The sequence below is a fragment of the Accipiter gentilis genome, chromosome 30 (genome assembly GCF_929443795.1).
Source record: "Accipiter gentilis chromosome 30, bAccGen1.1, whole genome shotgun sequence".
Taxonomy (NCBI): domain Eukaryota; kingdom Metazoa; phylum Chordata; class Aves; order Accipitriformes; family Accipitridae; genus Astur; species Astur gentilis.
In genome coordinates, this window is record NC_064909.1 from 286,682 (window position 1) to 575,039 (window position 288,358).

At 46.0% G+C, this 288,358-nt stretch overlaps 1 protein-coding gene across 4 annotated transcripts; it reads right to left on the reverse strand.

The window, feature by feature from the left end:
• Positions 1 to 5,622: 5,622 nt before the first annotated feature.
• MDGA1 (MAM domain containing glycosylphosphatidylinositol anchor 1) lies at positions 5,623 to 161,862 on the reverse strand. 4 transcript variants are annotated; one of them, XM_049833811.1, is made up of 17 exons: positions 161,307 to 161,862; positions 113,497 to 113,636; positions 110,528 to 110,702; positions 105,970 to 106,166; positions 102,990 to 103,122; positions 97,476 to 97,745; positions 96,751 to 97,080; positions 93,116 to 93,409; positions 63,367 to 63,636; positions 59,847 to 59,998; positions 35,725 to 35,902; positions 34,630 to 34,653; positions 27,014 to 27,166; positions 25,642 to 25,776; positions 9,084 to 9,214; positions 7,992 to 8,100; positions 5,623 to 6,669 (listed from the first exon to the last, which is right to left on the reverse strand). In XM_049833811.1, exons 1-17 carry the CDS (start codon positions 161,431 to 161,433, stop codon positions 6,578 to 6,580), a joined length of 2,910 nt encoding a protein of 969 aa, XP_049689768.1. In that variant the 5' UTR covers positions 161,434 to 161,862; the 3' UTR covers positions 5,623 to 6,577. The 4 variants fall into 4 exon arrangements, with proteins under 4 accessions (XP_049689768.1, XP_049689770.1, XP_049689769.1 ...); XM_049833813.1 differs by lacking the exon at positions 96,751 to 97,080; XM_049833812.1 differs by lacking the exon at positions 34,630 to 34,653.
• Positions 161,863 to 288,358: the final 126,496 nt, after the last annotated feature.

Here is a 288,358-nt window from a genome sequence, read left to right on the forward strand (position 1 = left end):
CTCAAGAACAAGGCCCAGTGAGACAAGATATACCAAATGCCCCCACCTTGGAGGGTGCTCAGGTTTAAAGTGTGGACAGTGGGAGAAGGGAAAGGTGGGGATTGGACAGAGATGCTGCTGCCTCAAAAAAGGGGCTTTCAAGTCCTGTCTCCTCCCTGCTGCATTGCTGGCAGCTGCAACATGCCCACACCTCAGTTTTCAGCTCTGATCCCTTTACAAGCTGCTAAAATAAACACCTTACCAGTGCTAGACCTACACAGTGTAAGCAACACCTGGACACAGCTTCACCTCAGTGCTGTATTATATATCACAGTCACCAAAAGAAAACCAGTTGGTGTCTGCCTGCAGAGGCTGCAATGCAGACAGGGAAGTGGGACTGCACTTGCTCTTAGCTGGTTTGGGCTCAGCCTGTGCCCTGAGCAGCTGTAACGCTGAGAGCAAAGGAGTCACCTTCTACCCAACCCAGGGTCTAGAAGTCAGGTACACACCTCACTCAGCCAAAATGGAGCGGGATGGCACTGCTCTTCCATGGGCGTCCCAGAGACTACAGCTCCCTGCAAGCTGCATCCACTCACCCTCTGGAAAAGCAGGTTGGGTGTACATGGCCCTGGGCTGTCCTGCAGTATTCCTTGGGATGTTTAAGGCCTCCAGGGCACAAGTGGCTGTCTCTGGTTTGATGTGACCATACTGGGCTGTAAGGAGCCATCAGAAGACCCCAGAGTCCCCCTGTGGTGGGCTCGGTGGTGGCAGACAGTAAGTCAAACCGGCATGTGTCTTACTCCCAAGGGGAGTACTGGAAAACACATACATAGCACATCTATCATTTGGGATGCCAAGTACACCAGGGCTATTCAGCTCCCTGCTGGAAACCACCAGTCATTACCATGGAGTGTAAAGTGGGCCCTGTTAAAATGCAATTTCCAGAGCTCTCCAGCACTTGTTTTTCTGCAAATGCCTTTTGTCAGCATTAAATGCCTTCCCAGGCTGAGCGAGATGAGCAGTTATCAGTGGGGCCAAAGCAAATACAAATGGCAGCAACACCTGGCTTCTGCAGCCTGCACAGGGTCCTGCTGCTGTATGCTTGTTGCCTCTGCAAACAGGGGTGCTCCCGCATTGAGGGCAGCCTGGAAAAGACAAGATGTCAGGGCAGTTTAATGGAGAAAGAGCAAGGGACCAAAACTGGTCCCTGACAAAGACAGGAGTGTGAGAAGGGCTCTCTTCTGCACGGGGGATACTCACAATGCAATTTCTTGTGCTCACTAAAAAGCAGCATCCTGCTCCCTGGGTAAAAAAGCTGGGCATCACTTGGCACTATGGTACTGTGTCCTACTGCACCCAGCTTAAAGCACAGAGCCCACGGTGATGTGTCCCTCCATGCTGTTGCTAGGCCATCTAAAAGCATCCAGGAGGCAAAGGGGTACTGCAGCATTTCAAGGGAAAGATGAATATCTGCATGGCTCCAACATATGGAGAGTACTAAAGCAGCAATACCCTGAAGCAGCAACTCCCTCAGCTCTTTGCTTTAAGGCAGCTTTTGTCTCTTTGAGTGGGGTGAGGTGACACCATTTACCCCATCTTGGAGGGAAAATGCCCTGGCTCCTTTGTCTGTCACTGCTTGGGGCCAGGTGGGGTCCTTCAGGGCAGCATGAAGGACTCCCTGGCTATTCCCACAGGTAAAAACTCCCTGCCAGTACCTCGCTGAGAGCTAGTGGGGAGCAGGGCTTGCTCCTGCCAGTGCCTTGCACAGGGACCATTTCACACTGGAGACAAGGCTCAGGGCAGTGATGGTGCGTTGGAGGGATGCTTCTCCCACTAGCGCCGCTTGCAGCTCCCAGTGACTGTCCCTCCCAGGCTGAGAAGCACAGGGCACCAACCCAAAAGCAGGGTGCTTTTCCTGGCAGAGAGTGATAGGGACAGGCTGAGGAGGAGGACTCCAGACCCTGCTTTCCCTTTGGTACTAAAGCATTTTTGTGTTGTTCTGGAATAGTGCACCCACAGGATTTTGTATAGAAAGAAATTAAATTTCCGTACTTTGAATAGCAATAGGGAATAAAATACAATTTGTATCACGTTTACTACACTCATTCATACATCCATAAATTATTTTTCCAAGAAATTTACCAGACTGAACATCTGACACCCCACCTACTTTGTCCCTGATTGCCACCCTATTTCCTTCCAGAAGAAAGCTACTTTTCAGAAGAAGGGCTCCATATCGCTGGTGCTGCAGCTGCTCTTCAGGGAGCACGCTGTGCAGCTCTGCTGGGGCAGCTCTGCATGCGTGCCAATCACAACACTTCACTTTAGGAGTTTCCAAACCGTTTGTGCACTACACAACCTTTTTCATATAGATGAAATGTTTTTTCACTCCCATACAGCTGGGAAGAGTTGTGCTCAGGCATTCCAAATTACTTAACTCCCCATCAAACGAAGTATATTAGCTCCATTGCTTTCCAGTCAGTGGCTGATCTACGTGGAAGAAAAATAGTCTATTGCTATTTCCAGCCAGGAGTTGCTTTTCAGAGCAAGCGGTAGGAATTGATGTTCATATTGTTAAAAGCCATGGATTAAAGTCCTGTTGATGACCTGTTATTGGGACTTGCACTGAACTGTGGAAAATTATAATAAAAAAGTATATTTTTCAGAATACAATGAACAACTACAAAAAGAGGTTTCAAATGAAAGTTTCTTTGTAAGCCCCACTTGTAACTACACAGTAGCATTCACTACTTCTAATATCTACAACTTATACCCAGGAGCCTGCACACTCACATATGTTCTGTTTTATACCCTGAAAAAAAAAAAGAAATTGAGTATATATCGGCTAACACCCACACAGCATTCTTCCTAATGTATTTCTACAACTACCAAGCAGAGGTCTCCTTGTAAATAAAAGCAGTCTCTTAAATTTATATTGCACTTTTCTTCTGCAGGGACTTTCATACTATGTACAGGAATAATCTCCACCATGACTGAAATGCAGCCACTTCTGGAGTGGAATAAAGCAGCTACTCGATAGGCACAGAGCAACATAAAACATCAGGAAAAGAAACATTATGTTAGGACTGCAACAGATACTTAAGAAGACAGTCTGTAATTAAGTTTAAGGACTGTAATTTAGCCAGAACACTGGTGAAAAGTGTGAGGGGATCTTTAATTGCAAGGGGTAAGGAGCATGGCTTTATATTTCACCTGGGATGCACTACCACTGCAAGGAGAATTGCCCTCTCAGGCATGGGGTAGTAAACCACAAATACCACTGCCTTTCCCCCACCCTATAACTGCACAGCTTCTCATCCTTGCTGCTGAAGCGCCTCTTTCCTCTACTACACTCTCTCAGTGCATCTGCCAGGGAAATGAGGTCCCTCCTTTCGTCCTTGTTACTTCTGACAAGCTGAGGCACTTGGGTTAATGACTTTCTCCCAAACTCACCACCAGCTGCTTTCTAGCCAGAGAGGAGCAGAGGTCTAAGCGTGAAGGGGCTCCCTGAGACTTTTGCTGAAGCTGATGGTCAACATGCCTGACAGCAGAAGAAGTCTTCGTGTCTGGCTCGGGTGATCTGCTTGCTCTGCCCTGGACCCACTGCCACCAATGGGCTTCTTGCCCCCTGCGCCGTGTGTTGGCTTGGTGAGGCACTTACATCCTTCCTCACAGGAACTGGCAGCAGGGCATGGACACCCTCCCTGCAGATGTCCCTTTCTAAAATTGTGGTGCCCCTTTGCTGACACTTGCCTCACAGGTAACTCTTTGTCTGTGATCCTGAACTTTCAGGCTGCACCTCCCCAGCCACACAGTACCTCTGCTGCCCACTAAACATCAGCAAAACGTTTGTGCAACCCTGGATAAACAGCCAGTAGAAGCAAGGCCACGAGGGTCTCTGCCTCAGAGCCTAGAGGGTGAGATGGTTTTCCTGGTCACTCTCTTACCAACGGGGAAACGCTCCTGTCTTCACCTTGTGCCCAGCAGAAGACCCCTGGAACCAGCAACATATCACAAATATTTCGCTGCTGACAGATCAGGAGCCATCATGAAGCACCCAAGGGCCCCTGGAAAGCATCATCTCTCTCCTAGGAGTGAGAGTTGGACTCTTAAGGAGTGGGGTGATGACTTCTGGCCTCCAAAAAGCATGGAGGAAAAGAAGAGCATAGGACTGAAAGAACTCAGCTAAAAGATGATGGTGGCACTCGCTGCCCATGAAAATGGCAACAGACAGCAAGAACCAGAATCACTGTCAGCATGCCACAACACTGCCTGGCCCTGGGAGACAGCCACAGGTCTCCCAGTCAAATATGCAGTGTGATCAAGGTCTAGGTCTGGAGGGAGGAGTGGAGATGGAAAAGACATGGTCCATATTCTTGGAAGTGGAGAAAAGCAACAGAAGCAGACCCATATCATCCCCTCTCACTGTCTTATGAGGCCTCCTGTGAAGGAGGTCCCCTTGTCCCTCAGAGCTGATGTCCCTTCTTCCTCTGATAGTGGCCAGAGAGCATGAGTGCAGATGAATGCCCTTCCAGGAGCTAGAGGGTGATGGGTTTCAAGACTTCAAACTGGATCTCTTGGGAGATAAATAGGAGCTTTCCCCCTCCACCAGTGGATGAAATTAGGCACCAGCTGTTGCTGGAAGCTAAGCAATAAAGGAGGCAGCTAATACATTCGGGTGATTTTAGACACACAGAGTTGTCTCAGAGAAGCTGATCTATTCATCAGAAATGGGTAAGGAGCCATGGGTACTGGAGCTCTGGTGAAAGCACTAGCTCATTGTACATCTGTGGTGCCCCAGCTAATGAAGTTTGGATGGGGTGTCCCTTAGAGGGAAGAGTCCCATTTAACTGCCAGAGCGTAGGCTACTGAACCCTAGTTCACAGTCCTGTGAACCTAACTCTGCCCTGTGCAGGAAGATAAGTCATGCCCAGAGCTGCTTGCAGTTGCAACAAGGCTATCACAGCTCCCACTTAGCTGGTGCAGGGCAGACCCTTCTCCTGGGGGTTCATCTGGAGCAGCATGTACCTCCATCCTGAGAAGGTCAGGCCAGACCTGCTGCAGTTCTGACACCAGCTTTACCCTCTGTGATGCCAGCAGGAAAAAGGTGAATTTCCGCCATCCCTGTTCCTTGGTGGCAAACAGGGCCGCAGTTCAGCATGAGTCCCTCTTTTGGGTCAAGTTTTCCTGCCTGTTCCACCTTTCAGCAACTCTGCCCTCTACTTTGGCAGTGGAAGCTGAGTGCCTGCAAAACTACACGTGCTGACAAAATTCAGCCACCTCTCCCTTGAGCAGCGATGCAGCTAACGCACTGTGTTTGCTAAAAGGCCTCAGAAGGTGAGAGGGCAGTATCAGAGGTGCCTGAATTGCTGGCCCAGGGGCTGGGTCATGGGCATGGGACCTGCTGTCTGGCTGAAGAAGGTTTAAATACCTGACTCTTCCCACAATCCAAAAACTTGAGGTGGGGGAAGTTAAGCAATGGAATAAAAGACCAAAATAAATAGGTAAAAAAAGAGGAAGAGAAGCAATCCTGGGCTTAGGGCTGAGGCAACTGTCATCCCAGCTTTCACAGGGGGGAGCCAATGTGCAACTGTTTCCCCCCTTACCATCCCACCCCACCCCACCCCATCCCTCAGCCCCACAGAGACACCTTTCTGTTTCCAGCTCTGGCCTGCTCTCATAGTTTCTCCACCCAGCAAGAGTGCTGAGAGAGAGAAAGAGGTGCTCAGAGGCCAATGCTGCAGCCAGATCCAGCCAGAACTTCTCCACCACTCAGCGTGGTCCATGTGATGGGTCCATTCCTGCTCCATCTTCTTCAGGCTGGTGGATAAGAAGCACAGAGTGGTGGGGAGAGGCCAAAGCAAACCACACAGGGGGCAGTTAAATACATGAGAGCCTGGAAGATGTGGATGGATGGAGACGCTGAAGCACATGCGGCACGAGGCAAGGTGCTCCAGCCACTGGCACGCGGGGCAGCTGCTGCCCCACGTTTGAGGATGACATTACTGCAGGGAGCTGCAGCTGGAGCGGGGCTGCCCCAGCCAGCGGGAAAGCATGGGGAGACAAAGGGAGTACTGCGGTATATCATTCATTAAGCTGTGGGCTCTGCAGTAAAGAAGGTAACTGTTCTGGTAGAAATTTGTGCTTTAATATATTTTTGTTTGTTTGTTTAAAACAAGTTCCCACTTCCCTGAGGAAGCCCTGTCCGACATTCCCAAGGAAACATGGGGGTGTTTTTTTCCTCCTTCATTTGCTCTTCACATTTCTTCATTCCTATTTTTTTGTCTTTCATTCCTTCTTTTCTGTATATTTCTGTTTCTTTCCTTCCTTCCTCTCTGTCTCTCTCACTCTCTCCCTCGTACACGTGCTTTTAAAAAGTTTTTGTCTTTATTTTTAAATTTTGTTCTAGACATTATGACTTTCTCAAGGAGTGCTCCAGTTCTGAACCAGATCCCTTTGCGTGGTCATGCCTGTCAGTCTTTGGTAACATATGGACACTTTGGTGTGCCAGTGAGGAGGGGAGGAAGAGGAGCAGAGGTGGCTGAGTAGGGAAGGAGCAGGAATGTCTCGGTCCGAAGACAGGAGGGCTCACTTGCCATCATCTGAGCAGCACGTAAAGGAAGAAAGTCAATGGACCACAAAGACGAGGGCTATGCAGGGCTGGGACACCGCTTCCTGGAAGAGCAACCGCTGCCAGCCGAGAAGAGAGAAAAAGAATTAGTGATGGGGCAGATCCAGACCTCATTGAACAAGTCAGTGTCTTAGCCTTTCCTCCCACCCCAAATCACAAAGCACCTCCCAGATTTATTGGAAGATCTTTCTAGCTTTCTTTGGACATTCTCAAGGCTTCCCCAAATTGTTTCTTCTCTAACTCAGGAGAAAAGGTTGAATCTTAGTTACTTTTACAATCCAACCTTCCTTTCTTCCCCAGAAGATTCAACTTGAGTCAAACAAGAGGTTCTGCTTGTGTTTTGGTTACAGCTTGGCCATCCTAGCCTGAAACAGACCTTTAACTGCACCTGAAATTTTGAATTTTTTAGGGTGTTCTGACTTTTTTTCTGTTTTGTTTCCCCCTTCACCTTTGGAGTTAAAAAAATTGCTGAAAGTGACTCTTCCTCAACAAGGTTTCTTTCCTTCAAAAATGAAGAATACAAATTGAACCTTGCTCGCAAGTGCCTGTCTGGTTCTAGTTTGCATACTCTCAACATCTGCTCTCCTGCCCACCTGAGGTATGTTATTGAGGGCACAGGCAGGACTAAAGCATGAGGCACACCAGTGGTTCCCACCCAAGGACTAATGCCTACTTACTGCTTATGCAACTTGCTATGGCTTCAACCTATGGTACACCTCAGTGAGCGTGAGGTTGTCTCCATTTCTGCAAATGCTGGCACCAGGGTGATGTGGATGGGCTGGAAAGGGGCTGGTGGGGTTTAGCTCAATGTCAGGATCAGGAGGGAGGTGATATGCAGCTCGGGTAGCTTGCTTCCATCCTGAATGTGTAATACCCTGTCTGCCTGTGCCTCTCTCCTCAGAGGTCAATGGGAAGAAGCCCAGCCCTCCCTGACTCCATGCCCCAAAAGGCAGATTTTTTTTTCCTGGAGAAGGACGGACTCAATGCTGCAGAGGCCATTAGAGCCTGAAGAAGGTCTTTCCCTTTCCAAAGCTCCCATACCTAGGGTTTCCAGGAAATGAGATATTGCAGAAGCCTTTAGCTGCTTGGGGATGACACCCCCAACTCAACATACTGGTGCAGACTTCAACACACTGGTGTCTGGCAGCACAGTCCCTACAGGATCTGGTTGTTCCTCTAAGCTCTTGCTAACTCTTGACTGTAAAGAACAAGTTCAAGAGTATGACAGCCTCTCTGTTGACTTCTGCTGATGGGGCCAACCATCTTCTTGAGTCCCACCAACATGTCAATGTGCTCTGAAATTAGCTGCATGTCCCTAGCACAAGCATTCGTGTATGCGCTCCCACCAACATGTTTTCCTCTGAAGCATGCGTACTCTCACCCTTATTCGGTCCAATTGGCTTCCTTGGACAGTCCCCCTTTTTCAGAGTGACATCATCAATGGCAATGTCCCCCTCGTAGCTCGTGCCCCGGACACCTTCAAAGATGATCTGCAAACAGAGCATGGGACAGAGCCCAGCGTGAGGCTGCAGTTGTGGAGGACCCTTCCCGCACTGTGGGGCTCTGCAGAGGTGAGCAGGGCACACACCAGATCTTATCAGGCCCCCAGGTGAATGATTCCTCCTGTTTCTCCAGTACTTATAGGATCTGGAGAGTCAGACCCCACTGCTTACGGGACCAACCCTGTGTGCTGAGCATCTGTAGAGTAATAAATGAGTATATAGAGCTCTACCTTATTAAGTGTGCTGCACTAACAAGCCAACCAATACTGAACAGTGCTTGCAAGAGTAACTAAATTCTCATTTATTATTGTAAAGCACCCAAAAGCATGCTGAGCATTTTGCTACAGTGCCACAACTTACCAGCCTGCACAGACCCAGCTCTCACAAACAACCCTACAACAGCAAAGTAGCATGTTGGGCAAAAACATCAGCAATAAAACATCCAGTAACAAAGCAGCCCACTTCCTGGGTACACATAAACAACTCAATGAGCAGATACAGAGTGCCCTGTTCATATTCACAAGCTGTCCTACAGTCCTAAACCAGAGGGACAGTGGGGGTAGGCTCTTGCAGCACACGCTAGAAGAAACTTCTAGCACTCAAAGTCAGTTTACACCAGCAGGCCAGCACCCCCCAACTGCTCAACACCAAGAGACCTGTCACACAGACCTGGTACCAGAAGGAGCTCTTTGACAAGCAGTTTCCAGACCAGCAATACTCAGAAAATTCATAGTGCCAAACTGATGCTTGCACATAACGTTGGATGGATTCAGAGAGAAATGGATTTGATTTCTGTGCATCGACCAAGCTCTTGCCTTGCCCCAGTGACCCTGGGGGGTAGAGAGTTCCCAGTGCCCTCCCTGTGCCTGACCAGCCCCTGTGCCATGGAGGCAGATGTCTGCTGGGAAGTCTCCTACAGCCCATGGCACATGGACAGGACAGGTGGCTCCTTGGCTGTGGACCTGACTTACCTGGAAGGGTCCGGGTGGGTTGATGGGCACATGTGCTTGCTGCCACATGTTCCCCCGGTTCCCACTGAGCGACCAGACCTGGGTGTCGATGGCTCGCTTGTTCCGCACGCGAACTAGCAAGTTCAAGGAGCCTGTAAGAGAGAAAGCCGGTGCTGGCATGCAGGGGCAGGCAGGCAACCCTGCCTGCTGGCCTGGCCCCCAGCATAGCTCTGGGGCTCAGCCTCAAGCCATATCTGTATGCCTCAGCCAGCCCAGCGACAAGCCTGCAGAGCCCCAGCAGTAACCTCTGAAGGGATTCAGCTTTCTCCAGGATTGATGGGCAAATGTCACTGGCAATGTTTCATCCGTCTGGGCTATCCAGGGGAGGACACAGATGCAGATGAAGACAAAGAGGACAGTAAGAGGAAGAAGCAGTCTGTAGCATGGCTGGGGTGGCACAAGAAGGGTGTGACAGAAATGCTAGCTGCAAGGGACTTCCAGAGGCATCCCATCCAACCTCCAGCTTGAAGGTGTCTCCAGCTCTACATTAGGCCAGCATGGTTTTGCCTGGCCAAGTTTTGAAATCCCCTGACAAAATTAACTTTTCCTAATGTCCAATATGAATCTCCAGTGCTACCAGTTGTGGCTGCTGTTCCCTATTACATTGTCTAATACTAATTGATGTGATTTTGGCTCCATTATCTTTGAAATTGCCCTTCAAACTGTTGGGGGCCAAGGGCTGATAACAGCCTCCTCTTTGCCAGACTGAGCAAGTCCAGTTCCCTCAATCTCTCTTCCCCATGACTTCTGCTCCTGGCCCTTGACCATTCTGATGTCTTTCTGTTGGACCCACACCAGTTTCTCTATATCCCACTTGAACTGGAGAGCCCATGACACATGTTTGCCTCTCCCTGTTCACCACTAACACCTGACATATGCTATGCAGCTTACAGCCCTCTCCCTACCCTGGCCCTGGCCATCAGCTGCAGAAAGATAAACCTGTGTCCTCAGATGCCACTTGTCCTGAAAGCAGCCTTGGAGTGAGCAGCCATTCGTTGCTAGCACTGGGTGGCATTGCCTGTGCCACACTGCCTGTTTCAGCCCAGCCCCATGTTTTCAGAGGGAAGCAAAGACCCTGTGAATCAAGACCAACTTCAAGTTCTTTCAAACAAAGCAATTCCCAAAAGCTTTCACCTGCCATTAAACCAAAACCATAGCAAAGAAATCTTAAAGCATTTACAGTTCTCACTTTGAAAACAGTGTCATAGCCCCCTACCCTCCATCCGCAGATGAAACCATCCCAGTGTGTCTTCCTGCAGCACCTTTTCAGTAATCTCCCCAGATTACTTTTTTTCCTTTTTTGTTCCAGTGAAAAAGCATTTTTAAACATTCACTCAGGGCTGACCTGAAACATTCTTCCTTTTTTTTTTCCAATTCAGCTGGTGAACCAAAAAATAATCACAACTCTAGTCATGCTGTTGCTCATCAGTGTTTCTAGTCTCCATACACAGACATATTACACCTGAGAGCAGAGAGGCAGTAATAACCCTTATTTATATGTCCATAGTCTGTTGGCGCTTGGGATGCTACATTCCTGTCTGAGCATGCCCTTCTGAGAGGCAGCAGCGAGAAGTCAGGGGAAGAGACAGGAAAAGAGACTTTCCTATATAATCTCCGTTCTACGTGATCCCCTGAAATGCTTCATTCTTGGCGCATCAACCTTGGTGGCACTGTGTGAAGGACAAGGGCCTGGAAGTACCCCTGTCAAGCTCCTGGCTGTCAGAAAGCGAGAGATACATCACAGGGAGTTCAGAGATGCATAATAAAGATGATGAAATGTTTAGATTCTGAGTGGCTGACTTACAAGAAAAGGTTAAAAGAATGAAATACGTGTATAATTTAGTGAAGCGAAGAAAGAGGGGCATGTTATTGCCTGGAAATATTCAGTGTTAGCACAAAGCCTAGGTGAGAAAACTAGATGAAGGACAGGGAGGGTGTATCCAATTCCCTTCCCCGGTGGTATCCAGTTTGGGATGCACACCACAACCCAAGATAAGGAGTGAAATAACTTGTTTCTCTCTCTGTTGAGACCACCTGGCACTGCACAAATCAGGCAGCAAATGAACTTTGATGCCCTAGGAAAAAAGCAAAGGAGAGAGAGAAAGAGACAGAGAGAAACATCTGGAATGCAAATTAGTGCCCCCAAAGCACTGGCTGTGAATGCCTGGCCTAAACCCAAACCAAGCCTGAGCATATCCTGGCTGACAATTCCATGTCCTTGCATCATCAGGAAAAAGTTTCAACCTTTTGGCCCACAAATTCCCTAAAAGAACAATACTGAATACAAGCAGGCATTCTTCAAATGGTTTGCAATTGGAAAGGAAGTTCCTTTATTTGCCACAACATGTGGTGTTTCACCACCCTTGTCTACACATGGAAAACTGAAGGTCAAAACAGACGAACAGCATGCCCACGACCATCTTACAAATCAGTCAGAGTTGTGAAGGGGAGTCAGATCTCATAGCCCTACCTGCAATCGCTGCTACAACACCTCCCTTTCCCAGTAATGCTGTCACTGGAAATGTGCTTTTGGGAGGCATGGCGGAGACTCCGGGACTTCAAACTAAACAGGGATAAAGCCTCTATCCCATCTGAACTGGGTCCACAGTGTTGTAGATGTTAGAGATTGGGCAGGTCTTCTACTTTATTCCCTTTTACCATGTGTCAGTCTGCCGCAGGCTGCCAGTCAAGTTTAAGGACATGTAGCCTGTGATGGAGGTACTTGGAAATGAACCTTCAGATCTGAGCTCCAGGCAGAGCCATAAAACATTGCAGTCCTGAACTACAGAAAGCTTCTTTATCTCCATTTTTCAGTCTGGCCCCCAAAGTCAACTGTGTAGTGGTACAAGTGCTGTGGGACTTTGTGTTTTCCAAGGGAAAGCTTTGGGTTCAGCCCTCTGCCCTGAAATCAGATGTTGTTCCAGGATCCCACTTACAGTCATGAAAATCCATAGATTAAGCCCCAGGCTAAAAAGGGAGGTGGAGCCTATGTAGATATTGACATCCACAGCTCCTGACCTCTGGCAAATTCACACCTGCCAACACCCACCTCTATGCAATCCAGCAATACCTATCTCATGCCTTATTAACAATCTTCATTCCCTGTGTAGCTTTCAGCATGTCACACAAGTTCAGACCAAACCAGCCACCTGATGCTTGTAAGGTGCCCCTCCTAAAGCACAAACTATATTTCCAAATTCCACTTTGCCAGAGGTGGCCAATGCACGGTCCGTGCATGTGTGGGGTGTGAGGACCCCATTCAGAGCTGTGAACTGACTTGCCATGTGGTCCTTAACAAACTGCTTTTACCTACTTTCATCTGCTGACATGATATGATGATGATAATCAAGAAGGATAATAACATTCACTCACTTAGAGGGGAACTCGGAAACATAGCAAACGTTTTATGAGAGCTGAGCAAGAAGACACTAGAGAACAGAAGTACCTGAGCTCTTCTGCCTTTCCAGTGGTCACAAACTGAAGAACCAACATCGGACCTGCTCTCCAACCCCCATGCCTCCATATCAGTGGAGATGTGAAAGGCCCATCTGGGATGTTCTCCAGCACCAGCTGTTGCAGCCACTCCTTTTGCCTGGCTTTATACTATAATCATGCCTAGTTTTCTGTATCAGAGTCCAAATCCAGCTGGCCAGTTTTGTTACCTATTTCTGTTGTCATCACCCCTTCCCCATCTCCCTCATCTGATGTGTCTGGCGTTTCCTAAGGGCACCTGGTGGTGAGGCACACACAAAGACAGGACATCTATCTGCTGCTAAATCTCTTCAGCTGACCAGAGACAGGCAAACACAAGGGAAGTCCCAGAACATCAGCAATCCTGTTGTTACCTCTCCCCATGAAAGGTAATCTTTGCATTTGTCTTGTAATTTGTATTATTCCTTCTTCCCAATCAAAAGGGAGAATAAAGGCCGGTGACAAGTAATGAGGAATCAATTATAGGGAGAGTGAGCTGTACCTTCTGCTGGCTGCCTTTAAGACCAGAGCTGGCATTTCAAAAGAGTGGCACTCACACAAAAGAGCACCAGCTGGGCTGCCAGATAGGGTAGCCCAAGGGATGCCTTTAAATGTTACCTTCTTACAATAAGAAAAGGTCTTCTCTCAGTTTCCACAGGATGGGGACTTTACTGTTGCGTTGAATAGCAATGTAGATCCAGAAGAGCTGGCACAGGCAGCACTGGGAGGGAGCAGGGTCAGTAAGGGCAGGGCCACAGGCACAGTCCATGCAGGATGGCAGAGAAGGTAGAGGTTTCCTCAAGAGCTCTCTGTGGGGCAGCTGGGGGGCCTTAATGTGGGGTGATGGGGTGGGGAAAGGCTGAGGCACAGCTTAGTTTATGTGACTCAGATGGAAGGCAGGCAGCCAGAGCAGCTAGGAAGTAAAGGGAGGAAGACGCTGCACACTGAGAGATGGGGTGCTGTGCCAAGTGCAGCAGAGCTCCGTGGGATGGGTAGGGAAGGCTGTTGGGATCCACAGCCAGGAGTTGGGCTGGCAGCAGGCTCACGTGTAGCCTGGTCTCACTGCGAATCCCTGCTGCGCTCCTGCAGGATTCCTGCTCCAGCACAGGGCAATCGCAGGAGATCAGCTATCCATGAGAAGTCCTGGCTGCAGCTCCAGTTTAGGTTTGGCACCCAACTGGGAATCCTATGGCATTTCAACTCAGGCAAGACAGACTGAGCTCAGAAGAAACTGATTCATGGCAAGAGATGTCCAGTGGATACATGGTGTGGAGAGGACTCAGACCTTGTATAACCTGGCAGATCACCTGGAGACCCAATATGAGGGCTAAAACCAGGCCAGGGAGAAAAGAGCTCTTACCTTTCTAACAGGGGCTCTGAGCACTTTCTTAAGTGTGGTTTAGTTTTAACACCACTGATCACAAACTAAAAGCCCAAAGCTTAGTACAGGCAAATCCCAGGAGCAAATGACAGTCCCCAGAAAGAATCTATTACTGTTCATAATCCCCGCAACAAACATAGGTCTCTCCCCCTCTTGCATTTAAATGGATGTTAATGAATAGCAGTCAGTGTCAGGCTGGTGTTCTCAGTCACAGTGCTGTGGAGGAAAGTTACTGCTCTGAAAGTGAGGAAGCAGAGGGTGGAAAAATAGTCATAGCACAGACAGAGATGGAGAAATAATATCAGCTTGTACTGACTCATAGTTTCTAGGAATGTAAGTTGTCTTTGTGCCATGATAGGATGTATTCACTCTTTCACAGTCTCTAATAATGCTTCATACATTAACATCTGCAGAGTAAGACAATTAAAGCCTCTCTGCTTTCCACTCCTGATTACAGAGAACTTTATCTCTACATGTCTAACTGATCTCAACTTGGTGTGCAGGGTTCCCTGCATCCAGTCACTAGGTCACTACAGAGACCCCTTCCTGCAGCCACCACTTCAGTAACTTCAGAGTGGGAGGATTCAGAGAGCTCATCAATAGTGAGAAAACGGAGTCTTGGTCAGAGTTTGGAAAGCACCACTATCCCACCTATACTCATAAGGCATCCCTATCAGCTTTAGAGAGGCACTGAGAATGTTCAGTGCTGTGCCACAGGCTGGCTAATTGCTATGGGACACTCTCTAGCTGCTTCATTATGGTGGGGAGGCTTTAGTGAAAGGGATCAAGGGAATCAAAGCCTCCAGTTCCCTGCTGTAGCTGGGACTTTCTGGGGATATAAACAGCAATATGGTACATTTTGATTGGCCATGTTTCCCCTACAGCAAACCTGTGAAAATTACTTATATCTGGCTAATTTTCTTTGGATTTTAGTCTGGATTTAAAAAATCAAAGAAGCAAACACATTTCCACCCCTGAACTCCTAAACCACCATCAGATGAGGATGGGCTTGAAGCAATATCCCCTGACATGGCAAAGCCAATTGCACAGATTGATCTATGAACCATCGCTATCTGACCTGTCTGGCATGCATATGAATTTTGGGATGGAGGGAATGGACCAGCAGAGAAGCAACAACACTGCACTGTAAAGAGGCAAAGTGGACACGTGGCTGGACCCCAGGGGAAAACATGCTGCGCAGGGGGACCTGGGGCATGCAGGCAGTGGGGTAAATGCAACAGTCTGGTCATGCCTGCCTCGTGATGAGGAATACAAGTGCTAACGTGAGGAAGGCAGGCAAACTACAGCTACAGCTCCTTCTCTCCAGCACATCCCCACCTGTCTGTGTACACAGAGAGCAGATGGTGATATGATAGGACCAGACCTGCAATGGAGCTATGCTCGAGCTCCTTTGCTCATTTGATCCACAGTCTAATTAAAGTGTTAGCATGGAAAGACGAATGATGCAAGACTTCCATCTTTGATGCTATGTGTATGGAACAAAATCCTGCCACCCTTTTTCATGGAAAATTCCCTCAGAGGTTGTTTGTGACCAGTAACAGGCTTTCTATGTGCAGACAACAGGATGTGGTTTAAGTAATTCAAAAAAGGAAGAAAAAAATCTCCATGCTCCATAACGTTAAATTTATGCTAACTCAGAAGTACAAAGGCCCATCCAATATGCAGTCAGAACAGGGTAGAGGGAGGGTACAGAGTCTGGCATTTAAAAGGCAAGAATCGGGAGTCCTCGGGCTTTTCGCCAACTTCACATCTAACTCATTATACTGTCTTGCTTAAGCACATCCCTTTCCCGTACTTAAACATTTTGCAGGGACAATGTGGACAGACTATGTCCTTCCCTACAGGACAGATGGGGTGTCTGACTCTCAGCCCCAAGCCCAGCTGTGTTTTCACAGCCCCTGAAAGCTGCCATGAGCAGCAGCTCTGCTCCCATGTGCCAGCTCACCACGCTGCTGTGCTGCACAGTGCCTGCCCACGGCTGGCGCAGAAGTCACCACAGCAATTCACAGCAGATCTGACCATGGGATCAGGCTAGCAGCAGGTTCCCACCTGCTGAGCCATGGTCCCACTTGCCTTCAGTCCAGACACTCAGCCTAGTAGTGACCAGGTCCTCAGTTTCCCCACACCTCCCGGAGACCTCCTGCCTAGGCAAGCAGGCAGGATGGTGCCTACCACTCTCTCAGCTGGATGCATGCTTGTTTACAGCCCAGCAAAGTGCAACAATACAATCTATGTAAATGCAGAGCAGGCAGAAACAGACCCTTCTCATACAGCAGTGTCACATTCCTTGATGAGCTTGAATAGATAAACTAGAGAGACCAAATCCTTGATTTTGTCTGTTTAACAGAAAAAAACCCCTCTTGTCAGTGGAATTCTGTTGGGAAGGAAGATATAAAGGTATAAATGTACAAAGAGTCTGGTCAGAGAAAGCTGGCTGCAGTAGCAGAAGGAAACATGATTTCAGCAAAACAAGGGGAAAGGGTGATTCAGGGGTAAGTTCAGAGCTGGTCACTTGTCAGGGCCACGGCTGTGTACAAGCCCAGCACTGCCTCTGGCTCGGCCCTGGGCAGGGCAGAGGGAGCCTCAGGTGCTCAGCACTGAAATGGACGCCGCCACTGCATTTGTATCTCTGTGCAGCTCCTGGCAAGCAGGATGGGACGTGCTGGTGGGGATGCACCTGCAAAGCCCTGACTCCCCCAGTGCAAGGCAGGCAGGTTCTGTGGGCAGCAAAACAGCCCAGCCCTGCTGCCTTTATTGTGGCCCTAATCATTCCGAACACAGCACCATCTTTCTATTAATTTAATAAGCAATTGTGGGACTATTTCTGCACCATTTCTGGTAGGCATGCGGGACAGGGGGACAGAAGGCATATGAATTAGCCTTTAGGGGGCATGTGATGGGGAAGCGGGGCTGGCCCTAGCTTCAGCTGCCAGCAACACCACCTGCACAGGGGCTTGGTATGTCCAGACAGGGCTCCAAAGGAGGCCCAGAGGGTGATTTGGTAGGGTCAGACTCCTGTTTGTCCTGAGTAGGAAGACAGCCAGTGTTGGTCTTTGTCAGACACACCAACCTCTCTCTTCTCACCTGGCAGCCTATATCACTCAACGCTCTCCTAAAGTTGACCACTGTAGATTACAGGATCTAAATTAATCTCAATCCCCAGAATGGACTGTCTTGATTATAGTCCTAAGGCCCTACAGAGGGTAAATTACAGATCATGACTTCTCATTACAAAGACCACGTCCAAGGCAGGGCTTGAAACCTAGTCTGGTGGAGCAGCTGTGAAGAAGAGCCTCTGTAGGCAGCAGTGCTGGCCAGCCCACAGACAAGATCATTACACTTGCTCTGTGCCTCAAGCAAGCGACCTGCAGCAGCCCATCTTTCTTCCCCTCTGGTGTTTTCTGGAATCAAGCAGTCTGAGGCAGCCAGGCAGCTCCTTCCCTCTTACTGTTGCTGTACCTGGTGGTCTCCAGAAGTGCTGGGTACTACCTTAGGGAGGAGAGGCCAGCCTGGGGGAAAATGGGAGTACAAGGAACCTAGCAAGAAATTGCCATGCATAGGCAACTATTCCCACCAATTTTGCAGACTCAAGAAGCAGAGTGAAACATAGTTGCGGTGAGGTCTGCTTGCTCCTTGTTCACCCTCTGTTTCGTGACATGCCCAGATGCCTCCAGGCAAATGCTCTCTCTTCTCCCAGCTTTGATAACAGACCCTTTCATCTTTGCCACCAGAGACAGCTGGGTCCTTTGAGCAATTCATGTGCCCAGCTCTCAGACTGAGAGCATGCACTGTACTCAGCTCTCTCAGATGAGCTGAAACCGAAGTCTGCTTCATAGACACTGCCAGGATTAAAAGAGCACAACAGCCAGACAGCGGGAGTCTGCCTGCCTCCCTTCCGTGGGAAGGCTTTGCAAAGATCTCAGCCAGACAGGAGGGAGCCTCCCAGAGCCCCCAAAATACAAGTGGTGTGTGTGGAAGGGTTCCTGACAAAAACCCTGCAGAAGCAGTTGTACTTATGCTGAGGAAGACTGCCCATCTCTTCTCTATCCCCATTAACAACCTATTTCCCCATCACGACCCAGTCTGTGGTTTCTCAGTCCTGGGAGCCAAGCGCAGGGCAGCTGCATGGCTGCAGGGCTTGGAGCAGATGGGCTGTTTTCGTATGATGCTGAAGCCAGCAAGACAGCAGGAATGAGCAGCTGAGATCACATATTCTTCCTGTTGAACTGAAGATACCACTCATAATCTGTTCTCTGGCCTCCTCCTCTGCCTGACCCAAGGAGACATGAGAGGTGAATGTTTCAGGCCTGGGAAGTGGTTTGCTGCAGGAAAGCTGTTAGACTGTGTTCCCAGCTTTGAGGCAGGATGCATTATAGCAAAACACTCCTTTGCCATTTCACGCCTGGCTGTGCTTTCACCAGAAAGTTTCCAGGGGACTGGCTGAGACAGTGAGACTCCCAGCCTGGACCTGCAAACTTCTTCAGTTCAAGTGCTGGGGTGTCTGTCATCCCTGCAGGGCTCTCTTTGGAAGAGGCAGTCACTCCTGGAAGTAATGGTGATGACCGATACTTGTTGAGCATTTTTTGATCTTCTGGGAAGCATTTCCATACATGGTACCAAATCATGTCTTGTTGAAGTTCAAGAACAGATTGGGATGGTTGCACAAGTAGTGCAAGATAGTTATGAACTCTGCCCGCAAACTCCCCCCAGCCTTTATCCTGTCAGAGCACCCAGGGGGGTCTCCAGATGTGCACCTGGAATAACCAAGTTCAGTCTCCACTTGTACAACTATAGCACTGGTGAAGTAGTTAATGGTCCATGGAGAGAACAGAAGAGTGACCTGGGAGTGCTAAAGAAGTAGCTGGATATGCACTGTGAGCTCCTGTTTCCTCTTAAGTGTCTGTTAAGTTTTGTATTTAACAATTTCAGGGTCTGAATAATTGATGCAACACCTGATGTCTCAGGAGACAATCAGGTTGCAGTATATCCTTACAGCTACTCAACTTTGCGCAAGGTGGCTGCTGCTGCTGCTGTAAGCCAAGTCTGAATGGAAAGATGCTTTGCTGAGAGCCTGGAGCAAGGGAGGGGGGAATCATAGAAGCTTCCCACCAGAGAGTAACAGTGACTCAAATCAGGTGAGCAGGAGCAAAAATGATCTGTGAGAATTCAGGGCATCTGCAAATGAATTGGTGTCAGCAACCTGTGCCTCTGACAACCTTCCCAACAAATTCTGCAGCAGGAATGTGCTCAGATGATGACTGATAAGACAGAAGAGGAGGACTTTTGAAAAAGGCAACAGTTCAGTGGCTATCTGCACTGGGAACTTGATTCAGTGATGCACTTTCAGTGAGGGGCAAGGAAAGGTGGGGATCAGTGCACCCAGACTCAAGGTACTAAGCAGAATGCCTGCATCAACATGAAGACATATTATTCATGGAATAAAAATGACACATAGCCAATCCACATCTGAACACCTTTCCCTCCTCTCCACATTTTCTTCAGCTTTACATGCCAGGCTCTTTGGCTTAGGGATGGTTCAGTCCCACACCTGCAAGCTGTGTCAAGCATGCTGTTGGTGGTCTTTGTAAGTAAACATCAAATGAAGGTGTAGACACATAGTATTTACTGGGCTCCAGCAAGAGTAACTGAAGGGAGTCCTCTGCCCTTGGTTATGCAGGAAGTTTGATTAGATGATATATTGGTCCCATTTGGTCTTAATAATCTTTAAATCTATGGCTCTAACCCAAAGTTCACTGAAGCCTTTAGGAAAACAATTTCAGTGGTCTTTGGTTCAGAGCCACTGTATTGAACCTACAGAGCTTGAACCAAAAACATGTGCTTATCTTGCCAGGTATTTATGATCCTTGCTCATGGTATTTGGATAACTTCCCAAAACCCAAAGCAGATACTACCAGAAGAGCACAGTCTATCCAAAGGGTCCATACCATAGCCCTCAGGAAGCTGCTGGACGTCTGCACAAAACATTAGTCAAATACACATCTATTGATGGAGGAATGAGTAAAGCCAAGAACCCATCTGAATAAGTGGAAAGAGTATTAAAAAAATTAAATAATTTTTTTTTCATTACAAACTGTTCACTTAACTCTAACTGCAACTTGTTTTCAAGAGCCTAGAGGGAAGTGAATCCTACTCATTAGGAAAATCAGCCTCCCCTCAATCAATCCAGTGATGTAATCTCTACTGTGTAGAGTTATTGCACTGGAGATAATGGCATGGATTTCATGAAAGATGCATCTGTATGTAAGGCAAACTTTATATATCCAACAGAATGCAGCTACCTCCAGGGTGCCACCTGTATAGCTGTGTGCAATAGCAGGGTGCTGTGTTCATAAACAAGGTTTGGGTAGGGAGGAGGGAGCTACAATGTTGAATCTTACAAAAAGGACACCTTCATAGTTCAAATTGCTTTTACATTGTCATAGCTTGTACCTATCAATCTGTGTGGCCTGTCAGCTCTGACTACTGTCACTTGTCAGAAACAAGATGCAGCCACATGGCATCCATTCTAACACTTGCTCCTATATGTGATCATCCATCGCGACCTCTCAAACACACCTTTGCACTGGTTGCATTATCTGAGTTGAAGAAGTAAAGCAGCAATTCAGTTTGGCAGGCCTTCCAGATCTGTGTTTCCTGCTCAGCAGGAGGGCATCAGTGGTGACACCACCAGTGTAAGTGGCCTGCCTACAACCCAATTACCTCTGTGAAACTGCTTATGGCTTTCTTGAACTTGGATGCTGTGGCAAGTGATCTGATCAGGTCTTACTGTTTCTAGCGATTCAGAACAAAAATCCCTCTTAATCAGTCCCAAGCACTGTTCCTCACAGTATCATAGAATAGAATAGAATAGTTCAGTTGAAAGGACCTACAATCATCATCTAGTCCAACTGCCTGACCACCTCAATCACCTCTCCAGGAAGCCCGTTCCAGTGTCTGACCACCCTCTCAGTAGAGAAATGTTTCCTAATATCTAGTCTGATCCTCCCCTAATGCAGCTTTGAACCATTCCCACATGTCCTGTCACTGGATATCAGGGAGAAGAGATCAGCACCTCCCTCTCCACTTCCCCTCCTCAAGAAGCTGTAGAGCAGTGAGTAGTTTACAATTTCATTGGAAGCTTCCCACCCTGATTATACATAGGCTAGACTTAGCTGGGGTGGTCAGATAAGGTCTGTGTCATCACTAAGCTGGAACAACAGCATCTTTAACTCTTCATGAGTTTCACAGATGCTGGACACATGCCAGAAAATAAGCCTGTTCCCTGATTTCTGGGAGAGGAACTGGCCCATAAGACCATGACACTGCTATTGCAGAAAGGAGGCTCAAAGTACAAAAATTGCAAGCCAAGAGCAGGGTCTTCAGACATTGCATTCAATCATGCCCAGCTCGTGAAGCCCAGGACTTGCCAGTTTCACTACAGGAAGCAGCTGAACAGTCCCATTTTGGGAGGTACCCTAGGGCAAGGTGCAGTCTTTGCCTTCTCCCCTCTCTGAGGCCATATGTCATTGTAAGCCTGTGTGCAGTGACTACTGCTATTAGAAACACAGCAAATATAGTTTTAAAAGGGCCTACCAGTGAGCTCTCAAATCAGAAGGAGGCTAAAAAAATGCTGCTTGGGTACATCCTACATCACTTCTTTTATGTAGGTACCCCTGGGAGCAAGTAAACTTTTTGACCCAAGTGTTTTCCCCATGAGCACAGTCACTGGTTCACAAGCTAGGGAGCTATAGTGTTAGCAATCACTGGGTACCATGGGGACCATAATGGCCACACAAAAAGCTAAAGCGACTGTGGCTGAAATTTCCTCATCCCTCTGAGCAACCTTCCTCCTGTGGTCTGACCATGAAGGCATCTCTTGCTGCAGGGTCTGCAAGAGCATCCAGCAGTGGGCAGGAAGCCATGCAGATCATAACCTGGCTACCACCGAGCTAAAAGATGTGAGAGAGAGGTGGCAGGGGCTGCAGTGGGAGCAGTCCATTGGGGACACTGTCCACTCAAAGCATCCCCCTCCCAGGCAGCCCCTGGGAAGGGAGGAAGAGGAGTCTGATGGCTGAAGCAAGGACTTATCTGCTCCCAGCTGTGATGCTGACTGACCAAACCAACTTGACAAAGAAGCTTTCTGAACCTGGCAACTGGTCACTGCCCAACATGGCTAGCCTCCTCTCCTGAAGCAAGCAAGCAATTCCTCATTTGATATATCTGCACCTGCTGCAAGCAAGACACCCTCACTCTTGAATGCCTGGTGGAAATGGGATTTCTTTCCTTCCCCTCCCCCTGATTTTGTGTTTGGGCTGGTAGGATTGTAGGGCAATGTGAATGCTTGCTCTGGATGGGGCCAGAGGAAGGAAAACCAATGACCAAATAACTCCAGAAGAACAGGAATTGTCTCCAGGGAGCTCCCCTTCACTGTGCTCTCTCATCAGCTGAGAGATATTCAACATCACCCTGCTCTACTAGTTGCTGAATATTTTATACCATGGCTACAAATGCTCCATTTGTATTCTGTTTCTCTCTTGTGTCATATCTATTATAAACGAGTAGTGTCTGGGAACTCTCCCAGGGAAGATTTGCCTGGATGGCTATGGATATTTTACAATCAAATTGTAAGACTAAACCAGCTTTCAAGTTCTGTAGAGGGGGGAAAAAGGTAATAAAAGGGTTATTAAAAAAATAAATAAATGTTGGGATTTTATACGGCTTCTTTTCATAGTGACAGAGCTTCGGTTTGCTCCACGATGGAGCTGGAGCTGCTAGGAGAGGCTTGGGCTGAGATGTCCTCTTGCTGGCACTGTCTGCCAGCAGGAGCAATGTGATAAGCTCTCGCTAAATGCTACAGCTGGCTCAGCAGGGCTGGCATCTGGCTTGGTAGGACTGGGCCGGCACTGGGTGAGCCAGGGGTTGGAGCTGTGCCTGCAGGCATCAGGGATAGCTTGCTATATGGGAAGCAAGACATAGCCCAGGGTTGTAGCCACTCCATCTTTACCTTCATATTGTCGCATATGCGATACAGGTAGGAGGCCAGGGCCTGTCTCTTCATTTGACAGGAGAAGTCCTAGCGAGAAGCCCTGTATCTGAGACAGTTCACTCTCCTTCAACCCAGGGCTAAAGAAGAAGAGCTGAAGAAACATCCTTTGACCTCAGGCAGGCTGCCACTTCCTCAGGGGACTCTGAGAGGACTTCAGCTGCAAAGGGCATCAAGCTTGGCACCACCTGAACAAGCTAAAGCTTCCTGGCAGGTTTTCACAACCTCCACAGAAGGAAGTCCAGCCAGGGAGTAACCAACATGCATTAGAAATGTAGATCGAGCCATTACACTTGCTGGTGAAACAGAGCGTGTCCCAAACGCAGGTTCATTCGTACATGTGCAGGGATGAGGACAGCTATGCCAGAGTGCTGCCAGTGTGGCAGTAAGTAAAAACACCAAGTAGCATAAGAGTTAGTAAGTAGCATAGTGGGAATGATGAAAACTAGACAATTTTAGGATTACTAGGCATTCTGGTTTTTCCTGTAAAGGCCTCAGTTTCACCCTGGTGCCCCGATATGTAGAAGAGAAGCCAAAACAATTACAGAATATCATGACTGGCCCTGAAAGAAACTCCAGAGTAGAGAGCAGATACGAAGTACTGAATTTCAATCTGCAGACAGATATATTGTGGGTTCGATAGACAAAGCCACATATTCCACAGGCAAAGAGAAAAAGAACTTTTTCTCATTACTTTCTCTTTCATTCTCTATCTAGTCAGTCTAATTTTAAAATAATTTATTTGCTCTCAGCTCAGCAGCACCCACTCTGGAAATCATCATATGGCAGTAAAGAGTCTATCCACCTTGCACAAATTTACCAGCCCCTTTGTGCATCAAGGGGAAAATGGGGAGCAGGCAGGGGCAGCAACATTGAGTATGTAGGGAAAAATCAACAGATATAAAAGATGTCTGAAGCCAATAGAAAATAGTACTAAGGTTTTCTTAGGTCTTGGGAGTCACTGTATCTTTTGCTCTGAGCAATTTCTGGGTGGAGCAAATGAATAAAGAGTTAAAACACTAAAAGCCAAAAACCTGTAATGAATTGATTCCCTGGCATGTTCTGTCCACCCAATCTCCAGACAGACCACCACATGAGATCTGTAAAACAGCTCTCTTCCGAAAGCAAGCAAAAGCTGATGGGCTTTTACTTTCCCCTTGAAATTAACTTGGAAATATGACACATTGCTGTATTCATAAAAGAAACAAAGCAAGAAAGGCCTCCTCTCTCCACATCTTCTTTCCTTGCCAGTCTCCCACCAGTCTGGGCCACCCTTCATTGCAATCACAAAGAATGAGATCCCTTTCAAAGCCTCCAGAAGACATGCAGGAATTAGGCAGCAAGGCTGACTGACCACAACAGACAACGGCAGGGAACAAGGGAGTTTGCCAGCCAGCATTAATAGCTGGACTCTGTCAGCTAAGCAAGACCAGAAGGTCCAGGAAAACCTGGTGTGAACCAACGCTGACAGTGCTCTGAGCAACCTGCCGCCCCTGGCATGAAGACAGCACAGAGCAGCCTGTCTGCAGGGGGAATACAGGTGCATGCAAACACCTCTGACCTAGCTGGACTCTGAGTGCAGACAGCAAATATGAGCCCTCAGAGCAAAGACAGAGATGGAGACCTCCTCAATGAACCGTAGCCCAGCTCTTACCACATGGCATCCACAGGGTCAGGGTTTCACCTCACCCCCACTGAGAGAAGATCCCAGACTTTGCAGCTTAACCTCTCTGCTGTGCCATACGCACATGGAGATGTGGTGGCCAGACTCAGGAGCATGTTCCCTCCCAATGACATCAATGGTGCCAAGCAGAGAGCTGTTAATTAACCCCGTTTATTGAAGGGCAGACACATTTCTGCCTGGGCCCTGATTTTTCAGTCAGGCTCCAGTCCAGCAGGTGATTAATAACCCAGCGTGCTGTGGGGAGAGTGCATCTATTATTCAAATTAATGAAATTATAATCAAGAGGTGACAAATTAGCAATTGCTCCTTGACTGGATATGGAAACTCATTAGTGTGCCAGGTGCTTCTGGGGTGCTTGCTGCTTTTGTAGGCTTACAGTTACAGAGAAGGGAGTCAGGCAGAGCAGACAGCCCCTTGGCACAGCCAAGGGAACACGCATCTTGCCCAGCTCAAAATAGCTGCGGCCACCACAGAGCCCTCCAGTCCCACAAAGCCCCTCCACCTCTGTATCCTCTCTGATGGACAGACTGTTCACCTGATGTCCTGCTGCCTGGAGCAAGGTGGCTATGGCCATGAGCGGAGAAAATGTGCGCACATCGGTACAACACTCATTTTTTGTGGAGGGTAGAGAGCCTTATGGTAGAGGAGGAGTGAGCCAGAGGGGAAAGGGTGATGGCTGACTGCAAGATACTGCCCTGGGGATGGGCTGCAACAGCCTCACAACCCTGACACTGCTGTGGTGTGGGTAAGGGACAAATATCTGAAAGCAGCAGCCCACTCTGGCACTTTGAGCACTGGAGTAGGACTCCCACCCTCCTGAATCACTGTGCTGCAGGAACAGCTGGCAGAGCAAGAGGCTGGAGGTCTTCCCTGACAGCCCACACTAGGCTGGGCTTACCCTTCCCTGGAGGGTACTCACCGATGTGCTTCCCGTACATGTGGTAGTAGAAGGAGACACAGTAATACTTGGCAGTAATGTTGTAGAGGGGGCTGATAAGCCGGGCTTTGTCTCCTGTCACCCGGGGCCGGGATGCCTCAATGAACATGTAATAACCTACAGAACAAGACGGAAAGGTGGGGAAAGGCAGCATGCACTGGGTCTCCCTTCCTGCAAGCGATGGGATGCCAGAGGCTGGGAGACCACTCCTCCTCTGAGACACATGGTCTTGCTCTTCCCATCTGCTCTGCACCCACTGTGATCCCAGCCAGAGACACTTGCATGATGTCCACAGTGCCTCTGCAGTATTTAGGGGAGAGCAGGAGAGGCAGACATCAGCAGACTCACTGTGAGCACATGCAGCAGATGAGTCCCTGAACATTCACACACATATGTGTCTGGGTGCAAATTGAGCCTTTCTCCTGCAGCACAAGGAGTCCCAGTGTTGACTGCACTGTGTAAGGAGGAAACCAGAAAGAGGAGGGAGAAACCATTCCAGCCTAATTTCTCTGCCTCAAACAGAGGGAGAGAGGATTCGGTATATCTCACCTAAACAATATTCTTGTCTATAGAGAACAATACCAAAGTAGTTGTTAACAACCCAGGGAGGAACAGATTAGCTATTTAATTTGTTGGCATTGTTTTCAATGCTGGATCAGGCTGGTGTACTGAACACTAATGGGAAAAGCCATTTCCTTAGCTAGCCATTGGATGTTTCCCATTTTTTTTCTGAGTTCAAAGATTTGTGCTTGCATACAAATTTACTTTCCTCATTAGAGAGAGGGGAAAGTAATATCCAGCTAAAATGGGAGCATGTACTCCATGCACAGCTAGTGAGAGCAATACACAACACCAGTTTCCTCCAGCTAGAGGTGAGGCACTCGCTGCCACCCTGCAGGCAGCTCCTGCCCGTTCTCTCATGCTCCTGCTTGGTACTAAGGAGATCTGTTTGCCTCCCTGAGACCTTCTTTGAGCAAACAGCTGGCTAAAGCCAGAAGGGCCATTTCTAGGTGTTAGAGATGTTCTCCTACTTGCTTATCCTTTTCTGACTTCAAAACAAGCACCAAATGGGATAAGGGCATTAGGCAGCAGGCAATTAGCTGGTAACAAGAACTAATGCTCACACTATTCCCTTAAACAAAGTCGTGGGTGTTTTAATTGTGTGTTTAATGCCAATCAGTAACATGCAAATTAACTGCCTGCTCCCTGCACCCTGTGTGGAGGAGAAGCATGTTGTGTGGAAAGCAGATCAGCATTCCACCAGCTCCCAGAGCCGTAGGTAGGACTCCTGACAAATGACGGCGTGTGTCTTGCCTCCACAGCCAAGTCAAAAGAAACCCAGATGTGTGCCTACCCTCCGGTGTACCGCTGATGTCTGTGGGGGGTCCTGTGTTGACGGTTCGCTTGGGGTTCTGTGTCAGGGCGTTCTGCCGGGTCCAGTCAAAGTTGTCCATCTTGTCCTGCATGAAGCCACAGATCTTCTCGTCCTCAAAGCGGCAGGTGTTATCTGCAGGGAAAAAAAGCTGCTGGTCAACTGCCACTTGTCAAACCTCGTCCCTGAAGCTGCCTGGGTGCTTGCAGCAAGTCTCACGGCACTGCTACGTCACCACTGAAGCTCTGTGTCAAGCCAGGAACAGGTGGGCAGCCCCCAACCTCAAGAGGAGGCTGAAAAGGAATATATCCATGATTAGTATGATTATGGAAGGGTTAATCCAGGTTGATGGATGTGATGGTCTGATGAAATGGAAGAAGGCTATTAGGGCTAAAGAGAAAGAAAGATTCTGCTGGGAGGTCTGAGGAGGCAAACGTAGAGGAAGGTAGACAGAGCATTGAAGACAAACAGGCCACAAGGGCATTTAAACCAGAACAACTTGATGGTAGAATAATTTCCCCAGGAGAGAGGAAAAAGCACCAGCATATAACCCCCCGCCTTGGGGCTATAAATTAAACTAAACTATGGCACACATGAAAAAAATCAGCTGTGGAGAAGAGGTCAGCTCAGTGCTACAAATGTGTCATTTAGCTAGAGTACATCCAATTTGTACCAGCTAAAAGGCACATTTGATCTTGCAGCTTATGCTGGTTCCCCTAACAAAATAAGTCATGTAGGTAAAAGATTTTTATGTAGGATCAACCACATGTGCAACAGGGCTTGGTTTTATTACTACCACAAGGCAGTCACATCCTACAGCAATATTGTAAGACAGATGAAAAATCTTGTGCATAGACATAACCCAATATGGACTTTAAGAGATTGGAATGAATTGGACTTGACCAGGTTGAAGATAGTAACCTTTGTGGTAAAATGGTAGTTCCTGAGCCACAAAATCAAAGGCCAAGAACCAGCTTTACACTGCTGACACAGTAGGAGAGGGGCAGAGGAAACAGGCAGAAGAGAAAGAGAAAACAGGTCCAAGACCTGTTGTGAAAATTCCTTTGTGTTCTGAAAGGTCCCTGGGCAGAAATTGGAGCTGGAGAATGGGCTGAGAGTGGGATCTCAGACCTCGCGAGTGGCGCAGACACAATAAGCACAGATCTCTTTACTTTCTGCCTGTATATAAGAGCAAGATGTGCTATGAAACTGAAAGAACACATACAGAAAGGAAAACAAGGCTCTTGCTAAGGGCTTGGGATGTACTAGAAACCTCATCCATGGTATGCTGGTGCAAGACTCAACTTTTGGGGGTTTACCCCCCACACTGTTTCTGTTATCATGCCCAGATGAAGAGAAGCCCAAATGCCTACTTGGGCTCCTGCATTCCTGTATCTTCAGTGGTGATTTCCTCTGGTTCCTGGGCAGGAGGCTCTTTGTCCTAGCATGGGTGACTCTGGCAGGACATGTAGGGCAGAGCAGGGTCAGCAACCTATGGGCTGGGTGCTAAGGATTGTATGGGCAAGGGAAGCATTCTGCGATGCCAGGAACAAAAGCTCCAGACATGGTATGTTGTGATGGTAGGAGCTTCACACACCTTCCACGCACACCAAAATCTGCCATCTTGTACCAGAGAGGAGAGATGACTCATGAAATGAACAGCATCTTGGCTCTGAGATGCTGCACCTCCCAGTTGCTACCCTGCAGCTAAGGCCCTTCCCATCCCCTTCCATTTGGAAAAGAAAACGACCATCATCCAAACAGACATCAAAAGCCTGCACACCCCTGTGGCAGGGAAAGGGGTTCCCCCTTCCTGCCTGTTTCTCTCCAGCACCCCACCAAAACAGTGAGAAAAGAGGAGACAACCTCCTGCTGTGGCCTGCAGAAAGGTCTTTGACACCGCACGTTGGGCACTGCGCTGCAAGCCAAGGGCTTGGTTCGCTGACCGGGGCAGTGGGGTTTACTGTAAACTCAGCAGGAAATGCCGCTCCTCTGAGCTGAGCACAGCCATTGGGAGCTCGGCTGGGCTGGCCACTTAACAGCTGATTATCGCTGGTTTAGTGCTTTCCATTCAATCCGCTCATTTCTAATTAGCATCCTAATCCAAATTAGCCACTGATCTGCAGTGCCAAGCACAGGGGACCACAGGGCAGCTGGAGCCGAAGGAGGAGGGAGGGACAGAGGAGTGGACAACAACGATGCAGATGCCTGCAGGTTTTGAGACAGGACAACTACGTGGGATGGGGGTGGCTTCTTTCATCCCCAGCACAAGGAGGCAGAGGGGCAAAAGGGTGAGAAAGCAGCTTCTAAGGGTCCTTCCCCAGCCCTCGTGGCTGAGAGAAGGGAGTTCATGGCTGTACCAGACACCCACTGGTCCTCAGAGGAGGGGCTGGAGCCCACAAGCTTTCTGAGATTGTTGGATTGGTCTAACACCCCTGGCTTCTCTCCATTGGACTGAAGACAAACATTTGTGTGGCTCCAGCTCACAGCTTGCCAGCTGCAGTTAGAAGACACAAGTTTTTTCTTACAATGGCATTATCCGACACAGCAGGATCCACCACGACTGTCCTTTTGCAACCACAGCAACCGGGATGGTTTGCAATTCTGACCCTGTTGTGCATGTGGACCTTCAGAGGAGAAAGGTGACAACTTTCTTCAGCACGAAACTCCCTTAACAGGGAATATCATGTGGAAAGCAGAGCTGAAAGCTGTAACACAGAGAGGCCAGGCGGGCAACTGATTGAGAGGGAGCAAACCCAGAAAGGATGAGGCACAGAAACCAAAGGAGAGGGAGACTAAGGAGAAAGCCCAAGCTCAGGTGCAGATAAGAGAGAGCTGTGCAAGCCAAGAGGGCTGAGGACAGTATTCCCAGCTTAGCTCTAAGGCCTGGTCGTGCCAGCTGATAGACTACTGTGCCTCATTTGTAAGAAGCCACACACATCCATGGGATGAGACTGGTCAGAGAAGAAGACTCAAAAGCTTGAAGAGAGCTCTTTTAATGCCAAACAGGGACATGACTCCATCCTCTCCTCTCACTCAGATGCAGCTATTTCCGGCAGGCAATGCTTCTAGCAGAGAGCATAAAATAGAGAAGGGTCCTGTGTACCACAGATACCACAACACGATCAAGCTTATGTGCAACACCATTTGCTGTGTGGGAGTTTATAACTACAGCACATTGCCTCTGCTTAGCTTGGGATCTCAAGGCACTTTGCAACAATTAATGAACAAGGATTTTTAACATCTCTATGAGGTAGTAATGCCTCTTGCTATATATCTCCTGCATTACAAGTGGGGAAATAGATGCACAAAACTATAGAGACACACTTTTAAGGTCACAGCAGGCAATGCCAAAGCTGGAAACAGAGCCCAAGTGCTCTGACTCCTGGTTCTTTGCTTTAAAACAAGCCACAGGAAGGCAAAGCTCTGGTGTTCCTCCGAGCTAGAAGTGGAGGTGCCCAGAATAACCAGGAGAAGTTCGGTGTGGTTTGAGACACTGCCAGCACATCATCTCTAGGTGGTTATCAGCAAAGATCACCAGGAGAAACCTGGCAGATTCAGCCAAAAAGAAAACCTTTAAATGACCTGCTGTGTCTCAGAGGCCAAGCAGTGATCTAACTGTTGACCTCGGCTGTGTGAAGCAAACCTTCTTGCAGACTCACACCATCTGCCAGGGATCCTGGCTTAGCACTGCAGCACAAAGGAAGCTTCCTGTTTAAAAATTAAACAGTGAATTTAAATATTGAATACAGAAGTTGTTCTCTGGATTGTTAGAGGTGAGGTGGAGGTGGCAGGGGAGCTGGCTCCTCAAAAGCTGGAGATAGCGCTGTCTTCACCAAACAGATTTTCTTGGCAGGCTTTGCAGTGGTGGCAGCTCAAAGTGCAGAGATGTTTGCTCCTGGTTACAGAAACCTCCCTGCATTCCCAAGGGAGAGACCCTCTGCCGTGGCTATTAGCATTTCTTGTTGCTTTGCCTTCTTGAGAAACATAATGGAGGCTTTCATTTCAAGTCCTTATTGGGAAGCCACTCCTGATCCTGCAATTCTGGCTGCCGGATGAATGCAAAAAATAATAATCCTACTCTAGCTGCAGAATATGGGTGAATAGCAGATGGAGCGCACTTGAATAAAACTGTCTTCATCATTTACCTGTGGTCTGATGACTTAAACTGGCTTGGAGCATAAGGGACCATGCTCCGAGCCTCAGCTCTGTTGCAGACCTGCTGCATGACCCACAGGCTATCACTTTGTCTCTGGATATCAGTTTCCCCATCTAGAAGGTGAAGACAATGAAAACTGTATTGCAACCTCGAAGTATGTTGGGATCTAAGAAAAAAGCATTTAACAGCCTTTTCCATGGTAAATTTCTAAAGCATTTATAACAAGTAATGGAAGAAAGCTTCACAATACCGTAACTGGTTGGTCATACTGCATTGCCATCTGCTTTAATATCTCCATCTGCAACAAGGGGATAATATGGCCCAGACAATCCTATTTGCTATCACAACACAAGGAATTGGTGGCAGTCACCTTTTTTAACCTTTGTGTCACACATATTCCTGAGGAATGGGCACATATTTGAGGAATCCAACCTAAATGCCAGGCTCACATCTCATTCCTTCATGTTCATACTGGGGCAACAAGCTCAGAGTCCTCTGGACTGTGAGGCATTATCAGAGACAGGACACACAAGCACTAGACAGTAAGCAATGAGCCAGGGTAATCTACAACAACCAGCATCTGGTACTGATCACCACCCACTGTACTTGTCCATGATCCCAAAACATTTTAGCACCACACACAGCCAGACTGCAGATACATGAAAAATGGTGTTGCTTCTCTGGAAGGCCAAGACAAAAAAACCCCAGCCATCCCATATGCTTCTTAATGCCCTCATCACCAAGGTTGCAAGGCTACATCTGCTAGGACCAGGGAAACCAAACCATCCACTGCTGATGAGCTGGAATAGCTTGCAGGGCAGCACTGCAGGGTTTGGGTTAGAAAGTGAAGGCTATATACAAGTAAAATTGCAGGCGAGAGATAAAAAGGACAGAGCAGATTTCCCAGAAATGTAATTTAGTCATGACAATAAAATGATCAGTTATTCTAAGAGATTTTTAAGGTAACACCTTAGAATTAAGATAATTCTAGGACAGTTTTTTAAAGATAAATTCTGGTTTTTAGAACCAGATTGACTGATTTTTAAGAGTTACAGTCAGTCTTACTGCTAACCTCTAAATATTTGAAATCCTCAATATCTTTTGTTCACTTCCTCTGCTTTTACTTTGCTTTTGCTTTATAACCCCAGTACCTGACTGTAACCGTGCCACATGCATGCCTGCCCCAATGTCATTAACATCTTATTAGGTTGAGAGAGAAAATGCATGAAGAAATAATTGTATTAAGTGACTCTCAGAGTTTGTAAATTAATCACCATTGTGCATGCCCTTGGAGCAGGCTGCCAGAGGCATTAATCATCTAATCTTTGCCTTTCACTTGAGAGTTCTCAATGTTTGCTCCCAGAATTTGGCTGGGCAGCCTAGCGTGAGGATACCTTTACAGTCCTGTCCCAACCGTTTTCCCTAGGGGTGGTGGTAGCAGGGGAAGTGGGAAAATAAGAGGTAATAGCAGGGATTTCCATGTTACTGGGATGAGGGTCTGGGAACTGAGCCGTGGCCCAGTTGAGGGTCTGGGAACTGAGCTGGCTGTCGCAATGATAAGAACAACAGACCAGGTTCAGGTAGCCGACAGCGGCGAGGTCCGTACAGCTGTGGCTGCCTTGGCTGAGGAGGAGGAGGAGGGGAAAGACGACAGTGACAGAGCTGTGCAGTTGTGCCAAGGGGAAGAGGTGACCATCCACAACACCTGGGTCCCACCCTTGGTTCTGGAGGTCTTCCAGGACCTCCACACTGGTCCCCAGGAGGGGCCCAGCTCGCCTAGAGCTAAGAGCCTTTGGGCTCATATTTCTCTGGCAGCAGGTCTGAAAGGAAGGGTCATCTCTGAAAGCAAGTGTGGTGAGTGCAACTTTAGGCAGTCAATCTCAAGGCATGAACTCATGGGCAAGACCCTGATGACTGGGCCAGAGATCCCAATATCCACCACAGGCTAGGTAACTTGTATCAAGGTGAAACCCTAAATGTTGAGTTTAATGCACAAAAATACAAGTGTGGCTGAGTTATCCTCCACCATAAGCAAATTTCATGCAGTCATTCTGGTCTCTATCAAGCCGCCAAAGCAACCCCAGGCAAACAGTCTGAAGGCTCAGTTTACCAAGACCCCAAGAGATAGACACGATCAGGACCCAAGTCACTCTGGCTTTACCAGTGATTTATGTAGTGTAAAAGCAAGTGGCAAAAGGTCAGATTTTGTCACTTCCACCTGTGAGCTGGGATGCTTGCCTCCTCCAGCGAGTACTGATGGACACACTCTGGAGTGGGTCCCTGGCAATACGCTCAGTATTTCCCAGCAAGTCTTCTATGGAGAATATTTAAAGAGGATAGGAAAGTGGGGAAAAGCAAAGCAAAGGGAATCAGGAATTAGAGCCACAAAATCTCTCTGACTCTACAAGAAGCTCCTTCTGTCATGCAGAGTATGGTTCATCAAACCATCCTCAGAGTGTGAACTTGCAATAATGAACGCCTCATGGCTGCCTTAACAAGATTACCCCATATCCTGATTCCCAGCTGCTGTTGCCTAATCCTCGCTTCTCCTTCCCACTGCTACCCTGCAGTGCAGCAGTAGCATTTGCTCACACATACACAGAGCAATATATAAAAAGACTGAATGCTGCCTCAGCAGCTGCAAACAGGGAGAAAGAAACAGCTACATGGAACCACCTGCTGCCTATGGACTACCAGCAAGTAGTCTGCCCATTTCTGTCCAAGAGCTTTGCCTGGGCTTATACCCAACAATCAAAGCAAAGGGACTTTTGTTTCATCCCCTGAAGATCACTCCACTGCTACTTAGAGCATGCTAGAAATCCTCTTTTATGTTTGATGGGCACCATCATGTTCTTGTTAAAGACCATCGTTCTGAGACATTGCATATTCTGCTCTTGAAATCAATGGGAACTCTGTGTGCTCAATAAAGACGGGCCTGCATCTTGGCAGGAAGGACCAGAAGGTAAATAAGCAAGTAAACAGTGATGACACTGGAGGGGAAGAAGAAAGGGACTGTGCTGAAGGATTTTGGAAGAGAAACCAGATCTGAGCTGGAGACTGCTCCATACCAGCCTGCAGAGATGTCAAGTGGTATCTTTCTTGGTCAGAAGAGGATGGGGGATATCAAACACTGATACTTTGGGGAACATTTAATAACCTGCTTACTGGATGCAGACTGCTAATGCTAGGGGGAGGGTGGGTTCAAGATCACAGCCTATCCAGTCACAGAGATATCAGGTGTGAGTGGGAGGCATATCTCTGGTGTGTACCTCCTGGCAATAATTTGAGGTACAATAAATGGCATTACTTACTGGAAGCATTAGTGTATGCAATTTCATCCTCTTTTGGGGAAAAAGATTTGACAGTCAGCTGTGTATTCCAGCTGTTTGGCTTGCCTGAGTTGCTGGACCACTGCATTACACTCAAAATATATTCTTACCTGTTGGGCTGGGATAGTTGATTGCTGGAAAAGGAAACAGAAAAACAAGTCAGAACAGATAGAACTCCCTCAAATCACAAATCACAATCAGAGTTTGAAAAGAAAACAAACACGTCAAGAAAGGTCACAGATGCACAAATCTCCTAGCAGCATCTCTGTGAAACAGTGCTTGGTGTATGCGTTGGTGATGGAACAAGATGCTGACTCTGTTCCAAGCAGCAACAGACCTTAAGAAAACCCCACCTAAAGGATGATCCCGGGCTTACATGGGGGAACCCTTCTGGCAGCCCAAGCAGTTTCTTTCTGGAGCACCCACTGGGATAGCACCCACTTAGATACCAAAGCTTGGTATCTAAGAGAGACATCAAAACAATTTGGAAGTTTGAGACAACAGGCATGCAGGGGACACCAGACACATTATCACTTCACAGGACAAGAGGATTGTGTGAAATCATGCAAACATAGGAGGAGGGGGATCTGTACTTTCTGCTGAAATACAGGGTCCAAGCTCCTGAGGGCAGTAAAGAAATCATAGGGTTGTGGGAATGGGGAGATTTGTGAGCTGTTGGGATGCTGGGGAGAGAAGGGTGGTCAATGCATATCAATGGGATGATCTGGGATTCAGGGTATTTGACAGAGCTACAGGTTTACTAGTGACTAGTTAGGACAGGAACTGTGCATTCATCTCTGGAAAGAACTGAAGCCCCCTGAAATCCTCTTACTTTTATGGGCATGTGGCTAATACAGTGTCCAGTGGCTGTCCTCTAAAATACACCACTGTACCACAGGAAGCTGCAGCATGGCCTGACAGGGGACTGGGATTTTGGGGTTCTCCTGCACACAGAGTAGAGTGCAAGTCAGAGCTGCTGAGTGAAGGATAAGGGGAGACTGGCCCTCAGAGGTCTCTATCTAGTGGTCTACATTGATGGCAACAGCCCAAATAAGGCCAAATGTGATAGCACTGTGCCATCAAAACTCCATAGAGCAGGAATATCCACCCAAGGGTCACAGAAGACAACATCTACGCATGCTCATGTCCCTAGGCCTGAGGCTCGGACCTGCTCTCGTAGCCAGGACCGAGGAGGAGACACCTACGTTCCATGTACCGGATGATACGGGCAGCCATATCTCCAGCCCCAAAGCTGGTGATGGGCGTCAGGCGAACTTCATAGCTCTGAGGCACTTTCAGGTTGGGCAAGATGTGCTCCAACAACAGGCCTTTCTCCATTTTCTGCACAGGAATGAAGGTTTGGATGGTGTTTCTCTGAGCCAGCTGCATAGAAAAAGAACCCACGGTGTTACAAAAATCCTGAAACTGGAAACCTGAGGGATCCTATCTACCATCTAACACTCTATTCCTCCTCTTCCTATACAGACAAGTACACCTGGTTTATCAATGAGATCTTCATGCAGAATTGGTTTGAAAATTCCCACCACTGGTACAGAACAGTGATCAGGAGCCTGAGCTCTCCCCCTGAAGGAAAGCCTTGGGGTCCTCTTGACTGGGGGGACAACTTGAACTATGGGTCCTGGAGCAACTCTGTGTTGGAACCAATATCTACAAGAGGGGAGTGTGGTTAACCCGATCGGAAGATTTCGCGATGTACGGAAAGGTAGGGCCCCACCCCCTCCAGTTACGTTAACCAATAGCAGTTCAGTGATACACAAGCGCACCGTGGCTATATAAGGAAGCAACACGGGGAATAAACGCTTTTTGCCATCCACCACATTGGTGTCCGTGTGTGACTAGCCCGAACGGCCTGTACGTTTTGCCGTCGTGTCTTCTCCGAACCGGGTCGCCTTGCCTCACAAGAGGCAACATAGTGGCGCCGAAACCCGGGAAGAAAAATAACCGCGCCCCCAGTACACGGGAAGGCGCGGCCGGGACATCGGGAATCTCAACGGACGCGAGAAGACGGCCGGAGCGGCGGGACCGACTTCGGCGGGGAGGACGCTCCCGTACCGCCGGGATGGAAGCTCTCGGCAAGGTAGTTTCGCAACTGCATAAGCAGTGGGGGATTGACTGTAAGGCTAAAGACTTCGAATGCGCGGTTACAAGATTGCTTAAATTAAGCACCACTGAGCGTCCCGTAGACATTCTTCACCTGGAGTGTTGGGACAAATGTACGAAAACGCTTGCAGAGGACGTAATGTGTTCAGGGTCCAGCAAGTGTCTTAAGAGTTGGGGGAGGGTTACGCAAGCATTGCGAAAAGCATTGCAAGAGCAAGAGACCTGGAAAACGGCCCAAAGTTGTTTGAAAGTTACTCCTAAAGTGGGGGTTGGAGCAACTACTCAAACAATGTTTAGTGATTGTCCTGCCGATCCCGACCCACCATCCGAAGACAAAGATTGCCCGCAATCGTTGTCTCGGTCCCCCAGTCCTACCCCCAATTTGGCCGTAAAACAGGTTCAGCGGCAAAATTGTGATAATGTCGATGTGCGTGAGAACGCGTTTAACAACGAGGGTCCCGAGGAGGTTTGCGAAAGACCCCCACCGTATGCGCCACAAAATGGTGCCGGCGAAGAGGGAGGGGGCGGGGCGGTGAGCCGTTTCCCGCCACAAACATGTACAGTCGGGAATCCAGGGAAAAGTGGGAGGAGATCGCGGACAAAAAAAGGGAGGGGAGCCCGGGGCCCAATCGGGGGCACGTCCCAAGGCGTTTCCTTATAAGGAAAGAAACTCCTCGGAAGGGAGGCGGAGAGGGGGTGGGAAGAAGCCCGCCCGCGGAAAGGGGAGAGGGCGGAGCCCAAACAAAAGATACCATAGCCCGGAAGTCTCGGACCACTGGACTTCCGCCTCTGACTCGGAGGACGACGGGGGTGGCCGGTGGCGCGTGCAGGATGCAAAGCGTTATACATCCAGCCCAAGTTCCGACTCGGATAACGAGGAAATGCAAGCAAGCTCTAACAAACTTAAAGGCTTGGCCTCGTCATATACGGTCAAGAAAAGCTTGCAAAAATCTACGCCGCTCACAGATTGGAAAAAAATTCAAAGGGCGTGTGCCAAGTGGGCCCCACCCACAGCGCTAGCTTTCCCGGTCAGGGAAATAAACGGCCAAAAGACTTACTCTCCGGTTAACCCTAAAGACATACAAGCAATCGTTAAAGCAATTGCTGAAAAAGGAATAAACTCCGCGATGGTTTCCACCCTAATTGACAGTGTTTTTGGCAACGATGATATGCTCCCTTTTGACATTAAACAAACGTGCAGAATGATTTTCGATGGCGCAGGGATGATAGTATTTAAGCAAGAATGGGAGGATAATTGCTCAAATACGCTGGCCAAGGTTGCTGGGGATGACCACCCATTGCGAAACTCTAGCCTACAGCGGTTAATGGGCAGAGACCCAACAATGGTCACTCCTCAGGCACAAGCCCAAAAGATGAGAGCCCCAGAAATCGCGGCCACAACTCGTGCAGCTAGGGAAGCCATCCGTACCACTTGCGGGATAGTCGCTAAGCCAGCCGCGTGGTCTACCATAAAACAAAGTGAAAGCGAAAGCTTCATCCAATTTGTAGACTGTCTCCAAGCTGCCATAGACTCTTCCAACTTACCAGCAGAAGCCAAAGGCCCAGTCGTCGCCGACTGCCTACGACAACAATGCAACCAAACTACCAAAGAAATTTTGCGATCAGTGCCACCAGGCTCTAGTGTTGCGGCAATGATCAAGCATGTGGCAAGGGAAGAGCATCTGACCCCAATTCACGCTGCAGTGAGCGCTGCCGTAGCCGGAGTAATGGCCGTCCAAAGTCGCCATGGCCACAGCCAACCAGTACCACCTGATCCCCCACCCCAAGGCAAGCCGAGAGGGCCATGCTGGGCTTGTGGCAAAAAAGGTCATATTGCCAGAGAATGCAGGCTAAAAAAGCAGGGAAAAGGGCAGGGGAGGGGACCTGCGGGCCGCACAAGGCCCCCTCCCAACTGGGATATTCGGCGGCCCAGCTATGTGAACCCCGCATGGGGTGAGCAGCTTCCGAATCCGCTACCTCCTCGAGAAGCCACCAACTTTATGGCCCAGCCAATGCCCCCACAGCAGTCATTCCCCCAGCCGATGACCCAGCCAGACCTAACTACATTCGCAACTTCGAAGGACAATTTGGAGACCAAAACCTTCGAGTGGCCCTGGCAGTACAATGCAATACCCCGCCAATAATATGGGGAATTTGCCGGCAGTACTTTTACAACTCCGACATAAACCCCGGTAACAGCCCTTCAAACCACTTTCGGCTCAGTGATACCGCAATCAGTGTCCCCTTCCTGATCGACACCAGCGCGGATGTAACAGTCATTCCGCAGACGCTCTGGCCCCCAGGCTGGAAGTTAGAAGATGCCCCCACCATAGGCGGAGTAGGAGGAGTTTCCATCGCAAAGAAAAGCGTTGAATCATCAATAACCCTCTACGACAAAAGAAGGCCCGAAACATAAGTCCAAATATATGTTTACGTTCTTTCGAACGTCCCACCTTTGCTCGGACGAGACGCTCTATCCCGGCTGAACGTCAAAGTGACAAATTTACCTTAAGGGCCACTGCAGCATACCCTCCACCTCCAATCAAGCTAACCTGGAAATCGTCAGACCCGGTGTGGGTCAAGCAGTGGCCCATTCCCGAGCCTCAATTGTCAATCCTCCTTCAATTGCTCCAGTGAGAATTAGAAAAAGGGCATATCGAGCCATCTACTTCTCCGTGGAACACACCAGTGTTTGTTATACCGAAACGCAGCGGCGAAGGCTTTCGTCTGCTCCACGATCTGCATGCTGTCAACAAAAAAATCCAGGCCATGGGCCCAGTACAAACACGACTACCCGTTAACTCCTTCGTTCCAACGAACCATGCGCGGTACTCGATATCAAGGACTGCTTCTTCTCCATACCTCTACACGAACAAGACAGAGAACGATTTGCCTTTTCTGTTGTGTTCCCTAATGGTCAGCAACCCAGTTTGCGATTCCACTGGAAGGTTCTTCCCCAAGGAATGGTTAACTCTCCTACCATATGCCAGATTATTGTAGGCCGAGCCCTAGTGCCCGTTCGATCAGCGAACCCAGAAGCTACCATTATCCAATATATGGATGATATTCTCATTGCAGCTCCAACGTCAGACCTCGTAGACAACCTCGTGTCAGCAATCTCCAAGGTTCTAAAGGCCAACGGCTTTGAAATAGCTGAAGCAAAAATAAAAAGAGGTCCTTCAGTTATGTTTTTAGGTGTAAAAATTGCTAGCTCTCATGTAACACCCCCGGCAATTAAAATTCGCCGTAGTATCAAAACGCTTCACGACGCACAGCAGCTAGTAGGATCTTTGCAGTGGCTCCACTGTACGAGCTTCTTAGCGGCAAGCATCCATGGGAACAAAAGACCCTCTCAGACAAGGCCACGCGCTCACTCGATTTCATTGAACGACAGTTGTCTACAGCTGTCCTCTCCAGATGGAATCCAAGCCTACCATTGGACCTTTACGTCCATTTCACCAAAGAGGGAGGAGTGGGAGCACTAGCACAAGGACCCCCTGATACAGCTAAGCCAGTACAATGGATAGCCCTCGGAAAAACCTCACGCGCATTTACCCCGGGAGTGGAGTGTCTCGGAAACCTCATTATGAAGGGCAGAAAACTTGCCCTAAGTCACTTGGGTTTCGAACCTGCAAAAATATACTTACCTTTCCAGAAACAAATCTCAACATCATCAGTGGCAGTCTCAGAGCATCTTGCCTTGGCCCTTTTTGGATTCGTAGGAGAGCTTTGTTATGCTGCAAAACCCCCGTGGACTCAGCTGCTAGCGATAGTAGATATCGACCTTCCACAAAAGGTCAGAGACCGGCCACTACCAGGACAGACCGTCTTCACTGACGCTTCCTCAACCACCTCTACCGCAGCCGTGGTGTAGCGAGCACAAGAACAGTGGCAATGTATCAAAATGACAGATATGTCGCTGTCAGTCCAACTATTAGAAGCCTCTGCTGTAGTTTTGGCGTGTGGGCTGTTTCAATCTGAGCACCTTAACATCGTAACAGACTCCATGTTCGTTGCCAGACTTTGCCAAGCAATGCCCGGACCAGGCATCTCAGCATCCCCTGCCGCAGCCATGATCAAAGAAGCACTTTTCTTGCGTCAAGGTACTGTGTCAGTTATACATGTCAACAGCCACGATCCTGTCAAAGGATTTTATCAAATTGGCAATGACAAAGCCGATGCCGCAGCAAAGGGACTCTGGACTCTGCGAGACGCGCGACAACTGCACGAGTCACTGCACGTCGGAGCCAAAGCACTCGTCAAAAAGTGCGACATCTCAATAGCAGACGCCAGACACATAGTGGCCACCTGCCCCCATTGCCAAAAGGCACCCCTGTGGTCCAGCGGAGTTAACCCCAGAGGTCTTAGGGCCTCAGAGATTTGGCAAACAGACTTTACCCTCTGCCAATTGTTAAAACCCAGAGTCTGGCTCGCTGTAACAGTCGACACATATAGCGGCATGATTGTTGCGACCCAGCATGCGAAAACGAACTCTAAAGCGACAATCCAGCATTGGCTAACTGCTATGGCATGGCTTGGTATTCCAAAACAAATTAAAACAGATGATGGCACAAACTTCATTTCCAAGTCAACTCAAGAGTTTGCCACAAAATGGAACATCACCTTAAAACAAGGCATCCCATACAATAGCACAGGACAAGCCATCGTAGAAAGGGCGAATCAAACTCTAAAATCTAAGCTAGAGACTCTAGCCAGAGCAGAAGGGTTCACCAACAATATCCCTCCGCCGGAACAACCATGCTTGTTAGCCACCGCCATGCTAGCGCTAAATCAATTTCCAAGGGGAGATCAAACACAGACCCCTTCCCAAAAGCACTGGGCCACCGAAGCCTTAAAAGAAGGTCCACCAGTTAGTATCAAAAATGAGCTAGGAAATTGGGAGTCAGGATGGAAGTTAGTCCTGACAGGTTGGGGGTATGCAGCAGTAGAAAAAGACAACATTATTAAGTGGTGTCCTTTAAAGTCGATAAAACCTGCGTTGCGTAACGAAACTAACGAAACTTCTGAGTTTCTTTTAACAGGTCGCAGCTGTGATTCCTCTCGTCAATTTCACATTTCACCACCAGAGCGAACACTGTCGATCCTGCGACAGCATCTATGCCTCTGTGTCTCCCTGTTCCTGAGCTTAACTTATACAGTACAGGCAAGATCGGACATTCACCCCTATCAGCCATGCACCTGGACACTCCGCAACCCTATAGACAGTAGAGTAATAGCACAAGTCGTGTCTAACACCCCTAGTTTTATTGTTAGTCTCAAAGACATATTCAACTTTCAAGGAGAGAATTGCGTTAACTGGCAAACATATTGGTGTCCGGGTTCCAACCCTGGGAAAAGCTACTGTACCTATCCTGGTTATTGGTTCTGCGGATATTGGGGCTGTGAAACTATCGTAACTAGTAATCGGTGGAAACCGCCTAAGAGAGATAACTTCCTGTACGTAAGCTACTGGCCACAAGAATGCAAACAACCCACCTTTGCTGTAGACGGGATGGTTAGTGAAAGGGGAAGTTGTTCCCACTTAAATGTAACGGTTTTGCGACCCCAAGATGTAGGCTGGACGTTGGGCAAAATGTGGTCAGTATTCATTCATAAATGGGGTCAAGACCCAAGCTAGATTTCCACCGCAGCATCATACTGCCGTTGGACCTAACAAAATTATAGCTCAAGAACGTAAAAGCCTAAGTAACACCCCAGCACCTGACCCTATTGGCGCTATACCAGAACCCAATACCGTTTTATCACCCCCTTATAGAGTGCCTCAAACGACTCCTTTTACCTTATTTTACCGCATGCTAGATGCAGCATTTTTATCACTAAACGCAACAAAGCCAGACCTTACTGATTCTTGTTGGCTTTGCTATGACGCCATTCCGCCCTTTTACGAGGGTGTAGCCCTTAGCGCCCAGTTCAGTTACTCCAAAGAAAGTAGCCCCAGTCAATGCTTGTGGAATACTCCTCGAAAAGGAATCACACTAGAACGAGTTTTGGGTGAAGGAGTTTGCGTAGGCAATCAACAGGTAGTGCAGCATAACAGACATATTTGCAATACCTCTGTTGTCCTGGATGGGACCTAATCCTGGGCTGTCCCCTCAGCTTCAGGGGTATGGGCTTGCAACTCCACAGGTGTCACCCCATGCATTTCCATCAAAGACTTTAATGAAGCTAATGACTTTTGTGTTCAGGTTGTTATTATTCCTAGAATCCTGTACCATTCCGATGATGAAGTACTTCGCAGCTTTGAGGAAAATCTCCCACGACAGAAACGGGAGGTAGTAACCGCTATTAGTCTTGCGGTGCTTTTAAGTTTGGGTGCGACAGGTACAGCGACAGGCATCGCAGCGTTAGTATCCCAGGAACAAAGCCTGACGCAACTGCAGATGACTATTGATGAAGACTTACGCGAAATTCAGCAATCCATTTCCTTCCTAGAGTCATCCCTTAACTCCCTATCTGAAGTGGCGTTACAGAATAGGTGTGGACTAGATCTCCTACTTATGCATCAAGGAGGTCTATGCGCTGCCCTTAATGAAGAGTGCTGTTTTTATACCAACCATTCAGGAACAATTAAAAAATCTATGGCAGAGCTCCAAGAAAGGCTGGAGCGATGCTGCAAAGAATATTCTCAGCAAAATTGGTTTAATTCGCTCTTTACCCAATCCCCCTGGATCGTTACCCTTATATCTACTTTGATGGGACCAGTTATTGTTATTGTTCTCACGCTTATAATCGGTCCTTGCCTTTTAAACAAGCTAGCTCAATTAGTTAAAGCCCGCCTAAATCAAATTGATATTATGTACTTAGAACAAAGGCAGCTTGTTTAGTTATAACAATTCGCTTGAAATGCATTATAAGTAACTAACGTATTATAGTCGCAGTTTTGTGTATGTCAGTAATCTGTCTTTGCTTGTTGTTACTAACACAGTTATATAAGTTTATTTGTTCATGGAGGGGGGGGAAATGTGGTTAGACAGGTAACCCGATCAGAAGATTTCGCGATGTACGGAAAGGTAGGGCCCCACCCCCTCCAGTTACGTTAACCAATAGCAGTTCAGTGATGACGCAAGCGCACTGTGGCTATATAAGGAAGCAACACGGGGAATAAACGCTTTTTGCCATCCACCACATTGGTGTCCATGTGTGACTAGCCCGAACGGCCTGTACGTTTTGCCGTCGTGTCTTCTCCGAACCGGGTTGCCTTGCCTCACAAGAGGCAACAGGGGAGGAATGAACCCAACTCACCTCCATTAGTGCACCAGGGTCCTGTGCAGACACAGCATGGCATTCTGTCAAGATACCCTTCAGCTCACAATCACCGCTGCAGAATTCATTCATTTGCTGCCTGGGCCATGTGGCATTTCATTTGGTGCCTTGCTGGGACCTGTCTACTGCCATGCTTCCTCAGCACCCTTCCACAGAATTCACCCTTGAATCCTAGCCCATGCTGCCTCCGTAGACCAGAGCAAGGGGTCTAGGTCAAGTCAATGGTCCTCTGGAGTCACTCGTAGGCTCCCTCTTTCTCTGATGCCCACTGAGGAAGAAGCTGAACCATGCTAGCTGAACCATACTAGCTGAACATTGTTCAGTTTGCTAAGGCAGCAGGGAAGTTTCAAGAAAACAATGGGAAAAATATTGTTGTCAAAATCACTGCCACTAAAAATGATGAATTATGTGTCAGAAAAACTTCCCTGCTACAGTCATGCTTGCTTGGTGGGGGAAGGAGAAGAACAAGGATTGCATTGTGAAGATACAATTTCCTGCCTGTTGCTGTGCAGTGCCTGGATCCTTGTGGCAAGATATGTTATTAGGGATGCTGGTCCTGGTAAAAAGACCTTTGGCAGGGCTTTTGATGGCCCAGTGTTCACTGTCCCAAACACTAAGCCTTCCCTTGCCTCTAATATATTCTCTAGGCTGACAGGTTTCATCGCAAAGGCAATTCTGCTGATAGGCAGGCTCAGTGTTTGTCATTAACTCTGAAGTTACAGGATTACTGGAACAGGGATGCGGGGAGGAAGGTTTACAGCAAATCTGTCAGTGTGGAGAGTGTGGAGCACGAAGATCGAGTAAGGGCATGGCAGGAATGAAGGCCATCAGCAATAAAAGGCAGGGGAGCAATGCAGACATGGCACTTGGTAAAAACAAGCACATGCGATCCCTCCTCTGCCAGCTTCCAGCCCTAATGCACACAACTAAGTTCAAACTCAGAATCAATGGCTGCCACTGGAGAGCTTTCTGTGCCAGAGCCCTGTTCATTTCCAACATGGCCAAGACCCAGCGACCCACCTACTCACCTGAGTTGATCTGCCCACAATTTGGACGGTGCTCCCAAGTAAAGGGGCAGGGCTGGACCAGATCCTGCCATGCTACTGTGCTGGGGCAGGGACTGGCTCCTGGGAATCCATGGCTGCTTGTGGTTCTCACAGTGAACAACATCTTTGTACCTGCCTTACAGATTGTGCCTAAAAAAGACCTTTGTACCTAAACAGGTTAGGGTGCAAGTTGCTTGAGGAACTGCTTTCTACATCCTCCTCCTCCCCAGGGCAAGATGGGTCAGAAGGCCAGGAACTGCTCTGGTGCCTTCCCATGAGGCACCTGGGAACAGTCCCAGTGGGCAGGACCAGGGCAGTGCCTCTGGGAACCAAGCATGAACTTGGCACAGGGATGCTGCCAGGATACATTCATATCAGCAACGCCCCATCTGCACACATGCAAACTGGGTGCTGATCCAACTGGCATGCCTACTGCTCAGCCCTTCCATCTGCCAGCCTTCTGAACCACCACTCTGCCAAGCAAGAGTGGAGGTGGCTCCCAGTGGTGATCTCATTTGGGATTGTTAGCGCCAGGCCCCCAGTTATCTGGGAGGAGAGGAGGGGTCACAAGCCAGAAGCAGGAGGCTGGAGCAGTATGGCTCCTGGCACGGGGCTTTCTGCGGAGTGGAGCCTGACTGCGGGGGCTGGTGGCAGCTCCTCCCCACAGGCTGCCATGAGCCAGGGTGCTGGAAAGGCAGCCAGCAAATAGGAGGAGGTCAGGATCCATTTACCTTGTCTAGATATAACCTTTAGAAGAGAAACAAAATGGAGAGTCAGAGAGAAGCCTGGGGGCGAGATTCAGACAGTGCAAATTCCACTTCAGCTGGGAGTTAGGTGGAATTTGGGTATCTAAAGCCTCTGGGAGCAATGTCAAATCACTTACTCTCCCACATCACCTAATCCAGGACAAACTGAGAAATCAGCTTCCAGTCTGGACTGCAAAGCTCTAGACCCCTAGTTGAGTCTATCTTCGGGGCACATGGGTTTAACCAAATAAATACCTGGCTGCCACCCAGGTTTGGCTGTGAAATAGAAGTTATAAAGGCATATATGCCCCCCATGGGCTGCAACTGCCCTGCTTCCCAGGAGAGACCTGGATCACTAGGTAATGCGAAAGGCACAGCCAGGGTCCAGCATGTAGCTCCTCTTGGAGCATAGGGAAAAGTTCTGCAAGGGTCTTTTCCCTCCACAAAATACTTCTGATCCAACTCTTCTCTCAGCCTATGTCTTGTCTCTATTCAACCTGCAACTTGGACAGACACAGCAAATAGCTGCCAGCAAGGCTGCCCTCCACATGTCCTTACTACAGTCCCTACATTCTGACAGAACTGACCTGGGATGCCTTTGGAAAGACTGGCTCTTCTGGGTGAAAAGCAGTATGGGCCAAACATCTCCCCTGGGCTAGTTGCAGCCGTCAGGAGAAAGGGCCAGATGCACTGCCCAGATCACAGTTTAAAGGGCATGAAATTAGTGCAAGGGAGAAAAAGGGGAGAACTCCAGCCAGCCACTTGCTCTGTGCACACAGAGCAGGTGCCAGCTTGCAGTCCCTAGCACAGGTCCATCTGGCTCTGCCTCCCCCTCCCTAAACATCCTTTGCCTCCCTGATTGTCAGCAGCAGGTCTGTGCAGAGCTGCATACATCAGTCCAGCAGGAACCCATTTTTTAATCCTCCACTTGAATCGCCTGCTGCTGCCCTTCTCCTGCTCCGTGTGTGCTCTTCTACCATGCGACTCTGGTATCTTCTTCCCTCCACCCCCTCCTTCTGATCATGCTGGCCCAGTGCTCCAGCTTAATATTGCTGCGGTGCAGTTAACAAAGCAGAGGCAGGCACAGAGGACAGTGAAATACTGGCCACCTTATTAGAGATGCCGAAGCCTCAGTGGAGGATCTCACGCAAAAAGCTCATTCATCACCAGGCTCGGGATGCTGCCAGTGGGGCCAGAACAAGAGCACAGCACAATGCACAGCCTCATCTCTGCCTTTACCTCCTTCCATTTCCAAAAATCAGAGGAAGGGGATGGGAAGGGAAAAAACCAACCCAACCCACAGTTTCTACCGGCTGGCTGTGAATACCACACAGGCTGCAGACAGGAGAATGTTCTTGCAGAACTGGTTCACTAAAAACACCTTACAAAGGGCAGAATCAACCCCATGTGGGATGTAGGTATTCACATGCATGGTGTGCAACCCGTCCCCTTCCCCTGTCACTTGTAAGCAGTATTAGCAACCAAGGGAGAGCACACTCACATGCTCATATGTACCTAGTCATCAAGCCTCCAGGACCTGCAAACTAGATCTGCCCTTTCTCATTCCTCACTGTCACATTCTATTGGTAGGTATTGTCTGCCCAGTCCTCCATCTTATCATCTGAGCTGGATCGTGACGCTTAGAGAGTGCTTGTCCCACTGTGACCAGCCAAGCCAGCTCATGGTCCAGAAACAGATGCTAAGAGCCTCAGAGAGAAAAGCAAGATGCCACACTACACCTGCCCTCTGCTTCCATCCCAGCTGGGACACTGTCACAGCAAAGGGGTCCAAATTATGACACTACCACATTAACATCTTCTGTTTACATAGGCTATTAAAGGAAAAAAGGATGTTGTTTTCAGACTGAATGATGTTTAAGCTAGGTACATATCAGCTAACAGACATAATCAAGCCAAAGAATATTAATAAACATATCCGTCAGTAGTTAATGTTGCAGTCCTGCTCAACAAACTACACCACAAATTCACGAGAACATGATAACCTACCTGTGCTAGGGCTTGGTATGACCTGCATAGCCACACATGTGGTCTCATGACCAGCTGCAGGTTAAGCAGCTGTGCAAGCTTGTTTGGGGGAGAAATTAGAAAACCCATTTCATCTCCAAGCCCCAGGGAATTGTTGCAAACACCAGCTAGAAAAACATACATTAAAATCATGCAGATTCCCCAACAAGCTGATTGGAGCAAAGGAACTGCTCTGCAGGCGTCCAGCTTCCCAGCATTGCTATTCACTCCTGCCACTCTCTCCTTACTTGTCCTCCTTCTTCAGCAGCTTCTCAGCTCAGAGCACAAGCACCAGCTTTGCTTTCCAGTATCTCCCCTACAAATCCTTTCCACACATGCTCAACTCTCTCTCCCTTTTTTCTGAGCCTCATTCCAATTCCTCCGGCTGCTCCTTCCTGCAGCACAAATGAGATCGGGGTGGCTGCCCGCACTCCCACTCCATTCTCACCAGCTAACCGCAGATGTGGGCAGCTGGGAAAGCTCCCAGCTCCCATCCCCAGCCACACCAGCCTCTCCGAAGGGAGAGGAGATGGCAGACAGGCAGGCTGGTGTGGCACAGCAGCCTTGCACACAGGCTGCCTCCCTCTGTCAGGCTCTTCCTCGCTCCCTGTACAGCTCTGCAGAGGAGCACAACGGACAAATGCTGTCTTTGGCACGCGTGCTGATAGGGTGTTCCCCTCTGCCCCAGCCCTCCTCTCTCATCTGTGAGTGTCAGGACACTCTGGAGAGCAAACGTGCATGGGACCAGGAGCCATGGGGAAGCCTGGTGGTGCAGGAAGCATGGGTATCTCAAGAAGGTCTGAAAGAAGCACGGGGTTGATAACGTGGACAAAATAATCTTCAACTGTCCATGCAGCTGGTGGGCTGCACTCTTCAAGCAACCAGCAATCAAGGCGGTCTTCAAAGCTCAGTGCCCTGGCAGTAGTAGGTTTGAGGGCCATCCATTTCTCTCATGTGCGCAGGAGAACAGTCAGTCTCAGCCAAGAGACCTCTGCTTATTCATTTTATGAATGTACCACATCCCATCTTAAAAGCCATTCCTGTTTGGCCTGCTTGTCCTGCTGGACAGCTGTTCCAGAGCCTTACCACCCTAATGTTCTCATTTCCAGCCTGAATTTATTCACAAGCAGCTTGCGCCCAGTTCATCCTGTGCCAATATTGTCCTTTAGTTTAAATGGCTCTTTTCCCTCCCTGCTACTTGACCCCCTGATGTTTTTATAGACAGCAATCACACCACACCTCAGCCTTTGCTTTGCTAGGCTAAACAAGCTGAGCAGTCTGTGCCTCCTCTTGTAATAGACTCTCACTTTCCCTGATCTACTCTAATCCATTTGCTGGAGTTTGGTATCCCAGCCCTGCATATAGGATGCAGTAGTACTTCACTTTGCCTGGAAGTACCTTAGGCTTCACCTAGGAGTACGTTTGCCCTTTCTTACACCTGCATCTTACCAGCAGCTCCTTGAAGTCAACTCACCCACATTGTTCCTCCACTTCAGCCATTTCCCAGTGATGAGCTCCCAGCCTGTAGCAGATCTCTCTGACAGCACTCTCTGCATGCCTGACCTTGCATTTGTACCACAGCATTTCATCCCACCTGAACCACTCTAATAGTTTTCCATCTTTCAGATCTTCCTTATGATATCCTGATCCTTCACTGAGGTGGCATTGCTTCCCAACCTGGTGTCAGCTGCAGAAAAATTCAGCAGCACAATCCTAATAGGGGATTCTGATCCAACTAGCTGGTATCAGCCATGGGGAAGATGCCTGCGCACTCTGGAAAAGCCATTTGGGTAAGTTTTGGATAGTGGAGAAATTTGGTTTGGGTATGAAGACAGTCACTGTGATGTTTCTTTATAATCTCTCATCAAACTTCCTGTGCCTGTCAGATTGGATTAAAACATTTTCCTGGGTTAGTACTTCATCACCACCTTGGATGGAAATGATGTCAAGCATTAACAGCATCAATTAAAGGGCTAGGGTAAGTTTAAGCTTGGATTTATTTAATTTTCTTTGCTTGATAACCATTACTCATTAGGGGTTTCCAGAGCAAATAATCACACTGCAAACATAAAGTTGGCATTTGCCAGACAAGCACACCAGTGAACTGAAATTCATGTCTGTGTTGTTCATCAGTCAAGCACACAGGTTCAGATCCTGGGGTTAAGCAAGCATGGATGTCCAACGCAAATCCATTATTTGGTCTAAATGAGGAGTCCTGGAAGCTTTTAATCCTAAATTGTCCTTATCAGGAGGCTCCCTTTCTGGGCTGAAACATCCCCAGCTCCAAAGAGAGAAGCAACTGCAACCTTCAGTAGCTACCGAGGACACCTGGAACCATCTAAGGCAGGAGACAGTCTCTCTCTCTCTTCCTCTCGTATACGCAATCAGCTGCCCGTCCTCATTAGGTGCCAAGAGCAGCAGTTTACAGCTTCCCAGAGAAGCCAAATAGGTTCTGTCATGAATTACTGTAAGTGCTTGTTCTACACTCTTCAATAATGTCTTTCATTAGGGGCTGATCAGAAAGCAATATGTATTTTATTAGCATATGTTCCCTGGTCTAAGAAGAGCAGACCTAATCTTCACTTTGTCAGGGAGATAGTCAAAGTAAAAGCCTTAACTGAGGCACAGCATGACTGGCAACTTCATGAGCCATGGGCTTATTGGGGCATCACATGGCTGCACGTCCTGAGGAGGGGGAGCCCAGAAGTTGGAAAAGAAAAGGAAGTAAACTAGCACCTGAATTTGGTGATGGGTGGGAAGAGAGATCCATACACTCCCCCGTCTGTGCAAGGAGCCTATGTTGGTGTCAGTGTGGTTGGTACTGAGCTAGACAGGTTACATGTATGTCTAACTATGCTTGTTATCTCTCTCCTACTGTCTCACAGCCATATCTTCGATCCTGAAAGCACATGCCATCCTTCTGTTCAGACTGGAAGCTCTATACTGCTGCTGCAAGATCTTACCTGTACTTGACAATGCAATCACCAATCTGTCTGCAGCATGGGCATAACCTGAAAAAGGGACAATATCCTTCATGTTGATCCACAGCCCATCCTGCAGACAGCAATGATTCCAGTCTTTTTTGAGCCTCACATCTGAAAATTGGTACTGCTTGGTGCCTTACTGGATCCAACTTTATACCCATCTCTAATCTCAGTGAGTACGGTTTCCTCTTCTACCCATTTCCTTGCCCTGGACACAACTGCCTGCAGCCAGACCCATGTACACGTCTATGCACCATGCTGCCAGAACTTCTGGCTCCAAGAAGAAAAAGCAATCTGGCTCTGCATAGCTCAAGTTTGCCCAGCTGCAGTTAGGTTGAGCTCTGAGCCATTTTGTCTATAATATGGTTGTAACTTACCAAGGGAGATGTGCTCCACCAACAGCAGTTGCCATCTCCCAGGCTTCTTTTCTTGGATTGTCTACAGACCCTGGCCTGGCAGAGCCCTCTGTTAGGGCACTTTTACCCTTCAAAACAACAATTAATAAGGGAAGGGGCTATTGCTTACTGGAGCAGAAACAGCCTTTGTGTGGGACTCTGGACTTCCCAGTCTGGTACATGTAACGAAGGTATACAGGTAAGTATAATTCCAGAGCCTATAGGCCACCTCTAACTCGACTGCACTTGCAGTCCTGTCTCTATTAAGGAAGAGGCAGGCAGAACAGCATATGCAGGGAGAGCCATAAAGCCCTTCACATTGCTCCATGCTGCCTGCACTGGCAGCATGACCGCGTACATTTAATTTCTTTATGAAACACAGCTATCTAGTACCTATTCCTTTCTGCTTGTCATTAGCTATGGGAGAGACTACATCTCTCTTCCAAACCCTTCCTCCTTCACACACTCTCCCCTCTTATCTCCAACATGTTCTAGGAAGTGAAAGCCAGGAAAAAAACACCCCAGAACAGGAACAAAACCAAAAAAAGAAATAGAAACAAAAGAAACAAGAGGTGGAAAATAGGAGGGGGAACAGGGAAGGGGAAGAAGGTGCCTGAAGAAAAGACTCTGAAACAGTAGGAGGAACATTGGCTGACTACTGAAAAAAACAGACGAGCAGAATAAACAGGAGGAAGCTGCATCACAGCTTATCAATAGGGATTCTCAGAGAGACTCAGTAACTAGCATGTACCCCTTGAAGCCACCAAAGGAGTGTGGGTAAGAGATGCACACAAAGGACTCACTTTGATACCTGGAAAGCGTTTTTCATCCTGTGCTCAGCTTTGTAAAACACAAGCCAACAGACTGCTGGATACGAACAAGCACGATGGTGTGAAAACAACATCTCAAGCTTGCAAGGCTGATATGAGGGGTATATTGGTTTGGGGAATGTGATTATCTCTTCTCTCACATTCTCCTTACCCTGAATGAGCACTGAACAGTGGTGTTAGGAGCTAGAGATAGATGAGATTTTTGCTACTAGATGTGCTTTAAGATCATGTGAGCCTTTCCAGCGAGATTATTTGTACTGTTTTTCTCAGGCACTGTAACTATTCCAAACACAACTAAGAGTGGGAAAACTGTTCGCAATTATTCCCTTGTACTAGGCAAGCTAAACAATATCCTGCTTTCTCTCCTGCATAATCAAGTACTTGAATTGCGTTAGGAGCAGTACTTACGAAAAGTGAATGCTAAGACAAAATCTCTGCTGTGAGGCACCTTATGAATGGCAAGCCACTTTGTAAAACTTTCAGCTACCCTGTTTTGAAGAGGTTACCTTATTTACTTTGGATAATCAGAGAAGAGAAACGGTACCAGGAGATTGAGGCATAACTAACCTGCCACCGCTCATATTACCAATTTTCCCAACTAACTGATTACAAGTGATCTGTGGACCAGGGATAACCAGCTCAAGAAAACCATGAATCATACTGAAGAGCAATTTGTGAATCCAAAAAGACAGAGTTAGACTAATTCATTAGTTAGGCATTGTTTGCTAAGTTCTTGTGGGCAAAGGGAAGTCTCAATAGCAGCATTGGAAGATGTTAGGCAGACCTAAGGGGGAAACCTCATCCCATGGCTCCCAGCCATTTTGGCTGAACTCACCTGACCCTTCAGCACTGGTCAGGCCTGTGTCGAGTTTCCCTGGCCAGCCTTGTAGAAATCACTCTGATCCTCTGGCTAACAGGGCTAACAACAACCATGGCTGGGCAGACACCTTTGCCTGCAGTGAGCAATGGCCAGGAGAAAACTCCCTTCTCTTGCACTGGGTGGAGGCTCTGCTGTTGCCAATTTAGCCCGTAAAGAATACATATACTAAAAGTGGAAAAAGCTCCTTGTTTCTCACCCCCACCAAACATCCAGCTTCCTGAAGTCTTCCCTTACAGCGGAGGTAGAGAGGACCTTGTTCTAGCAGCTGGTCTCATTGATATATCATCCCCTGTGACAGATTGCTAGAGACAAAAAGAGACACAGCTCAACGTGCTGCCAGCTGCAGTGACTGACGTTGTGTCCCATTTTCAGGCAGCAGAGAGCACAGCTGAGGCAGGATCCTGCCCTCTTCGCTCCCAAACATTTGTGGCAAAGTTGCTGCTTTACCCCCAGGTCCTGCACAGCAATCTCATTAAGCTTCAAGCACAGCTTGTCCATCAAATGCTATTGATCAGCCAGCTCTCCTTCCACCAGCACGTGGCTGCCACTCAATCACACTGCACGTTCCAAACCTCTCCTCCTTTTGCAGCCTAAAAAAGCAGTGTCACCTCTCCCTTCTCTTGCTTTCCCTAGCTTTGCATCAAAATAGCTGTTGGAACTGTCTGCCAAGCACACCTCCTATTGACACACTGGCTTCTTTCTGCATCCTTTTCCACCTCCCTCAGGCTGAGTTCTGCACAGCATCACATACTCCACTAGCACAACTGAAGGCAATTGACTTGAGAGCACAAATGTAATCTGCCTATTCTCACTGCCTAAACAAAAGTTGAAATAAATAAAAAAAAGAGAGCATCAGTGGGGCAGATGGGAGAGTTAGAGCTGAAAAAAACACCTTTTCCCACTACAGAGGATGGCTCAGCAGGTAGGTGGAATTGCATTGATTTGACGTTGTCCTATATGACAGCAGCCTGTAATCAGACATCAAACTGGCAGCCAAGGGAGGCAAAAAAGAAGACAGGACTAAAGAAGCTTTCCATCAGATATGACTTACAAGCCATCCTACAACAGAATGTCTGCTTTGAGATTCAGTCCTAGGCAAACACTAAGGCCAAGTCACTGCAGTCCCTAGTCCTAACACCAGTGAGACAGGACCAGTGCAGCCTCTATCAAGTGAAGTGATGAACAGTAAAGGGATGTGCCATTTGTCACACCCCACAAGTGTTGTGATCCGTGCGGCATCTTGCGTGCAGCCAGGGCCATCATCTGCTGCATTATGAGAAGTCACACTTCCTTCCTCACTGCAGCCAGCTGGGACTGCGATGCTCTAGCAAGGGAGGAAGAAAGGAAAAGGGACTTGCACATCCTTGTTCCATGTGCCCTGTCTGTGCCCCACACTGGGACATCAGACTAGCCTGTCCAGTTAAGCAGCCCTTCAGCAGGAGGATTTCTCAGTGGATGTGGCACCACAAGCCCTTTCCCTTTTTCCAGGTAACACCAGGCCAATGCCCCACAGGTCACATTTTATCCAGAGCAGGATGGGGCCCTCCCTACTTTACAAGCCACAGCTCCACCCTTTAAGCTTTTCATCTTGTAGTATGAAAAGGACTTAGGAGGACAGCTCTGACTGTTTTTTAGCTAAGCTATCCTAAAACCTCACTGTATCACCTTTTCAGCTTCTGCAGCATTCCTCAGCTGAAAACAGCACCACAGCAATAGTGGGGGAATGCATGTGATGGGGCCACTGGGGGCATGGTGCCCCAGAGAGCCTCGGGATGAAGGCTATGGACCCAGGCCTGTCAGCCTTGGTGATGGCAGCATTGCCCAGACAGTATGTAATCCCCTGGAGCCAGCAGCTTCAATGTTACCCCCTTTGTAAAGTGAGTTCGGCCATCCCTGCCTGCCTTGCATGGAGCTTCCTTCTTTCCTAGCCCTCAGTCCCCAAGGTGCAGCCCTCAGGCAACCCCCGGAGGTGCCAGCTGCTCAGTTTACTAAGAAGTTTTGCCTGAAGCCACGGCTGCAGCTACGGAAGAAAAGAGCTTTTGTTCACCTCCCATAGCACAGGACTGAAGGCAAGCACTGGCTGCAAGGGCCACCACACACTTGAGTACATTGCCTTTCTGCATTCATAGCCTTTCCTAACCTGGGACCCAGTAAACAAAGAGGTTTATAATATCTAGAGGCAGAGAAAGCAATACTGCATGTGTCTGTCTTGGGTTTATACTCTTCTCCAGGCTCTGGCTGCTGGTGAAGGTGAGAAGAGACAAGCTTTTGGCCTGGATGTTCTCACTCCTGATGAGTACAGGACTGGGTAGATTAGCTTGCCGTGGAAGTTTTTTCTACCCTGGCTGCCCAGACTAGCTGTTTATTTTATCACAGGGTTGCTTGCAAGCACTTCAGGACATGGCTTAATGGGCATGGTTGATGGTTGGACTCAATGATCTTAAAGGTCTTTTCCAACCTAAATGACTCTATGATTGGAAGATGCATCCAATGTCACTAGGCTGGTTCCTCATGGGCCAAGGGCCGCACATATGGGTTCACCAAGACATGGTGGTGCATGAATGGGGGAAGCACAGTGGTGCAAGTTAACAGGATTTTCAACTAAACATTTATGTAAAAGACTATGAGATGGTGCACTACTTGGTCATCCTCCCTTTGGAGTAATATCACCCCTGCTTAGTGTGTGAGGAGAGCAAGAGATGCCCCTGCCTGGGTCTGTGTGCCCTTCGAGGGGCATCTGGCTCCATGCACTAATGAAGCCAAAGACAGACAGCAGTTGACAGACGCTACTGAAGTGGGCTCGGAGGAGAGCAGAGGAACAACTCAGAGGCAGAAATGAAGCGATACAGATCTGCAGCCCATGGGCCTCTGCATAAAACTTCTCCTGCTGCATTGCGATGGACATCAGTGCAGTTAACCTTCCGCTCTAATCACAATCATTAAATTCCTGCTAATACCCCTGTCCCATGTCTGTCCAAACAGCTCTGTTATCTGTCACCTCCCCACACGGTGAGCCCGGCTCCCCACTGCCACAGCTCTCATTAATGCTGCTCTGTCTGGCTGATGAGGCAAGTGGCAGCTGGCTCCGGAGCCCAGATGAGTTTTGTAGCCAGCAGGGGATGTTTATCCAACATGGAGGGGATGAAAGTACAAACAAAGAGAGATCATACAATTACTCAGGCATTACACAGGGCCAGTCTCATTAAAGACAGTCTCCCTGACAGGAATTAATCTGAAGTGACAACCTAGTGAGCTAATTTAGCAAATGGGTCTGGCGCTTGGCCTGGTGCAAATTTCAGGGGTCTGTCTGGCAGGTAGAGCTGCGCCTGCTCTGAGGAAAGGAAAGGCAGGAATGTGTTAAGCTGGACCCATTCTGGCCTGAGCCTGTGTATCAGAAGGTACAGAGGAGACGGCAGCCTCAGGTCTCCTTGAGGGGCACAATGAAGATTAAAATTCCCTACTGCAGCAATACCTTCTCCTTCCTCTTTCTCTTGCAGCCTCAGGTCACAGATGGGTTCCAGCTCACTAAGTACACAGTAATTCTGCCACTATCCTCTGTAATCGTAACCACCAGCCCAACTCAGATCTTTCCTCCAGGATGCAACCTGCTTGCAATATTAGATGGCTTTTCATTTCTCTTTAATGTTAGAGTAGAGCTCTGGGAGGGGATAAAATACACAGAGAGAAACAAGCAACTTAAAAGGCTTTTTATTTTTTAAGCAGAGATCTGGTTTGGGGAGGCTGCTTTGGATCCCCAAGCAATGAAAAACATTTTCAGTTGGAGCACAGTGCCTCAGTGCCTTTCTATGCTACAAGAACACATGGAAGAAAAAAAGCTGACCAAACAAACAGCTCAAAAGCCTCATCGCATCTGCCCACAATCAAACCACCTAAGACTGTGAACTCACGAAGTTCACTGGCTAAGGTGAAGTAAGGTGGTCAGCATTTGGATCAGTTGCCTTGGAGCAAGAAAGGAAAAGGTCCCAAGACATCAGGACAGATGTCTGTGAGGCCCCTGCCATTCCTCCATGGGGTTGTTTTCCCCTCTGAATTGCCACTCAACAAAATGCCACTGCCTAAGCCCACCTGAACGATGCACTCTGGGAATTAACAGCCTATTTGCAGAGACATACAACAGAGGCTTTACAAGAAGCTTGCTCCACATTTCTATGGTACGTGCTTTGCCTGGGTCGGTGGCTCCAAGCTGTCAGGCTGTTTATTTGGTTTTAATTGAAAGTTAATTCTTATTCTACTGGAACTGGTACGTCTGCTGCTCCGCTCAGCCTGCTCTGCAGTGTCAGGAACAATCCGTTCCTGTGGAAATGCACCTGCCTGTCTTTCTGGGAGCCCTCATGCATTGCTTACAAAACAAAATTCCCCCAGACTGCTTCCAATCCCCCCCAGGAATGCCCAACCAGCCCTCGGAAGCTGTTGAACAGGAAGAGTTGGAGGAGCCACAGCACCAGCCAATTAATAAGCAGAACTTTTACTCTCACCCAGCCCCATTTTCAGCAGCTGCAGCAAGCAAATTTAATTCAAGGGTTCCCAGGTGCCTTGCAAAGCATCCTGCTACTTGGGGATCTTCACATTACATATCCAAGAGCTCTTCAAGCAAACCAGGGAGATTGAAATGAAAACCAGCAAACCATTTTACAACCAGTGGGCATCCCGGCTGGTTACCCTTTGGATTCCAGTTCAGCAATAGTTAACCCTCCCTGCAGAGAGCCCCTCATCACCTCAAGACGGCAGGCTGCTGCTGCCACATTCGTTCATCCTTAAGATGCTGAAAAGCACCTGCCATGACCACAGAGGCTGGGGAGCTCCCAGGGCTGGAGGAGAAGGTGGGCTGGCTGGCTGGTTACCCAGCCAGCTTTCATCAGCTTGATGTTCACAACGAATCAGTCAAGGCCCGTTTTATCTGAGGAGAATATTCCACTTCAATCCTAGCTCTCTAGGAGGATTTTTGTGCCATCAGAGCCAGTGCCTGGAAGTCAGTGTATCCAGTGAGGAGAGTGCACAGGCAAACAGCAGCTCCTCATTCAGGCAGACAAATCCCCTTTCTTAAGAGCTCTCCAGTCAGCAATACTTTTAAGCTTTTGAGCTTTTCACAGTTATATTCAGTAACGTTACTATGTTCTGAGGTCCAGTGATAGAACAACAGGATACAAAGCTTAGCCCAGGTGCCCCAGCACGGAGAAGAAGGTGCGACAAAGCAGCAAAGCCTGAGTAAGATAGAAGAGGGTGATGGCACAAGGGAAAGAGTGAAAGATCAGGAGGTGTCACAAGGCTGCTTGGAGCCTAAGTGAGACATCACGGGGAAAACACCAGGAAGGCAGGACAGGAACACAGAGGCATCTCTGGGAAATGGCAGGTTGGAAACAAGACGGGATGTGATCCTCTGGGACAAGGAAATGAAAAGGGCTCAGTGAAAACTCAGTATGGCACATGGAGGCAGAGACCTCACCAAGAAATGCAAGTGTCTTCATTGAAGGAGGGCCAGGAGGAGGCAATATCATTAAAGTCTTTTCCAGAGTGTTTCCTGCTTGTGCTTGACAGAAGTGGGAAAAAAATCTCCCCTGCTTCCTCCTCTCTCCCTTATTCAGACCCAGGCCACCACAATGGCACCTGTAGCCATTTCTAAGAGCCTGCCCATACACAAGACCAGGCTACAGCAGGGCCATGGTATAACACTCCTCTACAACACACCACTCAATAGTCACAACTATGTGGTGATGCTGCAAAAGAAACACTAACAGCAGTAACTGATGGGGTATGAACAAAACCGGGGTGGTTAAATTTGCTTGGGCACTCAGCTGTCATAACTTAAAGCAGAAATGTGATTTTCCCTTTTCTTGATCCCTTTCAGTAGGAGCTTGATGAGGAACAGATCCAGGATTACTTCTAGGCACTGTGCAAAAGAAAAAAACCCTCAACATCACTGGAGAAGGATAAAAATCACAAATTAGTTCATTGAGTTGCAGTGCTGATAATAGTGAAACTTGGCTAAGAGGGAAGGGGTACTATGACAAACTGCCTTCATTATTAGAGGCTCCCCTGTGTCCTGTATTATTATTAAGCGCTGACAACATGCTCCACACGGTTTGAGTAACAAACAAAGGCTGTCCCACCCCAGAGAGCTCGCAATCAAACGAGACATAAAACTGGAGCCTACTGTGCAGAACTAGAGGAAAGAGACACTTGGATCTTTTTCATTATTTTGTTTTCTATCTACAGTAATCTAACTTTTCCTTTCAAAATGCATTTGCTTCCAAGCTACCACTGAATGGCAATAACTACCAATTTTAAGTGTCCCTGTTTTTAAAAACTGTTGAATGCAGGCACTTTGCTGAGTGTGGATGAAAATACCTGGCAATCCTGCTAGGTTAACGTGCTCTTTAAAAACATGACTCTTTTTCCCTAACCTTCTCCAACCAGTGATCTCTTCAGATTTCCCTCAGTTCTCCCTCCCCCTCTCCCCAGGTATGATTTCTCTCCAGACTCAGAAACCTTGAAACCTACTTCTCTTCCCCTGCAGAGTTTATATAGTCCAAATAGCTTCATTACTGTGACAGTATGAAAGCCCTTCTGCAACACAAACAGCCATTGACCTCTTCCTGCAGTTCCTGCCTAGAGAGCTCTTCAGCTTATTCCCTTTATTTCATACAAGTGAGGAGGATAGAATTCCACTCGCTTGAGTCTTTGGCCTATAAAATCTACAATACCTACTAATGACTGTGGGGTTTTGTTCACATTAAAACCCCGAGCCATGGACAGTGCCATGGGAGGCAGCAGGGCTTTGAAAGCCCTTGATCATACCCAACACCAGACGTAAAAACCAATACTGAGCTGTGCACTTGGCCTGTCTCTTCCATTCAGTGGGGAAAGTGCAAGACCATCAGGATGTGGCAACTTCATCACCTTCAGCTCTTAATCAGCAAGGAGACATTGCTGTAACTGCCTCCTGAGAGGTTCTCTTCCCTAGGGCATGCACTGAGGCTCCAGAAGAGGAGACCTTACCTGACGGACTTCCAGGCGATACTTCAGGATGGGATCCACAGCATTGGGCTCCTTCTGTGTCCACTGCAAGACGTAAGAGTAATTCTTGGATTGCTTCTGGCTCAAGGTGGGGTTGGGAGTGTCATAGTAAAACTCTGGGCTGTAAGCTTTTGCTGGAGAGGAAAAAAAAAAAAAAAAGAGGGAGGAAAGTAAAAGAGTGGGATCAAGGGGAACATAAATTACAAAGAGAGGTGGTGAGAGTGGAACAGCTCCGTTCACCCAGCTGATTCACTTGCCTTTGACGTGATGGACACCCTTACTATTGTAGCTAGTGTTGCACTGACATACCATCATTTTCTGTGAACCACTACTGCTTTCACAGCCTAAACTACTGGGAGGGTTAGCAGCCCTGCAACACCAGTGGGGCGTGGACACCGGAGAAGGTGGGAACAACTTCAGTTCTCCAGCTGGAACCAGTGCTAATCTTTTCTCTCTTGCTTTGATTAAGGTAACAGCTTTAAACTGGCATTTCTCCTGTTTCATCTGCTGCTTTACAGAGTCTCCTGCTAACAAACCCTGAGAAAGATCATTTGGCCAGTAGGTCATAGGAAAAGTGTTATTTATCACACAGGGACCATGGCATTAAAAAGAAGACCTTGCTCCTTCTGCATCTCCCCTGCCTTGGCATCACAGTGCTCCAGCCTCTTTGTAAAATGACACTCAACATGGCAGCAAAGGGGATGCTGACCTCAGCCTGGGTAAAAACAGCAGGAGCTTTTGCAGGGGCAGATATGTCTTTTCTAAATCAACATCTCCCCTTAAGAACAGAGGGCAGCAGGAGGAAGGGAAACACAGGAGAAATGGTGTACCAGAGAGAAACCAGATACTTCAAAGAAGGGATTTCCAATCATTTCCCCAGCTGCTGCTGTCCTGAACTACTACCAAACAGGATTTGAAGGCTACAGGATTTGAAGGCTACTGCCGTGCAGCCCAGAGGCTGGTGGACTAACACACCAGGCCCAGAAGCAACTCAAAGTCTTACCCACAATTGGTTTTACCCTATTTGAAACTACCTTTGTGTGACCCTATGCACTTCAATTTTTGGCAGGTCCTGTCCTGGGCCAGGCAGGAGTTGGACCTGAACCAAAACTCTCCTTTCTGGCTTCAGGTCAAATCTGGACCTGCACAGACCAGAAAGATGCCTGGCCAGCAAGGGATGCTGGAGAGCAGAACAGGCATAAACACCATCACATCAGGAAGTCTGCTGCACCTTTCCACTTGAATCACACACACCGCCATTCTGTGTGGTTATAGTTAAGCTTTAAAGGATTCAATGTTTATTTTTTATGAACTGATGGATAATATTGATGTTTATTTCCAAGTCTTTTTTTTCTTATTATTTTTATTGACTTGAATTTTTGCACAAGCAAGAAGTTCAGAGCCACCTCAGAGACTAATTGCTGCTTATTCAACTTGTATTGACTGTGGAAGTCAAGCTTCATAATAGATTCCAAAATAAAATCAGAACTGATGATAATCGTCACCTTGCATGATATTAATTCCTCATTAATCGACTCCAAGATGGAAACGGAAGCTAAAAAAACCCCCCTTCTAGTAGCACATCAGGATACTTCTGGAACTTCCTTTCTGGAAACTTCTACCATTGCTAGAAAGTTTTGTCTTTTGTTTACAGCTGATGGGAAGAGCTGAAGGTTATTCACTCCATCTTTCAGGGCTTTTCTGTGCTTGTAGCTAGTGGGAGTCCGGGTGGTGACCAGTATGGGCTGCTCTGATAACTTGCTCAAGGGGAGTGCGTTGGATGTCTTGCTATCCTTCCAAAATTTCTCAGAAAGCTAATCTCTTCTCCATAGAAGAAACTAATCCCATCCTGAGCAGATTTATGTATTCCATTTCCAGTGCATCTGAACACCTCACAGTCACAAATGAGTCACTGCCTCCCTGTCAGATAGGAAGGTTTATGGTCCTACTTTCACAGAGAAGAAACAGAAACAAAAAGAGACTGTGTCATTGCCTCACACAGGAAGGCCATGGCTGATAGGAATTAAAACTCCAGTGGTCCTGAGCCCAAGCGCAGCAGTCTAGCCACTGGATTATTTTCCACGTTACTCTACAGGCTCAGAAGGTCTAATTGATTTGGAACTGTCCAGGACACAGGCAGGGATGTCTAGAGCTGAAAAGCCACCATCAGATATCAATGCCTTGGAAGCAGAGAAGGGCTGCAGGAAAATAAATGCTTGCTGCTTTCCTGATGAGTGCTTTCTAGGGATGAATGTTGCTTTCTGCTGAGGGGATTTTATCCCCTCATGGGATAACATGGCACACCAGGTGGCAATATGTATTTGTTACTACATCCAGCAAGAAATTCAGATCCTGGGAGCATTCCCAAGCTTGCTAGTGACAGTTTGCTGTGGTGGATCATAGTGAGATACGGTTTGCCATCACTTACTTAGTAATATGAGAGTTGCAAGCATATGAAGAAAGGATAGAGAGGACCAAAGCTCTCAAGCAAGATCCACTGCCAGAAAAATTCCAGGAAATCTCAAGGGGCGAGAGCAAGGTCCTGAAACAGGGCCCAAACAGTAGAAGTGGTTTGGGCTTCCCCATTTCTGAGAGCATCTCAAGAGTTATAGCATACCTAAGCTTTTCCAAATCCTTGGGAAGACCTGCTTCAAAATCAGGCCTCTCTGAATGTTATTTATTCTCATTTGTTCAGCCCTGAGTCAAAAAGTATTATAAATTGGCCCTGGACTGAAAACCCAGTATTTTGGCTGAATTTACTGCTTATTAAGGCAACTTCATTGGAGAGCTTTTCTAGAAACTGGTGCCCAAGTCAATTCTGGGGTCATGGGAAAAGCAGATTTAATGATCAGCTGGAGAGGCTGGGTCAGATGTGTGGTTTTAGATGCTGTAACTCTGCCATCCCTCTTTGCAGTTGCAGGTGCTGGAGAGAAGTCCTGTTACAGTGCCTGCTGGGTTCACAGAAAACCGTGAGGAGCAAATCCACTGAGTACTAGTATCCATTCTCAGCTCATGTTTGTCCTAGCATTGCATCATGAGACACAGACAGGAGACATAGGGAAGACACAGGAATACATAATACAGTTTTTGGTTTTTTTTGTTTTTAAAGGGGAAATTAGATGGTTTGGAGCCTATTGCGGGGATGTAGAGAACCTTTCACTCCCCGTTGCTCAATACTTACCAATGATACATGTTGTCCAAGCTTGAAAGTGGATGGCAGCCTTGAGTTTAAGTCCTGTATCTTTCAGGCAAGTGGTCAAACACTGCTAAAAGGTACCATGGCTGGCAATAACGGCCCCAGGTCCATCCCAGACTTGAAGGACTGCCTGAATGGAAGCAGATCTCCCTATTGGCTTATGGAGAGTTGTCTCTTCTGAACACAGCGCCATGCACAGAGGAGGCAGTAGAGGTTGACTGTACTGGCACCAGTTTATGGAGAGGAAGTTTCCCACTTCCATGACCCCATCCAACAGCTCATTCTAGTGTGCACTCTGCAACTTACCAGACACCTGGAAGAGGCAGGTGGAGACCCCCACGTCGTTGGAAATGCTGCATTCGTAGCTACCACTGGTCTCCCGGCTGACGCTGTCCACCTTCAGCTCCGAGTAGTCCTGCTGCTCTGACAGGGGCTGCACCAGAAGGGTCCCGTTGAAGCGCCAGACAGAGGTGGCCACCTTCATAGGGCTGCCCTTCAGCATGGTGCAGCGCAGGGTGACGCTGCGCCCCACGCCCTGGCGCACGTCCTGGAAAGCTGGCTCCACCATGGGGGGGACTGGAGACCGAACAGAGGGACAGACGGGGATGCCATCAGGGAACAGCCATCCCACTCAGCACTGTCACCCTGGTGGTGCTGCTGAGGAGACAGGCACCTATGACTTCCAAGAGGATATTTATTTTCTAGTGGGAGCAAGGCTTCATCAAACCAAAAGCAGCAATAGTTGTCTGACATCCCCTTCTGACTGGGCTGGGGCCACCTCCCACATCCCTCCCATTTATTAGGTAGGAGTAGCCTTTAGCAAGTCCTCATCCCACAGTGAGACAGTGCTTGGAGGAGCTACTGAGCCCTGCTCTTTCATCTGAGAAGTGCAACTCCAGCAGCTGAGTGCCACAGCTTGGATTCAATCCTCAGATCCTAATCAGGATAACCGTAGTCCTCATACCTAGCATAAACTGCATTCCCAGAGTAGACAGGTATGCTCTCAAGCAGTTACATTCATGTTCTTCTGGTCAACATCCGACAGGGTGATCAGGGACACCATGTTCAGATGGAGGGATACGCACTAGCTGTCCCCACAGAGCACAGACCTGAAGGGGTGTTAGAGGGCTTCTCCAAATACATCAATACAACACATCAGGGACTGGCTACAGGGACTCCGGGTCCTATTTTTATCTCTGGCAACAAGTCCCCAATGCTGGGAGGTGAGTCACGTCTCTCCATGTCAGCATCTCTGCCAGTAGCGTCAGAATGGTGGCCACCTCCTTAGCAAAGGGAGGCTACTAAGTCTTGCTCTTCAGCACTTGTAAAAATTTACAGGAACCTCATGAATTGGGCACAGTTGAGGCAGAGCAAGGAGAAAGTTTGGATTGGTATTGCTTGGGTTACCCCCTATTTAATGCAATGGCAGAGGACTTCAGTCTCCACAGCCATCTGATGGACATGTTTCACTTGCAAGAAACTCTTAATTAAAACACTACAGCATGGGAATAAGCAGAAGCTTTCCCTCTAAAATGAGAAAAGCTTCCTGAACACATAACAGCTGTTAGCTTGAATATGAATGAGAGAGAACAGATTTATAGCAGCTCCAGCACAATCGCAGCTCACCTTCTCCAGGTTCAAAGCACCTGCTCTTCCACAGCTTCTATGCACTACAGATCTACAAAGCACCTGCTTCCTCTAAAGGTCTGCAGAGCTGCCAAGCACAGCCAAAAACCTGCAACACACAGTATCTGCAGCGCCACACACACAGTTCCACCAGGAACCACAGGCCACACAGCATCGCTGCTGTTGTGAACACAGCCATGCCTGGGGGCCTTCAGCACACCAGTCTCTCCCCTCTCATAGCCTGACCCCAGCAAGACCTACCTACAGCTCTGTAACACTAGCAACATTTCCATCTTCACCACAGATGAAGGTGGTGCATGCACCACACCATAGCTCTGCATGCACAGTGCCCCCTCTCCCAGGGACACAGACGCATCTGTGGGTACACAGCGTACAAGCATCCCCTCCACCTAGCAGGCCTTGTTTGACAGTGGTTGATTGTTTTCTAGGTACCCATTCTCAACTCAGCTTCTGGGCCCTTTGCTGCACTTACGTGAATTAAAAGCAGCCCTTGACTGAGCTCACATTGCTGTGCTGAGTGGCATGGTCAGCTCGTTGCAGATGGCTTTGCTAGCAATGTGTCTCTGCGGGTGCTCCAAGTGCTGACTTGCCTTTGGCTTACACGTCTCCCACCTCATAGTGAGAATAATGTGAGAAGTTGTTTGATTAGACCTAGTGCCATGAATGTGTCATCTCCATTCCTAGCTGCTATCCCCTTTCTTGGGTCACATCTGCTCCTTAATTGAAGCTGGTGGGGTCTCACATTATAATCAAGGCCAGCTGGTGATGTAGGGTAAAAAAAAAAAAAATGAAAAGGGAAGGAAGGCTTAAAAAAAGAAAATGGCACAGCAGCTCCAGATATACTCAAAGCAATCTATCTCACAAGGAGAGAGAGGGGTGGGAGAGCAGCTTCCCTCACTGCACCAAGCGGCACCTGTGCATGGAGCTTAGGCAAAGGAAGAGAAAAGGTCTGAAAATTGATGAAGTGCCCCCTGCAAGGACACACACTGCAAGGAAAGTGGCCCTCTGGGCCTCACTGAGGGAGTGTCTAGGGCTGGTAAAGGGTCACAGAGGACCAAGGCTAGGACACTCCAGATGCTTCCTTAGGTCACAGGAACAGCAGGGCAGCCAAGGATGCAGAAGATGTTTAATCTTCTTCAGCTGGGAAATGGGATTTACTTGATTTGCACTGGGACAGGTTCTGGGCCTATGTTATCACCTTGTGAAGGGAATGTCTGAAAGTGCCTATACAGTAAAAATTGATTACATTTTCTCCTCTTGTCTCTGGCACTACGAAACAGCCAATGAGCATTAACTCTTCGGGTAGTCCTGGAGCCCCTGGGTTTTCTGGAGAAAGAGCTGAAGCAGGTCATCCCATCACTGCAAAGGATGCAGTACTACACCAAGGGGCTGCTATTCCTGAAGGCTGCCAGTGAATATCAAAGCAAAGAATGGTCAACAGCAGTTACAGGGCAAGACATCAGGTCTGGTCTCCAATGCCTACTAGGGAGCCCACACTTCTTCAAGTAGGTTATACACAAAATGGGAGACCCACCACCAAGGCAGGGATTCAGTCTGCAAATCGTAGCAGATAACAACACAGACTTTTCTCATCCCTGGCTTAAATGCCAAAGAAAGCTTGTTTAAACAAGCCAGTGCTCTGACTCCCCAGAACTGGGAACTAACAACTCCAGTACACCTGAGATGGTGACTGTCCAGGAGCAGAAACCTCCAACATGACTCCTGCACAGATACCTTTAGGGAGTTGCAGAAAATTGTAATGATTTTCCAGGTGCCTCTAATACCCACAAGGAAGCAGCATCCCTGCTGGCTATAAGGGAGCAGTATCTGGCTATTTTGGCTCACTAAGCTGCCATGGTGCTCTTTGGGGAGCTTGGGTATCAACACCAGTTTTTAGCCCAGTTCCAAAGGTGGGGGTCCTTGTCCAGAGGCTCTTCAAATGCCTTTCTATATCTCCCCTGAACTCCACTGGATGCAGCTGAAGTGCTCTTTTAAGCAGCAGCCACATAGCAGGCAGCAGGTTGCTACATTTCAAGAAGGAGGTAAAAAAACCTCTCTGCATATACAGGGCTTTGGGATCCCTTGGTAAAAAACACAGCAAATAAACATAGACAATTACTGTTTTCTCTCAGTATGCAGCTTAAATCCAGAAGAGCTAGCTGCCAGGAGGAGTGGCAAAAGGGGTGAAGAGGGCAGCATGTTACCATTCTAGGCAATGCTGAAGGAACGAGGGTCCTCCAGCAATCTTGTTAAGATGTGGCTGCTGTGAAACACAAGGCAGGGCAGCCTGCCTTTGCAGCAGAATTAGCTTGTTAGGAGCAAATAAAATCAGCCAAACACAGGCAACCTACTCCATCGTGCCAGGCACCCTAAAGCAAAACTGGGCTGTAGGCAGCTCCCTTGCTGTGAGCCAGAGCAGATGCTCTGCACTGGAGGGTTGCTAAGCTAGCACGGTGTTCATAATGATGAAGGGCAAGAGTGAGAGAAACAAAACAGAGAAACGTCAAGTGTCAAGGGGTGTTGCTTTGTGCCCCAATAACCTCTTATTTTCTTGGTTTCACTGGAAATAACCAGGACTGAAATGCTCATCCTGTTAGATGAGCGAGAAGCACACTGGCTGTTGAGCTGTGGCCAAGTCTGTAAGTATTTCTTTTAAGTCTGTTTTTATTTTAGCCTTGAGGAAGGGAGGAGTGTTATTCCTTACAAGACCCAAAGTGCTTGCAGGAGAGACCAGTCTCCTTGCACTGTTACTGTGCTGCCCTACTTGGGCACAGCTCAAGAAGGGGTACTCAGCAATCCTTGCAATGCTGTCTGATTGCTGCAAGTTCCCATCAAATTCAGATGCCTCCAGAAGGCAGAGATGCTTCTTGCACCAATGATGAAGTTAGAGCATCCCAGGATGGCAGTGATGCACTATGGAAAGTTTTTCACTTGTGGGGTGTAGGGTTCAGTTATATGGAAGTTAGTTATTGGACCTGAAAATAGCTCATGGTCACAAGATTGTTCCAGGCGCCTTTAGAAGGCCTTGAACAGAATAAATAAGAAGATAGAAGAAGAAAGATCCCAGTTAGGAAAACACAGGTGCACATTCCACGATAAAGGGAACTTGGCACAAACAACCTCAATTCAGGGGCTTATCTTGACCAATTGGACTAAGACAAGTCTTGTATGCTCTAATTAACACAACCAATTATGTCTTATGTTTGTGCGCGTGGACAGTACCGATGTAACCAATCACCGCTTATGCTTATGCGCGTGGACAGTACCGATGTAACCAGTCACCGCTTATGCTTGTGCGTGTGGACACCAAGTGCTTGCATGTAGTAGCCAATCAAAGTCTCTCAACAACTTAGAGAATTGTATAAAAATGATTAGCTAAGCTCAAACTGGCGACTTTAATCATCACATTGGTGTTCCGTCGTCCGGGCCCCGCACGGATTAATCCCTAAACCCTACATTTGGTGACCCCGACGTGATCCGAAGAGGAACAAGAGGCAACGCTACTGAAAAGGCGGGGGAATTGCCGCGGACCACGGTGGCTTGAAAGACAGCACCGGCACTGCTCGAGAGAGGCAGGACACTGCTTGGGAAAAGCAGGTAAAATCGTAAGCTTACGTTGATAAAAAGGGCGGCAAGGGTTTCGCAGCATCTGCGAGGGAAAAGACAGCCGGAAAGATATTTATGAGGCTGGTTGAAAAAACAGAGAAAAATATTAAAAAGGACAGAAACCTTTCAATTAGTGTGGGTACAGCTTTTGAGCTTAGTACCTGGAAAGCTATCGGAACCTCCCTATGGGATGAAATTAGTGACAGGTCTAAAGAAGTTAAAGGTCTTGCAACTTTAGGGAAATTGATTAAGATAACTTTGCAAGAAATGAAAGCAGATCATAAAGCATCTGCGTCTGCTTTTGCTGCTCTCTCTCTCCAACCGCAAGCGAAAAGGAAAAGCGGGGAGAAAAACATAATGCAGCGAGAGAGACTTTTTGGAGCTTGTCCGCCTGCTCCTGTGCTCTTGACTTCTGCTCCACTCCCTGGGACTGCCGATATTAATCAGCCATCTGACAGTTCCCAAGCCTCCCTAACTGTACAATTAAAGGAAACTCTACAGAATCAGGGAGTGAGTAAAAATCCGCCTATGAGAAAACAGCCCCCAGATACCACCGTTCAACATGAACAAATTATACCTAGCATATACCCTGATTCAAATAATGCAAACGAGGATTTGGCTACTATAATACAAGAACAAGAGAAAGCTAAAATACATGCTGAAGCTCACGCTGTAGCACTCGCGGTAGCATTACGACTGATGGTGCGACAGGGAAAAGGAGACTACGGCCCATACAAAGACCCCCCCGCGTGTCATCGGTGCGGTCAACCAGGGCATTTGAGACGTGCGTGCCCTCAACACATAGCAACGCAGCCTCGATCTGTGCCGGCACGGACTAACAGCAGCCGGTCAAACTTTCCTGGGGTCTGTGAGAGGTTGCAGAAGCCTCTGTACATCCACAAAAGCTATCGCTACACAAAGACATACGAAATGTACATGATGTACAAAAAACTTGTCGGAGACCTGCAGTGGATCCGGCCTTATTGTGGTATCACCAATACAGACTTACAACCACTGTTGGACTTATTGCGGGGCAGCAATAGCCTAACTTCTGTACTACATCTAAGTGCGCCTGGGTGGCGAGCCTTGACAGCAATTGAGCAGAAAATCACATCATCTATGTCTGGCAGATATATCCCTGATTTGCCCATAAATTTGTATGTATATAACTCAGACAAGGAAGTTGCGGGAATTCTGGGTCAGTGGGATGAGCAGCAAAAACAAAACCCATTGGTAATACTAGAATGGATATTCTTGCCTGCTAGCATGTCAAAAACGGTAGTCACTAGAATTGAAGCTCTGGGGATGTGCATTCAAAAAGCAGGGGTAAGGGCGATACAAATTTCAGGGAAGCAAATGGACAAAATCATTTTACCTGTGTCACTTGATATTGTGAGTAATGCCATGTTGAAAAATGACTGTCTTGCAGTAGCTCTGCTGGACTTCAAGGGGGAAGTAGATAATCACTACCCCCCCCCCCCCCCCCCCCCCCATTATTTAAAACAATGTTAACAATGGAACCGCACTCTATCTGCAGCAATAAGCCGCTGGAAGCCATTACTGTTTTTACTGATGCTAGCAGCAAGACAGGTAAAGCAGGATTTGTATATTTACAGGATGGATCCTGGAAATCCAAAGTCATTCTGTCAGAGGGGTCAGTACAAGTGCTCAAGCTATTAGCCGTATGCTCTGTTTTTAAAAAATGGGATAAAACACCTGTCAACATTATTTCAGATTCTCAATATGTCGTGGGGATAGTCAAACGTATGCATAGGTCCCTACTAAAAACTGTAAACAATAAGCAGCTGTTTATGACACTTTTAAAATTATGGATGTTACTAGAAGAACGGACAGACTTATTTTTTATCGATCATGTTCGTAGCCATACAACGCTGCCGGGATTCATTGTGGAAGGTAATGCGCGCGCGGATCAACTGGTAGTAGCCAATGCAAACATCTATTTTAATACACCCAAACCTGATTTGTTTGGACAAGCACTGCTATCCCATAAATTTTATCATCAGTCGGCAAAAGCGCTGAGTAAACAATTTAATCTTCCATTGCAGCAAACCAGAGCTATTCTTGCTGCTTGCCCAGACTGTGCGAATATTCAAAACTTACAACCACAAGGGGTGAACCCCCGGGGATTATCACCATTGCAAATTTGGCAAACAGATGTTATGGAATATCCCAGTTTTGGGAGATATAAATTTATTCATGTATCTATTGACACATATTCGAACCTTATGTGGGCTACTGTTCATATATCAACCAATGCTAAAGCCATAATTAAGCACCTTTTGGCAGCATTTGCCGCCATGGGAGTGCCAACAGAAATTAAAACAGACAATGGCCCGGGATATTGCTCACAGTCATTAGAAACATTTTTACAGATGTGGGGGGTAGCTCATAATTTTGGTGTACCCCACAATTCCACTGGTCAAGCTATTGTTGAATGTGCACATCGGACCTTAAAGGATCATTTAAACATTTTAAAAACGGGGGAAGATATGCGGCACTGTACTACCCAAGAGTTAATAAGCAAAGCACTGTATGTTTTGAATTGGCTACAGCCACGTGGTACTGAGGATCAGATCCCAACTAATAGGCATATGTGTGGGAACAAAAATTTTGATAAAAATCAGCCGCAAGTTTCAGTATTCGATCCGGTTTTACAGCAGTGGCAAGGACCTTGCAAATTATTTACGTGGGGAAGAGGGTATGCTTATGTTTCCACAGGTAACGAATAACCCCATTGGATACTGGCGAAATGGGTCAAGCCGTGGATTGAGCGACCAGATGCCACAGACAACTCAGAAGAGCAAGAGGCAGCGGAGACGTCAGCAGGTCCTGAAGCCCTAGATAGACCGACTAGACAAATCACGACGGAGACCGGCAGTCAATGTGGAGATTAAGAATGCGTGTAAAAAACATGGAGTATATCGTTTTTGGATATGTATTTTAGTGCGAGTGGGTAGAAAAGAGAGTAAATCATCAAAAAAAAAATTTTTTTAACCACTGTAACAGACATTCAACTAATCATAATCAACTAACCTACTAACCTATAACTAATTGTATAGAGGCTAAGCAGTTTAGAATAAGTGCTGTAGAGAATAAGTAAATATATATATAGTTTAATGTTATAATCAGTCCTTGGCGAAACATTACTCACAGAAGAGCCGAGTGTGGAGGTAGTTTTAAGATACCTGATATGTAGTCATTCATTAAAAAAAAAAAAAAAAAAAAAAAAAATTTTTGCTAAACAGTTAGTTAAAACTGAAATTAGAAGTAAGGTCATAGACTCAGTTAACAATCTAGAAATAGGGTGATGGGAAGGTCCATTTTTCATTAATAACCTCGGGGCGAGATTATGCTTATGTTTTCACAGATGCAAGCCCACAATGGACTTCCGTTTGATTTATGCGACCATCATCATCCGAAGCATCATAGATGGTGCGGCAATACGAATACCACCTCAGCCAAAAACTAATGCGTAGGTCATCTTAGCTAACATAACAGATTAAAATTCTCAGTGCATTACGGCCGCATCACAAAGCCCATGAACGAATTGATAAGATAACTATGACTTGTGCAGTGCGCCTGGCCAGCGAGTGCACGCGTCATAGGTTTTCAATTGAGGTGGATTTTGGCACCCGCCGGCCACGTGTGCTAAAATCCATTCCTCTGAAAATGTATAAATACCGGGATTTTCCGAAGAGCATCAGGCTGGTGTGCAGCAAAACCATAGTTGCCTCCGTAGGGACACCCACATAAAACTGACACCTACTGATTGCTGGGCTAAGTTTGCGGAACAAGACAGCAATATGCTATCCAAAAAAAAAAAAAAAAAAAAAGTGAGAGAGGGGGAGATGTAGGGTTCAGTTATATGGAAGTTAGTTATTGGACCTGAAAATAGCTCATGGTCACAAGATTGTTCCAGGCGCCTTTAGAAGGCCTTGAACAGAATAAATAAGAAGATAGAAGAAGAAAGATCCCAGTTAGGAAAACACAGGTGCACATTCCACGATAAAGGGAACTTGGCACAAACAACCTCAATTCAGGGGCTTATCTTGACCAATTGGACTAAGACAAGTCTTGTATGCTCTAATTAACACAACCAATTATGTCTTATGTTTGTGCGCGTGGACAGTACCGATGTAACCAATCACCGCTTATGCTTATGCGCGTGGACAGTACCGATGTAACCAATCACCGCTTATGCTTGTGCGTGTGGACACCAAGTGCTTGCATGTAGTAGCCAATCAAAGTCTCTCAACAACTTAGAGAATTGTATAAAAATGATTAGCTAAGCTCAATAAACTGGCGACTTTAATCATCACATTGGTGTTCCGTCGTCCGGGCCCCGCACGGATTAATCCCTAAACCCTACAGTGGGGTAAATAGTGAAAAAAAAAAGTGAAAACATTTTATTTTTTTTAACTTTAAAAAATGGGGATGTTGCCATGAGGCTGCTCAGTCTCATATGGATGAAAGGCAAAGAAAGGCTCATAGTGGAGTGGACTGATGCACAGATATCGGTGACAAGCTTAAGCACAAATCAGCATCTGCAGAACAGGAGAACACTGAGTGAACAGACCTTGCATTAAGAGCTCAGGCAAGAATTGAAAAGGTCAAAAAACCTTGACACAACAGATACGACACTACTATGCAAGACACATGCAGAGTCTGCTTTCGCACTGTAGCTTGAGGACTGTGAATAGCATATCCTAGGCAATTCCCAAATGCTGGCTCATTTTGAAACGGCTGTCAGAGCTGACAAGCTCACTCATAACCCTCTTTCTGACTCACAGGCAGCCCTTTCCACCCTGTAGCCACCCTGACCAGCGGCTGACAACAGCCATCTCTGTAGGTGGTCAGCTGCCCGCATTGTACCGCTGGTCTATGCAGGTGCCATAGGCTGCTGCACTCTCATTTTTCTACAGGGATCTACTTCCCACAATACTTCCTCCGCTGCAAAGAACACCACGGCACAGCAATGTCCAGGCAGAAAAAGAGAGGCACAAGCAGAAATACTGCCTGCCTGGTTTCACATGAACTGGCAGCATCAGAGAAACACAGTGCAGGAGTCCTGTATCCTGACCCACACTTCAGTCCTTAGCCCAGGCTTCCTCTCCTGTGCAAAACACCTTCTACTCTACCCTCCAGAGTCAGTCATCATTTACATTTTTATTTAAATCTAGGAAGTGCAACATGTAACACAAGTGATGAAAATAGCAAGCCTTGCTAGATTAGAAAGCAGCTTTATTTTCAGCAGCTCTTATCCCGGCTCTGCTGAATGACTCCCTCCAAGCTTAGCCACACAATCACAGCATGAGTGGGACTCCTGCTTGTAGTCTTCACCTTACCCATGTGTGAGAGCTAATTGACCGCTCGCTGGATTAACACTGCAAAGGACACACAAATAACCTGGTATGAAGGACTGCACTTCGTGGTTAGTTACTATTAATTAGCTGTGTTTTGTTATCCAAAGTGGCTAACAACACCAGGCAGTAATTTCTCTCTCTGGAAAGCAAATCAGCACAGGCTCTTATTAGGGCCTTAGGAGACCTATATGGCCCCATCCAGCATCCATTTAAATTCTGATAGGTACCCTTCTGTAGTCATACTGGGTGCAGTCTTCCCTAATCTTCTCTAGACAACCAAACCAATCCTCGCAAAGGGTGCCTTCCTTATCCAGCCCTAGTCCCATAATCTGGGGTAATAAAGATGTCACAGGCATCAAAGATACTGCATCCCTGCTTTCACAGCAGGTAGAAAGCTCCATGGTTTCAGCTCCAGGAGAGACCAGATCTCTCTACCTGAGCAAGCCGGAAGCTCTTTTATTGTCACAAGGCTAGGAAATTACTACTGAGCAATTCTGTTCCCTGAAACATCACCCACATTAGGCACCAGCAGTTTTCCACATGGAGATAAATATCCAACTTATATTTACAAGCCCAGTCTCATCTACTTGTTTCTGAGAGATGATATAATGGAGTAGTTAGAAGAGGGGAGGTGGAAGAAGGTTTGCTCAACCTGTTTCAGCTAAAAGCCAGAATCTCTTTCATATTCTATGGCTTTTGCCTTTGCACTTTAGTCTCCTCACATATAAAGAGATAAAATGTGCATTTTTTTGCAAAGTGCTTGAAAGCCAAGTCACAAGTATTGTTATTTCAAATAAAACAAATTTGTTTGAGTGCATCTTCTGCTAGACAAGTAGGTGCAGGGACTGGAGAAGCAGGGCTCAGAGCAGAGAAGGCTTAGTTCCATGCTAGTTGACTGCTTTTAAAAGAAGGGCAAATGAAATGTATTCACTACCAGCTTTTCTGTTTTTCTCCCCTCTGAACTTTCCAAGCCAATGAGCTCAACCAGTCCTCACCTTGTTTTAATATAGGGATTTACTAAAGGATTTCTTCTTCTGCATGATGAGCTGTGATGATTAATACATGAGACCCCTAGCTCACTTTATGGAGTGCTTTGAAGAAAGTCCATCCTAGGTGGGAATTTCCAGACCTTCTACCTCACAGATATGCCTCCTCAAAAAAAGATCTGTCCCACACATGCTGGAACTCCACTCAGACTTACTGCCCAATCAATTCATGCTAACAAGACACTACAAAGACAAGTATTCTCCTTCAGTGTAAAGCCACCTCATTCCCATGCCTCACTTACCTTCAAGTGCCTGGTTTCAAAACAGTATGCTCCCCTAATTGAAAAAGATAAGTGGGAAAAGATGGTGTATGTACAGAAGACACATGCACATTTGTTTGTGAAATGCATGCTGATAATCCTCCCCCTGCCCACATACCACCCAATTAGCAAAGTTATGCACAAAAGAAATAAAGAGGGTGAGAGAGTGGGCATCTCAGAGCTAATACCTTCAATTACTGCCAGACCAATGTTGTAACCCAAATCTAGATTTCTTTTTTTTTTTTTTTTTTTTTTTTTTTTTTTTTTTTTGCCACAGACTAACATGAAAATACTGTCTCTAACTCACAGCCAATTTTGCTAGTTATAGCACAGTGAAGCAGGATGACAGCTAAGGTGGATCTGGGATTCTCCTGCCCACCCACATACCCACAAGAGGGGATCCCTCCCATGTGTAGCACTGTCAGACCACCAACTCTCCGCTCAGGTTCTGCCTCTGTCTTCTAGAAGATAACAAGATGTCAGCTCATACCCATGCATCTGCTATTAAATGCTTCTGTTTAACAAATTGGGCTGGCAGTGACAGGCTGCTCCCAATAGCATATAAATAGTTTAGATCCAAACATTCACTAAGAGTCAGCCAATGATACTCTTTCCCAAAAGCATCCCATATGCATTAACTTTTGGCCAAGTACCAGTTATCTTACTAGTCAATAATTCATAGGTGAGCTACTCAGCTGTGTAGTTCTGGGAATAAAGCAACTCATTGCCAGTGCAAACTAAGATTTAAAAAAAAAAAAAAATCAACCCAAAAAAATGAACCAAATAAGATTCTTCTTCTGAAACAGAGAATCCATATCTTTTCTCTTACTTCAGAGTTTATTACTAGTTTTTCTTACCATCTAACCCAATTACCTTGCTGCAGTTTAAGCCTACTTCAAGTCCTCCCCATAGGTGCTTTTATGTCCTAGTAATCAACTCTGTCTTATCTCCAGTAGCCCCCAACCTCAACAAATACTAGGACAGAATTCTTAGTCCTCTTCTCCTCTCCCAAAGTCCTTGACAAGATGATGTTGATGTTTTGTATGTATGTGTGTGTATGTATATATATGTTTACAATTCCCCTTTCTCTCCTTCTGCTCTTCAGATGGCAGAAGCACAGCTTTAGTTACTACTTAGATTTTGTTTTCTCTGGGCTAGAAACTGTCCTGAGTTTTGAAGGCCAGAGGATTCACATGCAAAAAGTTTCGGAAAGGAGAAAACAAAAGAGAAACCTGAATCCTCAGCTCTGACTCTCCTCACTTGCCTGGCAGAGACAAGCAGGACACAGGGGCCTGTAACGGGGCAGAGATCAACAGGTACCTTCTCCAACCTTGTGAGCAGAAACAGAGCTGCTTCACCCATCACAGCAGAATGCATTCCCTGTGCTTCCATCCACAGTGTAAAGAAGGGAAAATGGGAAAACAGCCAATCTGTGATGCTCATTGTCCTAGGGTATTTGCTCCACATTCCTGAGAAGGATTTGAACAACTGAGAAAGAACCGATCATCCCCCCAGGTTTGACAGCAAACCTGGAGATAGCTGGAACAGGACTTTAAAGCCCAAATTTATCCCACCTAACTTCAGGCTCTTCACTGAGGCACCCAAGTTAGGAACGCCACCTGCCTCCAAAGCCATTGAGTGAGATGGACATCTCCAGATGATGATGATGATTCAGATGGTAGGAATCCTTAGCTGGCATTACCTCTCTCTATCCTGTGCCTGCACAGGGAGCCTCAGGTGATCCCGGCCCTTGCATCTCTGCTAGGTGGGATGAATGCAGACCAAAGTAAATGCTTGTGTGACACCTGCACAGAAGGGGTCAGTGGCACCCCTCTATATTAACCTCTCCATGAACTCTCAGTGCCTTGTTTAATGAGTTCATCAGTAAGCTGAGTCATAACATGCATCTGAAACTTGGGCAGCATGTCCTGCTCTTGAACAGGAGACACCTCCTGTGTTAGAGCTGCTGCATGCCACAACAGAGCTACCCTGGGAAGGAAAACAGACACCAGCCTGTATGTTCCCCATAGCAAATATAACAATAAATCTTTGGACGCCAGACAGCATCCAATTAGTGCCACAGCTAGGGCCCAGATCCAGAGTATGCAGCGTCTCCTATGGAGGATCTCACCCACAACCAGGGGAGCCACCAGACAGAGGTGACTGCTGACTCCAAGCAGCAGTGCAATAGCAAGAGGCTCCTATTCCATCACCAGCTGCCTGAGCAATTCAATCACCTCCACATGTTTAGACCCTTTTAATAACAGAACTGAAAGTTAAGAGCAGGGAGGGTGCAGGACAAAGTGCCTCCAAGAACTGCAATCCTGTCAAAATGGAGAAGAGTCCCTGCTTTTGAAATGCAATGATGGTCAGGGCCACAGGTGGTCAGAGCTCACAGCTGGGCTACAGCATTACCTTACCTTGTTTTCAGTTTGAAAGCTAAATTGTGACCACTAGATGATCCCTCTACAGCTGCTTTCCAAACAGGCAGGCAAAGCATGAGGCATCATAGCCAAAAGCAGAAATGTTGATTAAAAAAACAGACCTGCTTTAATGATGGGGTGGTGGGATCAGAGCTGGAAAGGGGAGAGATCCAAGCCAGAAAGAGCCTGGTAGGGGAAGGAGGACCATCCAAGGCAATTAAGATAATCAAGTGTTAACCAGCACTCCTTAATATGTTTGCTTTGAATTCTCTGTCTATACTAGTAAGCAAAAAGGAGGCATGGGGCAAAGCTAGAACATGAAGAGTTAATACAGTGGTTCTCCACGTATCTACAGAGTGGAAAGAGTACAAGCTTCCCCATACAAAGCCGGCTCTTCCTCAGCCTCTCCTTCAGACCTAGTAGGGAATTTGGACCAAGGAAGAACTCAGGATAGAGTAACACCCAGTTCTCCATCACTTCTCTATCTGCTGCCTCAGAGTTCTGCTGCCAATCGTCTAAAATCCTCCGTTAACTGTCATCATTACCCCATTTTTCCATCCTTCACCCTTGATTGATCTTGATTTATCTTAGGAAGATGACGACAATGAAAACGTAACCATTCAGAAAGAGGCTGAAAGGATGCTCAAACTAAAAGATTTATGGCAAACGTTCAGTCTCATAGATGAAGCAGCTGAGGTCAACAGATACCGAAGCAATTTTTCCCATAAGAATTAATATAACAAGGGGGGGTGGTGCATACAGGAACTTAAGAAAAGCATGCAATTTAAAAACACAGGACCAGTATGTATAGCATAGAGAAAGGAGAGGCAAGAACATTTTTTACTGTAAGCATTTTTGCTGTCACTCTCTGGATGGTTACCTCTTCATCATTGTCATCATCATCTTCAGATGAATCAAGGTGGGTCAAATCAATCACAGGCAAAGGATGGAAAACTGAGGATAGGTTTAGGTGGTCCATCAGATGACATGGCTGAGGTCTTTCAGAATAGTGACCAGCTTCAAAAAGCCAGCTGTCAAACAGCCATCTCTGCTATCTCAAAGTACTGTCTTCCCCCTCCATCCTTCACACCATTACCTGCATGCATTTAAAATGTGTGAATTTCATAAGTGCCCGTGTCCAACTCCTCCTCTATTAACTAATCATGAAAAAAATGCTTTATCTGTCATATCAGTAACTCTCATAGCTTTTCATGAATGCATCTTCAGTGGATTGCTGCTTACAGAGAATCATCTCCCTACACCTTATTCCCAAAACTGCTAACCACCTATGGAGACAGCAGAGGATTTGGCAGTCCCGTTTCTTCAGGCCTGGATGATACTGCCTGTCTCAGAGACAGGCATGGGCTCGACCTACAGAGGACTCACTCTCCCGTTGGAAACCTCATGTCTTCTCTCTACATTGCCACCATGTTTCCAGAGAAACAGCAGCAGCAGCACACCAGCCTCACTGCTGAAGCAGACACAGTGCTGCAGCTCTCATCTCTCCCTGCCTTAGGAAGAGCACTGTCACTTCTGACAGCCACAGGTGGTGTGGGCTCCCAGAAATCACTCTCCGGGGCTCAGGGTTTCCTCTGCAGCAGAGGGCACAGAAAGGAGGCCAATGACAGAACTGGCAATCATTCAAGGACAGCAGCCTGCTCCCTCGACCTCCCCATCTGGCTATCAGCTCTGTCCCATCTCCTCTGGACTTGGACCAGGAGAGGGAAATTTATTAACAGTCCTGCTCACTGGATAAATCTGCTCTGACATTCGATTTTCCAGGCTGTTTCTGTGGCTGACCTCAAACTGGGCCAGCACTACAGGAACCATTCGGAGGAGCAGCATCCCTGTAATGTGGGCACATGCCTATCTCACACAGACACTTTTTCATGTTGACTGAGGAGGACTTAGGCTGCAGCAAAGGGAATATGCAGGACAAGTGGGAAGTACACACTCCATTTCTTCTCCTGATGCCTGAATTTTGGTCCAACAGATAAATGCCTGAAGCTGGTTCCATAAAGTTTCAGTTGTTCACATTCCCAACTCTTTTGGGACACAAAAAGTAAGGCTGTTACCTTCCTCATTCTCACCCATTGCATCAAGGTCTGAAAGTAGATCCTGGCCTGAATTAATCCATCAGCAATTATTAGCCCGAGGGGTTGCAGCAGCACACACTGTAACATGGTATCCTGCTCCTTGAAGCCTCTGTGTGATAGATAATAACACCTCCCAGAATCAAACACCCCAGGTGAAAAGGACATTTTAAACAAGTTTCATCAATGTTTGCTGAGCCATCCCGCTGTGGTGGGCAGAGAGAAGATACATAGTCCTGTGTACAGCTCTGGAAAGAACTTGCGTGGACTTAAATCTAGGAATATCTGTGGCTACATCTGTGATAAAAGCCAGAGGTGATGGAAGGATAGGCTTCTCTATGTCCTGTTTGTGAGACTCTGGCTGGATCTGTGTACCCTGACCTGAATTCATGAGTGCAAAAATGGCAGAATAACAGACTAATAGACCATAAAAATCTTAAAAATGCCGTAGAAAGCATGAAAAGATGGGGGAAAACTTCATCTAGCCAGGCCTTTGAGGGGAAGTTTGTGATAGCATCCTGCAAACACCAGAGAAGATAAAATTATTTTGTACTCTCCATGAATGTATTGCCTATGGGAGTACAAACATGAACCAATTGGGTCAATGTAAGTAGAGGAGACCTCAGGACGAACAGCAATAAACCTTTTTATTCCTCACTGGTTCCAGAAAAAGACTCATGGAAGATGAATGTGGGATGCAAATTTACAAGTTAAAAAATGAATGATGATTAGTATAGTTTTATAGGTCCTTGGCAGACAAACTGGGTAGTGTTTGAAAAAGCAACAAGAAAAGTAACTATCTTGTCATAACTTCCTCAAGCATTGGAAAGATCCTGGCTTGCTTCCACATGACAGACTAATTGAAGATGTAATACTATTCAAATGCAGACCACATTAAGCAGATTAAAAACACATTAACTGAAAGAGTTCAAAAAGAAATTTTAAATGGGTGCACATACACTGAGATCACTCTAGTGAGAGGTAAGACCTTCTCTAGGAAAGCCTCTCTAGCAAGACCCCATATGAACCTCTTAAACTGATGCTATTTCACATCTTCATCAAGGTCAAAGATCCAGCCAGCAGGTTGGCATAGCTAAAGGATATCAATTATAAAGTCCCCTGTTCAGGCTGTGTAGCCAACATCACACAACCAACCTTTGGTGTCTGAATGACCTTACATCCAACTGCAGCTGGGGTGACCGGATGCAGACTTTGGCACAGCTCTGGGATGTGGCTTGTGCTTTGCTTCCTTCCCTCCCACACAAAGGCAGCATCCTTAAGTGCCTATGTCAGGATAAGATACCAACATCTGTAGAGGACACAAAATATGCAGCAGTAAATAACATACTAGAGAGATTCCTCACACAGGATAACTTGGTTTGCTTGATGGAATGGACTTATGGTAACTGCATTCAATTTATCCTGGATAATGTAAAGGTTTGGAAAGAAAACTGTTGAGGAAAGAATGTGTCACTCTTGTTAGGAAAGAGACAATGACTGCAAGAAGAGCCTGAGTCGATGTAACCCAGTGAACATAAGCTTTCAGCTTAATTCTGTAGTCCAAAGATGTCCAAATCCTTGGATGATTAAGCCAAAACTTACTAAACGTATTGAGATATGGGCATCACCTTGGCATCTGCATTGGTGAGAACATTTTTTTAAAATCTGTTTAATATGGGTGACCACGCTGCAAGAATGATATTTAAAAACAAACAAACAACAAAACAAACGAGAAGAGGGCTATAAATATGAATCAAGGGCTGGAAAACATGCCTTGTGGTGAATGGCTAAAGAGACTCACTCTGGATTGCATAGTGAAAAAAGGCTTAGAGATTACTTGTTCTGGTGTCTGAGACTACACAAGGAAGAGACTGCTGATAACAGCTCTTTATGTGAGAAGACAAAGGCATAAACAGAGCTTGTAGTTGGAAACTGAAATGAGAAAGGCTTAGATTAAGTCATGACAACTGAACCATGAGAGTAAAAAAACACTGGAACAACTTACTGAGGCACACAGTGAATTCTCTGTCACTTCAGTCTGTGAGTAGATGCTGCACTGAAAACGTACAAATAATCCAAGTTTAGATCCACAAAGGTAAACTTGCCTTGTTCCTCAGCTCCACTAGTGAGAGAGACTATGCTTGGCACATAACTAATTCTCCTGTCTAGACAAATAGCACAAAACGGTTAGAAAGAGATTCAAAGAGCTTTTGCTTTCTCATAATGATCAGGAAGCTGGAGTCCCAGCATTTCGGGTAGGTGGATTGGAGCACATAAGCTTCTCCAAATGGTTTAAAAAAACCCACCCCCAATTCCCCCCAAAAACCACAAACCCCAACCATCTTTCCTCCTCTCTTTAAAATCTGCAGGTAGTTTAATTTGTAGCTTTTCATTTATACGTGTGAGTTGGTTCCTAGAAAGCTAATCAGCATGAAAACTTGCCCTTTTCCATGCGAGAACTTCGACTTTTGCAAAACCACATTGCAAGCAGCCCAAGGGGAAGAGAAAAATCCTCGATGCACAAAAAAAACCCACATTTTGAGCATTGCTCTGTTTTCCTCTGACCCAGCCAACTGCCACCATGTTCTCATCCCTTTAGACCCATTATGGTCTTTCCAGCAAACCACCTTAGATGGAGGGCTGCTCCCTTTCCCTCAAGCCCCAGTTCCCCATTTTACAGAGTACCAGGATATTGGCTAAAGGGCCTGTATTATGCATCAGCTATGAACTGCTCAGAAAATCCCAGCAGACCTAGCACTATTAAGCCCATCTATATTGCATTAAGTTGTTATTAGCTTATGATTAGGACAGTAAAATACCTCTTTGCAATCAGTGCTTGGTGAGGAAAATCCCTGTTCAGTACAAATGTCACTATTATTTATTGTTCTCTTGACCTCAATCACAGCCACTGCCGGGAACCCCTGTTAGTTTTGGCACTCCAGCCAATTCCTCCCATCATATGCTTGGCCTAGTTGGGCCCAGAGTTGTACCATATTTGCGACGGTTGAGACTTTTTTTTTTTGCGATGACACTTGTTTCACCAGAGGTAACAGCAGGTCACAGCAGACCAAGAGCTTACAAAGGGTCAGCTGGAATGACCTTCAGTTGCCATTCTTTCTTTAGCCAGCAGAGATTTATCCCAGATGCTTCTTTGCCACAGAAATGGAGTAATTTTCAGTCTCTTCTACACTCCATTCATCCCCTCGCAGCTTGGCAAACAAGCAAACAGTTTCAGAAGTCAGCTTCCTCCCAGTCAACAGTAATGAAAAATTTCCATGGTTTCCTGCGATCACACAAGACCTTAGAAACAAGGACTCCAAAATCATACAAAATGCAACAGGTCTGCATGCAACTAGGGAAGTTAAGCACGTCTGTCAATTGCTGGGACCAATGATGGTTTTTCAGGTTCATCACTGGATTCATAAAAGAAAACCAACTGTTTTACCTCAAGTCCTGGAGGCCAATTAAATTCAAATCAGAAACAGAAGCTGAGATAAGGTAGCAGCATGTGCACACACATGCTTATTTGTGTTTGCAGTAGAGAGGCAAAGAGGAATGGAAATTAGGAATTATATATACAAAGTGAAATAGGGTGAGAGGGGTGCATGTTGGAAATGTGATCTCTGCTCATTGAGAAAACGCTGTTTCCTGGCTTCAAAGACAAACCAGTCTCTTTCTCAGAGACTGGCCCAAGTAGAAAACCACAAACTAGTAAATGAACAGTTGTTTCCCCACAGAAAGCTCCAAAAGACCCCTATGCCCTTCCTAAAAACTGAACCTTCAGCCTCCTGATACAGCGTCCCAGCACAGAACTGGCAGCAGAAAACCTGCTGGGATGTAGAGAAGCCTGAGCACCTCTGAAATTTAATTCACATTCAGTTTCCCTATAGGAGTCAACATAATTGGTGCCGTTTCAGAGCTTAGGGTCAGGATGGTCACAGCTAATTAACTCCCCCCACCCCAGGATGCTCAGTTTCCTACTAGGGCTTCTGTTCATATCAGGAGTGACTCAGGGTCTTCCCTGCATAAGCCCCCTCCTCAAAAGCAGCATCACTATTCTATGCATTGCCTTCACGTGCCTGCCACAGTCCTCCAGCAGGGCAGGAGAAAATAGCTCTGCTTTAGTGCCAGGGTACAGGGAGTAGGTGAGGAATAGCATAGAGGCCTGCTCCTGCACCCTCATAGGTGCTTCTTGACATGGTTTATGGCCCAAAAATCATGGAAGAAAAGCAAAAGCACAGGCACAATGTCATGGCACCACATAGCTCTCTCAGGGAAAGAGGCTGGGGTAAAAGAGCCCCTGCTCCCCTGGCACAGGTCCTGTGTCAGGTCTGATGTCCTATGCTCCCCTGCAGGTGTGGACAGCTGTTTTCACTTCTCTGTGCCTCAGGCTCTTGTGCAGAGGCTGAGAGTTATCATGAGAAAAATGAATTGCTTTTTTTGCCTGCTTGGTGTCTTCCTGGTTCCTCGACTGAGTTCTGGTCTGTGGCATCTCTCTCCCCACAGCTGGGCACTCAACATGGTCACATCCTTGTCACCAAGAGGCAGAATTTGATAGGGACAGGGAATTCCCTCCTTTCCTGTCCTGTGACCCCAGCCTTAAAACATGAGAGCTGACAGCAGTTTTCTAACTCCCTCCATCTACCACCTCCCTTGCCCTGTGCCTCCTGATGCCAGTGTTACCACATATAGCACATGCCTTCCCAAATCTACTTTGCTCAGGTGTCAGCAGCAGCTCCCTCTTTCGCTAGAACATATGTACAAACCATCCAATCCTCTTAGCTCTCCTATGCCCAGACTTTTCCACTGGCTTTTCTCTTTCAAATACACCCATTATACCCAACTCATACAGGTAGGTACCATCTTCTTCTCTTCCTAAGACACTGCCTATAAACTCAGATCCCAGTCCTGTCCATCAACTCTGGCAGAGAATATCCTGCCACCTCATGCTCCACAATCCATGGCCCTTTCTCTGACTTGGCTCAGTTCCCACATCCCCTGGACACATACTGGTGCTGTGTAGACCAAGAGAGAAAGCTTGGCAACAGCTGCTGTGCCAAGCTCACCATCTCTGGTCACCATCAAGCTGACCTGCTCACTGGAGGTAAGCACACAGTAGAAGTACTCACAGTGTATGTTAGAGAGAAACCTATGTTATATCCCCATGCAAATAGAAGCAGAGCCAGGACAACCTCTCCCTGCAGCCAGGCTGCCTCGATGCAGTCTCAGTATCACTATCTGTATCACAGTTCAGAGATCTTTGATACAGGTGGTTTCACCTATGGCCTAAACCCAGACAACAATAGGGCTTAAAACCAAAGCTGTTTCTTCAGAATGGCAATATAGAAAGTACTGGGAAAGTGTCTGACAGTACTTTGGCAGTAGTATGCTCCTGTGGCTTAAAGACAAAGACACGCTTAGGTGAGACCCAAACATGCACAGCCTTGCAGGATGCCCAGCACAAAGCATGTGAGAGGATCCTGGAGTTGTTTTTTATCCCAACAAATTGATGTATAGCTAGGTCCTACAGGGAAAATAGCTGCCATGGCAGGAAAAACTTAAAAGGGGTGTCTGAATTAGAACAATGCAGAATATGGTGTTCAGCCCCGAAAGGGCTAGGGTAGGTGTGCAATTTTGACAGAAAGATGACCAAGACTGTCTGCCATCCACTGTGTCTATACAGTTCTTGTCTCTCCTTTCCTGACAAAACCGTACAGCTTGGATGTCTATCTCTCTCTTGATAAAATTAAGTTGCTCTTCCTGAGAGTCTGGCCAAAAAACAGGATAATGGCAGCTTATGGAAAGTGTATTTGTTTCTCCCAACAATATCTGAGAAATGGATTAGCTGATTTAAACCAGTTCTCTTCTGAACAAACAAATTCATCTCTCTAGGTGAGGAGTGCTCACACAAGCTTTTACTCAGCCTATCATTAGGTATTTACCTAATCAGAGGTATTTAGAGGTGAGCAATGAACTGTATGAAGGCTGAAGAGCAGTGCAGGCAGGCTGCAGTCTCATGTAGCAGACCCAGGTCCCCTCTTTAAGGAGGGCTCCCACCTTCCCGATGAACATATCTGGGTATCATCCTCTCTTCTTTCATGGTGATATACCCAGGGCACAGTGAGGAGGCCTCCTGGTACTTTGCATCTGACCTGTGGTGCCACAGACTGAACATGCCAGCTTTGCAAAATCTGCTGCCCAGCCTCCACTGCTCTGGTGAATTCTCCCTGCCAACTGGGCCTTTTGCTTCATGTCTCAAGTCTCCTATATCTCCTGGCCACCACAGCATGGAGACATGCTCTGTCAGACCAATTTCTATCAAAGAGGTAAATCGGAAAAGCTCTCAGGGCACAAGGGAGACTTCCCAAGAAAATCTTGGTGAGTGGCAGCACGTGGGAACCTTCCCCACAAGGCAGCAAGCAGAGAAGAGACCAGGGTCCTGCAGAGCAAGTCCTAACTGCTACACACTGAGGGGAATAATTCAGGCCAGCCAAAATTCATACAACTGCTTTACCCTGTGAAAGACATTTTCCTCCAAAGCTGCATATGCCAAACTCTACTAAAAAGCAGCACTGGGAGTCCTGAGGTGGTCACAAAGAAGAAGGTTTTAGCTAAACAACCTTAGCCTGTCAAGACTACCTACCCCTCAATGCCACGAGGGTGGCAGGAGGGTAGGGCTAACAAGTCCTAGACAAACAGGAGCCATCCTATTTTCAGCTACATTTGGTATAACCCTATCCTAAGACCCAGCCCAGAACCACTGCAGGTGCTGTCACAGCTTCCATCTGCCAGGCCCCAGGACCAATAGATGGTAACTGTTAAAACAAATCTGAGGCCAGCTAAGCCTCTGCGGTTTGTTACTGTGCTCTGAACCGTGGCCATTTGGGTTTACAGTCATGATGGAATAAAACTGATTCCTCCTTCAGCCTGTCCTTAGACTGACAAGTCTGATTAGTTGTTAGCAGCCCAGGCACTGGGAATCAGAGTGAGCAATCCTAATGTCGTATCACCGAGGACAGGGCTACGTGCACAAACACAAGCTCCAAGCAGCTTAATCGCAGACACAAAACTGCAAGTGGAAAGTGTGTTGACAATCAGGAACAAAACTCTCTGCTTTTAACAGGGGGTACAGGGACGTTCTGTGTATTGATGGAAACACCAAAATAACAGGTATACTTTCAGTTTAGTGACACAAACCTCTGTACAACAAGTTAGGGGATAAAAAGGGAGGATTTCCATCAAAGTGGAACCTAACAACCAGGTCAGGCTTTGTTCAGACTGGTGGTTTGAGGTCATGTCCATGACTACAAATAATTTTCTTCTTTTCACTAATGAAGGTCTCCAGGTTTGCAAACACTGAACTTTTAGAAGGCACTGTTTTCCTGTGGCTTTGAATACAGACACACCTTCCTCAGAACATCAGTTCATTCTTAAGCCTCTGATGGTCTAAAATGAACCAGAACATCCCAGAGGTCTGGTTGGTAGGAGAGCCCAAGGTTTCCCTCTCTCGGGAGCAAGACCTGTACCATGTAGAACAGCAATACTGAAGCATGAATGGAAGGGCAGGAAAGACCCAGCCACTGCAAGAGTAGAAAAATCACCTTCTGCCCCCAAGTTAGCTCCTGAACTGCATTCCTTAGCTTGGAGGAGGGTGTCAGGATGGACCTCACTGATGAAAATAATTAAAATATTAAAACTGTCACTATTAATAAATACACTCAGAAATTAAACCAGCCAAGACTAAAATTCTTAGCAGATGGCTCCATACTCCTGCTCACATGGCCAAGCAGCAGGACAGATAAGCCAGCTCAGTCCCAGATATGGGTCAGCTCTAGCCACAGACAGTCCCATTTCTCTTAGACTCCCTCCATATAGGCAGGGAGAGCTGCAGAGATCTCTCAGAAGCCAAAAGCCCAGTCCTAGCCACTCTGCAGAAACATCCCCATGCCAAGAGGATGTCTCAAGAGTGCTTTTAGCAGAGCAGTTAATATCCAAGCTTATGTTTCAGAGGGGGCAGGGCACCAGCAAAGAGCACTGACATTGAGCTATGGCTTCCACAGTTGATCGAAATAGTTTAATGCATTTCCATTTCCAGTTGTATGGATCCAGCAATGCTTCTTACTTATTTACAGTATTGTGCCCTCCTCTCCTCCTTGCTCTTCTGTTTGCTACATAGATAACAGGGGAAATTGATGCTGACTATTGCCCACCTGATATACAGCATTGCCCACCTAGATTGTTTATACCTGGGTATAAACAATCAGCAGGATTGGGTTCAGCAGGATTTTAAAGAGGAGTGAGTCAACAGCATGTGACCAGGAATAATATTTGCCAGTGTGTGAGCTTGAATAGGAAAACATATCTGTGCCCACCTGAACATTAAAGTGGCAAGGGCAACAGATGCCCCAGCAGGACGTATTCTGGCTGCCTTCTAGGTCAGGGCAGAGCCAGACCTGCTGGTCACCAGCCCTATGGCAATGCCTATGCCTAGAACTATGCAATGGCTCCTGAAGTCTTGTTAACAATGATAACTGCCTCTCCAAAGAGAATGTCAGTCTGCTTTCCTTATTACACCTAATATTTACTATGCTTTTAAGATAAAGCACAATAATACACCTGCTGCTTAATGTGGCAAAATTCTACCTAAGGGCAGTAAGTGTAATCCTTTGGAGATCAATCCCAGATTATTGTGGACTACTATTCTGGATCCAGAAGGGGCCAAATTTGCAGGCCATGTTATTCCTAGGAATGAGTCAGTCAGGTTAATTCCTTTTCTTGTCTTTCTTCCTGCCCAGATCTCACCTGCTGTGTGACCTAAAGATGAGAAACATGATCATCTTTCAGACTTGACTATCCAAAACAAGGTCAACCCTATGTAAATATCTCCTCTTCCTTCTTCCCTTCTTTCTCTGGGCACTTAGAGACACCAATACTTCTGCCAAAGACAAAAATGGCACCAGCAAAAATCTGCTTATCCAATCATCAGAAATTGGTAATCTAACTAACGTCTCTCAACAGAGGAGATGGGTGCTCTGCTACCAGGCTTTGGTGGTTATCCAAAGATGGAGGACCCATTCAGTTGATCGAGCAAGGGCCTGAGAGCAAGTAGTGAGTGCTGTGAGGGAGAATAAACCTATCTGTGGGAAAATACTGGAGCAGACGTATCAAGTATCAGGTGTTATGAGGAGTGCAGGGTTGAGCTGGACTTTGAGCTGTCCAGTAGCTTATGACGTGCTGTTCAGGACTGACAAAGCATCAGAGCTGACACAGTATCATTCAAGCAGGACAATGTACTGGGATTGCAATTTACGCCACACTGTTTTGAGTCTCTAACAGACCAAATGTAATATTCACCATGATACGACAGTCATCTCAAAGGCCAGTTCTAGCAACAGCTAGAGTTTAGAGTCACTACTAATCTTTGTAATTCCTGGAAATGTTATTTTTGACCAAGATTTTAGGATACATGGCTAATATATTTTTTGCAATTTCTTATTATGTACTTGCTAAATTTGAATCTAGGTAGCATCCTTTTCACTGATCCACACATACACACTTTCTTTCCTCCTTTCATACATACTGGCTGAAATGATGCTTTGTATTCCAAAACCCAGAGTGCTGCACATTTTGAAGTCCAGTGTGTGTTTTACAGCCTTATGCTATCTCACCTACTTAGGGTGACCCAGCCCTGATTTTAAACCTGCCGCTGCAGAGGATTCATTTTTCTGCTGGGATTTTCTTGAGCAAGTACCTGGTCCTGAAAAAAGCCTTGACAACAGCATCAGCAATAGCACTGATATTATTAACAGCAGCACTCTGCCCTTCCATTACTATTTTTATTTCCAGAATTCAAAGCTATGTTCATTATGATCCACAAATCCTTGAATAGATGGGTCAGTTTTATTCCTGTTTTGAAGCTACAGGAAAAGATGACAAGACACTGCCACTCCAAGTGGTAGCCAGATTCCCAGGAGTTCTGACAAGCTCAATTGCTTGCTGTAACCAGTATACAACATTTCTTCATCCTAACCACAGAGCTATAAGGCTGCAAGGACTTTCATGGACTTATTAATGTTCCAAAGCTCTACAGTTCAGACCAAATCAACAGACCATCCAGCCTGTCAGAGAGCTGATGATAGATAATTATAGCTCATAAGATAAAAGGAGAGCAACTTTTTCTGCTTGCAAAATACAAAAAAATAATAAAAAGCCCAAACACTTTTTTTTTTTGACAGCTGACTTGTTCTTTTTGTCTTCTTATTCTCTTTCCACTATTGCAATGCAGTTGGCAAAGCCTATTTCTGGGCTAGTTTGTTACAATACAGCACTATATGCATGAGAGTGAGGGGAGAAAAAGAAAAGAGAAACACAGAAACAGGTTCTGACATCTAATCAAATCTGCTGTATTGATTTTGCAACTTTAGCTTTGGAGCAAATCAGAGAAACAACCACACTATCACCCAGAATTCATTCTTCCCTTGAGTGAGCCAGTTCAAAAGGAGTTCACACTGACACATAAACAGGCACGCCTGCATGCGCACACACACACGCGCGTATGCACCCGTGTGGACACACACCCCACGTAAGCAGCTCTCCGGTGGGATGTGTGGGCTGGGGGAGGCGGGGGAAGTGCTCATCACAGAGGCTGCAGGAGCCACATGATCCCCATATCTGACAAGATGAGAATTCCAGAGCAAGCCACTGGACTAATGAGCTACCCACGCTGGAGACCAGCATTTCAATTAAACACAGCGGTCCCTGCCGCAGCACCCACCTCCTTCCAGCTGCATGAACAAGAAGGAGGAAAGTGATAAACAGGGACTGTGTTGTATACTGAGGGTTTTTTGCATAGGGCTAAAGGGGGGGAGCCTATAAAGGTGAGGAGGGCAATTCTTGCCCTGCTTTCTTGGGTCACAGTTTGTTTTTCATGCTGATGGAAGGAGCAAATTGACAGCCCTGAAACAAAAGCTGACTGCTCAGGCCCAGAAGAGGCTGTCCCACCATAAGGTCCTTCCACAGTTTCCAGGCAGGAGGAGACAGCGCAGGTATACAAACACTCAGTATGCACCCAGCTCCAACTAAGGGTACACAGAACTGACTGAGAAATTAAGAGGGCTGTTTGGGTGGGCTGCCACATGGACCATAACACCATTACCTGTCCAAGATCACAATAAAGAATTGCTTGGCCTTGGGAAGAGCTATAGGAAGAGTATGTTGTGTTACTCTTTACACAGAAGTTCTTCACATCTTTAGCTTCTTAGGGTCACATCAAAGGATCTGCCCCAGAACAGCTTCTAGCTTGCACCTACCATCTTTCTTGTGTGAGGAGTCATGTCCTCCCCCTCCAGACCACCTAGTAACCCTGAATTCATGCCAGGCTCGGCACTGCTGCTCCCTCTGCAGGAGCAATGAAGGTCAGCGAGGACCACAGAGCTTTCAAATACCAACACCAAACTGGGGACACCAGCATGTCTGATGAGTCATTGCTTCACAGTGAGATTTTGCTGCATCTCTCATCAGTTCTTGGGGTGACCAAGAGTCACCCTCCCTGCCACGTCCTGCCATACCCCATACACCTGACCCAGCCTGCCTTTCAAAACAGCTTAAACCAAGACGCATATTTCCACCCTGCTTAAGGGAAGCTTCTCCACACATACTTACCTGCACAGAAATCTGCACACATTTCCCTGTCCCTATCCTGTAATTTAATTCCTGCCCTGCTCCTGAATGGACAGAGATAATTTTAAAAGGGCATCTTCGAATACTGAAAGAGCCTACAGGATTTCGCACACTCCATTACTGCTGTGCTCCTAGCAGCTCACATCTGTAAGCAGTGTGTCTGGTTGGCTTCAGCCAGGATATCCACTCTAGTCACACTTTTCTTCCCAGGGAGCAAGCCTGGGAGGAGTGTGGTAGCATGTCTAATGAGTGCTGCTGTGCTGCGCATGGAGGCTCTTCAGTCACAGCCCAGAGGCAGTGTGCCTGGGTGCAAATTAACTGGCTCCCTACCCATCCCACACCTGCCAGATCGGTGCTGCTCAGAGGACTCTGTGAGAGTTCAACAATTGCACTATCCCGATGGGACAAGGTCTCTGTGGAGGTCTACTCCTACAGTCACAGCTCCTTCCAGACCAAGGCATTGTACCCAGCTACCTTCCCCCTGTCTGATTCAAAGTCTTGAAGAAGAGAGCACAGACCCCTGCATGTCAAAACACACCTCAACAGGATGGGAGCTGAGCAGGCTCACTCTGGGGGGAGAAACCACTGCAGGGAAAGGATGGAGATAGTCACCCAAAGTGGACACCAGCAGCATCCCTCCCTCTACATCCACCTTTGTGCACAGATAGCGCCTTCAAGCAGGGCTGGGAGCACCACCCATCACTGAAATCACTCAATACATCACATGCTAAGAATCAGTTTTCTGTTACTCACAGCTTTATTGCATGGAAACCATTTGGGAGTATGCAGTCCCTATTAGGGTCTGCCTAGTGCTGCTTTTCAGGCAAAATGGTTCAGGCATGTCCAGAAGTGACAGCTGGGGTAACTAAGTTGAAGAAAGGGTTGTGGGGTGGAAATGGTCTAATTAACTTCATTTGCTACCTTTTGAGTGCTTGACTTTACAAACTTACTAACTGTCCTGGTTTTAGCTGGGATAGAGTTAATTGTCTTCCTAGTAGCTGGTACAGTGCTATGTTTTTGAGCTAGGTATGAGAAGAATGTTGATAACGCTGATGTTTTCAGTTGTTGGTAAGTAATGTATAGTCTAAAATCAAGGATTTTTCAGCTTCTCATGCCCAGCCAGTAAGAAAGCTGGAGGGACACAAGAAGTTGGCACAGGACACAGCCAGGGCACCTGACCCAAACTGGCCAACAGGGTATTCCATACCATAGGACGTCACATCTAGTATAGGAACTGGGGGGGTGGGGGCGGGGGTACTCACGCTCAGGAACTAACTGGGTGTTGATCGGCGAGTGGTGAGCAATTACACTGTGCATCATTTGTATATTCCAATCCTCTTATTATTACTGTTGTCATTTTATCAGTGTTATCATTATCATCATTAGTTTCTTTTCTGTCCTATTCAATCATTCTTATCTCAACCTATGAGTTATACTTCTTTTCCTGATTTTTCTCCCCCATCCCACGGGGGAGGAGGGGGGGGGGGGCGGTGGAGATCAAGTGAGCGGCTATGTGGTGCTTAGTTGCTGGTTGGGGTTAAACCAGGACACTAACATACCCTGAAGGTATTTTACACATATGTAATGCACACAAACACACACCTGGTAAAGCTGCTGTTCTGCACTCATCCACTGATAGGGAAATAGAAAGTATTGTATACAAACACACAACACCTCTCCCTTCCACTTGCAACACGCTGGCCATACGGTATCTTGCTCTTAGCCTTGTATAGCCAGACCAATTAAATATAAACTGTTCAAAGGTCCCCAGACAAAAGAGATGTTTCTGCTCGGCCCAGCAAGAAAGGTCAACTCTGCCTGAAAGCAGCACTGAGCATGTCAACCCTGCTTAGCCCACAGGCTTTTGTGTACGCAAGCATTCAGACAGGCACTCCAGTACTGTATGGTTATACTCACACTGCACGTTGAGCTGCACCAGGGCTTCCCGGGGTCTGATGTTAAAGCCATTGTATCTGGCTGTCTGACACTTATAGGTCCCGCTCATTTCTCGGCTCACGCTCTCCAGGCGTAGCTTCCCATCATATGTCTCCATTGTCATTGACCCCGAAGGCATGGGGGTTTCCTTATCTACCCGGGACCAGATGATGGGTGGCTTGGGCTTCCCTCGAACCTCACACTGCAGCTCAGCCCTGGAGCCCTCCCGGACGGTGATGGTGGACTGACCTTTAGGGACACTGATGGTTGGTGGCACTATAAAGGGAGACAAGAAGGGAATTGTTTTACACTGAGTTTCCAGTGAGCAAGGAACATTCTTGAGATGCTTGTGTTTGAGTCACACCAATAGCCCCGAATTCCAAAGGTTTTCACTTGACACACGGCAAACCCCTACAAGAACATGCTGCCCATGTAAGTCATCCTACAGGGTCTGGAGCTGCAGGGTACCAAGGAAGATTCCAGATTCTCCAACAATGCATCCCAACACCAATGGCAAGTACCAGCTGTATTGGGACGTTCCCTCAGCTCCCATCCCTCTGGTTGCAAAATGCTGTCCAGCAGCAGGGCTAGCACCAAGGAACCCAAAGGCAAATGCCTCTGATTCATTTCTCAGTTTCTGGTCAGTGAATTTCTCAAGTCGAACTGAAGACTTTTGGCCAAGAAATAAAAGTTGTATCTGCCAAGATGTCTAGTCTCCTTATCCAGGTTAGACCAAAACTGAGACTTAGAGGATTAGTGCTTGTAGATAGCATCTCCAGCCTTATCAGACATCCAGGATCCCTGTTTGCTCCTAAACCACAGCAGGGAGCCAGCTCTATTAAGTGTCTTTGCTTACTTTACATTGTGAGTCACAGTACACTGGTTATCTCTGGCTAACTTGAGTGAGAGATGGGTCCCAGCAAAGATCACTTCTGGCATCCCTTCTAGGCTGGGAAGAGCTTATCCAGCAGAACTGCGTCTGAGCTGGGGCTAGAGCTGGAGGCATACTAACACTCAAGAAATACACAGCTATCAACTGATGAACCCCGCCCCCCCCCCCCCCCCCAACCTTTGCTGATAAACAAAGTTCAAAAGAAACCCAATGACCCAATGACTACAGCTAAAGGGTGCAGAGGTGTCCATGGGAAGAGGTTTGTTGTTCACATCTCCAACTCTACCAGGAACCCAGGAAGGGGATGTTTGTGCTAAAACCCATGTAATGTTGACATTTTATTTGTATTAGGCTTCAGATTTAACAGTACAACTGAGGTAAATATGGCCACAGTCATTTTCTGAAAGCTCCTTTTTCAGCCCTTCCTGCTGAAAGCGGTGACACTTGGATTGACACTTCCATAACTGCAACGGCCACGTACTGCGTTTCCATTTAAATCAAAGTTTAGAACTACAGAGGCTGTAACAAGCTGGTCTAACCAATGTTAGCTCAATTCAACTCCAGCAAAGGAGAGTGTGCTACAGTAATTGTACACGTTACAGCTCATAGCTGCTATATGAGCAAATTTAGGATGGCTCCAGCCCAATCTCCTGTCTGCAGTGACCTCCCTATGTAACAAGGAGGACACATTTTCAATTTTCAGGTCTCCTGTGGGCTGGGGAATCTCATCACACCCTGTCCCACACAGCAGGAAGGGACGACAGCACTCTTGGTGCCTGAAACTGCCAGAAGCTGCTCACCTGGTGAGAGGCAATTTTCTCCATAGGGAAAAGCTGTAAATTGCATTTGAAGATTTTTTTTTTAATTAAAGCTATCTCCTCAGAGCCACTCAGTGGAGGCAGACACCTTGGCGAGGTCAGGGTTTGCTCAGTGGGGAAACATGGAGCCACCGCTACCGCCTTCCTGCTCTGATCCTGCAGTCTGGGAAAAACCTGCTGGGTTTTTATGTAGGAACCACATGTCAGAGGTGGCTTATTGCTGTTCGTGGGAATGCCGCACGCTGGACAGCCTTGGCTGCTGCACGGATGGTTGCCCTGGTAGGGATGGCCTTTTTCATTCCCTGGGTCACAAAATGGTCCTGCTGGCTCAGGTTGCCAAAGAGAGGCTTCAAAACACCCCAGGCTGCCTTCCTGCCTTTCCCCACCAGCAGGCACCCACATGAGCATGTGGGGCTCGCCCTCCACCAGACAGGCCAGAGGACGGGACAACCCGCCACCACAGATACCTCCTTTAAGGCAGCAACCAGCTGGTGCTTGGACAAACATCTCCACCAACAGACACTGCCCAACCTTTTGGTGGGATCATCCAGTATCTCCCAGCCCTTCGCAACCTCCTACCCTTGCAGTCTTAAACACAACTGCACTCTGCCATCTAGTGATCTTGGGCAAAAAATATTGCTCCTGGTGGCAGCAGACATACAAGGTCAGGAGAGCCAGCTTTGCACCAGGATTGTGGGGGTCCCCCTGTTTTGCTCCCTACTGGTACAACAGGGTTGGTATCTGCTGACACAGACAGGGCCCTACCTTCCAGGGCTGCCAACAGAAGGGAAGCATCACCCTTTGGTCTTTAGTGGGTCCATGGCATGGTGAGGGCTCAATCTCCAGGCTGTTCACAAGTACTGGGTGCCGTCCTGTTGGAAGCAGTCTGGCCCCAGCATTTCTACTGGGAGACAGGGGCTTCCCAAAGCATCAAGAGCAGTCACAGCACCTTCTCCCTGGGGGTTGAAGCAAGCAATGTCCAGAATCAAGACTGGGACCAGCCTGGCCAATGGATCCAGCACAACCAGGGATTGAGAAGAAACTTTCTGTGAAGGTTCAGGACAAATCTGTGGGCAGCTGGCTCCCCTCAGGAGTCCTTACCAGATTACTAGACCAATGCTGCATTGTGCTGTACACTCAAGGTCCTGGAAAGGCAGCAAGATGATATGGATGTAATGGAGAGCAGAGCTGGGCCTACGATTTCCCCAGAAACAAAAAGGCAGCCTTGAGACTCTGTATTTCAGTCTCCAAGGTGACCGACAAACACACTTATGTATTAGTCCTGTCCTCACCAAGCCATGGGGTGAAGCTTTGACCCTGATTTTAAAGGGGGCAGGGATTTATAACACTTGGACTCCTACAAAGAGTGCCTAAGACAGATTGCAATTGCGATCCAGTAAACATTAAAGCTCTTCACAGAATTTGCTATGACAGATGATACCAATCTCCTGGCCACAGATCTAAAAAAGGGGACATTCCTCATAAGCAATGCCAAAGAGAGGAAAGAGCAGCTTGCTTTCTCTTTTACTCCCTTCTAAGCAAAGGGATGTTTGAAATTTGGTGAAATATCACTGTCTTTTTCTTCTTTCACAATTTGGAGACTTCTTTGAACAATCACACTCTAAACCTGCCTCTGGAGCTTTCACTGTACTGCGCTTTGGACTTTTCATAGGGAGAAAACATAAAGGAAGATCTGCTTGGTGCATAACACATCTGGTAGAGGAGCTGTAACTATCACCCATCTCCAGTCTCAGGCAAATGCTTGCCTGAGGATGTGAGACTTTTCCCCACTAGGATTCAAGACCCTCATGTGAGGTCCTTTAAAAAAGCCAGAGGCATGGGAGTGGTGGGCAGCTAGTGATGCCAACCACTCCTCTGAGGTTCCTAGCTGCCACAGAGAGGCTCACCTGTCTCTGAGGAGATGTTAACCTCCACACTGAGGTCAGGAATGGGTGCTCCCTGGAAAGTAGCCACACACAGGTAGGTGCCGTAGTCACTGAATCTCAGGTCAATAATCTCCAAGCTGCAGGTCACAGGTGGGAGCTCGGGGTCGTTCCGGGTGATGAGCAACCGGTCTGAGAACCTGGCTGGTTTCCCATTCTTGTACCAGGAATAGACAACCTTCTCCTGAGGGACAGCATCTACATGGCATGACAGCTTCAAGTCCTGCCCTAACTGGATGGTCTCACTCTCTTTGATCACATCAGGGGTGATTTGGAATGTGGCATTCTTCATGGCTGGGATGGAAAGTGCAAAACTGGTTAGGGACAGCAAAGTGTCTTGCATGGGATAGGATAACAGCTCTGCTCCTCAAGAAGGCAACATCTCCATGCCAAGTCTGTCCAAATACCTCCCCTGATTATGTTCCCACAAAATATCCCCAGGCTCTCACATGTAGCAGTCTGGGATCATTCTCCAGTCCAGGACAGTGCTACAGCCCAGGATGAGGGTGCAAGCAGTGCTAGCACAGCTGTTGGTCTGGGAGCAGAGGAGCATGCACAGGCACTTCTCCAGAACACTAATTGCTGCTAAGTATCACATTCACCCTCTGCTGTACAACAACAGCCATGAGAAATGCAAACGGAGCCCCTCCACCCTGAAAACCCATGGTCTGAGAAAAAGAGCAACTTACACCGCACCAGCAGGTTCACTGTCTTCTTTGCTGGGTTCCCCACATTGTTGATGGCCGTGCAATTGTAGTAGCCCGAGTCCTCCACGTGGATCCTCCAGATGGTGAGGTTGCCTCCTTGCACAAGGCTATTAGGAGGCATCGGGCCAGGAGAGTGAGACCAAACGACCTCTGGCTGTGGGTCACCGCCCATCAGAGAGCATTGCATAGTGATGTTGTCACCAGGGTTGACCACCAGCGTCTCATTGACAGACAGCTTCAGAGCAGGTGGGGCTGAAAGAGTACAAAGAGGGACACTTCTGAGCTTGAAAAAGACCCATCCACTTGCCTGTGCACAGCTTCATACTTTCTATGATTTGTTCTTGAAGATGGCTGGTTTGTATAGGGAGAGCTGGAGGGATCCATAAATTCATTACAAATACAAGGTATTTGTGAACCTAAAGCATGATCATTACCATGTCTTTAAGTTAGATCACTCTGCTCTGTTATGGTTAGGAAACACTGCAGGCAGGACCTCACACCACCCCCGAATGGAGGTTATACCTAAAACACTCCATTGCTAGTGTTTAGGATTGGAGCACAAGATAGATATGATATTTTTGTGTTCAGTGCAGGTTCTCTAGGGCTTAGGACTCAGGTCAGAAGAAAAGCCCAGTGAATCCCTTTTATACAGGTAGGAGTGGCAACCAGACAAAATTTGGCAGTAGGAAACCTGAGGCTAGAGGCTTCTTGACTCCTGATGCGAACAATTTCAAGGCAGAGGGGCAATGGAAAGCCACTGTGGCTCTGCATTACTTACCTGCACTTCACCCAGCCCACTCCTCTGCAGACACCACAGTGCCTTCTGTTCTCCCTGTATTTAACTTGCCTGACTCTAGGCAGGACCTGCAGAAGCAGCACTGGAGAAAAGGCTCAACTCCTGCTACAGCACCTGTATCTCCCTTGCTGCAACACTATTGTATGAATCAGTTAGTCTGCTTAGGCCTTGGATAGAAACAGCACAATAGACTGAGCCCTGAGAAAGGGGGGGGGGGGGGGGGGGGGGAGAGGGAGTCAGGAGAACAAGAGATTTATTGTCACAAGGCACAGGAAGTTGCAGCCCTGGACTGAGCTTAGCATCTCAGGACCTGATCCAAAGCATGCTGGGAAGCTCACTGGCATGTCAGTGTTTGCTGGATGGTTCTCTCAATCCCAAGGGAAGGTCAGGCAGGTGCATGCCCAGTTACAGTCTGCTGCTTCTGCCTGACCACCAGAGCTCCACCCTGATGGAGAGGTGAAGGAGAAAGGACAGGCTCAGAGGAGCCTGCTTGAACCCAACAGTTGTTTGTGGTCAAGGACAGTTGGGATTAAGACACTCCTCCCATACAGAGCTGCCATCCCAAGAAGGAGTTTGGGGAAAGGTCTACCATGAAAAAAGGACCTCAGCTATCTCATGATATGCCTCTCCATCTCACACCCAACTAGACATCTTTGAGAGGCAAAGCCTTTGCCAGGCAGCTGGCCCTCACAGTTTGGATCCTGACATGGAGGACCAGGACCTGTCTGCACCATAACAGACCATGAAGAGCAGCTCTGCAGCCAGTCTTAACCTCCTTCATCTCCACAGGTGTCAAATACACTTTTCTGTAGACCTGGGGACTACAGACCGGGTCACAGGGATTGTCTTTCATGCACAACTGAACTGAGATTGATTCAAAATGTCTAGATGACCTCTGCTTTGAATACCCTAGTACTTGGTTTTAGTTTATATTATTTCTGCACCCTTCTCACTACATCCCCCTCCAGGAACTGATCAAAAAAACTTCCCTTTGTATTCCCTATTTCATCCCATGAAAAGCCTTTTAAAAGCCCTTGTCAGCACCATCACTGGCCCCATCCAGACAGACCTGAGAAAGTAGCAGTCCCCAGCACGAAGGCAGGGAGTACGTTTTAAATAACAGCCATAATAATGCAAAATAAGACATTGTTCCATATTCATGAAGCCTGATTTAACAGCATCATTATTTCTACCTCTTCTCTCCCTGGACCCTGCATTAATGAGCTGTGCTGGATTTGTGTTGGATCTCTGAATTACAGCCCATACAAACAAGGCGAGGAGGACTGCTCTCTCCCCAGCACCAGTGCCATAACTTAGCAGCACAACTACTGCCATGCTGGGATATTGCTTTGATGCACTCAATCAAATGTCCTCTCCCTGGTCACAGGGCTTGCTATTTGTGCAAGAGGTGGCCAGCTGGGCCCAGGGAAGGTGGCTCCTCTGCCACCTGCACTGGTCATTGTGAGGCCAGTGGTAGAGTCCTTGAATTCTGGGATGCCACAGCCTGCACTCAAAGCCTTTGACAGGTCTCTTTGCTGGAGTATTGGAAACACTGTGCAAGGGTTAATGAGCACTAATCAGCAAAGGAAGGATTTGTATCCTTTCCAAGCTCTAGGTAGTTTCACTAGCCGTTATGAAGCCCAGCAATGCAATAGCTCAATACCCTGTGATCAGGCAGGACACATTCCTGTCGCTAATATGCTGTCGGCTGAGCATGGCTGACACCAAGTAGCTGTTCCTGCCTTCTGACATTGTACTGGTTTCAGGTTCATAGGGCACAGAAAGTGACAGATGCAGCATCTTGCCTGGGAATCTCCATCCATCCCCATCAGAGCCAGAGAAAGGCTGAGACCAGCCTATGTCCAGAGAAATGTCAGAGTTGGAGTGCACAAACCAGAGGTCCTGCAGTTAAGATTTAGGGCTTTTGCAGTGCTTGATGTGCACATATCTGATCAACACTCATCCTGCCCAGTTCTGGGCAAGGCAACAGAGAAAAAAAAGTGACGTGCTGGTGCAAGCACTGCCTCGGGGCAGGTTGTGTGTGCATGCAAGAGGGAGGCAGGGAAACTGCAAAGCTGCCACCCACACAGCTCCAGGCAGCAAGGTCCCATGATGTGCCCCAAAATGGAGCCCTGGCTGTGGCAGCCTGTGCAGGCTCCCACTCCCACTCCTGTCAGCAGACAGAGGTTAACAGTCTGCAGACATTGTTATGCAGGAGATTAATCTCATTTATTTGTAACCTGTGGCAATTCCTTTTGTTCTTGGCTCAGAAAACCTGCTGGTGGAGTCTGCTGAGCAGCAAGGGGACCATTAAAAACAAAGAGTTACTTTCAATTCCCTTTGAAGTCCAATTTGCTGCAGTAAAACTGCAGGAGAATTAACCAGCTGGGCTGCTTAATTTTGCAGAAATCAAGGAAGGGGAAAACGTCAGCCTGACCCTGCTAGAGCAGGTGATGACAGCCCAGTGCTGAGCTGGTCCTGTGACTCTGCAGACCCAGCCTACTGCTCTAGAGCCACACAACAGGAGCAGGACAGAGGAGGAGCAGGGGAAACCTCCTTCACATTAAGGTTGCAGACCAAGAACCCATCCCCTGCTGCAAGGGCCAAGCTGGTGACAAAGAGCCTGGGAGAAGGACATCTCCTTGCCGGAGACTACAACCTGCCCAAAGGCCACTGCCAGAGAAGCCAAAGCAAGCCAGCTGAGAAACAACAAATGAACTGGGAAGAGAAGCTTTCCTTGGCCTGACATGACCTGACCCACCAATTCCCCTCAAGATCTACAGTACTTGGGTCTATAAATATTTAAAGTGATCAATTTCCATACATCTCGATGCCCTTTGGGCTCTCCTCAGTTGCAAAGGCATCCTGAGTGAAGCTGCTCAGGATTCTGGGCACAGCCAAGGCTACAGAGGCTGCTAAAGCACAAGTGTAAGAGGGAAAGAAAAGACCTATGGAAAAAAAAGAGAGAATTAAAGATTTTTCTTTAAATATTTCCTAATCTATGCACAATACTACCTCCAGGGCAAGTAAGCCAGGTAATATTTCATGTTAAATATACTTTGTTATTTAACACAAACCCTGCTCACACCGCAATGCCAGCTTCATTTTCACCACCAGCTTTTAATACCATTTGCTAGGAACACTTTTTCAATGGTCCCTTTGAGCTTGTAGTGTCAGGCTCCACTGTAACTATGTATAAATATGCATCTATAACTAAAAACAGGAAAAAAGAACTAGATGTATGTGGTATGTAGTCCAGGTTCAGAGCTTAGATAAGTACTTAAAAAGTTGGTGTAAATTCAGCCATACCACTGGCTTGTGATCTGCCTACCAACCTGAAAATACATCTTTCCTGTTCACTCAGTAAAAGGGCTGGACTGAAATGAAGGGTAGCTTCCCTGTGCTTGGGTGGCAGGGGGTGTGGACATGAAGAGAAATTTGATTTTCTAGCTCTTCAAAGGTAAAAGACACAACAGGGAAGAAAAGCTGTATGAGATCCCTTTCTTCATCATGAGCACAAGATAAGTTTTTAAAGGGAATATTCCAGCATTCGCTACAGTCTCATCCTGAGAGAAATTCGAGTAGTGGTGTGAGTTGTTCAAGACATATTCAGAGATCTTACCACACAGAGAATATTTTTTTCTGACATTAGCTATAGTTCCTTTTCTTAAGCTCATTATTTTTCTTCTTGCTACATAAAATGATGCAACTATTGTTCAGCACCTTGGGCTCAAGTCAGATCAATAAACATAATTTATACAGTATCAACAATATCCCATCAACAGTTGGCAACATCAAAAGAGTTCTGTTTCCACAGCACAAAGATGACACAAGGGATGCAGCCTGCTTTGTGCTACATTAGAGAGGTGAATAATTCAAACAACTACAATGCCTTTCTTTCTGATCATGGAATACCTCAGGGCTGGAAGCAATTTCCTGACATTTACTTATTATTTGAAAACATTCAATATGTGTGGGAGCTTTGTGGGAGGGTTTTTGTGGCTGTGGTTTTGTGGGGTTTTGGGGTTTTGTTTGGTTTTTTTCTTTAATGGACAGGTTGCAGTTAGGTCCTTGCAAGTATTTGGTACACGATACTCAGTTATCAGTCAGTTATTGCAGGTCAAGCAAGAGGCACCAAGCTGATTCTGTTTGAAACTGGAGGTGTACCCAAGCACTGCCAGTATGAATATCAGTGTAAAATTTATTTATTGGGAAGGCACCAGAGATATTTGCTTTCCATAAACATCGGCACCAGCGGAGCCCGTTAGCTGGGAGGTGCTGAGAGCGCAGCATGGCAAACCAGGCCAGAGTCACAGACAAATAAATTATTTGTAAGAACTCCTGCAGCATCTGCCCCACTCTAGACTGTATTGAATCTATTTTTAAAGTCACTCTTAGAATTATAAATAAATAAAACAGTGTCTGGATTAAAAACTACATAGTGCCTCAACACCTACATGTAGCCTGCTTTAATGATCTCACGGCAGGCCTGGCCAAGGCACCAGCTATACGCAGAGCTACGAGAAATTAGAGCATCCCTGGCCACGTGAAGATTTGTAATCCTAGCAGCCTCATGTGTACATGAACGTGAGGTGCTGCAGGCCCTGGACAGGGTGCTGTGTTACCTTCCTGGAGGGGTAATGGCTGTTGAGCAGGTGAGGGATTGGAGGGCTGCAGGGGCCCTCTGTGTCCCCTCTTACCTGTGGTGTTTGTGAGCTGGAAGGTGATTGATTTGTCAGGGATGCTGCAGACGTTGCGGACAGACACCTGGCACGTGTAGCTGGCGTAATCCTGGGGCCGCAGGTTTTTCAGCTTCAGGACTTTGGTTTCACCCTGGGAGTTGGGGAAAAAAGGAGGGGGTGGGGAAAGACACAGGTGTACAAAGCACAGTTTATCATTGCAAGTCCATAACCTGTCCCAAAGTTTACAGATTACCAGCAGCTCCCATCAAAACCTTAGGGAACTGTGCAGACTCCAAGCCCCCCTAGCTATATATAAAGGAGATAGAAAATGTTTGCAGTGGTAACTCCACCTCCAGGATTTCTCAAAACACCCAGCAACCAACTGACATTTAACCTGAAAGCACTGCTGAACAGGTCTAGGTATAATTTCTCATCAACTGCCATGCAAATCATCTTGTGAAACTTGAAAAACCTTAAACTTCCTAGAACAGACCCCGAGATCTCGCACTGACATGTTGGTAGGACCCCAAGGGACATCACTGGGGTCTCAACATTGCAAACTCAAAGTAAATCAGAGCAGATTCAGGCATTAATGCTGGCCTAAATATGACAAGTTCAATAAGTAGGCAGTAAAAATTTGAAGTACAGAGTGAAAAAAGATAATAATTCCAAGAAATACTCAAAGAACTCCCCAAAACTTTCTGATCTCTCTTCTCCAGGTTCTAATCTTATTTATGCTGGTGTACATCTAGAGTGACTGCATGGACTTTGATAGCCTTTTCTCGTACTATGGTAACAAACAAACAAAAATCACTCCCTGGCACTCCATTAGTTACTGGCTTGTTATAGAAACAGAATCAAGTTGTTAAATTAACAATAGATGCATTCTGTATATTTTTCTTTCTTTATGGAACATGGAATGCTCTGAGATGCATTCTGTGGTTTGCACACCTTGCAACTCATACGTCTTCCCACGACAGCTTGTTGCTGTTGTTCTCCTTGTGTTTGTCTAAATCTCTTCTGGAGAAACAATTCCATAATTGCCTGCAAATGTGAGAAGGTGTCAGCATGACAAATCCTCTTGAGGACAACCTCAAGGGACCGGATGATGAGCTCAGGCATGCTAATATACTGAGGATCTGAACTGAGTAAATTAGAAAGATAAATACTTAGGCGACCAATAACCCTAAGAAAGTCTTGTCCCCTGAGATTTGTTGCTATGCCACACAAATGATGGCATTTACAATGTGCATGTCAACTACTTACTTACAGGGTCACATGCATCCTGTTTATTGATTAGTAAATGTGGGGTAAATGTGTATAAATGTTCAGTGTAAATGAGTTTTTTAAAACTTAAACAATAAAGTCTTCACCTCCTTTTTAATGTAAAAGCCTACCCAAACCTGATGCTGATACCAATTCATCTCTAAGACAATATTACAAACCCCTGCAAAGGGTACTTTGTTAAACATAGGGCATTTGAGCTCCAGCAAGGTTTTCCCCTCACAATAGTGTTGCAGAGGTGTGTTTTTGTTAACTTCAACTCTTACCAACCCAAACTCACAGGTTTATGCTGCTGTGGACCGTAAGGGCATGCCTGTGTGAGCACAGCAGTCCTAACACCCTCTCTCAGAGCTAGCAATGACCTATCATGGTGGAAATACTGCTTGACAGGAGCTGCAGGATGCTGGGTCATCTACACATTAATGCTGCAACATGGTGAAATTCTGCTGGATGCCTTATTTAGTTGAAGAAAATATCTCAACTCCTAAGACATCCTCTCACTAAGCAATGTCTCCTGTTAATTACACTGAGCTTAGTGAAAGCTGGAAGAGCCCATGGTGGCTTCCTGTAAGGCCAAGGATGTCCTGGTTGCGTGCCACATAGCACTGGACTAGACAAAGCTCTCTTCAGGGCCCAACAGCAGTGCTGACCTACAGCATTTCTGCAATTCTGCCACTAACCTGCAGCTCTTTTCTCTCTCCTCATCCCCCTGAATGTTTCCATTTGGCTGCCCATTTCCATGACCTACAGAGATGGCACATTTTAATAAAATGTGAACACAACTACATTAACTGAAAAGTTGCCTGGAGCATCGCTCAGAAATCAAACTCAGCCAGAATGCACTCAGGGCCCAGCTTTGGGAGCACAAGGAGGTGTGTGGGATGAAACAGATGCCCTGGGGAGCAGCCCTTTCAGCCCTCCCTTTCCACCCATCACTGCCTTGTGCTGCCAAACAGCCTTGCTGGAAGCGCTGAGGCTGGTTAGCATCTGAAGGACATTCAGAGCCAGAGCTCAGCTTAGGATAACGTGTCCAGAGTGCCTTGGCAAAAGAAAAATTCCCTTCCATCTCCCACTGCGTTGGCAGGCTAATTACTGCAAAGAAAGTGGCGTTCAGAGAGGCAAGTCCATCATAGGCAAGCAGAAGCAGAAAGGATGTGGATACCCTGTCACAGAAAGTCAGAAAGTGCTCAGGCAGTTGGGCTGCCTCTATTACTCATGAGCACTAGGAAAAGCTCTTCATCATTTGCCTCATGGACCCCACTGCAATTCCTGCCATTCACTCACACTACTAAACAGGAAGCAATTCCCCTGATTTACAGAGCTTGGGCACTCAATTAAGAGAAAAAATTAGTAATGGGTAGAGGCTAGAGGAGACCCAATGTTGGGATTGTTTGGATTTTAGTCTCAGGCATGTAACCTCATCAGGGGAGCTGTGACCTGCTCTTAGGGACAGTTGCCAAAAAAAAAAAAAAAAAAAAAAGGGACTTCTAGGCTGTCACACTCCCTCCTGCTGCTCTACTCCTCTTGTCCCCTGGGAACCCGCATACAAAATAGGGTCTACCAGCCCTTTCGGAGACAGTGCTCCTTGCAGTGGCCACCACCCTCTCCCCAGCATCGTAATCTACACAGGGAAAGAAATGCCATCCACTACAGAGTGCCCTGCATCAGCAAGATGCTCAACATAAGCTGGTGGAGGTGGTAGGGTTTTTTTCACCTGTGTGTAGAGGGGTTCATAGATGTCAACACCATTGTCCTGACTGTGGGAAAGTGTCTCAGCTCCCCGTTTCCAGATGAAGCGAGCTGGTGGGTTGGAGTTGACAGTGCAGCGGAGGAAGACAGTCTTCTCTTGGTAGAAGCTGCCACGTACATCGCTGATGGTCTGGTGAACGGTGAGAACAGGTTCATCGAGATCTGGAAGGAAGGTAAGGAGGGCCGCAGCAGTTGTTAGTGAAGCTTGGTCTGCACGTACAGCTGGCAGAGCAGATGATGCTCCAGGTGCCGTAGAGGAGAGGGGAAGCTCCCATATATTTGGCTGAGAACAACTGCTGAATTAAGAGCTGATCTGAGGGCAGGTAACACAAATGTTATCTAAAGGGAACAGATAGGAGAAGCCAAAATTCTCCTGCTTACCACACAACCTTCAGAGAATAGAAAGCACCCTCTGCTCTGCAGATCCCATGTGGTCCTCAAGCAAACTGCCTGCCTGCCACATGCCTCTCAGACCAGTGGGCTGTTTCACCTTCCCCAATGACACCCCACACCCCAAATCACTGCTCTCTATTTCAGTGAGAGGTCAGAAGGATCCCAGGAAACTTTGCTCCATCATAATTTCTTCTGCTTCCACTATCCAGTTCCCAAATGCCTCTTGAAATCATGGGGCTAAGCCTACAGCTGTAAGATGCCCACACAAAGGACATGACACACCTTTGAGTCAAGGGGTGAGAGCAGAAGTTAGGACAAGATCAAGGAGCTAAGATAGAGAGTCATCTAGACAGGAGCAAGTCTCGTGGGGTGCCACGGGAACACAAGATACAAAACACTGTGAAAGGTATGTACAATTTTTCTCTCTTCCTATTAAAATATTCTCCCTGTATTTTCTTCTTTTCAAGGTCTGTACTGACTCTCCCTCTTCAGCAACTTCTACTCACTGCATCCCCATCACCCACCCCTAAACTCATTAGGTTCTTTTGTTTTCTCCCTTTACAGAAAATGCTCCTTCCAATTCCTTCACCATTCATGCACCAGATGCAGCCATCACAATTGAATCAATGGTTATCAGTCACTTCGCTTGCAAGGACACAAACAATTGCCCTGCAGGGAGCATACTTTCTCCATCCACTCAGAGCACACTGATCCCCAAGGGTTGCCCTCCTAAAAAGGGATCATTTTCTTGGGCTCTTGCACCAGACACCAATGCTTGACCATCAAGGAAGCATAGGGAAAACTTCAGATGGGGTGGATCTTTCTTCTCCCAGAACCACTTTGAGACTGAATAGGGTTAAATGTAAAGATCCCATTTGACAAGATGGGACCAACTGGCCCCCTAAACTGAAATCTGTCCCTGTGCCCTTAAGCATATCTTAAGGCATCTGTTGAGCTCAGTTGAAGCAATTCTACGTTTTCAGGAACGTTATCACCCCATCTTCAACTGCGGGGAAACTGAGGCACATGCACCCAGTATCCTCTTGTGCTGTCAGCACTGCCTTCTGCATATGTTAGTAGAGAGGAAGAGGACATATGCTCATCACCTCCCCCACTCCTGTGCCACTTAATTTTTACGGTATTTTGTTTTAGAGATCTGTAAGTTTGGAGATCTGACTCCCAGAAAGGAAGAGGGAAGCAGGGATGAGTTTCTGCTAACATCATGCAAATAATGTATGTTCTCTGCTGAATCACAATTGGCAGCTTGTGGATTTGCATATCTTAATGAGCTGTATGCTTGGTAGATAACAGTTGTAATGGGACCTGAGATTTGTCTGTTTGACCACACCATAATTCAGAGATATGAGTAGAGCCATTAGCAGAACAATGACAAGGCACAACCCCCATGCCAAGGCTGAAGAAAAACATACACAGGTGGGAAAAAAAAAAAATCTTCTCTCCATACAGTGCTCTCTCTGTGTGGCCATAGGGTGACTGAATTTTACACCAGATTCTCTTGGACCAGGACCTTGGGCACAGCCTCTCCTCTCTCCTCCTTTGTCCTTAACCCTCCTTTATTTCTTCACAATTTACATGAGTAACTCTGTAGCTACCATCCTTCTGAGGCTCCATTTCTCAGCAGGATGCATGGCAAAACACTTCCCTTACTGATCAAAGAAGATACTCACCATTCAAGCCTCCTGTTTCCCAGCTACTCCTCACACAGAACACATCTTCCTTTTGGTTGCTAAACCTTTCCTCCCTTGAATCTTTCAGCCTTCTTTTGTAGCAGTCAGCTCTAAGTCTAGCCCTCCTGAGAAAAGCTAAAATAAGACCTACAATGATATGTATGTCCTTGATGCACAAGTAATGCCACATATGTCAGTGAGCTGCACAAATGATAAATTTGGCTCAAGGCTGCTCATGGAGATGATCACATAGGATGTTTCATGCCCAATATAAGCTTGTAAACATCCATTCTTTCTTTTTCTTTACTTTCTCTCTCTCCCCCACACGGAAATACTCCAAACAGCAGCTGCCTCTTTGCCAGTATCTAACCGATACTTTAAAGCCTCAGTTGATGCCCACTTGGGGCAAAAGAATAACTTGCTACACAAGTTAGTGTTTCCAGTTTAATATCCTCTTGGCACCAATGGTGCTCTCTGCACAACCTTGCTGTCTAATACTAAAAGTATGAGTGAAGACTAGCACTAGCTGTCAAGGATACCAAGGTTCACATGAGGGTGATTACTTACTCCTAACTACAAATTGGGATGTGGGAAAATAAGGGATTTGTTTTCAAATTCTGATTCATTCAGCTGAAGGTTGCCAGGGTGAGCGTTCAACAAAAACTGTGGCTTTTCTTATGTGTTCCCTTGTACCTAGTGCAAATACTAGCAGAAAATAGTCTCTCCTCCCCCAAAACCAAGTGAGCAAACCACAGGTACATTACCAAGTCCATCTGCAGAGTAGATGTTAGTATGAGAAAGCCCTTGGCCACCCCATTAGCCCCATAGTTCTACAGGTCAGAGCTGCACGAGGGACCACAGGACACTACATCACTCTAGCTCCAGCCCACACCCCAGAAGTAAAGGGAGTGCCCTTGGGGCATAAAAAGATTCATGCCAAGTCCTGTTCCTAGAACACAGGCCCTGGCAAGGTGTCATACTGAGGCTTGAGAAAAGCAAGTCCTGTCTGCAATGGAGAGTTATCATATGCCTCCACCACATGTAGGAGAAGAAATGGGCAGAGAAGCCAGGCAAATAGCTGTGTCGCAGGTGGGTGTCAGAACTCCTCCAAGCCAAGCTATGCAATGCCCATGAAGAGATGCTCAATCTATTTTCCCAGCCTATAGGATAGAGCTCACACTAACACTACTCCAATACAGGGTAGAGCAAGGAAAGAACAGAGACCAGAGCTGCTCCAAGGCATATAACAGAACTGCAGATCATGAACCTGCCAAAGCCTAAGGAAGTTCAAGTCTATGGCATATTTTGCGAGAGTCACAGCATTGTAGGGCTGGACAGTAGGACTAAGAGGAAGTAGTCAGGCAGCCATTTGTCAGCAAAGCTCTGCCCAGACTCCAGGCAGGTACTGGGGTTTTGAAGCCTGGAGGTTGCTCTACTGATGAACAACCACAGTGCACCTCAGCACAGAAGACTATCTTGCTAGAAGGAGTGTGTGGATAGGTGGTCACAGGTTCAGAGAGAGTTCCAGCTGCTTTATCACACTTTACATCTTTTTAGCATCAACCTCCTGCTGGCTAGGCCTTCCCAAAAGATATGAGTGAGGAGAGGGATTTGGTGTTACTTGGGTTGAAGGAAGCTGGAATAGTGGATAGCCAAGGACAATGGGCAGAATGGTAATCTTCCCCAGGAGAGCAAATCTCTTCAAAAGTTGCCTAGACCTTAAATCTTGGATTCCTCCCATACGGGGGTTATGGGATAAGTTTAATTTCCCTCCCTTTTGGCCACAGCAGCCCAAGAATAAACAACATTAAGACAGCATGAGAAACCTTCAAAACTTGGGGCCCAAGGTAGAGAACTACTAACACCATCTCCAGGACACAAGAAGGATGGGCATCACAACCAGCCAGAGAAATGCTGAGTCACTGAAGCCACAGGGTCCTCACAGATTCCTTCATGTTCAGCCCTTTGCAGCTCAGCCTCCTCATGTGCATCCCAGACTCTTTTGCTCTGTTTCCACCATGCTACAGAGGTAGCAATGCTGGGAGCAGGGCACTGGTTTCAGGAATGCCCCAAGCATATGAGGCACTACCAATTTCACAAAGCATTGGTTTGCTTCAAGCGTTGCCAGCTTCAACTTGAAGACAAAGAAAGCAGAAGCCATCTACAATGCTACATCCCAGACAAGTGTTAGGGACCCCTGGCAGTGATAGACACTATGGTACCTAGATAAGAATGACTCACATGGACAGGCAGAGCTAACTTTTTTATGGATGGATCTAATGTCCTGGGGAAGATGGACCCCAGGGACACCGCACCAGTCCCTTTGCTCCTGAATCAGGTGCACATGGTCCTAGGGCAATGCAGCTCCCTGCCAGCCCCACAGCGAGGCAGAGACATGCAGTAGAACTGTGGGAAGGTCTGGGTTGCCGCTGAATGACTTACACTGCACATCTACTCGAATGGACTTGATGGCAGGGACCCCAACCCCATTTTCTGCTTTACAGTAATAGCGTCCCCCCTGCAGCCTTTGGATCTTCTCAATCCGAAGGGTCTCGTTAAGCACTGACGTCTCTTGGAATTTGTCCGATGCGCTGCCAGCAGTTTTGGTCCATCTCACCTGCGTGAGAAGAACGAGAGAAATACAAACAATCAGTGACACAAACCAGAGATCCCAAGGGACAGCAGCACTCCCTTTGCTCCTCCTCCCCCTCCTCCCTAGCCACCCTCAAACACAGGCCCTACAGCACTACCAGACCTTACCAAAGTTCAACTACTGATCTCAGTATGTCTCAGTAGACCAGCTGCTGATTCTCATCCATCACCGATCCTCACATCCAAGCGTCCAGGATAACCCCTCAGTTCACCCAGACACACACTGCATATTTACCACTCCTGCTCTAGTCCTGTAAACCCAGCAGCTTGGTTAGGTTTATACCACTGTCTGCGCAGCACAGGACTTTCAGCATTAAGCCTTGGGACCCCATGTGGCTGGTAGGCCATGAAGCTACAGCAGACATCAGCTCACAGCTACAGAGCTTTTACTGCAGTCAACACTCTTTCATCTTTCTCTGGACAGCAAGGCTATTTCTGCTGTTTGCTTTTCCAAGTAAGAGTGAGAAAATGTGGTTGCTATCTGGCTCTTGCCCTTTTCACAGGGAACCCCTGTGTAATTTTTATAAGTCAGCCTTTTATAGTACACAAGTTTGTACTTTGATTTTAAAGATACAGAAAAAGAAAAGAAAAAAACCCTTCAGATTTCAAGCTATCTTGCATTTTTCTGTCCTTATGTTACCTGTCTTAAGATCCTGTCTTGCAGGGGTAATAGAGCTGCATGATATTCATGGTGAATGGTGGCAAGAGGACAGCGCTCCTAAAGAACGAATGGTTATTCTTATGTCTGGAATGAGGTACAACCCTAGCAGTGGCAGTACAAGCTTCTCCCTTGTTTTCTGCAGTCCAGACAATGAAAGAGAGAGATGGCTTTTCTCAGACCATTGGTTTCCTATATCTGCAACCTCCCTTCTAAAGGTTGGTGACCGGTGGTCTCCCACACTGGTGCCCATCTAGACTCTGGGGCTGAGATCCAGCAAGATCATCCGCCAGAAAGAAGACAGATTTTCATTCAACATTGGCCACAGATAAAATGGACCAGATACCTTGACCACTCTGCCAGACTTTGCCTAAAGCTCACTGGCATCACCTGATTGATGCTGATGCTCTAGAAAGAGCAGGGGTGTCTACATGCCACTCCCGGAGCACTAGGCTGAGCAGATTTTCGGAACTAATGACCATGGATTTATTTAGACTTTGTAGGCTTATTATGAAATTGTCTGAGGGCCCCATGACTCTCAGAGTCTCCTGTTTGCAAGGACACTTTAGCCAGCTCTTTAATCTTTTCAATTTCAATCTCATTTAAGTATTTTGGCCACATTTTCATGCTTTAATGACTGGCTGACAGAAGGGAAAAGAGAAGATTAAACAAAGGTTAGGACAAGAGCTTTACTGGGGAAGAAATCTATCCATGAGGAGGGAGGGCAGAGATAGGACACACGCCATGTTTCATGTGCATGGGTTCCAGCCTCCCCAGTCACGCCTGGTTCCATGCTCTGGTGTCCCCCATGCATATCCAGGCAATGACAAGCCACAATGTTGCCCACTACCATTGTGTCTGCATCAGGCTCTGCTACAGCTATCTCTCTGGCTACCCAGTCTCAAAATCCTGCAACCTGCCAGCACCTTCCCACACCTACAACATCCTTAGGCAGGGCCAGCCCTACCACCTTCCTCATTTCTGATGTACACAGTTATCATGTGCCTATCACTGTCACAAGCCTAGGATGGTCATTTTTGCTGGCTTGGCTGAGATCATTTCTTTTTTATTGTTTCCAAGATATGCTTTGATGGATAAACCATTTCAAATCCTGCTGGCTGAGACTCTCTCCCTCTCCTTTGTCATAGTCTCTTAGCCAAGTAGCTCCTCACAAGCAAGTCCACAGAGCCATTGATTGATGTATACAGATGCATGGCTTCTCAGCACAAATATCTTTAGCAGGATTGGGGAAGGGGGCCAAAAAGGCACATGTATTGTACTTGGCTCCCTTGAGTGTATTCTGGCACATGCAGCCTCGCAGTATGCACCAGCTGCCACCCCCACCATGCTCTGGTCTAGTATCTCTATAGGCACATCCACACTAACACACTAACATTGAACCAGCCTGCTTGAGTATCTGAAGGGTGGGGAGGTGGCTGCATGGGACTTGAGGCTATGCAACTCTCTAGGGTCCCTGGGGAAGGACTGCAACAGTTAGCCAAGCTCAGGTCCATACCTGTAAACTGAACTGTGACTCACCACAGCATAGATATATCCAGTGCAGCAAGTCTGAATCTGCCTCTGGTCAGTGGCCATAAAGCAATGACCAGTGGGCTCTGCACTGGGCTCAGTGAACTGCACTACAAACAACTTCCCAAACTCCCCCAAGCAGGTTCCCCTTGTCTGTACATCCAGAGAAACTGAGAGACTGATGGACCATGAAGGACCAACTCCTATGGCCAGCACATGTGGGAAGCCTCCTCTAGCCTGCTCCTGTTTTGCAGTAAAAGGGTTAAAGATCTGAGGGTGGTTTGTATAATGGATTCAGTCTGGGCTTTCAGATTTTTGGGGGAGTTCACATACTGAACACCACTAGAAGGTCTGTGTAGGCGCCTGCAAAGCTTTGTGGACTATTTTCCATGAAAGTGAGGCTCGATGCTTCATAGCTTAACAAGCTAGTGCTTGCACTAAAAGGCTTCCCTGCCTGACTCCAACACATAGGAGAAAGCTGGGCACCCCATTGCCCACAATTTTCCTTTACATGGAGACTACAAAGAAGTGCCATGGGGAGCACGGATGACAGGCAAGACTGAAAGCTTACCTGTGGCCGGGGGTGTCCTGTGACCAGACACTGCAGGACCAGTGTATCCCCCTCCCGAATTGTATAAACACGTTCACTGATGTTGTCTTCCTTCACCACGCACGCCTGCCCAGCATGGATGATTTGTGCCTGAGCAGGAGCTGTGGAGAGGAAACAAGAGGTAAAAAGGGAAAGAAGCAGCACCCTAGCCCCTTACATCCACTGCCCAGGGTGGCAGCCCCCATGGCAGGGTGGAAGAGCCACCTCTTAAGCCACAGAGGGGAAGAGCCAGTGCTGGGTATGAGACACAAAGGTCTCAGGAGATATAAAATTGAACAATTTTCCCCATCTCCTAGGCAGCTGGTATCAAGTGCTATTTTAAAACCATTGGTCCTGTTGGGATGAGCAGCTCTAAGCACTGCAAAGCAGAATATGGAGCTTTTTGGGAGAGACCCTCCTGCATGGGCTGAGAACCAAGAATTCCCTGCTCTCATCTCTCCCAGAGAGGAGCACACGTGAGTGGTTAAAGCAGGGACCTGGTCAAATCACAACTGCTCTACGCCTGTCTAAACCAGGCCTGATTACTATGATTTACCTTGCAGGGGACTGGGATAACTACTGAGCAGAGTCAGAAAGGGCCTTGAAGCTCTGTACATCTTTTAGCACACGTCCCTAGAACAGGCATAACAGACGCTGCAGGAGAAACAATTCTTTCCCAAATTACACAGCAACCTATCTCAGCCCTGAGCCAGAGTGAACAGCCTCTGTCGACCAGGGGACCCATAATCTCTAGGGATCTCTCCAGCTAGGGCTCCAGGCAGAGCCCAGTTACTGTCAGTCCAGCCAGGAAAACAAGTGAAGACCAGTGCTGTGGAAAAATACGTGGAAAACAAGTTCCCAGAACAGTTTAAAAACTTCATGCCCCACAAAGCAACTATGTCCCACTGTAACCCTGACCAATAGCAGAAAGAGACAAGCTCTAGGAGAACAGGGTTTTTTAAAGAAAAAAGCCTCAGCTCCAGACTCCTGTGCAAACAGCCCTTGGGTCCCTACTCCAAAAGCATTTGTGTGATCACCAAAGTGGCTGAGATGTATTGAAGGTGACTGTGCAGCCCAATGGGACACCTGTGCTTGTTCGAGGGGAAAAATCCAGTCACACTTCAAGAACAGAGAAACACAGAAATGTGTCTAAGAATCGGTGCCTCAGTGAGAGTACCCCTGGGATATTTCTCTGTCTTGCTACAATGCTTCCAGGTGACTCTGGAGTCACAGCTCCAGCTCCCATTAGTGAAATACAATGCAAAGGAGCAAACCACTGAGGAGATGATCAAAGGGTTTAAAGCAACAAGCCTTAGTGAGCCTTCTGAAACAAGCACAGGTTTTGCACAACCTGTTAAAGCTGAACTGAGCACCTACTTTTTCCTCAAGGTTAGTTGACTTTCGAAGACTACTTTTTTTTTCTTTTTTTCATTCTCTTGGCATGACCAAAATGCTCTAAATCCAATCACCTGGGCAAAGGAAGTACTCAGATTTATGCTGGTTTAATCCACCAGCAGCACTGGGCTTGGGCAGCAGAGGAGATCTGCCTTTGAGGTCAGCCTGTACAAACTGGTGTCACCACAATGCACTGACCAAGCAGCAGTGACACAAGAGCGGACACAGGGCTAGTGGGCAGCAAGCTGCTCGGGCTCCACAACCTGCCATGGCCACCCAGCACCCAGGCAGCAGCACTGCACATGCAGCAAGCTTCTCCTTTTTGCACCTCTTCTGTCTTTCCAGGGAGGTGGCACTTTGTCAAAATCATTATTACTGTCCAAACTGTTGACTAACTGAAGTAACGTGTATTTGAATAATATGATGGCAAAAACAAGGACAAATTCCTCAGCCTGTCCTGTCCTCCCCCTCTGCAGGGCTCCCAACAATGTGCCTGCTATTGCTTGAGCATCATGGAATGATGAAGCCAACTGCCAAAGCTTCACCGATACAACCGAGCAGATGAGTGACCTTGCCCTGCTTGGTTGGCAGAAGAGTCTTGTTGAACCCAGGAGAAAGCAGAAACCTATATATGTGCTTACACACATATGTGTAAACAAACACACAGATATATCTGGATATACATACAGATATGTAAATACATTAAGTAAAACAGTGACTTATCAGGAAAAGACATAATGAATGCTTGTCAAGCAAACAGTGGCAGAGGAGTAATTCAGAAGCCTATATAACCTTTGCCAATACACCTTAATCCAAATGACAGTCTCTTGTGCTGTTTCAGCCCTCAGATCAGTCCTCTGCAGACCTGCCACCACATCTTTAACCTCACATGCACTGCAGAGCATCACTCACAGTGCCAACACCCAGGCTGTGATGCTGAAGAATCCCTGCTCTGATCAAAAGAGAGACCCTGTCCCTTCCCATCCCGAACCATATTCCCCCCCATCTCCAACCTGTGCTGCCTGCATTTCAGTGGGGTCCTGGCACCCTGCAGCAGCAAAGCTCTCGTAACCTCTCTGCACAGTCTCTGGGCTGCATTTGCCAGCTGGTGGCTCTATTCTCCCTTTGCAAACATGACCTTGCTGCAAAACCTCATTTCCAGCCACCCCATGGAGAATCAGAATATTTGTCTGCAGCTCTAGCTCCTAGTTCAGTGTTTCCTTAAGTGGCTCTGCTGTACCCCACATGGTATACAACTTAAGTCTTTCAACTTACACTCTTTTCCCTTTGGCCATCCCACTTCCATAATTTCATCTGTCTTGTGTAACCCTTTCCTGCCATCTGCCTAAAGGTATTTCCATATGGGGATTTTCCACAGCAAAATCATAAGGTACAGTGGTACAGGATTAGACTGTTTTTGAACAACTATTCTGGTGCCAAAATACCTTGTGGTAATTTGCTGGTGTCTCTCTGAGTTCGATAAAAATATTGTTTAAACTAATCCTTATTTGGCACTACTAAACATTATATGGCACTAGTCTACAGCAAAACAACAGCCCTAGGGATAAGCCCTGCATTGTAATTTTGTCCTCTTCTCCCAAATTCTCCCTGGATCCACTGAGCTGCAATGGAGCTTACAAGCAAGAGTGTACACATCCAGCTTTGTTCATAGGTGTCTTAACTTGCTTGTGTTACCATTACTAATACCTTGCGGCTATATTCATTGGAAAGGGACATACTTAAGTGAACCTCCACTGCTTAAGCTGTAACATCTCTCTTGCAATCACAGCACCAGGTCCCCAGCAGAACAGCCACCATTTTCCATGTCTTAAATCACATATGAACCCAGATCTCTCAAAAGGGAGCTCAGAAAGCCTGGGGTTATCTTGGAAAGAAAAGCACTCAGGTAGATGGCACAGGAGTCTGGGAAACTCTGCCTTTGGTTACAACCTGACATTAGTGAAATGGGGGCTGAGCAACAAACCAACCCAGCTCTTATGGGATTGCATTAAATCACAAGATGAGGCTCGGGAAGGTCTCTGTACCAAGCTCAGCTTGCCACAGCACACAAAGGCTGGGAAAGTCACCTCATGCTGTATTACAGATGGGCAGAGAGATTGTGAGGATTAATTGCACTTTTAATGTGCTTGAACAGAAAGACTACATTATTGTTTGACATCATCCCAGGTCTCCTGGAGGATTTCAGCATGCAGACAGTTTGTGCATTGCCAGCACAACAGGATGGCAGGACCATGCCTATCAGAGTGAACAGTTTCACAGAAGGCCCTTAGGAGGGAAACGAAAGGCCAGAGGACAAGGCCAGGTGCTGGAGATGAAGCATTAATCTCAGTCATTCTCAGCAATGCTCCATGAAGAACAACCCTTGCACAGATACAACCTGCCCTGCGAAGTCCTGCTGGGGCAGAACCCCTCTCCTCAGACTGGCAAACCCTGAAGCAGAGGTCCAAGGAAGACATCTGATGACCTTTATGGGGGAAGAGCAGACAGGTTGCTTTCCCTTTCCGCCCCCTCCAACATTTTGAGGGACAGATGCATCATTACTTCCATTCCACTTCCAGGTAAGAGAGCAACTTAGGGAAGGCTCCCCATACAAAGTCCTCCAGAGAAACTAGTCCAGCCAAATATTGAGTGCCAGATCCTTTACAAGGGAAAAAATTCAGACTCTGAACCTGCAGCACTAGGCCCTTCCTCAGGAAAGGGATGACTTGCAATGCATTTGGCCTCTGCACTGAGATTTCCTACTAAGTTTTCACTTGATATATTTACACATTAAAAGAAAAGGAAATTGGAGTGCATAAAATAACTTTATTCCCAGTGTAGTATACTGTACAATGTTATTATTACCATAATCTGCAAAGTTTATGAGACTCTTGGTGCTTAGAGGTTGCTAATACCATTAAAATGCAGAAAAGGAGAGAGAAATGGTCTTTTGGAGAGGACTGAGTAATCCATATTTGGTTCATAGGTCTAACCATTCATCTTTTTGAGCCTGAGATCCCATTGCTACAATAGCAATGATGAGAGCTCTTTCACAGGGACGGTGGTGAGTGACAGATACTGCATTGAGACTCCCTCAGTCACAGTCAGCAACGGTAAGGGCACGCTGCTCACCCCTTTTGCAGCACAGCATCAACTGCACTTTACTCCAGCCTTCTCAGCCAGCTAACACTAGCCATCACCATTAGACTCTGTCCCACCACCACCTTTGCCACCTGCACATGTCCTGCAGATGGCTTCAAGGACGAAGAACGTTCATCTCCAACGCTGCTTGCCTGAAACCTCCAGCTACACACAGGGACACTGAATCCACCCACCTCTGCTACCACCCTCCTGCAGGGTGGGGAGAGAAGCTGCACCTGGAGCTTTCCCTCTTCCTCAGGCTTAATCTACCACCCTGCTTTGCAAGGCAAGTGATGTCCTCCTATACATCTCTGTTACACGGGAGCAAGGGCGGGGGTCGTGGGCATCGGCTGCTAATCTGCTGCTTAAACCCCTCAAGAACCTGCCTGTCTCCTTCCCTCACCCTTCCCGTCCTGAGTAAGTGGCATGTAAGGGATGCATCTTGAAGGGAGTTCCCAGAAAGGGGAAAAATATACGGTGTTTATGGAACACATGGGGTTGAATAAGTATTTCATTAAGGAAATCCACACGTGGCATTCCTTGCTGAACAGCCACTCTCAGTAACTGCTTGTCCTTGGGTGGAATTTTCCTGCAGCACTGTTAGTTACAGACCCTGCACGGCAAAGCGCCCAGGGAGCATCTTAGGCATTGAAGTCACTGCCTTAATTAGCATTTTAACTTGTCTGTTCATGCAGTGAACAACTCTGCTTGAAGAGCAGGGGCACACAAACATGAAGACCTTTAAGAAAGGGGTCATGTCCCCTTAGCAGAGCACAAACAGAAGCCAGCACCATAAGTAAAGGGAAGAGGTGTGCTAGCAACACTCAGCAGGAGAGAGGAAGGTCTAGTAGGATGGGAAGGGTCTGCAAGAGACAGCATCCTGGCAGTCAAACAAAACACCCTGCTCACGCCAGCTCTAGGGGGGGATGGCAGCAGCCTCGATGTGTGCTCCACCACTATTCAGCTGGTCTCACTGATTGCTCCACTGTGGATGAAGACCACATATTTTGCTGAAACTTTCGACAAAACAAATTAACCAGTCCAGCTCCAGCCCACAATGCAGGGCATGATATCGATGGGCCATTTGAACCGGAAAATTCAGTCCAGCTTGCAGATGATTATGGCAATAATAATACATAATCAGTGTCCATTAAGACTGTCAGTAGGACTGTGGATCAATAGTGTATTAATGGCTGAAGAAAGACCGCCCGTACCTATCAGCAGTTAAGACCAGTACAACAGCAGAGGGAAAGGAGATGGTAGTGGGTGGGTGTAATTGAGCTCAGGCACTGGATGTCTTTGCGCAGCCTGCCCAGGGGAACCCCTGTCACCACCACTTTCTGAACACGTTCCCTGACTGCTTGCTTGGGGACCTCCTCCTCCTCTGCACCTCAGCCGCTTCAGCCTCTTCGCCCAGCACAACGGCAAAGGGTGCACAGCCCCTGCAGGGAACTTCCCCAGCTGAAGCTGCCTGGTACAGCTCAGCCTGATTAGACTCCAACTTTTAACACAAGACCAGGCTAGTCCCATAGCAGAGAGGCAGGCAATGCACAAACTCCCAGGGACAGCTGAGGAGCAAAGTGCATCCACAATCCCAGGTCTCCTCCCACTCCTGGGACTTCTCTCTTGCCTAGGCTCCTCCTGTTGAGTCTTCCAACATGGTGTGCTGCCTGTGCAGCTCTGTGCTACCATAAGGCTACCCTAAAGTAAAAGTCATCAGGAAGCCTTCCCTGCATGCTGATGCCAAACAAGACAAATCTCCACTGAGGCTCTTTTGCTCCCATGCATCAGTGTTCTCACTGCAGCCCAAACCATGTATGCTCAAAAAAAAAATAAAAATCTGCTTACTGTACTCCTGGCCTAAATTTGCAGCAGGGAACATGTCATATTTCAGTATTTCAGCAGCAAAATGTCTCTGACTCCTTTGGTATTTGTACACTGATCATGACTAAAACACAAGCATCAATACACCCACAAAAGAAACACAGCCACTTCCGAGATATGCAAAGCAACCATGTCTAACCCCATGTAACACTCCATAGCACTCTTGAGCGAGAAGAGAAAAATATGATTTTCAATGGGATGTACACAGAGAAATGACAGAGTTGTGGAAAGTAATCATAGAGCGTGAAAACTTAGCTACTTAAAATAGCATGGGATTTTTTTTTACTTGGAAGAGACCAAGACTATGTCTTTACATCTCTGGCTGATTGCATCTCCAGAAACAGAGTTTCCTTTTGCAAAGCTCAGTCAGATGATTTGCACAGTCTTAAAATAACTTTTTGCTTAATCAATTTCACTTCCTTGAAGCATCTCTATAATTTTGTTTCTTTTAGAAAAACGGCAGCAACAAAATCACGTGAGATGTCACGAATAGCAGGTACACCCCCCAGTGACTGCAACAGCTGCTCCCGAGACCTTCATTCAATTTAAAACTAAAGAGGTATTTTGTGCTTTTGTAAGTATCAGAGTCACCAGATCATTATTGACCTCCCCTCAAATCTCCAACTCTGCCGCCTGCAGCAGCTTGCTAGTTTTCCTAGGTGTTCCCAAAATTTTCTTACATAGGTCCACCTAACTGCAGAGTATCAAGCAGCAGAGCGAAATCAATTGGCAACTTTCTTTGATAGGAATCGAGTGACAGATGTTACACACACAACATTACAGTGGCATACTCTGGATCACTGCCTAACTCATATGCCTGAGTGGAATTTGTACAGATGACTCAATGCCAGCAATATAAAGTAGGTTGTCTTAAAAGGGGCTCCAGATATGGTGGCAGTCAGAGCCCGCAGCTCAGAGATACTGTCCTGGAAGCTTCCAGCTTTGGTTAGGAAATGAAAAAAGCATGTCTGTCTCATAACAGCCATAAAAGAGACTTTATCATCTTTCCCAACCCACTTCCTACTGTGCCAGCTTCAGAGCCTGAGCTGTATCTGTAAATCTTGCTGCAAAACCCAATGAGCCACAGAGCTACACTCAGGTGAGGTGATCCTGCCAAGCTAAGTGCTCAAAGCATTGCACTTAAAATCCCATTGCTTGTGTGGTTGCTACTTAAAAGCTCCTAAGCATTTTAGGGGAAAACACAAATGAAGCAAGCAGCTTGGGGGAGAACTCAGGCATCCTCTATTCTAGAGACCACCAACAGACTGACTTGTTTGTCAGTTGGTAGAATACCCCAAAATGAAACAGTCCTGTCAGAGAAAAGAGGGCTACAAAGAGAGGAACTCAACTGCATATGGGCAGTACTGACTCTCGCTTATCCTGCCTGTGTGCTGCAGGAACAGTCCCAGTCCTCAGAGGACAGGCCAGCACAAGAGTCCTTGGCAGGTTTGATCCCTTGCCTTCTTATGGAAACTTTCACCAGGTCTCCAGTCCCCTGAGTCAATCTCTAGCTGCTCCATGCATCCACCACCCTCTGAAGGGGAATGAACAGTTAGAGGCATCCAGAAAGCCTGCTGACCCTCTGGCCTTTACAGGCCCTTGTGCTCTCAGCTTTCAGCATGCTCATCACCAGGAGCCTCCGAGCAGAAGAGCCAAGGGTGGCTCAGTGGAGATGCAAGTCAGCTGTTCTTCATGCATCTCACACTTCTGCTTTCCTTTTTTGCTCCTCTGTTGCAGCATGCAGGAGCCACTGAAGCTACACATCCCCATTCAACCAGGAAAACTGCCTTTCACAGGCATGCTGCAGCTTGTCAGCACAGGTAGCAAAGCCCAACAGGTGATGTCCCCAGGATCTGCAGCTAATAACTTTTGCAGGCAAATGGGCTTTGCTCGAATGGTCCCAAGGGTTTTACCTCTCTCCTCTTTCCCCTGAATTCCAGATCAACTCATTCCCAAAGTCACCATTGGCGCTGCTTGTTCTACTTCCTTTCCTTTTTTATACTTTAAGCCACTTTGGTACAACAGTGACTCTTCAACAAAGAAGTCCGTGTGCACAGATCTATAAACCAGCGTACTCTGAAACTCAGCTGTTGTTTCATTGCTGGACCATTTAACATAGGAGATGAAAGGAGAACACAACACAGAAACTTCATCTCTTCAAAAGAAAGAAAAAAATGTCAATTTGCTAATCATCTGTCAACTAGATTAGCAGCAAAGGTGCATGAACTCTAATCAATGAATAACTACAGGCTCCTGTTCATATCAAAAGGGAAAAAAAAATAAAATATCAGGCAACAACTATGGCTCCTGAATCATGAAAAATAAGGAAAGGCAGAGGAAGTGGTTTCAAACTGGGTTTCCTGGCTAGCAGGGTGCTCCAGACTTTGCTGGTGAGGACACCACTGAAGTCACACGTATGTGCTAAAACCCATCCCTGGAAACACAGGGAGAGAGACAGATTCAAGCTCCAAGTATACTAAAAACAATAGAGAAGAAAAATAACAAAATCCAAACCAGCATGCAATCAGAGTACACTAACACAAGCTGGGTAGGAATATAACTACTTCCATGAAACTCCAACTGGTGCTTTTCAAGATGCTAAATCTTGAGGCCCAAATTCTTCAATACCAAGGTGGAAACTGGGATCTGGTGAGCAGGAGAAGGGTTGGCAGAGAAGAGCTGTTGGAGGAGAGGACTTCTCTCTACATGGAGGACCAAAGCGGATGTTGTAAACTCAGGGCTGCTAACTCCAGAGGGTGGGTGCATGGCTGTGGGGTTAGCAAAGCAAGACACTTGGAGCTCTGACCAGCCGGTGCCCCAGCTCTCCTGCAGACCTCCCTGTCCACGTGACCGAAGCAGCTCCACTGTTGTCAGACAAGCTCCTGCAGAGGCACAGAGCTCAGTGCAGACCACAAAGCCCATCTGAGAAGTTGAGTAAACACTCAGGCACTGAATCTATGCTAAATTCTCGCCTGTCACCGCTCCGCTGCTTCCAGGGCCTCATCTAGCTGGCTCGGAGGGAGCTGGGGATGCAAGGGCAATCACACCATGATGGCAGTGCAAACATTCCCTCCATGCAGGAGGAAAGATTCAACAAATGGCCATGTTTACCTGCTGCTATACCCAAGTCTCCACAGAAAGCGAAAGGCTATTTCAGTTGTGAAATGGAGCAGAGGGGGATGTGGGGGAAATCACTGTAGGAGCCAGAGGGTGACAAGAGCCACAAGAAAGAGACTGAAATAAAATTTCACTAAAAGCCTGTTTTGTTCTTGCCATAGTTAGAAAGAACTGGAAATACAAATTCTACCCTTAATTCAAGTATCTAAAATCCAATTTTACTACTGAAAAGTGGCAGGCAGCAGGGACTCCTCTCTGTCCGAAGCTCTATGCACAGTGGTACCCATCCCACAGGCACCCAAGGTCCCTGCAGCAAAGTCACTTCCCACGGGATGAAAGCACCATGGCTGCACAAGATCAGTTCTTAGCCCCAAACTACTTGTTAGGGGACAGGCAACTGTGGCACAAACCCCAGCACAACCACTCACTGGCAACCCTGGCAGAGATGCCAAGGACCCAGAGGACAGCAGAGACTTGGCACCCCTCTGTCATGCTTATCTGCTCCCAGCAAGAGCAGGATTAGATGCAGGGATGCTGCTGGTGATACAGCCCCTGGGCAGAAAGAAGCTTTTGTGCTCAAATAGGTTCCCATACAGTCCCTCAAAAAACACTGACGCTTTTATCCCCTGAGAAGTGCTGTTAGGTCGGGAAATGCTGTTATTGTGTGCTGCCAGCTGGGGAAGATAAAGAAATGAAATGGCTTGTGCATTGTTGGGTGGGAAGCCTGAAGCGCATAGCCTGGGATCAATCCATACCTAATTCCAGTCTAGTGCCTTACAATGCAAAGGCCAAACTTTAGCCTCCAACACTGCCTAATACAGCACTAAAAATTCACAGTCACAGGGAATGGAGGAAGAAAACTTCTTGTGCAACACAGAAGGGTTTACTCAAGAAAAACTGTTTTCCTCTGGATTTTCTCCCATATCCCTTTTTGCCAGCACAAGGAACTTGAGCAGGAAGATTACTGCCAGCAAGGAAAACGACCTAGAAAGGGAAAAGCAAATACAACAGCTCAACTCCACCCCAAAGGAAGAGAGAGACCACTGAAAGGAAGCGCCAGCAAAGCTGAGGCAACAGGGGCTGCGTGACACCCCTGGAAATCAAGCCAAGTAATGTTTTATCTTGACAGTATCCTTTACAGCCCTGCAGTGCCTTTGGTGTGCAGAGTTCTAGGAAGTCCCCAGTTCTTTCCCTCTCAAGTACCAATAATTAATAACCACAACCTGGCAGACAAGCAAGCAATTCCCTCTGGTTCTGATAAGAGGAGCTGACATCTCTCTAACCCCAGCCACCTCCATTGTTTTATTCTCTTTGTTTATTGATCCTTTTATGCACATAATGCAAATTGACATTTAATAATTCAGCCAAGTTAATGGTGCTTAAATATTAAAAGGCTTTTCTCTTTTAATTAGCTGTAGCAAAATAGGCAACAAAGGAGCGCTAGATAGATGCCATTTAAAATGCTCCTGTCCAAGTTCCTTGGCATTTTTCTAGGGACAGGAAAGAACAGTTCGAGGGAAATTTTGTACAAGTCTCCCACTCTCACTAGGAAGGTAACTAACCCGTAGAAGTGTTTCCAGAGGCTTTGATTCATAGACCATATTCATCTCTCTCAGCTCTTTGTTTTCTCTCCCTTCTGCTCTTCTAATAAAGACAGAGGGGAAGGGAAGGAGGGACAGAGGGTAGAAGAAATATCCTTCCCATAAGAAGTGCCGTCACTGATGGCCAGCACCCACATAACACAATGCAGAAGCCTTCTGATACGTCATTGCAAGACCTGCAACAAGGTGAAAAAAGGAAAAAGTACATACAGCTAATTGAAGAGATACAAACAGCACAGCATTCTTGCAGTTATTCCCTGGGGCACGAACAACTAATCCAGGAAATTAATTTTAGATTATACTGAAGAAAAAAATAATCCAGATGTAGCAGGGTAAGGGCATTTATTTCTCTTCTGCTCATTATGCCAAGGGTTGAGAATGAGAGGGAAAATATACAATATCTTAAACCTCAGTTTCATCTCAGCTGGAGCTGATGGCAGTAATACATCTTGGTCATAATGTTGCTGGTGCACGGCATCACTACTGCAAAGAGTTGGTATTTGGGGTGTTCTAAGTGTGCATACCTCCTCTCTTAATTAGCGCTCATTTTAAGTCCTGGATTGGTTTGAGTTTGGGATAATGATTTCCACCTGACCCAGAGCAGAACCATGTAGTCACAATAATTAGATATAGTAACTGTTAATAACTTAGTTTAATTACAACCTATTTTCTTCAAATTTAGCCTAGACATAAGATTTCAATGCATTCTAATTACATGCCACATTTGAAGAGCCTGTGCTATTACATTATTAATTCCAGACAAAGAAAGGGACTGACAAACACCAAATTCCTTACTGAGGATACTTTAAAAAAAAAATAATCATAATTCAAGCCAATTAATAGATTGACTTGCAAATTCTCTGCAAATCCATTCTTCCAGTTAGGACTAAACACTGTCAATCTGTAGAGGGTAAGCTGCATTTTTCACACATAGAGAGATCAAATTCCTGGTTTATGCGCAAAGTTGAGTTCATCCCTAACAGCAGAGCTGCTAGTTGCATGTCCACAAAACGCTGAAGTCACCGCTCTGAAGCTGCCAGGCAGGACATCATGGCAAAGTGTGTCCCCACGTGCAATGGCATCCAAGGACTTCAGGATCATGGGAGAGTGCTGAACACCAGTCATTTGGCCTAGAAGGGGTGTGCAACACAGCCTTGTTCACAACCAGCATCCCTTGATGCACACAGGAGGGGGCAGTGGTGCCCATACCAGAGTCAGCCCATACGCTTTTGTGACTGATTTTAGGGTGGGGAAATTCGGATGCAGGAACTGCTACATTATCTCCCCTTGCACACAAATGCTAGAAGAGGGTCTTTCACAACCCTCTTAGACTCGGGGTACCCCCTGCCAGTTGCTTTGGCAGAACACGGGGAACCCCTAAGGCTCTGCACACAGGGAGCATTTTCTGTCACTCCCCATCTGCCACATGCTTCTCATGCAGTGAAATATTCTTGACACCATAACAAACAGTTTGCATTGTTTCCCTTTAACAGATTATCGGTCTACTCCTTTCCAGCTGTGCAGCACATCTGGCCACACTGCCTTTCCTGGGCAGGCACTCCTCAGCCCAATATTCTGCTTAGTGTTGCTCAGGAGACTTAGGAGGGGATGGGGGAGTAAATACCCAGTGCACAAGTTGCATATCCAGGAGTTTTCAGAGGCAGTAAAACACAAACGTGCTTCCAGCACTGAGTTACCAGCTTTAGCCTTCTGTAGTCTGCCTTCCACCTGCAGCTATTCTCAGTCAGAGAGGGCCACTTTCTGGATTTACGTGTGATTAACTACCACAGTACTGCAAGGCTGTTCCCGCAAACGAGATGGGCTTTTGGCCACTACTACAAAGATCTCTCCTCAACCACAAGCGCCAGCTGTTGGTCGCAGGAGCATCCCCCAACCCCTGCAAAATAAGAGTAGCTCTGGCATTGCTACATGCTGGCTACATTGATGGAGTTCATTCTGAGAAACAGCTGCAGCAGCTCAATTAATCTGTTTGGGGGAAGAAGAGGACAAAAAGAGGAGGGAAGGAAAATGGACCAGTAAAGAGTTTTGCAAAAAAAATAGCTGATTACAACTGAAACACAGGCAAGGAGAAGCAAGGCAGGCTGATGCTGGCTTGCCTGTTCCCTGGTGAGAGACTGATAGCAATGAACTTGGGAGCAAAAGTTCCACAAAGCAAGGTTATGAATTTTATTACTCTGCATCTGTGCAGAATCAAAAGATAGTCTGAAACACCAAAGATTTGCAGAGGAAATTGGGGAAGCACTAATGCACATGGGACGGTGTTTAAAATAATTTCTCAGCTGGCTGACTGCACAGGGGGTAGGGACAGAGATTAATTCTCTACCCAGACCATGCATTTGTGCAAACATTGTTGAGCAGCTTGTTCAACAGGGGATTTGGGGACTAACGCAGCCGTATCAAAGCAGCCAGGGTCTAGCTAACAGCTTCACGAAGGAAGTAAGATGATCTTTGACACTAAGGAAATAAAGCTGACAGGCACCAGCCTCAAAGCCTAAGCGTGTCTGAAGAGGAAAGCTCTTTAAAGACTTCTGTTCTCAAACTCTCTTCTGCAAGAGAAAAGGCTTTGGCCTACTTAGGCAAGGCCAAAGGCAGGCTGAGACCTCAGCATATTTTAAAATCACTTATCCTCAGCTCCATTTGATGTTCTCTTGATATTAGTAAGAAATTTCATTTTATTTAAAAGACTCCTGGGCCTTTGGCTGTTTGTGGAATGACACAGAGTAGCCCATCCCACAGAAAACAGAACAGTCCCCTGGTTTGTGAAGGGGACAGGAGGAAAGCAAACTCCCAAGGAGAGCAAAGTCTCAAACCGGCCTCCTTTCTTAAAGACCTCAACCAGCCTGGCCTGTTACAGAACACCCTTGGACAAATTAACACAAAACTAGACAGTGGACTTCCCATTTAAAAGAAAAAAGTGTTTGTAGAGGGAAAGAGGCACAGTTTCTGAAAATAGGCACTTACTTGAACCACAATAGTGTGCAAACTTGAACTGCCATCCCCTAGATAAGCAAGTCCCTTGTGCTGCCCATCACGCAAGGAACTGGTTTACCTTCTAAAAGCTAGTTTTGCCCCCACTTTCAGCCTGCTCCAATTTTGCACAAAGGGGAAAGACTCCAGATCTGGTTATGCCCCAGAGAAGCATATCTCTGCAGCAGCCCACTACACTGATGGCTGACAGGGACTGTGGAACTATTTCCCAGTGTTTGTCCCACAAGACATGTCATCAATTACTGAGGCACCACCAGTTTGTTTCACTGAGATGGGCAGCACGTCTATCTTGGGGCATTTCAAAGCCCAATGTAACAAAAGATTGCTTCTGTTATAAATTACATTAGGGAAACAACCAAGAACCATTTGAGTCTTGCAGATCGCTGCTGCTAATCTTCATCTGGAGGGACACAAGTTGGCCTGAACAAGCTTATGAAATTGGCTGGGGTAAAAAGAAGTCATCATTCTCCTTACTCCAGCAATGGGTCCAACCAGGGCTGTTCCTCCTCCCACAGGCCAACAAGCAAGTGTACTTCTGAACACCCGAAAATGAGCCACTCTTGTCACATATTACAGTCACCACGCCTTCAAACTCTCCCTGTTTGATCATGTCCTAAAGTTCAGTTATCAGCCATGTGCTTTCCCTGTTGCTGCCTGCCAAGCAGAGGGGCAGGGAGCCAACTGAAGTAGCTGGGGAGCTACTCATTAAACACCAAAGGATTTCCCTTGCAGCAGCAGAAATATTCCAAACCACCAGCCACCATTGAGCATTGACAGCAAACAGCTCTTCAGGACCCTGTTAAGCCCAAAGTTTTTCAGCCAAACTACCCCAGCTCCACCCAGGAGACATGGCAACCTGTATTTTTGCTCAATGACATGCACCTAATGGTCTTCAGTTCACAGCCTTTACCCTATACCACTCTCACAAATCCCTGCTCAACTATGACACCAAGGAAGTCACAGAGTGGGAGGGAAACCCAGAAACTGAGAATAATCTTCAATGAGTACTAGTCAGTAATTGACTTGATGTGTGACCTTGGGCAAGCAAGTTCTCCCCTTGGTGTATCTTTGTCTCCTCATGTGTCATTTGAATAATTGCACTACCGTGTCATGCAGGGTACTTTAAAGCTTATTGTTTATACAACTTTTTGAAGATGCAAAACACCATGTAAGTGCTAAGTATTACTGCAGTTATTACCTTCCTCACAGGGGGGTTATGAAGCTTTGTAATTAATGTTTGTAAAACAAACCTCTGTCACTGGATGACATGTGCTAGAGAAGTGCAAAGGATTAATATCCTCAGTAATCTGATGTGGGTTTTACTGTTCTTTGCAACACTTAATAAAAAATAATTAAAAACAAACCTAATCTGATACTGATAGGAAGGATGAGGAGGCAGGGCCAGATGCATGTGGGGACAGACTGCTCTCCATTAATTAAGCCCAGTACCATCAGTCTCCCAGACAGTGCCAAGTATTTTCTTGCTCCTGGTGATAATCATGCATTAAACTTAAAGCTGATTTTGGGTAACTGGAACTCTTGAGCAACACAGAAAGAGTCGCACTGCAGTCAGGAATACCAAACACAGCCGAAGCAGCACAGCTCTGAGCCCACAACCCTTTACACAGCAACTGCTGCCTGGGGAACTGGATAGGCAGAGAGCAAACAGGTGCTCAGGGACCCCACAAGCACCTAGAAGGGAGCCGAAAAAAAGCTGGAAACCCACCCACGGGGCCCCACTCCCATACATCTCAAGTCCTGGTCTCCAGTCACTAGCCTGGAGTAGAGAAATACCACTCCTTTGGCAGTGCAGGATTCAAGTCCCCTGGAGCGCAGACAGCTACCAGTCCTATGTATCGAGAGCCACTAGCTCAGTGGCTCTGTAAAAATACATACCAACAGCTTAATACTTCTTCAGTATGAGAAGCGTGGTTGCTGAAATGTTTTTCAGTACAGCTACTTCCAAAAGCAACTCAGATGGAGAAGCCTTTGGAGAGTTTCTTGGAGAACAATTACCACCAGAGAAGGAAAATTGCTGGCAATTGCTTCAGTTGCTTGAGTACCAGCTTTCTCCCCAGCACAGCAGATGCAGACAGAATACTCCCCTCCCAATACCCCTGTACATGCATTAAACAAAACAGCCCTCCAGATGCTCCATGTGACTGAGTTCCCACCGCCCTGTGTCCTTGTACTGGGGAGTAGGGGCATGGACTATTCTGCCTTTACACACACAGGTTGCAACAGTAGCTCCCTGGCGGACTCCAACATCCACAGCATGTCCAAGCCCTGCAGATTTTTTGTGCAACTGTTAATTAGGCTTCACTCTTATTTACTGCATTTTCCCACATGGTTTCTTCTGATGCGAATTCTCTTTGGTTAATGCCAAAGTGATAAAAGAAATTCTGGATTTTCCCTGTATACATGCATACAGATATACCAACACTTTTCATAGGCAAATGGACCAACCCCAAAACTCAGATGAGCTACAGAAAGAGCTCAAGGAGCCACACATATTACAGACAGAAGAGTCCCATGGTACTTGCCAGGTCATCTGCAAGCCTTCCCTACAGCCTCTCCCTACTGCTCCACAGTGATGAGCCTGATCAAGCTTTAAAATGTCCCCAGAGAAGCATCTCCACAGCTGCTTTCATGTTTGCAACAAGGAACTTGTTCTGGCATTCAGCCCAAGTTATCCCCACAGACAGAGGTTTAAGACAGGGTGGGAAAACAGCACCCAAAGCACTTGTCTTGTAGCAGGCTTGCCATCTTTTTGTTTATCACTTGAAGGCATGTGGCAAGGGGATCTGAGCTTACATCAGGTATTACAGTAATAGGTGTGATTATCGACAATCTTGGGTGGGCCTGATACAGCACCACAGCAAGGAAGGCACACATCCTCTCTCTTTAGAGGGCTTCAAGTGATGATGGGAAGCAGACTGCACCACCACAAAAGAGACAACAGCCACTCGAGGACTCCATGGGATGGGGTGGGAGCATGAGAAGCTAAACAAACACCCTTCTTCACATAAGGGGCTCCACTCAGTACTCGCTTTTAAATCCTGAGAAACCACTTCCCCTCTACACTGACTCACTGGAGGCTCAAAAGGAATACAAAATGTGTGTGGCACTATGCAGCAGTAACATCCCTTCTCTCTGCCCAGTGCAAAAGAACAAGCCAAACATCCCCTCACCATCTTCAGTTTTACAGGGGAGAAGTTGGAGGATGCTCTGCTAATCCTTGCTATAAGTGACCAATAAGGGCAAAGGATTAGTATCACCAGCTGCTCTGCTAGAAAGTGCAACATGGAAAACTGGATGTATATATGCAGCATGGAGCCTCAAACACCTCCCCCTCCCCATATTGCAGTTCATAATTCCCCATGTCATGCCCACTGCACTCTGCTTCAACACAGCCTTCATCTCTTGCCTCCTCTGCAACCTGTTACTCCAAGTGCCATCTCCACCACTGAAACACAAGCAACACCCTTTTCCCATCTGCACTGCTGTAGAGTGTGTTCCTCTCATCAAAACCAACCAGGGCAGCTGGTGCATACTGCAGAACAAGTAGAGAATTCAGCACCTTCTGCAGCTTGCCCTTAGCAGACGGGAGATGCCAGACACCCCAGCTGTGAGAATTTGCTTTACCTCACATTTAGCTATCATTTCTCATATCAAAAAAACTTTTTAAGTACACAGGTGGGGGAAGGGGGCTGCTTCCATAAGCAATAAAAAGCAGCTTCCTCTGAGGTGGAACACAGCTGGTTAACAGGGCTTAGGAACATTATCTAATTGCTCAGTCTAGAAAGGGAAAAGCAATCTAAACTGATTTGAAGCTTCAGAGGGTATTAGGGAAGCAGAATATAATTACCTAAGTTGGAATTTGACCAGAACTCAGGGGTGGGGGGGTGGTGGGGGGGTGTGTGGAATTCTGGTCTTTAATGACCACAAACAATCAGCAACTTAGTTTTACATTCTTTCCAGAGTGGTACAGGTATGCATTTGTTCTCATTCACACTAACATTGCTCTTTAAGAAGCAGCTTTGAATTAAAGAAAGATGCACAGGATTTACACCAACATAGCTGTCAATTACATTGCAGCACCATGCTAGAGAGACCATAACGACTCACATCACTCAGGTGACCTCAAATTTTGGAATTTGTCAATTTTCAGTCCTTGAACTTCACAATTTTTAAAACGCTGCAGCAAATCTTCAATAAAGTACGTACAGACTAACAACCAACTGCAGCCAACAGCTTTTCAGAATATTCCATATCTGTCACCTCAAGACTTTTCACAAAGCACCCATGGAAGAACAGCATGTTTTCTATAGCCAGCTGTTGGCTGCACAGCTCTGGGTCCATGCAGCAGGACAGTGGTACTGCTCTGGGCTTCCGCCCTGGCAGACGATCTTGGTAGCAAAGGGCTTGGTCAAACTGTGCATACCCAAAGCATGTGTTGGTACAGGTCTTAGCAGATCTAGTGTCACAATGAGAAGAGACCAGAAAAGTGTGCATTATCAAAACAGGAAAGCCTTCAGTCTCATTAGCCCTGGCATGCCATTACTTTGAAGCTTCCCTGGTATTTTACAAGCAGTGAGAAGCAGCCAAGCCAAATCTGGTCTGTTTTAAAGGACAGACAGACTCCCACTCAGGTCTGAAAGAGTACACAGCTGCCTGCAGCTCACATGAATTCCATATCTGGAACAGGTCATGGCTAAAACACCGCTTATAAAAGGCTGCCAGCAATGCCAGACTGGCCCTTTTCCACCTCCAACCTTGCAAGCACCTGTGACCAAGTAAAGACAAGGCTGGTGCCCTTCTGCTTCAGCCTACCCAGAAACAGAGGCAAAACTCAGCCCTGACAAGGTCTGAGCCTTGGCTATTCCTGTCATAGACATGGCAGGAGCAAGCTGGAAAGCACAGAAGACCCTGGAGAACAAAGCCCACTTGTGTTCCCCTGGAGAGGGGGCTTGCCCTACAGCAGTCATTACCAGCCCTAACTTAGAGAGCTTTAAGAGGCACAAAGTGGGCACCAAGGCCATAGCACCTATCATCCCTACTGGTCCTAGCCAAGTGCCTGTTTCACCTACCCCTTACGGCCACTCTTGCCCCGCTGTTAAATAACAAGGATGGAGCTAATGCTGGACAGCATTTGGGCTGATCCAATTGCACTGAAATTGAACCCCATGCTTTGCTTCAGCAAGGTGTGTCCACACAGACAACCCAGCACAAGTGCTTAAGCCCATGGAAGTAAGGGGATGTATTGTAAGTTACACCCAGTGTTAGTGCTACACCAAAAAGAGCTTGAATAATCCTTCTACCAGAAGGATCACAGGAGGACAGAGAGGACAACACCATCTCTGCTGTTCAATACCAGTCAAACAACTTTGATAACACTGCTGTTCTCTTCTGAAGTAGAAGATGGAGGAGGTAGGACTGAAGGTAGCTTGTGGGGATAGGGTGATCTGCCAGGAGGAATTAATTTCAATGGTTTTAGTGCTTAATATAGTCCAACAAAAAAAAATCCAAGCCTTCACAGAATGAAAAATGTCACAAGCTAAACCACTTAAAAACCATGTACAAAGAAAGGAAACTATTGGCAGTAGGCTTTGCTCTCCACCCTCTCTCACACTTCAGTTCTTAATGGTAAAGCAAGGTGGTGGGAGACACTGGCATCTCCAGTCCAGTGTAGACCGAGTGAAGCACTGATCACAAACACTTGGAAAGTATCTTGCACTGACCTTGGAAAAAGGTCCAGAGGAAGCCAGCCAATGATGGGTTTTCTGTCTGTAATACATATGGATCCAATTCCACCTTCCACTGCAAAATTGTAACTTTCACTGCAGGTGATGGGAATTACACCTATTTAATAGACGGCAGAATTGATTTTGTGATCTCCCGTGTCTGGGCCTGCAAGATTCCAGCCCACATAACTTTAGATAAAAATCCAGCAAGCCCCAAGATAATGAAGTCTTTGAGATTCCACAAACACTGCCTCACTGAGCAACAACCAGAGGTGGCTGGAGCTCAATGCAATCACAAGCTTCTGCTAAATTACCTTGGGCCAGAAACACTGCAGATCAGGACACTTCCAGCCAGGCTAAGGACTAATGTCATGAGAATTGCTACCTAAGGGATATTTTTGTCACTACTCCATTGCTCCTGGGCAAAATGCAAAGGGGATGATGTGTGCACAGAACTACAATTCCCATCTAAGAGTTGAGCCTAAGCTTCACATCAAGCTGTTTGACTTTATTCTGCAAGCTTTGCTTGTCACAGTGCAAATGCAACAATGTGTTTAAGAGGATGCTGTTACCAGATAGAAAGAGTGAGAAAGACAGCAGGAGCAGCTGTCACCTGCTGAGATGTGGCTTTGCAACTTAGTGGGTGTCACACTGAAGACTGTGAAGTGCCTGAGAGGAGCAACAAAAGGTCACAGATACATATTTCACTAGTGGGTCTTGGCAACGTGATATAAGCACCCTTGGGAAATGGGAAGACTCCTCAGCTTTGCTCCCCTTTGTGCTCTCCTTGCTGAGCTTCCGAGCACAAGTCAAGGGCAAGAAGCAGCTGCTGGAGCCAGCAGGTACCTGGCAGCTGAGGGAGTTTGATGGATAGGGCAGGACAAAGACCTGAGGCATGAGGACAAGCATCTACACCTTTTCTCCCTAATCATTTAATTTTTTCTACAGCACAGGAAGCCTCACCATGCTGGAAGAGCACAAGGTACCACCTTCCCCCCAGCAGCAGTGAGAAGGACAAACTGGAGCCATGCTGAGCAACAGGCTGGGAGCTCAGCAGGGCTCACCTGGCAGTGCTATACCATGGCAATGCCTGCTCCAGACCTAAAGGCTGCCCCAGAGTCCTAAAGATGAATTAAGAGTGTTCAAGACTTTGGCTTGCAATCCCTGTTCCCCTCGCAGGACACAGCCTCTGCTCTCCTCCTCCCTTGGGAGCACTCAGCCAGTGTTACTGCATTCAGTTCAGCATCCCTTCTCCATTCAGCAACTCAATACCAGCAGACCCTGCTGACTTGGGTGATGCATTGCTCCTGCTGCACAGAAGTTACATTGTTTAGCAGGCATGCTGGCCACAAACTGCATCATTTTGTTGGCTTTTGGCCATAGTGATGGTGGCCCACTAGGACAGGGAGCAGAGGCAGCTTCCAGGGAGCAGGCCCTGCTGATGGCCTGCTGCTTGTCTCCAAAGGCAGACAGCAGAAAGAGGTGCTGTGGCACCCCATGGGAGCCCACACCATGCCTGGAGAAAGGGACGTGGGAGAAGAGGAAACAGACACATAGTCTCTCTGTGGAGGGCAAATGGTTAGACTGGAGGGATTTGGTTCACTGTCCTTCGTCACGGCCTTATACAGGCCTCTCATTTGCAAAGGGACAGATGGTCATGCTCTCCAAGGCAGGCTGGTCAGCAGCTACACAGGTAAGGGAAAGAGGCACAGAGAAATTAAGGATTGTGACCGGGGTGCTCAGGGAGTCAGCAGTTCAGTCCAGGAGCTCACTGTACTCATTTTCTCCCATAGCTGGAGCAGTCTTCAGCAATGTATAGTGAAGAACAGCCTCTTCGGTGCTCATCCTTGCAATTTCCAGTCCAACAGCCCAGTCATAGGTCTACCAGCCTCCCACAAAGGGAATCACAGTACAGAAAACACCACAACCCCCAAGGCCTCTTTTCTGTAAGGTATCCAGCACACATTAGCAGGGGCTGCCTGGTGCATCCCCACCCTATGGTAACCGCTCACTACAACAGCTTGTGCCACACAACACCCCAACAGCCTAGAAGACGTGCTACGAGATGGAGGGGTTTACTCCACTCACGAGCAACCCGATTCACTGCTGGAGAGATACAGCCCCTGAGGAATAACACAAGGGAGAGAAGTGATGAGCAGGCAGTAGTGAATGGAGACAGAAAGCCTTCTTTTTATTTATTAAAATAGCATCTGCTAGTTACTTCCTTGGCAGTGGTGGCATTTATGCTGTAAAGCAGTGCCTCGAGGCAGAAGCCAGCACTCCTGGAGTACCCTTTGAGACGCAGAGTGCAAATGCCTCGTCCCCACAGGAGGCTTCGAGCACACCCTTGCCAGTTGCCTTCTCAGCTGCAGGTCTTTCACTTCCAAATTGCCTCAACACAAGGAGCCCCCTCAGCCTCCTAGAGCCCCTGTGTCACACCCCCACAGCTCTGCAGACTGTGCTTCCTGCAAGGAGGGGCTGCGTTTTGCACTCTCTGAAACACCCAGGTGAAGGGAGGAAGGAAACAAGAGGAAGGGGCAGCTGGAGGTGCAGGTCACCCCTGCTGCAGTAGCAGAACAAACCCTATCACCTAGACATGCGGCCAGCCCAGCCATGAAAACCAGCTGGGGAGGCCGTGCCCCACAGCAACTGCCAACACTGCCTCCTCATTAACCCAGTAATGCACATTACAGTAGACTAGATCCTTCAAGAGGGAAGGCACAAGGTCTCCCACAAAACTTCTTCAACAACAGGTTTCAGGCTACTAAACGCACAGACTGTGATAGACTCCTATTCATTGCTTGAGCCAGATTCCTCAAAGTGGAGGTTGATCCTTGCACATTAGTATTTACCGCTTCTCCCTTTGCATGCTCCCTCCTTCCTCGCAAAACTAAGCCCATGTAGGCTGTTTCATGGTCTGTCTCACCCAAATCAGTCCACTCACCACAGAAACACATCCACGTGGGGGCAGAGCCCAGCAGCAGTTTAGTGATGTTTTGCAGTACCAAACACCACTTGAGTAGGGCAGAAGAAGGAACATTAAAAACGATCTCACTTCAGATATTAAAATGCTTTTGCAGTCACACACACAAAAAAAGCCCAGAACAGAACATAAACCCATGGTGGGGGGTTTTGGTTGTTTTTTTGGTGGTGGTGGTGGTGGTTGTTTGTTTTTTTAAATCTCTAGATAACCAGGCAATCCAAAAGACTGGTGCAATGCTGGATATTCACACCAGCACAGTGAGCAACACAGTATTTTGCCATTCACATCCCATTGATGCTACCAAAGCACTAGGAGATGCTCCCATCTGTTCTCAAACCAGGGATTTCCTGCTGTATCCTGTGCTCTTGCCCCACAGCACTGCATAGGATGCTCACTATAAAAAACCAAATTAGAGCTAATGACAAAGGGTTCAGAGTGCCCTTGCATACACGCTGATGGCAATAGTGCTGCTGGGCAGACACTGTTACACCCACATAAAAGGCATGAGTTAGAGAATCAGGGAAGAGAGCTTTACAGTAGCTGTAAGGGACAGCTGGTGTCTCAGGGGTTGAGGAGGGTGGGAAGCAGTGGGGACTTTCAGCCCAGATGCAGCCCCATCCTAACCTGTTAGCACTTTCATGGGTGTGAGAGTGCTCTGGGAAGGATGTGCCTCAGGAGGCCACCAGAACCAGGTCTGTAAATGGCTTTCCCAGGGCACCATTACAAGAAACTCCAGGTTCATCTGGCTGGAGAGACACACGCTGCTTTCCTTCCTCCAATACCTTCCTGCCTAATGCTGCTGGCTGCCAAGCCCAAATGAGGCAGGAAAATGAGGGGGTTTGTTTTGGTGAAGAGTAGAAAAAACAGGAATAGTCTGCTCCAGTTGGAGGGAATTAAAGTTACTGTCAGAGAGGAAACATCAGGGAGCAGCATCAGACCTGCCTGGGGAAAAGCAAGTCTGCTAACTGGGGGGATGACATTTTGTTCAAAGACCAGAGAGCAGTTAAAACTCAGTTCTGTGCTCTGTATCTAAGACAGGAATGGATGTGGTATAAGGAGCAAGTTTCATCCTGTAGCGTGAGAATTGTCTTGGGTTTCCTTGGATTACATTTCTCAAACTTTCTCTTCCCTCCACCCTCCCAATCCCTTCCATAACTGAATCATGCCACTTCTGCAGATACAAGGCTGGTGAAGAAGCAGAAAGCATCCAAACAGGGAGCCCAAAAGCTTCAGCTTACTGCAATGCACTGGGGCCTGAGAGACAGCCTTGAATCCACTGCAGCTAGAGCCCATCTGCCTGGCAAAGCTGCTCTCCTGGGTCCCGTCCATTTCTCACACACACTTGCCCTTAACTCACAGGGAGAGAGTGGAAGACTTCCCATCACTGCCCTTTCCTGGCTTGCAGGAAGCCAGTGTTTTGGCCACAGTCCACTGCACAGATGACCACAATACATCCCCACACTGACTCCAATTTACTGCTACTGTTGATGGGAATCTGCAGTCCAAGAACTAAAATGGAAACTGCTGCTCATGCCAAGGAGAGCTGCCAGGGTCAGCAGCAAGGGCCAGTAGAGTGAGCTGATCCCTCTGGTGTCACAGCATCACCTCTGGTGTCACAGCATCAGCCCTAGATAAGGAGGAAGTGCAGCCCCTGGAGCCTGTCCCTGCACACAGGCTTGTACAGCATGAGATTCAAAACTGGAAGATACTTTGAGCCAAGCAGTGCCCCCCCCGGCCCCGAGTCACACCAAGCACTCCCAGCAATGTGGGCAGGCAAGCGTGGAAATAGGCAGATGCAAGTGCAGGCTTCCTCTAGCATTTCAGGGGAACTAACCATGCTGGTGGTGGTGTTACCTAAAAAAAACCCAAACCCCGAAACTAAAAAAAACAACAAAAAACCCTCACCATACAAGACATTTAAAGGAATGCAAGAGTACACAGCTACAGAGATGGTGGAGGGAAGCAGGTGCTGTCTTCTGTAGTCCTGACCAGACAGAACCTGATATGCTTTCTAGGAGAAACATGACGACTCAGTCTTGCACAACAGCAGGGACACCAAGAGGCTGTTATTCTTGGGACCTGTTACAGATTCTGCTGTGCATCCCAAGGACACACTAGGTTTCTAGAGATCTCTCATATACTTTGCAGTAACCATTTTGAAGCCATACTCCACAATATATGCTACAAAATTAAATGTTAATTGGAAGAAACAGCTTGCCTCAGTCCTTATGATGACTTGAGAGTACTATGCGTCCCTCCCTTCCCTCAGCAGGGAAAGGTCACTCACAGCATTTTCTCCCTACAGCCAAGGCAACGCAGCCCCCAACAACCTTCTTGTGTGGTCCTACCCCAGCCAGAATCTCCTCCTGACAGGTTGCTGTTTGGTGCTCTGCACAGCATCCCCTGTGGCAGCAAGCATACAGCTCAATACCAGCTTAGCTCCATCTCCTCAGCATAGTAGCAGAGCACAGCTTGCTTGCTTTGCTGCAGGAACCAACACTGCAGAGGATAGGCAAAATATTAAAGACAACAGAAACAGTTCAGTTCCCTCCTACAGCCTGTGCCACAGCCCAGGAGGAGGGAGACAGTGGAATGAAAGGGCAACACATCCAAAGCAATGCCAAGGACCTGCAGCATGACAACTGTTTCGTGAGTCATTCTTCTTTCTGCTAAAACCCTGGGAACTGGTCACGCTTAGGGCAGGGATTGGACCCATTAGCTGGCATGAAAGGCTTAAAATCCTGCACCTGATGGGAGCCAATCACTAGTACACATCAAGCAAGTGATACGTTGGATTTTAATTGTTCCTTTCTAGCCTGCATTCCTCAGAAAACCTGGCACAGCCGTTGCTCTGCCTGTTGTCTAGAAAGCCATGCTACAAGCTAGAGGAACAGGGCTCTCCTTCCTTGGGAATGTGGCTGGCAGCCCTCCTGCAGCACCTGGCACCCTTGCCAGCTGGGCAGAGGAGCCTGCCCTCTGCCAGCCCTCCCTCCAGCACCCTAACAAGCCCTCTACAGACTATAAAAGCAACAACAGCCCCGATACTGTTAAATACTCTCCTAAATATTACAAAATGCTGCTGTCATTGTCCCCATACATGCTCCCCTCACGCCATCAACTGGAGGGACCTGTGCTTGACTGCCTTAAAAATCTCATAAACCTTCCCACTCTTTCTCAAAGCTGGAGTTACTGCTCTCCCTGGCACCCAGGCTGGTTCCCTGAAAGTTATGGTCAAGTCAAAAATAAACTCATTGTTTAAAAATTGCACAGATTTAAGATTTAAAGTACTTATTTATTTCTGACTTCCTACCTCCTCCCTCCTTCTAAGTGTTTCTGTGACCATCACTAAATTAAAGTAAGTATAACAAGGCTGAGGATAATTCCAGACAATTTTAAGAGCTTAAAACAGCATAAGGAGAATGAACCCATCCTATTACCCACCCCCACCCCCCACTCTCACCCTTTGCTTTTATACAAAGGAAGGTTTTCTTCTCTTCCCTTCTTTACTAAAAGGATTTTTCAACCGTAGCCTCCCGTATTTGGGCAATTAATGGAAAACAGGCAGTGTGGTATCACTGGTTAATGTGGAAGCCCAATACAGACTTAAGGATCAGGAGCTTGGTCAGCTAAGTTTAGAGGTCTTCTCCAGTTCTTATATATTTCAAGATGATGTATTTCAAGACACAACATTGACTTTTCTGGCCTTCTCAGAGGCAGAGTGAACATTCCTATGCATAAACAAGGCCTTTCCAAATCACTTCCCCATCTCTCCAACCCATGACAACTGTCTCATTACCACAATAGACAGGCTAAACCCCAAACCTGGCAGTCTCAAGGCTGGCACAGGGACTGTCAGGAAGGAGTTGGCATCAGAACTGCTGGTGACCCAACAGACACTAGAAACCATGAGCCTTGCTAACCTCAGCAGGTTTTTCACTACTGAGATTCTGGCAGCTCTTGATAGCTACAGGAACTGGATTCAAGGCGTGCTGAGACTGTTTCCTCATCTGGATTACTTCTGAGGGCAGACAACAGGGAGGAGTAAGAAGGGGAGCTCCATGTCCTTATGGCACCCTCAGCACAGCTTTGGGTGGAAGCTGGGGCCCAAAGCTTCTTGTTACCAGGCAACTTCTGGCAAACCCCAAGAAACCATTAGGATCCAGCAACTCCTGTAACAGGCTCTTAACCTGAGAAGCAGGACCCACACTGGCCCTCTCCAGCAGGAGCAAACTGGGGTCAAACCAGTTGCGAGCCCAGCTGAACCAGGCTGAAAGCCACCAGTGAGGAGAGCCAGCCAGCCATCCTCAAAGGAAACCTGTTCCTCAGCTAGTACTGGCAGCACATGGAGGGAAGGTGTAGGCAGGAGGTGGAGACCACTTTTTCCTTCTCTCCCCATCTCTTTAAAATGCTGCAGGGAGGGCAACTTTCTCCTCCCTGGGGCAGCTTTGACATGGCAGGTCTGTGCATCCTCCCTGCCGAGGGGATGCCCCACTCTCCTGGGCAGAAGAGCCTGCTGCAGTGCCCAGATAACCCAAAGACAGAGATGGAGGGTGCTCAGCTCAGAGTTTAATCAGGCATTTTTTTCAGCCAGTTACCTGGCTCAAGCTTGATTCCCACTTGAGAAGCACCACCCTGCAACCCCCACGACAGAGCCCCCCTCTGTACACTGTGCAAATTGGAATACAAATCAGAGGAAAAAGCTTTCCTCTGTTTGAACAAATTGCTATAGATTCACCCCGTCTCAGGTCAGAGCCCCCGATGGGAAATATTTTCACTGGCTGACTGCTAATAGACTCTGGAGCAGCCATTGGATCAATACCTGAATAAGAAAATTAGCCAAAGCACACAATCTGATTTTGCCTTGTTTTGAATTACAGCAGGTTTGTGTTTATTTCACTCCCTGTTCCCTCCTTCCTTCTCTAGCACACTTCCCCCATCCTTGCTCCCTGGTTACCTATCTATCAAATCTAGTCAGATTTGTGGGAATATAATAAAGTATGTGCAGGAAGATATAATGCCTTTTGAAAAATGTTTACATGCATTAATATTTCCTAGTGAAACTGCAGCACTGCCACTTCCTCAGAGGAGATGGTTTGGGAGCAACAAGAAGATTTTCACACTCCCTCCTCAAAAAAGCCATATGCAAGTAATTAAAAAAAAAAATAAAAATCTACAAAGCAGGAGTGGGGACTGGCTGCACGCTCCCTCTCAGAAAACTCAGGAGGTCAGCAGAGAGGTTTCAATATTGGGAAATAAAAAATAATAATAATAAAAAAGCAGCTCAGTCCCTTCATTCAATGTTGGTAGCAATGGAGATGTGTAACTACACCTGAGCTAGATTTCAGATGCACAGAGGGCAAGACAGACACTAGAAATCATCCCCATTCTTTGAAAGACTTCACCAACAAGGGAACAAGCAAAGTTGATGCCTTTCCCAGTAATTCAGTGCTGTGTTTCTGGCAGCTGAATAGAGACCCTGCTAACTTCCCAATCTTTTCTTTATAGTTTAGAGCCTATTTCATTTTAATCTGGTAATGGGCCTGCAAGAAGGGGAGAGACAGAGGAAAAAGAACACAGATACTAAGCACATTAAAACCAAGAATGCTACCAAACCAGCTGTTCAGGTAGGACTCATTGCCCAGATAAAACTCAGTGGGAGTAAAATAATTCCTTCTACTTCCTACCCCAGCACCCCACTCTCCACACCACCTACAGTTGTGTCAAATGAAGAGAGAAAGCAAGACTCAATCTTCAGCTTCTTGCTCTAGCACATCACGCTGTGAAGCAAAGCCACCAACCGGGCGCCTACGGAGAACTCAAAGTGTAAAGAAACCCCAGAGCATTCAACGTGAGATGAAGTTCCCCTATCACATTAGCACACCACAAGTAGCTTCAAACTAAACAGGCTGAGCAGGACCTGACATCCCCTTTACAAATCTTCCCTGAGAAACTACACACATCTTTTCCCACCCCATCATTTACTGCTACTCACTGGGGACACGACCCTCTTCTCTTGACATGGTGCACACTGCTGGACATCTGCTAGACACTCCCTGCTTTTGAATCAAGCAAAAAGACCAGGTATCGCACAAGAGACCCTGCAAAATGCATTTGTGTAATAAATATGTATATATTATATATGTATACAGACACAGAGATTTTACTCCCGGGGGAGTAAACGGGTTTGTTACCCTTTTCCACCATCTCTAACCACAGAATAATACTAAGTATAACTATTACCAGAGATTATGCTGCACATATTGGAAAATGTACAAATGTCTGCTTGTCTGTGGCAGACTATGCCAGGAGTGTGCTAATTACAGCATGTTAATCAAAGAACTTTAAAGAGGAGGATAGGCCATAAAGCAATCCTTTCCATAAACACCATGTAGCAAGGACCATCTCATTGGAAGAAACCAGGAAAGACATTTTCCCAGAAAGCACTTACATACTGGATCAAGTCTAGCAAGGGACCACCAAAACAGTCAGGCAGGTGGAGCATATGGTGTATGAAGAAGAGCCGAGAAAAGTATGGCTGAGTTTCTTTGCTTGCTTGTTGGTTTTGTTTGTTTGGGTTTTTCCCCCCCAAGCCTTAAAAAAAGACAAGGGAGATCTTACTGCTATTACCTAAATTGGGATGTGGTGGAGGCAGGGGAAGATGGACACAAAGTAGACTCTCCTCAGAGATGCATGGTGAAAGGAAGATGGGCAAAAGCCACCTCATGCAACACAGGAAATTCCCATTGGCCATAAAGACAAAAGTATTTCACCATAAAAGTGGTCAAACACCAGTTGAGGGGCCCAGAGAGCTTAAGACCCTCCATCCTTGGAGATGCTCAAAATTCAACTGGATGAGGTCCTTAACACCCTGCCTTAACTTCAAAGTGGCTCTAACATCAAACTAGCCCTGCTTTGAGCAGAGGGCTGGACCAGATCACTTCCAGAAGTCCCTTCCAATCTCAATTATTCCATGAAGGAAAGCAAGAAAGTGCTAGATTGGCACCACCTGGACGACAGGGTTTGCTCTGTGCCCTTACCCCCTCCAGTGGGGAAGAGAGACCACACCACCTTGTAAATACACACACCCCCCACACACACACCTCTGGACTTAAGCTAACATCCCAACTTGGAGATGTAGAAGCAAGGTAAAACACCAAAACCATCAAGGAGGACTGTCATGGACACTAGACTTGATAATGTATTTTGCTTTTGCTTATTTGGGTTTTTTGTTTGCTTGGGGTTTTTTTGGTTTATTTGGGGTTTTAAAATTTGTTCCATTATTGCACATGTTGAGAGATGAACAAGAGGTTTTGTGGTTTAGGGCCTCTAAAGCAGACTGCACTCCAGGCAGCAGGAATCTCTGTCTGTCCTTTCACTGAGATTCAGACTGAATCCTCAATTACAATTACTTTGGTGCAGGTTTACATCTCTGGGCTTCGTCATCCCCCAGAAAAAGGTAAGAGGAATGGAAAGATGCCACAGATTAGATGCAAGCTCAGTCCCAAGGAAACAGAACTGTAGGGTTTCTTTTTTCCTGTAAAAACAAACATGGATTTCCCCTCTGCCCTCCATATACAGTGTTGATTTTCACCATTATGAAGTTGCTGTACTGTTTCCTCCCTTGAGGACCATAAAACCCAGAAAGAGCTTCTGGGAAGGCAGACACAGAGCTCCCAAAACAATGCAAAATGTCACAGCCTTCCCCAGGCAGGGATTCCAGGGGAATCTAGCAGATTATCAGAGAGACAAAAGCAGTTTTCCCCAAGTGGATGAATGATACCTTTGCTGTACTGCCTACAACTGTACTGCTCACCTAAGGTACCTCACTGCTGCTGTGGGCATGCATGCTCCTAGGGGAGAGCCACCAAATACTGGAGAGGATGAATAGACCAGCTATGAAAGGGGAAGAGTCACTCTCCTGAGAGACTGGAAGGAAAAAAGAAAGGTCACTCTACAATTTAAGTAGATGAGGCTTCATGCGATTCTTTTCTTCAGTAAAAAGGACTGCACTTATTTCAATTCAACCTAACCATCCCCACATGCTGCAGAAGTACTGCAGTTTTACCCTTATTACTCATGAGTTACATAAGAAACAACAAAACACTAGTCCAGCAGCAATGCACATCATAAGCACACAAGTATCACGAGGAGACAGCTTCCTTTCTCCACCCCGGGAATTTTAGTGTTCAAAGGTTGTTCTGTCCTGGAACATGGAGAAGTTGAGTTTTGGCTTCATTTTAGTGTCAGCAGTGGGCTCACAGGTACCCTGGCCCAACTTACCACCCACGAGGAAAGGCAGTGCTCCAGGAGACACACCAACTCCAGAAGCACTCAAGCACTGACAAACCTAGAGCCCACACTTCTTCCTGGAGGGTGATGAGAAGATGGACAAGTAATCTGGGAATGTATCTGCCCAGGAAAGAGGCAATAAATAAATAAAAAATAAAGGCAAAGACAGCAATAATGCCTGTGTTAGGAATATCATGGACTGAATTCATGTGTGTAAATCTACACACTTGGTTAGCCAAAGAAGAGAGTGAGGCTGGCAAGATGTCTCTAGGAAGAAAAGCAGAGTGAGGGAGCACTGGGAATCTGAAAAGCTACTTGACAGGAAAAATAAAACAGCTGAAAGTAAGTTTGATTTCTCACTCTTGGTCTGAAATGGAAGCTGTGATGACAGTTCACACCAGCAGGGTAAATGCAAAAGCAGAGATTGTTAGTGTGGCTACAGAAGCAGCCCTGCCTCAGTTCACGCCTGGTTTCACACAGTCCTCAAGACACCCAGGAGCTGGCCCTTGAACCCAAACTCCCAGCTCCCTGATGACCACCAGGCCAGGTTCTTGCCCCAGTGAGATGATACATTTAATGTCAAATGTGTATGAATAATTACACAAATATTAACAGAAAGGAAAGGAGAGACATGAACATAGCAGAAAAGTCCATCTGCTCTGGTTAGCAGGGCAATCTAAACACATTATGCCTAGGTCCTTCTCAGGCATTTCTCCAAGAGTAAAAAATATAATCTGGCTATATTTGACAGAGAGGCTTGATTCACAGCAACTTTGGAGGCCTGTATGCACCCACACAACTTCCACAGCATACAAGGTATTTGGAAAATAAAGACCAAAGCAGCAAAGGCAGCGTAAAGACCTACAGCACTGCTCAGACCCTTATACCTCCCACACAAAGAGAGCCACCACAAACTAGCCATAAACCCAGGAGGTGGAGAAGGACAGAAAGTTGTCATGTAAGGTACTACCTAAGGGAACATCCCTTGGTTGCAAGGGAAGCTCCCCCCCACCTCACACAGCTGTCATGTGCCACCGGTCTGTATCTAACTCATTAGAAGTGAACCATTCAGGTTAAAATCAGGAGACTCAAGTTGCAAATATTAACCCTCCCAAATGGAAACCAGTTACAAGCATAGCTGGTCAAGCCACACATATGAATACCACAAGGCAGACAGGTGTCCCAGTAAGGGAAAAGGACACAGACAGAGCACTCCACTGTGCTGAGCTATCCAGCCACTATCTCTTCAGCAGATACTGAAGATACTCCACACTTCTCCTAAAGTGTTCAAAAGCTTTGTGGAAGAGGGTCAGGAAAATACCCCTTGCCAGCACCACACCTGCTGCTTAATCTTATTCATATACAAAGATCAAACCAAGCTACTGTTTGCCTTCAATGCCTTAACTCAGTTAAAGGCATCACTGGCAGCATTTCCATGACACTTGGTTTTACCTTGCTGCCACTTCAGTGGTAGGAATTGCTGTTGTATTTGGATATTTGCATGCAGAGAAGCAAGAAAAAAGGGCTTTCTTCAGTTGCAGACCTCTTGCAGGATTTTGTTGACATACTCATTTTATGTGCAAAAGCATACAGTTAGACTTTCTTTGCAAAGCCCTCTCTTGCAGAGCCAATATCTGTATTTAAACTAAGTGATAATCTATCCCCTTAATACAGCTTTTATTGTTCAAACAAATATTATTTTAAGCAGAGTGAATCCAGGAGGGATTCTGAAGGTGAAACAATAGGAACCGAGGAGAGAGGAGGCAGAGGGGAAGACAGTGGGGACAATGGAACAAAGACTCCCCACCACCAGGCCCTTATCTCCAAAGCCGAGCGAGATCCTGAACACTAAATCTATTTATGCCCCTTCCTTCTAGCTGTACATTTTAAGGCCACCAGAAAAGTTAGGGAACAAATGTAGGTGACAAATGACAGGAGAAAAATTTTCAACCAGTATAATGCAATTAAGCAACGGAAAGGAAAATTTCCTCTTATCCCAACACAGGAGTCCTGCAGGAAAGCAAAGGGGGGGGGGGGGGGGGGGGGGGGGGGCGTAGAGAAACCAAAACAGCTCTTGCCAGCTACCTCCAATTCACTTCAAGACAGCAAGTTGCAAGAGTGACAGGCCTGCAGTCTTGAGGAAAGGATACTCAAGTAGTATCACATACCAGAGAAAACAGCCAAAAACTTTTGGCGTAGGAAAGATTGGGTTTTGCATTATTCCAGACTCACCAACAAAAGCGGAGGCATAACTTGCTGAGAGTTAAGCTGTAGTTCAAGTATAATAAGAATTACCCCATTCTGGAATAATCACAAGCATAATCCAGGTCTTCCAGAGTAGCTTCCAAAGTGCCCAGACACTTTTCAAGCCCAGAGAAACAACGAATCCTCCTACAGAAACCATCACCTTACAGAGCAGATCCAGAAAACAGCGACTACAGAGCTTGGTCTCTCCAGCAGCACGTTACCTAGCTAGCGTGAGTCTCACGGCACTGCACTCTGGTTGTACAAAGCAAGCATGCTTTATGAAGAGGGTTCACACTCAAGGATTTTCTGTGTTTTCATGACAGGTCTGCTGTCGGGTTCTCCAACAGCAGCTCACGGAAGGCAGCTCAGGGGCTGCCTGAGAGAGTGGCAGCAGCTCAGTGACAACAGCAACCAGGCATCAATGAAAAGATGCTCATCAATGCACCGAAGTGGAAACTGCCACAAAACTAAAAATGTCTCTAGTCAAAATTTGGGGGGGGGGGGGGGGGGAGGAAATCAGATGTCCATGAAAACCTGTAAATTACTAAGACAGGACACCACACAAAAAACAGATGCTGCCTGTCTATGCCCTCCCCCTTCACATCCAGATGGAAACACCTCACTGAAATCACCAGCTTCATCTTCAAAACATCTGTCCAAGGCAGATAAATGGCACCACCTTCCATTCACACAAGCAGAAGGCCAGGAGAAACTAACAGATCTGGCCTTTTTTGTGGTTTGTTTTAAGGCACCTTTTTTTTTTTAAACATACTTGGCTTACACTGAAGTCTTAAAAAAAAAAAAGTCATAAAGGAAGACTGACAGCAACAGGATCCAAGCCATTATGTGCAGCATTTCAGGCCATCTTTACTAGAGCAACAGCTCATCTGGATTTAACTCCCTTGCCTTACAGTTAAAATGCTACCTATGTGAGTAGCACAGCAGAGCCAAAAACTGTAGCCAGGAAAATGAATCTTTTAAGGTTTCTCTCCACCCTATTTCTAACTTCTGTTTTCCCAGAGGATCTGAGGAAACACAACCATTCCTCCGAGCCAGAAAGTAGCACAAAGCCTGAAGTCAGAGTCTGGCCAGCAGCTTTTGCTGATAGAACAGGGGCACAACAGTTGCCTGCTCATGCCCCTGCAGCTGCATTGCTTCCTTCTGGGCTATTGAGTAAAAAGTCATCTGTGTCAGCAAGGCCAGCAGGTGTGACAAAGCACATGCAAGAAATAAGACCTTATATCAACAAAAATCCAATCAGCCAAATATGCCTCAAAAAATAATTACAACGACTAACTGGATCAGACAAAAAGGGAGAAATAAAATACAGGAAAAAAAATCAGAAGAGTTAGTTCAGAAAACAAATCCCTTAATTACAAGCTATCATCCATTTTACACCACCCTGGGATTTGGGCTCCAGCCTTGGTGATACCTACACCTGTTTCCCACAGACTACAGCAATGCTCACAGAGCATCCCAGACCTTAAAAAAAAGTATATAGGAGTACATAGGCAAAAGCTACATTAAACCCTCCTGTTTCTTGCAACAGGGGTGCTAAGACTAGCCCCCTTTTACATGACCCTGGAATTAGAGCTGTCTCCCTCTGGGAGACGTGCAGTCCATTCACGCAAGGCTTCTGCCTGGTGGGGACAGCAGTTCTCACTTGCTCTTCCAATCTCTCATTTTCAACCGCAACAATATCATGGGTATTATCGTGAGGCCAATGAAAGAAAGAAATATTCTCACTCCTAGAATTTACACACCATCAACGGCATCCATTTCTTTTCTCTCTCTCTTTTCTTTTTTTAAAATCTAGCAATAGCTAGACACATTTCTTCCTCTTTTCCCTGTTTACCTCACCAAGCATATCACAGATCCTAGTGCTTTTTAGCACCTTCCCCTGCTTCCTCCTCCTGCAAAGCTTTTATTTAGGTCTAACAAGCAAAAAGCTTATACGATGGTTTCCTCCCCCACCCTCCTCACTTACTACTTCCTCTAGACTTGCTTTGAGACAATCAAATGCAATTCTTAAATTAAAATCCATTTATTAAGTAATAGCTCTGCTGGAGCTTTCCTGCACACTGCTGTACACAAGGAAAGAAAGTTTGCGATGCTGTGATGCAGGGCTCGCTCCTCATTTTTCTTTACTGCTTTTTTAAGTGTCTGTACAAAATGCCCTGCTGACCCATCTGAAGCTAAGTGATAAGCACCTGATCTCCTGTTTTACCAAATGTCTCTTATGCAAAACCATCTCCTTAAGCAAACCATATGCTGCAAACATACTTTGAAATGTCTCCATGAGAAGCAGAACTGTTTGTCAAATAGCACACACACTACTGCTGGCCACTTGGAATAACCATCAGCCACAAGTAGGTACATATGCTCACTGTGATCTGTAAAAATCAGCATGGCATCTTTGCCAAGGCTTAGCAAATGCCAGAGTGGTTTCTGATTTCAATAACTACTGTTCACTTTGGCTAATTTCTCCTTTTACATGGAGTTTCAAGCCTGATTACAAACTATGAATATGTAACAAACTGCTCCTTTCAATTCGTTGTGGTGATATTCATGCCTTTCACCCAACATGCCAACATGAAAGATTTATGGTATTAATCATGCATATCATAATAAACAGTCATTCTCTACTGTCAATTGCATTTTTCTGCTGAAATAATGATCAAAGTCCTGAGCTGCTTATCATTTGACCAGCCAGAAAACGAACTATTATTGTACTATTTTAACCAAAGCTGGAGCTTAGTTTCTATGGGTAACATCTTCAGATGCATAGTTCAGGAGCTTGACTATCCCATTTTGAAAAACAATTTAGAAACTTAATCACAGCTAAATGCAGGGCTTGTGTGTGCAAGGAGTTATTCGGGAATAGCTTTTCAAAATTCAAAATTAATTCTAGACCTGTTGTCTAGAGGCTCTCTTTCCCAACAGCAAGCTGCATTAAGCCAGCCTGCATTCCCACATTGCAAGCTCTGCTTGCTTGAAAGATACAACAGAGCAAGAACCCTGGCATTTTTGCTAGAGTTAGCAGCTACTGGATTGCAGTAGCTAAGCTGCTGCAGCCCTCAAGCTTTAACTGCACCCCACAATAAGCTAGCTAGTGGGATTTATAGGATCACTACCCAGTTGCACAGCCAGGAGTTGAGTATATTTGCGCTGCAAGCCAAAAGCAAGCATGAACCTCGTGTAGGTGCTTCACAACTTATCAAGGAGTTGAGCACAGTATGTTGCTGCCAGGTGACCCCAGGTGCAGGGGGCTCAGCACACACTGCAAAGCCCACTCAAGATGTTGCATAAATGGTTGGAGCACAGGCCAGGCTGAGCTCCACTGTGTTACAGCTGTACTATGATCAGTAACTGAAACAGCCAACTTAAAGCTAGCTCAAGAGTGTACCCACAAGTTACAGTTCTACTTTTGCGGAGGCATAGCGTATGTGCACCCTAAATCGATTTGTTTGCAGAAATATTCCCCTAATCCCACTGTCTCATAGCATTGCAAAGCTCCTGTATTCTTATCCAGTTTCCAAGTATTCCGCATTTGTAAAGGTGCAGGGAATAGCAAAGCGCTGTCTTTCACTACACGTTAAAAGGGAGATCTTCCCAACACACAGCTAACACCACTGCCCACTTCTGAGTTCCAATTTGCAGATACAAGGTCTTATTATTCAGCAATTATTTGATGACTGAAGACAATCTCCTTCTCAAACACATAATTGTGAATTTTAATTGCTCTAAATATAAAAGAAAAATCTCTTTCAAAAAAAAACCCCAACCAACAACGAAACCACCAAACCAAAATCACAGACATTAATGCCTTTCGGCCTTTGTTAGCATTTGGGAAACAAACACTAGCGATTTCTTCTTCCTATCGTCATACTTGTAAGAAAAATAGGAATACGGCTTAGCACATACTTAAAATAACAAAACGTGTTGGAATATTCAGAATTTATTTTTGCTTCTTTGAAAGCTGTGCTCTGCTCTGGCATCCCAAATCCTTGATTCTGAGATAACTGGATCAGAGCCTGTTTTCAATGACTTATTCCTTCTTATTGAGGATGTATTTACCTTGGATCTATCAGCCACAGGGATTGCACTTAATACCAGCTGCACTTTACCAGAGAGAAAAGGATGGTTAAAACTTTGCTGATGTTCGATTCTTCATTCTACCATGGGCAAATCACTTAATCTCCATCTCATTTCCCCACATGCAGAGTGGAATAACTGTAGGCAACACAGGCGTTGTAAAGGTGGAAGTTCATAGGTATTACAGTGATGGGAAACACATAAACCCACAAGAAATCCTACTTGTGCACTCTGAGAGAATTTTCAGGGTGTAACAACTGCAGTGGAAATGCCCCAGACCAGTTAAGTTTTCTTAACACCCCAGCTGGATTCACTTGACTGGCAGGGGAGTTCAGTCTCCCATCCCCAGCTGGCTCTTGCTGCTCAGGTTACTTTTGTGACCCTCAATTTCTCACATTTCCACTATTTCAAGGGATGATATGAGTCAGAATAATCCATTTATGAAACTTACAGACAGTCATTCTTCACTCTAATTCTACAAATACCTTTTTGCACCATGCAAAGCATGCAGCAAGCACCAGAAGGTGAAATGCCATTTGTAAGCAAAAGCCATTTTGCCACATTTCTCAAGCATCTGTCTGAATCACATCTTTGTTTTTCCTTTTTATTTCATCACAAAGGCACACAAGAGATGCACAAGATTCCCATCCACAGTTATTTTAAAACAATTTACACCAATTAGTGAAGGACCATTTCCTTCTGAAACAGGAGCAGCAACGGCAAGCAGCTACTCTTGTATTAAATGTCCACCTGCAGACATCCTAAAGCCTTTCTCACAGCTTGACTTTAGCTTTCAATGTTATGTCAGTTCTTCTTTAGGCGACATTTGCTAATTTGTCTTTAGAAACTGCCGTTCTTACTGCACCTTTGTTAATTGCTATGCTCACCCTGCCATCATTTCCATTTACACAAACCCAGCAAAAGTATCTGCATGCCATTTGTCCTACACTACAGCTCACAGCAGAGAGAAACCACAGGCCAGCACATCACAGCCAGACGGATTTTTAGTTACATCAGTGATATCTCCCTTATGAAAGCTAAAGCAAAGGGATAACAGCCAACACCACATGCACAAGTGATTTGCAGCACGAGTGAAAGGAGCAACAGGAAAGCGAGAGGCTGGCCAGATCGATAAAAGGTGCTTGAGATCCTGCTCACCACCTTGCTGCATCCTCTCCCTGGAGGTTTGCAGCCCAGCACAGAGCCGTGACGTGCTCACAGGAGCAGTGCTAGTGACACCAAATCACCAGGCCGCTCTGGCACCACAGCTGTCCCCAGTGTGCTGTCCTGCCTTCTTTGCAACCACTGAAATATGTAACTGTATCTACGCTGCTGTTCATTACTAGCATGATAATAAGAACAGAGTGCTTTACAGAAGCATACAAAGGGACCATCCTTCTCAGAGGAGTTTAAACATTACTAGACCATACAGCTCTCTGTGGATTTTGGGAATACAGTCATATAAGCATACGCTGAGGTAACCATATCGCCTAGTCTAGAAGAACAAGTAGAAAATTTAAAGAAATAATTATTTATATTCAGCTCTCTCTCTAGGTCCCTGGTTAACTTCAGACATCTCCCTTCACCAGCCACGGACCAGATTATTTAGGCATTAAAACTTAAGGTATTAGTATTCAGAAGCTAACCTGGAATACAGCACAGCCAATGCACTGGTGCAAAAAGCTCCCTATAAGGAGCCATGATGCTCTGAAGACAATGTTGCACTAAGCTAGGGCCCCTAAGTCATGTTTTCCCTAAGAGCCAAAGCACCATCATCAATCAAATGCCTCTGCTCTGGCACCCTCAGCTCTGCTGCCTCATAGAGCCAAGGAGATATATTGCAGCATTAATTGCCTCACCTGAACACCTTAGAGGCCCCAACAGCCAGCTGCCACCTTGCTGTCTTTTCTCCTTCTGCCAGCGCAATATCTTCATCAATGACACAGACAGTGGGATCAAGTGCGCCCTCAGCAAACATGCAGACGACACCAAGCTGAGTGGTGCTGTTGACACGCCTGAGGGATGGGATGCCATCCAGAGGCACCTGGATGGACGAGCTCAAGAAGTGGGCCTGTGTGAACCTCATGAGGTTCTACAAGGCCAAGTGCAAGGTCCTGCACATGGGTCGGGGCAACCCCCAGTATCACTACAGGCTAGGGGATGAAGGGATTGAGAGCAGCCCTGTGGAGAAGGACTTGGGGGTACTGGTGGATGAAAAGCTGGACATGAGCTGGCAATGTATGCTTGCAGCCCAGAAAGCAAACTGTATCCTGGGCTGCATCAAAAGAAGCATGGCCAGCAGGTCAAGGGAGGTGATTCTCTCCCTTTACTCCGCTCTGGTGAGACCCCACCTGGAGTACTGCATCCAGCTTTGGGGTCCTCAGCACAGGAAAGACATGGACCTGTTGGAACAGGTCCAGAGGAGGGCCACAAAAATGATCAGAGGGCTGGAACAACCCTCCTATGAGGAAAGGCTGAGAGAGTTGGGGTTGTTTAGCCTGGAGAAGGCTCAGGGAGACCTTATTGTGCCCTTTCAGTACTTCAAGGGGGCCTACAAGAATGATGGGGACAAACCTTTCAGTAGGGCCTGTTATGATGGGACAAGGGGTAATGGTTTTAAACTTTAAAAAGGGTAAATTTAATCTAGATACAAGGAAGAAATTTGGTACAAATTTGGTGAACTGGAACAGGTTGCCCAGAGAGGTGGGCATGCCCCATTCCGGGAAACATTCAAGGTCAGGCTGGAAGGGGCTCTGACGAGCCTGATCTAGTTGAAGATGTCCCTGCTCATTGCAGGGGGGGTTAGACTAGATGACCTATAAAGGTCCCTTCCAACCCAAACTGTTCAAAGGTTCTGTGAGGATCCCTCTTCCCTCATATCTGTTCAGATTCCTTTAACCCTACCTTTTCTTTCCGAGAACCAAAACCAAACAAACCCCCAAATGAACAACAACAAAAAATCTCCCAAACACAACCACACATATAAGTGAAGAAAAAAGAAATGGAGACTATGGTTGAAAAGCCAATTCAGAATTTAAGAGGCCTCCACTCACTCTATTGTTTGATCTTTTGTGGGAAATGGACAAGATGCTTCTGGAAGGAAACACTAGCACTTTCCCACGCCACAAGAGTATTACAAAGGGTGTGGGGGAAGGAATCATGAACTGCTTGGGTACAATGTGACAGAGCTTCACTCAAGCAGCCAGCACCAAAAACCTGGAAGCAGCAGCTCAGCCCCGGGCGTTCATGCCCGCGAACTTCGGCCTTGCTCCCACCCTCGGGAAGACGGACAGGAGGGGTTTTCCCGAAGTCCACCAAGGTGGCAACGGAGAAGACGAGCTGCCTCCGGGCATTACCTGGCGCGCAGCCGACGCTACCGAGCTGGGTACAGTCCGCCTGTCACCCCGGGGACGCGCCGCCAACCCGCCCCCACGCGTGTCCGGCCCGCGCGGAGCCCCGCTTCTGCCGGGAGACGGGCGCTCCCAAAGCGGCGTTTCGGTTCCCACGGGGTTTGCCCTGAGCAAAACCCGGCAACCACCCCCTTACCCCCCCTCCCGGGGAAGGGGAGCACCCCCGGGCACCACCTCCCACGCCGGGACGGTGCAACGCCTCCCTCTGCCGGACAGCGGCGGAGCGGCACGGCCCCGCCGCCCAGATGTCCCCCCCCCACCCATCCAGATGTGCTCCCCAACCACAGCAGGAGAGGAGCCGGCAGGCAGGACGGTGAAGGAAGAGCAGCTTCATTCGCCTTTCCCTTGGGCGGGAGGGAAGGCAGGAGTCGCCTGCAGCCGGCAAGCTGCACCTGAGCAGAGGTCAGGAAGGCAAGGGGGAGCCGAATCCTCCCATCCGAGAAACACCTGGCACCAGGCATGGAAACTCTGAAAACTCTCTGCCTCCCAACAGGTCCTGTCCCTGCTAACCTGTTAGTAACAGCCCTTCTCCGATTTCACTTTTGTTGAGCCCAGATCAGCTGATGCCCAGGATCTCTCTTTTTTCCTGGCTCCACTTCTCAAATTCTTTCCTAGCTTTAATGCAGTGCTTTGGATTGTCAGCTCCATGGGTTATCACACATTTAATTTTTTCTTTTAAACACTAAGCAAGTGCTTGGCTATAAAAAACAAACCTCTGTTGTTCCCTCAACCCCTTCCCCCAAATAAAGGGCAGATTAAAGCTTTTTTCTTTTCAAAGCGAGTACTTTGGATCCTAAGAGAGTAGAGACCTCACCAGTTAACCACAGGCACAGAGACATGGAACACATGCGCTTTCCTCTCCCACTTCCTAGCAGCACATCACTGTCACTGGTGGGGCCTGGAGGCCCTGCTAGATCTGCGTTCTGCTGCGCAGTGTCAGTGCCATATCCCTCCTCATTCCTCCGCAAGTCTGGGGAACATTGGCATATTTTTCCCTTCTGAATTTAAACCTGTGCAACGCCACCAGATGATGATTGGCAAAAGGTGGCTGGGACACAGGCACTTGATGTGTTCACTTTGACTGCTTGAGAGCAGATATGGTCTCAAAGTTTTCTTAGTATTCTCAGTCTACATAAGACCTGGGCTACCACGTCGAGCCTAAAGAAACCCACATTGTATTACCAGATGCAGGTACCCATAGCATCTCTGAGAACAAACCAACATTTTCCACTGTCTCTTGTCTGGAAGGCTCATCTTCCCCACAGCAAAATGCAGTCCCCTCTGAGGATACAACACAGCAAACCCCCCTGCACAAAAAATACCAACATGTCATCTACCCTCATGAGAACTTCACCAGTGAACTGTCTCTCCAGAGCTACAAAGGCAAGCCAGTTGACTATGGACTTACCTTATGCTAAAGAAGCCTTTTGCAGGTAGAGTTCAGGACATTTCCATAAATGGAGTAAGAAACACCCTCTACCCCAAGCAGTCCTTCACTAGGAGAAATGCATCTCTCTCTATTGCTTTTGCTAGCACATTGGCATTGGGCAGAATGCAACTTTTTCCCACCCCCCACCTCTGCCCTCCTCATAACAAGCTGTAGCCACGCAGGCAAGACTCGTAGGCATAAATGATGCTTATTGAACCAAGAGAGCACGGTACATGTTGAGGGAGGGACTAGAAGCCTGAAACGGTGCTTTTCAAGCAAGCAGAATGGCAGTAAGTCCAGTCAAAACATTAGGGCTTCTGCTTGATGGTGTCACAAGATCTCTGACTTTCCACATAGAAGTCACTTAGACTTGTTTCTTAAAAATAAGAACAGCAGCCCCAGCAGCTCAGCATCCCTTACTGCCACTGCTGAATTGCTGTCTCACTACTGAACCTCCAAGGCCATCTTCTGCTGCATCTTCCACTTATCAGGAGCCACTTACTTTATCTCCCTCCCATCTCTCAAACTCATCTGAAATACATATATATTTCAAAAAAAATCCAGTGCAAACCTGACACAGTGATAATTTTAAAAGCTATGCTGCTCATGTCAAATTATTCAACATCTGTCTTCATGTTCCCACAAAAATTAGCATAGGATGGTGGTTTCTGATGACACCTATAGTGAAATATTTTGACTTCTACCAGCAAGTTGCAAACAACCTGTCAAGAGGATAACCGTCAGTTTTCTAGTACTGCATATCAAAGCCAATTGAGGGCTTATCTAGTGTGTGAAGCTACTGACCTGACCTAAAACCAGAGGTTCTAGTATCACAGGAGGGTGAATGTGACACACTACAGCTAGAGAACAGCAAGGCATGCTGAAGCGCAGGGCTGGACAGATTCAATGCCTTGACCTTAAAGAGCTGCTAAAGAACTACGTAAATCTTGGACCAACCCAGTCCTTCAGAGAAACTTATTCCTATAGCCCTCCAGTTACAAAACTCATTCCTGTAACCAAAAGGTTACAGCCTAAGCCACCACACATTTAAGGGCTGGAAAACAAGGAGAAAAGCCTGAGCACAAAGAATGTGTGTACGTCTGTGTATATACACACACACATATGTATATTTTGGAGGACCACTGTGCTCATACATTGCATTTTCCAAACAGAATCGGCCAAGACGTGGCTCACAGGAGCCAGCTCCACCATTACTTTAGCCAGCGATCTGCTCATCTATTTCTGAGGGAACAGGGTACACTGGGATAACAGCAAGGAAGCTGAAAATCTTCTCATCTGGACTCTTGTTCCCACTGGCAAAACAGCTATAGTCAGGGGAAGGGAAGAAGGACTGATCCAGGTCACCAGGCTCGAGGTTAACACATTAAAGTATGTCTGTGCCCCCAGCAACTGGCAACAAAAGACACACACCAGTTGCAAGAGACCATGAGGCATCCTACTTGGGCAATGCTGCATTGAAAACTCTAGGAAAAGAGGCCTTTACAGGTAAAAGGAGCAGGAAACAAATCATGTCACACATACATGAAATGAAGAAGTGTGCATGTTTATGGCCTAAATGCAGGATATGTTTTACCATGACACTCCTCCATCGCAGACACAAGAAAACATTCTTCCGCTAGATTTTTTAGCTGCCCGTAGTGGTATCTCATGGGCGATTCAGTGGGATGGTGTCTCTTTAAAGAAAGAGCTTTACTAGGTCATTTATTCCTCACGTCAGAGGCCAGGGCAGGACTACTCTGTACTGCAAGTGCTTCACCCCCACCAGTTTCAAGCACCTGAAGTAATGCAGCCCATCCAGCTGGCCCTCTGATCACGGTGCCAGGCAGCTTTCCCTGGTGCCCAGCCTAAACCTTCCTTTTATTCCTTTCCATCACCTTGCTGTAGCCCCCATCACACACTGTGATGACCATCCCTGAAATGCCTTTTCTGCAGGTGAATTATGAGGGGCAGGGGACAAAACATCCCACTCTTATTCAGCCTGAAAGGCTGCTGCTGATCTGCTGGACTGTGCTACTTGCAAGACAACACAGAAATGTTAATAATATACTGCACATGGAGTAAGCAAAGCAGCAGCTCTGTGCACACTCTGAACCAGACCTACACAAGGCTTACTAGGAAGCAAGAGGCATACTCTTACCTTTGGGCCGCACCCCCTCCAACCATCCTCCTCTTTCAGTCTAATTTATAGTCTTTAAGTGTTGATAACTCCAAGGCTGGAAGGGCAAGTCCCCTTTCTCCTTACCTGTTCCTCCCTCCCCCCAGATTCTGACATTTCCTAGAGATCTATTACAGCTTGCTCCTCAACTTGACCAGCAGCATTAATGCACCAGGATTGAAAGGCACACACAGTTTGGGAAATGGGGTACCACAAAAGGCTAATAAAAGTTGCCTCTTGGCATCCTGCTGAACTGCCTCTGTATCAGGCCAGCCTTGTCTTACTGCAACAAACAAAGCTGAAAGGATGGAATCAGCTAATGAGAAGAGGGTTTCAGACACACTTCAGTCATTACAACAAATGCCAATTTATATAACAAGCCTCTTCAGGTAGCAGGCTAAAAGCACCTTGACTCCTAATTAAATTGCACCTCCATTGCAAATGCTCCTTTCCCAGAAACCTCCTTACACACATTTTATTTATACCATTCATCTCAATAAACCTTTCCAACAACTGTGCTCTCCTAGACAGAGGTCTTTTGTGCACATCCATGTGGGTGTATTATTTAAAGGGTACATCACATGGATACTTTATCTAGTTTAATCTGATTTAATCTCAGCAGATTTACTAAAGTGAAATATATTTATAGACCCATATAGATGCCTCTCACCATCTTCATCGCCATAAGTAAATATTCAAAAGCAGAAAAACAGATCTGAATCATGATACTTGAGTTCCCATAATCTCTACATTAAGCACCACATGAGACTGACATTCACGGCACAGAACACTCAAGTACAGTTTAAAGCTATGGTAAGAGACCAACATTTAGGACAAACTGAAGTGGAGGGGGGCAGTAGGACTAGTTTCTAATCCTGCTTTAGTTATCTTTGCAAATATAACTGTATGAATCCAGCTCTGCTTGAGCCATCAATGACAGCAATCTCGTATCCAAACAAACAGTGCTGGCTGCACAAGGCACGAAATCAGTGCAGGGCAGTGGACTGAAAGCAGGATTGGGAAAGGCAATATGAAAACTATTAGTCACCGTAGAAGTTTGCAGATACACAGCTCTGGGCTGCACTCGGAGACAGCTGCATATTAAGGCTCCTGATGGTCTCAACAGATAGTTTGAAGAGGTAAGGGAGGGGAGAGATAGGAAGAGACTGCATTTCTCCTTTGTGTAGTTAAATAAGAGAATAGATAGTAGTAGTGTACCATTTTGGCTTAAAAGGATGCCTTCATCTTAGTGCATGTCTATATCTGTGCTTTCTTTTGTACACAGCTTCTCCAAGCTCTCTCTGAGAGAAAAAGACAAAAACATCAGTACGTTATTCTGAAGATCTAATTTAGCAGCAACTTTATCAAATGAAAGTTCACTGAAGTGGATGAAAAAATACAACAGGCAACTTTAAAGCATATTTAAGCAAAACCAGTTTTAATTTCTGTCCCTCTTTCTACAATCCTGAGCAGACAGGCCATTCTACAGCAAGTGACAGCTACTCAGCAGCAAGCACACTAAAATAAAATAATAAAAGTTCAGCTAGAAGCAGATTACCTGTTTTAAAGGATTAACTAACCTGCCCTGACCAGGTTTGTGTACCACAAACTCATTCTACTCCTCATCTTTCCAGACTTCAGAGGGTCCTACAATCTTCCTCTGGACATGCAGAGTGGGAGAAAACATATATACTGGGAGGAAGAAAGAAAAAAGAAAGGAAGCTAAACACCCTCTGTTTAAAATGGTTATTTTGCAAAACGGACCCAAACTCAAATTAACATCCCAGCCATCACGGAGAAAGGAGGAATTGTTTCCATTAAAGAAATACATCATTAAAAAATGACCTACAAAGACTTACCCATCGTCAGTGAGACTGAACTGATCTTTGCCAGAGCTCAAACAAGAGACTGGCTGCATGCTGTTAAAAAAGGGGGAGCGGGGGGGGGGGGAGGGGGGGCTGGATTCTCTCACTGGGGTCTCTCTTCAGAGCTCAGAGAACTTGGCTTGTTAGAGGCAGAGGCATGCCTTCCAGAAGGACTTTACAGCAACGCACAACTGAGTTGTAAGCCAAGATAAAGCCGGCTTGTATGAGAGGCAAGTCTTGTGGGTTGCTTTTATTTATTTTTTTTTCCCCCACTGTATTGGAAATGCAGATCTTGTAAAGCAAGAATGAAGAGAGGGCTGGGAGAGGGAAAGGGGGGCTGTGTGGCTGGCTAAAGTAAATCCCGGCTGTTCTCTCAACCCAGGGCTTGTGCTCGGCGGGGGCACGGGGTGTCATCCCCAGCCTCTGCCGCCTGACCCCCCCTCTGCCCTCGGAAGCTGAGGGGCTGCGGGAGCCAGGCCTCACAGGGGGACACCCGAGCTTGCCATTTGCAGCCCTGCCTGCAAACAAGGAAGGGAAGTAAGCACCATAACTGCAATAATAATAATAAAAGAGGGGAAAAAAAAAATCAAGCAGCTCGACATCAGCTCTGCCACAGAGCACCCTCCCCCCCCCCCGACCTTAAGAAGAAAATCGACAGCAAAGTTCAATAGGGTGCAAAAGCAGCCTCACCCCTCGCCCCCCCCCGTCCCGAGAGGGGAGGGAGCCCGGCGGGGCTGGCCGCGGGTTGTGCGGGGCAGCTGGGGCAGGGCGCGGTGCCGGCCCCGCCGAGCCGGGGAACACGGCCCCGCACGGCGGCGGCGGGGAGCGGGCTGCCGCCGGCAGCGGGGAAGGCCCCCGGCACCGAGCCCCGGCGGGGCAGCGGCGGCCGCCCACTTCTTGCCTTCCCCGTTCCGGTGCTCCTGCACGGAAGCAAACCCGCAAGGGCAGCGCGGGGAGGGGATCCTCCGTCCTCCCCCGGCCTCGAAGAAACTGCAACTTGGAGGTGCTCCGAGAGCCGCGCCGCCGCGGTTCGCGCCGCCGGCATCAGCGTGGCGTCTCCACTCGAGGCGGGCGGGGGAGAGGGGAGGCAGGGCCGGGGCCCGGGGTTGCTCCCCGCGGCTCCAGGCGCGGCCAGCCCGGCGGAAGCCTCGCCCGCGGTCCCTGCGTGCCATCTCGGCGGACTCGTAAATCGGAGGCGGCCGGGGTTACGGCGAGGAATTACGAAGCAGCTACATGCGCTGGAAGCCCTATTGCTGCATAAAGGTCTCCGCTCAGGCTGCGACGAGCTTCGCCAGCATCATTTACTTTCTCCTGCAGGTGCTTTTTAACTTTGATCCCACCGCCGTCGCCTGCGCCTCGTCCTCGTACCCCCATCCCCCCCCCCGCGACCGCGACAGTGTCTCTTACCGTAAACCCCTTGTCCTCTGCTGTACACCGGCACCAGAGACAGGAATAAAAACCAGATCATCTCCATCTTCAAGGCAGAGCCCTCATCGCCGGCGAAGAAAAGCAGCCAAAAGAGCCCAGGCAGCATCCGGCGGGGGAGCGAGGAGCAGGCGAAAGCCTCCCGAAACACCGCCCCATGCGCCCCGCTCCGCGCCGGGTACCGGCGCCCCTGGGGCGGAGAAAGGGACCCCCCACACCGGGGCCGCCTGGGGATAAAATTTAAAAGGAAAAAAAAAAAAAAAAAAAAGAGGGAGAGAGCGAGGGAAGGAGGCAGGGAGGGCAGGAAAGCGGAGCGCCGTTTCCCGCTTCCCTTCGCCAAGGTTTCTCGAGGATTTCCAGGAAAACGGGCAGCCTCGCCCGCACTCGGGGTACGGGGAAAGGCCAGCCCGGGGTGGGGCACCGGACCGGCGCTGGGCAGGTGCAGGAGCAGGGCCCGGGCCAGCCCAGCGCTGCTCCCCAGCCCTTCCGGGAAAGGGGGTTTCTTTGTTCAGCGGGAGCCACCGAGCGCTGCCCGAAGTGCTGCCAACTGAGGCCAACTTGGGAGAGTCGTCGCCCTCCCTCCTCCCAACGAGACTCTGGCCGCAGGCACAGGAGCGAACGGGGGAAAGGAGAAGGAGGTGGAGAAAAAGGGGGGGGAAGCAAGGGTGGGGGGTAGGAGCCAGCTGCTGAAAGGCGGAGGGAGGAATAGGTGATTCTCTCTCCTCTTTTCCAGATCTTCTGGGGAGGGGATTGTTGCAATTAATCAAATCCAGGAAGGATTTTTTTTTTTTTTTTTTTTTTTTTTTTTTTTAAAGCGGCTCCCAAGAGCTCCCCCAGCTGTACTGCATCGCCCCAGCCAGCCTGAAGGGAGAAGCAAACGAGGAGCAGACACACCACGCACCCTCGCTGTGCCTGCAGCTCACCCCGGCTCTGCTCGCCCCCTCCCTAGCCCGCCAGGTCCTTCTCCCTTCAAAACTTTCCCTGATGTTGTGTGCTGAGCTCGGGCGGGTTCTTCGCCTTCGCCGCTTGCCTGCTCCGCCCGCCTCGCAGATAATTTGCAGCTGTAGAGAGGCCCGCGTCGCTCTCCCTCGACGGCTGCCGGAGCTCCCCGTGGGAACTAACAGGGGCTGCAGCTAGAAAGGAGCCGACGAGGAGGGACAACAAGCTGGAGAAAGTTGGGTTACTCCTGCCAGACACCGGCTGGCAACCGCTTGCAAGGTCCCTGCCCCACCGCTTTTTCCTGAAGGGCCAAAATCTCCTGCGAAAGTTGCCGGGAGCGTCAAGGCTCCCCAGCCCGCCCCGGGGCTCTCCGCTCCGCCGACCTCCGACGGGGCGTCCGGGAGGCACGGTACGGTACGGTACCGCGCCCGGCCGGCCGGGCTGGCCTGGGGCCGCCTCACCCCTCCCTGCCTGCCGGCTCTGCTGGGCGCGCCGTAGTTTCTTCCCCTTTGGCTTTCCAGGTTTTTCCCCTCCCCTCTTCATCATTTCATTCCCTTTCGGTGGAAAAAAAAAAAAAAAAAAAAAAAAAAAGAGCCAATTAAAGCAGCCGTGCTTGGAAGAGCCCTGCCTCCTGCCCAATTCTGCGAGCCTTACCTTGCCCCGGCCCCATTAGAGGCAGCACCGCAGGGCTGGGGAGAAAGGGACTTGCTTCGGGTGGAGAGATCAGCCGTCAGTCCGGGGTCCCTCCATCCTCAGGACACTCACGGCAAGGTCGGCTTCTCCCGGGTGGGACCTGAGATGCGAAAAGTCCAGGGGTAGCGGTGGGGGGGGGTGCCTCCTAGTTTGCACGGGTAGCGAGCCGGGGACTGGGGGGCAGCGCAGGTTGCCGGGGCGGGGGGTGTCACCTGTGCCGGCGCTGGCTGGTGCCAGCAAAGTTTTTCGGGCCCCCCCAGATAGGTTGCAGGCTGGCCGAGCTGCCTTGTGCATGCCGCTCGGGAGCGGCGGGGGGCCCCGGTGGGGCAGGGGTGTTGCGGGGGCCCCCGGAGCCGGGGAGCTGTGCGTTCCCACCCGCGCAGGGCCCAAGGCGAGTCCTCCGGCCGGGAGAAGGAGATGCTGCGCGACCGCCCCGGGCATCACCACCGGCACCGGGGGGCTGCGCCAGCGGCCCGGGAGCGCCGGTGCGGAGCCCTGCTTTGCCATCCCTATCTCCATCTGCTTTGCTAGGGGGATAAAACGCTGCTTCGGGGGAGCCTAGACCCGCTCGCCCCGCGGGGCTCCGGAGCCGGCGAGCGCACCCGTGCCTGGCTCGGCGCTGTAGCCGTGAGCCCAGCCCGTAAAGGGGAGGCAGCGCCGTGGAAGCCCCTCTTAGCGGGGCGGACTGTTCTCCGGGCCCCGGCACGCCGCATTCCCGGCGCTGGCCCCGCCGAGGCTCCCGGGGACGGGCTGATGGGCCCCGTCCCTTAGCGACGCCGGGTCCCCTCCGCCTCTTCCCCGGGGTGGTCCCTGCGTGCCTTCCCGCCTTGGCCACGCGTGGGCTTGGCGGCCCCCCGCCGCTCATGGCGCTGCTCTGCTGCGCGCTGCCCCCGGCCCAGCCCCGCGTCTCCGCATCGACGTCCGCTCGCCGCGGTAGCTGGCGAGACGTGCTATACCCCAAGGGAAGGCGGATGGAAAGACGTACCGCGGCAGGCACCGAGTCGCCGTGAGAATAAGTCGCTGCCTGGATAAAAATGTAATTTAAAAAAAGAAAAAGAAAAAATTATTGAGAGATATGGCCCAGAGAGCGGCTGGCTGCTCAGTCATGCTCTAACAAACAAGCAATTAGGAGATACAGCCGCTAATTAGTGAGCAGTTATTCCTATTGTGAATGGTGCTCAGCGGGAGAGAAAAGCAGTAGTGTGTACCAGGAGGAGAGCGGTGTTATGGACAGGGCAGCTTCACCCCATGACCAGCATCCCTGCAAGTAGGAGGCAAGGTGGGTGGATTTCCCACTGGACCCTATTCCCTCACTTGTCAGGATGTTGCCAGTATGAACTGCTTTGTTTGGTTTTGGTTGTTGGGGGTTTTTTTCTTTGTATTTTTCTTTTTTTTTTTCCTTTTCTTTTTTTTTTTTTTGTTTTTTTTTTTCTATAACCGAGCTGAGGGAATATTTGCCAAGAAACTGTGGCCTTCGCACTCTGAGGCATCCTTTCCAAAGATGATGGCATGGAGCAGGGCACTTATGAAAGCACCTGATGTGAGCAAGTTTAATTTTTAATACAATAAAACCTTATCTGAGAAGGATTTAATCCTTCCCACAGTGTGTGGTGGCAACATTAATAAAGGGTGTGTAGGTATAGGGAGACAGCCAGGACTAGGAGGACAGGTGGAGCAGCCCCTTTGCCAGGGCATGGGGAGAAGCAGGAGCTGATGATGACATGACAAAGTAAAATTGTCTGCATCTGCATGAAGCAGGCTGAAAGCAACACAAGGAAATGAGATGAAGAGATTTTTGCAGATCCAGGAAACTTCATGGTGATAAAAAAAACTACGGAGACATGAGTCTTGTTTTTTCTACTCATGGTTTTGAAATAAGAATATTTATGGGGCATTTTTGTAGCCTTTCTGGTCTTATTTTTTTTTTTTAGGGATTCTCATTAGATTATGACATAGTGCCTCAGAGCTTGAATGAGTGTGAGTTACTGGATAATGAGTCTAAAAAAAAATTTCTCCAAAATGTGTGCTTTGCATCCCTTTTTGTGTTAACATTCAATGCACATGCTCACGTTTCACTGGCACAAATGCTTATGAAAAATGAATTTCAAAGTAAACTGCCAAGGTATGTGAAACAACCCAGCTTTCTCTTAACAAATAAAAGTATTTGTGCTAAAAGTACCTTTGAACTCATCCAGTTAGGGAACAGTAAAAACCATAAAGCGAGACACTGAGCAGTCCATTGAATTAAAGGGAAAAATAATTGGATAATAAATAATTAGAAAGAGCTGTCATCTGTCCATAGATATTCTGAGTGGAAAAAAATACTGCCAAAACCCTTGTACATAACTGCATTTAATAAATAAGGTAATTAATCATTATTGTTTGAGGCCTAATAAATCATAACATTCATAACTACAGTGTTTCCAATGGCTGACAGCAAGCCAGCACTCCTATGCACACTTGCTAAGCAGTCTACCTGCAATAAGGAAATCATACCCTGTAGTGATACTACTTGTCAAAAAGCAAAGATGAGGGATGTCTTTCCTCCCCCCCCAGTCTGTTTCCACAGAACCTATTTGTTCCGTCTTTCTAGCTTGGAGTTTGTGTGTCTGGTCCCTTCTCAAGACCCCACTTGTCAAACAAGTCCTGTCTCTTCGAAATATTTATACGTACTACATCACCTATATTTCACAGCTACGTTAAGAGGTAGACAGTCTCTGGGACAGATGTGGTGTTCAAAGAGAGCAAATCATATGTCACCAGGCAGGAGACGATTGAAGAACTGTGTGAGGCCAAGGTCCAGTTCCAAGAACATTAACTCTCTTTGTGTCAATGTTTTCAAGTTATAGTCTGGTGCTGTCTGTCATTTATTTCTTTTCCGGGATGATGCAGGTATCTCTGGGCCCCAGTGATCTCTTGAGCTTGTGGCCTGACATTTCTGTCACCTCTTTCCTGTTCATTTTCTTCTCAGCACCACATCCAAGAATGTCTCCAGGATCGCTGAAGTTTGATCTCTTCCTCCCCTCCCTCCCTACACATGCATATGGAAGTGAGTACAGCCCAGCTGGGAGCTTTGCAGCAGCATTTCCCTTGCTAGGGCTTACTAAAAGGCAGTAGAACTGGAAAGAAGGGAAAAGGAACACAACGGGGCACCTTAAAGGCAATGGACAAAGCCAAGGTGACTCCAAATGCTGCAAAATAGGTAAGACTTGAGAAGGGGAAAGCCAGAACACTCTCTAGCACTGCAGCAGAGATGTTAGCAGGGAGGTAGAAAAACAATGGAATTCTAACTGAGCACAGGTCTGCATTGAGGACCTGAGTGCACAGGGTTGCTCCTGCAATGCTGCTGTGCCCGACTGAGCTGGGGCAGGGTCTGCAACAGTGCAGCACAGGGGCAAGGGTCTGACCCGAGGCAGACAAGAGGGCTGAAGAGGGGGAACTGGGAAAGGCAAGGGAAAGCCAATGTGTGTCGGGAGAGGGAGCCCTGTCAGACTGCTACAGACAAACTAGGGGCAACAGCAACAAATACTCTGCAAAGCACAAACTACTGGAAGATGGGAAAGCATGGGTGAAGCTACAATGGCAGGATGCAGTTAAACTGTCCACGTGTTTTCTTTTTAATTGGTCTTCACGGAAAACTGTAAAAAGAAATATTAAAAAATGCTAGTTTGCCATTCTGAAGTGCTGGAATCAGCATCTCTTTGGGGAAAAAAATCCCCCTAGCCTAGAGGAGTGCTTCCCACCATCTTTAACATTAGGCTGGTGCTGCTGCTGTCCCAGATCCTCCTGGGGATCTCCTGCTTCCAGCATGAAGTATGCCAAGATAGGGCTATAAATCCCATGGGCTCTGCTTTGCTGTCCTCAGTTCTCCTCATCTTCACTCCAGGGAATGCACCTATGCTGTGCTCGCTTTCTTCCCAGATGCATTTTACAACACTAGTATTACCTCTGAGCCTCTTGTGTATTCTTTGCTTTTTTGATTAGCTCTCTTCATCACAGAGAGTGTTTTGTACTGAAAGGAGTGATGAAGAGGGAGTCTGTCTCTATTCCTCACCCGAGGTATTCATCCTGCCTGAGCTTTACCATCCTTCCTCCCTTCACTTCCCTGGTGCAGCCAGTCTCAGGGCCATGCTGGGATTTCTGGTAGCTGGTTGCTATTGTACTGGATTTTGCTATTCCTGCCTTTACCCAGTTACACTTTGACAAACTTCTGTTTCCTGGTTAAGGTTTATGTGAAAGCCATTGCAGTCCCTTGCCCCTGTGATCTCAATGTGTGGCCACTCTTCTTTCCTCAGCTCAAGTGCTCACACACACACCACATCCCACTTCTTGTGCACTAAACCCACAGGCTTTTAACTCAACATTTTCTACCAGTCTCTATGCTTTTTAACCTATGTATCTACTTTGCTCAAGATCCTGCTGGGTTTTTGCTCTTGTGCTTTGGGATAGATTGGGGCTGATATTAGGGGTGCAGATAAGTGTGTCAGCATCACTGGGAGCATCTTTTCCCTGTTTCATCCTTTCTTTGATCTTTTTTTCCTCTCTGCCTCCTTCTCCTCCTGCATTCATGCTTTCTTCTTCTTTCCCACCCTCCCTTTCATGTGTAAAAAGTGAGTTAAAAAAATGTCAGGCTGGTGCTGGTCAAAGGAACTTCTTCTCCCTTTCTTCCACTTCCTTTCATTGCCTCAGCCCTCTTCTCACACACGTCTCCCAGAGTGCACTGGAGAGGGATGCTTTTTTACAGACAGCAGATACAAAGGGTTTGGGCATGAGTCTCCCCTGTTCATGCTCTCTGCCACTGCCAGCAAAGGGTGTATCGACTGCAGATTTTGTCAGTGCCAGGCAGATGATCTGAAATGTGTGATCTCTGCCCTACGGTGGAGGTGTTGGTGCTGGGGAGGCTAAAGGAGCTACTCCTGAAGCAGATGCCTTCAGCCAGAGGGCTCTGTTTGAACCAGTTGTCAGCACTCCCAGGAGACTGTGCTACCTGAATTTCCCTTGAGAAGTTTTAAACACAACTCACAGCACAGGGATGATTGACTGACGTGAGCCAAAGTAAAATCTACATAGGACATCTCTCAAATGGGACCTTGCTGTTTAGACCTTGGTGGAGACAGCCTTTGGCCACAGACAGCATGTTATGTCTCCCATAGCCTGATATGAGGAGGAAGCCATCCTGCAGAGTCACTTTTGTGGGAGCACTCAGGTAAAGCTGTGGGCTCACATGCCCTGAGACCTCTTGTCAGTGAGAAAACACCCCAGCTGGTACCTCCTCACTTCAGTTGCCCAGTGGCCATACTCATTTTTGGGAAGCTGATCTATTATCGATACATTGACTTAAAATTGCACACAAGAAGTTCCTCATTCCTTGTTTGTCCCCAGACAGAGCCACGCTCACTCCAGGAAGGTGAGCATCTGTTTTGGATGTAAAAAGGAAGCTGCAGAGAAAACTATTTTTCTGCCAGAATCTCCCCTTGCTACTGATCCTGGACCACAAGAGCTAGGAGAGATGGTTACAGAAAGATTCAACAGTGTGCCAGGCAGGCTACAGAAAAGAGCATGCAATTCAATGCCTGAAGCAGCCCCACTGCTTTCTGAGGAACCATACGCTCGCTGTTCATCAGTGGTGCAGCTCTCAACCAGCCTCTCACTGTAACATGACAATGAAAAAAATTTGAAATCCAAAGCTGTCAGGAGCCTATGTGCATTGCCACTGTCCACACAGCTTGGGCAGTCAGACCTTTACTGGTATAGGCTTCGTTCCACCCAGGAGAATGGGCATGTAGTTCCCAGCTCACCTGGGCATCACCAGCGATTTTGGCTGGAGATAGCTGAATCAGACCAGTTCCCAGTGGAGGCTTCCTCCTGCTCTTTTTGGCAGGTCTCCATCTGATTGCTATTTCCATTCACTACCATAAATCCACTCTCCTGGCCTGACCCATCTTTCCTCTGCCCAGACTCCTTCCAGGAGAATTATGAATAAGCACAGCTTCAACCTGAGTTTTGGAAATCCTGAGGCCAGAGCTCTTGTTGGAAATGTAGTGGCCCCAGTGTACCCATCTCTTCCAAAAGGTGCTCAGAGCTGGATGTGGACACTCATGTTTTAATTCAAAATAACTTTTATGGCATGTTTCACTGTCACACCTTGCTCTGCTCATACCTATAGCCCAGGGTGGCAGGTGAATCCATCGGGGGTTTCCAGGCTTAAGGAAAGAAGCAAGGAGCTTCCTCACTGGGCAGTATGTCTCAGTGCCACTCAACTTCCCTGCTTTGGGTCTCTAAGCTGGTGAGATCTGAAGGGATAGAGTGCTGCAAGTCTTATGTCCATGAGGGAGGACTCTCTGAGCTCATCTGCTAGGACTCTGGGTCTCTCAGCCCTCATTTGTGTTCCTCAGCAGTCTCTGCAGAGATACCATTTGCATATACACTATTTCATCTCAGTGTTTTGACCCTTTATGACTTTAAGGAAATTTGGATGCCTGAAGTCCAAGCATCAAGAGAAATGTGGAATGCAAAAACCCAAGGGTAGTTGGCCCCTCTGACTTAATACAAAAGCCACTGTCTTCTCATGCCCAGTCTAGCCCATGGTGCAAAACTAGCCCACAAGGCTTGGCTCCCCTAAGTGAGTTTGAGAATGAAGCCTCTATGGTTAACTTGTGCAGAAGTAATTTTCTTTTTGGATCTATATATGTTCTATGAGCTACCCTTACAAGTTACAATTGCCTCTTCAATTTCAGGTGTTGTTGGCCACTACTGGAGCACTCAATTCAAGAATCCAGTGATTTTTGTCTTTCCGTGAACCTGTTATGTACATATACACACACACATCCTTTCCCCTCCTGTCCAGTGACACACTACAGCTACATAAGTCAAAATATCTTAAACAATTCTTTGTACAAATCCAGAAGTTGCAAAAGAAATGTGCAAAGAAGAGAAAATGTTTGGAACTGTGCCTGCTGAAAGGATGCTTTAAAACACAACACCCTCCCCCCCACACTCAAGAGTTGCTACTCCTTCCTTACCTTTGGTTGGATCCCAAACATAATTCCATGCTGCCTCTATGATTAAATATACTCACATCCTTAAGACACAGTGGCATCCTTGTCTGTCTTCTGCAATTTGATCCATTTTAGAAGACCCATGGTGAAAGACTCTGTTTCAACTTACCATGACTACTTATAACACAATTCTCTAGCAAACCAGAGTTAGAAGGGCCATTACTGTAAAAATAAGTAACATGAAATGGATCATACAAGAAAATAACAGAAAAACCTTATTGGGAAGAAATTATAGAAACACCAACCACATTTACTAATGTGTTTTTCATTTGAGCTGCTCTAATCAGTTTAGAAAAGATGGGGCTGGGGCTACCTGGGAATGTGATAGAGGTGTGCAGGTGCTGCACAGCACTGAAGCACTGCTGGTGGAGAGGCACAGATTACCAGCAGAGCTGTTCTGCCAGGATCACCGATCTCCCCACTGCTCCCAAACAAAGCAAGAAATGAATCTGTACTCACACAGATGGGTTTTGCTGGCATAACCATCTCAGTCATGAAATGCAACCCTGATCAAGAGTGAACATCAGGGAGTGCTTTCCTGGATGAGGCAGGGGAGATGAAATACAAAGTCGAGGTGCGACTCACCCAAATTCAGACAGCAAGGCAGAGACATGAGTAGAGCTGGACAGAGTACTTTCTTTCCTCATTTCTCAGTGCAGCTGCAGACAGACAGCATTGCCACTGAACTGTGTATTCCGATGTATAATTACTTGCTTATTAGCTGGCTAGCTCATCAAGCCAACAAAGGTAGCGGGAATGTGAAGCAAAGACATTTCTCTTCTCCCTGTCTTTCAGACCAGAGAAGAAACAACAGATCATACAACCTGCTGGGAACCTCCACCTCCTCCACCCTTTATAGGCTGGCAGAGGTTGAAGTTTGACTGACTTCTCAGTTACATCTTGTCCTCAGAAGAAGGAGAAAAAGAGCTAATCATGCTAGCCTGACACTAGAGCCAGGGACTCTGATGGCGATGGTTATTATCGCGTCCAGAGTGATGTGCTAGGCACATGTGCCTGATGGGTGACCTCGCACTGAGCTGTGAAGATGTTGGGAGCAACCAGCTCTACCACACACCATTGCTCAGTACCTCACAGAGGGGGAGGAATATAACATAGAGTGTCAGCCTGAGGTAAAGCCAAATAACAGGGCCATTGGAGTTAAGATAGGGCTTGGCTTACCTACTGTATAGGCAGCACTTTTTTTAAAGCTTGAAAACTTAATTCCCTCTGTTGCAACCTCCCTCTAGGGGCTCACCAGGTGCTACAGTATTTTCATGCACATCCCCTCATGTCTTGAGCATTGCACACTCACCCCGTGGGTTTCCAAAGAAGTTTCTCCATGCAGCTCCCCAGGTGGCTGTGCTCCAGTGAAGGGTGAAGCCATTCTTGCTAAACCAACTCCTGCATCCAAACTTCCCCAGGAAAACCAGATGAGGATTTTGAGTAACAGCAGCAGACTTTCCTATTAGTGAAGCCAAGCAGGAAGATTAGTGGAAAATAGCGTTATTTTTTTAGGGACCAAATCATTCATAGATTACGGAGTCAAAAGGAAACACTGCCGGTCTGACCTCCTGTTCTAATCAGAGCGCATTGTGAGGAACAACCTCCAGTCCTGATTTCTGAGAAGCCAATAATAAACCATTCATTTGTATTTCACACAGAGCAGTGGCATATTTCATCAGGATGCACAAACTGGTATTCTGAAGGAACAATATGCATTTGGGATCAGATTTACAGCTGTTCAGTAGCCCTCAGATTTGCAGGTAAAACACAATATCTGACTTGCTGGAAGGTTTCATGGCACTGGCACTAAGGAATAAATGCCTTTGATTTTCCCTGTCTGATTTTTCCTGGTCTCTGGCATCAGGACTGAGGGAGACAAGAACCACCTCTCCACCCAGCTTCAGGAGGGACTGGGGGAACGAGCAAGATCCAGGAGAGAGAGAGAAGCCAGTGGGAAGCTAGGGCAGGACTGACTCAAGAATTAATGGGGATGGGCAGAGAAAGGAGGAGATGGGAAACAGCCTGGGTGAGGGGTGAAAGAGGGACACTGGGGCAGCTTGAAGCATGGGATGAGAAGCAACAACTGCTGGAAAGATGGTGGGGGCAAGTGGACAGCCAAAACTTGGGGAAAGCCAGGATGTAAGATGGCATTGCTGCAGCATTACTGGAGAAGGGACTGATGGCCCAGGGCTGGGCTGAAATGTGGTATTCAGGGCCATGGGCAGGGCAGGGGGAGGCTGAGGCAGGAAGCTGGGCAGGGTCCCCAGGACCTGGCAGCTCTACCCCTTCTTTCTGCCCAGTCAGCCCTGATTTTTCTCCATCCCACCTTTTGGCACCCCCTCACACTCTACCAGAATTCCCTTACGGTCCTGTCCTTGCAGGGAGCCAGAGGGGTTGGAGGGTCTGATAGGAAGGTGAAGGAAGAAGAGGGTGAAATGCATCTTCCTCTGCCCAAGGAGCCAGTCCAGCTGCCCTGGGCATACCTGGTCTTGGGGATAACATGGAGTTTGACCACCTCAGCTAACAGGGGGTGAGTTCATCCCTGCTCCAAACATCCTGTGTGAGGTGATTCATGTCAAATATTCTTTATTCACCATGTCTGGAAAAGTATATCTGAGCCCCTGAAAACAGCGGACATTTGGATGGAAGATGCCTGAGAAAAAATATTTTACAGGAACCAAGAGTTGCCTGTCTCTCTGGAAAATGAACATTGGCTGATCAAGAAATTACCAATAGAAATTTCTCATATTAGCACTTCCCCCCCCCCACCCCGGCCCTTGCTTGTCTTGGTGGAGAATCACATTTCATTTTCAAACCACAGTTCTACATTTATCATCCCTGATTTAGTAAATTGCCACTTGCAGAAGCAGTGTCTAACCTACCTTTATTTAAGACTTTGCAGGTTAATGTGTTTGTGTTGGACTCAGAGAGGGTCACAAAAAAAGTGGCAGATGCTGCAAACATATTGAAATGGAGTTAATGTAAATGATTTTAGATTCAAAATATTCCTCCTCAAGTAACTTAACAGTTTCACAAAATATTGTATTGTCAGTGATACTTATATCTAAAATCTTGGAGTAAGAGGAATTTTGTTGTCTTTTTCCTTCTTTATTTTTTTCTTAACAGGGATCAAAATCAACCTTTCAATAAGCCTCTCTTTGTAGTCAAAATAGAAGGAAGTGAAGATACCTCTATAATCAGAGCTGGCTCAAGTCTTATCAGCAGGGTAGGCAAAATTTAATTTTGCAGCCCAAGGGTCTTCACCCTTGGGCAGGCAAAATTCAGCTGTGTGGCAGCAGCAGAGTGGGTTCCTCCTGGGATGTGTTTCTCCTTTTCTACCCCCTTGGTGCCACACAGCTTGTGGGGAAAGGCTGGACAGTCAGCTTGTGACTGCTGCAGATATGGCCATTCCCACCTCTTCCAGCCCAGGCAAACCAGGCTGCTGGTTGCCCCTGGCAGGCTCCAACCTTCAGCAGCCAACAGCTTTGCCTGTCGCTGAAACCAGCCCTGTATGTAGTCAGGTAGAGAGACTTGCATCTGCAAAGCCAAGCCTGGAATCATTATCTTACAGCTGCAAATGTAGCCTCCAACTTAAATGAAAGGATGCAGATAATTGGGTTATCTCGTATAAAACAAATTCTTCTGCCCTATAAACTGTAGCCAGTACAGATGATGTAATCTCACTGTGCCAGGCTGGAAAGGGGGGGTGTTGGGAACGGGGGTGGCTTTCTCACCCCAAGCAGGAGAGGATTTACTCCTGTGCCCTTAGCATGCACAGCTAAACTTCAGGAGATCATGACATTCACACATATGACCCCTCCCCATTTGAGCTCCATGGGAATATGATCAAGCTGATGATTTCCAGTAGAATCAATAAGAAAGGTAGAGGGCATCAACAAAATCATTAATAATATCTCTCAGTTATAATCTAGTTTCTTCAAATACAGCTGTTGCTGGAGCCTCCAGCCAGAATTAATGATACGGAAAATCTGAAGGACAATAAACAGTATATGTGTGAGCTAGAGGGATGTGAACAAACAGTAAACAAAAAGGAAAATGTCAAAGGGGTTAAATCTTTAATAAACTACCAGTCCAATATCATTTGATAAGCTCTCCTTCAGATGTTTCACAAATATTCTCCCTTGCTTTCAGAGTCAGCCTGGTCTTTTTCAAGCCAAACATATTTCACAAGAAAAAAATGTAGAGGAACCAAAATGGGCCTTTGAAAGAGAAATGGATTGTAACCTTATTCTTATATTTTAAAAGCAATAAAATGACTGCAAGATTACACATTCCTCATAGCTGGGATTTCTCATAGGTACACAGCCTGTCCTGTGTTCAGCATGGAGCTCATTGGTGTTAAGTAATTTCTTCTGTTTATAAAGTGAATCAAGCAGGTACATTTTGCAATTGTTAATACTCAGGGTAATAATATACACACATGCATGCATCCACCCACATAAGCACAGAGAGGTTAATACCAATTCTCCTGGTTTCAGCTGGGATAGAGTTAACTGTCTTCCTAGTAGCTGGTACAGTGCTATGTTTTGAGTTCAGTATGTGAAGAATGTTGATAATACTGATGTTTTCAGTTGTTGCTCAGTAGTGTTTAGACTAAAGTCAAGGATTTTTCAGCTTCTCATGCCCAGCCAGGGCACAAGAAGTTGGCACAGGGCACAGCCAGGGCTCCTGACCCAAACTGGCCAATGTGTATTCCATACCATGTGACATCCCATCTAGTTTAGGAACTGGGAAGTGGGGGGGCAGGGAATTGCTGCTCGGGGACTAGCTGGGTGTTGGTCGGCGGGTGGTGAGCAATTGCCCTGCGCATCATTTGTACATTCCAATCCTTTTATTACTACTGTTGTCATTTTATTAGTGTTATTATTATCATTATTAGTTTCTTCTTTTCTGTTCTATTAAACCATTCTTATCTCAACCCAGGAATTTTACTTTTTTTCCCGATTTCCTCCCCAATCCCATTGGATGGGGGGGAGTGAGTGAGTGGCTGCGTGGTGCTTAGTTGCTGGCTGGGGTTAAACCATGACACCAATCTAAAAATATTTTGTATGGCAGAAAGAACACAAAAACATTGTCAACAGAGTTGATGGAAGACAGTAGCAGTTACTGGGAGGTTTGTAGTCTTGGGCACATGAGCACAGGAGTTTATCTGTGTTCATCTGTCCAGCCTGGGCAAACACTATTTGCATGTTTCACTTCATCAAGTGCTTTGGGATGAAAAAGGCCACAATCCCTGTATGTCTTAAATAAAGTAGCCAGCAATGCAGACAAAAAAGGCACATTTATGAAGCCAAGGAAGGAAAGGATAACTTTTCTTAGGACTGATTTCATGTCACAGGTGCATTTTTGGACTTACCAAGATTGACTCAAAACGTAGAATTCTAATCCCCACCAAGACACAGAAACAATCAATCACTGATGAAGGGGAAATGCTGAATTCCAAGTATCTAGCCTTCTCCAAGAAAGCCTATCAGCTCTGTAATGCTAACTAATCTTTTCCATGCATCAGCTTTTTTGTTTCTTGCCCTGATTCAGATATATGCACACATCCAGTGGGAGTTAGAGGGATAGAGAAAAGGGGGGGGTGGGGGAGGGGGAAGAGGCGACATCCACACATATCAATGACTGTTGAAAGAAAACAGCTAATACATGGAGCTGGAGTTGGAGAAAGGTGGGACTACTCTGCAATTCTCTTGGTGAACCGCAGCTGAGGTTGGTCCAAAACTATCATAAATAAAATACTGCAACAGAAGACAAAAATCAGGGCATGTTTTTAACTATCTGAGGAGGGAAAAATAGCTATAGATTCTGGCTGGGAGAAGCAGATGGCAGTGAATTATGAGAACAGGGCACTGCTGCTGTTGCAGCCACTGCTGCAACTGCCACAGCTCAGGTCTTTTCCATCTGACAGGGCCTCTGGGTAGCCAGAGATGAGTCAGACTCATGTGTGTTGTACAGGCATCTCTGGAGAACCCTATTTTTTCCCTTTCATTTGTGTCACGCTGCTTCAGGGTTTGAAATGAGTTGCGCGGCCCCTATATCCTACAAGCACCCTTTCCCCTCTCACTCTATCTTCATCAGTGTCTGAGCTGCGTCCAACACCGATGAGCACAGCATGGCTGGATGGCATCATGCAGGAAGGATCCCTACATTCTCCAAGCAAGGGTGCCATTAGCATCCTCCAAGTCTTGCACCAAAAGTCTTGAGCTAACACCAAGCTGAGGAGAAGCAGCCATTGAGGACACTCATATTGAAGCCACCTTGCTTGCACTCCTGAGGAAGACCTGCAGGCTCCACCTGTAAACCCAAGGATGTGCAGCACCCACATTGCAAAGCTTCAGGATTCGGCAAACCCACTTAAACCTCTAGGTTACCCATTAGCACTGGCTCTGGGAGACATCTCAGCCCCTGACCAACACTGGCCCCAACCCCTACAGACAGTGGAAGCAGGACAGTGTTTTGAACTGGAGCCAAAGCACATATCCAGTGTATCCCACTGCATGAGAAACTCCTGGCTGCTTGCAAAAGAGAAACTATGCCAGCAACAGCACCCTGGATTGCTCTTTTTACACTAGACTTAGCTATTGGTCTGAAGCTGGTGAGTAGTTTCCTATCCTCAGAAGACTATTTTAAGCTCCACAGAGAGCAGTTGTTGAACAAGCTGTATTAATACAGAAAAGCAGCAGCAAATGCATTTCTTGTTAGCTAATGGCTTCTCCTCCTGGAAAAGAGATTCCTGAGGAAAGAAACAAACAGTGCTGTCTCTGCCACCAAGCCTGGCCTGAGCCTCCCTGCAGCAGGCTGCTCCCTGTGGCATGCAGAAGGGGAAGGGCCACCTCTCTGGTGAACTGGTCTACCCTCAAATACAGGACTGCAGGCTGAGGGCTGTGCTAAAGGAAGGGAGATGAGCTGCATGAGGAATTATTGCTTTCTGTGCTTTGATACCTTCTGGGAAAAAAAATTAGGGATACTTAGCTGCTGTCATACAAACATTTTATGCAAATCTTATCTTTGTCTTCTGCATACTCGTACATAATTTGCATCTGATTATCAACTTTGGGTCTATTGTTCTATTCTAAATAGAATTCCTGCTGCTGAAAGGTGTTGGACTGACAACCTTGGTGAATAAAGTAATCTCTCTAACAAGGGGGAAGAAGAACAGCTTCCCACACAGGGCTCTGCCCTTATTCCCCAGCCAAGGCCAACAGTGAGGATGCCAGCCCTTGGCCTCTTCTGAGCCAGCCAGTTGATGCAGGGCACGGCTGTGAATGTGGAATCCCTGTGAACTTTCTAGAAAGACAAGCCAAAATCCTTTAAAAAGGAACAGCTAATCTATTGGGTCGGATTCACATTTGTGCTACACACACACAAAGGGGTTCCAGTACCTAGCCAGCTCTGAAGTCACACCCAAGGATCATGAGAAAGTTTACATGGTGGGATCTGCACACCCAAATGAAAGCCTTTACCCTCTTGACCTAGAGGAGAGGAAGCTTTTGTTCCTTCTGGCACATGCAACAAATATTGCCAGCTGGATATAGCCCTGTCTCCAGCAGCAGCAATATGCTGAGTCCTTTTCCTGACTGTAGTAGGGTGTCTTGCCTTGTATCGCAAGGCAAAAGGATTTGCCTGGGGCTAAAGTGGATCAAGTCCACTGGAGTCAATGGCTTGACTTCAGTTTACCCTGGCTGAGAATTTGGCTCAGTTACACCACATTAGCAGAAACTTTTTGGAAAGCCCCATGTAGAAATCAATGATAACCAGAGATCATGATCTTCAAGTTCTGCAACACGTGGATCTTATCAGTAACCTCCTCTGTCTCTGGAAAGAGACTTTTGTTTCATCTTGAGTGGGGGCACAGGGCCCTCCCTAGTGCTTGGGAAGCACAGGGACTATTCATGGTAGCTACAGGATGAGATGGGGACTAAACTACCAACCTACCCTGCAACATAAGGCTGCTTCAGTCAAGCCAAAGGATGAGGACACAGGAATGTTAATCTTGATCCTTAGGCTTCAGCAACCACAGCACTGAGCGATACAAGTCTGTTCACTTGACTTTGGGATGGTTGGCTCTTCTAGCTGTGTTTGTCCTGTCAATAAAGTATTCAGCCCCACGAACAGCTGCTTCTGTAAGAGTGCCAGATTAAGACAAATAATGCAGACTTAGTGCTCTTTACATGGATTGCATGGGCTGACTGTGTTGCAGTATGCCCACCCACAAATCTTCTCAGCTCATTACCTCATTGAACATGGCTGCTCCTCTGTAAGGACAGGAGCCAGGTGATGCCTCAACAGATTTTGAACATGACATGCTAAGTCAGAGCTTGAAATAGCTGACTGAGAGCTCTAGGCATGGCCTAGCAGGGAGGTTGACCCCATCAGAAAAATGCAGCCTCAAGAAGGACGTGTGGCAGCCCTGCTGGACAGGACCCTTGGCTCTGAAGAGAAGGGGGTCACAGCTTTCCTAGCATTAAGACATTCCTCATTATTTCTGCACTTGTTCTTTGCTAACACTACCTCAGTATTTCACTTCTCTCCTTCTCTGCACAGCCAGTTCTGGGTTAAGAAGGCAGGAGTACGCATTGTGTAAATAAAGTTTGTTGTTTTCCTTTGAAGTATGTGGGAAGGTTTTGAAAACCCAACTGTAGCCATTCTCAATAATCTCAACTTTCTGCTCTATTGCTCTGTTTAACCTTGCTGACTCAAAACAACAAAAAGCATAGCCTGAAGGAAATAGTGCTCACTGCTTTCTTAACTTTCCAATAGCATTTTACCAGAGAGATTTTCTTTTTGTTAAGGTCTTTGAAGTCCATTCCTCTCTTTCTGTGTGGATTCCATTGAGACCAAATGGCTTTTACTAGCCTGCTTCCCCAGGCATGGGGTAGGAAGCACGACTGCCTTCCCCAGGTCATAACAAGAAGGAAGAGTCAGTGAGGGCACTGCTGAGATGCCAGCAGTAAACAAGTCAACACAGAGATGTATTTTGTTTTCTTCCCAGAGGATGGTGGGAGCAAGATCTTCCCTCACAAGCATGTCCCAATTAGAAAGCCAAGATGTGATCAGTTAGGTCACCCATTAAACAAGTTTCTCTTTCATATTGGGCTGCAGTCAGCTCAAGGGGTCACTCTTGACTCAAGAAAACTTTCTTCCCCCACCCAGGATTGCTTCCTCCTGCCCCTAGCTGCATTTGCAAACTAATTGCCTGGAGAAGGAAGTGATTGGAACTTCACATCAAGGCAGGCTCCTGCCAAGCTTTGCTAAGATACCTGCCTGGCAGAAGAGGGTGAAATCTGCCAACAGGATCACCTGAGGGAAAGCAGACACCTTTCCTTGTTGCCCTCCTGCTACAGTACTTCTGGGCAAGACTCCATCTCCTCCCTCACCTGGGCCCAAAGGACTGCTGTTTGCTTGCCAGCCTCAGACACTTTTCTCAGGAGGGTTTTCCATATGCTGGTCAGTGGCTTGAGGGACAAACATCCCATGCCTGCAAGGCTTAAGTATTGCTTCTGCTGAGGTACAAATCCTGAGCATGAAGAATGTAATGGAGAAGAGCATTTGTCACATTGTGAAATGCGTACCACACCACCACACCATATAACAGGATGAAAATGGGAAAGACCCACAGCTGGGAGATGTCACTGCCAAGAAAGCCTGTCCTATGGGTAGAGCGATAGGGTTCATCCTGACCAAGTCAGCAGAATACACCACCCACCACAAGAATTTAATAATCACCACTCCCTGCCTCTGTCTCATCTCCTAGGAAATTTCTAATTCTTCAGGGGAAGATGAAGAAAAAGATATGTTCTGCCTCCATAAACCCCAGCCATTCCATCACAGAAGTGAGGAATAACGGAAGGGGGAAAGAACCATATAAACAGGACCCTCGACAGGCCCCTCGAACATAGTTGAAGAACCAGACTAATTTGGCTTGTCTTTATAACAGGCCAGAGCTGCGCACTAGACTTACCCACAACAGATAAAGATGAGTAACTACATAATGAGGTTAAAATATTCATTAAGCTAATTGCATGTTAATTAAGTAAAGGATGCTATTAGGGATCCATTGAGCTCCATCTGTGTGTGCAAACAGGAGTGAGAATAATCACACCAGAAAGCAGGAGAAAAGATGGTGACAGTTCTGGGGCTCCTGGATACGGGAACCAGAGCTGGAAGGGACAACCAGTGGGGGCAGCTCTGGGTCCTGAGGGAGCTGGCAGCTGTGAAAAGGAAGGTGGTCTCATGAGACGAAAACGGCTGGTAATGAGAAACTCTAAGTGCTATTGCCAGCGATCACATTGTGAATGGGTATATCATTTCCCCACACTCCATTTCCAGATACGTAAAACAGGAACTCTAGCCATCTGCCCAAGTGAGAAAATTAATGAGAAAACTCAGGAAAGGTTCTAGCTAAATGTACCCTCGCTATTGTATCTGTTGATATTACCAGAATTGCTTGCAGGGACAGAGATCCATCACCCCAGAAAGAACCATAGGACTCAAGCCAATAGGCCATAAGGCACTGGAAAGGTTCATTTTTGAAAATAGCCTACAAGAAGGCTAAAAATAAAGAGGCAGAAATTACTCTTCCATTTAAACTTCCTCGGTCAGCACCACAGAGGACAGTTTCTAATAAATACTTCTTCAAAAGAAGGAGAAAAAATTCCATCTGATATAATTAGGGCCAATGCTCCATACGTCAGAATAGGGAAAATGCCTACATGTTTCATGTTAAAATTCATTAATAATGGAAGGCAAGGATTAAATTATATAACTGCCACCTTTAAGTTAAATAATATTTTCAGCAGAAGGAAAGGGAGATGGGACAATCCATAACCAACACGTTTATTTCAGCACATGAATAATTTAGGCAAATAATACAACAGCCTTTTAAAGGGGAGACAATTCAACAAGGAGGTTGGATTAGAAAGGACTTGCACTGCATTGGGAGATTTGAAGGACTGGGAGAATAATTCATATTCAATCATTATTTGATTAATTTCTCCATTCTTTCAGGCCATTAAAGGGCAGATTGTTCTTTTCGTAAATGCACTTAGATTTTGAAGTTACTGGAATAAATCTGGTCCATGGTTCTCCTTGAGAAGCCAGTTTCTTGCAAGGAATCATTGCACAAAATGGAAACAGGTTTGGTCATCTCCCAGTGGTTTCTGATCTCAGACCAGCTCCTCAAGAACTGTTTGCTATGAATCTAAATTTAACATCTCCTCATTCTCCTGCAATAATTGCTTAAAATTTCTGCTTCCCCAGGTAGGTCTGCCAGCTCACCCTACTCATCCTGCATGGGTACAAAGTAGAGGGCAAAACTGGAGTGAACATGAATGAAGCAGGTTCATTAAAAATTTCAGGCCATTATTCATGAAAAATTAGTTTATTGTGTTAGCGTGTTCCCAGTGAAGCTGGCATTGATCCAAACTACCCTTCTGATGAGTGGGAAGGAGAAGATCTGCCCAAGTCATTCATATTTGTACCGTGAAACCTGACAGATGATCCTTTATCCAGGAGCTGATTATTGTCATGGGCAAAACAAAAAAAAAATAATCCCTTTAGATTCTGATAAGTGCCCAAACATATGTGGTCTTTTCCACCGCCAGAGCCCCAGAGCCTCCCAGACGCACTCCAGCTCATGAAAGACACCCAGGAGAACTGGCACAGCCCTTCCCACAGACTCCCAGATAAAACCAGCTGCAAAACTTTACCAGATTTCTCTGAGTGGCTGGAGCTGCTGGCAAGAGCTTGGCGCGGGTTCTGGGGTGCTGATCCCTGTGTCACAGCAGAGCTCTGGCCTCCAGAAACTATCTCTGTGACTGACTCAGCAGGAAGCCTTAATCCTGATAATTTTACGGCTCTTAGAAGCCTGTGCCTAATTATTTCTGTCTGGGGTGCCTGCCCATTTCCAGGTAGATAAATGTCTGCATAGCAAAAACAGAAGCTCTGTTTGGCACTGAGATGCCTGCCAAGCTAGGGATCTCAGCAGGCAGCCTCAGGGCTTGGTTCAGTCTCCACGCCACATCTAGAGAAGACTGTTTTGCAGCAAAAGGGACAGACAGCAAAGGAAACACAAGTACACGTTGCCTCTGATCTGTCTGTAGTAGGAACAAGCAAAGAACACCCATCTCCAAGGGTGCCAATTAATTCTGCACCATATTCTCTTCATTTAAGGAAAAATTAGGAAAAAAACCCCACCTTCTGAAAATATTTGCTGTAGGTTTGAGATGCACGTGAAATCCAGGGAGTTTGTATGTGTATGCAAAAAGGAGAAGGAGCAAGAGTGAAAGAGAGTGGGGATATGGGTAAGCAGGAAAGACTGTTATTTTATCTGAACTGCTTTATGGGCTAGATGACCTAATAAGTCTTTTCCATCTCTAATTTCTCTGCTTCACCTATGCCTAGTTTATCATTATAGAATCACTTATGCAAATTCAATTAAGTATTTAACATTTTCCTTCCTGGAGTTCTCTGCCTCACTAAGTCTTCATCCCGTTTCAAATCTCAGCTGACAATATCTCTTACCTCTCTGGCTCCCATTTCTTTCCCCTTAGACTATTAACTCAGTAACTGTGTGATTTAATCCACTGAAATGTTTTGGGCTTTCACTTTCTTGCAAAGGAGAGACAAAAATGAAGCTGTAGTATACTGCATTAGCAAGGCCCAGCTCACAGCCGCTGGGTGCACAGTTGTATGCTGCAAGAGCTTAGTAGCCCGCTGGCCTGGCAGCTCTGGTGACCAATGCTGCATTAAGTCAGGAGTGAAAATCCATTGTTTACGTTCACTTACTAGGTGTGACATATGGGGCTGAGTTTAGCTGAGTGCATTCGTGAACTTAGGATGGGAAGAAGCAGGCTATGGCATGGGCCCAAGGAGGGGGAAGAGCTGTGCATGAGCTCAGGGCTGGTATAGCAAAAAGTGAATGGGTTGCAGGATGTACAGCAGCCATGTTTAAGTGCTGCATTGTCTCGGCCAAGAGTTACCACTCTTCTGGGCTTTGAGAAGGAAATTTTAACTGTTTAGCACCCTGGCTTTTATTCTTTCTCCCATTAATCTTCTGGGTTTTTGCTCTCTCTGGCATATGCTACCCTCCTTTCCCACGTAGACACTAATGCAATTGTATGTAAACTTGCTGAAGTTGAAAAGCAATGTTCTAGAAAAGCTCAGGAGCAAGTCCCAGCTAAGTGCATAATTATATAGTACTTGGAGTAATTTTTCTTTTCCTCTGAAAATGCACATTGGCTCTGATTTTCCTATCTACAGATTGTAAGCTCATAATTAGCAGTAAATTACTCACACAAGTGACAAATTTTGTGCTTTCAAGTAAACAGACAACATAACCACAGTTTACAAATTGCTCTTGGTGGTGCAGACACCTGGCTTTTCCTGTGCCCATCTATCCCTTTTGCAAGTGGGATAATGGATCAGAAAAACCTCACTTCAAGAGCTTGGATGACGATATCAATTACTGAGTTACCACAGAAAGCTATAAAAGGCAACTGCTGAGCTAGCACTGGCCAGTCCCTGAGGATTATGTGACTTGGCTGAGTGTGAGCAGGAGAGCATGTGGCAGAGGGATCTCGGGAGCAGAGGGTCTCCCTGCAGCCATGTCCCCAGCCTGCCTACCCAGAGCATCTGAGGACATTAATAAACCCTTGATATAAGAAGTGTAGAGGATATATCCACCCTTCTCAAGCAAGGGAAAGTAATATGAAATAACACACGGTCTGGGAAGCTACTGCAGAGCACTAGAGGAAGGTCAACTTGCTGACCTATTGTGGAGGAAGGGCCAGGGTAAGCACTGAGGGTGGAAAAAGCTTCTTAAAAATCCAGTCTGGTCCTGGGCAACGTTGTATGATGAAGCAATACTGAATCACTTTGTCAATTGCAGTTAAACACATATTTAATTTGTACTGATAGCCAGATGTCTTGCTGGGGAGATAGCCTAGACAGACTGGGTGGACTTCAAGGCAAACAAGAGAAGCCCCAGAGATGGGTGCAGCTGGATGGAAAATCATCTCTCCTGACTGGGCATCTGTCTGAGGCTCAGAGAATGGCAACAGGCCCATTCATCTGGTTAATGAACAGCGTGTTTTCAGGTATCTGACCTGACAGTCATCAGTATCTCTACCACATAGCAAGAAGGCGTCTCAGAAAAAATTGCCACAGCAATAATCAGAGAGGTAGAGACAGCAACAGAAAAGAAATGACTTCTGGGGTCAAAAGGTAGCTATTTGGCAATGGGTAAATACAAAGGAGGGATTGTTGGAACGTGCAGTTAGGAGCAGAGGAACAGAAGAAAAACAGGAGGAGAAGATACTGGCTGAGGGACGTTGGTTGGGTCTAGAGTAACTTCTAAGAACCAGTGTGTGCAGTGGCAGGATAAGTCCTGTTCCCTGAGCTGGAATACTGTCACGGATGCTGCTGTGACAATGTAGGCAATAAGCAAAGGCAAAAAAAATCATACCCTAGTTTCAGCTTCATTGGAAATTTGGGGGCAAACCACATAATCTACTCAGCAAGCAGAAAAGAACAAAAGAGGAAAAGAAAGTAATGAAGAATGGAATTTTTAAAAAATAAATAAAAGGGGGGGATTACATGGAAAAAAAAATTGAAACCAGAGGTTCCAGTTGGCCTGATATCATAATACTTTCATTATTACATATAAATTTGTAAGGAATGTTTGCAGGGAAAAGATAGGATAAAGCAATTAATCTACAGCATCCAGCCAAATAGAGGCAATTCTTTCCTGTGTGTAGTATCATGTGAATACATTAGAAACATGGCTGATCACAGAAGCATTTCATATAGAACTCACATTTTTAAAAGTGGACTGAAATTTTCTAATAATATGTATTTAGGAACACTGCTTAAGTCCATGAATAATAGTACTTTGCACTTTTGTAGCAACTTCCTTCTGAAGGACTCAAAGGACTTTACAAAAATGAATGAATTAAGCTTCTCCAACCCACTGTGAGGGAGATAACTACTTTTACCTTATTATACAATGGGGAAGAGGGGAAACAGCAAGACAGAATAGTTAAGCAATTTGACAAAAGTCACACAGTAAATCTGATTGTCTGAATGAAATTAAGAATGAAGTTCCTAATTTGCTACAGAAAGTACGCACCCTGGTTGATATCAGCTGTAAGGAGAATCAAGGGGTGGCAGATGTTGCAGCAGCCCTCTGAAATAGGTGTTTGGGAAAGCAGAGCAGGGAGCGTTGGTTACCTGTGACGAAAACAAAACTGGAATGACAAAATATCTGAAAGTTGCGGGCATTTGCAAAATCACTTCAATCTATTAGCACTCTTTGACTGTGTCAGCAAATATGGGACAAATGAAAATTGTCTGCCTGTTTTCACTTGGATTCTCAAAACATTCTCAACAGGACCCAAGGAAGAGTGTAAGCAATCAGGTATTCTATTAATGAGAACATCATGCCACAGCAAGCAGACAAGCTGTCTAAGTGTCTGAAAAAATAAATACATAATTTAGCATCAAGTTTCCCATTTACAACATGGCAAAATATTAGTAGCAGCGTGCATCTAGCTCCTAGAAAGATCTGTGTTGGTTTGTAGATTAATGGACAATGTGGTAAAGGTGAATAGTCAGTAAGGTGGCAATATTTGCAAATGGTAAATATTATTTGACGAACCTAAAGAAAGATGTGAGGAATCAATTACATAAGGGTGTAAAGTTTCTTAGAAACATATGCACATTGGAAGGATTCATTTGAAGTATCCATCTGTGTTCCCAGGTTCAAAATGAGAAAGATTTGATGTCCTCCTAGGCTGCAGTCTACATCCTTGTAGCACTGTGCTCCTCTGCGGTTAAAGAGTGCTCTCCATTTGTTGGGGCTTACATAGGGAATAGGGTGGAGTTTCTTACTAAAAACGGTGTGAGATCAGTAGGTAAGTGCATTATGTCCAGAATGTTGTCTTCAGTTCTGCATTCAAAGAAAATTAGAGCAGAAATCAAAGGGGTCCAGAAATAGTCAACACAATTGTTTCAAGGCATAGCATGACTTCCATGTAGGAAGCGAATTAAATGGCAGGTGTATTTATTTTAGAAATCATATGAATAAAATAGGCATTCAAAATAGTTAAAATAAATTATGTAGAAAAGCAAATTCAATGTTCCTATTTACCTTGTCTTTCACACTCCAGCACCAAAGGCACATCTCATTAAACTGAGCGATAGGGAAAGTATTCCATCAAAGGGAATACTTTCCTCAGGCATCCTCATTCACCTGGGGAAAGCTCTGCTAGGAGGTATCTCTGACGTGCAGGGGGTGGATTCAAATAAGAAGGAGATACTTGTGGCTATGGAAATTTTCCAGATTTACAATAGAAGATGTTAAGATACAAATGATGAATATAAAAGCTTCACGCTATAGCATGTAAGCCACTAATTAGGGTGCTAGGGAAGATATTTCCCTAAGCAATTGCTATCCTTAACTGTCCAGCCTGAGATCCTGTTAAGTCTTCCTTTGTAGCTTCTGCTACTCACCAGTATCAAAGACAAAATACCAAACAAATGGATAATTGGCCAGATCAGACGTGGCATTTCCTGTGTTCTTGGATCTTCTTCTCCTGTGTTTCTTTCTGTCCTCAAGGCCACCCTTCCTGTCATCTAAAGTGCATGGAGGTACCGCTGAATCATTTAACATTTCTATCAGTGTTTTTTTGGCTCTTATAAGCAATTAAACTCATGGTGCCCAGCATCAGGCTCACTGTCAATTTTTACTTGATGTGGTCACAATTTTGCAAGCACTGTCAATGCCAGAGCAACAGCTGAAATGGAAATTTTAATGATGTTAATGAATAAAAGCTTAAGTTGTGCTTCCTGCACCTGGGCAGCAAAAATGCATTTATAATTACTTGCTAAACAAACCTCCTGGCTGCATTCTATCTGCCCCAGGCAAGCAGTTAACTGAAGATCTCTCCTTTCACCAAGATTATTTTTGAGTGAATATTTCTGCCAGTGAAAGATGTTGGAGTGACAGCTCTGGAGACTGAAGTCCTCTGTTATATGACAGAAATGAAAAAAAATCTGCAGCAACACTTTTTATTAGGTCACCTAGTTCATCCTTCTGTCAACACAGGATTGTTCTCTATAATATAGTATTGAGTGATTCTGTCCCCTTCCCCATTTTCCCCTTGCTCCTAAATACAGTCCCTACGTCTTTTCCATTTTGCTACATAGCTCTGATCCTCATGGTCTCTTCCATACTGGCATTGTAGGAAAAAACCCGTGTGTGTAAGTGTGAAGATACGCATGTGCATCTTGCAGGCTCCCAGAGTTCATCAGAGAAGGTGCAACAAGAAAGTTTGGCATCTGCAGGGAATATGCTGAGAAAATGTCAGATAGCAATTTCTGTGGCCCAGTGTTTTTCCCCCTAGATGCCTCCTGAAAGGAGACTTCAGATCAAAAAGATGTTCTTTTCCTTGCACAGAGGGATTGAGTGACTTGTCCATGCTCCTAGTGGGTGAAATGAGTCTAGATTCCTCCCTACCTTCTAGCCCAATACTTTAAAGCCTCTCTGGGGACTGGTTCAGTAAATCTCAACTACCAATGAAACTTGTCCATGACAGGGTGGTGGCCCCATACCAATGCAGTAGGAGCAGAGGAGCCCTTCAAATCCTGCACGGCAGAGATTTCTGGGAATTCTGATCTTCCGTTAGCCCATTCTCCCCTCGCATATTGCCAGAGCACAGGATTTATTGCCTCGGTATTGTAACATGATGGTTTGTCTTCCAGAGTAGGTCCTTCTGTTGTGTCAAGGTTAAACCAACAAACAGATGAAAACTGGAGCCTGCTTATCCTCACGAGAAGAGCTCCGACAGCTGTTGCTGTTTAGTGCATGAATGGGAGCAGAAACTACACTAGGGATGACCAGTATACAGCCATGCATTTTATCTCCATTCTGAAATCTTGTATTTACAAATCATTCCAACAGCCAGCAGCAATTACCAGACACCCTTTCTTATCAAACTCCCCTCCTGCTACCAGTTCTTATACTAGAACAGACCTGGGCTAGACAGCCTCCTCCAGAGAGGCACCCTGAAACCCCTTAGCTATGAAGGAGAATTGTATCAGTATATGAAATGGCTGAGACTACCATTTAATTCTATACATCGGGTTTATGAAAGAACCTTACCTGGCTAGTGTCAAACAGTAACCAGGTGTGCTCAGTAAGGGAATTACAACTCACTTATTCAATCCTGTGACAGTGCACATGGGTGGATCCTAGACCCTGTGCTCAAAAACACAGGGCATCTTCTGCTCTCACTTACACTAGAGAGCACATGTCCCTCATTCAGTGCGGCTCATGCAGAAATTCCCACATCATAACTTAGCTGTGGTTTCAAAAGTACAGGAGCTGTACTGTGTGGTGCTGGCTCCAGGGAGTTGGCCGTGCTGGGAGCAGTCTGCTGGCATTGCTATGCCACTTCTATGACCGAAGCTAATGTTTCCATGCAGCACCCTGCTGTTGGGCTTACTCAGCACTCCAGCACAGCAGTGCACTGTGCCATGTGGACGTGCCCTTGGGTCACTTGCCGAAGTAATTTTGTTCGTCCCAGCTCACGCCATGGCAACTGTGCAGCATCCAGCTACGGTTATTGAAAAAGAGGGCAATTACAAGAGGATGCAACTGGAAGGTTGGTTCAAGAAAGTCAGAGCATGAGGAGAGCTTAGAAAGGAGTCTGAAACTGGAGACAGTCTCTATGGGGATTCCACTTTGCAGGAGCAAGGTACGTGCATGGGCAAGATTCAGCAAAGAAACAGAGGACAGCAGAAGTGCACCTATGCTGAAAAATAATCAGCAAGGCACTTAAAAGGTGAGAATCTGGGATGTAAATACTGGTGTGCCAGATGTCTGGACTAAGCCTGGACACCTGGCCTCCTTCTGTCTGATATTGTTACTTTGCGCTCAGCAGAACAAGGGCTGGGTGGCTGTGCAAAGACACCTGGACCCTGCCCCATCCTGGAAGAGATACACCTGGCTCCCAGCCACCCTCATGCACCACAGAGCAGCCAAGGACAGGAGCTGTGAAAACCACCCTGGGGTCTCATCCACACCATACCCGCAGCGTTCATCCAGGAGCACACAATCTTGTGCCCTGGCACAATTCATGCCCTCTCTAAGTGAACAATTTCCAACAGAGTAACACTAGTGATTCATTCTGTCTGATAGTCTTTCACATGTAAATATTTTATATTCTTATTGAATATTTTTGGATGATTATGAATTCTTGATGTGATGAGGACCTTGCTATGTATGAGATGCAGGCAGCGGCAAGGAGGAAAAGCATCCAATAATAAAAAATAAGGTATCATTACAAACTACAAATTAGAAAGAGCTGGGATAAAAACACAGGCACATATCAATCTTCCTTCCTCCTCTGTCTGGACATTCTCAGAAACTGTCTGGAGATCACATAAGGAGCTTTGCACATGGATAGATATGGAGTTGGTGGCCTCTCTCTCCTTCCCTCCCTTTTCCTCTGTCTCTCTGCTTTTGATTTAGTTTTAGTTTCTTTATTCCTGTTGAAAGATGCAATACCAACAGCCCAAGGGACCCAAGACTGAAGTCACTCCAGAGTTTCTGCTCTGTCTTCAGTCTGATTCTGTTTCTGCAGTGCACCCAGAAACCCAGACTGCACCTCTGAATCCACACATTGAGTCTAGACTGAAGGTGGAGAACTTCTACAAAATGTGAAAAGACCTGGACAATGATTACTTTTATATCCCTGGTATTGCTAGTGTCAGTATGACCTTCATGTACAAGTACCAAAATGTCTCAGAGTCGACAGGAGGGACTTTTGCTAGGTTGCAATGATCTCTTTCTATGTCTCAATGATCCAGTTAGTCAGAAGGACTTGCGCACATGCAGAAGAGAAGGGGTGAAATAATGTTAAGTCTCAGTCAAATTAGGACAGAGTTGTCAGCAGAAACATGTCCTCTTGATTTGGACAGAAATAACTAAAGGTATGAAGTAGATTTAATGTTGTTTGTCCCTATGTATCCATACATAAGCTTGGCTTCTCTTCTAACAGTCCTCCCCATGAGCTAAGAAAGGGACTCATATTGCCACTCTTTTTTCATAGTGCCCTGACTGGCAATGTGACATCAATGTCTGTGGGTCACCACAAGCTGGCTGAGGCCTCACCTGATGGCCTAGATCTAAAAGTATATGGGCCTAAGACTATTCAAAGGGCACACAGTTTCTGTTGTTGGTTTATCTAGCAAGATTAGGAATAATACTCTTTGCAAGGTTTCTCCAGGATCCTGGTTGTCCCCGGTCCCAGCAATTGCATCTCCATAGAAAGCCCATGCCAAAAAGTCACACTGCTCTGCAGAAGAACCATTTCTCAGAAGCCTCTAGGGAATAGTAAACCTACCTTTGCCTTATTTATGTGGTGACAAAGGAGACGCTAGCATTGTCTTTGCAAGAGTGGAAGCTAATTTGGACAGGCCTAAACTGAGAAGTCAACACAGAAGATGTGTAGCTGCCCCATGACCCATCTTCCAGACCTGTCCACCTCTGTTCATGCATCCCTGAGTAGTTGTCTGCAAGAACACCCCTCCACGACTGTCTGCTTAACATGTTGGCTGCAAAAAACAAATCATGCTACCGTGCATCAGGGAAATGTGGCCAACCAGCACAGTGAGAGGAGTTCTCAGCTGAACAAGCCCAGATAAGGATTTTACAGAGGACCCTGGTTACCTGGTCCCTGTCATGCTGGCAATCAAAGTCCTGCACTGAGCATTAGGGTTTCCATGTCTCCCCGGGGTGCAGTACACAGGCTTTGCTTGAAGTGCAATTTAAGATTGATGAATTCACAGGTTTTTTTTAAATCAGCTGCAAGCATCCGGGCTGGCCCCTTGATGGAGGCTATTAACTTAATGAAAATGAAAGACTGTGAAGTCAGATAACAGACATTAGAGTCTTTATTTACCTAGAGATTTGAGGAGACCTTTCTGAGGTAGCACATGAACTTCTTTTTTGAGAAGTGTAAGCTACCACCTAACAGCACTTCCCAGGCACATGTACACATACTCGAGCTGCCAGGAAAGCACTGTGTGCTGACAAGCGCTCATTCCCTCTCATGTTGGCTGAGAAGTGGTTTTGTCACAAGGAGAAAGGCTTCCTTTAAAAGCTCAGGTTCTGCTGCAGAGGCTGTCCATTACCAAAGGAAGGACACCCAGAGAGCATTGGGGTCCCACATAGCCAGACCCCCAAAAATTACACAAGCAGCTGATTAATGGATGCTCTTGACTGGAATTATGCAAAGTCACTCAGCAAGTCAGCAGTGGGGCTGAGGGCAGAGCCCAGCTCTCTTGATCACTGCCTGGCTGTGCTGGGCCACTGCAGCTTTCCATCACACGTTTGAAAGGACAACCAGAACAGATCTCCAGCTGAGTGAGCCGAGATTTAGTAGCAACTGGGACCCCCCTGCTTCCCACCTCATGGTTAATGCATACAGTGTAGCACGTCCGTGCTCAGTCTGTGCACAAATATTGCCCGTTTCAAATGCTATTGGAAGATTGTCTCTGATAGGCTCAAACCTTACGTTTCCTGCCTTTCCTCCGCTTCCACACACAGCTACAGTGACAGGGTGCACAGTTCGAATGCTCCGGTGGCTGCGCACGAGGCGGGAGAGGCTCAGCCTTCTGGCTCACTGCTTTCTGGAGGCAGCGGGGAGCAGCAGAGCAAGCGCCCAGCACGTTACAGCAATCCCCAGGCCCCTGCTCAACACAGAGGCAGTGCCACAGCCCATCCTGTGCGGCATCCCAGCATCGCTGGCAGTATCAGGGAAAGAGCAAGGCGGACTGGAGTAGAGGATGGACAGCAAAAAGATCTAGCGAGCCCCCAGCCCCTTGCCTCCTCGGCAGTCAGCTCAAGGAGGAGAGAGGGTGTGAGGAAAAAAAACCCCACACCAGCTACATATCCCTGCCTTCTACTGCAGCCAGCTTACATGGTGCTGAAATCCGACCAGACTTCACAAACCACACAGATTTGTGATGAGAGCTGTTAGGGCATGGAGTAGCCTCCTACAAGGCAGTAAGCATGTCCTGCTGCTGAGATAATTTGGAAGAACAGTCTTTCTTAAACGAGCCATTGGTGGTTGGACGCGTTTGTAGTCATGCCTGCCTCCTCTGTTCAAAAATACCTCCTTGCTCACTCACTAAGGTGCAACAGGGCAAATTCTTTATAGGTCACTCCTATTCTGGAAACCCCGCTGCAGAGCCTGGCCTATCTTGCTCAAATGTACTCGGACTCCTCTCAGCACCAGACAGAAGGACTCTCAGAAGCATGTGATAGAGGATTTAAGTGTCAAAATAACTAAGGAGTATTAGGGAATTTATCTCCGCTAAATGACATATGTTTCATTATGCATGAGGCTGAGGACTATTCCATTACGCAGTTGATTTTTTACTCCTGTTCACCTACGTACAACCATGTCTTTTCAAAGAAAGTACAGGGGTTACTTTCTGAAAATCTTTCTATTCAATTCTCTTCAGAAAAAAAAAAAAAGAGCAGTTAAAGTTTACATTTTAAACTCTTTCCATTTTCCAGTTTTTTCTTTTCATGATACAACACGTCTTTGGATTTTTCTGTGGGCTGAATGCATTCGTTAGTCTGTAGTAAAAGGACTACATTTAAATTCCAGAATAATCTTCCATGTGCAGGAAGTTGAAATAAAATATTTTATCCAAGTTTTTGTTTATGGGCACAGTGGAAACACACACATATACATGTATAGCCAAGAATTCGTTGTTAGTATAATTGAAATCTTAACAGTGTAATCGAAGAACACTGCTCCAGATTTGACTATAACAGAAAAAGCAAGCATACTACTGCACAGAAAAACCCCTCAATAATAGTAATAATGCATTTGAAACTTCTCATTTTGCACCCCTTTTCCTGCTGTTATATTCACCCTTCCACTGCTCCTCTGGGTCTTGATGGTGGTGGTTTCTCTCTGATGGGAGGGGATGGGGATTGTCACAGTGTGTCATCAGCATCTGGGAGTCCTTCACTGGGAAGACTACGATGTCAATATTGATGGTTTCTTCTTCCTCACTCTAGGGTCCTGTTGAGGTCTTTTTTTTCTATCTCTGCTTTTACACCTTGCTCTTTCTTCATTGATCTGCAACTTCGCATTACATCCAAATTCATTACGTACAGTGCATTTTACACATGCTAGATACTTACTTATTCCTTCTTCTCTTTGTTGCCTAGAAGAACTGGTTTTGTCCAGCTCCAGGACATTTGTCCAGCTGCATTTCTTTAACTGACTGTTGCTGAGATTTTTTTTTATAGCCATGGGGCTTCCAGTGCCAGCCTGTGCCCCATTTCTTGTCATTCCATACCTGTACTCTCCTAAACCACATCCCGTGTCCCCGCTTCCCAAGGTGTGTTGTCAAACCAGACTTAGATCTCTCTGTGCTATGCCATGATATATGGGTATATGTCAGAAATATGGGTATACGTCAGAAATATGGGTATACCATGGAAAGATAAACAAAGACAAAAGAAATTAGCCATAGCTACCTGGTCAGTTAGCAAAGCTGTTGTTACAGCTAAACCAAATAAAACAAATCTGCAGGCAGGTCAAGAAAAGCTGAGGCAGAGCAGGCCTGACAAACCTCAGCCCCAAGGTCTCACGGACACAGTTCAAAGCCTGTGACCTGTTACTAGCAATGGCAATATCGTATTACAGGGCTACAGCTTTGCCCAAGCTGTTTTTTGAAAATTTTATATAAAGTAACTGGACTTTCAACCAAAAGTGCAGAGTTTCATGCCTATGAAGCTAACAGAAATCCACCTGCTGCACAACCTCATCGGTGCTGTCCAGGCATTTTCGCCTTAGTATTGTTCTTCACTGTCACAAAAAGCTTGAAAGCCAACAAAGAGAGGGAGCTTTTTCTTTTAAATCCCCATGGCTTTCGTTCCTCCTACTCACTGTCTGCCACCTCTAATTAAAGTGCAAGGACCATGTCATGAGGATGATGAAGTTGTATCAGGACTGCAAAATTTGTTTCCTAGTCCTGTTACCAGCTTACTGACTGACATCAGGCAAAAACACAGTCTGTGCCTTTTTTTTTTCCCCCTTTGTAAGGAAAGGATGACATTGCTTATATATCTGCAGAACTTTTGGAGCAAGGACAAATAATGCATTGAGCCAGATTTGCAGATGTGCTCTGACAACTCATTGAAGAAAGTGGCTAAAGCAGAGTAATTCTCTGACCAGTGTTTTGCTTGTTGTGGTCCTGGGGTGGAGAAGAGAAATCCTGGGGAATCACCATATGGCAGGCTTAGGTAGTCCTCGAGGGATTATCCCCCTGCAGGGGATGGTGAAAGCATAGTGATTCACCACTTTTCCCATATCCCTCACATGCACAGTGCCAGGGATGGGCTGGGGATGATGACTTATTCCGCGAGACCTGTGACAGCTGAGTACATGGACCTCCTCAGTAGTCAGGTACCCATTCCCTCTGGCAGGAAAACAGGATGAAGAAGGTCTGATAACCTTCCAGAGAAGCAGTAATAACAGCAATAAGAGGAGCCATCTCTCTTGCATCCTGCCTCCCAGAGCGAGAATTCCTTGCTGAGGCTTTCATCTTAATTCACTGCTTCATGCCTCCCGGGCTGCAACTACAGAAACACGCCATTGTGCTCAGAAACATCTCTAGTGCACAGCTGCTGGCTCCATTATTAGAAAATTGTGCATTATCCACTGGTGCGTGACTTGTATCTTACAAGGGGCCCTGTCCCCTGTGCACACAGGGTGGTGCAGCCTTTGGTTACTACTTTGATTACTGGCACTTTGTTTTAAGCCACTGCAGACCACGTTTCCTCTCCATCACCATGTCACACTGCCCACGACACTGTAGCTATAATGCTGCATACTGGAGGGCTACTTCTGCTTACAGTTGTGCTGGTGCAAAGGGGCAGTAGTCTTGATGGGGATTGATGATATATTCCAATGTGAATGACAGCAGAATTCGTCCTTCTTGTTCTCAGACACACCTCCTGCAGTAAACACAAAAAAAATACCGTAATACAAGTAATTACACCTCCTACATCTTATTCTTCAGCATTAGGCATAGCTAGGGACCTGGATGTAGTCCCATATCTTAAGTCAGGACTGTAAATTTTGTCTTTTCAGGACAGCTGATAATAGGTGTCAGAAAAAAACCAACAAAAGCACAAGAAAATTATAACCATTCCTGCCCCTATTCCCTGCCAGAGGCTTTCTGCCCTTTGGTTGTAGAGCCAGAGAAAAAGCAGACTGACTGTCACATTTATTCTTTGGCAACTGCCCCTCCAAAGGCACCACCCTTTCCCTTTTCCTTTCTGACTTGGGAGATTGCTCCTTCCTGTGCCCTCACCATCAGTTTTCACCCTGTTTGGCAGAAGCAGCCAGTTCCCTGTGTGGCCCAGTTTATCTGAAGTGGTATCATTACTGGGTGGGGGAATGGGACTCCCTTAGATTGGAGGCACTTGGGGGAACTGAAGTCTGTAAAAGGTAATAACCAAACCCATTATCATTTATGAGAACAGTAATTATTAAATCCTCTGTCAACTACTCTAACCTAGTCCTTCTTTTCCCAGTCTGCCTGGTTATGTGTCCGAGGGCCACAAATGCAGCTTGAAATGAGCAGCCATACCAACCTGAGATCAGCTGGGGTTACCTGAGCATGTGCCATGTTTGCAGGAACAGCTGGGCGAGAGCCTAGCACATGGGCAGTTCCCCTCAGGATTACCTCCAGCTACTACAGAGAGTCAAGATCTCTGCCAGCTGCCCTGCCAAGATACGTTGGGCAAATTCAGCAATTACCCTGTAATACCTGAGGTGGATTTTATGAGGTGTTACTTCTGTTTTGCCTACAAACAAACCCAGAAAGCTAGCTACAAGTGAGCCCCGAAGAGGACCGTCTTCTCCCAGCTGTGAAGGAAAGTTCTGCGTTGCCTGCTGCTTAGGCAGGAAGGGCCGTAGACATATAGGGACTGTGCAACCACATGCTCCTCCGAAAAGCAGGGCAAGCCCCCCCCAGCTTCTAGGTCTTTGAGCTGTTCACAGCCCTGCCCCATCCCTGCTTTCCCTACCCACCACCTTCACCCCCAGAGGGGAACTAGATTGTGCTTCTCCAGCCAGGCTGGCCCTGCCCCATGTGTTTAGTCTTTTCACTTGTCACAGCTGGATTAACCCTCTAGCTCAGCAGTACAAGCTGATTAGTTAAAGAACTTGTTTCATCCCCCTCTAGGGCTTTATTTTTCATCTGTCATTTTCCACTTTATTACCACAGTAAGCCTCTGCCTCTTCAGCTGTTTCCATGCTCCCCACTCACTGCCCCCTCCATTTCCCCTGCCACCAGCCCTTACCAGCCTTTCCCAGCTGGGATGATAGAGCAGGGCCTTCCTGCTTACCCCAGTATGATATGTCCCCATATCCTTTCATCTTCTCCCTTCAGACATTCCCTTTCACACGAGTTAATCTCCAGTTTATTCCTCCAGCACTCTTTCATACTCCCTTCTGTTTCATCCCTCTGGGGCCACATTGGCCCCATGCACAGGACTATTCTTGAAGACTCTGGTGCTCCTGCACATGCAAAAGCAGTTGGAGGCAGCCCATCGTCTTGGGGGTTTTTCCTCACTGTGCATGATAGTCTTGGGTCAGGAGTCAAGGAGGAGGGTGTATGCAGGTAGTTTCCCTACAGAAAGCTTGTGCATAGGTGCTCATTTCTGGCCAACAGGAGCTTTGAAGCACAAAATGGAGGCTCCAGGACCTTGCAGTCAATTGGAATGAGAGGGTCTGACCCTGGCAGCCTTCCACAGCCTTTTTCAGGCCCAGCAACATCACTCCCTTCAGGTTCCGTACTCACCTCAGCAGTTTAAACATGGCCTTATTTCTCCTTCTTGGCTCTGCTTAGGTTGTTGGTTACTTGATTCTGACCATTGCTCCCTCCTTCTGCCATCTCCTCTCTCTGCTGTTGTCCTTCCAAGTGCCCCTGCATGTCTCTCTGCATCTCTGAGCAATACAGATGAACCCTCCAAATGCTGAGCAAATGAAATGTATCTTTAGGGGGGGAAAAAAAATGCACAAAAAAGCGCCTATAGTTATGCTGCCCCTGTGGCTGCCAGCAACAGCCCTGATCACTTTGATTGTACATTGTGACCCCTTTTGCCATGCTCCACCTGTTTGTTTTTATAGCTGATGAATTTGCAGCAGCAAAAGGAATGTGTCTTCTTATTTGTATCTACAGGGTCCTCTGTGCAATCTGCCCCAGTTCTGACCAGAGCCTTGCTCTACAGTAGAGATAAGTAAGAATAACAATGAAGAGTGGGAGCTGCAGCCAGCAGCACAGCCCTAATTTGGGAGCAGAACAAGACAACTAAGGAAAGGATTTTCAAATAATCCAAATGACGAATACAAGGGAATAAATATTTAATACTCAGTCATGCAGCTTTATGCTCTCTAATAATCCCTAATGTTTCTACAGTGTCTTTCAGAAGGGAGCAGAGCATAAACAGCAGATGCAAAATATGGGTGTAGCAGGGAAATAGCCCCCTCCTCCCTCAGTGGGATGTGAGTGTGCAGCTACACCCAAGACATGAGGGAGTCCTTTCAGTGGCATCTGTACCCGTAACCCTGTTGGAAGGATGTATTCTGCTTAAGCAGTAGCTATGGCTATAGTTCCTACTCCCCTTGACTCCATGGGCAGTATCATGCAAACATTATGGATTTGTAATATAGTGCTATTTAAAATTAAATGAAACTATTTCGCACAGCAAGTATTGTGAGGGTCAGAAGAAAGTATTCTTCATGTGGAGAGAGGGCACATAGCTCTCCTGCAAAAACTCCCCCCCCCCCCCCCCCCCGACAATTTCTCAGTCCTCCTTTTGCCCAGGCACTTTTGGGTGCCAGGCTCTACTCAGGAATTCCCAGCACAGCCCAGTGCCAGTATGACGAATACTGGTGACCAGGCTGGATCAAGGGCAGCTGAGGACAGTGGGAAGGGACAGACAGCTTGCCTGTGGGTTGGACTGGCCAGAGAGAAGGAGAGGCAGAGAGGCTGTGTGTACATGTTGAGGGATGCAGGAGCCAGTGCCTGGGATATGTGCAGGTGGGAGTATTTTTTCTGTATGTGTGGAGAAAGAGGAGGATTTCAACAGTCTAGTTTTTAAACCTTTTTCCCCTTGCCCGATTGTCAGTTGTGATTGTAAGCCAAAATTAACAAACCATGCTTCTGCTGGGCAGGTAGTATCTGTGCACAAAAGGAGACATATATACAGTAGAGAACTGGCCACCTGCAGGGTGCCCACAGTTTTCCTCTTAGTAGTCTAGTACTAACTGCAAGCAACGGGAGGGAGAGGGGACAACTGTTACCAACAAGCTGCATCCCTGTTTCTGAGATTACATGAGTGTATTTGGGTGAAAAGAAGTGCCAATGACAAAGGATGGATCAAGATAAAATCTCACTCTGGGACCTGAAATGTTAGCTGGGGATGGTGTTAGCTTCCAGAGACTTGGACAAAGGAACTGCTCTACCACATGCCCTTCACAAGCTCTCTGGATTATATAACCCTTTGCAATGTTCTGCAAAATCAAATGTGCATATGGAGAAAGCACCTGCTTTGTAATGCGTTCTTAAGTGTTTTTCCACAGCTCAGTTTCAGGTCCTGCATCCCAAGAGGAAGACAGTTCAGAAAGGCATTTTTCCTCAGCGGTTTCCATGTAACCATGAGTACAACACTGTGTAGTGGAAACCTTGGGAGAAGAAAATAAAGAAATGATGAATACTCCAGATTGGAAGTGACCTTCCAACTCCTGCTGGTAGTATTACTAACTTCAAAGCTGAGTTGGGTTACTCAAGGTCTTGTGCAGCCTCTCTCGGCACCTCTTTCATGACCAACCTCATGGTGAAAAATTTCTTCATGTCCAACTGCAATTTCCCATGCTACAGCTTGTGATGACTGCCTTATGCCTTTTCACCTCTGGGAAGAGCATCTTCACTATCAACCCTTTTAGTAGTAGAAAACAGCAATTAGATCTCCCCTTTGTCTGCCATACTTAAGACTAGACAAACCAAGCTCCCTCAGCCTCTTTCTCTGCACTGTGTCCTGCAGCTCCCAACCATCCTGGTGGCCCTGCACTGGACTCCTTCCAATTTGCCAAGCTCTTTCTTTCACTGAGAAGTCCCAGACTGGACACTGGCACCAAATATATCCTCATGAGTGCCAAATAGAGGGTAATAATCACTTCCCTCAGTTTCATGGTCAGCTCAGCTTTCAAGATCTGCCCCTAATAAATTCACATTGTGGATGTGTCCTTTGCAGTTCTGTGCTATGCATTGCATACATGTCAGAAAAGGGAGAGTTTACTGGTGAGTGTCAGGCAAAATTTCTTTTTATACTAAAAAATGAAAATGTTTGAAATAACTAACATTTGAAAATTACCAAGAGGGAAGAGATTTTAATTGTTCAGTAACATTTAAGGGCAAATTGTGTGTATGCATGTGGGATGTGAGTAGGTGGCTGAGTATGTGTCAGTGGCACTAGAAAGGAATTCTTGATGATTTTTAAAATATAAAACATTAAGGAGCTAACAGTATGAAACAGCAATTATTATGAAGCGTGATCTCATTTCTGAATCTGGTATGAATTTCAGGCTCTGCAGTTATTACATTTTGAATAAATAGCAATTAACATCTAAGGTTTTTCTATTTTTTCTTTTTTTAAAACTTCTGCCTAACAGACAAACTTAAGCCATTCTAAACTTCAAACACCTCCAAAGAGAATGTCAAGACCCCTACATCACCACTAATAGCAACAAAATTCCAAAGCATGTTGTCCAACTTCGACATTTTTGCTGTATCTTCCTGGACTGACATGCACTTACCACTTGTGGGTTGTCTTTTATTGCACTGCAAAATGCCTGCAAATCTCGTACTGACTTTGCAGGTGATTTGTATTTCAGCTTCTTGGTCTGGTGCCTCACTGCCAAGTTTACAGTTTTCCCCTTGCTTGTACAATAAGACCCATAACAAAGTCTTGCAGACCACGTTCTACTGTCAGTGGCATCTGCACTTTCTGAGATTAACTGACAGTGATACAAGTGCATATGCTAAGTCTCCAAATTGTGCCTGAAGCAGCAGATGTGGAATGCCCCCACTGCCACTGGAACTTGTGAAAAATGCAGTGTGGTGTTGAAGCATGGAGAGCTGGAGCTTGAGGTCACCCTTCCAGGCCTGTGTTGGTGCTGTAAGAGACATAACATTGAAAAAAATGAAAATGTAGCTACCAAAGAAAATGAACATAATTCTCAGATGGTACCATTTCCTTTCAATGAAAAAACCTTTCTGACCCATCTTCTTCCCCTGGTGTCTCCAGTCAGTATGTCTAACATCTACAATTAGAAAAAAGCCTTGAGGATGAGATGAAACATCCACATCACTTGGATGAAACCATTTTTTTTTTATTATTATTTTTTTTTTTTTTAGTTTATGAGCTCCTTAAAAACATTCCAGTGTAAGTGTTATTTATTTCCTTAAGAAAAAATGTAAGACAACTGACCACATTCATGTTTCTTTGTTGCCATCTGCAAGTCCTGTAGGAGCAGTTTGTGGGCTCCCAGGAATCTGCAGAGCTCAGACTGAGAACTATTGTAGTGATGTATATGGAATAGATACACAGCCTGCAAAGCAGCAGTTGGACTGGTATTCAGCGAGGTATGAAAGCTTCTGAATAGACAAAATATTAACTTAATATTAATATTAAGTATTAACCTCTAATAGAAAGTGCTACTGCTTGAGGATTGAGTCAAGTTTCACTTCTGAAGAAGCAGCAGTACTACAGGCCACTTGATCCTGAAACATACTAACATATTGACATAATGCACCATTAAGCAAGTGGTGCAAATAGACTGAGACTGCATGCTGCCTGTTTTAAGAAAACCACAAAGAATCTTTCACCCCTTTCCTTGGGAGACTATTCCACATTCATATAGACGCTCAGTCAAGATTTGCCTTTAGACTGAGTAATGCGGTTTGCTGTTATTTTATCTCCCTGCCCCTGTTTTACTTATTGTTGCCATGTATACTTTTCAAACCTCCTCTGAAGCAAGCTGGAGTATGTGCAATACCTTCCGAGTGTGGCACAAACGCTCCAGTTGTCCCTCTCCCTGTATTCCCACTTGACTCCGCATTACCCTCTGGCGGGCACAGTGGGGAAACTGGATGGAGGAAGTTTCCTCTCTGCCGGTACAGGATCTTCCGCTGCTGCTCCAGGGACGCATCCTCTGCTGTGGTTTTCACAGGGCAGAAGTAGGGATCTGAGTGGCATTGCTGAATCGCTAATTCAAGGCCATTAGTAGGGGTCATTTTCCAGCACTGGCTGTTCTTTCCTAGTGTTTCACTACATTGCAAGCTGGAGCAGGTAAAGATGTACTGGAGTGAAACAGGGAGAGAGGGGGCCCCAGCTGGAGCCCTCTGCCCTTCCTCAGCCCCTTCAGCCTCCTGCAGCTAGACCCCTCCCCCAGCTCACAAAAGAGTAAAGCAAGTATTTTTTGTGTTGAGGGTTTTTGTTGTTGTTGTCTCTTTTTCTCAGTGCTGTGCCCATCGTTCCAAAGAGAGGAGTGAATATTTGATTTCAGTAATTAGTTAATCAGTAACTAGCATAATTTTTTCCCTGATTAATGCTTTGAATAATCATTGCAGCCCTATCTGTAGGCAGTCCTGTTATCAGAGTCACTTTGAAAACAGCTTTGAAAAGATAGATCTGCATCCTTATAGATAAAATTAGACAGGTCAGATGCTCCACCCTCCAAAAACTGTTCCTTCATTGAAGCTGTTCAGGGGAAAAGAAAGATCAAAAATGCATTCTTTTCTCCCAGCTCACTCATTTGCACTTCCCTGTAAGTACCATGCTGGAAGGACCTCACAGGGCAGATGGAGGCACAGGATAGGCCTTCCTGGAAATGAGCACCAGGAAAAACTTTTATACAAAGTCTAATCTATCTCTGTACCTACAGCTTATTTCATTACTCCAGGGGAATGCTGAAACAGAGGGACCACATGCTGACCTCAGGGAAGGTTAAGCTCAGTGTGGACTCTGTGTGTTTATACATATATATAGTATACATATATAAAAAATATATATACATTGTATATGTATAAAACATGCATGCACAAGAAAAAGATTAAAACTAACTTTATAGAAAGAAAAGATCTCCTCCTCCCTGCAGGAGTAAGACCAGTTCCTAAAGTGGTGTCAAAGTTGAAAGTCAGCCTTGCTTTGGAGGGATGAATAGTGCTCAGTGGGGATCCCTCTAGCCAGACCTAGGTGGGAATTTTTCAACTCCAAAAATTTTTTGTAACAAATTATTAATTCTGAAAAACTGAGCCTCTTCAGAAGACCATTCCAGCCTCAGGAACAGTCCCTTTGGCTCCTGAGTGGGATTTCTAAGAGAAATGTGAGACGCACAGTACAAGGGAATATATGCAATGCTCAGAATGTTCAACATGACTTGGTGCGCAATGGGAGGGGCCAAACTTTCAAAACCATGGCCTCTCCAATTGAGTTTGAAAACCTGGACCTTAGTTTTACTCATCCCTGGTCAGTGCTGTAGTCTCCTGCACATGTGAGCATCCGTTCCCATTCTGTCATCTCTCACTAAAACCCACAAAAGACTGAAAGCTTTTCCCTTTTTCTGCACTCTGAAGTGGGGGTATTTCTGAAATCCTAGAAGATGCTGGGAGGATAGGATACCATTTCCTGATGGCTCCACCTGGGCCATCTGATCCCAGAAATTGTAACATCTGCAGTGGGCACATCCATAATTGCGTGATGGTCCCATCAGCAGCTGTGACTTGATCATCAGGTCACAGAACCCAGATCAAGAAGACAGAGGGTATTTTCCCAAGGTACATTTTGTTTATTTGACAGCATGTTATCAGGTTTTTATCAGTCACTGTAAGCCATGGGAGACTAGTGATCCTTGCTGTCTTTGTTAGCAGTGGCTAGGCAAACAGATCATGACCAAGAGAGGAGTGAGAAAATGTGTACAACAGGTGGAGAAAATGTCCCCTCCGTAACTGGGGCTATCACTGCAAGGATGAGCTGGATAGGATAAAATAGAGACGTACCGAAGCATCCTTTCCCAGATACAAGTTGAATCCTCTCCTTGACCACAGCACTGATGTGTATCAGGTGGAATCAAATGGATTTTTAGATTAAAGGAGAAGAGAGAAGCAGCAGATTTTTGTGTGAGCACTGACACTACATCATTCAGAAGAGCTAGACCCAGCTACACTGTGTGTAGACATTGGCAGGAAAGGCTTGAAGGAACCTCACCTATGAGACTAGGATTTCCTATAATATGTACAAAGAAATACATTTAGCAATCTTACAAAGTGATACCACAACTAAATCAGAAGTAACGCATTATAGTTATGATCAGACCATCTTATCTTTATCTAAACTATGTCCTTAGTTATGTTATAACTTAAGTAAAAAATTGTATCTACTGGCTTCTTGGCAATGAGGCCATTTCTTGTGACCTTTTTGCCCGTGGAAAGCCTCAAGTCATTTGTCTCACACCTCCAATATTTCCTGGACATTTAACTTCCACTTAGCCTACCTAATGCTGAGCTGACAAAAGCTGTCTTGCTAATGGGTACTCATATGTGCAAAACTACTACCTATACTCCTATCATATTCTATTTCTAATGATTATTGTATAATATTTCCTACTTTCTCTTCTGCTTAATACTATACTTAGACCTACTAAAAGAGTCAGGATTGAATGACATGTCAACAGCTAGCAAAATGGATAATACTATTCCCCTTGCATCAGGAAGAATCCTGGAGTGATATGGTCTGGCTAGCCAGTGCATTTCTAGTCATGAGAAACTGAGCAGGCAGATACCTCCTCATTTCTGGCTCTGGAGAAAGGAGAGCTGCTTAGAGCTGCTTTCCGGCTGCTTAACATGCAGTGACCACTTATAGGGGTGACTAAAGTAGAACCCAGACAGTGACTGAAAAGGACCCTTGGACAAGTCCATCTCATTCCTGTACTTGGAAGAGCTGGGTCGCTTACTAGTAAAGCCAGTAAAAACTGTGAGATTGCTTATACGATTTCAGAAATAACTCTCATCTTCCAAAGACTGTTTCTGCCTTAATAATTGACATGGTCCTGTCAGTATAAAGATATCTGCAGAGGGGAAAAGATGATCATTTACTGATGTTTACTCACTCTCATCCCGGTGGGGACACACCAAAGATGGAAGGTCATGGACTTTCTTGTCCATTTATTTAACTAAAGGAATTTGTGCCTGGAGCTGCCCAGCAAACCCAGGGCTCCCAGACTGGGGAGAGCTGGGGGTGCTGTCCCATCCCTGCTGGTGGCAATGCCACAGCCCCTGGAGACTCAGACTTCACTGGAAATGCAGGGAGCAGAAGCAGTGTTAAATTTAGACCACATTCATTTCTGCTGGCTGAGGGAAGAAGGAGCAGCTGCCTGTGCCCCGGATCCCACATCTGAGCTGTCTCTGCCTCACGCGTGTATGCTTGTGCATGCAGAAAGTCTGGGAAAGGACTAGGGCTGGGGGCAAAGGCAGGAAAGCTGGAGGACCTCTGCCCACTTTCATCCCCAGGGAGAATCTTCCCTGGCTTGGATGTATTTTTAATCTGTTCCATCAGAAATAACAAACACAGTCAGAAGAAGTAATAACAGGGATTTTGCTGTGTATGAACTTGTTATCATGAAATGTAATCTCTTGATCACATTAGAGCTGTGTTCAGACATTCTCTTCACTGACCTTGGGCTCATCAAGAGAAAAAACATTTCCTTCCAGAGGTGGCCTGTTCTTCACTCAGCCACCTAAACACTTTCCCCATGTAACTACCTCTTTAATCTGTCGATGCCTAACCACACCTGCCTAACTCTGTCTGATGCAACAAGTAAGGTCAAAGCAGCTTGAGATGTTTTTCTTAACATGAGATGTCCCATAAAGAAACCACAATTAAGTCTGTTTAGTATTGGTGCTCTTGTTACTTCTGTGCCCAGATCAAATTCCAAGCCAGAAGAGTTAGAGTCCACCCTGGATTTATCCTATTGTCTCAGATGGCCAAGAGTACTTCTTCCCTTCATATTCTTAACTGATGTGTAGCTACGAACTGAAAAGCAACTGCTATGGTTCACAGCAGGGCTAACTGAATTTCAGTGCTAGGCAGAGTGCTACCAATATGTATGAGGTGTAGTAAGTTGGTGAAGTTTGTTAAATATCTTGGGTAGAAGACACTCACTCATCATTCACCTAGGCATAACCGCTCAGGCAATCAGTTCAGGATGTCAGACATCCTCCATCCCAGAGCTCACAAGGAGCTAACAGCTACTGCATCTTCTTGCTTGGCCAATGCTCTGTATGATGAATGTTCAGGACGTTTCGCTACTGACCCCTAAGGCTGATCGGACAATTCTCTGACACAAGTGGGCTGGGTCTTTGTCCAGTGCTCCAGTAGCCTTGTCCAAACCCACCCAGCACAACTTATAGGGCAGAGGTACCAAATAATGCTGCCGTGTCCTTAATGTGCCAGCATACATAATTCATCATCCTCAGATAACCTGCAGTCCTTCCACCTTTCTGATGGCTGTATCCGCATTTGCAATGCAGAGGGACTGATTTGCACAGCAGGGCATCACTTTGTTTATTCTCTGCTATAGTTGTTACCTTTAATGAAGACAATGAAAAGTTTAAAATAATAATTAAAAAAAATTATCCCATTCAGTTACCATGGCAACAAGCTGAAGCTTTTTAACACTGCCACATATTCCATCTGTTTCTTTCTTTTAAATGACAAAACAGCTTCCTCCCATACTAGAATGGCATGGAGGAGAGGAGATTCTCAAGCAGAGGAAAACAGAAATTCCAGCTAACGAACAACTCACATTACTACACTGAAGGAAAGCCCCTTTCTAGTCAAGAGTGATTTCCGCCCACCAATGCTGTCTAACAAGGTTTTTCTCTACACAAAAAAGGGCACAGGTCTGTTAGGAGACAAGCCACCAGAAATTCTTTCACTCCTCTATCACGAGGCAATTGGTACAGTGGTGAATGTCTCCCTCCCTTTTCTCCATCTCAAGCTAAATCAGACTCTATCAGCTGAATGTCCTTCAGCTTGGTGTGAGTCTAGACCTGGGTATGACTCAGCCCAATTTGGAAGGCACAGAGCAAGAGTATTCTTGTGATACTGCAAGAGACATGTTAAACAAGGTGCTTTCCAATAGATTTGGGGGGCTGTGGATTAGGGGTAAATAAAATAGCACAAAATTATTATTTTTTAGTCTCAAAGTTTCCATCACTACTCTATCGCCCAAATTTCTTGGGTGGACTTCATTCTCACCCACCTCTTTCTCAGTCTCTGTTTTGGGGCTTACCGCAGCCCATCACCACTCCCAGAAATCTCTTAGCTCTCTAAAATGGAGTCTAGTCTTCTCTCTTCCCTTGGGCTCTTAGTTCTGTTGGCAGATAAACCCTCTCCCCCTAAAGACTGGCTGTCTGCCACTGCTTAGATGAATATCACACCTGTCTCCTGCTTAGTATCTGACTCACAGTTTAATCTGGAACTATTTGTTATATGAAGTCTCCATCTGCAAGATTTTACTCTTACTTGTGTGGATGTAAAGCCAGAGTAATCCTCCCAGATTTGGTGGAGAAACTCCACCTCTTATGCTTGTGTTACCAAGACCAGGACTATGCTCAGATGTTCCCTTACTGTCGTGGTTTAACCCCAGCCAGCAACCAAGCACCACGCAGCCACTCACTCACTCCCCCCCATCCAGTGGGATGGGGGAGGAAATTGGGGGGAAAAAAAGCAAAACTTCTGGGTTGAGATAAGAACGGTTTAATAGAACAGAAAAGAAGAAACTAATAATGATAATGATAACACTAATAAAATGACAACAGTAGTAATAAAAGGATTGGAAAGTACAAATGATGCGCAGGGCAACAGCTCACCACCCGGCGACCGACACCCCGCCAGTCCCCGAGCGGCGATTCACTGCCCCCCCACTTCCCAGTTCCTAAACTAGATGGGACGTCCCATGGTATGGAATACACCATTGGCCAGTTTGGGTCAGGTGCCTTGGTTGTGTCCTGTGCCAACTTCTTATGCCCTGGCTGGGCATGAGAGGCTGAAAAATCCTTGACTTTAGTCTAAACAATACTGAGCGACAACTGAAAACATCAGTGTTATCAACATTCTTCACATACTGAACTCAAAACACAGCACTGTACCAGCTACTAGGAAGACAGTTAACTCTATCCCAGCTGAAACCAGGACACTTGCAACTGATGGTCAACAGAGGAACACCAATGGACAAAACTGAATGCTTAGAAAGAAAGCTGGGAAGTGACTTTATATGCACAGCAAAAGAAAGCCTTATCTTCAGAAGTATCTTCAGATGCAGTCTCTCTCCCCTTCTCTCCAGCTTCCAGGGTTGGGGATTTTTTTTCCTTATTATCTAAATGGCTCCTGTAGTCTTCTGCTTTCCTTGTAGTAGATTTTGCTTTTTTCATCTTGTTCTCCAGTGTTTCTCCCAGATTCCAGTTTAACCACCCAGAATTTTGGTTTCAGGCAGGCTGTGTAGTGTTTTGGGTTTTTGCCTCTTGTCATACAGTCAGTTTATTAGTTCCTTCTGTTCTTCCAAATAAACAGCAGATTGCAGCTGGGGGGGGGGGGGGGGGGGAGTTGGCTGTTTTTCTCTGGGAAGCAGTCTGAGATGCTTCCCAGTGATGGAGCAGCAACTCTAACCAAGCCTGAAATGCGAGCCAGCTCCTGGCCAGGAGAGGTTAATGTCTTTCCCCTCTGCATACCCCATGTCTCATCTTGACCACTACTAGTGGACACCAGAATATCATCATGATAGCAATCTCTGCTTTGGAAAGATTTAGGGCTGAATAGTAGAGAAATGGAACTGTCAATGGCAGGGATCTATCTGCAGGAAAGCCTGGATGTCACAGACTGGAGTAGAATAAGGTGCTGTACCACTGACTGAGGTTGCTCCAGCACATAAATAACAGGACAGGCACTCAGTGTAGTTGAAGGAACAACTTTATAGTGGTTGCAGTGTAAAGAACTGTGAGAGAAATAGTAAGATTGGTCTGAGTGGAAGGTCTGGGTATGAACACACAAGAAAGAACAGCAGAAGAGCTATAAGAACAACAGATGCTGATGCCACCAAAATGAGGTTACAAGGATTATGGCATACCTACAGGTAGTTTCTCAAGAAACCCAGAAAAACCACTGGAAAAATAAAGGACAAACTAAACCAAGGGATACGACTACTTTGTTTTGATCAGCTTTGGTGTTCTGGCCCTGAAAGATAGCACTGCAGTGGTAGAAATACTGCTAGTCTTTTTCTGTCACACAGAGGCTGAGATGGTTCTTCTCTCCTTTTTCTTCCCTCATCTTCTCCCATAAAAAACAGGTTCCCAGAAATGCTGTTAGTTTACTGGACAAAACAGAGAGTTATGAGAGCAGCAGGGATGGTTGCCTGTAACCTTGATGAACTGTGGAGTCAGAGCTGGGGAGTGGTGAAGCTTGTGGGCTGACCAGCCCAATATGGGAAGAGTGGAAGAGAGCTGGAGGAGAAACAGAAGTGCTGAGTGGCCTTTTAATGAGTGGGATGGAAGAACCACTTGATGAGTAACAGAATATGGAAAAACTGGGCTCGTTTTGTGATACCTTGCCTTGGGATTTCTATGGGCAATGTGCAGTCTTTGAATGATAAACTACTAGCAATGTGGTTGATATCAACCTTAAGAGGCACTGTGATGAAATCTTTGACGGGCAGAAGGAGAAAACAGATCTGTAACATCTTCTGTAATATCACATGTGTGAGCCAGGAGTGCTTGGCGCAGAAATGCCACCATCCTGCTTTGGGCCTGCTGCTTCACAATTGTCCATTATGGGGGATTTTACCCTTCACCCTGACGTGTTCCTTTGTCTTCATTGTAATAAACAAGGCCCTGGAGCCAGATGGTTCCATTAGCGGTCCTGATGCTGGCAAGACAAGAGCACAGCGTTTGGCACATTATTACTTTCCCCTTTACATTGTATATAACTGATGGTTGTGCTGCTGAAGGACAAATATGATAAATAAGTATGGAAAAGAAAGCTATGGAGATGACTATTTTACTGTAAACCTTATATCTTTGTCCAGGGCTACTGCTCAGCCATTACTGAAAAAGGCAGGGTAATAATTAAAGCAGATTTCCTACCTTTTCAATAATGTTTTCTGACCACCTGAAATATCAAGTATTGAGAGACTTGCCAGAATTTCAGCCCTGGTGGCCAGACAAAAAAAACCCGCCTCATGTCAGGCCTTCTGGGACCTTTTGCTAAGAGGAGGGAACCACTGCTGTCGGCCAGCACTTGCCTGGTGCCAGGCCCTCCTCCTCATGTTGGTGGTGAACCTGCGCCTCCAAAAGAAGCCAGTTTTCACTGCAATCCTGGTGATCATAAAGCTAAATGTATTGGCCCTTGGCATTAGCTGTGCAAGGACAGAAAACTTACTCAGAGGAAGAACACATGCAGAATCTGAGGAAAATCCAGAATACTAGTGCCAGCAAAGAATTAAATCTCCATTTCCCAGGATGCCTGATGACGGAGTCAATGCATCAAATTCCTTTCTCACTGATGAGGATGTCCTATAGGCGATAGCTTCTGGACACCCATCTACCAAACTCCACCCATTGCTAGGCAAATCGGCTCAGGTATTCCTTTGCAGATGGTCCTCTAAACCCCACTGAATCACCTGCCTTTGCTTTCTTAATCCAGTTAGTTATTCACCTCAAAACATCCATACAGGAAGGATTTACCAGAGGAACTTCTGCTTTAGTAATGCCTTGACCATCATCTTTCACCCCAAAGTCTTCTGTAACAACTGTCATTGTCAAGCTTTCAGTCTATGTTGGCTCTTTGAATTCCATGAATTATATTTTCTGCAGCAAATACTTGTAGGATGAAAGCTAAAAGTACTTAGCAAAGCAAGGACCAAGATCAATGAAATCAAGTGTTCGGTACTCGCAGGTGAGCAGCAAGACATGAGTAAACACAATATGCTCCAAGTTAGAAGCCATTCTGTCCCTTTACCTCCATCCATGGAGACATTGTGAGGGGGCAGTTAATTAACTGTTGCCCACAAACTTGAATGTCTTCTGCAATTAAAAATAAATTATTTTGAATCTTACAATCCAAGGTTAGAGTGTTTTATTGCCCTATCACACAGAGCACTGTGGGTAGGGAATCCATACAAATGGAAATAGTCAGAGAGTCATTTCCTCCTCTACCTGAGTAGATGGAATAGAGTCCTTTCTCCCTCGAAGCACTTGCTCTTGGGCATTAGCAAGTGGGAAACATTAACTTTTTACTAGCAAGTATGGATTGTAATAGGGGGTTTTAGTCAGATTTCTGGCCCACTGGGTTCTTAGCAGTTAAGCATTACAGGAGAGAAGAGCATCTGCAATCCCTCCTTCCAAGCCTTATCGTCTTCTCCTAGCTGCTAAGAGGAGCCAAAGAATTTGTTCCCCTACCTGTCTTCCCTGAGCTATTTTTCTTAGTGGACTGAGAAGGGCTTAAATGTTACAGATGGCTGAAAATCTTATGGCATCAGCACGGAATGGCTGTTTCTGTTCATGCTGATAGCCCAAAATGAACAGCAGCAGCAACATGCCATTGTAAGCCTTCCTCTGGTGCCTCTAGTGTCAATCAACTGAAAAAATGAACTAACAAACCTGATGTCAAATACAGTCCAATGCCTTTTTGGCCCAAATTTCCCACTGTTACTAGGACTGCTTTGGCTCCCTCAATGGTAGCAATAGAAAGTGCAAAGGCCCATCCAGACAGTTGCCAGCATTGCTAATGTGCTTTTTAGCAAAGCTGGACCTAAGTGGCTGTATAGACTATTTGTGTGTTATAGGAAACTTTCAAAACCTCTTGTTGAGTTTGAGACCATTTGACTACCAGGTCCCATTAACTTAGCTCTCTACAACAGCTGGGAGCCCACAGGTCAGTGTCGTGTAGGCTTTTCTTCTCCATATGGGTTTACAGCAGCATTAAAGTCAACCAGTTCTGACTGCCTAACTGCTTTCTGTCTGTTAACCAAAGCAGGAGATGAATGCACAGCATCCTATAGATGTGAGCTTTTGGTTGGAAGACCTCTCAATCTGGCCTTGTACAAGTCCTTCCGCATACTTGGTCCCTTCATGATGTGCCTCCTTTTCTCTTACTTCTTCTTTTTATTAGAATGTAGCTGACTGGTGGGATGAGAAAGCAGCACAGCAAGCTGATTATTTTAATTCTCACATCAAGTAATAGCAGTAAATGCAGGTGCTTAGTGCAGGAGTGCCGGTGACTGAAACCCATCACTGGAGCCCTCTGCTCCCCATCCTCCTCCGTGTGAGACAGCTATTTGGCAACAGACATTTGCATGCACGTGTGTGTCACCTCTACAGCCTTCTCTGTAACAAAGAGTGTAAGGAGGTGTTCAGGCTTGTGTTTTACTTGTTCATCTAACAACAGAAAGAGCGAGCTTTCTAAAAACAAAATTGTGAACTAGTATATTAATACTACAAAAGATGCATTTGTTGGAGACAGATTTCAGGCTAATATTAAAAGGGTCTAAACCTCAGTTTTCATGGTTTTCTGCAGATATGTTTTTAACACCAACCATGATTATGCCTTGGACTGGCATCCTAGGAAAGCAGATGGGCTTTTCTGGCATTGGGTTTCCTGGGCTTTTGGCTGTTGAAGGTGACAGCATCTTGGTGTGAGGGGAATGTATTTTCCAGTGCCATAACGGGATTCTATCTGTTTCCAAATATAATGGTTCCCTCCTAATTCTCAGGCATGAGGCACTGCCAGGAATGGCTCAACCTGACACCATTTTACTACAATGCAGGTGTGAAAATAGCCTGATTTTTGCATTGAGTTTCCAAGCCAGGAAATAATTGAGCCAAAAACAAATAAATAATTCCTTGTTTATTCCTCAGTTAAGCTTTGCTGCTGTTGTCAGGCCATAACTGGTCAGAGAGGACGATTGCTCTCTGTACCTCAAAGAAATTATTACTATTACAGAAGATCAATAAAAGGCAGGTCTACAGACTGGGAAAAGGACTTGTCCTCCTCTTTTTGATTTACACTAGTGTTTAGTAATCTCTGCCTCTTAACCACAAGGGATTGGACTACTACTACTTTTTAAAACAGTGGAAATCTTCAAGCCAGAAATCACAGAAAGGATAAGATGCAGAACTTCCCTGGAGTTTTCTCTCACCTTGCCTCAGTGGTTAATCCATGGGAAGCTGTAGATGTCCCGCTTAGCTTTAGGGGTAAACCTAGGGACAATATGCATGGAAGCACTGAGCTTTTGAGCTGAACCCATCTGTTTCCATGCGGAAGCACCAGGGAGTTCAGCAGAACACCACTGCCTCAGTAAACCCATGGGATCTGAACCACAACCTCCTTCTGAAGCTCTCTTTCCTGTGCCACCCTGGTAGGAGGCAACAGGGATTGCCCAATGTGCTCTCTTCCTTTGGTAGGTACTTTTGAAAAGCTCTTTATCTTGTGATTCAGGTTCTGATCACCAGGAAGCTTACTCTTGGCTTTACATCTTGGGTGAGAGCAGGGACATTTCCTAGCAACGTGAGCATTGATTCTACATAGTGAGCCCTGAAAGGAGAGGTTTCCCTGGGGCTCGACCTCCTCTGTTGCAGGCTTCTTCCCTCCGGCAGCTCTGGAGACTCTCTGTGGCCTCTGACAGAAGATATGCAGCTTGGCAGCCTGGTTTGTGTCCTACCAACGGAGACACATGCACTGCTAGCACACACCTTTGGCTAGGCAGTAGCCTGTGGCCTTGTGCTTGAACTTGCTACACTACAGGGGCACTGCAAAGGTGCCTTCTTGGCTAAGATTGCCTTTAGGAACAGACGAAGTTGGGGGGGCGTGGGGTCACACAACAGTTCTGCTGCTAGCAAAGGAGGTGCCCAGGCCATCTGTCCCTGCTCAGGGCTGCTCGGGATGCTCCTCTGCTTGGTAAGACAAACAGCTGCATCAGGATTCTGCTCCATGCCTCTGCCTGCCCTCAGCATGTGGCTACTGTCACTGCAGTGCTTTTACCTTAATACTTTACGTTTCTATTCAGCTTTGAGGTTTAACGTTGTTTGATGAGTGGTAAGCACCACTGAAATAATTCACAATTGGTAGAGTCCGCTTGTCTTTATGTAACATGTAATTTTTCCCTCAGCCTTGAGAGGAATAAGTTGTGGAGAAGAACAAAGTGGCTGTTGAGTGGTGTCTACCGAAATTATGCAAGAGTAGAGGCAAAAAAAGCAAAGTGAAAAACCTGCACTAATCTGAAGTGTTAGAGAGATTTAAAGAGCAGGACTGTAATTAACTAGGCAGGAATGTGGCCAGGAAACCCTGTTTAGTGCCCCACTCTCTTTAGGAAAGGAGATTAATTTTGTGTGTGCAGCAAATAAGGGGTGTACCAGAATATTAACAATATCCCCATTCTTGTATGACAGTGCATCCTTGGCACAAATAGAAAGGTATTGCTTGCCACCCACGGTCTATTGCCCTTGCTACTTAAAGACCCCAAGCACTTTGCATTTTGCCAGCCACTTGGAATATATACTAGGTATAAAAGGATACTTAAAGAGTTCCTGCGCTTTGTACAAATGGCTATTTATGACCTGCCATCAATGTTGTTCTACAGAGAGGCATGGGGAGGGGGATTGATGGAGCACTGGAGCCTAATCCATCAGTCACTTTGCTACAAACTCTAAACAGATTTTTTAATTGTGAGGCCAGATTTACTCCAGATATCTGTATAGCAAACATGTCTCCCCGCTGAAATAGAGAAATACTTTCTCCTGAATGCTCTTTTGCAATGTATATATTGTATCAATGTCAATAAAATATTTTTCACAGCAAAAATGTAAGCCTGTGTGCTGCATAACAGAGAGCCCCAATGGAAGGCAACACTCCCAGATTTAATGCTGACTAAACTTCTCAGTTTCACAGGAAATTAATGGGGCTGGGGAATAGCTTTGCAATTAGAGGAACAGGGCTACAAATTCTTGGCTTTCTTTATTGGAAAGATCTCAGGTCTCTGAGCAGGACTGGGCTGATGGCTGGAATTGGAAAATTTTATTTCTCCTCAGAGTAAGAAAAATAAAGCCACTGGCATGGCAAGCTTGCCTATGCCTCCATCTCCTGCTCTGCCAGAGCACCCCAGGTTGTTCCCCACCCTGAGCAGTGGATTTACTCCCTGCAACCCCTTTAAACCATGTCATCACTGCTGAGACTGCCAACATGGGAGCCAATTACGTGGTGCTTACAAAGATGTTGATGCCTGTGGTCTGAGATCTATCGGCTCAGCTCAACTGTCCCCTGAACTGCCATGAAGTGGTAGCAGCTTTTAATCACTGCTGAGCTTGACTCAGTTCAGACCATTTCTTTGAGCTATTCAGTCCTTTTGTCCACCTCACTTCCATGATGATTAAAACTCTGTTTACTGCAAGAAGACACTTTCTTCTTTAAATTTTATTCCTTTCTTCATTTGTAGCTATAACAGAACTGCTGCTGAAGATCCTTAGGTTAAGTGAGGTTCATGTAACATGCCCCTCTCTTGTGGTAGACCCAGCCTGCCACCTCAGATCTCCAGACATCCCAGCATAGTCACCATGCTCGAGAGCTGGTATCAGCCCTGCCGCAGCTCAGTGGTCTCTGGTGCTCAGAGAGGCACTAGATTACACCATCCTCTCTGCATTACCATAGAAAGACCCTCTCTGCCGCTCACAGATCTGTTTTAAACCAGGTGGAATAGTTTTCCTGTGCAATTCCTAATGCAGCTGCTAATGATACGTAACACAGACTAAAAGTGCCCAGTATAGCCTGAAAACTTGTTTATGCAGGAGACGTTGGTCTCTGGGACTCCCAGGAGCACTGTGCAGGTGAGAAACACTTTCTCTGCAACCAATTGACCAGTGCATGCATGTGTCATCTTTATTATCTGTGAAGGTGCAAATCCTACCAGTCCCATTGCATCTGCCTTTGTATTTTCCTCCTGTGACATGATGGGTACCACTTGCTTGTCTGTTGCGATTTTCGGTTATTCATACAGCTGATGGCACAGGACTTTAGTAGACTGAATGCATGCTGGCGTGCTAAGCATTGCATACTCTGATTTATAGAGGTTACCTCAAATGCTTATTCTTCCAAGGCTTTTCAGAATCCAATTTGCCTTTCACTTTCTGCTGTTTGCTTGTTCCTTGGCATTTCTTTCTGATAGACAATGAAAACAGACGCCTGGCTTTCACTTCAGTTTCTAGTCAGGTTTACTCTGAATTTTGTGCACTAACAGAGTAACATTTATGTTGCAAGCCCCAAAGGGGATTTTTTTTTTCCTTGTTTTTAAGACTGTCTCCTTCATTGATTTTTTTTTATTAATTGCTGTGCAATATTTTTATTGGTCTGTTGTATTTTTGGGGCAGGCTTATTTCCAGCAAAAGCTGTACTGGGGGTTAAGCCCTAGCCTTGGCACTTCCATTAAAATGGTGGCCCCAGGGCAATAGTTATATGAATGTAAAGCATTCATCACAAGCTTCCTGTGTGCATGAAGGGAAGAGCGGCTATTGACAGTCTCTTATCTTTATTTCTGGCCAGCCTTGCTTGGTATTGGGGCAGCTAGTTCTCAAATCACCAGATGAACCCATACTTCTGCGCCGTGTCATTCAGAGATGTCTGCCAAAAGAAGAAAATAGTAGGTCAGTGTCAGTCTTTCTGCTTTAACCTGTTCATTGCACAGGTGAGAGCCTGGTCTCCTGGGACATATTGAACAACCCAGGAATGACTCCAAACTCCTGAGGCTTTGCTCTTGCTAGGCTGGCAGCACATTTCGCCCTTCTCCCATTAGTGGTGAAGTGAGACAAGGAGTATATGGATGCGAAGATAAGAAGGGCGGCAGGCAATAGTTTGGCAGTTAAATTTACCATCAAAAACACTCTCATGTATTCTAGAGGCATTTTTAAGCGCACTGCATTAAACACAACTGGTAATACAAAAACAGAGCAGAAATATGCCTTTGATTTCCTTGCCTGTGTTTGATTGCTCTTAGTGTGTGCTCTGTAAACCACGTGAGCATTTGTGTCAGCATAAGACATTAAATGACAATGCAATTCAGTGGGCAATGTTCCTGCCTCTAGGCAGGAGGGTCAGAGGTTCAGATTTTCCTTCAAGCTCATCATACCTGGTGGTGGGACAGCAGCAAAGGTCTGGCGGGATAAGTTGCTTTTTGGACCAAACATTAAACGCAAAAACACTGTGAGAAGCAACAGGATGAAAATGACAGTGCATATCACTCATTGCAGAAACATTGTAGCAGAGTACATACATCTGACACATAAAAAAAACTTATTAAAATGACAGTACAAGTCAAGCACTGAAAAATTAGGAAAAGGCAGCAATCTTCAGGCAACCATTAGTTTGCTCCCTTATGCGTTAACTACGTGGCTACACAGTGTTTTCCCTGTAGGGGCCTCTGTTATTCACTGCACAAGGTGGGGACCTCTAACAATAAATTGCATTTCAGTATTTCTTCTCTCCTTGGTGTTCGCTCTGCCTCATTCCACTTCCCTCACCCAAACCATCTTCCAGGCCCAGTCTCTTTTCTTTCTGAGACTGTGTCTCAGACTTTCTGAGACTGAGACTCTGAAAGACTGTGTCTCCGTGTTTTACCCTTCTCTAGATCCCAGCCCAGTTTCCCTCTGTCTCTTGCTTTTACCAGCTCCAATCTTCACCGGGCTCCTGTGCAAATCTGTTCCCCCAGGAGCCGCTGAAAGCTGGTTCCATGTGGTTACAGCCCTTGTACAGCAAATTCTGCATAGCCTGGGGCATCAAACATGCCCAGGACAGACGGACTCTTGGAGGAACATTGCTTCTACAATCCAAGTAATTGCAAACTGCAGGTTTTGGAGGATAGATCTGGGGCAGGTTCATGAAGAGGCAAAGGGCACATTCCCAACTCAGCAACTACCCAAGTACTCAATTTCAAGTCCTATTTGCACAGCATGCTGGATACAGAACATTTAAAGAAAAAGGTCACCATTATTTTTTAACATGGACAAAGGCATATTTTTTTTCTGGCTTTATTCTTGAAAACAGCTACATAATTTTGGATTACATAGTCACAAATACATGTAACCCAAAAGGGAAGACTGAGTAACCATGAAAAATCTCTGCCTAGAAAAGATCTTACTTAACTAAAAAATAAGATCTTATGATGGGAAATGCTGGACAATCTTAATTATATATAAAGCTAACAACCTGTGCATAAAGATGAGACACTGTCAAGAATTGATGTGTCAAAAGAAAAAATGCTAGAATAAATGCATTACATTAAAGAGCTGTAAATCACAAGTCTCTGATGGTCCAAGTTAAAAAATACTGAAGGCACCTAAGAAAGAAATTTTGAAGGAAAATACATATTCTTTCAATAAAATTAGTTACTTGGAAGATAGCAAACATCAAGTCTAACATTTTCAGAAACACTAGGGTTACTCATCCCAGGAAATACAAATCAATACATCTTAAAGTTTTGTAACGAAAATTTAGAACATTAATTACAGTACCACTGATTGAGATACGCTAAAGTCTAAGAAGTAAATTTTCAACACAGGAAAAATCATGTTTCATTGGTCTGTTGGACTTATTTGGATAAAAAGGCAATGGAGAATTGGTTGGTACAGCCTATTGGATTCCTACAGAACTTTTGACAAAGTCTTTCTTAAGATTGAATTGCATAAATTAAGTAGCCAGAGGCAAATAAACATCATAAACTAAAGCGAGGCTGCAAATAACGTGAGGAATAAATGTCTAATTTCATTACGGTGAAACACCATTAGTAAGATACAGTAAAGCTTAGTATCAGGGGATCAGATTATTTAACATAGCCATCAGTGATCTTGAAATGGGAACAAGCAGTATAGCAGCAAAATGAGCCAATGAGTTCCCTTTATTTAGCCAAGCCTGTATAAGACTGTGAGGGTTGATCTAGGTGCCTGGGCTACTCCAGTGAGGCCACCACCACCAGCAGGCCAGAACACAGGGCTACAAACCTCGCTTAAAGCTGTATTTGCTTACACTGCTTTCACAAGCCTGCAGCTGCTGTGTTGCATCTTTTCAACTTTAATTTGAGGTACAGCTGGTCTTCAAACAAATGCTCCCTTAAAAAAAAAATCACTGATATTACATATGAAGCACAATCTTCCCTCTGGGTGGGGGGTACAGCCATCAAGCTGTACTCACTCTCGACCATGAGGATCAGCACTTGTACCAACACTGGTCTTTTCGCAGAAAGCTTTGCTTCAAACTCCGTAAAACTTCCACTACATTTTTAAATAGCATAGTGTCATGTATATTTATAGCATTATAAAAATTAAAACAACCTTTTACTACCACCAGTCCACTCTAATCAAGGGTCAAGCCAACCAGGTCGTCTGTTCTGGCACATTTGGAATGGAGACTCCTCAAACTCCCTGTAGGGGCAGCCAGACTGAAGCCAGCTGCTCTAGAGAGTGGCTGCTTTAGTGTCTCATGTGTCTCTGCCTTTGAACTCTCTGCTTAAAGTTGTTGAGGACAAGACAACTCTAATCCCAGCAGCTGGGCATGCAGCTCCCATTCGCTTAGGCCTGAACCCACTTTTTGCTATGGCACAAACAAATCTCCCAGATTGTGCATATAGTAGGTAATAAACATGTCCATTGCTCCCAGGTAGGCATCACTGCTGAGTGTGGGGAGCCGATGAAGAGACATTGTTTCCCGTGGCCTCAGAAATGTTTCTCTGTTTGGATTTTCCTCTCTTCTCCAGTAGATAGGAATTGCAACCCCCAGGAGCTAGGGGAAGAAGAGGCAGCATAAACTCATGGGAAGTGTTTCTAAGCCCTCACTTGCAATGCAATATTCAAAATGGCCAGGCTGGTTTGGAGGCTGCAGTTCTGTGATAAGGCTTGCAGGGTGCTCTGGAAAGAGCTGGACAATCCCCAACTTGGTCTCTCTCCAGTATGACGTCAATATGCTCTATGGCTATTCATCTCTGGGCAGCGCTAGCCACTGGGACACACACTGCCCACACTCTTGGACGGGGCTGTGTGTTTCAGAGGTTCTCCTTTCTCCTCTCTGAGCAGTCATTTCCTCTTTTGCACAGTGTCCTAAGGTTCTCAAGTGGAGATCATGAGGATGTTAGTGATCTGTCTGCTCATAATCATTAACTGTAGAACACAATGTGAGAAGGCATAGACATCCTTTCCCCCTCTCTAACTCTCTTCCTTGCCATCTTTCTACAAGTCTTTCCTCCTGTCTGTACAATCTGATGTTTAAGCCCTGATTCCCATATGGAAATTCACATTTTCAATGTTTGACTTCTGCAAGGGTGCTCCCCCAGTACAAGTTTTTTTAAGAAGTGAACATCAAATCAAGATTCTTTTTCCTTTTCTCAGACAGCAGAAAAAAAATAAATATTTACCATTCCTCCAGCTATTTACAAAGGCAGGCAGACATTCCCCTGCCAGTGAGGGCATGATGTAGTGAAAACCATACTTCAGGGCTTCTAAATAAAAGCAGCTCTACAGAGCAGCTGGCTGAGCTGAGCTCCAGCACCACGCTTCTGCCCCCACTATCCCTTCTCACCCCTTTCTCCAAGTCCCCAGCTGCAAAGCAGAAAGGCAGCAAACCTTCAAAGATCAAACACTGGTGCTGGTTTCCTGGGGTGGGAGAGTTTGGTGTCTGACTTGAAATGCAGGGTTGTTTTCCCTAGTGCCCAAAACAGCACGACAGGCTGTTTTGAGGATGACACCTCAGAAGTAAGATGGATATTGGGGTCTGACTTGGCTGACAGCTGTCTAATAGATTGAAAAGAAGTCTAAGAGGATGGTCATTTGCACCTGGTAGCAGGGGATCAGCCCCTGATTAATATCTTCACGTGCAGGCTGGAAAGAAAGCCCTCCCCTCCTGTCCCCATATTTGACTGCCTCGGAGACTGGGGGAAGCATTTTCTGAGGCTCCTCTGGCAGAAGAGCATCCCTTGCAGCAAGGAAAAATTGGTCAAAAGCAGGGCAGCTCTGAGGCATGGTACACTCTGGTCTCCCTGGAGTGATGTGTGGAAGGTACCAGCCTGAATGTGCACAGGTTAAATAAACTCAGATGCCTAAAAGAGAGACAGTACAAAGAAAATAATGAAGCTTCTGTATTTGTGCCATGAGTTTTGTGCAAGAGAGTCTATATCTGGGAATCACATGTTCCCATGACTCAGTACCTGCTGTACACAGTTTAGGTTCAGGGGAGTAGAAAGAGGCCATCTTTCCCCATGCTCAACTGAACATTTTGCTAGCTAGACTCTAGTGTAATTTGCAGACCAGGGGAGGTGGCAAGGATTGCTGCAGCTTTCCATGCTGACCCAGCATGGATGGATGTGGGTCATGCAGCTGGCAGAGCACATCAGGATATCTGCAGTCTTCTGACAGCCAAGGCTAGGAAAAAAGCATCTGCTCTCTCCTGCATTTAGATCCAGAATGGAATTGTGCTTGGCCATTGACACATGCCTTGGGGTGGTTTGGTTCTGTGCATAAACCATCCCTGGGGAAAGGGAGGCATTTCAAACTTGCCTTCTTCCCCCAGGCGAGGTTAAATTACTGCTTCTGGTGATACAAGCAGCTGAAACTGTTAGAAACTGAGGGCATTTCCCACCAATTTTTTTTCTAATTTGCATTGAAAAAAACAAGGACAAAGAATCATTTGGGGATACTTTTTGGATCTGATTTTCTGAGAGAAGTTCAAAAGATTGTGGGGAAACCCAACACCTACTGCAAAACTCCTCCGATGCTCTAATTGGGCAAATTCTGGGGCCTTACATGTGGTCAGGTAAAGATCACAAGCAGCAATTGTTTGACTTTCTTGACAGTGTCATGAGTCCCAACTAGCAATCTCAGGTATCTTTGTAAAGCAGTGGTGCACCTTTTCTTTTAGGGGTCAGGCTGTCACCTCATCCTGCTCTAAGTAATACCCCAGGGGAACAAAAAATAAAGTTCCAAGATTGGCTCTGTCAAGCTGTCTTCTGTTCACCTAAGCCACCAGAGATGGTCAGCCTCACAGCATTGACACATACAACAGTTTTAGCTGGGCAAAATGCACCGAGTGGGAAGCTGGGAGAAGGTTTATGGGTTTTTTACACCACTTTGTCAACGGTTTTCTCTATTAGACTTTTTCTTCAATAGGAATTGTTTCATTTTAGACCCTTAGGGATATTCTGTGCATAATTTTTCATACTGACTTAACTATATTAGCTTCAAAGCCAATGTAATTAAAGTAGTATTCCCTCCTCCACAGTCACACTTTAACTGGTATAAAGGGACTTATAATGGTACCACTTACATGAAAATTAACTACATTACTTCTTCCTTCTCTGCACACCTGTATTACATCTGGACAGCTGCAACATCACCAGGGGATGGACTGGGGATGAAATACTTTCTGACAAAGTTAAATGGGTCTAAGCGTAGACAGGTAATACTAACAAGGCAGACCATCCTGCACTCTGGTGGGATGGTCTGAGACTCAGCATCTATGGGTTTGAGGAAAAGGAATCTAGAAAGGTTTGATTTAGGGCAACTGTGTCAAGAAAGTCCTGAAAGAAAGTTGAAGTTTCAGCTTCTCATGTTGTTTGGCAGACAACAATGTGGTGGTTTCAACTATTGCCTCTAACTATCTCCTCCTACACACAGCCCTGTCACTTCTCACAACTCCTTGTTTGGGTGCTGAAGTTTGCAGCCATCATTCCACCCTCCCTGCCCTGCCTTTCCCTTGCCCCAAACTCCAGGTCTCCTACTGAAGGAACTTAGCTGCACCCCACATCAAGCAAGCACCTGTAAGTCACCGGAGTCATCTTCCTTGCACAGACGCCAAGCAAAGTGCAACATCATTTCACATTTGTCCCTTCCCAGGCTCCTTCCAAGTGTCCCTGATATGTGATTTCTATTTCAGGAGCTCTGCAAAGGACCTCCACTGATTAATCCTCCCTCTACAAACTAAAAGTAGCTGTAATCCCTAAACTTCCCCAGTGGAAAGAGGCAGTATTAATTCTGGCATGGGAACAGCACTTAGCCTGCCTGCAGAATGACTTAATTTGTTTCTTAATGGACATGATGGTTTGCTGATAAAAGCCCTAAAGTGCCTTTAAAAAAAAAAAATTAAGAACGTGATTGTTCATTCTTTACCCATTGGAGATTTCATTTGTAATATTTATGCTCCAGCCTGGAAAGCGGAAACAGTTATGCTCTGGACGGGAAGTTAACACATGTGAAGGCTCAGGTACTTTGTTAACTGCAAAAGTGAAGAGCCTACCAATGGATGAAATGAGGAGAGCAGCTCACTGTAGGAATTACTGTCCAGCCAGAGCTTCAGGGCAGGGTGGGAAGGATGCCTAGAGATCCAGGGAGATTTTTTACCTATGAACTTGTGTGTTATAGGAAGAAGAGATGGGAGATTAAACCCTGCATCTAAATTTCCCTAAATGGCACCAAACACCACTTCCTGGGCAGAATGTGTTACCAGTCACTTGGCTCTTCCTTCTGATGCAGCCTTCAGGTGCTGATATTTCCTTATAATTGCTGATATCTCAGGAAAATGGAGGAGGAGGAGGCGGCCCTAGAGATTGGAATACGGAAGAGCCTTTTAGGTGATATATGACATTAGTTTATCAACCAAATATTCAAAAACTGAAAATCAGATCACTGCCCAGCTCTGGATCCTAGCCCAGCACTTTGTATTGGCCATTTCTGCATGCTGAATTTGTGCTGCTGACCACTGCCAAGGAGTCTAGCTCTGAGCTAGACAAACCATTTGTTTAATCTAACATGACAGTTCCTGTGCTCCATAATGCATGATGACTATCAAATTTCTAGGGACCCCAGGCTTCCATCTTAGGTCCAATATCCAGGTTTTGGTAGCCAGCCTCAAGCACTGGGGCTTCTGCTCGAACTCCTTGCCACATTTGCCTGGAGTTGCTGGGCAAGTGCCAGCCCCAGCACTTCCATTTCTGTACACCTCTATGCCAGGCAAAGTCTTTCTGGCATCCTCTATGTGCTGGGGATGGTCCTGCAGCAGTGTTCCTCATGTTTCCTGTCAAGGTTAGTGGGTCACCCCGTCCCACCTCCCCAGGTCTGGGATCCCTTGTTCAGTTATTCTCACACTGGACTTCTTGGAGATGCATGGCTGACAGGACACCATCTCCTCTTATGCTGAAAGCCTCTTCTAATAGGATCAGGAAGGAGGGGAAAGGAACATCTCCTCAGAGGTTCATCCCTCTCTCTGGGGCAGGGACAGCAGACTGGGTCAGAAATGGAGAGCTTGGAAGTCAGAGTCCCCCACAGCAGAGCTTCCTCCCTGTCCAGGAGATGAGGATGGAGCAGCAGAGCTTCCATGGGCAGGGACTAAAGTAGATAAGAAACCAATGTAAAACATTTGAGCTCACAGAGAAAACCTGATGATCCAGGAGTATCAGGAGGATGAGGGAAGATCTTGCAGACATCAGAGCTATAAAGGACAATAAAGAAAAAGAACATGACTAGCTACTAAAAATAAAGCTTCTTGAGTTGTACAGTATTAGCCCACTGACTTCAGCAGGAGAAAAATATATTAAGTAATGTACAGAGCAACTAGGTAGAGAAATGCTTGGCCAAAGCTGAAAGGGGGGGGGGAAGTGCACAGGAGTCTCTGTTTTAGTGTTGCTCTGTCATGAGCACTCAGCAAGGTTCAAATACTGGTGAAAGCTGCATATCATCCTGCCCCGGTAAGTAGAAAGGGCACCCTTGTGTCTGCAGAGCAGAAAGGATAAGCATGAGAGAGATACAGGGACTTGGCACCACGCATTGGGCAAATCCAGGTTGAAATCAGTGCAGGAAGCCCAGTCCTCTCTTGGGCTTCCCTTCTTCTTGCCTAGCAGGTCAATATGTTGTTACTTGCTCATACAGGAGAAAACAAGGAAATCCCATTCCTAAATGCATTTTTCTCTGGCACTGAGCATCCAGCCCAAATCCTGATCTCACTCTTAAAGGCATCAAGGCAGCACTAACATAATCTGAGACACTTCAGACTTAGAGTGGTGTCACCACGATCAGAATCAGGCCTTTAGTCATTCCTGGCATGACACTCTGTTTCCCTCTCCCTCTTCCTCCCTTTATTTTCTGCGGTCTATAAGATAATTTGCTAAAAATATGACAATGTTCTGTTTATTCTGGCAGCCTCTTCAAGACCTTCCTCTGCTGTCACCTCTTCCCCACCCCACTCTGTGGGAATTTCACAAATCACTGCAGGTTACGCTCACCTAATGGTGGGGGAACATGCATCACCTAAATACCCTCTTCACAAACTGCCTTTCACCTCAAGGCCAATAAGAAAAGATGGTTCTGCTGGCTGGTCTGCTTCTTGCCTCACAAAGGATGTGAGAGGAAAACTCCAGACGCAGCAGTATATTGATCTAAATTAAACACACACAGCCTAATTGAACTGACAGGAAACTGGTGTTTAAAGGCAGAAAATTAAAGCTGTTAATATAATAATGAACAGTTGTGCTTACTGTCTGTGCCTCTGACATTTCATATTGTCATCTTACCAGCTAATCACTGCTTCTTCCCCTTTTGTGGGAGTTAATATGTTTTCATCCATTCACCCAACAAGTTAGCTCTCTAATTGTTTGACAGTTACTAATATATCCTACCTGCTAGTGAGCCACCGAGCTGGAGCAATGCAGGTGGTGGAATAATAACGGCCCACCGCTCAGCAATAGCCTTGGTCAGGCCAGGCATGGTGCACTACATGCCCACTTGCCACCCACTTCAGCTTCTTGGATGAGGGCACCCCCCCCCAGTAGCCCCATTCACCCCCTCGGCAGTGATGGGGGACATCAGGAGTAATTCCGTCCAAGCAGTGATGCTACGCTGCTGCAGGAGGAGGGGAAAGCCGGGGCCACTGCATTTAGCCAGGGAGGTCCCTTTCCAGCTCAGAGCTGGGATGTCAGACCCTGACCATGGATGTGGACCCTACCCCAAACTGCTGCACTGTCTGTGCTTTGCAGGGCACCTGGCAGGTCTGCCCATGCAGCTATTCCCAGAACAAGCCCTGGAGGTTTTGAAGGCACTGCACTAGACATTGGTCCTGGCTTTCACAGTAATTTGTCTCCTCTAATGTCCAGCTGAGAGCTGTGAAGACTTCAGCCTGCAGCCAGTCAGGCTTCTGGGCTGGGCCATTTCAAACAGTCTCTGCAAGTGTGCTGGCCAGCTGCCACCTGCCTGCTCGCCCAAAATCAGGCACATGAGCACTGTGACTTGGTGGCTTTTTCTGCTTGGGGAACTGCGCTCACTGGTAAGCAAACAGGTGGGGAGCCTGAGGGAAGGACAGGAGAAGAGGCTTGCTTGTGAGTCAGCAGCAGGACTGGGGTATGGACCCTTGCCCCAGCCCCCAGTGCTGCCAGTTTCCATTTCCAACAGTAGAAGAGCGAGAAGGGGAACGAGGCTCATCCACCTTTAAAGACAACCCATGAGCTGATTTCCTCCACTGATTTTCCAATAAACTTGACTGCATCGCTTGAGTGGATTCTTGACAGCCTCAGCATAACAGGAAGGGCACCGCTCTCCCCTATGGTAGCTCCCACAAGGGCTGCACAAGCTCAAAGCCTGTAGAATAAATGTTACATTACCCAGGCCAAATCCTGCTTTACGCTGCCCACCAGTCATGTCCTAGGTGATGCGTAACTAGCTACCTTGTTAATGGTAGAGTGATGAGCTTGGAGTTGCCAAAGTGATTGCATCTATGGCTATTCATCATCATGACTGGGAGATACCTTCTTCTGCTTGTACAGCTGGTGTGTGCAGAGTCCCCTGTCCAGCTGGGAAAGAGGAAATCCAGAGGAAGGAAGGAAGGAAGGAAGAAAGGAAGGAAGGAAGGAAAGAAGGAAGGAAGGAAGGAAGGAAGGAAGGAAGGAAGGAAGGAAGGAAGGAAGGAAGGAAAGAAGGAAGGAAGGAAGGAAGGAAGGAAGGAAGGAAGGAAGGAAGGAAGGAAGGAAGGAAGGAAGGAAGGAAGGAAGGAAGGAAGGAAAAGCCACCATTCTCTGGATCTGTCACCATAGGCTCTGGAAACTGTCACACTTGGGCCTTGAACTTGAAACATGGGGATGAGCAGGACCTTGAACTAGTGCTGTAGCCACATCCTTACCAAGACTTCCAGAGAACAATGAAAAAACCTCTGCAATATAAATTTATAAAAGCATGTGTCCCTGGGGAAACTTCCTCCACCACCCATCTCATAGAAACTGGCTTCTGCCATGAAGCATGGGGATTGATATTTCATCTTATAAAATTAAGAGTATTTCCACTATCCATATTCATGCCTAATTTTTTATTTTGGTCCCATTCTGTTTTTTGGACACATTAATTTCTGACAGCAAGGACAGCAGTTCCAGTTTCCACAGACCTGGAACTTTGTATTAGACAAAAATAACTTTCTAGCTTTTTATGTGGAGCTTTTCAATGTAATGACTCATGTCTGAGAAAGAAAGTGATCAGGAGCATCCAGTATACCTTCTCTAACCCATCTATTGTTTTACTCGTGTCTACCATGTCCCTTGTTACTTGTATAGTTTAAATTATCTCTCCCTGCTCCTTGCCCATGATGGCACCCACATCTTTAGGAAACAGATTATTGGCTTTGTTTGGGTCAGCAATTTCGCATCCTGTGCACCTCTGTCCACCTGTCAAATTCTCTATCTTCTCTCTGTTTATTGGTTGCATGAATTGCCCTTCCGTCCTTGAGTCAGCCCCATGTATAGCGCTGAGAGCAGCGCTGGATGGATATGGATGGAGGCCTCTTCCCCTGCAGTTTGCCTGAGACCCTCCACTGAGGACCTGCAGGAAATCAGTGTTCAGGCCCAGATTTCCCATTACCAGAGACATGAAGAACGAAATAAATCTCCATCTCCCCAGCAGGCGAGCAGTATTCGTGGGTGACATTCAGGTTCCTGCAGGGAGCAACAAGGTGGTCAGATAGCGCCCCCCCCCCCCCCCCCCCCCCCTGCTGTGCAGCTTTCCTGGGTTTGCTTCAGTGCTGGTGTTGCTAAAATCCAGAGGACAGACTGCAAAGGCTACTGAACAAGCAGGGAGAGCAGAAATCCCGTTTCAGAGAGAGAGAGAGGACAGCAAGAGAAAGTGAAGGGGACCTGTCCTGCGGAGCAGAGCTGACTCCACAGCCTGCCACCACCACACCGCAGAGCATCAGTGCACTAGTCCCTGGGTATCACTGCCAGTAAGGAGGATGTTCGGTGGAGGTGCTTCACTTCTGGGCAGCCATGGCCACTGGCACCACATGTTGCATGGTAGTCAGCAGGCATGGGAAGTGGGGCTGGGGAGGTGATCAGAAAAGCCAAGATGTGATGAGTTGTGGCAGTGAATCAGCTCTTTCCCTGGCCTGTCCTATCCCTGCCCATGTGGAACTGTCGGCAGACATTGGGCGAAAATCATGGCTACTGCACCTGCCTTTCCCATCGGGACTGAGCCCACTAACATGCCCCTACACATGGATCCCATCCTCTGACAGGTAGGTAGCATCCAGGCTTGCCCTGCAATTCGCCACTCAGAGGTCTCTTTTGGGGTACTTTGCTCCTTACCTGGTCAACAGCACAACTAAGAGAAATGCAGGGAAGGATGTAATTTCCCATTGCCCAGGCAATAAAAGTATTTTTCCAAGTTTTATAGACACCTGCTGACAGGCTTTAAAAATAGGGGCCCCAACTTCCATTTTCATTCTGTTCCCTTATATAATAAAAAGGAGCTTTAAATTGGAGTGATCTATATTCATCTCATGGTTTCTTTCCACTGCCAAAGTGCTGCAAAATCTGTTGTACTGTAAATGAGAATCAGGTCCAAAATGTTCCTCTACAGCATAGAACAGCACTGGCCCCTCCAAGCCTTTGAGCAAGGTACCTGGGAAGGGGGAGAGAAGGAGAAATCCCATGGTCGAAGAGGGAGGGAAGTAGGAGGGTAGGGAGGGAAACGTGACCTTCAGAGGTGCATTTGAAAAATAACCCTCTACCAGCTCATGGCTGTGGATAACTCTCAAGGATGTGAATGCTCAAAGAGGTCACGCATGGGTGAATTAATGTGAGTCGAGGCTTGTGAGACAAGTAGGCACCATGCAGGTAACACCTTCAGTGACACTGTATGGATGTATAAATCTATATGTATATACACATGGATATTCCTGAGTTTTGGCAAGTCTTTTCAAATTTGTTTTGAGTACCGCTAAAATCCAGTGGATTACTGATAATTTAGAGTTATCCTTTCTGTGCAAGATAACCTTTTTCATACACAATGTAAGCAAATATGCTAAGCAATTTCTTGGTTCACCCATCTGTAGCTGCCAGTCACGCTAGGATTTATGTATTAACTGCCTTGGATCAAATGTCGGCTCAAATGTTGGATAATTTGGGGATGGAGGCCAACTGAAAAGAGAACATGCTGGAAGATGAACAGGACTGTGAGCAATGGTATAGTTTTACTTCATTAACCCCTCACAAATGCCACAGGCAGCAAGGCTGATCACCTCCTCTGTTAAAACTGGGAAGATGATGGTGTATACCCAGCTTACATGGAGGTAGCCACCGCCACAGGCAGCACTCTCTGACCTCCTCTGCTACGCCTATGGGTGCAAAGTGATAGTTGCAACTCCTGGGCTTGAAGGAGGAGGTAGTGCAGCTGCCAAGAGTCAGAGAACAGCAACTGCTCAGCAACAGGTTTCCCTAACAACTGTCAGCCTCCACAAAAAAAAAAAATCTTTTTCTGTCAGGGTGTCTATGCAGCCTCTCCTCTCACTGCTGATAGATGGACCAGCACAGCTAGGAGGCATTTTGGTTTTATGACCAAGATCCACAAAGGCTCCCAAGTCGTTCTATGCATTTACCCTCCAAAGAAATCGGTATGAAGAGAGGAGGGTAGCAGTGCCCCATCCCTTGGACCCACACTGAGCTCCAGAGAAACTTTCTAGCTTGAAGAAATTGTGCTGAATGAAACCCTGGGACCTGCACCAGGCCAGTGGCTGAATGCTGGCATGTCCCAAGGGCCCCCCCAAGCGGTGCTCTGAGGACTGGCGGAGGGACAACCCCTCTGACCCTTGTGCCTTTACTCTGGTTGTGGTAACTCCTGCTCATCTAGTTCCCTTTTACTCTGAAACTGCTGGGAAAATCAGTAGGTGAGCAAAGGGGAAATCAGCTTTCACCTGATTGCCTCTCCCTTGGAGCATCATGAAAAAGTCAGGTACAGGTTGCTGGGATGTTGAAAGAGAAAGGAGGGAAGAAGGGAGTTTCCCAACCCAGTAAGGGTTGAAGGACATGAAGTTTGTAGGAGGCAGCCTGCAGCCAAAAAGGAAGCTTTGTCTGAAGTCTCTGTTGCATTAGAGATGTGCAAACGCACTAGCCAGTGCTTTGCACTAATGTCCTCTCAGCACAGAGTTACTGTCACTGGGTGACACAGCATTTGGGGTGAAAGACAGGATCACGTGAATGTCAGTGGTGTGGGTAACAGACCAGCAGACCCCATTAACTCTCTCCTCTCATGGATTTCTGCTTCAAAACAAATTGACAGTTGTCTTCAGGCTCCCCCTACAGAAAGAACCTTCCTGGTGTCCAACTGGTGGTCTCCTTTGGCAAATATTCATTGCTTCTCACCATCGCAAAATTCTCTTCAAAGAGAGATGTTGAACACAGTTCAGCAGCTATTTGAGCATTGCACATTTTTCTGCCAGGAGATGTGAAAACACCTAAATGGAGTGGGTTGGAATTGGTCCAGGACACTGGTACTCTTTGTCTTAGGGAGAAAAGCTGTGGCATTTGCCAGGGATTAAAGATATCACTTGCTGTACAGTTCCTCCAGGTCTTGCTAACTCTTTTGTCATCATGGATTCAAAGAGCAGAGAGTGGCTGGTCCCTGTAAACACAGACACACCAAAATACCAGTGCCATTTCCTGCAGCAGCTAAGTTTCCCATAGTTGAATATTGATGAAGATTGGTGCTGCTTACTTTGTAGGACAGGCCAGAAGCAGAGCCCCAAGTGACGCCACATGCTTGTCTTCTTCCTATAACTTTCTCTTGCTGAGACTGGTCACATCTCACTCCAACCACCTTGGCCAGGATATCCTGAGCAGAGACACTGCTGTTGGCAGCTGAAGCAGACCTGACAAAAAATATCAGAGCACTTGACTTTTCCAGAGCAAGACCTGCCCACAGCAAGCCAAGGGATGAACAGGAGTCAAGATTAACTGACTCTTCCTGAGCTCCCAGGCAAGGAGCTGCTGATGCCAGGCTGTGCTTCCCAGAAGACTTCTCTGGTTGGGATCATTCTTCCAAGGCTCGCTTTGTTTTAGCCATTTCCTAGCTCATATTTGACTAGTTAAAAGTTTTATCAGCCAGGGCCATAAATTACCATGACAGCTTCTAGGGAAACTCGGCCCTTTCGTCTCCTGCTTATTTCCTCTCTGTCCTCACCATTGATCAAACCTGAGGAGTTTTAGACATTTCGAAAGCAGAAACAAAGAGAATTCCAACCTTGTCTAAAATTGAGACATGGGTAAAATTAAAAAGCAGCCGCCACGCATGTATTTGCCTCAATTAAATTGGTTCCTTGATATTTCTGATAATTCCTTTTTCTTGTTTCCTTATTTATTTTTTTTTATAGCAGCGTTATGATTAATGGCTGCTGTGATGTGCTGACATTTCAGCTTTTCACATATCCCACACTCCTATTAAATGGTGGGGGCTCGAGCTCCTATTTGCTGGGAGCAAGAGGACTGCAAGTTGTACTACTAATCAATGAGGTAATTCAGCAGGGGTGCAGAGGCAGAGCTCAGTGCTTGGCTCCTGGCAAACACAATACCCCCCAGGAACCTCAAAAATGCTTGTATCCAATGCGCTCTGCACCTGAGAGCAAAGTGGATCAGCTGAGTAGAGGGCTCAAGGCAGCAGTATCACTGCACTGCTTGAAGGTCATTAATTTGTGTCTGATGAGGAAAAAAAAAAGCAGTGAAAGCCAATGCTTTTCCAATGTGTGGATTGAGGGCTCAAACAGGCCCTGAAGAGCTGATGCTGGAGAGCAGGAGTTGTGTTTCCACCCATTAAGCCCTGGCCTGACTTCCAATGTCAAAAAGGAGAAGGATAATGGTGCTGACAGCAGTTTCCTTGTACAGGAGTTTGGAGGCCATACAGCAAACTTTGAACTGCAGGGAGTGTGAAGGATATCAGGCTTTCTTGGGGGCAGCCTCTGTAATAGCAAGAGTTTCAGACATTGAAACAGTCTCTGATCCTAAGGGGACTTCAGCACAGCAAACCTGGGTACAGAAATCGGTCACTGTGCTGAAAAGTGAAGGGCAGCTGCTCCAGGAAGGAAACATTCCCAGCGGTGTAAGACAGCACCGTATGCTAGGAAGGTGGAATGATCCTTCCACTTAAAGGAAGCATCGAGGGTCCAAAAGCAGTGAACTCAGGTAATGTTTAAACATGCCCCTAAGAGTACATCCTAAGTTGCATGAGCACTGTGATTGCTTGCCAAAAAGCCTCAAATTTCCATAGGCAGGTTTCTTGGTCAGGTCTCTGCTATGCCAGTCATTCTGCAGCTGGGGAGATCAGATAAGGTCGTAGCCCAAGATGGGTGACGAGGTCTGTGCATGAGCAGGGGAAAGCACAGCTAAGGGATGGGCTATCAGGATTCTCCATTTCTGCCCTTAGTGCAGCATTTCTGAGCAGGGGTGCCAGCCCAGCATTTAGCATCTGAAGAAGCATCAAAGCACTGAACACCCTTTCACCTGAACAGGAGCAGAATCGACTCCCTTGCCATTGAAGAGCTAGTTGCACAGTATGGTGTGTTCAGCAACAAAAAAAAAGACACAGGTTAAAAATAAGCCTTCCAGAAAAGGGCTGGAGAAGCTAACCTCGATCTTCTTATCAATGCCCAGCACAGCCCTACAATCAGTGGTATCAGGACAACCGAGGGTGCTCAAAATGTGTACAAGAGCAGGAATTTCTTAAGTCAGCTTTGTGAGCAAAGGTAACTTATGATGCACTTACACCTTGCCAGCAAGCACAGCAGTAGCGGATCTCTGTTGTGTCTGGATTTCTGTTCCTCCCTAGATGGGTGTAGTTATAGTAAAAGTAATCCAGGCAATCCAAGCTACACCACGTAAAATAACAGCAGTGAAAACAACAGTTGAAAGCTTTGTCTGCTGTGGCCATACTGAGCTTGTAGATGATGTTTCCAGTCCTAGGAACAGAAAAGGCTTCTCTAGGAGATCAGGACACCTACAATCACTGTGTTGCCTAACAAGAGTGGAGATGGAAGAAGTCATGCTTACTCTTTGGGAAGAATCATAGAGCAGCAGCCTTCAGAGAAAGCAGCAGTGCTGGTAATTAGCTATTGCAGAGAGCACTCTGGTTTGGCACCACAAAAGTAATGATTCCACACTGACTGGGACAGGAGCAAAGAGCAGCAAAACAAAGATGAGAAACCCCCACTCTGTTCCACATAGCCACCTCTCTTTCCAAAGCACCAGCAGAGACATACAAGAAGACATGAAAGAGCTCCTTCTTGGGCAAGTGGTGTCCAAACCCCCTCTCTTTCCTGCTGCCCTGCCAAACCCAACTCCAAGATTTACTGTCTCCAACATAACTAAAACACAGGATTATCAGCAAGTGTTTTCCCTGAACTAGAGGAACTCCCAAAACAGGGTTTGGGAGGCCTGAACGGTCCAACAGAAAAGGATTTAAGGAGGCCTTGACAGGGGGCTTAGGGCCATGAGCCTCAGAAGGGGAAACACCAGAGGGACACATTGGCACAGCTCACCTTGGCTGGGGAGTTTCTGGCGCGGGTACATGTCTGCCAGGAGACACCCAGCTCTAACTAACCTTCTGGGGTAGGAGGATGGACCAGCAGATCTCGTGAGGTCCTTTTTACTCCCATTTTCTGCAGCTGCTATGAAAAAGACCTTTTGTAAATAAAATAAATCATTGTCTTAATTTTTCCACAACCAGAAAATAGGCTTAAGCAGAGCAAATAGATTTAGATATAAAACCCAAGGGACAGGCAGCTCCATTGGGGGCCATAGCTTTATTCAGTAACCCCAGCCACATCCCCCCTCCCCCGCTGAATAATTCAGAGCTTCATTTTCTTATCTGCTCTAATCTGGGTTTGTACAAACCAACACTGCTGTTAAGTAACATTAGTGAGATAAAGAACAACAAGGCATCTTTGTGCAGGGGGAGCCTCAGCAGGCAACATATACGTCCTCTGTGCTGCCATGCTCTGAGAGAGAGAGGAACTGGCATCTTTCCTCCCCTCTGGCCCATTCGATTCCCTCCATTTTCTCTCCATGCTCCTTTCTCCACAAGGATTCTGTATGTACCTAGGCTGGCCTCTACCTGGCGTGGGGAAAGCCAAGCAGCACTCAGGGCGGGTGGGGAGGGTGGGGGAGGAAAAAAAAGGCCCCAAGCTCTGTAATAGACTTTTCATGGCATTTACTAAATCTTTTATAAGTTTTCCTTCTTTCTGCACTAAATATCAGTTGCTTAGGATAATCTGCAAACCTGTAGAACAGCCATTAGGAGCTCCCTGGTGACTAGGTTAATTCACAGTAAATTACAGTAAATTACAGTCACTGCCAAGGAGATTGCAGGGAGGTTAGGAGGAGATTGGAAGCTGCAGGCAGCAAAGCACTGTAGCATTTACCAAAAAAAGAAAATAGAAAAATAATCAAAACTCTCCCTTGTAATGAACAAGGAGGTCAGGCATTGAATGTACATTGGAATATGGTCATTTCCAAACTCTGACAGATGCTGGTAAATACTGGGATGAGCACTGGGAAGTTTTCTGAGTGACAGGCCAGAAGTAGCTAGTGTTACCATATCCAGGAAATGTGAGGAACAGCCACAGAGAGACTACACTTTTCCCAACTCTTTTTTTAATGTGGTAGAACCCAGGAGTGCCATGCAAGAACCAAAAACTTGGCTGCACCAGGCACTGTACACATGGGAGGTTGTTCTTCAGGCAGACAACAACCTTTTCCATCTTCCCTTCCCCTTCCCTTTCTCCTCACCATTCTTCCATCCTCTCTCATTTTGCTGTTAGTGCGGTGGCACTGACCTTGTCACCAGCCCCATCATTGGTGGTGTTGTGAGCACCCGGGCTCTTTAATAGCACAAATGTTTGCTAGTGCCCAGGTACACCACAGCTCAGAGGCAGGCACTCTTGGTGCATGATCCTGGTCCTGGTGATGACCAAATAATTTTAAGCATAAAATGCAGGACAACTTCCCTGTGCAAGTCATATCTCACAGAGCACACTTTACCTCCTTTCTTCTGGCTCAGTTCAGAGCCCACATCCCCCCCATCTGTTTGGCTACTCCGATGCTGAGAATAACTACTTTTCTATAATCACACTTGAGAGGGGGAAAAGGGGAAAAATGCCACAATCCAGGCAATCCCCAAATTACTGAACAGTAATTTGAGTAGCATGCAGTGTCTAAGCTCTGTGACAAAATTGTGCCTGGAGCCCTTTTTAGAGAATGCCAGAGAACAGTCTCCACTATAGGACTGTCCCTAACTAACAGGACTGTGGCTGCTCTGCTGCAGACCTTCACAGGCTCCCAGAACAACTGTGTGCATCAAAAAACTGCCAGTATTTTTTCACCACAGCTGCCAGACACAAAAGACTCCCTCAACACACTTGTACAGTGTCTGCATTGCTTCAAGAGACCAGTGCAGTGAGGACCAACCTGGCCCATAGCGGCAGCATAGCCAAAAAGATGACATGTGGCCAGTGTCACCATCCTGCTGCGGCTTCTCTCCAGCCTCCCACCCAAGATCTGTTTCCCTTCTCTTGATATTTCCAAGGTCTCTTGCTCCAGCTACTGCTCTGGCTACCAGCCAATATTCAGATCCCTCTGATACTGTGACTGTGGCTTCTTAGCGTACAAAAGCCCAGTATTCAACAGAGTCTCAGTAAGTTGGTAGTAGATCATCCTCCAAAGCGCTGGGGTTTCCTGCACAATTCAGCTCAATTCATTTTTCCACCTTTCTGTAAAATGGGCAACAGGCAGCAAGGTATAGAGGCCCCTGAAAATTCAGATATCATCTCATCCTCCCCTCTTTTCCTTCCTCCCTTCCCTCCCCCCTCCCTCCCTTCTTCCGTCCCTTCTTTTCTTCCTCCTTCCCTCCCTCCCCAGCAGCCTCTGGGCTGCTGGTTCTTTTCATATGAAATTTAATTTCTGCTGTCAGTAAAATTTAATTGTACCAAAAATCTGTGCCTTTTTGTTTTCTTCCTCAAAATATACATATTAACCTATTGGAAAGGCTTTCTTTCTTCTGCCAACAGGTATTAACAGTCAATCAGAATCTGTCAACATAGTAATTTTATCTTCTCCAACTCGTGTAGCTATGCAGTCGTCATAGGAACCAAAATAGTAACTATGGAATAGCTGCCTTAGTAACAACAACAACAACAAAGATGTGTTGGTATAAAATTGCATTTGTAGTAAATTTCACTTAACACTTTAGAAATTAAACAGTTGTCGTGTGAATCCTGGAATTTGTAAATCCAAGGGCCCTCTCCAGGGAAACAGTGGCTTCTAGAGTTCTCCAAGATCTAATCTCGTTGCTGGCCTCTCATGCTACAAGTTGAAAGAGGAGGAACAGAGGGAAACACATCTTTATTTTGATATAGGCATCTGTGTAACATGAGATTAAGGATGCAGCAGCTTTATCCTGCTTGAAGAGGCAACCTGCATTCCTTAAGTATAGAGCTAAATTTGTGATGTTGGGGAGAACTACTAACTACAGAGATTTTAAAGGCAGCTTGCTTTGGTCCGTGTGAAGATCCAAAAGAACATGACCATGGGCAAGCAGCAGGAAGGGAAACATCAAAATTGCTGTACAGGAACAGACCTATGGTGCAGTACTCTGGGGCATATCCACATTTCAAAGGAAAATGTGTATTCTCAAAATGCTTTTGGTCATATATGCACAGATATTCAGCTTTGCAGGTTAGTGGGTCATTCCCTTAATCCATTTGATGCTCATACTATATTCCCAAAAGCAAGAGAACAGAAAGGCAGGGTATGTCTAAGAAGAGCACTTGCTCTTCTCTTTCTTTTCAGAGGACAGGTTTAATACATTTGGTGCTTTTATCCCCTCCAGACCTCTAGTTTCTGTCCTGTAACACCTTCAGAAATGGAAAAAGTAAATCCTAGCTTCAGTTTGTATGTGACCTCTAAAGATTCTGCCAGATCTCCTTGCATTGCATAGACAAATATTACTCTCTTAACAGCAAAGATGAATAGCTAAATTCCAGGACAGCTTTTTAAATTCTCTGTCAAGGAGGTGACCTACTCAGCTGAGTGTCAACAATACCTACAGAAGCAGGTTCAAATCCCAGCACTGTCTTCTCTGTCCTGCATCTGGTTATGGAAGATAAATCATGTTCTCTACCACTGAAGTCAACAAGACACTGTGGACAGTTGAGAAGGGGGTTATAAGAGTCCCCAAAAGAGTAATGAAGTTCCTTATGAAATGTCTTAGGGCTCCTTTTGAAATGACAGCACTATTTATTGCCATTTGGCAACACTATCAAATATATAGAAACCACATCTGGTACTAGAAAGGTTGAGCCACAGGAGGCTGGAGAAGTTGTGGGCAAGTATCACTAGCTGCTTACACTGATCTTATACTTTTCCTACAAGGTCTAATTTTTGGCTCCTGACTGAGAAAAGATGCTGTGCTAAATGGATCTTTGACAGGCACAGTTTGGGTATTTTAAAACTCTTCCATAAACACATGCCCAGTTAGTTATTGGCCTATATCCAAGGAATAGTTTTATTTAATCAGTGCTGTATTAAAATTGTGAAACCATTCTGATAAAAAGGGGCTTGATAGGTGGTTAATGTTTGTCTTTCTAGAATAAGAGGTAGTTTTAAAATGTGTGCAATTGCTGTGTCACAGGATTATAATCCATTCACTTTAGCACCAAGACACCCTTTCCTGGGAACAAGGCCATTGAGACTGTCAATTTGCAACAAAGGCCAGTGACCCAATATTCAAAATCCTGCTCCAGCAGATGATGTCCCCAAGTAAAACACAATGACTTAGAATGGTATAAGTGATGTACACAATTTAAGTGACCCTTTTATCCAGATGAGTTTGTCCTAGTGACTAGTTACTTAGAGAGAGGACTAGTTACTCAGAGGACAGCAATGGTCAGAAAGGTCAAGAAAGCTTTGCACTCTTCCACGGTCTGGAATCTTTTTGTAAGCCAGAGAAGTGAGGATGGCTGCGATGCTCCAGAGAAATCAATAGGAAAATGTTGCTGGAGTGGTAACAAAACCTGTGTCATGTAAAGTGAATTTAGATGTAAGGTTTAATGTCATTATCTTAAAAGGGCAATCTCTCTGCATTCTTCCCAGCACTGTGATAGTACAGCGGAGAATGGCCAGAAAAGGTGTTTCTCAAGAGAAGTTGTAAATGCTTGGAGAGTTTGGAGGATTAACCATTCAGTTTTAGAGACCAGGGCTTGAACATAGACTTTGGCATTAGAGAAGTGGCTATGAGTAAGTGAGGGCTGCAATGCTATCAGCATGGACAGAGCTGACAAGGTTACAAAACAGTTTGTGAGATTAGACATGAGCCACAGCAGAATCAGTGACAGAAGTAAAAAAAAATTAGAAATTCTGCAGCTTTGAAGACAGGAACCAGGACATTGGCTAGAGAATAAGGTTAGTTTGCTCAGAGGTGTTCCTCTGCTAATAAACAGGGTCCAGGGGTTGGGGCAGGGCATGGGAGCGGTGTGTGTCCTGGTTTCAGCTGGGATAGAGTTAATTGTCTTCCTAGTAGCTGATACAGTGCTGTGTTTTTGAGTTAAGTATGAGAAGAATGCTGGTAACACTGATATTTTCAGTTGTTGCTAAGTAACGCTTAGTCTGAAGTCAAGGATTTTTCAGCTTCTCATGCCCAGCCAACAGGAAGGCTGGAGGGACATCGGAAGTTGGGAGGGGACACAGCCAGGGCAGCTGACCCAGACTGGCCAACAGGGTATTCCATACCATGTGACATCACATCTAGTATATAAACTGGGGGGGTGAGAGTGGGGGGATTGGCACTGGGGACTAACTGGGCATTGATCAGCAGGTGGTGAGCAATTGCATTGTGCATCACTTGTATATTCCAATCCTTTAATTACTATTGTCATTTATTAGTGTTATCATTATCTTTATTAGTTTCTTCTTTTCTGTTCTATTTAACCATTCTTATCTCAACCCATGAGTTTTACTTCTTTTCCCGATTTTCTCCCCCATCCCACTGGGTGGGGAGGAAGTGAGGGAGTGGCTGCGTGGTGCTTAAGTTGCTGGCTGGGGTTAAACCACAAGAGGGGGCTGTACAGTTGATTCAGAAAGTGCAACTGCCGGTGGGAGGACTGGCCTTGGAGGCATTCGCAAGTCTAGGGTATCCCCATGCAAAAGGTTGTACTTATTATTTCCTTACTCCACACTTTTACCAGTCTCTCTCTACCACTTGCCCCTTCTCCCTTTCATCTTGACATATGCAAGCACTTTTCCAAGCAAAGATGGGAGCAAAGTGAGAAACCTTTGCAGCTGTACCACTCAGGAGAGCTGAGCACTAAGCAGAGTGTTTGCGTGAAGCCAAAAAGGACTAATCAACTTCAGCGACTCTTTGCCAAACTTCTTTTGTTTTTCTGTGTCTATGAACCACACCCCTTCAGCGCCTGAAAGATGATTGCTACCATTCTGATTTCTAAAACATACAAGAGAATTAAAACCCCTTTTTGCATCGGGGAGTTATGGGTTGATCCCAGTGTTAATGGTGCCTGGCTGTTGGGAAGTGGCTTGCTGAAAAAGGACATGGGCCTGTGGAAAAGTTGTGCGAGCAGAGTTCTGTGTGAAAGAATGTCAGTTTGAGCAACAAGACTAGGCCTTGGCTGAAAATAGCTGGCTTTACTGATATTGGGAGAAAAACAACAGCTGGTCTCGCTGTTATCAGGAGAAAGACAGGGACGGTGTGACCTTGGCATAACTTCACAAGTAACTTTTGAAGAAGTTCTCATGAGAAAGTTACTGAACACGCATAGCTGCCAACCACAAGTGGGTGTGTTTTAGTAATGAATAAACATTAGCAATGTACCAATCATATTAGGACTAGTAGGCATAATTATCGCAAACTGTATAAATAGGAGCTATCCGTGCAAATAGAGTTGAATCACTTCTATCACTCATATTGGGTCGACTTATGTGCATTCCTCCGCCGCTCCAACAAATGGCGCCCGAACAGGGACCGAAGAAAGGGGAATTGGAGCGACGGACACTGAGAAGCACCGGTAGCAGCGACCGGGGGGCAAAAGATTAACCGAACGCTGATCGTCTTGGTTGGTGTGTTAACTCTCGTGCCTGGACCGTCCAAAAGGGGTTCGCCGTCAGTGAGGGCTACTGGAAAAAGGCTGCAAAGACTTTTTAACCGAGGTGCCTTAATCAAGGTAGCACCCAGGAGTATCAAGAAGCCGGCCGGCAACGGATCAAGAGGTAGCCCTAAAATTATTACAGTGCTTTTTAGAAAAGCGGGGAGTAAACTGCATTAAGCAAATTTCGGGGTTAGTCGCGCTGGGTCGCGTTAAGGGATGCTTTAAGAATCCGGATTTATTATTTGAGGAGAGTGAATGGCGTAGATTAGGAGACGTATTATGGGATATGGTAACTGATGATGATAAATCAGCTAAAAAACTAATGAAGCAAGGACAGAAACCTTTCAATTAGTGTGGGTACAGCTTTTGAGCTTAGTACCTGGAATGCTATCGGAACCTCCCTATGGGATGAAATTAGTGACGGGTCTAAAGAAGTTAAAGATCTTGTAACTTTATGGAAATTGATTAAGACAACTCTGTAAAAAATGAAAGCAGATCGTAAAGCGTCTGCGTCTGCTTTTGCTGCTCTCTCTCTCCAACCGCAAGCGAAAGGGAAAAGCGGGGAGAAAAACATAATGCAGCGAGAGAGACTTTTTGGAGCTTGTTCGCCTACTCTCGTGCCCTTGACTTCTGCTCCACTCCCTGGGACTGCCGATATTAACCAGCCATCCGACAGTTCCCAAGCCTCCCTGACCGTACGATTAAAGGAAACCCTACAGAATCAGGGAGTGAGTAAAAATCTGCCTACGAAAAACCAGCCCTCAGATACCACCGTTCAACATGAACAAATTATACCTAGCATACACCCTGATTCAAATAATGCAAACAAGGACTTGGCTACTCTAATAATAGAACAAAAAGAGACAATGTTAGAATTGTTAAAGGAAATGGGGAAAAGAGACGGGGAAACCAACCGCACCCGTGATAGACGCGGAGCCGCCTGTAATAGCCGCTGCAGAAGAAAGGCAGAGACATTGGAGGGGTGTAATAACAGATGCCATTATAGAAGGGACTATGCTCTAAGCATTCCCAGTTATTGCATCAAATGGACAGAAAAAATGGGAGGTGTTTGACTGGAAGGTCATTGAGAAATTAAGGAATGCTGTGAGTCAGTACGGAATCAAATCTGCGTTAACTCACCAAATACTGCAATTCATTTTTTCTGCTGATACGCTGATACCTCAAGATATTAAACAGCTAGCACAGTTGATTTTGACACCCTCCGGAATGTTAGTGTTTTTCTGGCAGTGGGAGAAGCTCTGTGATAGGGAACAAGCAACATCACAACAACAAACAGATCCCCTATGGGGAGTAACCACGCAGATGCCGATGGGTACTGGACCCTTCGCATCAGGGAACACTCAGTTACAATGTGTCACTGAGGTTCATCATCTATCACAGATCTTGGCGTATCAAGCTTTTCTTACCGTACCAGACAATGTGTACAGCCATGCTTTTACCCAGGTGAAACAGGAGAATACAATTTATGACCACCCTGACATGAACGAGGGCATGAAAGAAAACATGTTCAAAATACTCGCTTTTGAAAATGCTACTGAAAAGACACGCAAAGCATTGTGTAATTTGCCGAAAAATGCAGACATCGTTGATATGATAGAATACATGGATCGATCAGTGGACTCACAGAAAGTAGCCTATGCTGCCACAGCTCTCCAAGGAGCTACAAAGAAACACAAGGCCAGTAAGACACCCTTGGTCAAGTGTTCTAACTGTGGCAAACGTGGACACATTAGGAGCAAATGTACAGGTACTGTTAACAGTAAGTGCTGCAACAAGTGTAAGAAAGATAACCATACCACCAAGAATACAGGAAGAAGGGAAACTTTACACCGACTGCGAAGGCCCCTCGCGCGACGACACGAATGCAAGGGGCTTGAGCTGCCAGCCCTCAGGCAGCCTCGCAACCACCAGATCCGCCACCGCAGGAAGCTCCGGAGTGGATGTGGAAACCGCAGTCAACATAAAGGGACCATTGGGGTTTGGACTTCGTGCATTTTTAATGGGGCAATCTTCAACAGCTCTAGAAGGAATTCTGGTGCTCCCAGGGCTTATTGATGCAGATTATTGTGGGACTGTGAAAATTATGATTCATGTTTTAATCCCTCCTGTTTCTATTCCTAAAGGTACCAGAATAGCACAATTAGTTCCATTCAGGTCGTGTGTTCCGAACCCAGGTGAAGTACAACGTGGAGATGGTGGATTCGGCTCCACAGGGAAACCGCAGGTGTACTTTGCCATGGACACAACAAGAGGTAAACCAGAAAAGGTAGTGCAATTGGAAGGGCCCGATGGAGTTGTTGTCAAGAAACCGATGATAATCAATACAGGTGCTGATGTTATGATTATTTCACAATGCATTTGGCCTCCATCATGGCCATCGATCAATCCAAACTTTGGTATTGCAGGGATAGGGGGCACACAAGCCACCTTAGTAAGTCAGCTACCGATTACATTTGTGTTCCCCGATGGTGAACACATTACGACGTGTCCGTATGTCATGACTACCCCAACTGAATTGTTTGGCCTCGTAGGCCATGATTTATTGAGCCAAATGAAGGCAATGTTAGTGACGCATCCTTTTTAGGAGCGGTCACTGAGGGGTAGCCGATTCTGAAAATTAACTGGAAAACAGATGAACCTGTTTGGATTGATCAGTAGCTGCTAAATTCTGAAAGGCTACTAAAAATACAAGGGTTAGTTGAGGACCAGTTGAGAGCGGGACAAGTTGTTCCTTCTACTAGTCCATGGAATACATCAATATTTACCATTCCCAAGAAAAGTGGGAAGCGGAGACTGTTACATGATCTCAGAGCTGCGAATGTGGTGATGCACAGTATGGGAGCCCTGCAGCCAGGTTTGCCATCTCCAGTTATGCTTCCAGAAGAATGGGATTTGTTAATTATAAATCTAAAAGATTGCACCCAGATGGCGCTGAACGGTTCGCCTTTTCGGTAACATCAATTAACAAGGCAGATCCCTATAAGAGATACCATTGGGTCGTGTTACCGCAATGAATGCGCAATTCCCCCACGATGCGTCAGGTGTATGTGGCCTGGGCATCAGAGCCTGTAAGAAAGCAGTTACCTCAGTAACTTGCCACAGGAAGAGATTTTAACTCAATTGCAGGACATCTTAAGCCATCGCGGAGTAATAATCACTCCTGAAAAGGTGCAAAAGGCAGCACCTTGGAAGTATTTGGGGTGGCACATAAATGCTAGCAATGTTAAACCTCAGAAGGTTCAAATAACATGAGAAATTTCAATGTTACATGATGTCCAGAAGCTTGTGGGAGATATCCAGTGGGTGCGGAATCTTTGCGGTATCACTAATGGCAATATGACCCCTCTGGTAGAACTCTTGGGTATGAGAACACTGTGCAGATGAGAAACGGGAAATGACAGAGTTGACCAATTGGTTGCAGCGCCACGGGAGCCTCCTCCAGGGAATCGTTTTCAACAAAGCACGGCAATCATATGCGTTCTTGCACCAACCCGCTAGGATGTTAACAAAGCAATTTGACTTACCACTTACTGATGCCCAAGGTATCGTTAAAGCATGCCCTGATTGTCAAAAGGAAGGGCTGGGCTTGGGCCGTGGGGTTAACCGATGAGGTCTTTTGCCATTGCAGTTGTGGCAAATGGATGTCACCCATGTCACGTGGTTTGGTGCAAAGCGTTCTGTGCACGTGTGTATTGATACCTATCCTGCTGCCATGTGGGCCACGGCACGAACTGGAGAAAAGGCCTTACATATTGAATGACATCTTCACGCTTCTTTTGCAGTACTGGGTGTGCCTAAAGAAATTAAGACGGACAACGGCCCAGCCTACGGTTCTACACGATTTGCTCGATTTTGTAATTTGTGGGGAATTCATCATGGTACCGGTATTCCACATCTTCCCACAGGACAGGCTATTATCGAATGGGCCAACCAAACCCTAAAAGAATATGCTGCAAAAACAAAAAGGGGGAACCCAGGGCTTACTCCCAGAGGAACGATTGGCCAAAGACTTATTTGTGCTAAATTATCTTAGATTGACAGGTGATCACAAAGACCCACCAATGGTAGTGCATCATGTTCTTTTACAGGCAGAAAGGACGCAACAAAGTACAGGAATCATGGTAATGTATAAGGACCCAGAATCCGGGAAATGGTGCAGATCAGCAGAAGTAAAACTTACTGGGAGATCCCAGCTAAGTGGGTCAAGCCATGGCTTCGCACTGATGCTGGACCCAGAATTGTCCCAATGGCAACTGGCACGGCACCGGCGGGTGCTGAAGCCACTGATCCGACAGATTCTAACTAATAGAGTATTTATAGCGGACACTGAGTCCTTCAGACAGGTTTTTAGAACAGCGTGCCTTATTGTATATAGAACTTGCTTTAGGTAAAAAGTGTGTTAAGCATAATTTGATTAAACATAGCGTGATTACGGGAAGACAGTGTAGGGTAAATGTAAAAGTTAGTTAAAGCCAAAATTAGGGGTAAGGTCTATTTCCATTAATAACCTGGGAACGAGTTTGATTGTGTTTCCACAGATACAGGCCCACGACGGACTCCTGTTCGATTTGCACGACCATCATCATCTGGAGCATCATAGATGATGTGGCAATATGAATACCACCTCAGCCAAAAACTAATGTATAGGTCACCTTGGCTAACATAACAGGTCAAGATTCTCTGCGCATCGCAACTGTATCGTAAAGCCCACGAACCAATAGACAAGATGGCTATGACTCGTGCAGCGCGCCTGGCCAGCGAGCGCATGCGTCATAGATTGCAACCGAGGCGGACTTTTGGCACCCGCTGGCCACGTGTGCTAAAACCCGTTCCTCTGCAAATGTATAAATACCGGGATTTTCCGAAGAGCATCGGGCTGGTGTACAGTGAGGCCGTCGTTGCCTCTGTGGGGACGCCCACGGAAAGCTGGCACCTACCGATTGCTGGGCTGAGTTCGTGGAGCAAGATGGCACAAGAATGTAGGGATGGTTCATTTTCCTCATAGTCCTCATGGTCTGGGTCATTAGGGGTAACAGGTTGGCTCAAAGAATTATGGGCATTATCGTAGTTACTGTGATTGTAGCTATTGTAATAGTTTTACCTTGTTCAGCTTACTAAGGAAAATGGCATCCCAAGTTATTAAGTAAGCCTGGATTGCTCAAAAACAAAAAGAGGGAGAAAGATTTAAACAGAGACCTACAGTGGATTCGACCTTGTTGTGGTATTACAAATACAGACTTACAGCCGCTGCTGGATTTATTGAGGGGCAGCGATAGCTTAACTTCTACAAGACAACTAAGTGCACTGGGACGGCAAGCCTTGACAGCAATTGGACAAAAAATCACATCCTCCATGTCTGGCAGATACGTTCCTGATTTACCCATAAATTTGAAACCTTATGCTGAGATTGATATGGAACACACTGACTGTAGTAAGCAGCATGACAGTGACACCGGTGATTGATCCACATCGGTTAACGCCATGGGACAGTAAGAATGTTTGGGTGTCACTAGCTAAAGCTATTAATCAAACCTCTTTTTGTGTGCTTATGTATTTTATTAGGTATAATGTTGTTTTTACTGTGTTTAATTAATTGTGTTCACAGATCTTTGCAAAGGGCAATACAGCAGGTGTTAAAATTTTACCTCAATCTATTCACAAACAGATAAATTGGCTGAAGAAACATACACAAAGATCCAGCAAGAAACTAGTTGGTTTGTTAGAGTCAATATTTGGTGGGATAACACCACGGCTAATGTCATTGATTAAGGAAGCCTTACGATGGTTGGGTATATTGATATTAATCTGTGTAATAGTTAAAATTGCGTATGGGTACATGATGAGAGGAGTCTCAAAGCTGACACACCAAGCTCTACTCGCACAAAAAGAAAAAGGGGGAATTGTTGGGAAGTGGCTTGCTGAAAAAGGACATGGGCCTGTGGAAAAGTTGTGCGAGCAGAGTTCTGTGTGAAAGAATGTCAGTTTGAGCAACAAGACTAGGCCTTGGCTGAAAATAGCTGGCTTTATTGATATTGGGAGAAAAACAACAGCTGGTCTCGCTGTTATCAGGAGAAAGACAGGGACGGTGTGACCTTGGCATAACTTCACAAGTAACTTTTGAAGAAGTTCTCATGAGAAAGTTACTGAACACGCATAGCTGCCAACCACAAGTGGGTGTGTTTTAGTAATGAATAAACATTAGCAATGTACCAATCATATTAGGACTAGTAGGCATAATTATCGCAAACTGTATAAATATGAGCTATCCGTGCAAATAGAGTTGAATCACTTCTATCACTCATATTGGGTCGACTTATGTGCATTCCTCCGCCGCTCCAACACCTGGCTACTGCCTATAATGTTCTCCTCTAATCCTCAGAAAGTTTCCATATCCCACATATACTATAATTAAAATGTTTTAGAGACTTAACCCCAAGAACAAAGAAACAGGAATATTCCATAAATCCACTAAAATTTACTGTGATAAGGAAGGTTTCAGGAAGGGCAAAGGGAGAAAATAAAGCTATTTCAGAAGACAAATGGGGTATATCATAGCATGTGTATGAGAACCAGTTTGTCACTGTCCCTCAGTGCCACCTTTGGCTCAGGAGGTCCCATAGCTGCAGACCACAGGCAGCCGAGGAGAGCGCAGCAAGGAAGCACCATCACCTAATGGCTTAGTTCTGGTGCTCTCCTGTAGGCAACAGCTGCTGCCAGATTCTGGATCCTGAGCAAAGTGGCTCTTGGGTCTCACCCAGAGCAGCTGTTTGGATGGTCGCATCCTGCGTTCCTGGAAGGCAGCTCTGACTTCTGTGGCAAGTACACCCGCCCCAGCAGGAAACAAAACTTCTCCAGGCAGGGAGAAGAGGAAAAAAACCCCAAACCCTAGAAGCCGCAGGTTGAAAACTGAACTGACCAATCAAGATGTGCCAGGTACACTGATGTGTTGGCCTTTTGGCCAATGGGGATTAAAATGACCACAGATCAGATTTGACAAGGGTATAAACAGGGCCCCGCTGGAGGACATTTTGAGTCAGTCCTCCTCGGAGCAGCGGGTCTGCAGTCAGGGATTCTCCCCTTGGGTCAGGATGCTGCCCTAGGTAACTCCTCGAGATTGAGAGCCCTCATCTTTTAGGCTAGTGATATGCGCATTTTGAGTCATCATTTTTAAATCTTAAAAATTCTTAAGTTGGCTGTGTAGTACTAATTCCCCTTACACCATTGAACCTGTGGTTCACAAATGTTATCGGACTTCTAAATTTTTACTGAAGAATAAATCTGATTTTTAACATCTGTTGGATTTGATTGTGTGAGCCTCTGTAACAACTACATGAGCTGGAAAGGTAAGATCTCAGTCCAGGATGAAACACTATGACCAGTTCACAGTGGCTGTGCTGTAAAAGCATGTGTTTACCTTTGAAACGTCCAAGAAAATGTTGCTGAAATCAGGTCTGCAACTGCTGACCTATTTCCGCAGTTACAGAGCACATGATTTTTGAGGAAAAAGTGACCAATTGATGCCAATCTTCCCTTATCTCAAGATAAGGAGCTAAACGGGGAAGGCACCTCCTGCATGGCTATGAGCAATACTCCTTGCAATGCAGTAGCACTCAGGTGAGGGAGGGGGGAGTGAAGCCCTGTCAGCCACACACACATCCCAGCAAAGGCAAAGAGCTCAGCTCCACTTGCATGAGGAGGTGTCTGAATGCCACAGCAAGAGGAAACCCAGGCCTGAAATGGTCTCGCTGCCCAGCTTCATGCAGCACCATACTTATCATTTGATGCAATTATGTCATTAACTAATTTGCAAATTTGTATAGAACCATTAATTTAATCTTTAAATAAATAGTATGGATTTAGCACTGGTAAAAGAACTCCAGATTAACTGCTTGGTGAATGAAGCCCTCCACTTATCTGTGAGACAGCAGCAGGACAAGCTTTATCCAGACGCTGACCTGCCAGCACACTGCAACCTTGATTTGACAGATAAGTGCACAGCTTTATCGGAGGAGTTCAAGGAAGGAGCTCAGCTCCCTGGCTCAGGCACCTCGTAATCTCTCTTGGGACAATTAGTGCATATTGGAGCAGAAAGTTTTCATAGAGGGCAGCTGGCATTGAGACTCACCACAGCCGCTGAGCTTGAATCTCAGCATCCTTGGAATTGAAGTGACTAGTGAGTTGTCACAGGGGGCCAGAAATGGCTGCTTTACAAAATGAATGCTATGCAGTTGTGAGCAGCCACAGCTGAGTAACACTTTCACACATTCTCCTGCTGTCTTATTGTCCTATGCCACCCACCTCACTTAAGCTATTTATACTGTGCTCTACACAACATGCTCACATCTTCTTAGAGACAGGGAAGACAGACAAGGCATCTGATGGTTGCTTTATGACAGCTCAACCAATTGGATTATCTTGACTGCTTGGAAGCTGCCCCCACAACCACTGCTCTCTTGCAGAGAAAGGTGGCAGTTGGGTTGAGGAGCAGAAGATCCTTACATACATGCTTGGTGGTGGATGGAGCTGGATTCCCTAATCTACCTGTCATAGCTGGGCAGACTGACAGCTAGCAGACCTTCTCCCTTTGGCTGGAAAAACCACAGGGCCTACACCACTACAGGAGGAGGAGGAGGAGAACGATTCAGGCTCTTGCTCTGCTGCCTTTGCGAAATCCCAGGACTGCGACATAACCATGACAACTACCACTCTGCAATCACAGGAGTGAATACTAAAAGACAGTTGTGGCCAGCCATGAGGAACAGGCAGACAAAAAATCAGAGGTAGAAAATTAACAGGAAGGGGGTGACTTCACAGTGTGTGATGTGAAAATAGACCCTGCTGCCTTGTGCCACTGCCAGGGAGGCACACTCAGTGGCTGGGCACACCTGGACCAGACGGTTGGATCTCGGCTGCTCTTGTTATTCTTTGCAACCCTTCAGCATGACTCTTGACAGAAAAATTACCAAATGTGATGCACTTGTGACTTAGTTGATTTGCACCTGTATCTAATTTCAGACTTGCTAGAATAACAGAGCAGTTCCGTAATCAAAACAGGAGGGGGAAAAAAAAAAAAAAAAAAAAAAAAAAGCAAGATCTGCCAGTCACTGGCTGCTGCAGGGGAAATTGCCCCCAGTTCACATAGGGACTCTGTGTAAGAGCTTTTCACGAAGGTCACAGCAGGATGCAGAGGTTTCCCTGAGAAGGGACAAAGTGAGACCCTGCATGTGGGACTTGAACGAGCCCGTGGCAGTTCAGAGCAGCAGCTGGCAGCACTATGCTCCTCCATGCTTTCCCAGGCAGGAATTGCTTCAGTCTCCTAAATGCGGCTGCATTTTCATTTTGGGAGATTGTTCCAAGCAGTGTACAATTGCCTACTCATGGCTAATGGCCATAACTTTCTGGATGCCAGAGGGTGCCACGTTTCATCATCAGACAAAGCACTAATGAGACAAAGTCCCTCTGGCCCATGGTTGTGGCTCATTAGGGTACTAGTCACAACACCTCAGTTTCCCCCCCCCCCCCAGGTTCAGAGGAGCCACAGTAGTTAGAGTTCATGTGGCATTTTTAATCCTCTCCCTCAGTCTTTGCAAAAGTCTAGCTCTTCCAGGGTATTCAAGTCCCAAAACAAGAGATTTAAGAAAGTTAAAAACCACTGCTTTTGGCAGGTCTCCTAGGACCTTTACCCACCCTGGTGCTGGGGCACTCAGCCAGGCCTGCTCAGCACCTGACCACCATGCCATGTGGCCCACTGGCCCACAGACCTTATCTGGGCTGTCCGTGGGACCTCAGGCTGGCCTCAGCCAGGGCCAGCGGCCGCTTCTCCTTCATTGCCTGGTGCAGAGCTGTGATAGCAAATACATTCTTTCTGAGCGAAATCAACAGGGAAGAGCTTTGATTTTTCTCCTTGGCCAACTTGTCTGTCCAGCCCTCCCCAAAGAGGTCCTATCTGCCTGCCTCGCTTTCTGCTGTCCCCTCCCTGCATGGATCCCGTTGCAGCATCTCCAGATATCCCTTGCATCCTGATATCCCTTAAGCTAGGTGCAACTCTACCCTATCACATGAACCACTGTTACACTAAACCCTTTCAACCCATACCCAACCTTCTTCCTACACCTTCCTTTGATGGTGTCTGCCATTCCTGTAGCACAATCACCCAGCTCCTTCCCTGGCGAGAGTGGTGACTGACCCCAGCCATCTCCTCCCTGCAGGAAGCTGGAGGCAGTACAGACACATGTACAGCACAGAGCAGCCTGCACTTTTCCCCTTTGAAAGACCATCAGCCTCCAGCGGAGCTGTATAGAGAAAGTAAATCAGGACATAAAACATTTTGAGATCTTCAGATGAAAGGGGTTAGTAAGTCATTAACATCAATTTCTTTGGCCGAGACACGTTAAGCACAGGAGTGGGAACATGGAAGTCTGATGTTTTAACCTTGGCTTTCTCACTGACCCCACATCTCTAACCCTGCTTATGCATTATAATACCCTTGCCTCTATTTCTTGTCTACAAGGATGCTCATCCTAACTGCCCTGCCTTGCCAGGCTGCTGTGGTTCTTTAATTAGGCACAGCCTGTGGATCACTGTAAATGTAAAGAGCAATATGTAAGTGTCGTGGTTTAACCCCAGCCTGCAACTAAGCACCACGCAGCCGCTCACTCCCCCCCACCCAGTTGGATGGGGGAGAAAACTAGAAAAAGAAGTAAAACTCGTGGGTTGAGGCAAGAATGGTTTAATAGAACAGAAAAAAGAAGATACTAATAATGGTAATGATAACACTAATAAAAGGATTGGAATGTACAAATGATGCACAGCGCAATTGCTCACCACCTGCCGACCGACACCCAGCTGGTCCCCGAGCGGTGATTCCTCACCCCTCCTTCCCAGTTCCTATACTAGATGGGATGTCCCATGGTATGGAATACACCATTGGCCAGTTTGGGTCAGGTGCCCTGGCTGTGTCCTGTGCCAACTTCTTGTGCCCCTCCACCTTTCTCACTGGCTGGGCATGAGAGGCTGAAAAATCCTTGACTTTAGTCTAAACACTATTTAGCAACAACTGAAAACATCAGTGTTACCAACATTCTTCGCATACTGAAGTCAAAACACAGCACTGTACCAGCTACTAGGAAGACAGTTAACTCTATCCCAGCTGAAACCAGGACAGTAAGCATTATGTATTTATAATAGCCTCAAAACTCAGAGTCCACATAGCGGGCGTACCATAGTAATATGCTCACTGAGGAAATGGGTCCTTCCACCTCACAACTTTGCTTCTCTCCACATGGAAGCACTCCATTGGGCAGCCTGTGCAGGGGATATCTACTCATTACAGCTGAAGCTGAAGGCTGAACCAAGAGGAAGGAATTTCAGATGCTGTCTCGGGATGTCCTCACACCACAAAGGCATTTATCATGCTGTTATCCAAAAGGTCTTCTCTGCAGTAGAATACAATCCCAGGAGGCTGTTGCTCACTCACCAAAGGAGAACGGTGTGAATCACAACCATTAATCCATGCTGATCATCCCATCACTGCTGAAATTTCCTCCCAGTGATGCTCTGCAGCCAAAGAACTTGGAGTAAAATCTGGGTATGCACTTCTGTCTTCAAAGTGACAGTTGAAGCCACCGTTCTTGGCCTGCCACAGGAGTTCAAAGGCCTGGAGCAGAGCATGCCAGGATTCACACTAGAACCACAAGAGAGGAAGACTACAGGGAGCGAGGCAACCTCAGGGCACTGAGTCGTGTCGAGGACTTTCTGGTCAGCTGAAGAACTGTTTCACATTCACAGTACCTACGCAGAAATTCTTTCTTTTTTGTCATTTCTATGCCAAATAGCTTTTATGTAATGCACTTCATATGCTTAGAAAAAACAACTAGCATAGAGAACCTGGAGTCCTCTCAAGCCCCTGTGACTCAAGAGTAGGTAATTACCTACAGCTCTCCTCCTGTGAGAGAAGCACCTACCTGTTGGCATTCATCAGTCCTAGCAGAGAGGCCAGGGCTCAAATACACCAGGGATAAAGAACATCTAAGTCCCCAAGGGTGGTGCCTCCAGGGCAAGGCTGAATGCATATTAGCAATACAGTGTGGGAGAGCTTTAGTTTATCTCAGGATCCAGAGCTATCAATCCAGTGCTGCAGTGGGGAGATGCAAAATCTTTAATTAACTTTTGCGTGCTTGCTTCCAGCACTGGTGGAGGTGGGTGGATGTGATTGTCGCTCAAGGGAGGATTGTCCCCTCCCCCTGCTTTTGAATTTCCAGGCAATTAGTGCTCTGTATAGAGCAACATAAATAGAGCTCCTCAAACCTGGTGGGTTTTAGTTTGGTTTCATTTTGTTTGGGGTGGGTTTGCCCTCCTACCTGTTCTATCAAATACCAAGCAATTTATGGACCACTTTGCATGTGTTTGCATACCCTGTTTGCACCTTAACTGACAACCTACGTGCTTTGTTAATTAAAATTTTATTGGCTTTCCCATAACGGATATACCTACTGTAAGTGAACACAGTTCAGTACAGATAACATGTGGTTTGTTTAGCTATCTTGCAGGAGATTATTTCTGTTATCATTGTAAGTTGATTATTGTAATTATTGAAAGAGAGAGGGTTGAGAGAGAGACCATGCAGAAGGAAAAGAAGGGGGAATTAAAAGATAATAATAAAAGATAATAACAGTCTCCTTTGTTCTTTTTTCTTTCTCTTGACAACCTACTGTACATGATAAATTCCAGTTTAACGTTAGAGTCAATCCCTCCTGTTGCTAACACAGCCCCGTCAATAACACAAGGTCTTTAAACCCTAGATGTCTGCAATTAACTTCAGTACCAAAGCAAGCCAGGAATTGTCTCTCTTGTTAGTACTGTCAGCCCTGTGAGTATCTCAGACTGCTTGTTTTCAGCCCTTTATTCTGAATTCACTTGACATTTTTAACCCTCTTTAAAAAGTGTACAGCTTAAACATACAAAAAAATTAAAGATAAGCATTATCTATGTGGGAGATGTGTGTGTGCGTGCATAAAAAGACTGGGGGAGAGCGAGTATACACTGCACTGACAACCATGCTGTCCTGCCATCACTTTGAGGCCAATTTGTGGGACAGGAAGGTGGAAACCCCTGAAGACCAGTCCCAATGCTGTTGGTGAAACACTGTGCTACCTTGCTCTAGTCAGGAGACATATGTTCCAGGGGCAATGAACATTCCGCACTCTTGTGAAGTACAAAGCAATCTGCAGATGCTGGGCATCTCTGTAAGGAAAGCGCTAATGGTCCCAGGTGAGGAGATTCTTTCCCACACTTCAGAGAGACACTGACCAATGCTTACAACAACTGGAGGAGGATATCAGAGAGCCACCTCTTCCCCACCTCACCTTTTGCTGCAGTGGGAAATGGCAAGACTCTCGTTTAATTCAGATGGTGCTGATAAGATGACTTTCTTAGATACTTTGATCCAGGCTATTAAGGCTTTCAAGGACTGAGACTTTGAACTTGACTACATATTCTCTTAAAACTTGAGAGGAGTGGATGGTGCAACCAGCTTGAGCTCCTGAAGTGTTCTGGGCTACAGCAATGTCTCCCACACCCTGCTGACTTTGTGCTCAATTGGGTTTGCAAAAAAAGGAAAAGCATAGGTCCTCATGGGACAGCACCACATCCAGGCATTAGCAGTAGGGGTGTATGTTCATGTCTCTACTAACTGGGTATGTCCTACTGAACCATTCCCACCAGATTGCAATCTCCTTCCTCAGCAGAGGCCAGCAGGGTTTCATGGTTAACAGTAAAACACTGCAGAGAGATACAGCAGGAAATCTGTCCTCTAGCCATCAAAAGCAGAAGTGCCACAAAAGCAGTTTCATCTAATGTCCTGGCCTGACTCCAGCCATAGCCCCTGTGTCATTCCAGGAATACTGCGAGTGGCAAACCTCACTTGGGTCAGGGGGTCAGTGCTGAAGCTATCCAGCTATCAGCTATTCAGATACTTCTCAGAAAATCCTCCCAACAGACCAAGCCCTGCAAAACTGACCTGAAAAATAAAAACCAAGAAATCAATGCTGTGCTCTTTACAATTTCTTTGTGGTAAATAAATACTGCATTACCTACATGGTGCTCACATTAAAGGATTTTCTTCACTATGGGTAGTTACTCACTTCAGCGTATTTGGCATTTGCTTCCTCTCTTTGCCAGAGGACCTGATCTGTGATGTCGCGTAAACTTCAAAATGAAGTGCAGCTCTCCGTTCCCTCACACGGAAAAGGAGGCTAACAAGCTGCATACCCTTGCCCACCTCTCCCAGGGAGGGAGAGCTACAGCCCATGTTATTGGTTTATAATGACATGACTATTTACGGTTGCAAAAGTTCTTGCCAGGGTTCTTCTAGTGAGGAGGAGAAAGGCAGGAGTAAAGACTTTGAAGGTCAAAACAAAATGGACAAACCGAGAGAATGTTTTTTCCACTGAGGGAGGAGACGGGGAGAATAAGCCCCTTGAGATCATCTGTGAACATAAAAAAGCAGTAGGGATCAAACCAGATTATTTTGATTTGAGGGGACATCAGACTGTTAATATATTAAAGAATAACCAATTTTACCATGCTTTCATTATATAGCAGTGCCCATCCTGACCTGCATGCAGGAAGCAAAGGAATAAAAGAAACCAGAATGAAAATATTTTTAAATTAACCCAGCTTTCTCAAACCACCTCGAAAAAGCAAACAAACAGATAAAAAAGCCTGAACCGTCACTCACTTCTTGGATGCAAGCTCATGTCAACTTTTATTTTTCAGAATTGATTTGCTTGTTTGTGTTGCTTGCCATTTTTTTGTCCCTGAAAATATTGTAAAAAACAACTAATAGGGGTACAAAATAGTAAGTTTTATGTACACTGCAGAAACTTGTATATGATGCAGTTTGTTAAGGTCTCTGCCATTCCCTCAGCAGTGTGTCAGGTTTGTCTAACAACTGGCCCTTGAGTTACAGTTTTATGGTGCCAATTTATAGCGTTATAAGTTTAATATAGTGGTGCATTGTAAAAGGTCTTCCCCCTCCCCCCCCTTAATTAATATTTTAGAGCCTAGGAAAACACCACAAGGGCAGATGGCAGGAGCAGGGGTATAATTTACGGCGTGCCTAGAGCACAGCCTGGAAAATCGGTTCCTAGTGGTGGGCCGGACAGAACCCCAGGGCTCGGCTGGGCTCGGCTGGGCTCGGTTGGGCTCGGCTCGGCTGGGCTGGGCTGGGCTCGCCTCGCCTCGGCTCGCCTCGGCTCAGCTCGCCTCGGCCCGGCAGCGTGCGGGGCTGTCCGGGGCGGCGCTGCCCCCTGCCGGCCCGGCTTGGCGCCGCTCCCGCAGCAGCGGCCGCGGGCACCGCCTGCAGCGCCCTGCGCCCGCTGCGGGCCTCGTCCCCGCCGCGGCCCTCCCGGGGCAGCCGCCGGCGTCCCCGCGGCGGGGAATTGCCTGCCGAAACGCCCGGGACCCGCGGCGAGTACACGTGAAGTGGGGGCTGGACAGCCCAGGGGAGATGTTAACAACATCCGTCTCCCCCGCATGGCTTCAGGGTACTGAGTGAGCATCGTTAAAAAATAATAAAGATTTCAGAAAAAGGTAGCACTTTCTCACTAGTTAAACGAAGTAGCCAACCACACCCAAGAATATGACAACCAGAAAATAATAAAAAATGAACAGACACAAGCCCTTAATTTGCCTTCATTGCTAATGTTAGCGTCAAACTGCAGATAGGTGGGGCAAAAGTCAAAACATGGAAGCCCTCATGCACTGGAAGTAAAACAACAGCTGTAGGCTCCTGAGGTCTTTCCTGCACTTGTCTGATCCTGCTGCAGCTGGGATCCTGCCACCCTCCTGGGCCACCTCTTCCAGGTCTTCACCTCCCTGGAGCTCACCCCCAGCCTGACAGGTCTCCTCCAGGACACATGGGAATGTCTGGGCAACTCCAGGAAAAGGAGCAGCATTGCTACTACTTTTTAAGCCTTTTAATTTGCCGTTCTCCTGTGAGTCTTTTTTCCCCACCAACTAGTGGGATCTAATAATATTGCCTGCAAAACCAGGCCATATTGTCTTACAACGGAGGTGCTGTGGCAGAAGTGAGTTGCAAAGTGAAGATACTTCAGGGATGGAGGGAAGCCCAGATGCTTTGGTTTTCGCTGCAGCCCCTCTTCCATGGAGCACCCTCTACTCCAAACAGCTGCTTGCCATCAGCTGTGCCCATCACCGGAGTCAGCTCCTGCTTTATTCCCTGCTCCTCTCTGTCACTCTTCTCTCCTTCCCCAGAACACCAATTTGTCTGTTTGCAATTAACTGTTGATTATAGTGCACAAAAGTCCAAAGAGGATAATTAAAAACAGTTCAGCCAGCAGCAGCAAAAAGAGCCTGCTGCTGCAGAAGAGAGAATGATGCACAGCAAGCACGTCCCTGCTTACAGCGTACCAATGTGAGCTGGTGAGGACCAGCGAGGCTGGTGTGTGCGGGTAGGCTGCAGGCAGGGCAGGGCAGAGGGTTCTGGTGATCTTGGAGAACTTGGACAGAGCACTGCAGCTTGCTGCCCCAGCTCTCAGGAGCCTTCACACTGCAACAAGCACCCAGTATACCCTGAAAGAGGGCTCATTCCCCACCCCATTAACTAACAGGACCAGGAGCAGCCAGGTCCATGGCAGCAGCTGCGAAGCCTTGAGTAATTTCCTCAGTAACTTTGCTGAGTGGGTTGAAGAAACCCAGCTTTCTGCCTTCTCTAGCAGCATCTCTTTTTAGACGAATTGTCAGTGGAAAACCTTTCAAGAAACCACCTCCCTGTGAAATATGCTTTTGTTGCTTGAAATAAAGGACACGGGCAAATGCTGGAGCTGATAATACAAAGTGCCCACTCAGTCCTGTGTCAACACCGATCATTTTTATACACAGTAATAGACAACATGGAGTGTTGAGGAGAAGCATGAGCAGAAGGGCACATGATAAATTTAAACCTTGGAGGAAAAAATGCTGGAAGCAGAGTTTTACTGAGGTAGAGGGGTTTGCCTCCCCAGTTATACAAAAAAGAACTTCCGGTCAATTAGAATGAAAAGTCTCTCCAGTTGTATGTGCTAAGCTGGCTCTAAACACAGAGCTCAGAGCCTCTCTCAGATGCCACCTGTGAACAGTAACAGACTGTGACTGTGCAAACAGAAGGGAACTGAATGAGAGAAGAGGGGCTTGCAGGGAGGGCTGATGTTTGTGTCTAATAGCCTGTCAGAAATGAAGAAAATGTCTTTTCCACTTCAAAAATGAACCATGGATCCAGAAGGGGCAAGAAAGGACCTTCTTCTTCCCCCCCACTTGTCTTTCTTTACCTCTCCCCTTCTCCTGGCCCTGTGGGCCTATCTTTTCCCTTAAGCCTATTCTTTTTGCTCACCAAACCCTCCAGTTAACTACAGGGCATGGCAGGATATCACCCTATTTTCTGGGGTGGTTTTCAGCTATCTTAGTTAAAGCCACTCAGGGTATGACACACACAAGGTAAGAAGAGGACAGATGCAGCCGGAAGATATAAAAAATCTTTCTTCAAAGGGAAATAGCAGGGTGCCAAAGCTTGGTGAAATGGTTTAATATTTTGTAAGAAACAGACCTTGAGTAAATCCCAACCTTGACCTGAATGTGGGTGACCATCTTGTACCCCAGATACAACCAGCAATGCAGAAATGGGTAAAAATTAAGAGTAAAAAGAATAATTGAACTGCTTTGATTTTTCAAAGAGACATTCAGGGCAGCCCAGTTGTGAATATAATGAGCATCTTTTGTTTCCTCTGTAAAAGATCTGTAGGGATACAGATACGGGCTCAACCACTGATAAGACATGATTACAGGAACTGTGCCATGCTGCTACAACAAAGCATACTTTGAGATATAATATTTTCTCTGAAAAAGGTGGAGCTAATTGCAAATTCTCTTGGTTTCACTGAAATCTGCTTCTTGGCTTCATTTCATGAAGCCTGAGTCAAGGAAATGTGAACAGCTGGGATACCAGAGGCAGAGTGGAAAGGAGCAGGAATTCTGTGCAGGAGAAAATGCAAAAGTCCAAATTGGAAGAGGCTTAATACATCAGGGATGAACTCTGCTTTGACTGTTTTTTTTTAATAATATCCCACAGCCTGAAGCCACAATGCAAGATAGTATAAGAAAATAGCTCTCCTCTGAAGCCTGATGTTTCAAAAGAATCAAGGCTTAAAATCCCATTAGATGTTTGTTTAAGGACTAACACATTTAGCAGCTGTAAAACCTAACTATAATGTCTTGCTGTTTGTCCACTAAATCACATTACACTTGAGCAGTGGGATGTATACTCTGCTTTGCTGTCCTGCCTGTCCCCAAAACTAAGGTTTTCTCCCTGAATGCGCTGCTAGCATTGTACAGTTCTTGTTCTAGACCTTGTATTTAGAGCTGGTCAGGAGGGATGTAAGAAACATATTTGAAAGAGCTGACCTCCTGCCATGCAGCTCAGGAGCAAAAAAGGCAAGACTTGAGCTAAGGTAAAAAAATAAACAGTTTTTCTTTTCTAAGAATTCAAGAAGCAAAGGGTAATTCCTGAAATACAGAGCTGTGGGACACCCATCGATTCCTGCGACGCAGCACCTTCCCTGCAGCTTACTGCTGTCTGCACCATGGGATGATGGACAGGTCTGAGGAATGAGGGTTCCTCTCATGGCAGGCACTGTCCTGAAACAAAGCAGGCTGCCCAGGTCTCATTTATAATTTCAGCAGGAGCTTTGCTCTCTTGAACCCAGTCTGCTTTGGTCCATGTGTCCTTTCCAGGGAAGGCATGTTTCACTGATGCTCAGCTACTCACTGAATCTGTGCTTGGGCAGACTGGTAAGTCCTGGTGTCTTGGCATTCAGGCTGCTAAAATGCAACACCTTGAAGCCTCAAATCTTCAGGTCAAGCTTCTCATTTATCCCAGTCACTGACAGGTTTTCATCCCATTCAGAAAAGCTCCTCTCAGTGCTTAGAAAGTCATCCTTGCAACCCATTCTAGCTTCCCTGCTGAGCCTCATAGCCCATTGACAATTTTATAGCTCTCTCCCCTGCTGTGTATGTGCCAGACCCAGAACTGACAATCCTGAGTACTCAAATCAATAAATGGTACCCCAAAGTCATGAGTTTTGTCCAAAAGTTGTGAGCTCAAATAGATTACTTAGGGATAATTTCAATTTCCCTTAGTCTGTATTTCCTTATGAGTAGCTGGCTGGAGATTTGGGTTTTTTAGAAAGAAGGAAAGAACAAAGGCATTAATTTCTTGTAATCACCCAGCTCCAGGAGACAGACCTGCAAGATATCAGAGATCCAGTAAAATCCTGAGGTGGCAACACCCCTGCCCTGGGGCCTCTAAAGAAATGCTGGGTGAAACCAGGCTTCATAGCTCATCAGTATGAAGCAAATATAAACTTTATTGTGTAATCATTGTTGCTGGAAGAATTATCTATTCTTTATCTCTGTGAGAGCGCAAGAGATTAAGTTTGGAAGCCTATTAGCCACCACTGAAATGCCATTGTTATCATTCACTGTTAATCATCACGCCTGGCTCTAATGCACTTAATGAGAGCAGCTGACACTTGGGCTCTAAATGAAAGCCAGCCAAGTGGGAGAGAGAAGGTGAATGCCCAGGGCTGTTGTATGGGTCTGGCATCTTCTACTCATGGCAACTTTTGAGTCAAATAAAGACCTGAGCAGCAGGGTGGGAAGTCCTGGCAGATTCTTCCAGATCCCTAACTGATTACAGCTGGTCTTGGCACTACATTTGAATGGCATGGGGAAGTTAGCAGAAAAGCTCCCTGTCATGAAACAACCAACACAGGACTAACAGACATGTTGAGGAAGCCAGCCCCTGGTCAGGGAAAATGCTTCTTGGGGTCTTTTTGGAAACTCCTGCCTGCCAGCTGTTAATGGATGGGGCTGAACTGCAGTCTGAATGTTAATGAGCCTATTATGAACAACACTTTTTTCTTGTGACAAAGGTGGATTTAATGGAGTTGAAAGGTTTCCCAGAGTAAATTTCAAAATGTCCTAATAATGCAATGAAGACTCCATTAGTGTATTTATTAATTACAATGCAACCACATTTCAGCAAGGCTGTTTCAGCAACCTGGGATGTGAATCTCCCAGCAGAGGAAGCTCATACAAATGTGTCCTGCAACTTGAAGATGAGAACATGGAGATCCATGTCACAGCCCAAAGGATCTCCTCACGGTTCTAGGCCTTGCAGGTGGACCAATATAGCAAAATATTTTCACCAGATCTAGCTCGAAACATTTCGCTGGAGCAGAGCAAACCAGAGCATGGAAAAGTCTGCTCTATCCTGCACAGACATATGTCATCCAGGCCAGAAGAGACCACTAAACAGTGCAGTCTGACCTTGTAGAAGCCCTTAACATTATGTTCCTTATCCCATCTTGCATCTTTACTTCCACTCTGCTTTATTTTGCAATAATTCTAGCCCTGATGTCTATCAGGAGCTCTGGATGCTTATCATCCAAATACTTTAAAACACCTCCTCAGCTGATCTGTCACTGATACAGTTCTGGAGTGGGATAAGGCCCCGTCTCATGTAGGTTTGTAGGTTAGGGCCATATCTCACAGCTCCCTAGGTGTACCCCATAGCTTTTCTGGGCTATTTTGATGAGGCCTTTGCCTCTACAATGAATCCTCCAGCAAAAGCGACGGTCATGTCAGCTTCTACAGTGCCTGCTTTTTCAAGCTACTGTGACACATACCAATTCTTATTCTTTGCATGCCTGGGCTCAGTTCCTTTAAAGTTCAGGTCAATCTTAAGGCTAAGATGAATCCCTTTGTCTCAGGACTGATGCTGTCCTTTTAACCCCACTGGTCAGAGGCCTCTTCTATCTTAGATGCTCTGGCCAGGTTTCCATGAAGATTGTCCGGAGAAGATAGGGACCATGATCGTTGTTTTACAGCACTGTCAGATAGAGGACATCTTTCTTTGTCTTTCAGCTTATGGTTTGGGTTAATAGTTAAGTGTGAATGACTGCAGGCTTTCTGTGGGTTTGCCAGAGTCAAGCTTTTGAACTCTTTCCTCTCCTAGGAAATAGCACACTCAGAGGTGAGGAAAGCAAGGTGTGCAATTAACATAAAATTCTGGCACAGTATCATGATTCACAGTATCGCCTGGGTTTTCCTTTCTGTGCTCATCACCTCTGTCTCTTATTGAATGCCCTCTGTGCACAGAATACATATGTTGTCAAGCTGTATTCCACATCTCATTCAGCAACCATACACCTGTATAAAAAAAACTGCAAAAACAACAGCTCACAACTTTTCACTGACAAGGAGAATGTGATCTTTCCTACCTCCACCAAAACCTCCAGTTGAAGAACTTGCTGTGAAAGGAGCTGCACAGATCTATAGGAGATGCTCTCCTTCATGACAATTGGCTTATTAGTCATTTTAGAGTAAGGGTTGAAGAGTCTATTTCAGTTGGAAAAGGGGACTAAATAGTCTTCTTCAACCCCACTTCACTCCAAGCTCTCAGCTGCACTGTAATTACCTTTACTATCTCCAGCAATCGAAGAACATCTTCAGTCAAAATAAGAAATAATACTTCTATAGTACTTTCTATCTGAGACTGCTAATATCCCTGAATTATTTCTCATATCACCCTACTGCCTATTTGTGGTGGTGCATTTTTTTCCCCCTCTCCAGGCTGATTTATGAACTCGGGAAGGCTCACTAGGCCTTAGCATAAGTGTAATGAGTTGGGCAGTTAAGCAACCCTTGACTGTGCCAGGAACTCTTACACAACTAAGACAGGGAGATATGCTGTGCATCTCAAGGACTCCTGCTGCCTGGTGAAGGCGGGGCGACGGGAGCAGAGATAGCCAGTTCTCTTAACAACCTGCAACCAGTTCTTCCTCATAACAACCTTGAGACATTACAATCCTCCTCTGACAGTCTTGGAGCATCCCGTACCTATGTTTTGAGTTATTCTCCAACAGTCTCAGAATTTTCCAGCACAGCTGGAATTCTAGCAATTTGTTAATGATGAAAGTAAATCATCTCCTGAACCTATAAACAGTGGTACTGAGGCCCTTTGAGCTCTCCTGGACTGCAGCAGGCTGTGACCAGGATCTCCACCTGAGTGGGATGCCTCTCAGAGCTCACAAACTTTCCTGTTTGTGAAATTGGAGGTCTGTTGCTGAAAGCTGACACGACCTGGGCTGATTCTCTTCATTCCTTAAGGCTTGACCCTTTGTCCATTGAGACAAATGCTGAAGCATTTGATGTGAATATTTTCACTAACCTCGAGGGGAATTTTTAACAGGTATACCTCTTTTTCTCTCTCTTGTACTCTCTTTTATTCTCTTACATGTATTTCTCTTGGTGTCTTTATGCATGCATGTGCGCTAATCTGAATAGTCTATAGTAAGTAAATTATAGCAAGTATATTATGAGATATTAAGTTACAGCAAGTACATTATAAGTTAAGTATGTTATAGCAAGTATATAAGATAATTTAAGTTAATACATTCAAATTTATAATTAAATTACTGTCATGATTTTTACTCAACTGTGAATGAATTTTATGCTGCTATTATAACCCCTTTAGATATAAACTGTTGACCAAGTCTGGGACTAGGAGTCAATCCAGCTGCACCTAGACTCCAACAGGAGTTTAGAAAGCAAGGAGGTCTTCTCTGAACTTTGTGACTCAATGGTAGGGTCTCCCTTACCCTTTCCCACATTTCCTTTTACCCTATTATGTTTTTGATCCCTATATACATACATTTAGTTTGATTTTGAATAATTTTTCTGTGTGCATTTTATCCATGTACTAAGTAATAGAGTGAATATTGCCAATGAATTCCGTGAAGTTGCACTTTTATACAAATTTCTATTAAATCATTTTTCTATTGCTAATACAATTGGAGGTGATTAAGCGATCTGAACCTCTCTCATTTTTAAATTCCCCCTACAACACTATTGCCTTCCTTTTGCTGTTGAAAGAGCTAACGCAAGGCGCTGTGAAGCAGATGATTGTCTCTGCTGACAACAAACAGTGGTGGGACAGACAGACCCCATCTTGCTGGCCCTGACTCACTTTCTGTTCCTACACACTCATGCTGTCCCATTTGAAGACACCATGAAAGAGAGCCCTATTTTGTGGCAAGCATGTCTCATTAAGTAATTCCAGATCTCATCAGAGGTCTAGCAAGTATTAATGCTGTATCTAGAAGAAAAATGGCTGCATTTTGGTCTTCTAACAGGAATAAAGGTAGGGTCATTTCATCCTTTCTTTACAGCAAAGAAGAAATTGCTCTGAACATGGAAGGGGCCCCATTCAGATAATCTGGACCACCCCCTGACTCACATGCCATCATGCAGTCCCATAACCATGAACTTGAACATCATTACAGAAGAATATCATTAGAGAAAGAGGTCCTGGTTAACAGTGGTATCCACACACCTCTGTAGAACAAAAGGACTATGTCAGATCTAGGAATTTCTGTTTTACACACTGCTCCAGGGGTAAATTGCAGGAGTCTTGGCAGATATTATGAGGGAAACATCAGCCTCCTGATATTTGTCATAAGTGACCAGAGAAGCACATAAAACCACAAATAAAGCCATTTGTATTGGTAGATCAGTCCTAAACATGGTGGTTTTTCTAGAAAATACAAATAATAGCAATTAATTTGTCAGCCCATGTTTAGTCCCCAGCCTGTTCCACAGCAAAAGATTGAGGAAAGCTCGTTGAAATACTTATTCTCAACTTATGCAATCATTCTTTTTATTTCTGAAGGCTAATGCAGTGAAAACATGCTTTCTAGACCTTTGCTAATGAGAGAGTCAGAAATAATGATCAGGCACCCTTATGTTCTTCTCATAATGAGAAAAGCAACACAAAATGATAGGGATGCGAGTCCTCAACAATCATTTGTTCTTTATTTAAAAGGCAAACAGAGCATTCAGACAAGTTCTTTAGGTTAATCGAGCCACAAATAAGGTTTTGGGGCAAGGATTTTTCACAGATAATGCAACACAGGTAATACCTTCTCTGGAGGACAGAAATATTTACAGACATTGAGATTTCACTGACATGGAGAGGCAACCTAAAAGCCAGCACTGTGAGGGTGAGCCAAATCCAGCCTTTATTTCTCACCCCCCCCAAGTCTGCACACATAGTCCCCTGGGGTGCACAGGCACCATGTGCCCAGCCTGGGTTTCAGGTGCTGGAGCGGTGCAGGAAGGTCACAGGCAATGTAAGTCCCAAACCAGCTTCAGAGAAGGAGCCACAGCGAATTTGGAAATTACTCCTCACATGCCTGTCACCCGAACCTCACATCCCCCTGCCACACACTTTCCTGCCCCTACTCCATACCCTTGCCTGAAGCACAGATGCTGGCACCAACCCAGCCCACACAAGACCCCCAGCAAGATGAAATGACCCAGTGACTCCTGCTTCACTGCTGTTTGCTGGGGGTTGTGAGTTTGGACAGACAAACACCAGGAAGCCCCTCAGAGGAGCCCCAAGCAGCAGCTCAGGCAGTTTTACCCCAAGGCCAGGAGAAGACGAGGGAGTCATCCACAAGATGTTCAGCTTCAGAGGGAAGGGGCAGAGTGTGGGAAGTCCCTCAGGCTCTTTGCTGATGGTCAGGTGTGATTTGTTTGACATCTGTTACAAACAACTGGAAGGAGAAGTGAGGGCCTGCAAAGACTTCTGCCCTGCAAGGTCCTTCTTGCTAAAGGAGACTTGTACCTGTTGCTTTCTCACAGGCTGGTGAAGGCAGTGGCAGAGCAGAGCCCCCATAACCTTGGGACGGCAGTTCAGGTCCAGGTCTCCAGAGGGATCTATTTTTTTGCCACATCACCATGTGAAGCAGGTTCATTTTTCCCTCCTGGTTCTTGTCATACTCATCAGTTCTCCTGCAAATAGACCTGACACAACAACCGTAGGCCGATGACTTTTAGAGAGAGGGCCCTTAACTCCTTGGCTGCTAGCACCACATAAACTAATTTTACACCACTGCTTTCAGTTCTACTGCAGCAAGAGGACAGCCAGGCTTAGGCACAATCTCTGCCTTACAGTCCTTAGTCACTGCTCTCTCTGTAGAAACACAGGAGGGAACACAAAGCTCCTCCTTCACTCTTAGCAAAGCCTACCCCACAAAGGGAGGATCCTTTTAGTCCTTCTCAGGCTGCTGGTTCAGATGGTTAAAAAAAATCCAAATGCAGGTATACCAATATCGCTGATTACTCAAAAATAGGAGGCAGTACATAATCTACTAAATAAGTTCTGAAAGATGCATAATTAGTACAATTAACAGTCTCTGATTCCTTTCTATATCAGACCATCACAGGGGAAAAAAATTTTCTAACAACCACTGCGATATTTATAACTCACTATGTATCATGAAGCAGTCTCCTGGAAAGAAAGAGATAATAGTTCACAGATATGTTTGGTTTTTATCAAAGTCTGCTCAGCATTTATACAATAGAAAAAGAAATTTAAACCCATTGATCTGTCAGGGTTAGTGACAAGAGAAACAAATTTGAGAAATTGGTTCAATTTTCAAGTGCCTATTTTAATAAAGCTAACTGTTTTCCTAGGTTGTGATCTCATCAGCTCTCACAAGCTGAGTGGCAAGAGCTTTGTCAACATGTTCAGTGGGAGCCCATGACTGTATAGAGATGCAGCTTGAAGCAATAGAAGAAAGTTGCCTGGTCCTGCAAGACAGGACTTGAGCCGCTCTGGTTGATGTTTGCCTGGTGTAGTCATCTGTGAAAAGAGACGTACTTTTCACACAACGTAATCAAAATCTGTGACCATAAAAGATTCCACAAAACTTTGGTAAGTGATGTTTGGGTTTGAGGGGCAAAAAAAGCTACTAAAATAGAGCCTCTATCTATCAATGGATCCATCTTCATATGTGCAACTTCTCCCTTAAGTTTTTTGAATTTCACTTCAGATCCTGGATGAAATCAAGATATTCCTAATATTTAAATGGAAATAAATTCCCTTTCTATTGTCTTTACATTGTTCTATAGAGGTATGAGTCTTTAATGCTGTAGACTAAGCACCAGCTGGAGCAATTCTGCTACTATGACTCTCTCCCTACTCTGACCAAGACAGTATGAGATGCTAACCGCCCTTCAAACCTCGCAGCATGGACACTGACTCTTGAGAGTTTACTAATGAAGAGCCAGCTGCAGGAAGCTGGGCTTGTGGTTTGGAGAGATGGTAGAAGGATACCCAGATAATGAACTGGGAAGGGCAGTTGTCCAAGAAAGTACTTCAGTAACTTTCAATGCACATTTGACTAGGTGTAATTTATCAGCCAATGCATGTATCTTTAGTCACAAGCATAGCACCAAGCTCAGGGAAGATATAAGCTGCTTTAATCAGCTTGCCCCTGGGCAGGGAAAACACACAAGGAGAAGGTATCATCAGTAGCAGAGTGACACATGCTGAGTGTAGAGTAGGTCTCAACAGTCACCTACACCCCCACTGAGTCTGAGTCACTCATTGCTGGTACAAGACGGTCACCCTCACCTGTAAGAGACTAACGCTAACATACGCAACCAGCTAAAAACAGCCTGTGCTGGCAAAAAAACATTGGCAAAACAGTCAGTGATAAGATCCCTATGTAACAGATATTTCAAGAGGAAAAAAGAAAAAAGAAAAAAAGAAAAAAATCCTGTGTTAGGGCTGCCATGCATAAAAGTTGACCGGATCAGAAGATTCCCTTGTTCCTGCAATCCAGGTGAATGACTTGGCATTTGGCAACATTAAAAAGCATTTTATTGAAATGAGCACTGCAGACTGCACCATCCTATTTCTCTGTGTAACCACTCTGTCCCCAGCATTATTGGCTACTCCTTCAGTTTGTGTGTCATCCTCAGATTTTATCCAGAGCAATTTTATATTTATTTCCAGGTCACCAATGGAGAAATTGAAATAACACCAGACACAGACTATTTTATAGAAACCTCACTCCCATCAGTGGGCATTCCCTGCCTTTTTTGGCTGGTCCATGTTGAACACATTGCAAAAGTATATTGCCTTTCTGCAGTCACTGTTAACAACTGAATTTGTAATCATATACAAAATGAAAGTTGTTCTGTTTAGCAGGTTCTACCTCCTTGAAAGGTATGTTGCCCAATACTAATTATATTTCTATTTAGCAGTTGAATCTCATATTTTCTGTGCACTATTTTTCCAGATATTTTCTTAGGTTGGTCAGTTTATAATTATCTTAACCGCTCCTTACCCCTCTGAAGTACTGGCAAAACTTAAGACCCTTGCAGTCATCTGTAATATTGTCAGCACTCCCAGGTTCATTAAAACCAGATGTTTCCTGAGCCAACCCTCTCATGACTCTTAGGTATAAGTTATCCTAATAGATCATGTTTAGCAGACTCTTCAGTTATTTCTTCTTGGAAGTAATCACCCTTATGTAATCCTGTATGCTGTGACTTAAAATACAGAGTGGAAATCATGGTATAATGCCTTTGACTCCCTGCCCTCATTATAATATCTTTCATTATCTCTGCCTGATAATGCTAGCATTCCTACTGTTCCCAAACCTACAGAAAGTCCTTGTTGCCTGTGTTTAGCTGTCCCCTGCTCCAGCAACCCTTTTTTGCTGTCCTTTTTCCCCTCTCCAACACTGAAGGGGAGTCGTGGACAAGGAACAGCAAGCAAGTCCTGGAGGAGGATCAGGAAGGATTCCCAAGAACTGCCTAGGGATTCAGAGGCTTTCTGCAACTCACGTACAGGTTAATAGGGCCAAAAGCCCTGCCTCCAGTTAGGGGAAAATGGATGAGGAGAAAAATTTGCTCCCATCCTCAGGGTCTTCATGCTGTTGTACAGGGCTTCTCTCTATCCAAAAAAGATCAGGAAAGGAAGGTAATAGTTGGCACAGAGCCCATAACAAAGACAGGGGCAGAAGTCACCACTCTAAACTATTAATTTTGTGTCTTTTTCCCATTCCACTATGTATTTTTTCCAAATTACCTGCCCCATCTTGTCTTCACTGCCACATGCACAACTGAACTAAAAGCTTTGCACCCAGAATAAATATCTACTGCAAGGAGAAGCTTGTTATAGTAATAACACATTCACTGCACACACACTGCATTCTAATAACTATGGTTGTGTAGAGAAATCCTCTTAAATCAAAGAAATACCGCAACGAATAATGAGAATGTTCAACAAAACTCCCTGAAGCAAACAGGGAAATAGAAAGATTGTTTGACCTTTTAATACTGTAAATACATCTGCAATGCCCAAGGAATGGCTGCATCCCACAGCCTCCTGAACAAATACCTGATGCCTCTAATAACACTGTTTTCCTGCATGTGTCTGTAACAGCTGCATGGCTTCTCTTAGCAGCAGGACAAGACAGCTGGACCAGCATTTCACAGGTGTGAAATTATATGGACCAGCATTTCTCAGGTGTTTTGGGTTTGGGTTGTTTTTTTTTTCTTCCAGGAATGGTGTCCACTGAGTAGGCTAGGTCATCAAATGCAGCTTCCATTTCTTCTTGATAGAGTTAGGCAGTAACAGAATACAGGGGATCCGTGTGTGCAGCCAACCAAGGGCTACTTTATTAGTCATAACAACCTGAAGAACCAGCTGCAATGAAACACATGTCCAACTGGACAAGTCATTCTTCACTGGGAGAAGTAGGATGAACAGCCTGATCTTAGAGGTCTCATAACCATGAGTAAGCTGTGAGAGTCAGAGGGGAATTTTGATGAGTGTGTGAGGCAATGGCATCCACGCCTCCTCAGTATCTCCCTTGGCTGACCAGGGAAGCAGCTTCCATAGGTTTTAGGTTCAGCCCATGCAGAATTGGTTGCAGGAAGAAGGCTTCTCGTTGTCTGAGATTGGGGGTGAGCCTATACACGCCCCAAAGCACTTTCTATGAGCTTCCAAATGGCAGTGATGAGCATAAAGCATAAACTTGTCTGCTTCACACAACTGTGCACTGGGCAAAGACCATCAAGCTAATTCTACTCTAGTTATCTCCCAAACTGGAAGGAGAATAGCTGTGAAGCTGCTTTGGTCTACAGCAGGGCTAATTTGCTGGGCACTGAAAGGTCTACTGGATCTCTGGAAGCAGAGCTGTTATCTGCACAGAGCCACACTGTGCGATGAAGACTCACCAGCTTGTTAAGAGGTACCAAGGCACAGCCCTGGGTCAGGTTTCCAAAAGAGTTCAGTTCCCACTGTGTTAAGTCTGTGAAACTCTAGTCCTAGGCATGAGTACTAATCTGTTTGGAAAATCAAGCCCTAAGCTCTTGAAATCTGCCCTTTCTCATGCTCTTCCAGTTTCTACTGATCTCCTCATTTAAAAGCCTGGTAATGCTGAGGGGTGGTGTGATCAGCATGGTAACAGAAACAGGTTTTTGGAGTCTGTAGAGCTACCTCTGGTTGGAATGTTTTAGTCATTCTTCCCTGAAAGTTGCATTAATAATAAGAAGAAAACAGTAGCAGGGTGTTTAAAATGATACCCAGAGAAAGCAGAACTGTTTCACTGATCTCTCACAATTCTCTGGCCATGTCAAAGGAAAGCCATGACTTAGACTGCCAAAGTGCTATTGAGCAAACATTACAAAAAAGAGAAGCTATAGAAATTAAGACAGCATAGGGGAGGGGGATAAAATATTATTTGGATGGAACTTCAACAAAGAGAAAAGAAATGAAGAATCAAATGGCCTATTTTCACCCTGGCAAATGTCATATGCTTCAAGGCTCCACCCTGGATCACACACTTTAGTTTGCTTGTGTTTACGAATGATCTAGAAAGGGATGGAACTGAAACAGCAAAAATGCACCAGCCACAAATTTTTGGGTGGGTCAGTAGTAGGAACAATTACGATGACATTCAGGAAGACTTTAGGCAACCAGATGACTGGCCCAACTAATCAAATTCCAGTGCTGAAACACCAAAGACATGTAACATTGGAAAGGAGAAGAAAATTGCTTGCACAGGAATCTAAATGGAGGTGAGCAATTTTTTCTTTACCAAGAAAAAAAAATTTTCTTTACACCCGTCCCATGATCTGTTCCCTCAAACTGCTGAGGCCCCCTCATTGCTGCACAGTGCATCACCATAGTAGCCCAGCACCTCTGGCACCGAATGCCACTGTGGCTCTGAGCAGGAATTGCCCCTGTCCCACCAGGGGAGAGGCTGTGCCCCACAGCAGGGCAACATCTCCCCTGCCTGCCTCCCTCTCTCCCCCTGGCTCACAGCATGGGGCTCTGCCAGTTCATGCAGGCAGGTCCTCCTCTGCCTTCTCTTGCCCACCACACACAAATACACACATGGGTCCCTCATGTGGCCCTTGGCCTCTGTCTCTGTGAGAAGCACCAAGCAGGAGAGCAGAGAAGGACAGAGGATGCAACAGGAAAGAGAAAGAGGCTGCAATGTTATAAGGAGGAGAAAAAAGGACACAGAGCAGGAGTAGTCAAGAGATGGGGCTAGGGAGAGGATGCTGCGCTGCAGGTGGTGCAAAGGTATAATGCAGATGACACAATGTAGTCCAAATCATCAGTGTACATATATTCATGTAGATTCAATATGCGTACAAATGATAGCAGAGAGCCAAAATTAATTAGAAATTAAGCACTCAAAACTGTTTGAGCAATTCTACGTAAGCACTACAGACCCAGCTGAAATCCTACACGTAACATCTCTTCATAGGCTCTAAAAACCCTCAGAGATCCTGCGCAAGTTAAATGGGGTTATGAGATGCCACAGGGAGGAAAAAAATTTCAAAAAATTCCTGTTAAAGCAAGAAATTAAGAAGACATCCTAGGGAAAGAGCAGAAGACAAGGCTAATAGCTAGGGTTGGGGTTAAAAATGACAACAATAAAAGAGCTACAGATGGAGCAGGGAGAAAAACGGGTGCCAAAGGAACAGGGAGGCTGCAAATGCATTCTGCACTGACAGGTCTTCCACCTCCAGGATCCTGAGGGTCTTGGGTAAGGCTCTGCTGACAAAAAGAGCAAGTGAAAGGGCTAGGGTTAGTGTTGGGAGAGAGACAAAAACTCCAGCTCCAGTTGGAGTAGGGCAGGAAAGGGGCTGCCAAGGGACAGATTGTCTGCAAAAATAGCTCTCCTATGAGAGCTTGTTCATCCTAGCCATGACCAGGAAAGCTGGGACAAAAGTCAGCCAAGGTCAGCAATCTGGACTAAGGTGTGGATTAGGGTTTGTGTTGGGAGAGGTGCAAAGCCTATCTCTCCACTTTTGAGTGGGGCTGGAACAGGCTGCCAAATCGATGCTTAAGCTGCTGAAAGAATTCATCCCCTGAGACCTTTTGTACAATAATGTGATGAAGAAATGTGTTATCTTTAGAGTATACTCACTTTATCCTTACTTATTACTTCATAAAGTCAGGAAAAGAGACATGCAGTGAAAAAAAAAATCACCACAGATAAAAAGAAATATTAAATACTTTTTGCAAACACATATTTAAGCCTATGTACACATTGCTACAGTAGTCCAAGGACACAGAATGATTCAAAATGAAAATGTATTTGTCTGTGGATAACATTAGTTTCCAGAGTCATGGGAGTTAATCATAACAACAATTTTTAGAGTGTATTAAATGCCATTCTTCAAGGCTTAATCCAACCTCTAACTATTTAGGGATCAGGATGAGATCTAATGGAGCTTGAGAACAAGTTTGAAAGGATTGATTATCCTGCATCTGCCTGCTGTGAAGTTCCTACATGTTCCTCTGAAGCATGTATTGCTGGCCAGGGTCAGAGGCAGGATGCTGGACAGGAAGGCACCCTGGATTATCTTGTTTGTACTCCCTGTGCTCTGCCTTGGCTGCAAGCTATGCAAGGTTTTAGATCTATAATCCACAGCTCTCCTTGAGGGACACGGAGGGCCTCTGAAATGCTAAACAATCAAGGGAAAGAAGCTTACCTGAATTCATGAGTAAATGCAGCAGTCAAACCTCTGGCATAGATTTTGGCTTCTTTCTCTTCTAAATGGCTCAAGGTTTGGGTCCCTTTGTTTTCAGCTCTGTATCTGAAAGATAAAGGAATTAGCAGGATTTCTTTAATCTTTGTGTTCTCCCAGATAAGTGTATTAGAGCAATATTGTAGGTTATGGAAATATTTATTTAGAATTAAAATTAAAGCTGCACCATGCTGTGTGTTATTGTATGTTAGTGTAGGGCACAGCTGAGCCATGCAGTCTCCTATAATTGACTGCAGAAACATCATTCCTTTTGCCCAGTCCCAGATAAATGAAATAACGATGCTCTCTTTTCAGCACAACCCAGTTTATACCTGTTGTGACACAGAACACATGGAGTGCAAAAAGTCTCCTTAAATATGTATTTTATTTTCAAAATTTCATAGGGAAATTTATTTTAGCTTTCAAACAGCAAAGAACTAGAAGTGTAACCTAGAGCATTATGGAGTCAGTGTGCCCAGTTATTGACAGAGGAGACCAATAATTGTATTTCTGTGTAAACTTCTTTTAGTGAATATAAGAATACCTCAGGTGTCTTTACCTGAGCTGTCTCCAGCCAGTTTCCTCTAATTTAACCAGAGGGAAAGTTGCTGCTACTGTCTAAGATACAGAAGAAAATAGAAAAAGTGATAGACAATTAACAGGCAGACATGCTTCCTCACTATGAGCAGAGTTGTTTCTGGTGTCTACAAAATTTCCTTACCCACCTCTGAAGGAAATACAGTTTTCAGAAAAGATCAAGCCCAGAACACACTCTAAACCCCACAGGCAAAGATTTGTGAACAAAGTGAATTCTTGGGTGCAGTGCTCCTCTACCCAGACAGAGGTATAGGGGAAGGTGGGAAGCACAGTATGAACCCTTCCCATCTCAGCAGCTATCGGCCTCTCTGATTGCTCCTCATGGCCGTGTGAAGCCCCCCCTGAACACAGCTGCCCATCAAGCAGCATAACTCCAGCACCAGCTGAACTACTTTCTTACCTACATCCTAGCAACCCTATCATAGCCTTCAGCAAATCTCCTGCACCCTTAGTCCTGGGCAGTCAACACTCAGGGAAATGCAGTTTCATTAACCCTTTCTCACAAGGACTGAATTCAAGTACACCATCCAGAGAAGGACTAATGCTGGCTCAGGTCCTGTTGCCTCAGTTTCTCCTGCCACTCTGTTTTTTCCCATTCTGCCTTCAGTAAGCTCTTTAGATTCAAGCATTAACCTCAGGCCAATTTTTTATTTCAAAGCTGGATTACTGCCTTAACTCCTTCTCCCCATTTTTCTACCACTTATCTCAATGCTCTCTGACTGTGAGGATGTAACACAGCAACAAAGGACCAGGAAAAAACCAAGGGATTAAAGTATAAATGGATCTAAATACTTAATAGGTGGAAGGAAGAAAAGTCTGACCTATATTAACAGGAGGCAAAATAGTAACAATAGGCTTCAGCTGGTTGCGTACATAATTATTTATTTATTTATTTTTAAGACATCAGGTAGCAAGAAAACATTCTCAAAAAGGTTTCATTCAAATGTGGCTTCAGACATGATTTGGAAGTTTTCTACACTTTGGAAATAATCAGACAGCATTTGAGGGAAAAAAATAGAACTCCCCTTTGTGAGGACTGGCACTCCAGACAAGAGACAGTTGAGAGTTGCAGATTAAACCCTTCTGTGTGTAAATTACTGAGATTTCTCTTTAATTTCACCATGAGGATCTATGTTGCCAGTTCTTGAAACTTATGCACATGCCTTTCAAACAGCAGCTTGAAGCTCCAGGCCCTGAAGTCAAGAGATGATACGAGAGTCTTATCTTCCATCACAAATAAAATTGAGGCCTGCCTTATGATCATTAAGGTAATGTTGAATGTCAACAAGGTTCAGATATAAAGAAAAAAAAAAAACCCAACCTCTTCTATCTCTTTTTGACTTAGGAATTTTAAAGGCAAACTCATAAGGATGGTGTACCAACTTGTCTTCTGAACTGCTGGAATGAGCAGTGCAGAAGTCATGGGGCTGTTGTAAGTATGCAGATCCCTCAAGGCTGTTTGCTACATCTTTTATTTCTCACTTCAGCTGCTACTGGGAGAAAAGATAGAAGATGCAAATGGCCAGTGCAAACAGCTAGGCTTGTGCCTTGCGGGAAGTCTGGGAAGAAGGCTTGCCCTACTGAGAATTCTTGGCCTGCCCAAATCAGGGTTTGTCTTTGGGGTCCCCGAGCCTGAAGCAATGAGCAGCTGAGAGTGATGCTTCAACCTATACCTTATCTGCTGCCCTCCTTTGAAACACTACAGCTTGGCTCATTGACTGCACTCTTGTCTCAGTAGACTCTTGAGCTCTGAGCTGGATTGGGTTTCCTTTAACAAATCAGGCTCCTAGCCCCCATTTTAACATTAATTGATTGGAGATGCTTTTAACTGTTCCTTCTGGGTGTATTAATTTTTTACAGATTGAATTTGGTTTGAGGAGGCAGGAAACCTGAAACTATTCTTGGCATCTCCTGCATACTCAGAATAACCACTCTAATGCATTCAGAGAAGCATGCAGCAGCAGGGTGGTAACAGACCAGAGCTGGGGAGGGGGAAGTCAGAAGAAGGGGGGTAGGGCGAGCCTAGGTAGTCACCTATCCACTTGCAAAAGACATCAGTAAGTGATTGCTTACCCGTGTCATCTTTTATATTAAACATTTTTCCCAGCAATGCAAGTATTTCGATCAGGCTGGGGCTGCTGACATTAACAGATATTAAATACACTCAGGAGAAATATGATCAAATGTTTGAAGTGTCTAGTAAATGTGCCGTTAGCCGCCCTCCCAGGGAGGCTTAGTGCAAGCTATTGTGTTTTGTTGAGCGAGAGAAAGGTTGGAATATTAGACAAGGAATCCAAAGGCAATTTTATCAGCAATGTTATGCAGCTCTGAAACACATTGCTAAAGGATTGGAAGCTTTTCTATTACAGCCATCAAATTACTTGCTATTCTTAAACATTGAAATGCCATTTTGCATTTTAAAGCCTCCATGTTGGCACCTGTAAAGGATTGCTATGCTCAGCAACAACACCTCTTTATTCTGACACAGTGGCAAGGCTCTGGGCAGGGCAGGGCTTTGACGCCTTATTAGAGCAGACAAAGGTTTCTTCCTTTCTGCTCACCCAGACAGGAGTGGGAGACAGACTTGGCCCAGTTCCTCTGTCACATAACCCTGCTCAGTTCAGCATGTTTAACCCATAGATGAGGTTGACTGATTCCATTCCTAGCGAGATCAAATAGGCCTTATGCATCTCAGAGAGTGTTTGTTTCTTCCTCCAACAAGAATTGCTGTCTTTTTACCTCCAGAGATGTAGTACAAGCAAACCCCAACATTATGGCTCAACTACTCTGCTCCTGGAGCAGAGGAAATAACAAATGGGAAGACAATTGGCAGAGGAAGAAGGGGGTTGGTCACACTGGAAGTTATGTGAAAAAACATCAGGAAAGAAGAATGGGAGAAGATCCTCCCTGAAAGCATTTCTCCACACAGTGGCTATTTCTCCTCTGTTTTTCAGCTTCTGGTTTTCTGAGAAGGAGCTTGAGACTGCTCCTTCCTCTTGGCACATCAGGGATACCATGCCTGAGCCTGTGAGCCCTCTGTTAGGCTGAGCAATGTAAACATTCCCTCGCAGAGGTTTCCTCATCCTGAAAACAGCCTCTTAATCCTGCAGGACTCTTCCACAGGGTTATAAAAAAGAAACCAACTAAAAGTAAAAGGCCACTTTGGCAAAAGACCAGGTACCTTCTAGGGATAAATGGTTGTAGATTACCGACGATATCCCATTTATTACTAATAAATAAGTTACATAGAATAGTGACATACATAGTGTTTTTCTATCCTGGAAAACATCCTCATTTCTTTAAAACTTCCCAATATATCCAAATACAGCTATGTCTGAACTGGATACAGCCCCTCAGAATACTCCTCTCCAGCCAAAAGGTCAATGAAGGACCAGCTTTTTTTAATTAAAAAAAATAAAATCCCATGTTTCTGGTGTACATCCACACCTTACCTGAGGTGGTCAGTCCCAGGAGCAGCCTGAAGCCTAGGGCACTCAGGAGACCCATGGCTTCATATCCAAAGCACCCTTGTAGGTAATTTGAATTCAGCCTGAATTCAGTCCTGCTGACTTTTCCAACAGGCAATGTTAGTGCCCTGCTAGGAAGAACTTGGACCGTCTCATCTGTCCAGACGCTTATGGGATGTTGCTACAGGGCAAACAAGATATATGAGGACAGCAGGGCCATGCATTGCAGACTGAGGTCTCCACGTGCACTCACCTTTTATGACCTGTATAGTACCGTGTTCTCTTTCTCCCTCCTCCCTATAACCCTGGGCTGAACAGCTGGATTAGCCCAGAAGTACTCCAAGGCAGGGATTCGACAGGCTAGACGGTCAGAGTGGTTGGATTCATTCAAGGCTTTGATACTAGTCATTAATAAGTCCTGATGGTCAAAAAGTAATTGGCCAATGCACTGTGGATTTTAACCTACTGTTGAAGCACTGGGTACTAGCAGGTGCTGGCTTCACTGAACCAGTGGTCTCATTTAGCAAAGCAAGCCCTAGGCCCTCCTGTTTGCTAGAGTAGCATGCTTATTTTAAATTCAAACCTGCTGTCTTTTTCTACTCTTCTTTTTCTATTGCTAAAAGTGGTTTTATGACAGATCTTGATGGATATGAATTGTCTGCCATATGTTGTTTCCTTTCCTGACTGTTATCTCCATATGTCAAATGTACTTGGATCTGATGATCTCCATACAAATGATAACAAAACAAACAGACAAGGAGAGGCCAGACTACAGGGGAAACAGAATCCCAGTCAGGGAACTGAAATACCAGCAGGCAGCCTTTCTGCTGGAGACTGTACGGTTTACATGCTGTCACTCAAAACCAGTGACTAGCTACTCCTTCCAGGCACTCTCACACATTAGTTGCTCTCTGACTGCTAAGAAAGAATGTGCTCTAGGGGAAATTGCCTGGGGATCCACCACCCTGTTTAGGATATACAGAGTCTAGTGAGAGACCTTATGAGTAAGGGTTGTTTTGCCTCCAGCATGACCAGTGCCAAGCTTCTTATAACTTGTTTTTTCCTGGTAAATTGGTTAAATTACCAGAAGTGCCTCAAGTGACTTAAATTTACCAGAGATTTGCTCTTCTAAGTCCCTTAGACACGTATGAAAATTGGATCCCTTCTCTCTTACAGCCATTGCCTTTCTCTTTCATTTTGTCCTTATCACATTGCCATTTTTTAATGTGTCTTTGAGGCTTCCCATGTTCTCCAAGAGATCCAACAGCAAGGAGTATTTAGAAAACAGAGGATCATAAATACTTGATAATCCAAGATAGTGTAAGGTAGATGTTGTCCCTAATTCCTTTTTCCCTATTGGTCCCAGTTTTGATTTCCCAAATCAGTTAGGGGAATTCCTGCTCATCCTTCAGGCTGCTTTCCCCTGCAGTGAGCATCTCTGAACATGGGAGTGCTTGTCCTGGCCAAAGTCTCCTTTTCATGTCTGTTGCAAAGAGGATAGGCTATTCCCAGGGACGCTGGTGACAGTGAGGACAGGTGAAGCCCTACTCCACAGCATTCTTATCTCTGTGGTGGGAGCTTTCTCTGGGGCAACAAAGATTCAGAGTCACATTGTGCACCCCCTGTGACCATATTGGATCACTGGAAATGAACCATCTTTTCAGATGTAGAAGTATATCGGCAGCCCTGTCCCCTAACTTTCTGCACAAGAGCAAGGCACAGCGCTTTTCTTCCTGGATTAATCCATCAGGAGTTATGTTCTTCCTTATAGGCCAAGGTAAATCTGTGCGATTCCTGAGAAAGAACCCACCAGCAAGGTAAAAGTTAAAAACCACATTTTAGGTGTTATAGTTTCTGACCTCAAGTTCTACTTCTCTAAATTCTTCTCTTTCTTCCCCTCACAGTTATTGCCCTGCAGAGCTGCTCAAGAAGGTAAGTGAAGTGTTGGAATAGAGATCTTTGCAAGGTTAAAAAAGACACCTTTCACTTTAACAAATTACGGTCTCCATCTGTTTAGCATCCCTTTCATGTCTGTAACAGATACAGGCAGAATTGATTATCTTTACTTCAGGCCTACTAATTAAAGCCCTCCCCTGATGTAATGGTACCACTAAAATTTCCACTTGAGTCATCTGTGTTTTTCTGTGGATCCTATCTTTTCTTCAGGTCAGAGAAGATATTTAAGGGGCTACATTTTTTAAGGGAGACCAGACACAGAAGAAATTAAAGGAGCTGATGAGTCAAAACAATCAACATGAAGGAGTTATAAGATCTAGAATAATTCAGGTTGGAATGGGATTTTAGGAGTCCATCTAATCCAAGTGCAAGCTCAAAGTCAACTTCAAAAGTATATTAGGTTCCTGAGGACCATGTCCAGAAGTTTTTAAAATCTCCAACGATGGTGATGCTACAGCCTCTCTGGAGACTTGTTCCAGTGCTTGACTGCTCAACTTGCAGGCTAACACAGCAACCTAATAAAAGGCTTTATGGCTGGTATCTGTCTTGAGCTATCCTTTCAAGGCAAAACATGGAAAGCAGGACTGGGTGTGGCCAGTATTCGCTTGGTGCTCAGCATCTACCCAAGAAAACTCTAAGGCCCACAAGAGGAGCTGGTGAATTGGTGTTTCAAGCCTTTGCTCAAGTACAAAACACATCAACAATGCTAGGTCCTAGGGAAGCGTAAGTTATCCTGTACAGCCATTTGGTGAGCAGTGCAGAGAGAGAAAGGTCTTTAACACAATTATCCTTGAAGAGCCACTGTTGTGAGTCCAGCACTTCCCAGAGCATCCCTCATCAGGGGACTGGCGACACTGCACTTCAATACCAAGAGAATTTAGGGAATCCTTTATCACCATCATCCTGCCAATGTTTTTATTAGTCTTATAGTGTTACACACACTTGCTTTGCTAGATAACATGGCTGCTGCAGATTTCCAACCATCTCCCCCATTATCTTTTCAGGACCTTACCAAGTGGTCCAGGTCCACAGTACAGCCAAGGGGGCAGCCAGCTTGGGAACAGAGGCAGAAATGAGGAGCAGTGAGCAAGCCAGGTCAGAGGACAACAGACCAAGTTACGCCAGCTTCAGTGACAAAGTCAATGCATTAAAACTATAAGTGCTGAGCCACTGCTGGAAGAGATCTCACTGGCATGAGTGCAGATGCTTATGTGAGCAGTCAGGCACAGGAAAGGGACTGAACCCTTCAGGAAACACCTCTTTCTAGAAGGCAGGTTACCACCTGCTAGTTTTATTGTAGTTAACAAAGGTCAGAGGTTGCCCATAAATCCCAGGAGAGTCCCTCACTTTATAAACCTTGCCACCATTTTGCTGGCTCTTGTGACAATGGTGGTCCTTCAGACCTTTCCCATTGAAGGAAAGGAGAGAGGCACAGACTGCAGCAGACCTTTGAATGCCCAGGGAAAGCTGAGATGTTTCTAAGAAGTTGCAATGCAAGTATAGTTTATTTGTCAAATTAGTAATGCCTGAGGTAACAGAAAGCTTTCTGCTTCCCTAATTAAATAAAATTTTAGCTGTTGGCTTAGGATAATACTATAGTAGACTGGTTGGGTTGCCTGTGTTCTACATGATGGTTGTTACTAAATGTGTATTTAGAATATTTAAAAAAATGAATGTGATTCATTCTCTTGAGCTAGCTGAAACAATGAGTTGATCCAGACAGAGTGAATAAGACGTTACAACATGCTTGCACACACTGGAGTTTTTCTTTGAGTAATTCTAGTGCCAACCAAGCCTAAGATTTCAGTATTTAGCAGTAAAGTTCACATTTGCTAAAATTCTAATCTTCTAGGTCACTTCCTCATTAGCCAGAAAAGTGCTCTGCTTGGAAGTGCAATATAAATAAATAAAAGATAATGTATGTAATTAAATTTCAATTAAAAAAAAATTAACCTGAAGAGTTATTCTTAAAGTCATTCAGCTTTCCAGGACCTGGTCTTCTGACTGTGCTTTAACAACTGCTGTTAAAGAAGCAAACAGTTTAGTGAGAGGCACTGGGATATGGGAAGGGTTGAGGACCAGGAAGGTCCAGGAAGAACTATGGCCATCCCAGCATTGGCACTGAAAGAAAACAACAATTTCAGACCCTCCTCCACCACAGCTCCAGTTACCAGAAGTGTGCCTATAAGGATTTCCATAGTAAATAACTCCTAGTTTTGTCTCTTGTACATCTCTGACCATTAAGTACCAGTGTTATTGCCCTTGGGGAGCACTTAATGTCTCCATCTATTTTAATTTTGTATCATTTTGCCCTGGTTCTTTAGAAATGCAATTGCATGCACTTCTTTGTTTCAGTCAATACCACCTAGACAGCTTGAAGTTGGTACACAAACTCCTTAAAGATAATAATGCTCTGAGATGAAAAGAAAATATTTGACTGCTTCATACACTTTGAATAGGAAGGAATTGAAAGGACCACTACCAACATCAGACAAGCTCACCATTTAATTTTATATTTCAAGAGTCTGGTTATATTATGTTGTCAAACTCTTGCAGTTCAGTACAGTTTTTACCAACATACAGAGCACTTTACAGCTGCTAGTGCAATTGTTTCTATTTAGATGGTGCCCTTTAATCAACATAAGATCTAGCGTTGCGGACAGCATATAGAAGTCATAGAAAGCCTTGCCAAATCAGTACTCGTGAAACTTCACAAGCTCTAAAAACCATGCCTATCCGTGACTGGAAAATAATAGAAATCATAAAGCTTCCCCAATTAGTGCATTCAGTTTTGGTGCCATCTAAAGACTGAAGAATGTAAGTCTCCATGTTTAAAATTAATTCTACAAGACAGAGAGGAATCACCATAGTGGACAAGTTGAGCCAGGAAAGGTGAGAGAGGAGGAACTGAAACAGCAAAATTACTATGACACTAATGATTATGGCTAATCACAAGATGTTGCAAGAGCTAATAATCCAGTGTGAGTAAGTGAGTGAGTGAGAGTGTGTGTGTATGTGAGTGCCTGGGGCTATAATCAAAAGGGTGAACTGCTAAACCTCAGTGCAGTTATGCAAATTATTTAATATAAATAACTTGTTGAATTAAGTTTATCTCATAGTCTATTTACTCTTTATGCAGTCTGTGTTCACTGATTTGAGATATTTTCTGACATGAATTCATCATTTGAAATTGTAACTGGAAACCTGTTAATTCAAATGATCTACAGTTCATTCACAAGCTGTGTGTTGCAAAAATTCAGTACCTGAAATTGCGCTGGCTTTGTCTAGATTTCTAGATGAGTTAATATACTTTTCTATCCCTAACTGCTGTTCTTTATTAATTGCTAATACTGTTTTTCAAAGGCAGATTCTATTACAAATTCAAAATTCACTGTCTGGAAAAAATTCACACACCAGCTAAAATTCCCGGCTAAATTGTAAGCAAGGAAATTCTTCCTTTTTACAAAATTTCTGTGTGCATGTGTGCTCTTTAGAATTCTGGCTTCCAGCTCTCCCTGGGAGAACATGGCAGGGACAATGACAACTAAGTCCCATAATGAAGGAGGGCTTGCAAAGGTCACAGCAAAGGGCTAGAGAAATCAAAATGAAGGATACACTTGTGGGGAGAGCAGCAGTTTGAGCTTACATCTCTTAACATGGGAGACGTTTCGTATAGATGTTTTGAATAAGCTAAAGAGACATCCTAAGTAAGGACAATCCCAGCAAAGTCATTTGAAACCACAAATATTGCTGGCAAGTCAATTAAAGGAATCCCTTAAACCATTGATTTTGCTCCAGTGTTAATGACTGGAGGTATCTTGAGTTTAGATGGTACATTTCTTTGTACAAGAGAAGGATGGTCAGACCCCATCCTGCTAATGCAGTAAATCTTTAAATGCCACAATATTTGGGATAATGACAACAATGCAGATATTGCAGCAAGCAGCCGCAGCTCTGCTGATGTTGAATTTTAAGTGACATCTTAAGGAGGACAAAATAACTTCCTGTGCATATTTGAAGATCATATATAGCAGAGTTGAAAAAGGCCAGTGTAAATGGTACCTAAATATAACAACATGTCTGTATTGTGCTAGGCTGAGTATGTCGGTGAATCCAGCTGCAACACAGTGAGGACTCCTGCATGCCATAAGTTTTAACTACATTACAGGTGTGTTCCCTGATTCAGCTGCTCAGATGGGCTGTAGAAATGAAGAACTAAAATCCTACAGAGGATATCTAATGTGAGGTATCATGAAAAAAAGAGCTTGTAACAATGGCATCTGCCAAGCCAAGGGACAGAATTGCATGAGAAGGTGTAGGAACCACATTTTTGAGACACAGACATTCAGTTTGACAGCTGCTCTGCACAGAGGCAGCTAGAGGGATGCTGAGTTGGTCTTTTGCACATATAGCTAGCCAGTGCTAGAAAAAAAAAAAAGAAACTTCTGTTTTCCTGAGGGTAAAACAATCTACTGTTTCAAATTTGCTTTCTATGGCAACATTTGTGACTCCCAGAGAATAGGGCAGCATGTTCCCTGCTCCTCCTAGAGCCCTTCCTCAGACAACCCTTCCCATGCTGCGCACCTTTTTTTGGTACTTGATGCTCCCTTGTCAGTGATAAACCTACATCTATTGCTGCTGCTGTAGGTTATGGCATCAGGTTGGACTCCCAAGCTCGTGGAGGCAGGACTGACAACAGGCAAAAATTTAAATTAATTGAGACTTCCCTCCTCATTTGGAAACAACTCAGGGAAAACATAAACCTTTTCATATCTGAAGGACAGCTTAATACTACACTCCTAAATGAGACATGACTGAGTCTTAATCCCACTGAGTGAAATTTTACTAGTTTGTATTAATAGTTTATTATTATCTCTGATTGTTCCCCCACTCGAAATCCTTTGTGCATCATTTACATGGGATTTTTTAAACAGCAAAGCAAAATCCATTTGGAGAGACATTTTCCCATTTTAATAACATTTTCACACACATCAGCTAAGTCAGTCACTAGAGGTTGCAAGCTCAGCCTCCCTTTTCTGCAGTGATCAAAGTTAAATGCCAGCTGATCTCCAGGGAGGCTACAGACTGAGCCAAACACAGCAAGCTCCTGTGGTAGATACTGATGGTCTCAGTGAATCCCATCACTACTTATTCATGTGTTTAGCAGTAATTCAACACCATGTTTTTATACAAATCACAGGATCCCAGCCCAGCAATTTTTGCTGAGGTAGTTTCTCTGTCCCCTGAGATTGGTCTTCAAGCTGCCTCACTCCAGCCTCTCCGTTTCCCAGTGCCCAGGCAGAAACTGTCTCCACACTGGAATGAGTGAAGAAGTGGCCCTGAAGTTAACACAGGAGCTTAGGGCTAAAGATGGGAGCTCTTTCAGGTCAGGAACGTAAGAAGCAGATGTCAAATTCAGGCTTTCTCTTGTTTGGACAAACTCAATTATAAAGCTTCTGTTTTTTCAAGAAGGAGCAGAATACAATTCCCTTTATTTCTCCTTTCTGCAGAACAGGTCTCTGTCTCTGCTGTGAGGAGCTGAAAGGAGAACTGCAAACACTAGTGTGCAACCTCCCTAATACTCATGTCCAGCACTGCCTGGGGTAACCACAGCTGGCCAGGGTTCATCCAAAAAAAGCACTGGGAACTCTTAGCACCAGCCATGGCTATTTACAGGTAAGGTACTTCTTCCTAAATGTTGTGATCACATAGATCACACTCATTTTCCTAAGGATAATAGCCCACAACACCAAACAATTCAAGAACCTGTGCCATCAAGACCTCCAGATTTGGACTGGCAGATAGTATATACACATCCCTCTGAGGATACCAGCAGGAGAGAACCTTACTTGCAGAAGTAGGAAATACACTCACTTCAGGGGTTCTTCCACAACTACTACCGCCTCATCCCCCAAGAATATATGTCTTCTTAATAACCTGAGCCCCAGCCCCTACACTGCTATAACAAAGAGCACTCGTTTTGAAAGTAATCCTTAAGGGAGGGTACACTGCTGTCAGCACTGCCACCACCCAGAACATTTTGCATGACTATAAATCATTTGAAAGAAAAACCCACAAATGTGCAGGGCCACTGTAATAAAAAAAACTTTCATTCTGTTTGTGGTATGAAATGGATCAGAGGTAGCAGGTGTTTTAATTGTGAGTGCACACAGAATCCTTTGCCATCCATTCTGTAATGCAGTTATAGGTGATCATAGGACACCTGAAAATTATTGAGGGTACAAACTTGCAATTTTATAATACCTATACAGGCTCAGATTTTGAAAAATTAAATTTTATTTGCAGGTTGCAAGTGAATGAGGCCACAGCAAGTTGTGTTTTATACCTAGCAGCTTTCTAAATTTATACCAGTTTTGTAGGGTGAGGATTGTGCTCAGTCTCAGTGATCTTGTTTTCAGACAGGAGGCAAAAGAACTAAGGAAATGTGCTACCATGTTTTAGCATTTGCTAGTAACATTCTGTGATTGGGACTATTGTAGCATTTGAGCTAGTCTTGCTTTGCACCTTCCACAGACATTCATGCCTGAACAAGGAACATATAGAATGCTACCCTTTGGATTTGGCACTGTGTTATAAATGTTTGGCACAAGCACACATTTCAGCGTAAAGTGCAAGGCAACAAAGAATCCAATCCCATTCACTTCACAAAGGAAAGAGAGAAAAAAGAAAGTATTTTGCACTTACCTAACGACAAAATTTGCCAGGTCTGAAGAGTCTTTTTTTTTTTAATGTTCCTATCAGCCTTTGCTTTTAAAACAGGAAGAATGGTAGCTGAGGGCAACTAATAGCTTACAGGGTCAATCTCAGCATTAGGGTTTGAATGAAGAAATGAAAGAGGTCTAAAGGGAATGAAATCCCTGGACACATAACTATGGTCCTATTGGGAATCGTTCCCATGGGGCCACTTAGCAACAGGCCACCATCCAAGCACAACACCCCTGAGAGCAGAAGAAAAACTTTCTTCTTTGTATTTTGCCCTCTCTGTTGAAAATACTGTTTTCAGCTTATTCCCTGGGGAGTCAGTGCCTCATCAGGAAGAAATAAAGCTGGCCAGTCTGAGCATGATTGTGTCTCCGGCTCCGCAAAGGCACACATTTCTCTTATCCCCAGGAAGAAAATTGCCTCATTTTGTATTCAGAATCAAATGTACTGAAATTATAAGCAGTGGAATAATTACGTTCAACATGACACACTAGATCTGACCTTAATAAGACAGCCTGGTGGCCTTAACTGTTATGGGACCAGCTCCTTCCACCGGCTCCAGACCTGGGGATCATTTCCACATTCTCCCTCCAGTAAAAATAAGTTATGTGCTTCTTACACCATGTCCATGTGCTCTGTGTGACCCTCGGGGCTAAAGCAATAACTCATTGAGTTCTGCTGCATCTGAGTGCTGACTTGGCCAGTGCCACTAACGTAGAAACAAAGAAAGGAAACACTTACTTAGAGAGAGGAATAGTCACAGCCATGGAGTTATTTTTAACCTCTAATTGTTTGATATAGAATTTTAGCGATTCTACAAGAAACTGTGGTATCTCTGACACAATGAATTTGCCCTGAGTGTTGATGGCTCCAATGGAGTAATGACATACCTCTTTGACAAAGGTATTTGGTATCAAAATCTGTCACACACCAAAAATCTGCCACTTCTGACTTCCAGGTCACATTTGTATTCCAGTGTCACCCCACCCCCATCTCTACCAATGCTGCTCAGTCATGACCTATACCCCCTGCTATTATAATCACTGAGCACCCCATGCAATGTAGACAACACATTTTTCTGATGGGATAAGTATAACACAAAGCTGTTGGAGCGGCGGAGGAATGCACGTAAGTCGACCCAATATGAGTGATAGAAGTGATTCAACTCTATTTGCACGGACAACTCATATTTATACAGTTTGCGATAATTATGCCTACTAGTCCTAATATGATTGGTACATTGCTAATGTTTATTCATTACTAAAACACACCCACTTGTGATTTGCAGCTATGCGTGTTCCGTAACTTTCTCATGAGAACTTCTTCAAAAGTTACTTGTGAAGTTATGCCAAGGTCACACCGTCCCTGTCTTTCTCCTGATAACAGCGAGACCAGCTGTTGTTTTTCTCCCGATATCAGTAAAGCCAGCTATTTTCGGCCAAGGCCTAGTCTTGCTGCTCAAACTGACATTCTTTCACACAGAACTCTGCTCGCACAACTTTTCCACAGGTCCATGTCCTTTTTCATCAAGCCAGTTCCCAACAATTCCCCCTTTTTCTTTTTGTGCGAGTAGAGCTTGGGAGAAAAACAACAGCTGGTCTCGCTGTTATCAGGAGAAAGACAGGGACGGTGTGACCTTGGCATAACTTCACAAGTAACTTTTGAAGAAGTTCTCATGAGAAAGTTACGGAACACGCATAGCTGCAAATCACAAGTGGGTGTGTTTTAGTAATGAATAAACATTAGCAATGTACCAATCATATTAGGACTAGTAGGCATAATTATCGCAAACTGTATAAATATGAGCTATCCGTGCAAATAGAGTTGAATCACTTCTATCACTCATATTGGGTCCACTTACGTGCATTCCTCCGCCGCTCCAACACAAAGCCATCACACAAGTTGAAACTGTTTGCCTTTGCTCTGAAACCTCCCTGCACTTAGAGGACAGAAAACTGCAGGACAGGAGGGAGGGGAAGCAACAGACCTGTCCAGGACATATCCTTGGGAGCCTGCAGATGTGGTTTTTAATCCCTTTTTTCCTTGGGGATCAGTTAATCAAAAGAACATAAGAGATTAAAATCAACATCCCACCCTTCTGCTGAGTAACAGCAGCAGCTGGAGAGAAATGTGTGGATATAACTGAGATCTAACAACTATGTGCAAATTCTACTCTCCAGAGAGGTGTAAACATGAAAATTTGGTTGAGAGTTTGCCCCCCTTCATCCCCTGGCAGAGGAAGTATTAAGGTTTCTGCAACTAACTATCAAAAAAAAGGTTATTACAGTGCTTTCTTCCAGAACTTGGGCAACCATTACTTATTACCATTCAGCTTTCTATATAATCTCAGATTTCTTCAAACCAAAGATATGAGACATACCTTAGACCCCCTGCATTGCTATTCCCTAGGAATTCACAGGAATGCTGGAAGGGTAACACTGCAAATGCTTGGAAGGTGTTCAGAAGCTGCGGGTGTAGATGTTGTACACTATGAGAACATGCAAAAAGAACTGAGTTGAGTCTTTATTGAGAAATTGCACATGTAGGGGTTAGACCAGGAGACTTGGAGAAAGGATATCTGTGTTATTTTCCCAAGTCTGTCCTTGGTCTTCTAGGTGATGCTGGGAAAAGCACTTTTCTTCACAGTACAACCATTTCCCCACCCATACTATGGGAACAGTACTACTGACCTTACAGCTCAGGAGATTGGGAAAGCTGAATTCACTCACATGCAGAATGCTTCATGATTTGCATCACAGATTGTGGATGAGAATTAACAGTGTCATTGTCCTGGTGTGACCTCAATGCAGCTGATTTTGAGCCTCTCATATTCCAGTGCTAAGGCAAGGAAAGAAAAAGTCATCCTTGCTTTAACCAGCCTTGAGCAAAGCCTGCCTGCACTTTCTGATACACACCTTGGAAAATGATGACATGGCATGTTGTAGCCCATGCATCAAGGACAACCACACAACATGCCTCTGCAATTGTGACAAGCCATAGCACCTCTTGCATGAAGCCCCATCCCTGTTCAATGAGCTAAGCAAAAAAAAGGCTGTAAGAGAACCCAAAAACTCGACTGTACCATTGCCCTCTAGAGCTTCCCTGGCTTACCTGGCAGAAGTCCCTCAGTGCCTATGACCTGCCTCAGAGAGCCTGGCAGGACAGCAGACACCTCATGGCAGTTTGTCACTCAGCATTGGAAGTCAGGGACTTGTGTTCCCTCCCCTGCAGAAAGCCTCTGGCAGGAATTTTGAAAGCTTTAGTGTATCCTTTGTCTGAGGAAGATCCATAATCTGAAGTCGGAGAGGGTCTCCTACACAGCAGGAACTTGTCAGTGCCCGGCTGCTTCCCAGTGACAGGGGTTTTGCTCTTTGTCTTATTTTGCATGGCCTCAGCATTTATGGTCTGTAGTCTTCTATACACCCTGCTCTTTGCAGTGCCACCATGGTAATGTCTGTATAAATGTGAATTTCAATAGCCATTATACTCCCAGCAGCAGCAATCCATGTTTGGAACCTCAGAGCCTGTTAATCTGTAGTAGTCATAAGGCTACTTATCTCCTGCTCCTTTCAAATATCTTGGCAGTGGATACAAAAGGGAAATGGCAGGAGCTATTCTTCTCCAGAGTCTGAGAGGGTTTTTTTCTCTTTTTCTTTTTTTTTTTTATTTTATGCTCTACTGTTGCTACATTACCAAATGTCACATTCAAAACTGATGGCAAAATTTGCAAGAGAGATAAGAGATGAAAATCTCCCAAGTTTCTGCTAGTGTAAGACTTCTGGCCCAGGAAATCAGGTAGTTGCAGGGTGATGTTGCAAATGCCCAGAGTGCTTAGCTGTCTGTTAGCTAATTAAAGAACCATGATCTGAAAGCTTTGAAAGATTTAGTTCAGATCTTCCTTGGGGTCATTTTTAGCTCTCCTACCTATTGCTGATGAATCCTCAGCTCCAGCCTACAGGCGTTGAGCTA

Coding starts and splice junctions, on each gene's coding strand:
- MDGA1 (XM_049833811.1), bottom strand. CDS start 161,433: ATGCTGCCTGGGCTCTTTTGGCTGCTTTTCTTCGCCGGCGATGAGGGC. Junction 59,999..63,366: donor CTGCCTCTTCCAGGTGTCTG/GTAAGTTGCAGA, acceptor TTTCCTCTCCAG/CAAAAGCTTACAGCCCAGAG. Junction 27,167..34,629: donor CAACTATCCCAGCCCAACAG/GTAAGAATATAT, acceptor TTTTCCCTGCAG/ATAACACCTGCCGCTTTGAG.